The 288358-nt window shown below is 42.5% G+C and overlaps 2 protein-coding genes across 8 annotated transcripts; both read right to left on the minus strand.

The window, feature by feature from the left end:
- Nucleotides 1-229: 229 nt before the first annotated feature.
- qkia (QKI, KH domain containing, RNA binding a) lies at nucleotides 230-73935 on the minus strand. 7 transcript variants are annotated; one of them, XM_020647991.3, is made up of 9 exons: nucleotides 73456-73935; nucleotides 47705-47847; nucleotides 37623-37739; nucleotides 31189-31332; nucleotides 12944-13031; nucleotides 12058-12168; nucleotides 10589-11029; nucleotides 8519-8593; nucleotides 230-7231 (listed from the first exon to the last, which is right to left on the minus strand). In XM_020647991.3, the coding sequence occupies exons 1-9, from the start codon at nucleotides 73598-73600 to the stop codon at nucleotides 7215-7217; spliced, it is 1281 nt and encodes a 426-aa protein (XP_020503647.1). In that variant the 5' UTR covers nucleotides 73601-73935; the 3' UTR covers nucleotides 230-7214. The 7 variants fall into 7 exon arrangements, with proteins under 7 accessions (XP_020503647.1, XP_065822539.1, XP_065822537.1 ...); XM_065966467.1 differs by lacking the exon at nucleotides 230-7231 and having other exon boundaries at nucleotides 7730-8593; nucleotides 10589-11005; nucleotides 12058-12165; XM_065966465.1 differs by lacking the exon at nucleotides 230-7231 and having other exon boundaries at nucleotides 7730-8593; nucleotides 12058-12165.
- Nucleotides 73936-86544: 12609 nt separating this feature from the next.
- On the minus strand, nucleotides 86545-219096 carry pacrg (PARK2 co-regulated). Its single transcript, XM_020648000.3, has 5 exons — nucleotides 218570-219096; nucleotides 200673-200807; nucleotides 158066-158237; nucleotides 150594-150743; nucleotides 86545-86932 (listed from the first exon to the last, which is right to left on the minus strand). The coding sequence occupies exons 1-5, from the start codon at nucleotides 218636-218638 to the stop codon at nucleotides 86772-86774; spliced, it is 687 nt and encodes a 228-aa protein (XP_020503656.2). The 5' UTR covers nucleotides 218639-219096; the 3' UTR covers nucleotides 86545-86771.
- Between the last annotated feature and the right edge of the window lie 69262 nt (nucleotides 219097-288358).

The following is a 288358-nucleotide window of genomic DNA, read 5'->3' on the forward strand; positions in this document are numbered from 1 at the left end:
AACATCACGCTGAAGTCCAAGCGAGGGGGGCTTGATCTCACTTTGAAGGTTTAGGCGAGATTTATTTTGCCAGTGTTGAACTTTCGTGTTCTTTTTTTCTTCATTTTTTTTATTCCCTGCAAAAGCGGCGCACCTACCTTTTAACGGGCCAGAGTCACAGCAAATCCACAGAAATGATGTCAGCGATATATGGAAGCAAAAGGACGAGTCCAGGTAGAGCAGTCAGAGGGAAGCTTGTAAATATGATTCTTTATTGCACACATGACATTTGTTTTTCCTTTTTCTTTTCTTTACTTTTTTTTTTTGGTGTGAGCAACAAAAACTGGCATTACATGTTTTACAACCCTAATCAAAAACTCTCAGTCTTACCCTCTGTAAAAACAAAGGTAACACAAAACAAAAGAATAAAGGCTACGTCACATTAAAAACTTACAACTCCACAAAAAAAAAGAAAATCTCACAGATTTTAGTGCACCACTCTATGGATGAGAAACTTACAGTTTATATCATACTAGTATGATTTTAGGAAAACTTTTATCACAGTCAAAAAAAAAAGAAATTCCAGTGGGGCTTCGTGTTTCCTGTTCTGTTTTGGTAGCATTTGCCCTTTAACCACCTGAGTGCTACATCGCTGAGAGCAATACTGATTGGTTAACCTGCCGTTTAACTCATTGGAGGAATGTTTGTTAAACAGAACAGAAGAAGAAAATAAAGAAAAACGACTGACAGGTGAAAAAAGGTAGTTAGTAGATCAATACACTGAATGCCCGGCGTTTTGGAAAAAGGCCGCTGAGAACTGGGCAGCAGTATGCGCGCAGACGGTGGCTGCATACTGTGGTCCAATCAGAACGTTCTCAGCTCGTCAAATTCAAAACAGGTGCCATTAAAGCAGCGTTTAATGGCGGGGAGCTGTTGTGACCAAAATTCCCAGTTTGTTTTGGTCAAACGTTTCCAGTTAACATTTGAAAGTATGTACAAAAAAAAAAAAAGCGTGGGCATTTAGTTTTTTTTTTTGTGCTCGACAAAAAAGCTTAACGGCGAGATTAAAGGAGGCAGAAAATTGGCACTTGAATGGTTAAGTAGAAAAATATATCATTTCTCATGTTTAGGAAAAAAAGGCACTTTTTTTTTTTTTTTTTTAAAGTCGGCAGTGTTTGTTGTAACATGTGCTCTGGAAAAAATATCATCATGTTTTTATCTACTCGGTAAAAACAAAGAAATGAGCCGCTAAAGGACGGACTTCTGCTCAAGTTTCTCACGAGGTCAAAAAAGGAGCCAATCAGAAAAAAGCTAATAAATGAAAGCGTGTATTCCCAGAGTTTAAAGAATCTATTTGTGCTGCCTGTAGTCCAATCTCTGCCTCGACTTGCTGGTGAACAAGCAAAGTGTTGGAGGCGGAAAAAAACACATTTTCAGATCCAAGACACAAGATGTTAATTCCAGAGAGGAAGAGAAATGTTAAGTTTGATGTTAGACTCTTTTAATCCTTGTATCCTGCTCGCTGAGGCGTGATGGAGAATTGAAAACTGTTAGGCCAAGATGTTTTTTTTTTGTTGTTGTGCAGATTTTGGAGAAAAAGAGCAGGAAAAAAAATTAAATCCTGAGACATCACTCGGTGGGTTAAAGTAAAAAATAAATCAGGATTAATGAAGTTAATCTTTTTCTTTTTGCTTGCTTGTGTGTCAGTGTCAATACCTTGAATTAGTGGAGGAGGAAGAAAGCTGAATAAAAAGAGAAAGAGGAGAGCTGAATGAACCCCGGGACGAGCGGGCGACAGCAGGAAAAAAAACAACAAAAAAAAAAAACAACCAGAGTTCTGCAGGCTGAAAGCCAGATCAGCATTTGACACTGGAAGGAATAGAACGGGTTGTTTTGATCCCAAAGTACTTCATATTGGCACGGTGTACTGGTGTGTGTCTAAGCATTATGGGTGCTCCCCAATGACCCGGTATTAGCGCTTCTATCAATAAGCCAAATGGGGGAGAAGTGTTCACCAAACAGACAACAGCTGGTGATAACTGTAACACTGCTATCCAGGCATGACCAGGACGCAATGGAACCATCAATGAAAGAGCGGGGACAGATTTAGACTATCACATGAAACTGTCATCTGTACGTGTTGCCCCCCCCCCTCCCCTCAGTGTAATGTCCTGATCAGTAGCATTAATCCTTTAGAGATGACTAGCAGTGTCTTTGCACAGATTATCGTTAAGTCCTGCAGGAGCGAAGAGAAAGAGGACTTTTATCTGCAGGGATTATTTCTTTAGTAACAATAGTGAATAAAACCCGACTTTTAACCGGAGTGTGAAGGGAACAGCCTACCCAGAGGATAACCAGTGACCTCCAGTAACATGCAGCTTATATGAGCGCCCCCCCCCTCTCTTCCTGCCATCACACGAGAAGGACGGGTCAACTAACGACGAGAGGGTCGTCTCAAACGACAGAGGCGACGAGATACAGCAGCGGTGTTTGAACTGAAGGGAAAGAGGAAGGGGAGGAGGAGGGGGGCGGGGCGAGTGTGAATATTGTGAGCAGGTTTCTTCAGCACAGAGGTGAGAGTGCGTGAGCGGCAGTGAAGGGGGAGGCGGAGCTTTTCAACTCGTGCAGGTTTTGTGTTGCCGTGTGTGAGTGTGTGTGTTTGTGTAGTGTCAATAAGTCAGTGTGAGTGATGGCCAGACGGAAGTTGTTGTTGTTGTTTTTTTTTTTTTAATCGTGTTAGTCCGTGATCCAGACCAAAAGGTAAATACATTCATGAAACTGGTTAAAAACACAAGACAAAAATCTCAGCAAAGTTAGTAAAATTCTTACTAAGAATGTTTTATTAAAATAAATGCCAAGAGGTTAATAAGAAAAATAACAGCATACACCATGAAAACTAAATGCAAGCATGTAAAAATACTTATGACAAGGAAACTAATAAAGTCGCTAATGAGTTAAACAAGCTGGGATTTGGCAAGGAAAAAACAAAAAAAACAAAAAAATAAAAAGATATATATAACAGGGAAAAGGCAACACTCCCCACAAGAGACAGTCTTAAAGATGTCAAAGAGAGAGGGGGAGGAAGAGGGGGGGGAGAAAAAAGGAGCAGTGGGTTTTCTTAAAAAAAAAGAAAAAAAAAAAGAAAGCACTCAGAAAAACATGATTAATATACATATAAAATGAGATTAGAAAAATACATTATAAACCTGTAACAATGGCTGTTAATTACATTATCATACATGTAGTAGGCAGGCCAGAGAGAATACGGTAGGTATAGAATTCACCTTTCACCTGATGGACTTATCCAGCCTTTCACAATGACACAGCGAGTTGTAACATTGCACAGAGACGTTTCTTAATACTGTCGAATGCTGAATAGCCATCTCTTGATCTGCTTTAATATTGCATTTTCAATTTAAAAATAAAAAATAAAAAAATTTGAATAACACTGAGAAGAAGAAAACAAAATTCTATGACCTTTCGGTGTAACAGCACAATGAAAAGAGCTATGAGTTTAAAAAAAAAAAAAAAAAAAAAAAAAAAAAAAAGACTGCCAAGTTTGTGACGCCGGTCGGAGGGTGACGACTTTAGACATGATCGCTTTGTTGATGTTTTTCACCTTCAGGTCACACGCTGCACGTCTGCTGTTTCAACAACTGAAAACTTTTTTGATTATTTTTTATTTATTTATTAGTCAGCACTTTTCATCCGTCCTGATTGAACTGATCGTCTGGTGTCAATTTGACAGAGACCACTTGGAGCGGATGATTTCAGTTTGCAGCAGTTGAAACAAGCGCAGACGACCGCCCCCCCCTTCTTTTTTTTATTTTATTTATAATATCCGTTCCCTGTTGTGTTATTGTTTTTGTTTTTTTCGCTCGGCTCATGATCCAAACATGTTCTGGCAGACTGCTGCATTGCTATTGGCAGTTCAATTTGTTCGAGGAAGTTTGTCACAGTTCACAAAAAAAAAAAAAATCAAGACAATATTTCATTTGATCGTTAAAATCTGAATCAAGAGAACAGAAAGCTGCACTGACTGCAGAGTAAAGGGCCGTATAGTAAAAAGGAGAAACAAAAAATCAGTTCAGGAAGACAAAACCATGGCACATATTTTAGCTGGTCAAAATGACTGCTATTCTTTTTGCATAGAAGAACTCGGAGGGTGACGCCACGTTGAGGTGGCGGCCCCGCCCTGCTTGACTATTCAGAGCGTGTAACGCTAGCCATTCCTCTCTGCGCCGTCTCGGTGGGTGCTGGATATTATTGAACACAACTGGAATACTCAGGAAACAGAAACCACTGTTGATAAGGCACTTTGATTTGATCATACTGTGTTTTGTTTCGAAACTCTTCAGGCGTCTGTCTCGCTCGCTCTCTTCCAGGGTTACGACTCTTTTGGTCTTTTTTTTTCCTCGTTTCAAATCATATCCAGGGTAACAGCACTTCTTCCTCACCCACTTAGCTTATCTGTTTTCCCCCCCTTTTTACGCTTTAAAACATTTTTTTTTAATGTCTTTTTTTCTGATTTTGTAACTGCAAGTAAGGTATCAAAAGCTAAAATTGCCAAAAATAGATTTCTCATTTTTTCCTCTTCTCCAGCACCCTGTAAAATTATCTAGTTTTTGTTCTCTTCTGTATTTGTATATGCAATGACAGATATCTACATTTTTATATATTTATATATATATATATATATATATTTATATATATATAATAAGTATGTATAAAGCAATTTGAACAGGCAGGCATGGCTTTCACATCCTATTTTTTCTTGAGAGAGTTCAACAAAAGGTTCATGGTCTCCGGATCGGGTCCGAGATCCCGGGGAGGTGTGACACATTGTGGATGCGCTTCTCTTCTGGACGCTTTATGTGTGAGAAATGAACGTTTCATCATCAGAGAACACAAGTGTCCATGTTCACGAAGGCTTACAGAATGTCAACCTCATATTGCAAAGGAAGTTTCACCGGGGTTAAAAAAAAAAAAAAAAAACTAAACGTAAAAAAAAGTCGACCAAAAGTTGAGATGCTGAAATTAAAAAAATGGAAGAAAACTAAAAACACTCTTTTGGCAATGAGGCTGATGAAACAACTTAAAATTAGAAGCCAGGTTGATGAAAAGCATTTATGTACAGAACTTCAAAGTTGCCTCCCCCCCCCCCCCCTCGCCATGTAACCTAGGAGCATGTTGATTTAGTGTTAATAGCCCACGTTAAGCCTCCTCAAAAAGCAGAGCGTTAATGGGTCAGAGACGATCTGACCGCCTGCGAGCGTCACACACCAGGTCAAATCAGAGAGAGTGGACGATTTACCTTTTAGAACTGGAACTTTTTAGAACTGGATCTTCATGATCAGGAAGCTTTAATGCATTAGTGTGTATATTTCCACCTTTTTTTAAATATTTTTCAGAAAGAGTCAGAAACTTTAAATGTGACATCTGTTCATGCCTGTTAATCATTCAGATCTAGATATTTTATTCGGGGTCTCTCCTACAGAGGGAAAGCATCAGGAGCTCTGTGTCTGAACTTGTTGAACTTCAAAAAAGTCTTTCTGTAAAGTTAATTTAAGCAGCGTGGAAATAAGAAAAGTCCTGAGGTAAAGAGTAATCAGCGAAACGTTAAACAGGAGTTATTTGATTTTTCCTACAGAGCAGATTTCAGAGTGTGTGTGAAGAATATATGAAAGTCCCTGTCTGATTTGACCTGGAGTGACCCTGCTGTCCGTGTGAGCTGAAGGCAGGCCCCACACATTCACACCTCTCTACACTCGGAGCCCTCTATGAGACAGACGCATAATTGCAGATATATAATTCATTGGAAAACCCTTTGGCTAAATACGCACACGTAATACTTTCTTGTTTTTTGTCTTTTCCATCACAGCTCGGCTAACTCATGGAGATATTTTCTCTAAATACATCAGGCACTGTTATAATGGATGTAGTGTGGATGGGGGCGTAGCAATGGTCAGTCGCTGAGAAGCACTACCACTAACCCCGTAGCCTCAGCACACCCTACTTTCAATGTAGTATTAATTAAAACACACACACACACACACACACACACACACACACACACACAAACACCCAGCCACACACACACACACACACACACAAGACCCCTCATCCCTAATAATGACCTTCCCCATCTTGCCCTTCATGGTTGCTTATTTTTTCTGAAGCCTGCTTCAAACATCAGATTGCTTTGTTTTCGTTTTCCAGAGATAAAAAACACCTGCCATAGTTTGGGGCGAGTCGATTGAAGCGAAGCTAATTAGTCAAACATGGAAAACATGGAAAACAGAGAATACCAAAAATCAGGTGGAGAGAATGACTCAAAAGTAAAAAGCAAACAAACAAAAAAAAAAAAAGACAGCAGAAGAAAAAAAAAACACACATAAATCATAAAAAGCTCCTTTTGCAATCATTTCAGCCATGCTTGTTTTTTTTTGTGTTTTGTTTGTTTATAAACAGACAGAAAGCTGTTTGGAGGTGCACACCCAGAATGTGTCAGCTCATCATCACATCTCAGAGCTCAACAAATTGCACTACATGTGAAAAAAATGACAGAAATTAAACAAGTTAATGTGAGCGTTTGTTCCCTTTCCTTCTGTTTCTTTTTCTCTCCTTTAAAAACAAAAAAAAGGTGGTGGGTGTTGGAGGCGGGGAGGGGGTCCTGCATTTGAGGGGGGGGACGGGACTTTGTTCTCTGAAACCAATAAAGGTTTGCGTCAAATGGATGTTATTGAACTTTGACTCATACCGCTGAGGTCACCAAATTGGAGCTTATAAAGGAGGGTGGGTGGGCAGGTTTGGGTGGGGTTCTTTATTGCTATATAATTCAGTGCAGATTTATGAGTACAACATAAACACATCCACCCAGTGTGTGATTCATGAAGAAAAAGAAAGAGAAAGAATGGGAACTTAACTCAATGAACAGAGGGAAAAAAATGAATATTACACAACGTAGTTGGGTTTTGTTGTGTTTCTGTGAAGATGCTGCGTTGTTGTCTATTTTGTTGTTGTTGTTGTTGTTGTTGTTGTTGTTGTTTTTTTGTCAGAATGTGTTAGGGTAACTGTACGGGCAGGCGCCTCTCTCTCTCTCTTTCTCTCTCTCTCTCTCTCTCTCACTTGCGTCCGAGAGGCTAGCAAAAGGCAATTACCAGTTAACTGATCAGCAGGCAGGCTTGGGGCGGCTCGTCATTGGGTGAAGAGTTCAGAGGTCAGAAGGTCATGTGTTAGTTGCCGGTGGCGGCTAGGTGGTTAGAAACAAAAACAAAACAAACAGAAAAAAAAGATAGAAAGGATATTAGTGTCAGCAAGAAGAGACTGGAATGACATCATTTTAACAATAAAATGAATGCAATCTCTCATGTCGCCCCTCCCCCCCCCCTTGCTCCTAATTCCCCTGTATGCCAATGTGAGATGGTCTCAGCTAATCTCAGTGTAACCATGACGATTAGCATCATGATCGCTCTACTACTAAGCCCCCATCCTGAGTCAGGTAGCTGTGTGGTTTCATTTAAGCGCACCCCCCCCCTCCATAACCAAACATCTGAAGCAAAGACAGGTTGAACAGACAAACAAAATCAGAGGAACAAAAATCTAGTGTTTTTAGTGTCTGTCAAGGTGGAGTGCAAGTTACAGACAGTGTGATTAGTTGAACGGCCGACTTACAGTCACTACTGTTACGTGAAGGGGAACGGGGGGTCTATGGTGGTCAATGTGCAAAAGAATAACTGAATCGATGTGGTCCGATTCTCTCGCTCTTTATTTAGCAGTATAGTTTTTAGAGAATATAAATATACACAAGAACCATAAATACATTTGATATAAAATGCTCAAATATAAAATGACAGTACCTCATGTACAACTGAAAATATTTAAAAAAATGTATTTTAGCTTTATTTCAATCTGTTTGCAAAAAACACTGGAGAGAAAGGAAGCGACCTCAGCTCATGTGTGTGCGCGTCTACCCTCCGTAGGAAAAAAAAAAAGAGAGGCTAAATTCATCTACATGTCAAGGTAACATGGTGCCTGCTAGCAGCGCAGCTACTCGTCCTCCTCTTACTAGGTCTCAAATGCTTCTCCTTTTATTTTTCCTTATGAGCGCTGCAGATAAATCATGTATAGGAACAAGCCTCCCCCCACCCATTTTAACGCTCTAATCTCACATCAGAGGAATGTCATGATACACCTTCCTGCTCAGTATCACCTGTCCTGGCTTCACAGCTGCATGAACCAAAAAAAAAAAAGCTCTTAAGATCACTTTCCGCCTGAGCTTTGACAAATACAGTCGTTTAATACTGCATATGCTCTAAGTACTAAATGTAAACAAAAAATGTGCAGAACCACAAGCGACCATTTAGCTGGTGTGTGGATGTGTGGGGTAGGAGAGGTGGTGGTGGGGGGAGGGGAAGGGGACAAAATCATAGAATACAGACAATATATAAATTCCCAACTAAGGCATCGAGGCATAATAGGCATAATAATCATGTCATCATCAGTCAATAGCAGAGTGTAGCTAGGAGACTAAACTGACCTCTGTCAGCGGTCACAATCCTTTGGTAAGGATGGACCCGCGTGTCATGCCGTCTCACTTTAGTAGCCATTGCACCTAGATCGCAACAGGTCCACAAGGTTAGAAACCATTCACTTGGAGCAGGGGAGAAACAGTCATGTTTACAGTAAGAACATTCACATTTGTTTAGCCGTTATCATTAGAATACTTGGATAATACAATAATACACCGAATAGCAACAGAATACAGATTATAGTACATGTACACAGACACACATAGCTTTTTGTTTACGTGTAGAAAAATGCAGTAGAAAAACAAATAATACACCTTTTTTTTGGCGTTTAACTTGGTATTTAAACAATGCATAACTTAAGTCATAAAATTCCACAGTGCTCAGAGTCATATGGAGGACTCTTTGAAGGAGGTGGTGGGGGGGGGGAGGTAAAGGGTAAAAGCTCCTGGGCTGTCTGGGAGAAATAATGTGATTCTTCCTCTGGGATCCAGTGGGGGGGATTGAGAGAAATTTGTCTCTTTATTTTGAAAGGAGGGGGGGAAATCCAATACAGCTCTGATGGTAATTGAATAGTCCCAGACACCACCTGCCTCTTCCTCGCTCTTTCATTTTCTCTCTCTCTCCCTCCCTCCTTCACTATTTCTCTCCAGGTCAATCTGTTCTCTGGCGACAGAGGCTGTCATTTCCCTCCTATGTTTGTCACAACTCATTTCTTCCCCTCGCAGCGCTTGAATATGTGACATCAAACGGTTGGTGTGTCACTTTATTTTCAAGTATTACATTAGAAATGTGTAAATTAATTATTTAATATAAATCAACCCTCCCGAAGGAAGATGGGGGGGGCGAATAGAATAAGTATGAAAATTAAACTGGGATTTCTGTTTTGGCATTATCGAATGAAGAGACAGTTTTGGCTTATGACGACGGAGCCACCGACACGACTCTGAGGAAGCAGATGGCCTGACATCTCCTAATTCTCAGCGGCTGGATTCAGCAGCGCAGGCAGCCGAGCCGAGCGCAGAGTGTGTGTGTGTGTGGGTACGCGAGTGAGTGTGTTCAACGGGGCCCTGTGTTGCTGAAGGCACCAATCGATAGTGTGAGTAAATAAAATGCACTAAGCTGGTGTAACCCTGCAAGTTAAAGAGAGAAAAGCCAGTCGGCTGCCCCTGTCTGTTCTGCACATGACTCCCAGAGGCATCTAAAAAAAAAACACAGGTCAGCTAAAAACCACAGTGTTTGCTGCTGCCAGATGCCGCCGAGTTCTGTGTCAAATTAAAGTCTCTTTCGTCTTAACATGGGATAAAGCATCGCTAATGTTCAACAGAACCTCAGTCCAACATATGGGGTTCCTATAAGTCACTTTGTATTCATCCCTAGATGTAGAGTTGTCTCTTTGGTAGCAGATGTGTTGAGCTTAAAGCACCACTGAGGTTGAATATAATCTATAGACCCTTATAGAGAACTGTACTCCTGACATAGACCTTAAAAAAGGAACGTCACGTATTAGCACAGCGCTGGAGTTCGAGAGGGGTGAGACAATGGAGAGAGGGGAAGGAGGAGAAAAAGGGGGAGACTGGAGGAATTTAATGAACATCCCCAGTGGGAGTGAGAGAGGGACTATCTACAGGCATCAAGGCCTGCCTGCAGAGAACAGCGCGGAGAAATGATTTCAAAAGCTGCAGAAATCCGAGGGGATCTGCCGCCAGACTGAATATGCCTCCAGGCCAGTGCATGAGAGGGTTAGAGAGCAGGCTGCGTGTATGTGAGCGTCTTTCTGCCAGTGTGTCTCTTTTCACTCTGAGCCCAGTCCTCCTATATGAACCTCGCAGAAAATAGGCAATGTAAACCTGAGAGCAGAACTGTTTTTGCAAGGAAGTAACTAAACAGTGAAGTCTACATTTTTAAAGAGAACTTGCCTAGAGCCTAGCCCTCACAAGGTAACATCTGTCCCACTTTGCCTTCTTAATACAGTGTCCATATGAGCCACATAGCTGGTCATCCCATTACCTAGAGCTTTCCCAGCTTATCCACCCCGCGAGTTTGTTTTTGTGATCCTCAGGTGGACACGATATATTTACCTTTCAACAAGTCCTGACTGTGGCTCATGGAAGCCGCGTCCAGCACCCCCACTCCGGGGTAAAACAAGCTGCCCTCCTGTCCAGGCTGGCTAAAGTTGGGCGCTGTACCTGCCGCACCCATGCTTCCCCAGGCTCTCTTACCTAGAACCCCACTGTGCTCGATGGGGTACTCCAGCAGGGAGGTGGGCGCCAGGGCGTAAGGGTACTCGTAAGGGGAGGTGTAGATGAGCCCGCCATCCGGTGTGGGAGGCACCAGGGTGGGGGTGCCATTGGGCAGCATGGCAGCCATCTGAGTGGGCCGGATGAGGTTCATGATGGGAGTCCCGGCTGGTGTCTGGGGTCGGAGTGCTTGGGGAGGCAACACCTGACCCGTGGGGGCCGCTATTAGGCGAGGGCCCTGAGCGGCTGCTGCCGCTGCTGCAAGAGAGAATGCAAGGGTGGCTGCCATAAGCAAGAGAGCGAAGGACAGGAGTAGAAAGAAGAAAGAGGACAAAAGATGAAGTGTGGACGATCATAATCACATATGAACAGTGAGGGGGGGGGGGGAATACAAAGCAGGAAAAGAATAGGGAACAGGAAGTGGCAGGTAGAGAGGAGAGAGGAGGGGAGGGGGCAAAAGGGAAAATTAGTCCATGCAATGATCATGGTGTTGAACCACAAAGCCACAATCTGTTGCAAAGGAAAAGTCAACATAAGCCAGACAAAATAAAAAAATAAAAACCCTCGCACCAAAACACAAAAGCACAAAACGCTGCTGTCATCCCAATGCATTCAAAGCATACAAATCACCATGGCAGCAAAACATTCATCTACTAGAAATGGCAGAGGTGAGGTAAACAACATACATGCCAACGGAAATGGAGCGACGACTATTTGGGGGGAGATACTCAATGAAGGGGATGATTTACAAAACACTATTCACAAAATCACAAGGGGGAATTTTCACCAGTAATGCAAGAACGTGTTGATCCCCCACATGTTCAGCACTCCATTTCAGTTGGAAAAAATGTATAATTTTAAACACATAAATCATTTTTCAAGTGGTTCTGCATAAGCATGTGCTGAGAACAGTGCCACACATGCTTCCCCCCAAAGGCATCAAGCTCTAAGAAAGCTAATGTTAGACGGTGGGCCTGTTCATCATGGCTTCCATTTGAACAGATGTTATACAGGGAAAGTTAATTACTTTGATTAATTTATTCACTGTTGATTTCATGTGTGTGGCCATGTAAAATTACACTTTCAATGATAATAAATAGGGCCCGACCGATATGGGATTTTTGGGTGCGATACCGATATCAACATTAGGGAAAGAGAAAAAATCGGATACCGATATCTGTCTTACATCCATGTTGGATCTGTAGATATAGATGGATATAGATAAACACAATTATTGTGTTGATCTGTCAGATGTAGTAATCAAACACTTGTGGAAAAGATGTATAATGAAGAAAAGATTGTCACTCAACTGGATGGTAACTGCGAGTGTACTTGCATCATCGCTCGACAGTCTGCAGGGTGATATTGGTTGCTGTAATCCATATAGCACCCTCTGCTGTTGACATCCAGAAAGGGAACTGCTAGTGTAATACAATGAAATTCAATTTTAATGCTATTTGACTGATCAATGAATCTAGTACTATCGGCGGACATCTGCGATAAAAATTAGCCGATACCGACAGTCAGTTGATATGTTAATATCGGCCGATATTACCGGCTGGCCGATTAAATCGGTCGGGCTCTGATAATAAGGCAAAGAACCAAGGGTTCAAAAAGTAAACGCACAAATACTGAAATAAGGGGCTCTGTAGACAAAGGGTTGGGCCTTCATATGATTTACTTAATTCAAATTATAAGCCTGATCATGCATTTAAAAAAAAAGACATTTGGGTGATGAAGGGGCAAACACTAAAAATAGATGAGCTGGTGACGAACATGCAGAGTTGCGCAGGTGAAATATAGCAATGTGCTGAAAGTTGACCAAGAGCAAATGATACAAAGAGATCATGTCTGTGCTGCAGGATGGAGGATAGAAGGGGGGGGATGAATGATAGAAATATAGACTATAGAACAGAGTGGAAGTTATCCTTCTCATGGCTGGGGAAGTAAACATGAATTGTTTGGAAAGATTCAGAAAGAGAGATCTTCTTATGGTCAGAAACACAACGATAGTATGTACAGAGGAGATCCGACTATGCATACGTTTAATGAAGGTAAACAACATTAGTCAATGAGAAATACAGAAGAAAGGTTTTCTACGATGAAAGCGTGGTATGTGGAGTCAGAAGATGTGGTGTAAAGTGCATGGATTGCGTGAATTTGGATGTGTGTGTTTGTACTTGGCAGCTCACTTACGTGTTTTGATGTTGTTGTCTCTGTACGTCCCGTTGAGTATCGCTAGCTCCATCAGCTGCATCTTCTTCAAATTGTCTTCTCCCTCCGCCTGTGGAAAAAGAGAAACGTTAATGTTCATTCGCAATAACACACCAAACACTAATCTGCAACAAGCCGAGGCCCCTTTACAGACCTATTGAAACAATCCACATAGCGACTGTTTCACCTAACAACATGCCTGGGTGTTGTAAAAGTGCTACATTAGGGCAGCGCAATCATTTTGGACCCTGCATGTCATCTGTTCTCCACAAGCAGTGGTTGGATGGGGTTGACAGGAACAGAGATGGTGATGAGCTTAAGTGCTGTTGTCATGGCAGAGTGCCTTGTTGCTCCTAAAATGCTGACAGAGACATTAAGTGTGGGAATGCATATTCATAATCCATATCAGAATGATAATTACTGTAATTTTCTTTGCTCCCTTGTGCGCAATCAAATGCGCAATAACCGCCCTGGCTAATGTCAGTCCTGTCAATTAATGTTTGGATAAATAAATACAAAAGCCGCAGCCACTGTCATTATCGCCAAATTAGGGGACTGAAATTATTCACGGAAAGCAATTAAGATAGCACCCCCTCCTCCCACTCACGCACGCACACCCATCCATTCCCCCCCTTTCCTCTCTGCACCCTCCTCCTCCCCCAAACTCCCATTTCCCCTGAAGCTACCGAACACTCAATAACCATGACAACAAAAAAGCCCCTGTGATTTTCTAGGTTGTACATCATAATTCTAGCACGGCGTTGTGTGAATTGCTCCCCACAGAGAGGGGTGCAGAGACATGCATGTGAAGCCTCCTGACCTCTGATCCTCTTTAAATGGACTATTGATTTCACGGCCTTTTGCGGACAAAATGGTCAAATTATGGCACATCCACTTTCCCTGTGTTTCTGTACATCATGTGCGCAGAGAAGGGCGAGACCAGCCTCTCTGTGATGGCAAAAATAAAAAAACAGGACGGAAGATACCGAAACCATCTCCATTTCCCTTTTCTCTCTGTGCACAGACGGTGTCTCCTGGACTAAGTATAACAACAGTCTGCTGCTCTATTCACAGGACGATAAGGAAAGAAAGACGTGGTAAGGGACAGAGCGAGAAAGGAAAAAAAAAGAGAACGAGGGCTCAGAGTTAAGCCCTCCCCTGAGACTCCTCCTCAACACCGCCACAGAGAGAGGAAGAGAAAAGAGTGAGGTTAAGCAAGAGAAGAAGTGACAGAGGCTGGTCTCCCTTGACTAAATATAAGGCAGTGGCTTCAGAGCAGTCACAGTATTCAGCTGTGTGTTTGTGTGCGCCTGTGCAATATTTAGTGTACCACAGAGCTGCCAATTAACAGAGCAAGGAATTTTTCTCTGCTGCTTTTTCTCCATGGCTACCTCCACTGTGCTCAGTCTCTCTCCTTCTAATGGGGAGGGCTGGAGGCACAGAAAATGACAGATTATTTTTCTACATGCTCTTTCATGCAGAGATAGCCATAAGTCCAAACACTAGTGAAGCATCACACGTGATTTGAAGAATGATATGATGGAAAAAGACGAGACTTAAAAACAAGCTTATATGACAATTGACTGATAAACAGAGTAAAACTAGTGCATTCCTCAATAAATCAAAGTTAATATCCATCAAACGTTAAGTCTCAGACACTGAAGATGTTCTCAAACAGTTGCCTCTTTCTCGTTCGTTCCCTCGCTAACAGCTCTGGAGGTGAGGCGAGTGCCACTTGACATTCACAGTCAACAATAATAACCAGGCTAGGCTAATTGAACATGGCCCAGGTCAACAGCTAACAATGCTAATATGGGCAAGTTAACCCTCTTCAACGGAGAGACAAAATCACTACTAATTAGATGCTGTGGGTACTGAGTGTAAACACGTGTTCACATGAATGAACAAGCAATGAAATAGCTGCCCATCACATGGAAAAAGGTCATTAAGTAAATATCAATGTGTCATTGTTATGTCTCTGTCACGAGTTCCTTCTTAAGTCATTTACAGCAGAAATGAATGTACACCTCCACCTCTAGAAACCTTTACAAATAAAATTAAGAAAAAACCCACCAAAAGTAATAACTCAAAAAAGGCTGTTTTTGTGCAGTAGTGTGTGTGTGTGTGTGTGTGTGTGTGTGTGTGTGTGTGTGTGTGTGTGTGTGTGTGTGTGTGTGTGTGTGTGTGTGTGTGTGTGTATAAGACCGTACAAATTGTCACCAGATTGAAATCATGGATAAGGCTAATTGTGTCATGCTTTTAAAGCTTCACATTTGTCACAACAATAAATCAGACATTCATCTTCACCTTTTAAGGAGAGTTGTACAAACACTATTCACTCTGCTGACATCATAAACTTTCCCTAACACACAGAGCCGCTTGTCTCCCTAACCCTAATTTCAATAGCTCCTTAATTTTCTAAAAATCAATCGTCCTGGTGCGCGAGGTGCCTCCCTGCAGAATGAGTGCAAACCAGAGAGACACAGATCTTTTGTGGCAACACTTAAAGACACCAACCTCTTCAAATCAGAATAAAGAGCACATTTAGGAGGTTGTTAGAGGTGAGTTGGTGTTTATGTATGGAGAGAGAGAGAGAGAGAGAGAGAGAGAGAGAGAGAGAGAGAGAGCATGGTGGGTTAGCTCCACAGCAGGCTACATTGCAGGACAACTGCATGCTGGGAAATGATGTTAGGGCTGCTTATGTGTGTTTGTGTGTGCTGTATGATGATGGATCTGCAGGGTTGTTGGGGTTAAATGTGTGCGGGGCAAGGGGGGGGACACCATCCATCCAACTCTGCATAGGTGGCGCGCTGCCTGCTGAGAGGAGAGAGACTAAAATAGAGGGCAGTGAGAAGGGGAAGAGCACAGATGCTGCTGCTGCTGCTGCAAGGATGAGGTGTGCGCCGCTGTGTGGGAAATGTGTGTATCCCCAGTGGAGGGACGCTGATATAGCTCCATCTTCTCACTAACACAGTTTGTTAGCTAAAGCGTCCAAACCCCGGCAGATTATTTGTGTTTTACATCTGAAACAAGCCAATTTTTTTCCCCGCACATCAAGATATCAATTCCCTGTTGCAAAATTTTTGCCAACATTGCTTTCTGTGGACGTTTTGTAAGTGCTGGCAGTGTCAGAGCCGCACAACAAGAGAAGATGGCAGATCCAAAATGGCTGCAGACAGGGGGCTGTGAGATCAGAAGAGTCCAAAACGTTATGCTTGGGACACTTCTGGAGTGGAGTTGGAGCGGCGCTCTGTGCACCGGGCCAGCATCCTGCCACAGACGCGCAAGCTAAGATGAATGTTTGATGAACAGAGAGAGCAGTTAAGACTTTAATGTTGCCTTGCTTAAGGTGTTACTGCATTAACTGTCTCCTCAGTCAGCATGCAGCCCCCACCATAAAACATTTACTCAGATGCAGCCGATGGTGAGACCCTGTGTGTAAGCAAGCTGCATGTGTGTCTGGAATGATCTGGCTGATGGGGGGAATTCCCAAGGGAGGGAATAACTGATGGATTATAGAATGAGAGGGATGAGTAAAGGAAGTTTTTCCTTATCATCTCAAACGTGTGAGCATGCGTGCACCTAACACACACACACACACACACATCCGCGGCACGCTCCTGTCCATCAGCGGAAAAGCCACTCAATAAAGCTGCTCTATCCAGAAGAATCAGATTCAATCAATGAGGCCTATTTGTGAAATCAGCAGAGCGGGAAAAGCTATCAGGGAGGAGCAAGACGGAGGGGGATGAGGACTGGAGGAGGGTGGTGAGCTAAAAGTAGGTGAGCCGTGTCCCACTGTCGCTACCTGACAGCCCTGTGATGAGGTCACTAGATGCATGCTAAATCACTGTCATGCCTCACTTTCCTGTGACTCTCTCCCCCGATCAAAGCTTCTGTGTATATGTTGATGAATACAAACTGGAGCTAATGCCGATTGTTACAGACAGTAGAGCTAATGCTAAATGCTATATGCCGTGTTTGGAGTGTGTAAGCAACATATGAAGGGGCTGTCTGAGAGTGTTTATAGGGCCGCACTCTGCACACTCCACCCTGACACCCCGGCTCCAGGCCTTTTCCTATCCATCTCACCCGCAGATAAACACAACAGGCGCCTGGATTAGGTTGGATGAATTTGCTCATGTCTCTGGCTGCAAACTGAGGGGGAGGTTTTTTTTTTTGCTCATATCTGGAAGGAGTTACCGTCTTATGCTATGCAGCTCAACTCTGCTGGGAGAGATGAAATGATGAGCAGCAGAGAGAGATAGATGGAAAGAGAGGTGGAACAAAAGGAGTTAAGGAGCACTGCAGAGCAAAAAGAAGAAGAAGAGAAAGCGTGAATGATTGTCTTTGAGTTGGTGGAGAGACGGAGAGATATACAGGGAGAAGAAAAGGGATAGCCGGAGAATATAAGACAAGAAAAGACAGACAGCATAGTGAAAACCAATTTGTCTGTTCCCCAGTGGGCTGACACCGGCTACGGCCTGCTTTCCTTCCCTGGCCTCACTGCCAGTCATCACAAACAGACGCATGCCTACACACACACACACACACACACACACACACACATATATATATATCTTAGGCCATAGCAGGGCCGGGGTCAGGATCTCTCCAAACTACTCCAATTACCACAGCAGTAAACACAGCCTGCCCCGGCTGCCTCCTGGGATACAGAAAGAGGCAGGATGTGTAGAACTGAGAAGGAGGAAGGAGGGAGGAGGGAGGAGGGAGGAGGGGAGTTAGCAGAGTTTAGAGGAGGTGTTGGTTGTGGGGGGCGGAGGGAGGGAGGAGTAGATGACTTCATGTAGAAGGGGTGGATCTGGTAGTGGCGGCAGCTGCTTTTTCTCCCGTTCCCCTCCTTCTCCTTCCTCCCTTTTGGTTTCCTTCCCAAACTCTAACATCTGGAGGAAAATGATTACTCTCGCCGCGCTGCCAAGGCGACTTATCAACAATTCCACACTCTCCAGAAGCGGACGGTGAGAGGGAGAGGAGAGGAAGGAATGAGTACTTGTAGCGAGCTTGAAAAACATCTCCACAATAAATAAATAAGTGACAAAGACGTTTAATCGATTCAAGGCAACGAAAGCAAACTTGGAAGCTGGAGCGGGTTAAGAAGTGAAAACACATTCTCAGCAAACCTGATTCCCATGTTTTCATAGACAAGACTATGAATCAAAATAAATACTCCACAACAGTGAAAAACATGTCAATAACGAACACACACATTCGTCATGGTAAAAGACGCATTTCTGAAGTATTAAATACATGTATACAAAACATCAAACATCTTGTTTTTCCAATGGAAACAGCAAGCATCAATCAATTACAAAGTAAAAGTAGTAAAAACAACCAAAGGCCTCAAACACAAAACCTCTTTCCTTCTCTCTTTCACAAAAAGCCCCTTCAAAGAGTGCGCTGGAGTGACCTTTCTCAAATTCAGCCATGCATTTTCAAAGGCAATTTTCTTTGTGAACATATCTGCTCAGGGAATCAAGCCTCAACTGTATTTTCCTTTTCCTCCCCAAAGACTATGAACGCAACTCTCCTCCCTGACTGTCTCCATACCTTCACAACACTTGAGCAAAGCCTCTTTATTTCTCCTTTACTCTTTGGCTCCCCTTCCTCGCTCCCAGACAGCTCTGTTAGCGATGTGCGCCATTAGTCATGCTAAACCACCAAACACACTAACTCATTAGCATAGAAGTGAACCTGACTCCAGTCAGATTATTACAAACACATCACGGCTGCTCCACCCCATTACTGTCAATCAACTTAGCTTACTGAGGTAGAGTTTAAAGTGGCACATGAAAAAGTCAGGAACTAACTCCTTCTGTTAATTCTTCACTTTCTGCAATCTTAGCAGAGCTCCAAACATGACGACGCCTCGGAGTACAAATTCTGCCTCTGTTCCCCCGGGTGTTATCCTTAACATGCTAAGCAAATATGGGTGGCTCGACACAGTCTGAGCTGTGGTTTTGGTCCTGGCTCCTGGATCTATGAGGGATTAAAAGAGCTCTTTATTGTCCTGAAGAAGAAGGAAGTGGGCAGCCTTGGTGCTCTGTGCTTGTTCCATCAATATCAGCTGACACACACACGCACACACAGGCACAGACTTGGTGCCAACAACAAAAGACAGGAGATGAAAAGAGAAGGGGCAAGAGAATGTTTTCCGACCAGCTCACTGCACTTTCTTAAAATGAAAGAAAAAAGAGAAGATTTTTTTTTTTTTTTTCTCTCTCCCATTTAAGTCATTTTTATTAGAACAAGGGGGAAAGCTGTGTGGAAATTCTGAGCGATTTTGTTTATCCTTAGAAACTGGGCTGGTATTCAACGTAACATAACAGCATTAAGAGTGGATTAAAGTTCATATAAATAACCTGGAAAAATATATACAGATTTGAAAAAAAAATAAAAGGATTTAGATATGTTATTAAAGCTTGCTGGCCTGCAGCAGCTTTGACAAACAGATGATGTTCGAGGCTGAGAGCAGGAGGGATCATTTAGTCCCACCGTGTTGTACGCCGGAAAAACAGCTGTCCATTCTCTCCTGCCTCTCATCATCATCTGCTCCCTGCCCACCAACTAAAACCCCTCTCTTTCCTCTGTCTTCTCAGGCTATACTCCCAATCTGCACTCCCAACCTCCACCTTCTGCATCCACTTCTACTCTATTCCTCCTTCTCCTGCTGTAGCCCCTTTCCCTTTATCCCTCATTCCACCAGGCTGCCAGACGCTGTATTGTTCTGTCCCTGCGATCCTTTAATGCCATCCAATCGAGCAGGGAATATCTTGAAGGGATTTGGCCGGGGATGATTTGGGAGCTTTAAATACTGCTGTGGGATTTGCATCATTCAGAGATCCTGACTCAGAGCTGATCGCTGGAACCTTCTCATAAAACAGGGATCTAAAAACCTCCAGAGAGACTTGAACATTTGGAAGCATCTACCTGGACGTTTGCAGGCGTCCAAGGAACAACAAGTTTCATGTTTTGAGACACATTCCTGTGGCGTACTCAGTTTGCTCGCTCCCTCCAACCTGACATAGCTCTTGTTGTTAACATCGGCGACCCCCCCCCCCGCCCCCCAAACATATTCTTATCATTTACATTTGAAGTGTTTACATGGACGGCTGATTCTCGGAAAGATCAGCGCTCAGTTCATACACTGTACAAACTGAGTTTCCTCTAAGGCAAAATTATGTCACCAAACGACAACTTTGACTAAGATTCTTTTAATGATTTGGATCACTGAGTCGCTTACAGAGATAAAACCAGGTCTGCGTTAAGCCCACATAAAGCATTTCCAAAAATGATCGTCTGTTTTCTCAGTATTACACCGCTGCGTGCATTCTCAGCCAAGAAAAAAAAACAAAAGCATTGGGATTTCAACAAAGGTTTTAGACGAGAAAAAAATAATGTTTGTACTTTAGTTTTTCAGTGCCCCACTTAACTCAACCCAAGTTCCCACCATGGGAAAACCAGTCAGTGCAGTAGACGAGCAAGTCAAGTGTCGCAAACATCACGGCTAACAGACAACAACAGTTTGAGAAGAGAAGCTGCCTGATAAACAAAGCAAGTGAACCCGAGTGAGATGAATTCAACACTCGATACACATTGAGGGAGACAAAAGAAAGCTATCAGTGCAGGGTCGGCTGCTGGGACTGGGAGAATAGAGTCTGAAATGACTTGAGCGACGGCTGGCAAAGCGAGTCATCACGGACTGAAGGAGCTGGATTTGATGGGCGGCCTTTGGGCTCTCTAAACGCTGAGCTTCACACAATCCTATTTTCCCTTTCCTAAACACTAGGACACACGGTCACTGGGGAGGCAGAGATGAAAGCAGTGTGTGTATGTGTGTCTCTGTGTGTGTGTATATGTTCCCACTTTGCAGATGTTAGGAGCCTGGCCCTCCTCAGACCCCTGAGGAAGTTAAAAAAAACACTGCAAATGGACGATGTATATGGTGGAGAGTATATGAGATGAAGGGAGGGAAGCAGAAAGACAATGTGCTCGAGTCTCAATCAACATTGGAAAATGCAGGGTCCTACAAATGGACCCACAAGCATCTGCACCAACGAAAACATCCACACACAAACACACACATCTTCATTTTCTCGTCTCTCTGTGAGGGGATTAAGGGGACCTTCAAAGAGAGGCAGAGAGAGATTGGCTTGGGCTTGCAGGGTCCCTCTCCTTTCCCACTGGAGGGACCAGGGCAGATCAGCCCGCCTTGTTACCGCCCCCTCTTTCTGTGCTCTGTATTAGGACACTTGGAAAAAAAAGCCCTGGGGAAGGGCCTAGTGCAACCAGGTGGATTAGGAAGGAGGTTATTCTTCTCTGATGTGAGGGGGGCCTGGGTGGTTTGGGACCCCGAGTGCATGTGTATATGTGTGAACTGAAATTAAAAGGGCAGTACAAGTGTGTAATGCAATTTAGTAAGTGGTGCAGAGGGCTTGTGTACATCGCATGCACCTTCACAGGGATCTCGGCTGACTTTAAAATCTAGATGAATGAGACGAGAGAAGGAACAGGACTGGTTGTCCTCAGAGGGAAGAAATGAAAGAGATGGATTAGCGACAGGGCGATGTTTCAGGAAGAAAAGTGGAGGAAGGACAAACAAGTGAATGACAAAAAAAGTGCCAAGTGTGACATTTAGGCCTTTTTCAGCTAGTCAGACTTTGCTATTGACGCTTTATCTGTTATGACAAGTTTGGCAGCTCAGTAACTTACATCTAAAGTAAAATACATGTTTATTTCCGGTTTATTGCTTGCATGATTTGGCACATTTTTCCAGCTTCATTTCCTTTTTTTTGGATACCTGTAGTACATGAGTGTTAAAAATTACAATTATGCATGTTACTATGTGTCTCTCTTTCGTCTAACATTGTCCACACCGGTGATTCTGTGAATGACGGGACGATAAAACAATTGTTATTGCATCTGAATCTTTCCCCAGCTTTTGAGTTTAAACCGTTTTCCCGTCTCTAGCTCTGTGACCAGACCGCTGATGAAAATGGGAACAGCCAGCAGAGTGGAGTTCAAAGTCACATAATCTGTGTCCTTGTTCGTATGTCACAATGTGTGTGCAATAACATATTTCTGAAACACAAACCTCACTACAGCTAACGAGCTTAATATAGATCTGCCCCACGGGGGAGACGCACACGTGAGTATACACATAGTTCTATCTATTCTAATTTAAAAAACACCGCTTTGAGGATCACAAAGCGCCTGCAGTTTGTTGGTCCAGTTTAAATTGTGTAAATGTATCTGATTATGATTAACATTAATTTCAAAGACATGGTGGAGCTTTGATAGTGTCAGTCCGCATTGGAATGTTTTCTATACGTGTTTTCAGCATCGTATACGAGGCAGAGGGACTGCGTCCCCGCAGGATGAATGCTTCTCAGTTCTAGGGACCGGGAAATTAAAAACAGGAGGAGGACAGGAACAGGGAAGGTGGCCAGGCTTAGACAGGTTGTTCCCGGCAGGGGATACTGTTTCCTCAGGGCCAGAACCACCTGTCTGCCCCTCAGGAGAGCCAGGGAGCTGGAGATGAGGAGGGTTGGGCAGATGGAGATTCTGATGGCAGGAATAGCGGGGGAGGAACCCTTGGGCCCAGACCAGAACAAGTCCTTCCTGTTGGGTTTGAGCTGGCAGCAGGGACTTGGCACACGAGGAAAGAAGCTCAATAGGTACCGTATGTAGTAGAGCAATAGAAAGCTTAGGAACGTGTGTGACATGGGAATCATTCACATTGCGTCCACATAAGTTACTACAAATGTTTTCAGACGTATCCCCCCTCATTAATCCATAGAAATAGATTTTTTATAAAGCAGCAGTGAGTTTATTTTTTGGACTGGCACAGCTGAGACGGAAAGATTCAGTCTGATGTTTGGTTTGTAAACAGAATTTGGTGAGCGACAGGCAATTGCAGATAGAATAATGGGAGAGAGGGGTGAATGGCTTGTCCCCTAAATCACCCACAGAGAGAAAGAGAGAGATATAGATAGAGAGAGAGAGAGAGAGAGAGAAAGAGAAAGAGAGAGATATAGATAGAGAGAGAGAGAGAGAGAGAGAGAGAAAGACAGCAGTGGGCAGAAAAAGAGGAGTTAAAAAAACAAGATACAGAAAAGACACAGTGATGGGGGGAGCGAGAGAGGTAGAGGGCAATCAAAACAAGAAAGTCTAAAAGCAAAATGAACTGATGTTTCAAATACTCTATGCTCCCACAACTAAAAGATGACAATTGGCAGAGATCCACAAAAAGGTTTTTCATTTTTCAAGGTGGAGGGATAACATTTTTGGTGGTAGAACGAAAAGAAATGAAAACGACTTCTAAACGAGAAGCTTTTTCTAGCATGACTAGACAAAGAGAGTAGGATGGTGGTTTCCCTTCCTGCCCATTTATGACCTGCTTAATACAGAAATAGCCTCCTTTGTCCTCTCTTCCCGTCTCGGAGGTACAGAGGCAGAGGGAGGGCCCCAGGTGAAAAAAAAATAGCTCCCAGCTTCTCCTGCCAATAATCGTTTGTTTCCAAGTGTGGCTCATCTGTGTGATGTGACTGTGTATTTATTTTAAACCACGGCTGTACTGGGATTGCAGTCGTTGTCTAGTCTGAGACTGTCTTCAGGTGGTTAAAGTAAACGCCAGTAATCACGCCAGAGGACTTGAGCCTTTCATCACTGTTTTGGTGTCTGGAGTGCAGTTAAAGAGTAGCTACTGGACCCCAAGATCGGCTATTATTTATGTCCCTAAGAAGGTCAATGAACAACCAGGGGATGCATAAATGTCTTGTTGCATGCATGAGTAAATACTGTCTCATGGAATAGCCAATCATGGACACTTCACACATGCCGACCAATCAAATGACATGCAGTAGTAATCATTATTGGCACAAGTGTCGGAATAGCCATGTCTGTGTGCCGTGGTAAAACGGTTTAAGTGGTCAATTCTAATTGCCCACTTATCACCTCTAGATCATTAATCGGAGGTGATTTGTACATCACAGTTTCAGTGTTTGCTCTCCTGGTTACAGGGTTTCAAAAGGTGTCCGTGAAGTAGCCGTCTCAGACGTATTAGCTGGAGCTAAAGGCTGCATGAACGAGTGAGGACGTGGGGATGGTTAATGATGAAACAGTGGACGAGGATGGCTGGGAGTCAAAGGTCACTGTACTTACAGGACACACACACACACACACACACACACACACACACACACACAGTAAGAAGTAAGAAAACAGCATAACAGCACTGAGGGAGGGGCACAGTGATGCAGTCTCAAGTAGAGGTCATCAAGTCAAGGAAGCCAATTAAAAAGATGATTAACATTCATGTGGGAGATGCAGTGTGTATGTGCCGGGTGGGATGGGCTCAACATCTTCACACACACACACACACACACACACACACACACACACACACATATACATATAATGTATAATGAGAGCAGTGAACAGTGGAGTCCAGCCTGTTGTAACCGTGGCGTCCTGGGAGGTGGAGATCAGGAGGTTAATATGATCCAATCCAGCTCCTTCATTAGCCTGATGAAGGTAATAACAGCCTACTGGGACAAAGAGGCTGGCAGGTTGTCTAAAAGTACCAACTGTCTGCTTCAAACTCCTCTAAGCCTACTTGAGCGAGCTGGCAGAGTGAGATAATAGCCACTTTAGTCATTTGTCACATTAACGTGCACATGAATGTACAATATGTGGGACAAGAAGCGATGTGAAAGTCTTGAATCCCTTTGAGTGCGGTGTCCCGTCACCACCTCTACCCTGCAGCTGTACCGTGCAACTAGCTCAGGAGCAATAAAGCAGACATCCAGTGAGGATGTAAACATCAACTTCTTGAGAGGCATTATCTCCAATGTAATAAGACTGCAAAAGAAAAAAACACAGAAACTCTGTGCTCTTACTCTTTAGTTGTTGAAAGGTAGATAAGGTTAACAAATAAATATGTATGCAAGAAGAATATTCATCAATATCATGAAAGTAATCTGCATCAATAATGGTGAAAAGTCGCCACCCGAAGCTGATCAATGACGCGAAATGAGAAATATGAGCTTCTGATCTCGGGGTGGGGGCTGGATATCATGCATGACATCTGATGTTGGGAGGGGGTGGGGGGGGAGAGATGGGGGAAGATTAAGAGTAAATAAGGAGAGAATGGTAGTGATAGGTAGAACTAACAGAGAATAAACATCATTAATTGGAGAGGCACACATGGATGGTTGCAGCCAGATGGTGTTTTGTACTCATTTGTCAGACGCTAGTGACGGAGAGAGAGCGAGAGGGGGGAGAGAGAGAGTGAGCTAGAAAGATAGAAGGAGATACAAAAAAGAGGTGTTTAATGATTGCATAGTCAGTACACTGCTTCCTCGAAAAAAGACTTGCACTGTTTAAACGTAGCTCTGCTTGTTCTGCATCATCTTCTCAGTGTGCTTTTCCTGTCTGAGTGGCTCTGATGGTGCTGCCATTGTAGCTTCTCTGCCAAAGCCGGATGCATACTGGCAAGTACAGACACAACACCCCGCCGATCGCCTGACTTGGCGTCCATTAAGGGTCCATCTGTCTGGATTTTACAAAAACACAATTTACTGTATGTTCTTCCTCAAAGGAGGCCTGTAGCAGAAGGAGAGCGAGGACAGAAAAAACGAGAGAGATGAGGCGAAACAGAAGGCTCGAGAGAGCAAAAAGACGGGAAAGGGAACAAAAAGGTTGCCGTGCAGGTTTGCCACTAAAGATAAACTTAGTCTTCGCCCGGGAGAACTACAATGAGACTGCTGTGCCAAACACAGAAAACTGATGGAGAGTTCTCACTTCCAATCCGCTGCCAAGGTAGTTTATCAAAATGAGAAAGTGGAGCAATTAAACCACCTCCTACTTTCCATAACGAGAACTAAAACTACACAAGTGAAAGAGATACCAAAAATAGACCGTTATGAAATGGGCATGAAAGGATGAAGGGGGGGGGGGGAGGGGGGGGATATGGAGCCCAGGAGGGAGCAGTAAGTTGGAGCAAAGGAGGAAGGACTGGGTTCTCGCAGTGTGCAAATGGAGAGAAGCGCTGGAGGCCGGCGGTCTGCTGAGGCTGCTACCATCCTCACTTTGTTCTCGACATAACGGTTTCATTCAAGGAGACACGCACTCGGTACTCCAGGGCCAAAGTGCAACTGTGCCAGCTAGCTCTTTCTTTCTCTGTGTGCTCCATTCTCTTACCCAACCTTTTCTGCTACTGGTTGCTTTTTAAGTATGTGTGTTAAGAGATTCAAGGCTAGCCTGCTACCTCCCTTAATGTACTGTAGGTACCTTGAGGCCAGTGCCTGCAGTCAGAACAATGAATGAAATGTAGAGCGGCTAAGATGGCATTGTTGAAAGTCCTCGTAACAGGCAACCTCAGAGAGCATAGAAAGCGTGGTGTTACTTTAAATCCTGCAATAACATGCAGAGGATTGTCCCAGCACAACCATCTTCTCTTCTATGTAATAAAACAAAAATGATTTGTCGGTCCCGGCAGATCAAATTATATTCACTTGAGACCAGAATCAACAGAACTTACAGGAGCATACACATCCTGCACCTAGCAGACTTACAACTACAAAGCTTATTTCCATCAGCTGAAGAACATGAGGTTCAGCACTGGGGTGGGGGGCAGGGGGGGGGTCTTTCAAAAGTAATATGCCAACACACAAGTACTGAGTCTGCTTGAGCTGCTATCAGTGGAATGTGTAGTTAATCTGACAGAATCACATGCTTCATTATGTAGATTAGCATTCGTTACAACTAAAAATAATGCAAAGGTCAGAGCAGCCAACACTTTTACTCGTGTCACTGCAGCCAACAATGTTTAGTCGAGACTCAGCACATGTTTAAGCTGGGTTGGCAACTTTCGAGCCACCAGCAAAAAAAATAAAGCTAACTCTCTTAAAAAGTATCTAGCCGGAAAAAATGTCAAAGCTGCTCCCCCCCCCAAACACATGAACCCAAACTGCTTCATTTTTGGAGCAGTGAAGTCCATGATAGAGTGTTGGGGTCTTACACAGGTCTGAGGGAGCCACAAAAAAAAATCTCCACTTACTTAACTCAGACAAATAACTGCTGCATAGCTTGTAGGTAAACAAGAAAGAAAGTTCTGCTTGAATCAATGATTCACAGCGTAATGTGGTTTACATTTTTCAAACTTCACAAATAGAGCTAAGCAGGTAAAGTCTACACCAAGTGATTCTGGGTGGATTCAGCCAATTTGCCATGTAAGCCACAGTTACTCAACAATAACATCCAAATATCGTTTAGATTAATTGACACAAAGGCAATGACATCAGAGAGAAATCTGTCTGTTTTCACTATTATCCAGTAACTGGTATAAACCAGAGAATTAAACCTGCCTGCAGAGTCTAGTATTTTTAATTTGCATCTCTTTTAGGGACAGTGCGGTGAAGTGGAGTGGACCAGTCTGGGTTTATTTATACAGCTCTGTGAGTATCTGTGTGGAGGTTAGCTCAAGTGCAGAGAGGCTCCGCTGCTGGCTTCGTTTGAGGGCCTTAACCTAGGTCTCAAGGGATGAGCGGAGCATTTTAGTCAGTGTGTGTATGCACATGGATGCATGTGGAAGCATTTTTCTTGGCATCCCTATCCATGCGTGTGTGTGTGTGCTAGTGTAAGTGTGTACCAGGCCAGGATCAGTGGAGTAAATCCACACTTGAAAGAGTAGCTCAATCAAGCTCTCCCACCCATCTCTCCCTCTGTCTCTCTCATCTCGCCGACGTTTCCCCTGCTCCCAGTTCATGGAGAGTTGAGGAGTTCATAGAAATAGGGAGCAAAAGAGCGCAACGGAGGGCAAAGAGGAACAAATGCAAACCTTTAGAGCAACCTTAGAGTACTACATTCCAACTGTCGATCAGTGTTTGGATTTAGACACACAAAGATGTATCTTCAACTCACAAACAGAGTCTAATATCAATCATGCTTTGTTGGTCTCAGTGTTTAGAGAGTCCGGTGTTGGAGTACACATTGTTATTGCTAAAGGTTAAGTATTAGTGTTAGTGGTCTTTTTTATTTTTTTATTTTCTATTAAAGATTTATTTTTGGGCATAGGACAGTGGACAGAGATAGGACAGTGGAATTGAGTCAGAAATCAGGGAGAGAGAGAGAGCGGGGAATGACGTGCGAGAAAGGAGCCACAGGTCGGACTCTAACCTGGGCCGCCCGCCCGCCTGGACGACCACAACCTCCATACATGGGGCGCACGCACTAACCACTGCACGACCAGCACCCCAGTGATTTTTTTTTTTTTAGAAAATCTTCAAATAATTAAATCTTTTCATGAAATAAAAATGATATCTGCAAAACAATATTCTGCATAATCTTCTCCTCACGTACATAAACACTATGAGGCAGTCTGTTACATCACTGTGTGTTCACCAGAACTGGTTAAGTATAGGTGTTTCTTTGACACGCATCCCGGCTCCTAATCCACAGTGAGGCAGTTATGAACTCATCAAAAACAAAACGTTCATTATCCAGCCTTCATCTTTGATTTAACAGCAGGTTAGCAGACAAAAACAACCTTTTAGTTTCCACTCTATCCTCCTCCTTTTTGTTTTAGTTTCAGTCCTGAACCTGGTAGTCCTCAATGACAGGGTAAAGCCTGTTCCTTGAAAGAGAATGAAAAGCATGACCTCGTTTGGTTTCCTGTGCGATTTAATAAAAGAGATTTTACGCTGCCAGTGTGGAAAAGATGCCTTTCATTAGAACATCGCATACCCAGCGTATACACACTAATCCAATTGAGTTTAGCATGATAAAGGGCATTTACTGCCGGCCTGCCCTTCTGCCCACCCACTAATGACACATGTGTGCATGCACCAGCACTCAATGACATAAAGAAAATATAGTGCTGTAAGAGCTCTCAGGTGGATAATGCGCCAAGCCAACATTCAGGAGGAGAGCTTTTTTGCGACATGTTCTGTCAAAAAAACGACCTCAGCATTCTATTGACATTTAAATTTGTCATCCTCGAGGCCAGTGTCAGGCCATTGAGGTAAAGTGCATTAAGAGTTGGGCCCCTAATGGAAGCAGAATGACAGGGCAGGAGGAATTCATGAAGCTAAATATATCTTTTTAAATTGACAATAAGCTTGGGATGAATGCGATTTAGTATTTGGAAAACAAACTGAGGAGATAAAATACGTTAGAATATTCTATTTCCTGAAAAACAACACTTTGTCGTTTCCACAATCAAAGCATTTACATACAGACAAGCACAAAACGTCTATCTAATGGAGGGATCTTTTCATTACGTCTAAATGAACAAAGATGCCTTGCTTGAAGGAAGAAATGCCCTCTGGTGTACTGCAATGGGTCATTAATTAGCTCTATAAAACTCTTACTTGAATTAAGGGAAGAGATAAACTTTTTATGAGCGGGATTTCATTAGTGTCTCAGAAGTGCTTTTCTTCTGTTTGTGTCACAAAAGGAGCGTCTCCTTAACCTCCTGAATGGTTCAGGTACTGAACAGCCAGAAACATCTTTTAAGCTCTTGTCAGGCTGCAAAATGCGTCAAGATTTCTCAAGATGTGCGGAAGCTATTTTTGCGGCACTCCATTCAGATGAGAGCTGGATGCCGAGAGCCGTCATTGACTTAAAAAGGTTTTTTTTTTTGTTGCTGTGTGTCTGCACGTGTGTGTTAACAGTGACTCATTCTGCATCACTCCTCTAAACACTGGCGCTTCCAGAGAATGCTCCTGTTTGTGTGTGTGTGTCTGAGTGCATGTTTAAGTGTGTCAACATCCACTGTGTGTACATTCAGGCTGCTGGAGATCTGAAACAGTCAGAAAACAAAACAAGTGCCCTGAAGAAGTGACAGGCAGGCCGCATAAAGGAGAGACGTTTTTTTTTGTCAACAAGAGGACATGAATTGAAAAGCTTCCACATTGTCAGGCTGGGCTGAGGCCCGGCTCAGACTGACGGGGGAGGACAGATCATTTTAGACAGGAGAGCGTGACACGATGGCACCTCTAGTGTCAGAGCTGATGACGAGAGAGGCGTGCTTCAGACGAGCTGAACAGAAAAATCATTTTAGACTTAGATGTGATACTTGTAACACTATTGACGCCTGTTTCATCCCCACCTCAACATAACATACAAGTCCTTAGCAGTAAGTATTGCTTGCTGTTGTTCTTCGGCATTAACACATTTGCAAGGAAACTCCAAACAACACAAATACAGTGCCAAATTTTCCAGCACTGCAACATTGTCCATCATGTTTGTACGATTTAGACAGTTCTCTCTTGATGCAGCTTTGGAATAAATGTGACTGAAGATCTGTCCTTTTAGTAAAACTTTTTTTTTTTTTTTTTTTAAATACTCTTGACAATCAAAAGATGGTGATAGTATCATTTAAAACACGTCATATGACATTTTGACAACCTAAGTACGTATAGATAGAAGTCTTTCTCCTCTCATTCAGTCTTACTAAAAAGCATCATAACACCATGACTGAATATTTGTATTGCAGCTACGGGACCAACATCATCCGAGGACTAACATCAGCCGTAGTGCATCAATTTTCCCTAAACTTAAAACAACAGCAGATATAATTCTGCATTAATGGGATGAGTAAACACCATTACTATCAAGCTATACTGAATCTCTTGTTTAGCCTGTATGCCTTGCATTAAGTTGGTCCCATTTCCCAAAGCACCCTGTGTGTTGCCACCTGATGATAAACCATGGCCTTCAGCTGCCGTGTCCACCTGGTCACCACAGTGAATAAACAGCGAAAAAAGATTGCACATTGTTTGCCAGACTACCTGCAGACATGACCAGCGGCTCAGTGTGTGAGGAAGTTCAGGCGGAGATGAAATGTGGCAGTCGCAGGAGGTGTTGCGCTGCTAGCTATGTTTTTTTTCCACTCTGCTGGGGGGCCCCAGCCAACCTGTTCCCCCGGTCTATATATGTGGAAGTAAACAGGATGCTAACAGTGGGACAGAGGTGACGTACCATATGTAGCCCCATCATCCTGTTGTGTGGACTGAGACTGTTGAGCACTACTAAATCAGAGCTAAATAAAACCGCCTCATTTGTGTCAACTTCCTTTTGAAGCTCCAATCACTGTGGAACGCATTAAACAGCCGGTCAAGCCACAGGCTGCCCCCACTGTGTGTGTGTGTGTGTGTGTGTGTGTGAGACAGGTGTACATGAGCTCATGTGTTGTATGTACTCACAGCGGGTACGAGGAGCTTCTTGACCTCCTCCACTGCTCTCCTCATCTTGATCTCCGCTCTGGCCTGCGAGTCCTCCACTGTGATCAGGACATGAAGGTCCTCGTTTAGGTGTTCCCAGTTTGGCTTCCCTCTGTTCTGCTCCTCCTGGACAGAAGAAAAAAAAAAAGAAAAAAAAGAGAGAGGGAGAGACGGTGAGTGAATGTGACAGAGTGGGTGTGTTTTGAGCACCGGTGCAGCAACACGGCGTATCAGAGGAAGCCGAGGCGAGAGAGACGAGCATACACAAGAGGACGACGGAGGCCTCTGTGAAGAGAAGCGAGATGACAGGAGCGGCCCCTTTAGTCAGCTATTTAGCTTTAACTTTGAAAGGACACCCTTCTTTAATAGATCCCTCGCTTTCACAGAGACAAAGACGACAGCTAGCCCTGCAGCAATTAATATCACTGAAAGATGGATGGGTGGAGGGATCAGAGAGAGATGGATGAGGATTTTTAGCTGGTAGGAATGGAATCATGATACATGGATGTATGTGTGTGTGAAGGTGTACAAGCGTGTGCCTCTGTATCCGACCGTCGTTTGCTTGGACAATGCGGTCGGGGTAACAATAGTTCTCTAAAGGAAGCCGTTTTCCCCTCCTGTAAAGGCAGTGCCAAAGCACTCAGCGGGTGCTAAATTGAAGCACTAGCAGTACCTGAAAAGCAAAAATGGGCTGTATTCAAAACCATAATCACCGCTTGATATCATTTCAACACAATCAAAGAGGAAGCAGTTTCAAGTTTTGAATTGTGGAGGGCTGAGGTTTGGATATTTTGTAGTTGTTGTACATTTCTCAGGAGCTTTTTTAAAAAGCACAATAACACTCGAGTCTTTGTGAAAAGGTAACGTGGGAAATGTAAGGACAACGATAAGGTAGCCTCATACATCTTTTGAAACGTGCCATTCAATTTAGCATACTTTCCTCCCTCTTCTGGTCGCCCCTACTGACAGTAAAAACACAACAAGCAGACACTGAGAGCGCTCTAAAAGGCTTTCGGGGTTGTATCACATGTCACTGTATAACCACGAGAGCCAGCGGTTTGAAGGCTGACTACTTCTCCCCGAGGTGAGGAGCTCGAGGTTGTCAGAAAAAGAAAAACCTCAGATTCTCTTATGTGTGTCACCACAGAAAAAAAAGGATTATGAAGTTATGGTGGTTACATCTGATTTGATGATGATGAAACAGAAATGTCAAAAGTGATACAATAATAGACTGATTTTGTGTTTTGTTGATCAAAAGGACATCAGTGTGTCAGATAGTCCGCTTCATCTCAAATCTCTGCCCTCCTGCTGCTGGTGCGGGTTTGAACAGCTTGCTCATGATCAACGTGTCATTTAACCCCGCCCACACTTCACCACCTCAACTTCAGATCAGTGCTCATTTGGAAGTAGTGATCGACTGTGATTGTGCCTTGATTACAAACAAGGCGTTGCAGTGCTCTGCAGGGGTTCCACCTGACACGGTTTCAAAAGAATCGACAAGCTCGCGCACACACACACACACACGCACGCACACACGCACACACACACACCAAGAGCTTGAGCTGAGTGCCACCCACCTCCTTTCTACTCCACAGAGACCTGTTGCCATGGCACTGCTCTTTATAACACACACACACACTCAGGAAAAAAGTTCAATATTCCACTCTCGTTTTCCCCTTTTCCACACAGGGGGGAGGGCCTAGTTTCAGCAGTCAGGCCATTATTCCACCATGGCTGTTTGCTCATGGCCTATTAGGGGACATGGGGACTGGAAGGTGACTCAGCATTTTTTTTTTTAAAAGGGGACACAGGCCCAGCTGCTGCATGCAGGGCGCTACATAAAAGCACATGGTGGACATAAAAGCTGTGATATTGACAGATTGATCTCACATGTTTGGTGTGAGCATGCCGACACTCAGGCATATTCTGGTTTGGTTTGGATTGTGGTCAAAGAGGGAAAAAGCGCACATGCCCCCTCACCAGCATGACTGCCTGTGAACAAGGTCACTGTGCCCCCCCTGAGAGAAAGTGACAGCATGACAAACACGAGGACCGGTGGAGGGGGGGGAAGGCATAGTGAGGAGGGTGAGAATGGAGAGGGGGCGCTCAAGGGGAATACTGGGAAGGCCTCCGACAGGAATGACCGCGCTTGCCGACATCAAATGCCGTGGCAATAAGCACATAGCAGAGGGGTAATCGCTTTTGGAAAAACTATGTGGCTTGAATAAATAGCGCGGCCCCTGCATGTAGAAACAACATCTAAGAATAGGATGAGAGGGGAAAGACTGCGCATCGCTTGTGTTGCCTGACGTCCGTCGCCTGTCTGTGCAGCACCTGTCTTCCTGCCGGCTTTCACGCCCCTCAGCTTGAGCTCAGGAAACTTCCAAGGCTTCATTCTCCACATGGGTGACACCACATGCGAAAAGGTTACAAAAATAGAAGACTGTCTTTCTCTTCTGAGAAGTCGTCTTAAAAATAAAAAAAGACAGTTGCAGGTCAGACGGGCTGTAACTTTAATGATCCTGTCAATGCCATCATTTTCCCTGAACCTAAAGCTGAAAGCCCTTTATTAGACACTCAAGGACACTTAATAGGGCGCACATTTACAGACGCTTAGCTTTCATCCTTGCACCCTTCCTTGACTGACCTTCAGTCAGAGTTTACGTACCACACCCTCCCTGGACTGGATTTCGGACTATGTGGTGCCACAATTTTGTCCTAGCACCGTTGCACTTCACACTCATGAGTAAAAGTCTTGACCCTGTTTTAACTCTGCCTCTCCTGCTTTGAACAGTCCCCTCTGCTTTGATTCCAAAGGCCGTACCCTGCTGGGGTCAAGGCTTAATGCCAGCAGGCTAAACAGGTGCAGGAGGGAGCTACAGGGAGCACAGAAGGACAACAGAGGGCTGTATGTAAGGACATGATATAGACACTTGTATATACAAGATATGCTCTGTTCTGTATTCTGAATTTGCTGATAATGCAATTTAAGCTGACACATGTCATGTAGGGACTATGGGTAAAGTAAAAAACAAACAAAACAAAAAAGAAAGACACAGGAGATGTATCCGTCACCCAGGCTTTTCTACATGTCCATTTCTTTAAGGACACTTAATGCAGCTCAAACTAAAACCTGCCAACACAACACATAGGCCAGTTCTGTAGCTTCATCCCTTTCAACCAGCAAATATGGCCGCCAATACAATACAGGAAAAGATAAAAGCACATCCTAGATTATTGTACATATCTACTATGTCTATATCTACTATGCACAGAGATATACAAGACTTCAACTTCAAAGCAAATTACAAAAGCAGCTACCACGGTAAGAAGATGCTCATTAGTCGAAGATATAAAGTCTATATAAAGAAAAAAAACGAATCCTCTATTACGTTGTCTGGTCATGACTGGAGAAGCTAAGGCTAGCTTAATCAGGATCAGGATATTCATATTCAGAGAATTTAAAAAGGGATTAGGAGTTTTAAAAAAAGGATATAACTAATTATCAGCATTGTATTTGGTCTGTTTAGCCAAGAGTGAGGTCCCACATTTATTTCTCCATCTTATTATTTTGTACTTGATCTGCTTTTCTTCTTCTCCCCATTCTTCTTTATTTTACTCCCCTTGCCCCTCTCTTTCTCTCTTCCCCCTCCCCTCCCCTCCCCTCGCTCAACCCTTCTCCCACTGCAGAGCTCCAGTGAGCCGACTCCCCGCCAGGCAGTGCGGCCCAGGAGGGAGCAACCAGCTGAATTATTGAGAGCATAAAAATGCTGCCGCTAATGGATCCTGAATAAACACACTGGCTAAGCTGCTCTCGCGGCTTCCTCTGCTGCCACAGGGCATCAAGCTGAAAATACTGAGGTTGAGGATGCAGCGACTGGAGGCCACAGCTGAGGCTTTGTCTGAGGGCTGAACCAAAGCTACGGCACAAACGGGCACAAATATGGGATTCTTGAGTGCAGAGAGCTAAACTGATGATGAGTATAGAGCCCGATCGATTAATCAGCCAGCCGATAATATCAAATATTAACAAATCCAGTGACTATCAGTATCTGCTAATTTCATCGCAGATATGCGCCGATATTACGAGATTTATTCACCAGTCAAATATAATTTAAATTGAGTGTCATTGTATTACACTAGCAGTTCTCTTTCACCAGCAGAGGGCGCTAAACATATCACAACAAGATTTTTTAAACTCCAGAGTGATGAAAATTACTTTCCAGTTGAGTGACCATATCGTCTTTTTTATATATCTTTTCCACAAGTGTTTGAAAACTGCATTTGAGGGATCAACACGATAAATGTATATCTATCTCTACAGATTGAACACAAATTTAAGATAAGAACGATATTGGCCGAAATATCGTTATCGGACTTCCCAATATCGACATCAAAAATCTGATATCGGTCGGGCACAAGTGTTGTGATGATTGGTGGTGGAGGCAACAAAAGATGTGACCAAGCAGATCTTTTTATTTTTTTAACTCACATTACTGTAGATATCTAAAGCAGGCAGCATGTCTAATGTAAAGTTAGTTAGCGAGCAGTTTGTGATGTTGAAGAACTATTACGAAAATGGCGCTTTGTAGAGGCGGGGTTATAAAACAGATGTGTCAATAAAACCAGGCGTGCCGCCTTTAAATGTTACAGTTTACATCCAGCCTCTTGTAAAATTACATATCAAGAGGATACAAGATTTTATATGATACAATTTAGATATTGGGTTCTTCACTTCATCACGTATCACAACACTGAGTACAGATCCTGCTCATCTTTCTTTACATTTAAATGTTTTACTCGACGGGCCGTTTACAGTGCAGTAATTGCACGGGGCCTCTGACAGGTTCTGTCCAAACAAAGTGGCACACATCATTAAGTTTTCACTTGGCACCGAGATGATGGGGGTTATCTCAGATTCATGTAATGAGCTAAGACGAACTTTGCAAGTGTATGTGAGGGTTTGTACATGCTCGAGCGTGTTCGCTCCCATCTTAACTACTTCTGGATCTAATTCCAAAGAAAGAAGCCGAGCAGAGTGTCTTCATCTTGTTCTGTGATAATGAACACACTCCATGGGAAATAAGAGACGCAGACAGGAATTAAAATACGAGTGGAGTAGCCGTGAAAAAAAAAGAGAAAAGAAAAGAGGAAAGAAAAACGTTTGGCCCTGCAGCAAACTAGAGCTTCTTAGATTATGACTCAGCTGAAAAATCTGTGTACATCTCTGTGTGTGAAGCCTGTTTCTGTTAGTGTGTGTGGTGGACTTTGTGTGCATGAGTATGTGTGTGTGTGTGTACGGAAGGTGATTCCCATGAAATACCCTTCTTCTCACTTATGTAAATGTGTTGCAATATGGCACAACTGTCTGGCAAGTCAGAGCAACAGGGACGTTTAAACAAAAAAGAAAAAGGGAAAACATTCACAATAAAAGACGCGACTCCAAAAAAGGTGTAATTCAAGTGAGAAAAAGAAACGCACATTAAAACGTATAAATAAATAGAAAAAAAACAGTCACGGCTGAAGCCCATGGGCAAAACATGCACAGATGCTTGAAATATCACAATTTTCCAAACTGTCATTTTGTCCTCACAGTAACTTCAAAGTGCATCACTAAATCTGATCTGACACACATTGCAATCCCTCAGGGATGAGTGTAAGTTGCTGTAGCATTGAAAGCTTCGATTTTCATTGTTTAATCATCTGCTCTGGCTGGCTGGTGTGAGGCTTCTATAGTCATATGTAGGCAGCTGAAATATGCTATGAGTCAGATTTGTAGGCTTAAAAGACGTACTATTACAAGGCTGACCTGAGAGCACTGCAGTACAGGGGGAACTGAACATAGTGGGACTTGAATCAAATATGTAGGTTTTTATTAAATGTCGAGATGTGCAACATAAACAAACACAATTTGAAGGTAAATGCCACAAAAAAGTTCTTCTAACTGCAGATATATAAACACCCAACATACGCCTTTTATGTCTCCAAACTCAGCTCTGCTGCTCCAGAAATAGAGGCTGCCACTGGCATCATCTGCCTTCTTCACTACTGCCCCCTGTACTTTCCACCGCACAGCACAGCGTTTTGCAAACAGCCCTATCAGATGTCAGAATGCACCCACGAGGCATCAGCCAGAGTCTGTGTGCGTGTGCGTGTGCGTGTGCGTGTGTGTGCCTCGTGTTGCTGCAGGGGCTGCTGGGATGTTTACGTGTGACAGCGGACCCTGCTTGTCCCTTATTTTCTGAGCAATGTCTAAAGACGGAGGATAACATCTTGGAGGATGGAGAGAGAGAATGGCTCCAAATGTTATTTTTTCTTTATTTCCGGATGTTGAATCTAATATAATGAGTTACATCGTCATCAAGGGATCAAAGTCGTTAAACACACTGGGCTCATTGCCACGCTGATGAGCTTACCTTCTTCTTGTCTCTCATGGAGCTTTTGCCTCGCACCATGATTTTGCATCCCGTCTCTGCTTCCAACTGTTTGGCTGTGAGTCCCCGAGGGCCAAGGATTCTCCCCACAAAGTTATACTGCAGAAACAGAAAGAGAGAGAGAGACATAAATCAGTTAATCTACGGGTGAGCAGACATTCAAATCTCCCTCATAATACAGTGTCAGTAAATAGAATCAGAACACCATGGTGGATGCAGGTTGAAGAGGCTTAAGCCGTTCCCACTAGATGTCAAAATAGTCCCAAATAGAAAATAAAAATTAACTACAGGGAATTAGACGAGGTGTAAATGGTGGGGAGCAAACAAAGAGGAATATTGAGGGAGAAGATGTTGGAGGGGGAGGAGAGTTGAGACGTGAGGTGAGTGCACTTGACACAGTTTTCTTATCAAGGCCCCTCTTCTTTTCTTTTTTTCCACTGGTGTGTGTGGCTTTGGAGCTTTGTACCAAAAGGAAACGTATTTAGCGACGTAATCCTCTCCACTTGAAACTGGCTTCCAACGGGATAAAGGGAAAATGTGTTGAAATAATCCAACACAATTTTCTGCCAAAATAAAAACAGAAGGGAAGGAGGAGAGAAAAGGGGAGGGGGGGGGGTGGGGGCAAAGTGATGCATAAAGAGGTAAACAAACCATCCGTGTTTAGACTGCACACAGCGGCTGGTGGAGGAGAGCATGATGGGTAAAAAGATCTCTGACACTATTAAAACGGGATTTCTTTTCTTTTTTTTTTAACTCAAGCTAAATTTTCCACACCTGAAATGTTGAAATGCTCGCTAAACACAGGGGAGAGCTTTTCCTTGATGATGAGAAGAAGCACAACTGTTCGTCTCTTTAACTGCTACAACGAGCTGTGACACGGCCGCATTAAAATCTTAAAACGCAGTCACATCTGCTTACGCACCCCGCCGCACCCATTCCTCAGCGAAATCCAAAAAAGGCCATCACAGAAAGTCACATTTAATCACTTGGGCATTGCAAATATAACGTGATGTTGGTGTTGTTCCCCCTAAACTACAGGAACAAACACAAGCGAGAACAGACTAAACCTGAAGGCTGTTTTCTTTTTTATTTTGTCCCCGTCACTGGGCTCGCCTGCAACTGTCGCCCTGTCTGTCTGTGTGGCAGGAGGGACGCTCCCCGAGATGCTGAAGTCCCTGCAGACGATCGTAGCATGCAGCTACGCGGGCTTTATGCTTGTGTAGCTCTGTCACAAGGCAACTGTCGGTTCGGTTAACTCGAATCAAGGAAACTGGCGCAGGGGCTATTTGTGATAGTGTGCGCGCCTGCTGAGGGGATGCAGAGGCACCTGTCGTCCGAGGTCAGCCACCAACCATGCACGGTCGCCTGCTTCTGACTCGCGCACACACACACACACACACACACACACACACACACACACACACACACACACACACACACACACACACACAAACTCACAGCCTCAAGGAGCACAGGAGAGAGCTGTCCGTCTGCATCACAGCACCCACTGCAGACAAGGGTGAACCCCGAGCTCTGGGCGTCACGGCGGTGCTCCCACACACACATAAACAGACCTCTGGCCTGTTAACCAGAAACTTCAGTGTCCTGCAATGTCCCCGGTGCTGTTTTAAAGCTAACCCTGCTAGCAACTGAATATTTTGAAAAAAATAAAATACAAAAAAATGCTAAAGCAGTCGTTTTGCTCTCAAAAAAAAAGTCAAACCTACAAAGTTTGAAAAGTTCTCCCCTGCCAGTTTCCCACTGTGCAACTTCTTCTTTCATCAGACCGATTTGTCCTAACTCCATGAAAATATCACACACACACACAGAGTAAGCTTAATGTGGTGATACCAGAGAAGAAGGAAACGTGGATTTATTCTTATTATTCCAAACTAAATGTGGTTAAAAGGAGCAGATTATCCACTCTACTGTAAATCATTTTAGCCCCGCCCTCATCCGAGAGTCCAAAGTGTTACGAGAAAATGCGGATGATGATGACTTGACTTGACAGTAACCGGGGCTTGATTGAGGACAGCCGAGAGAAATAAAGAGAGAGAAGGTCAGAGAAGATGTCAGAGGGGGGAAAAAGTCACGAATGACTCGTCTTTCAAGGAGGAAGAGAGCAAGAGGGGCCGACGCTGCCAACACATTCCTTCCACACTATTTCCACACTGAAGTCCATGTGATAGGGCATTCGGGGATAAAGGGGTTAGGGCACGCCAATGCATGCTTAGAGGCTCAGGTTCAATGCCTTCTTCCCGATTTGGAGAGAGGGCTTCTGGGTAAAAGGCTCGTCAGATGTCAGACGAGTCAGATGAGTTTTTATGGTGACAGACAAACTCACAGCAAGTGGTTTTGGGGGGGGGGGGGGGGGGCGCGGCACAGAGCAGGCGTCGTGACTGGCCGAGTGATTACCACAAGTTTCACTCACGCACGCACACACACACACATATCTCACGAGGAAAATTGAAACCAAAAGACACATCAAAAGGCTACATTTTCTGACGAAGCGTCTCACCACAATCTGGCAAAAAGACAAGAAATAAATCCACACACTTCAAAGTGTAACCCTACTGTAAATAAAAAGCGATGCCAAAATCAGTTCAGTGATTGCATAAAGCTCAAAGTATAAAGCGTAAAGCGCAGCGGGGGGACGGCGGCTCGCAGATTCCCCGCTCTCGTGGATGTGCGATATGTTACGTTAGCAAAAGGCGACCTCCATTTTAAGCCACTGGAATGTGGAGACAATGGAGAGCCAGAGCGGGGTGAGTTATCAGAAGGGTGCAGGGGGCCGTTTGAGCCTGCCAGGAACTCCACTCAGCACAGCCAGAGGAGTAGGATGGATACAGTGCCCTCTCTGCCAAATACACCATTCACTCTTCACCTCCTCTTAGGAAACTATCTCGCCTCCTCCGCACCTACTAACAAAAATAAAAAAAAGATAGTTTCTTCTCATATTTTCTGTTCCTGCTGCTAAAATCGACTTTTCAGAAGTCAAGTCTGGGAAATGCCGCTACTTTCCACATGGACGTCCTCAGCTCTGCACACTCTACAGGCCCTTGTGTAGCTGTTACTAGTGGCGGCGGGGATTATTTTTAACAAGTGTTTCAACGAGACTAAATTAACACTGTAACAGGAAGTACAAATGTGTGTAAGCTAAATGGTCATGATTACTGTCAATACTAACATTCCCCCACTGCTCCGTTATTCTGCAGGGGAGAAAACAACTTTTGAGCATGTTGAGGGTTAAACAATTGTAAATTAAAAAAAAGCAGGAATTTCCTTCCAGCATTCTTCTGTGTCCAGTTACTTCACCCTTATTTCCTCTGCTCATTTCCATCAGTGCACGATTACAGATTCAGGACTTCGGGTGGACTAACTCTCTTCCTCACTACTCTGTTTTTTTTTTTTTGCCTCATTTTATCTCTGTTCTGCCAAGTTTTTCAAACAAACACAGAAAGCACATACAGTAAACACAAACACAGCTCATGTGCAAACAGAAGGACGGACAGACACAAACACACAAACACAAACACAAACACACACACCCCTTCAGGACAAGGGCTTACACTGACATTAAAGGGGCCTTTGTTTAGCCCCAGTTATCGCTACTCCACAGGCGGGTTATGCTGTGAGCATATCTACGTCTTTGCCAGTGTGTGTTTGTGTGGGACCAAAATGTATGGAGTGAACTCTTGTAGACACCCTCGGCACCCGGTGCTGCCTGTCACATGGGTTTGTGTGCGTGTGTATGTATGTGTGTGTGCATTTTGGGTTTTGTTTTTGTGGGGAACAACTGAGAAGCAAACAGCAGTTCCACCGACAACGTTCAGAGAATCAGAACAATTGAGCCTTTGATGGAGTTTGTTTGTGGTGGTTGCGGAGACAGGAAATGAGATCATGCTGAGGGCTCTGGGTGTGCGTGTGCAGGGCTTATGGAAGAGCAGGGCCGGGGCCACGAGGAGAATACCAATGGCTTATTAGTCGGCCTAGCTGGGGTTTATGGAAATGAACAGTTTAGTCAGTGCAAGGTGGGATCCGTGGTAGTACCAGGCACGGCCGTCTCTTGTGTTATCAATCCTTCCCCCGTGTTGTCATTCCTTACACTCAGCTCCCTTCCTTAATGTTACAACACACTGAGAAACAGATCATTCCAAACTGACTTTTCCTCATATCTAAGATTCCTCATTTCATTTGAAGTGTCTGCATTTGGAGGCTTCACTGAGGGCACCGAGTTAAACACTGCGCTACGTTGCAGAAACTCTTCTTCCCTTTCCACGTCTCTTCCTTTTCTGTATCCATTCATAGCGTCTGTAAACTACACAGGCTTCCATTTCCTCTTCTGTCTGAGCACACAGGATCTTGCCTTTCCTCGTCTGCATATCTGTCATGGGTCTTTCACAGCAGAAATCGACGTTTCTCTACAGCTTCACCGGGCCTCCCTCGCCACCAGCTGGCCGCCTAACTTTCATCACTCATTCATCTTTCAGCTACAATGTTCCATCATTCAATTAATCCATCTTAACCAACCTTCACTTTGTGGCCTGATCCACCACAACGCTCACACATGTATGCACACAAGGCATCCGTAGCATTTCCGCAGCAGTAAACCGAGAAGCGGGGAGAGAGGGGCAGTGGAGATGTGGAGGAGAGACAGCATGCCTGATCTACAGTAAAGGACAGAGGAGGTGAAGCTGCAGAGCGTCGAACGGGGTAATATTTAGAGTTAGATTCCTTACGGTGACATTTTCGCCTCAAAGCCCTGTAGACTTCAAAGCTCTCTATTCAGCACACCCAGCGTTTAACGCCTAATCCATGACTCCTTTGATAATTCTGTTTGGGTTTATTTCGGGGTGGCAGGCAGGAGTGGAAAAGCGGCGGATGGAAGACGGAGGGATTGGGAGGCGTAAAGATTGATGTCGGCTGGAAGTTTGGAAGAGGTGAGTGAAATACAACACAAAAGTTTTGGAACTTTTGGAAGCATGCAACAGAAACAGACAAATTAAGAGTTGAATGATGAAATACATCCGCTCTATCACTTCTATAAATCACAATAAGTCAGTATTAAACCACCCTTTGACAGACCTGATAAGCTGTGGACTAATGCTAGCCATGCTCTGCCACCTTAACGAGCTTCTCCCTTCTCATTGGTCATGTCTGCTCCCATGTGTGGTCATCCTGTCTCCTTCATTTCTTTCATTGTGTTTTCTCCTCCCTCCCTGCTAAGTGTTATCACTGCAGAGTCAAACATGCAGAGGAAGCACCAAACACCGTGCACCAACAGTAAACTAGCACAACTTCACAATCATACAATCAATCATTAGAGCAATTTAAAACACACATCCAAACGCTTACACTGTTGCCCTTCGTCATGTTAAACCGTCTACAACAAATAGAGTCCTCATTGTAATTACCCTCCTCATCAAATAGCTAACTAGAAAAACCATCCGTTCATCAAATTATCATCATCGCGCATGGTTGGATAGCTAGAGATATCAAAATCCTCCACTCTGCCACTCTATCAGCGAGGCGAGGCGAGGTGTGGGCCGGTACATTTCCAGGGCTGCTAATGACTTAAGGGGGTCAGAAGGATATCAGGAGCTGGCATGATAAGTGATGACACCCTCATGAGAACAAGCTTAATGACTTTCAGCGTGCAGGGAACTGGCCGGTTTGGTCCGGGCAGTTTTTACTGCAGTGAAACGGAGAGGCCTGGGACACTCGGTCTCTGAAACTCACCTTTTTTCTCTGTGCACTGCAGTGCAAGTGAAACAATCATTGAGGCATTAAGGTCACTTTTACACCCTCATCAAATGTAGCAAACCACACGTTATCTTTTCTATCCTTTCATCTGTATTTGCATTTTATTTCACTTCCTGATTTCACTAAATACATCAAATATTATAAGGGTTCTGGTTCTTAGAAATAGGACAATAAATAGAAGCAGAGCGGGACTTTCCGGCACAACTTCAGGCTAGAACTCAAATTAGACCAACGTGGGATCTTCATACTACAAGTGTTGCTGGAGCGTTTTGACCTCACCTGGAAAAAGCACCGTGACAGGTTTAAACTTCATGTGTTCAAAGTTGATGAGGTACTTTTTCTTTATTGCACCGATGAGCGGCAACAACAAAAATGCAATCCCCAGTCTGCTACAACCGAAGCCAACAGAACCGGCATTGATCTTTTTCAAGCAGACGATTTACTAGCGCTGTGCAATTGGATTCATTAGCCTTCAGAACACGCACTAATAACCAAAAAATATGGACTTCGCAGAGGGATCACACATCTGCTCCTCAGAGGATTGATAGTTTGGAAACGACAGGTGGAGAAGAAGAGGGGGAAATTGGTGTTTGGGGTTTTAAAGGATTCTATTTGCAAAGAATCTTAAGTACCATGACATTCATGAAACACGAGCTAAGCACATTATGCCATCAAACACACAGCACATCTGTACTGCACAGCTGTTTTCACAGACCTATGTATATAACCAAATAACTGATTGTCCACTTCTTGAGAGAAGAGTCCAGACAGTCGTGTTGAGCATTTGCTCCGCAGCTACCTTCCAACAGAGCGTCCCATTTCGTGGAGTCAGCACAGCAAAGGTGGTGTCTGTGTTTGCTTTTTTTACACCTAAGCATTTCTTACTTGTGACCTGCCCACAAGCAAGCTAACAGTATGCAAACACAAATGCACTGGGATTTAAGTGGAGACAGAGGCACAGTTAAAAGACATGTCACACATCCTATCAGATGCCTGAAGGTCAAACGGAAATGACATGCTGAGCTGTCAGTCAGCCGCCTATCAATGTGTGTGTGAGCGCGTGTGCTCGGCAGAGGAGCGCAGCCACAGATAGCGTTTAATTGAAGGTTGAAGTTATCAGATAGCCTGCGACTCAGCTGTCAGTCAAGATGCAGTCGCCGCGGAGACGCTCCACAGCGCTCTGCACCACTGACGACATCGGGAAACGGCTGACTTTGAAGAACGGCGAGGGAGCGGTGACACACGGGCAGACGGAGTGATAGAGACACAGGGCTAAGCACAAACACACACTTACAGACAAATGTGGGGCTCACAAAGGCCAGAGGAGGGACACACTTAGGGGAATTAGAGTGGAGGCATGCTGGCGAGGCAAGTTATTCTGGAAGAATTGACGTGCTGCACTGCATCCGGGCACCAGGACAATCTAATTATCTACCAGTTAAACGAAAGCAGGCGACACCTAGGTGGGACAGAAAAGCCCCACTGAGGGAGTCTGACCTCGCCTGTGGAAAGTGGAAGCCGGGAAGCAGGTAAGTAAATTTTAGGTGTTTCAAAATGACAACAGAAGTGTGAAAAAACAGAGGAGAAGGGGGGGCGGCGCGAGTATGAACGATGATAAATCTTCCATGGCAGGTGAGATGATGCCAAGAACAAAATCACACAGACCGGGGCCATCAATGCCTGCTTTCTTGGAAGAAACCAGAATTGCATCAGCATCACACAAACGGATACTCAAGTGCGCGCACACACACACACACACACACACACACACACTATGCTTCTCTTTTTTTATTGGGGGAATCTGGGAAATCAGACGGAAATATGAGAGGGGGGGAAATATTCCCAAGTCTAATAAGCATCATTAAAGTTTCCTCTCCTTTTAGCAACAGGCAGATAGGAAAAGGAAGTAGCATTTTTTCTTCTCTTCCTTCATTTCTTTCCTCAGATCCTTTTATAGCTGATCCTACATCATCACCCCCCCCTCTGCTAAATAACTATACTCTCTATCCTCCATGGAAGAAAACACTCAGGTATTTGAGCAGCATTGAGGTTAAATACACAGATCTCCTACAATCAGCAGCACCTAGACATCACCCGACCGTGCAAACAACCATGTTTTAATGTAAGCATTTTTTTGTAAAATTTGCTCATAAACACCGTCTTACACAGGTTTATTTTCTGAAAGCAGGAAAAGAAAAAAAGAAAGACTCCATCTCTAGCACTGCTGCTGATTTCCCCTGGTTCCAGTCATCACATCTATATATAACATGGCTATATGACATTTTCCTGTTTTTCCGCAGACCTAATGCCCCCACTTGGAGGAAAGGCGGGTGTGTATGTGTTCCAGAATTAAATGTCCAATTGAAATATGTGTCGTTTGTGAATCACCATGAATGTGTATTTGTCTCTTCTTTGCACATGCTTGCGTGCATTTTGAGTGTGTGTGTAAATTTGCGGCCGCTAAGGTCATCAGCGAGTCATCTCGGCCACCAGGGGGAAGCCTAATTAATTTAGTGTCTTGGGCGGCGGCTCGTAAACACAGTGCTGAGTTACGGCGCAGAGCTGCATAGCACGCAGAGCGAAGGGAACACGAGGGTCAACTGAGGATGCCACAATTTATATAGTCTGTCTGTGTCCATGTATGTATGTGTGTGTGTGTGTGTGTGTGTGTGTGTGTGTGAACCCACCGACCTAAACACCCACACAACAGATTTGAGCAGCACAACGACAAGAGACCAACAACAGTTTAAAATCAATCAACCACACATAGCACAGCATAACCAATCAACCAACCAGAGGGTTCCTTACAGAGAATATGTGTATGCATATTTTTGTTTTTGCCCAAAGATCGTCACTACAGTACGTTTGCACAGCTTTCAAATTAACTTCTCTTTAAAATGTGATTGAAATCATGATTATGGAAATAAAAAAGGGCTGCTAGATAAAGAAAAATAAATCAAAGGGGTCAGAGGGGGACAGTTCAAGGATCTGAAGTGCTGCCCTTAAGATGAAAGGTCAAAAACTGTGTCGTCGCCAGTTGATTCAGCTCGAGCTTACTGGCTGGGTCGGCTGAAGCTAAGCTAATCCGAGCTAGTCCCTGGTGCCCCCTTATCAACTCTGTCAGGGTGAAAATGCAGTCCACGCCTGGCCGGGCCTTGCCCTGCTCTACAGTGTGCCTTATCCTTCGTCACCTCCCTCCATTCATTTCCTCTCTGCAAACTGCTGGGATTACGAGGAGAATCGCTGCTCCTCCTCAAGACGCGACACAAGCATTCATGTGTGTGTGTCAAAGATTACCACGAGGACGGGGAGGTGACTGACCAACCGTGGTCAAAACCTTACACACACACTTTTCCTCAAGAGCTCTGCATATAATAGACACATGCACACGTGTAATTCTTTGTAAAACATCTTTTACTGACTCATTATAGTGTTTCCCTCACAGACAAAAAGAAATGCAACGTGGGCAGGTTATATGGAGTAAAGCAGAGGGAGGATTAAGACGAATTAAAACAGCAAATCAAAAACCTACATGTAGAGTAATATATTCATCAGAACACTGATGATGTACAAAAAACATCCCCCATAGTTATTTGTAGTTTTGTTAGGAACACTTGCTCATGTACTGTGTGTGTGGACTTTTCCAATGTAAGAAAAGCTTTCTCAACCAGCCCCTTATGAGTGGTAGGTACAAAAGAGTTCCATCTCATTTGTCTGAATATTTATTATTTTTTACTTTCATGACACTCCTCCTTCCCAATCCCCTCTTTCTCTCTCCCTCTCAGTACTAATCCACCACTGAGCTGGCCCATAAACACCCCAGCAGGCCATGTTTTCCTGAGACCAGGACTTACTTAGACTGCCACCTGATGCCTCTTTAACGGCAGTCCATTAACAACTTTGTTTACATGCTACAAGCCCAGTCACTATTGATTAAAAACTATAGTATAGAAAAGCAAGGGGGGATATTAAAAGACAAATAATATGAAGAGATGTGTGAGTGTGTGTGACGCACTAAGAGGTCAGTAGGAATGTACAACAGAAAGAAAAAGAGAGATACAGCATGCATGCTCTCAGAGCGGACAGATTGTTGATCTATCAGCAGCCGCCATTCCTGTGATGACACACCACAAAGACACATGGCCTCAGGCAAAAGACCGACTCTCTGCTTGTATGTGCTTGTGTGTGACTTCATTTTCATATGCATGTCAACACACAAGGCTAGACAACAACATATTCTGACACACGATATCATGTGTGTTAAGCTTGGACAGTGTGAAATGAAGTAAGCAGCTACTCACGTCGGGGTACTCTTTGACAGGCACAAACAGTTTTTCCTGCAGGTGGACGATGGGTCCCATAGGCTCGGGCAGCTCCAGAGGGTGTCTTTCCACAAGGCCATTGACTGTGTCGCTGTACATGTCTTTACGCACTCTGTTGATCTCTGAAAAACACAAAACACACACTGTGGTGAGCAGCTGCCCGGCAACAATATCAAATGTTTATTTTTTTAATAGATATATCTATATCAACGTCCAATTAATTTCCACTTCCAGGCAAAGGGTTAATGTAGCATATAAACTGTGGTAGTAAAAAAATAAATAAACATGGCAGAAGAAATGTGTCCATTGCCTCGAGTAAAAACTTGAACATTTGTTTGTCATTTATTGACAGTTTGTATTTGGACATAAAAACACAAACTGTCACAGCCTGCAAGTGTGACAATGTGCGACAGATGAGCATGGGTGCTTCTTGTAGCTGCAGGAAATGTTTTTTTTTTTTCAGAGCAAACTGCACAGAAAGCAATAGAAGATGGGTCGTTTTTCAAGATTTATTCTATATATGCTCCAGACAAGTTAAGCGCTGCATTATTTAGGGGTTAAGCCCCCTGTCTCTCCTTACCACTCCCCAGTGGCTGCTCTCTAATAGAGTAACCTGTGACAAGTGGGCAGCCGGGCAGGTGGGGAGAAGAGACGCACAGAATCGCTCGGGTACATGCCTTCTGATCTGATCCTTCTGTCAGATAAAACTAATGGACCTCCGTCTCTCGCACGGACACACACACACAGCTGACAGCGGCTTCAGCTCCAACCACCTTTTCAAACATACACACATAACTCTACGTCAGGCACGTTGACTGAGTCTGCCGCTCACACAGATTCACAAACCAGAGGAATGCTGTGTCATTGAATAAAGCATCCATTCATCCAGTGTTTGTGTGTGTACTTGTGAATGGCTGCAGTTGTAACACCCATTAATCAGGGGGCACAAACTAGTTGCACTTTCTAACTTTCCAAAGTAAAGATCAAAATATACGACAGCTGAAACACAAAGTAAATCAGTAAAATGTTCACCCAAAGATTTCTGCCTCAAGTGTGAAACAGCTGAAACAAAATGGTCGCACTTGTGACACCTTGAGGTGTGATGTGTGTGGGGGTGGAGCGGGGGCGGGTGTTAGGCACTATTTCCATGTCTCATGAGACTTCAGAGCAGTTCAGAGTTTTATTTTAAACTCCAGCAGGGGAACCTGACACTCAACTAAAGTTGCCCTTAGCGGAGCATGCCTGACCTCGAAGTGGGGCTGGGAAATTAATCAAGGTTCAATTTCAGCTATGATTTCTGCTTTCCACGATCATGAAAACAAGATATTCAAGACTGAACGATCACTGTGCTGCATGAGCACATGGCTTACCATGTTGTGCTCGTTTCGTCCACAGGTTTTTGTCATGTGTGGTAAATGTTTCAGACTGCTTTTTTTTTTTAAATGAAAGTGCTGTAACTAAGCCCAGCTGTCATCACGCCTTCATACATTCTAACTGATTCAATGAGGTGTAATGTTGGTGCTCACTCTCTGTGAATTCACTTTGCATTTCAATGTTGCGGAAGCACGGCACAGCAGGCGCTCCACATACACACACAGTCAGACATGCACACACACATATGTGTCATTGTGATATATTTCTACATTTTCACTTATTTATTCCTTGTATTTCATCGAGTTCAGAATATGTGTGAACCTGCGGAAGGATCATTACCGGTTGAGATCCCCGCCGCGTGGCCCCTCGGTGCTGGCGGCGGAGCGTCACTCAAAAAACTCTCCCTTTCCGCAGGTTCACCTAGTGTGTTAGGTGTACTAAAGTTTGATGAATGCATGTGATCCAGATGTTTTCAAATCAATGATTCATGCTTAATAATCCTCATCTTGATATCAAATGAATCATGATTAAGATTTTCGCCGAATTTGAGCAGCCCTACCTCGAAGCCTGAACCTCACAGTGAGACCAAAATTGAAGGTGGATTCAACTCACATCATTAGGTTTTTGTGCCTGTCTTGTCTTAGTTTAAAGTTAATAATTGGGCACTTACCAATTTTTAAGTGGCTAAGAAAAATACAGTTAAAATGATTTGACCTGAAATGAGTCACAGGGACTTCCTGTCCAGCTGAAATATTTTACTGTCGATGACAGATTGACAAATGTGTGATTGATGGGCTTATGGACACTGACAAGCTAAAACATAAACATCTGGCCTGCAGCTGTGTGGAAAAAAAAAACACCTAGCAAGACAAGTTTCAAGCAAGCGAGCCAGCAGGAGCCTCAGCCCAGAGCGACTGCTTCCCAAACGACATGACCTCAACACTCCTCGGTCCAATCAGATACTCCCTTGTCCTCCCTTAACATGAAATCATCCTCATGGTATCTGACCCGCCGCAGCACAGATGACATCAGCCCTAACCAGCCACATCCAGACTTTGAGTGAAAACAGAGGGGCTTGACCAATGACATATCATAAATATAGAAGATGTCGGGGCAGCATGGCGCAGGCTGTAGCTGGAATGTGGAATCGAGGGATGTTAACTGCATATGACTGTGTGTGAAAAAGGCCTAAAACATCTCTTTAACAGCTCAAAGTAACTCCATCCACGGCCTGATCACTGATAGTTTTCTGGGGAAGGAGATCACTATTAAAAGCCATTCAGGGAAAATGAAATGTCCCTACTTCCTATAAATCTTCCAAACCGCACTTGCCGTGTCACTTCAAGCTAACATTATTAAACACAGAAGAGCTATTTAACAGACCACTGGTGGGCTAAGCATGTGTGTAGGAGCCATCAATGATGGGAGGGAAGGGGGAGCCAGTGTTCTGTAGGTTAGAAAATCACTTCTCTGCACGTACTTTACAACAAAAAGCAAGTATACTGGATGCTGTGTCTGCTCCCCCTTCTTCAGGGAAAAAATAAAAAGAGGAAGTGTGTGCATGTGACAAAGCTACCCAACAACAACTACTGCAAGCAAGCAAGCAAGCAAGGAGCAGCAGCCCCCCCTTCCTCCTTCTAATTCTGTTTCCTCTTGCTGAAATGCCACATTAACATAAGGGGGCCGTGCTGGGCCATCAGTGAAGACGTGCGGCATTTGACAACCTCTAATTTCGGTGCAGCAAGTCTTTGCTGAAGCGCTGTGCTCACCTAAAAATTACCCCCTGCCTTGCACAGACGATGGAATCATTTGTCTAGCTGTCCACCCTGGCAGAAAAGGCTGTTTGAAAAAAAAAAAAAAAAGGAGGACAACAAAACTATCTTGGGTTAGACAAAAGCTACAAAAAAAGACTAAAGAGAGGGATACAGTATGAAATGAAAAACTGTTCTTGTCACTTTGGGTATATTAGTGGTAAGTGGTGATATGAGGGGTGGAAATATATCCCATGTAACGCCCCCTTCAGACAACTATCAGCTCAGTGTGTGTCATCCACAGCCTGACTCAGCAAACCGCACACACACATAAACAGCACTTTCTGTCAGAGCTGTCTATTTACCTGTGGGGGGTGCCTGTGTACAGACAGGAACAAAAACACAGACACTCTCAGGAAGAGATCATAATATCTGGGTTGAGTGTTTAAACCAGACATCTGTCAGGAAAAGACAAAAAAAAAAAAAAGAAAAAACCTCAACCTTGAGAGTTGTTGGAGGGCAGAAAGGAGGCAGGTTTGATGAGACGAAGACAGAGGAACAAGAGGGAATGAGAAGCACAGTGCTGAGCAGGCACACTGCAGCTGTACACACCTCCGAACTCTCACACACACACACACACACACACACACACACACACACTGCTCTTTTCTGCCTCTGTGGAAGTTAAAACCCATTTCATTTCTCACAATTTCTGCCCTTGTTTTCTCAAAATCTGTATTGAAAAAAATGGAAAATGTCACAGGCTGTGGCTGCGGATCTGTGTGCCCTTTGGAAGCTCAAGTAAAGAGACGCTTTTTGCCTCGTCTTCTCTGTGATCTTGGAAACGGGGGGGAGATTAATACCTAAAGGGAAGGACGAGGGAGAGGAGAGAGAATAATGTCCTGGTGTCATCTCATAGAAAAGAAAGCAAACTTAACATTTTTGTTAGGGTCTGACCGATGCTGGATTTTGGGGGCCGATACCGACATCAATACCAGACGGCCGATATCTGTCATTGATCTTTGTTTGTCTTTAGAGAAAGAGATACACACATGTATTGCGTATATCCCTTAAATGTTGTTATCAAACAGTAGTGGAAAAGATATATAATGAAGACAAGATGGTCACTCGACTGAAACATAACTGCTCATAAAATTAGCCAATGCCGATAGTCACTTGAAATGCTAATATCGGCAGATGTTATCTGCTGGCCGATTAATCGGTCAGGTTCTAACAACTAAAACAAAAAATCAAAATATATATCACGTAAAATGTGATAGAATAATGTGATAAAGTTTAAAGCAGCAGAGAAGAATAGTCCTTTGCTCCCACCGCTGCCATGATTGGTTCTCCAGCAGGCAAACTATCCGTGTCAACAGCATTGAGTCCGATTTTTACCAACACAGAGACCATTACCCATTGATCAGGCCAAGCAGAACTAGGCCTAGTCTGGAGAGCCATGTGCACCCGGGAGGAAAAGATAGAAAAACATCCATTAAGTGAATCTAGTCATCTGAGTGAGTGATATTTGACAGAGTCAGCCACCATGAACTCGGCACACCACGGGACGGGGTAGCTTTTTTTTTTTTTTTTTCCACTTAATCAGGATCACACAGGAGGAAGCTCTGGCAGAATCAGGGGAGGGAGAAGAGGATGAGCAGGGGAGGGGAGAGGCAAAAGATGAAAGAATAGCCACTCAGTGTAGGAATATTTTCTGATGTAGCGTCTCCTCCCTCCCAACATGATCTAATGAACGTAAACACAGCAAGAGGACAAACAATGAGAATGTAACTAAGAAGAGGAGAGATGAAAGAGAGAGGCAGGAGAGAAAGACGAGAGAGGGCAGAGGAATATTAAGAACAATGGAGTACTCCAGGAGGGATACAGTAATCAGGTTTAAGACCGGTAGAGATCATTCAGCCAGACCTGCTCCGCTAGAGAACAGGAACAAGTCCATTATAAGAGCCCAAAAATAGACCTGCTCCATGGCTGCTTTGTCCTCACCCTGTAACTCGCAGCAAAGCGCCCCCCCTGACCATGCAGGGCACATCTGTCCACACAAGTGTGAGCGAGAGAGAAAATAAATCTAACGGCTGAGGAATCACAGTGTTCAGCTTTGCCTGAGGAAAGCAGCTTTAGATGCCTTGTGATGCCTGGTATTAAACTGATAATATCTGGCACCTGAAACAGATTGAAGGGAACGCCAATTAATGTTAAAGCCAGAATGACCAAAGGTTCCTCTGTGCCGGGAGACTGAACGGGTCCTCTCTGTTTAGGTCAGATCTTTCCCTATTCCTGCATGGGCGCCCAATCGGGATTTTTTTTTTTCCGAGATGTTAAAAAAAGAAAGCAGAGGTAAATATAGCCATGAAAATGTGGCAGCCATGTCAAAGAAAAAGGAAGAAACCTAGAGCTTTCACAGATGCAGCTAAATGTGCTCGTGCAGAGTGAAACAACACTCAGGCGAGGAACAAGCCTTTTCACTTTAAAGCTGTGCACTTTAGCAATCACAAAGCCCGGGTACCCGTTGCAAGAAAAAAGGATTTGGGCGTTTAATGCATTCCTGCCCTTTATTCACGGCACAGACGACTTTATCCAAGACGACACTCCACTTCAACAGTTTAGAGGTTTGGCAGGCCAAGCATATGAAAGACGAAGGTTTCTTTAAAAGCACAGAGCAGAAGTATAGTGCGCATTGGTGGGGGTGACTGAGCCATGAAAACGTATGCATTTCTTGGTCTTATCGTCTCCTCACAGCTGCCTCGCTCTTCTCCTCCTCCCTCTTTGTGATGGGATAAAAAGAAAAAAAAAGTTTGTATGCCTCTGTCTTATTTTAACTTCCTAATCTTTGATTTTAAGAGAAGGCCCACACTGTACCCTTGATGTTGACGCACACTGTTCCTTCACTGTTCAAACAAACTGTGTGGTGTCATCAGTTGTGTATGAGAGCAGATCCATTTCCGCTCTCGCAAGACAAATATCATAATTCTAAGATATGGTAAAGTAGGAGTGTTCAGCACAGGTCACTCTGACCACTACACGACTTCTTTCTGGTCCGTAGAAAATTTGAACAGAAGCAAATTAGAAAGAAAGAAGATCATTTTGTCCTTATGGTAAGTGATAAAGCTTGACAAGCAGGACCAAATATCAGAAAAGTACTCGGGTACGAAATTGTTCAACCCAATTACAGTGATGTTATGTGTCAAGAATCGGCAGCCACTTTGCACAGACTCAGTGGGAGAAAAAAGACAAAGACTAACAGCTGAGAAGGTTTTACAATCAGTCACTCCCTGCTAAGTGCTAATACTAGCTCTTTAACTCAGTATGCCAAACGGAGCAGCAAGAAATTCAGCCAGTCTCACAGATGACTGGAGTATGTACTAATTCAAAAATAGACTTGGAATCATGAATCCAAATCAAAAATAGATTCTGAATCGAATCGTGAGGCACCCAAAGATTCCCAGCCCTACATTTTAGCACTAAATCCAAAGAGTTGTCCGATTCATTTGCCAAAAAAGGCCCAACCCAGCTTTTAATCCTGCTGAAAAAGTATGTCAAAGGTTGATTCAGCCGTTCAGTGCTAATGTTAGTTTATGTGTCATTACAAGGTTTTATCATGGAAATAAAACGATTGAAATAGCACCATTTTATCATGAGGGTTCACAGCCCATTCATTATTAGTCCGTTAAGCACAGAAATGCACTTTTCATTAAAAAGAAAGCTCAGGGTGAATAAAACGCCATAAAAAGCAAAATTAAGTATTTAAAAAGACAGGTCGTCCTTCATCTAAGATGAACAAGAGGCCTTTTAAACACATTTAAATTCCTGTGTCTTTCCATGTCTGATATTGGTTTTGATAATATCCAGCTCCTATGTTCTTGACTTTATTTTGAAAAAGGCCGTAGTCATTGAATAGGCCGGGCTTAAGATGTTTCCTTGCTGAGCTTTAGTGACGGAAAAGTAGCAAAGAAAGTCCAAAAAGTACTGCCAGTGTGGACTGAAGGAAAGCAAAGATGCAGCATCCAAACAACACATTTAATGTATGTAGCATGGGGGGGGTAAGGGTTAAGAGTCGACTGGCTTCGAAAGGCATTAATCTCTGCATTAAACTCATTGAACTGTATCAATATTCTCACCATGTATTGATGCTATCAAATGCAAAAGAGCTCTGAAACACACATCTCTTCTTTGCTTTTCAGTTACTCATTCCTGATCCCTGACATGACGTGAATATTAGACCCCCCCCCACAGGCTGAGGGGGGTCTGAATGACTCTAGACAAAAATGACGGTGCTGTTCGCTGGCAGCCAGGAGAGATTGATGTCGTGTGTCAGGGATTCTCCTAAAGCAGGCTGCGTAAAGAAGCTCCAGCATCAGGTCTTTGAGTAGATAGACCACTAAATAAATGTCTGCTGTAACAAGGTTTCTGGATTTTCATCTACACACACACGCTCCGTCATCTCAAGGGAAAACTGCACACCAACACAGAGAAAATGTCCCTTCAGCCCAAAATAGGAATAGACAGCTGATGCAATGCTACACTGCTAAAATGCTAACATCTAAAACTTTGCTGACTCCTATGTGGTGCAGAAATGACACAAAGTCTTGTTTTGCAAATGTGCAAAGCAGGTTCCGCTCTCTGTTCATCAATAATGAGCCGAAGCTGCCTGAAAAACACACATGTAGCTAATGACTCGCATAGCATTTTTCTGTGTGGTCCATCAATGCACAGGAATGTGTGAGCCCTGACACACGTTTCAGTCCATAGCCGTACAAAACCAACAACCCAGCGAAACATTAAAGACGCCCACACACAAATGAGCTAATGAGCTTTATGTGTGTTTGTAGGCAGGACTCTCCTGAGAGCGTGAACCCACAGAAATAGCACTTCACATGGAAAGAGGAGGGAAAGCGCCTCGGGGTAAAAAAAAATCTGCTGAACATATACAACATCTCGCCTTCGCTGTGCTCTACTAGCCAGAGCCCTCTATTTAGCCACAAAGCTTCTCAAAGGAAAACATACATGGGAATAGTCCATCTTATACAATCAGGATTATTAAAACTACATGTGCAACACTTGCATAATACACTGAAATGTTTACCTCTATTCTGGCTGAACGCCTGAGAGTATGCTAAAAGTAGAACATAGGTAGGTGTGTTGGTCGCAAAATAATAATAAAAAAAAACAGCAATCAGCAGAGCCATTAATCATTACCAGCGGCAACTGTAAGGTTTTTTTTGTAGCTGTCACTGTGACTGCATGCAAGAAGGGAAAGAAGTGCCAGGCTGAATGTGGCTTAGTGTGTCTGCTGGCAGCGTCGATGACGGTGTGCTATAGGAACGTGTCATAGCACGTTAGTTTGGTGATTAAACAAAGCAAACAGACAAGCAGACAAGGAGAGTGGGAGGATACAGAGGCAGAAATAGCAGTAGTGTGGGACAAAAGAGACTACAAATAGGACGCATTTGCCTTTCTCCCTAAAAATACAGCGTTGGCCTTTATTAGAAATTATATTTAAGAAATGTCTCCACCACTGTGCAACAACAAACGGGGCTCTGGAAACAAAAGGTTGCTGTTAACACTGGACTGAGATGGATGAGCAGGTGCAGTGATTGTCCTGGAAAAACATCCTGGCTCCAAAGTAGGCCAAGTTAAGTGAGGCTTGAGAAGGCGTGATGATGCTAATTCAGAGACGATGATGAGGATCTTGGAGGCAAAGTCATTAAACGACTGACAAGTTGCCAAGAAATATGGTGTTACACAATGCCCTAAGATAACAAAACATGTGGGACAAATCATGAACATGCAGAGGAAATGGCAGCTTGTTGCATGTTGGACAAAAATAAAACGACTGAATGATGCTATGTAGAGTTGTTGCCAAATACCATATCCATTGGATAACGCCAGTCGTCTTTGGGAATGTACTGACATTATAAATCATGGATCGCTTTAGAAATGTTGACTGCTTTATTTCCTGGCTGCAGGAATATCCGTCTTGGAAAGGCATAACTTCTGTTATGAACAAGCTGCTGGGTCAAACTGATAGATTATTAATGCAAACGTTGGCTCTTCTGCTTCTATTCAAATTTAACCAAAAAGGAAACCACAGCTAAGTCAGACAAATGAAAGGTGTTTGGTTGTTAGACAAAAAGGTTGAAGCAAAATGCTGCACTGGGTCAGAAAATGTAGATGAATCAGGAGCTCTTCAGGGATAGGGGACCAAAGTCAAAGGGCTAATAAATGAATGACTAACCTTAACCCTAATTAAAAACAAAGTTCATTGTGAAGTAATGGCAGCCTAAACTGAATGTCCAAGGCACTCTGACGAGGTATAAAAGTTCTTTGTTAAACAGTGATGTGTCTACGTGTTTGGACTCAACTGAGTCTTAGTCAGGACATTGGTTATTGTTGACATTAGAGAAGTTATCGATTAGGATTCCCCTAATTAATATTATGTATACCTTTTAAAGTCAATCAAGTTTATTTACAACAATGGACAGGGAACACTTCAATGTTTGCTTCAAAACAAACTGAAAGTAGCATCACTTGCTCAGACTTCTTTGAACAAAACTGTGTTTTCACAGTCAGTCACTCACATTTGGCTCAACTGCTGAGATAAATAATTTACAAGATTCCTCAAAAGTTAGAGCAAAATCCCTCCACGTTCTCCCATCCCGAGCCCAACAGTGAAATGAGTGATTCAGACAGTATCTGCTGAGCTATTAAGGCTAAAATTAGAACAAGAGATCATCACATTTGATGATGTGGAACTGCTTTATGGGCCTGTGTGCTGGTTGGGGGCATGCTGGCAGCTCAATGAGCCATAGGAGTGCCAGTTTTGTGCTCTCAGTGGGGTCTGCCATGGAGTGAGGTGAAACTGGCAGGGAGGGCTGGTTCAATACTGAACCATAATGACTTACTCTTAATGGTTGCCGCGAGGGGCCAACGTTCATTACGCTCTGCGTGGGGGGACTTTCAACAGGCTCATGGGGTGAAACTCGGGAGTGCACGCACACCCACGCACAGTTAAACTTGAGGGAGGCACCCGAAGGCGAGTGAGAATCGTGAAAGGATACGAAAAACCTGTTTCCCCCCCCTTTCACACATCCACACTGCTGCATTACCCTTACAGAAGGCAGTGTGGAGTGTTGGTGTGTTTGGTTTACAGAATGCTGCAGTCTCCTTCTCAGGTTTAGTTTGATTATATTACTAATTATTCAGCGAAATATTCTAATCCGATGCAGCAAAAACTGGAGTTGTGTGCTAATGCTTCCTCTTGCCTGGGTTCACCTTTTAAAGCAGCCGTACACCCGAGCTCAGCTCAAACAGCTAACATAATGCACACAAATGCAGACTCAGGCTCCCTCGAAAATACCAAGCAAAGATAGGCCATTTTGCTGCTTTTGCCATCTAAAAAGGGTGGTGGGGGGGGGGGGGGGGGGGGATATGTAGCGTTAAATTGGAAGCCACAGCAATAGTCATTTAACAGGCTGGCTTCAAGAGTGAAGCCTCATGAGCTGCAAATGGTTCCACAAATTTTAGAGGGAAAAATAAGGAAATAACCTTCCCTCCACTCAGCTACAAAACAAGAAGGAAAGCCACTCGTTACTTCCAGGAGACGGAACCTGAATCTTTCTGTGAATACTTAAAATGTTCGTCAGTTATGACAGGAGCCGTCATAACCGATGGATTAATTAGTATGAGCACAAACAGAAGCTCAAAGCATGAACAAAGCATGAGAGTAGGCAGCCAAACAGATTGTTGTTTCTTCAGCATCTCGGGGGAACTCATTTCACAGACTCTACCTACCAGTGAAATCAGGCAAACAAACAAAAGCAAGACCTGAGCCGTGCTCATATGGTGCTCCTTGAGAATCCCTCTCTCGCTGTGCTGTAACCCATTTAACTCTACTGTCAGTGTATCGCTGGATATCAATGCAATACTGAGAAATCTAGAAACACATCCTTTTTTTTTTATCCACAGAGGCCCCAGGCACACTTTTTACAAACATGTATCTGCACTTGCTTATACATACGCACACCCACAACAATGCATGGGATGTGATGTAAAGTGAAGCACAGGATGCCTGCTGTGAGCTGAACGAGATGTGAGAATACGAGATAAGGAGCGGGATGAATAACAGGATGAAGAGTCAGGATGCATGCTGATGGGATGTCTGTCTTTTGATTGGACAAGCAGCCCTTGGCCCCATTTTGTGTCACCCTGTAGCAGTTTCCTCTGAACAAGGGGTGTCAATTTATTTTCCTACGACCAGGTGGGGGTGCACACTTGCTCCCGTTGGGATTTGAGGACAGTCGGCACCTCAGAGGGAAACCAGAGAGTTATACTTTGAGGCCACATACTACCAATATGAAGATCTAAAAAAACACAATGAACTATTCATCTATTAAACACATCTCGACTGTGTCTCCCTCACACGCAGCTGCCTCCTCCGCCGTGTAACAATGGCAGGAAAGGTCCAGCTGTCAGAAGAGGAAACAAGAGGGGAAGTGAGAGGAAGGAAAGGCTCTGACTGTCAATGTGACTGGAGCAGATAACATGCTCTGCACTTCCTGTCCCCACCCCTGTCACTAAGGAGACCACAGTGCTCACGACCAATGGGATGGTTTGGGAGGGAGATAGGAAAATGTGTCGTACCCCCCCAGTATCAGTAAAAACAAAGATTTGAGGCTTTAACTTTGCTTCAAAATGCTGTCAGATCATTCAACTCTACAGGCGAGCAGAGTGCTGTTTGAAAGATTAAAGATTCTGCTGTCAGAAAACCAAACTGTTAACATGAAGGGAACACAATGCAAAATATTAAGCAGATCACCGTCATGACATTTAACACTAACAAACAGAAACACAGTGAAAGGACGCATTGTAATCATCAGGTCATCCTTAAATCAACAGTGACTCTGGTGGGGTTTTTTTTAGAAACAGATGGGAGCAGCAGGAACCTGTCAGGAGTCAACTCACAGGTTCAAAATAATCTCTTTTTATAATATGAGTATGGTCGTTTAGGGACTGAGAGATTCAGTGTAAATTAAATTCCTATATCTCTAAATATCAAGATATGAGGTCGCTTGATTGAGTGACAACCACCCACAAGTTTGTCTATGAGAAATAAATATTCAGTCCTGATAACAGTGTCAGACATTCACAGTCTCAGCATCTGTCCAGAGAGCAAAATGAAAGTTAAACATTTTATGATAATACTGGAAGTCAAAGTGAGGTAGATGTGGAAACTGAAAGGAGCTGGCTCTGAGGCACAGTAATGATTAAATAATCTGAAACGTCATAAATGATAAGAACGTTGATGCACGTGCCATTTACAATGATTGCCCTACGTTTATAATACGACAAAGAAAATATTGTTATAATGTGATGCAATCAAACACAACATCCCTGCAATAAAAAGCCTACCTTGATGAATCTTATCTTAAAGCTGCTGATAAGACTGTGAGAGTGCCAGAGAGGCATTGATTCAACTGTGGCTGATTCACATGCTGCTCTTTGTGTTTCGATTGAATTTTAATGAAAAACAACAACAAAGCATTAATGAAGAAAGCTCAATGTCATCTTCGTCTTTCAATATACACTCGCTTGTTAGCGGCTAATCGGCTGCGCCTGGCTCTAACTGATGCAGTCTAAACATAATGATAGAAACCAGGAGGACAACAGATTTCAAAGACCGAAAACAAACCTTCAAAGAAGCTTACTCAAACAGCCACAAAAAATGTTCCTAACCGAGGGGTTAATCCTGCACTTTTAGTAGTTATAATAAGCTGATAAACTTTTTGTTTTAGTCTGCAGTGGCTTCTTTGTAAAGTCCAACAGAACAGAATTAAATATTATGCACAGCTGTAGTTTCAAAGTGTCCATATCTCTGCCTATCAGACAACTTGAAGACCCCTTGATCATTTCCGACCACAGACGTGTCTACAATTTGTGTCTACCATGAGATGGCTTTGCAGAAGTAGTGGCAGGTTACAGTGATTTATCTACTGCAGGTTTAAGCAATGAGGATGTTATAATAATAAATTCAGAGGAACCTCAAAAGCATCTTGGATGCAAACAAAGGAGTCCTAAACCGGTTAGATTACAAAGGACACATATAGCATGCGTGTGTCAGCTGTTCTTTCATCCCCGGGTTCAGGGCCTGCTGAGGCTTGTAGCCACCGCCTTCAGTACAACTCCAGCAGCCGTTTATCTGCCGCCTCTTAGCTTTGACAACACGCACCAGATGATGATGTTGTGTCTTCACAGCATTACATACTGGGGACATCCTGGATCTCAATCTCACCACTTCAAACGCCTACTTGTAAAATGAAAAATTAGACATACAAGCAGTGCGTTAAATGTCTGGATGGATATGCATGATCATCTGCCAGGAATCCATCTGTTGTAGGCCAAGTAACTAAGGATGGATTGTGTGGAAATGGTTAAGTCAAAGAGGTACATAATGATTCACTATGAAGAAACAAACAGGCCTGGCACTGTTTAGAGATGCTGAAAAGCTCCCTCTGTGTCTGATGCACTTCCAGATATTAAGATTGACAATGAAAGGAAGATGAAAGGACTCCTCGTGACCTACTCCCTTCTGTCTGCACACCATCAGAGGAGCTGCTCTTCTGGATGTGCGTTTGGTTTGTCTTTTCCTGGAGATCATCCGGGTGATCTGTTTTGTCTGCCAAGTCATGTTGAATGAACCGTTTAAAGCATTTTTAAAAAACAGAGATGTTGATGGGGCTGTAACAACTGGGTCAGAGTGTCATAAAAGGGAGGAGAGGAAGAGTCGCTGACTCGTCTGTCATTAACTAAGCTTTCCACTATGCTTAAGCCTTAAACATTGATCTGCTTCAAAGCGCTCGGCTATGGCGGCTTAAAGAATCTGCAAGTGCATGTGCAAAAATTACAGCCAGGCATATGCAGGCATGTTGTGCTCTGCACCCAATGTCTGAGCGAGGGAGAGATAGAGCAGAGAGGTAGGGGCATATTCTGTTCCCGAGCAGACAGCGAGAGCCGGGGCTGATGCAAAGCGACAGACCACGTAACAGGCCTTTAATGTCACCACTGGTCCTCACATGAAAGAGGGAATGTAGCCCCAAGGCTCGATTTTTTTGCCACACATACTTAGCAGAGGGGGGAGCTGCAAAAGAGGAAACAAGTGGAAGAGGAGGAAGGGGTGAAGTAAGAGAGGAAGGATGAAATCTGGAGATGAGAGAAGAGAACACAAAGACAGAGGGAGGAGGGAGCTTTAGAGTCACGCTGCTGAAGTAAATAGGTAAAAAGGCGAAGCAAGGAAATGTGTGTCATTCCCTTGGGATAACTCGTAACAGATTTTCTCCTTAAGCAAACACCATGACAAAGACAGACGGCAATACAACATAAACAGATGAGAGTGATGCATGTACAAGTTTGAGACAGACCGGGCGAGATTAAAAGGAGAATGCAAAGTAAACCCGCTAACATGCTTGCATTGTGTGCAGGCAGGGAGCGTTGGATTATACACATGGTGATGAGGGAAGAGGAGCGGAGGTACAGCCGAGGTCTGGTTCATCGAAAGTGTCAGACACTCAATAAAAATAAAGCTGCGGGAAGAGCTCCCATCACAAACACCCTAGACTCATGTCAGACACACACACTCTCCCAAGAAAGCAGAGGAGAGGTGGGATTAGAGGGGACAGAGGAAGACAAGTTCATCTCCTGGAAGACTATACGTCACCTTAAGGTGTCAACGACAGCTGGCAACTGGGCACCTTGCTTGTGCCCACACCTGTCTCCACTGCTGTGTCGACACACCGTCCATCCACAGCTGCCTTACAACCTTCTCTAGAGGAGTAGAGACGCACTAATGTTTGCATTACACTATTTGATTTTTCACTACATGCTCACAAACTTCATAGTATCTTCCATCCAATCACCCTGCGAGCCTGTCCTTGAACGTCCTGCAGGAATATAACCACAGCAGGCAGACAGGAGCAGCTGCAATCTTATCAAAGAGGACAATAAAGCAACACCTTGTAAGTCTTTTTATGGCCAACATTCCTACGTAATGACACCGAGCAAGGATGGTGGAAGTTATGGCTTAAGTGAACCGGAGCAGCACATTGGAGAGAATCTGTTTAACTGTGTCAGCTGGTTTGATGTTGAAAAAGAAGAAGTGGCACAAATTGCTCTATAGCCCTCTTTCTGACTCAACCAGGAGTTGTGCAACCTGCCAGGCACGGCAGCAGGAAAGTTTCTGCACACATAAGTGAATATCCCTTTAAACTCTTAGTTCATTTACAACTTGCAAGCTTTTTATTTATTTTTTTGTAACCAGGTGTTAACTACTGAGATACTTTCCAACTTTCCAAACACTGGCCAGCTCTGCTGCAGGACAGGACATGAAACACAGCACAGTAAACTCATTCACTTTGGATGTTTTGCTTTTGATCTCCTTGTTCAATCAAAATATATTCTGTGATATGCTCTGCAATAGGCCAACATTGTAGAGTAAATGGGCTGGAAAAGATCTTCTTATGGATTGCCAAGTATGCAAGATGATGGCTAATGATTTAAAGACTAAATGTACAAACATGTTCATTTTCTCTTTTCATGATTTTTTTTTTTTTTTAAAGATACTTTCTGGGCATTTTTGTCTTTATTGGATTGTACAGCTGAAAAGAGGCAGGAAATGTTATGAGAGAGAGAGAGTGGGGGACGACATTCAGCAAAGGGCAAGAATCGGATTTTAACACCCGACAGCTGCACTGAGGACTGTTGTCTCTTCAGCGCCCCAAGTCAAGAAGTTTTACACTCTTTCAAGACATCAAAAATATACAAAAAGTAAGAACAGCTTCACTGAGAGAATTCTAAATTCCTTAGCATAATCATTTTGACTCCTTTCTGATGTATCCACATTTTTTTTATTTATTATTCCAGCTCAAAAATTCCTTAAAATCCACTGAAATATCCCCGATCACCTGTTAGAAGGCCTGGATCATTCTGGCTTTACTGCATGTTGTCTCCATTGAGAGACAACACTTGTGTGCATTCTCCGACGTGAACTGGCAGGAATGACCCGTTGTTTGCGTCTGGCCCATTAAAGCACAAAAAAGCCATTGTGTATCATTAGCTGAGGGGGAGGAAGGGAGAGACAGAGCGGTGGAGCGCAGAGCTGAGGGAGGGGTCGTTGACCTTCCTCACAGCCGAGCAGATGACCTCATTCACAGCACATAGGAATCCTCTGTGTCCCCCCCCCCCCCCCCCCCCCAACAACTGTTCTTTATCACATTCACCATCCTCCCATCGCTCTGGGCAGCCTCGCTCGTCTTTTCCCTTTCGCGAACACAATCAAACGACTGAGCGGAGTTCATGCTCGCTAACCCTTTCATACACACTGCACATTCTTTCCTGCCAAGATACATGTGGGTTTGTATGCCAGTCGTCCCTATGTTACACATGGTGCTAAACAGGCTCTTTGTTTCAACAATTAGAGCCTAATCATACAAAACCAGCCATTGTTTCTGCTCTGTAATCTCCTCGCAACCACCGAACTGATAAGGACAGACAGACTTAAGCCTTACCACAAACAGACAACAGGCAGCGACAAATGCTGAACAAACATAACAGTCACAAAACTGTTTCACTCACAGTTGAGCAACCCTGACTTCATTGCGCTTGCTACTTAAAGCTGGGCGTGTCGCACATGGACATAAATTATGCGAAGCAAATTATGTTTTACATTACGGCATGCGACTGCAGGGCAGACAGCCACTGTAAAACACAAGTGTGCAACACATGTACGCTAATGCTAGTTAGGCTGGAGTGACACAGAGGAGACCTTGTTAGGAAAACTGAAAAGACTGCAGAGTAGGAAGCTCAGGCAGTGGATTAAAAACAAATGTAGATGTTCCTTCATGAACTCTAAAGTTTCCCTCAGAGACATTATTGAACATATCATCACGGGTCGGGCTTCTTCTGATCTGATGACTTACGCAAAGGCAATCCAATCACAAGGCTGCAGAGTGAAATGTGAGATTGAGGGTAGGGTAAGGCTGGGACAGGTGGTTCAAGACACCATGAACTTGGATAACTTCAACGTGGAGTTCTCTTTCACCACTGTCTCTAACTTGCACTCTAGCACATTTACAGCAGACTCACTGTCTCACAGAGAGCCTCTTGGTATGATCGCTTTGAGGTTACTCTGTACTTCCCCCCCCCCCTCCTCACAGCCGAGCTTTACACTTGACATGTGATCTGACCACACAGTGTGTCTTTAAAAAAACAGACATAAGGGTTTATTTACCTTAAGTAAAAAGACGACAACAAGGCTTATTTAGCATGCTGGTATCCAGAACAAGAGATGACCGATGTGGGAGTTTTGGGTCTGATACTGATATCTTTATTAGGGAGTGTAAAATGTGATACAGATATATTGGCTGATACCTTTATTAGATCTATCTTTGATTAGTTGAGATGGATAGATATTGATAAACACATGTATTGCATTGATCCCTCAAATACAGTTGACCAACACTTGTTGAACATGTGCAGAAACGATGGGACCTCAACTGGAAACTAGAATGTATGTGCATCACCGCTTGACACACTGGGCCGGTTTGTGATCTATATAGCGCCCTCTGCTGGTGCAAGATAACTTGTAGTGTAATACAATGAAATGCTATTCGACTGGTTAATAAATCTAGTCATATCCGTTCATATCTGCCATAAAATTAGCCGATACCGATCACTTGATATGCTAATATCGGCCGAAATTAACGGCAGGCTGATTAATCAGTCGGGCTCTATCCAGTACAGTTAATGATGTTTGCCTTCAAGTTTAAGATGCTTTATTGGCATGCATGGTAATTATCGTTATTGCCCGGATGTAAGAAAATGTCCATGCAACTGATTGATAATGAAAATGCATTAAGGAGGAGCTGAGTGGTTAGCAAGCCTATGTGAAAGTGTAATAAAGAATATTATTGCAGAATCACTTCTGCTTCCATCTTCACACCAAACAACATGCAAAGAATATTTACAGCTGTTTGATAAAACCTCAATTTGTTCTGCTCAGAGCTCTCTCGAGGTAGTCCAACACATGTCAGAAGGATTTTCACACAATACGACAATTTTATACAAAGCCAGAGCACGGGAACCCAAAGGGACGACAGCGTCTATAAAACAGTGCTGAGACATCATCTGCATTCACCACACAAAGCCGGTGAAAGAACAACAAGTGCCCTCGGTGAAGTGCAAACACAACATGATTGGCAAACTGTTAGAAAAGCTGCTTCCAACCGATCGCTACAGCATGGAATACGTTTTTAAATGTTAGGATCAGACTAGAATATCACTATTTGTCCTTTTAAGCCTGGAGAGAGGAAAGTTGTTTACAGACTTATGAAAGACGTTCAGTTACAGTAAACATGTGTGCCTTTTAACTGGAGCTCAAATTAAACAGCTGCAGGGTCTCTTTCCCAAAAATCAAAAGGGCAGATTAAAGATAGAGTTCTTCGAAGAGTAAAAGCTGGATCCTGAAATGTTAGGTTTTAAAAATGTCTTGAAGCTCTACAGATTTCAGACAAGAAGCAGCTGATTGGTCGCAGTTGGGAGTTCCTGGCGCTTCATATTTGATGACAGAGGCCTACAGAGGAATCTCTTCAACGCTTGCCACCTCACTGTCTGTGGCCCTTAGGGAAGGTTATGGCAGGACCACCTGCTCTCGCCGAGCCTCACAGAAACAACACGGGCTGCTTAGGGACAGGTAAATTATTCATCTTGGATTCATCGGCCAGCCTCGACTGGCGAGAAGTCGAAGCAAAGGGCTGCACACCACATGCAGAACCATCCACGGGAGGAGGAACGAGGAGGATTTGGATGAGGAAGAGGGAAGATGATGCACAGATAAACAGTCAGTAAGACAAGGGAGGGGGGTGTCACACAAAAAGAACATTTACGTGGGTAACCATGTCTGGTCTTTGATTTGCTCACACAAGAGCAAAGAGCTAGTGCCAGCCTCAGAGAAAAAACACGATCACACTAAGAAGACATATTCAGAATCAAACTCAGAGATTCAAATCAAAGTCAAAGTTTGGAGTCCTCACTGTGCATGGCGTTTACATAAAGCACAAATAAATACAACTCCAGGAGAGAGTGTGTGGGGAAAACAAACACTAGGCTGGAGGTTAAGTGTTCTGACTGTGCTCCCGGTAAAATTCCTGAGCTTGGCTGCCAATGCTCGATTGCCATTCCTCCTCCTCTGAAAAAGGAGAGGGGAAAAAAATGAATGTGGAGGAGGGTGGGAGGGCAAGAGAGGAACAGAGTGAGCATTCAGCTCATTTTTTCACCTCCTGTCATGATAAAAATGGAGAAAGCGGCAGGATATAGTGACAAACGTTGCTGGTATCACACCAGGAAAAAAAAGACTAATTGTGAGACAGTTTTTTAGTGACAGTTCAGGGATTTACGAAAAAGACAAGAGGAAGAAAAAGTGAGAAAAGGAGGACTGCTTTGAGCGAAGGGGTGGGAGAGCTATTTCAAGCACGTGAAGAATGTAACCGGGGCGGGGCTCATACACACACCACAACCTATAAATACAAAGAAGTACGTGTCTTCTATATCTACATGAAAGTGTGGGTGAAAGATTCATGATGGCTTCTAAATTAGTGAAAAGAAAGACAGAGCCACCTATGTGGGGGAGGGTAAAAAAAAAAAGGAGAAAAAAGGAAGGGCTTCTCTTGTCACCAAGGCATAAAAACAGCTCTCCCTCCTCCTACCCGTCTGTCTGAAGGAAAAACAAACTACTGACTCGCCTTTCCCAGAACACTTTTCTGTCTGAAAACAGGCGTTACCTCTCGCAGATGTTTTTGGATTACAAAATACGAGAGGGGAAAAAAAACCTGAAATAAGTGGGGTCAAGGGCAATGGGAGGCGCCACTGTCCCGTAAGAACAACTCTGGTTAATGAACAAGTCTGAGCCGAGGAAGTCTTGTGACATAATTATTACAACATTCCCTAATTCATGTTCCTGTTTTAGAACGGCCTGTCACACACACTCTGGCGCGCACACACACACACACACACACACAAACAACACACAGAACTGTGTCGTGCTTAGAAAGTGAAATTCTGTTATTCCCCCTGTATTAACGTTAACCTGATTTGACTGTTTTAAGGCTCGAAGCATAAGAAATCAAAGGAGGCACAGTCGTCCTCTGGTAATGTGTTGACTAACAGCCAGGAGTAATCGAAGGAAAGACACTTAGTTTTGGCGACAGCGGAGCAGATAGTCAGGGCACGGAGACGGGAGGCCAGGCGGCGGCGGCGATGATAAGCAGGCCCCAGCACTCACGGGATTGAGGCCCGAGATAAGAGCCCAGAGCTGTCGTTGGACGACTTTATCATACAACACCAACTGGGGGTGTTTGTGTTGGTTGGGAGAGGGGCGAGCGAGATGGGGTCCGGGGTTAGAGAGAGAGAGAGAGAGAAGCCCACACAGGCAGCTCAGATTGAAGAAAGGGGAAGGCGACTCCGGGTCCTACCACAACCTCTACACCTCACCCTGTCAGACGGATGCCACCAGCTAATTTATTACTGGGGAGGAGAGGGAGAGAGAGAGAGAGAGAGAGAGAGAGAGAGGCAGACGGAGAGAGAGACGACACAAAGCCTTCTATTCTGCTTTCTCACACTGGTGGCAACGGCTCAGTAAACCAGCTCACAGAATGGCTCTCGGTTAATTAAATTCCAGCTTATAAGTGGTGCTTTGGGAGAGAATGTGGGGAGAAGAGAGAGGGGTTGTGGAGGGAGGATATAACAGGTTTCTGCTGTGCAACAACAGCCCCGGTTTAACACCCCTCAATTCTCTCTTCACGTCTTGCCTCTATCAGTGCTTTCCTCGGGGGGGCTCAAGGCGGTATCTCACTTTGCAAAAACAGCACTCAATCTTATTAGCTGCTAAATTGATTGCATGTCAGAGGTTAGTGAAGGTCTCGCCCTGTGCTGGGGAAAAAAAACCCCCAAGGGTCAACGTGCAGGGGAGGGGCAGTACAACACGGTAACAGACGGACAAACAACAAAATAAGAGAGACGGAAAGATTGACAGAAATATGGGACTTTGGTTAGAAACCCAAACGCATCCCATTTGTCAAAATCTGTTTTGTAAACAGCTGCTCCCAGAAGACCTGTTTCCTACTCAGGCACCACGGTGGACAGCAGACAGTTTGTCCTCTGAATGCTGACAGCTCTCCAGGGAAGGTCCTGTTAAATCACGACACACACAGATAAACTAGCAGACACAGAGCTCTATATGCAAAAGGGGGGGGGGGGGGGGGGGGCCAGGAACAAAACGGTACGATGCACCATGCGGAGCGCTGAAAACAACGGACCCTTTAATCTGCCATACAAACAAAACTAAATAATGAGCATGTTTGGAAAGCTAAGGGGACCTGGAATTAATATTGTAACATCAATCAGAGTGAACCTTACAAATATTCACAAAACTCTGTGACAACAAAGACAGTCCAGACCTTCTCCCTTGTGCCGCTACCCTACATCAGAGTCCGCGCGCCGCTACCAGGCTAATATCTCTAGATGTTATATGGGCTGTCTCCTCCTGCCAAGAGAAAATATAGCAATTTGAAGCCGCTTGTTGGCTGGCAGATCGTAAAGAGAAAGAAAAAAACTCCTCCATAGCAGGTGTCACCTCGGGGAGATGAACAACTGCAACGCAAGGGGATTTCAAAGGAGGGCCTGTCAATCGGCCAGAGTGACCTTGAGGGAGTACATTCACATTGGGAACGTAACAGGGACGCCCAGGGCGGAGGGGGGGGGGCGATCGTCACGCACAAGGGTGGTGTCTGCTTTCTCCAGCATTAGAAACAGCTGTGTCCACATGCACAAGATGTTGGGAGGGTGAGGGGAGATGTGTGCAGCTGTCAGGAGGGTGGACTCTGGAGAGACGGGCTCAAAGGGTTTAATTGTCAGAACACTATCACCTTACAAAAGATGTTGATCTCTGTAACGTCCAAAGGAGCGAGGTGACGTCATTGTTATTCATCAACAAAACAGAAAACCGTCCGGATCCTCGAGATGGCGTTTGATGCCGTGTTGACAGACGAGGGCCAGTCCCTTTAAAAACGCTCGTTTTTTGAAACACTTTCTTAAAAGCGCTTCGCTGACTGGTTTTTGTTTTCCAGCTCTGCTCGAGCATCGCTGATCAATAGCTTTTCATGTAGCACCTGCTTTCTCCTGTCGCGTTGACAAGACAATCGCTTTCCATGAGACAGAACTGACAAGACGAGTCTCCGTTACACACGAGGAGGAGGAGGAGGAGAAAAAAAACAACAACACTCCATTTGGAGGTTAAAAAGTAATTCCAGCATAATAACATAAGCTTCCCATTCTGGAGTCTCTCCTGTCTGGACTGGAAGTCACGGTCGAGTGTGATGTTTACCTTCACTGCTGGCAGAGAGAATTGTAACAAAAACACGCTGTAGCATCATCGTTAAAACTTCAATCGTTCTAAAAACAATTACCTTCAAGTACTATTAAAAGAAACACTTTCTAAAAATGCAGTTATTCCACTGATCAGCCACCTAGTGCAGCACATGGAGGAAAAAAAGATCAACTTCAAAAAGCAGTGGGCCAAACGGAAGCTTTTCAAAGAGTCATTCAAACTGCAGATTCTGGACTGGCCGTTTAAGTTTGGGTCCTATACACCGGCAGGGGGCTGGAACTGGACTATAACATCAGAGCTTCAGCCCCGTCCAGAGAGAGAAAGCAAAGCGCCCCTAACAGGAACCAGACAGTCAGACAGGCCTCCTCTGCACCCGGGTGGCTTTCATCACACACAAACGCAACATTTGGCAGTGGTTGAAAGTTTGGGCTGGTGCTGTGGAAACCCTTGTAAAGCTCAGACTCATGAGGCAGACATTGGAGGGTTACCAGTGACCCCGTCGTGATTTCATAAGAACAGTTTCTTTTTTTTTTTTATTGTCAAGAGCTGCATAAAATCAGCGGTCTGATTCATGTCTGAACCTCTCAAATTATCTCACCAGCTCGTCCAAACACCAAAAAGAGCAGGACGTCAAACGAGTGCTGGAAAAGCTTTTAGAGAATAATAATCCAAAACATTTTATTCATGACGTCAGCTCAATATGTTTTATTATTCCACAGGAAGAAAAAGAAAACATCTGCAAATTCCCACAGGACATATTTAGTTTTTTTTTACAATATGTCTTATATTTAAATGATTTAAACAGTCATTACTTATGCCAGCACACAGCATCTCAGAGAGTGCAGCATCTCCCCTCTCATACCGCTTTACACCCGTAGCTCAGTCACAGCGTCGGAGGTTTTAAGTGAGAGGGGACTGTCATTTAAAACTTAGAGAAAAGTCACTATAAGCTATTTTGAAAATGGGTTAAAATGTAGCCTACAAACAGCACAAAGTCTCAGCCGTGTTAGAACTGTTCTGATCCTTCTGACTACCAGGAGATTTAGGGGCTCATCCAGAAACTTGTCACACTTTTTAGCAAAACATAAGTTTTGTGATTTCCCAGAGTTCACAGTTCATGTGAATAAAAACAATACAAGTGGAAAATACAATTCAACTTTCTGAGTTTACACAAAGTAAAAGTAATATGTTTAAAAATCAATGCAATAGATAAACTTGTGAGTACATGGTAAGCTCAAAGATGTGCCGTCTGTCGCTTCACTCATGAAGTGAACCCACCGCACGCAGCACGACTCAGCTGGTGAGGAAAAGTGTGAATGAAAAGGTGCACAGACTGTGTTTGGATCTATGACTATGGGGGGAATGGTAAAAAAAATACAACAGGTCTGCTTTCTAACTCAAATTAAAAAGATAAACAAAACCTCAAGACAACCAGTATGTTCAGAAAGGAGTTATCCACTGCAGATTATTTAAAGATGATCAACTTAATGGGAGATGTGAATGCAAATACATGAGGGGACATTATCATCACAGAAACAAATTCATGTCTAACATCAGGGTGATTTGCATTTCTGCAGCCTTCAACCTGAGACTACATCAAGTGTCTTATAATTTAGATGTAAATCACAGAAATAGGTGCATTTACCACCTACAGGTAAATTAGCATTCAGGTGTTTATTTAGGTGAGTTACGCAATTTTATTTTTGTGCTGCTGTCGTTTTTCTAGCCAGAGGAAATAGTCCACTTTACGTCTTGAGTGTCTTGTTTACCAGCGAGCACAGAGAACAAGAAAATCCTTGCAGACCGGTTCAGCAACTACATCCTACTACACCTCCTGATCCAGACATGCAACCGAAACTAACCAGCTATGCACTGCTCCATACCTCCATGAATAAGCCACTCATTCATGCCGTGAAGGGGGTCAGTAAAATGCGTTTTTTTTTTTTTAAATCTTCAGTGTCATGGTCTCTCCAGCACAGGGGAGGAGGGGGGGGGGACAGTCTGCTATAGGGCGGCTGTGGCGCTCTCTAGTGTCCCCGGCTCAGTTACATAAACCTCGGGTCCTACCTTCCTGCTTAGACCAGATTATGTTGGTGATACTATCAACATAAACGGCGAATAAAGCCAGTGTTTACCACCGCAGCTCCTCGTGTTAATGATAAAGTAAGAGGGGTGGAGGTAGACAGACAAAACCAGTCTGGACAAAAGGCGACGTAATTTTTTTTTTTTGGGCACGCTTGAGTTGCACAAAAAAAAAAAACCACGACGACTGCTGCTGCAGTAAAGGAAGGAAATATAACCGGGAGACACACAGACTCGGCTTGGGGACAAATACTGCAGTAGAAAAAGAGGAAAGGAAACAACAAGAGCTTCGTTTAAATGAAAAGTTAGACGGGTTGCAGTAATCTTCACTCCCCTCCTTTTTCCTCTCTCAGCCGCAAATCACTGGCCATTGTTTGGGCAACAAGCAGACACATTCCTCCGTGCTTGTAAGCTCGGCCGCTGGGGCAACTACTAAAAAAAAAACCCAACCTCTGAAAAGCACAAATAAGAAGTCCAACTTTTGTGTAACACTTGTTTGAAATGATTCATCGCCTTGTTTTTTTTTTTGAGTCTTTAAAGCTGCATGAAAGCTGCCGTTTGTGGTTCCTCAAAGAGTTCAACGGCACGCCAGACACCCAGCTAGCCTAACATTAAAAAAAAATGTGGCTAACTTCGAGCTACATTTTCTCGGGGAACATGTGGAATCAGGCCCTGGCTAATTAACAAAACAAAACAAAAACACAACAAGGTATTTCCAGTGAGGTACAGCTTTTAAAATGTGCTTTAAAAACTTCCCAGCTGGGTGACAGAGGGGTTTTTTTTGTTTTTCTAAACGAGTTAAAGAAAGTTTTTTTTTTTTTGCCTCGTCGCCACAAAGTCAGGAGTGCAGACACTGAACTCCTTAGCAACCTGGCCTTAGCAACCCCACTCTCAAACCGTGTTAAAGTGGGGTTTATGTTGGAGGTTTGAGGGTAGCGGGGTGACTTGTAAGTATTACTGTGGTGTTGTTGTAAAGACCGTAATGCAGAAGGGACGCCCAGCCGTGTGAAGTCGCACCAACACCGGACTGCACTGGTCACGCTTCCCACCCTCCAGACTCTCCCCGCCCCGCTTACCTTCATCGAGAAGCCGTTCCAGGTGTGTGAAGATGCCGCAGAGATTTGGCAAACTGGTCATGAGCTTCTTCTCGTTTAATAATTGCATCAAATAGTCGGGACTCGGCCTCGGTCGCTCCTTCACTTCGACCTCTCCGACCATCATCTTTGCGGCGAGAAAGCGGAGAAACAAAAAAAAAAAACCACCGTGCGGAAACACAGAATCCTCTTTTTTTTGTGTGTGTGTTTTTTTTTAGGGGGAAAAAAAAGGAGAAGAAGAAAAAAAAAAACGAAAAAAAGAAAAAAAAAAAACTTGCGGCTCCAAATCCCTTCGCTTCCCCTCCTCCCTTGAGATGAGAAGACTCTGTTAAACCCCCCCCTAAAAAAAAAAAATATGCAGGTTTGGTTTAGTTCTTGTTTTGGAGAGTGGAGAGGGGGCTAAAAAAGAAACCGTTATCTTCCCTTCCAGAGACTCGTCCGCCGTGTGCGCTCAGACTGCATGCGAGAGACAGTTCCACCGGAAAGCCTACGTCCTCCTCGGCGGCGATTGGCCAGCGGGGCTACCGGGGACTAATGGAACGTCCAATGAGCGCTCACAACCGAAGCAGAAGGGGCGGGGCGGGGCTTCGATTGTTCAATGACGGACAGACATTCCACCCAATGGCGTGCAGTGCGCAGGAATGCACATTATACTACAGGAGTGGAATAGCTCAGATTACTCCTTTTCTTCCTCACAAATGGCTCCATTATGGCATTTAAAATTTAACCCCAACACGCGTAAGGTTTTTTTTCAATAATAAGAGCAGTCTTCTTTAGCTTTACAACCTTTTACTGGAGGGATACGTGTCAATACTGGGAGTGAAATGAGAAGATAATAATAATAATAAACTGGGAAATAAATAATAATAAATAAATACAAATAAACTGGGAGTGAAAAGATAAGTTACATGAGGTTTTTTTATTTTAATTTTTTTATTTATTGCACAAAAAAAAACATAAACATAATAGATCAATGGAAAAACAGACAGTACATAATGATTAGTTAATTAACAAAATATACATTTTGAAATGTGCTGGAAGAGCCAAATAAACCCAGAGGGGCTCGTCGAGTGGCCCTCCTAAAGAGAAAGATGTAACACAGAGACGTACTATCAATGTAGTCCAAGCAAAAACAATAAAGCTAACAAGAACACATACTCAATAAAGTGTAAAAGAAAGCAAAAATAGGAAAAAGACAAATTGAAGAAGGTTTTACTTTCTTTCTTATTATTTTGAAGATAGCAACGTTTACACTTTTGCAATAAAGGAGCAATTTCGGCGTAATTCTTTCTTTTGAATTGCCTTTTTTTTTTAGCTTAAAACTTTTATGTAGAATTTGTTAAAGAAAAAAATATGTACCCCCTTTTGTTCGCCAGTTTCAGCCAGTTAGGCTTTGCTCTTATTTTTGCTTTTGGTCTTTTTTTTTTTAGTTCAAGTATTATTCTTTGATTTTAACCAATTTGAGTGTAATAACTGGTTTAAAAAAATCCTGCAGAAGGTTTAACAAATCATACAATTACCTTAACTACAAAGTCTCTGTGATGTTGAGCTCTTTCAGCCGTGAAGTTTCACGTGTTGCACAAGATCAGCACAGCCCTATATGTTGTAGATCCTGTGTGAAAACAACATTCCTGTATCTGAAGACCTACTTAAAAGCACTGCAGGCCTTTTCTTTCTTTTTAGATTTTTACAAGATATGGTGTAATTCTTAGCTCAGCATTGATGTGTATGGGTGGTTCTACTAATCTGGTTTTATTGGTCATATGTGGGCCAAATGTATGTTCTATAGTGTTCTTTATACACATGATTTGTGCCTGAAAGAAGTAATATAGTGGTCAAGAGCAGCATGTGAATCAGGATGTGCTGGAATATGAAGAAAAAAAAAAGGTAACCTGTGCCGTCCATAGCCTACACGATGCCTTTTGTTACTCAAGACGTGTACATCTTGTTATCTGTCTTGGGACCGATTGATCAACATTCCACTGATCAATAGAGCCTTTTCATTGTCCTGTCCTTGGGAGGACCTTTCAACATATCCTCCGAAGATTAACATCCCTGATCAATGGAACACACACAAACCAGCTACCTCCGGTTTCTCGCATCCCGCCTAGTGTGAAAATAAACTACAAGTGGAACCGGTTTGATTTTAACAGCTGTTGGCTGAGAGGGGGCCCGGCTAAATCTGAGCTCTGACCTTGGCCCTCACTTGGATTTGTCCGCTTACTGCTCACCCACACATGTCTTGGTGAAAAAAGTCGCAGCAGTGTCATTTTTTTCCATCACTGTGACTACAGGGAGACACCCTGGAGGCTACGGTGCACCTAAAGGGACAAAATAGCATGTGATTAATCAAGATTTTTAAAAAAGCATTAATTTTTAGACATTTATGCAATCAATTATTAATGCTGACAGCCCTATTTATCACGCAAAAGTAACTTAAACAGGAAATGTCTTTGGGTTTATTTTGTAGGACATATTTAGGGGGCGGCTGTGGCTCAGTTGGTAGAGTTGAACTGGAAGTGTGGGGGTTCGATCCCACATGTTCGTGCATGTGTTCTTTGGGCTTGACACTTAACCCCAAGTAACCCCTGCTGCTTTGTTGGCGGCCTATGAATGTGTATAAATGGGATTAGTTACTTCTGATGGTCCTCTGCCATCAGAGTGTTTATGTGTAGGTGTGTCCTGCGGGGTAAATGTGCTTTGAGTGCTCAGAAGATTAGAAAAGATCCATACAAGCTCAAGTAAACTTACCGTTTAGGACCAACATTTGTTCTATATAGTGCCAAAATGTATCATTACACTGTAAATCTGCCAACTCACACAATACTAGTTCCCCCCAATTTTTTTTTTTGTTGGAATCAGTCCTCCGGCCCCTGATAGCAGTATTTGGGGGTGCAGCAGGCGACAGGAGCCTCCACATGAAAGCAGGCGGACAGATACAGTTGCCTTAACAACCAGCGCAGCACATTTACTGGATCCTGCTTCTCTGCTTCTTCAGACACTGTATAGGCTACATATAGTCACACTTTGTTATTGCTGCAATTATTGTGAAACTTCAGAGACGTTTCAGACATTAGCTTTCAAAATGAACAGGATGGTCTTGAAATACTTTACACAGACGTCAAAAATCATATTAGTATGTGAAGTTAGGTTTTAACTGTTTGTAACTGTTCCTCGGTTAGGTTAACACTTTAGTATCCAACTTCCAACAATTTGACTGTCATCGTTTCACCCAGTGTCCACAGGAAAACACAGTTCATACGTTTTTGCATGTAGTGTAGCGTTGTATTCAAGACCAGGATATACCTGAGACCAGAGTGCTCAGAAGCCGAGACGGAGACATTTAAGGATCAAGACCTAGGACGATAAATATCACTGAAAAATCATCATCTTGTGTGCAGGGGGCGTGTCACTCACTCAGACTGTAACACCGGGAAGGTTGAGGCCGTAACCAGGGGATTAAAAAAAAAAAAAAAAACTACAATTGAATTGAAGTTATTCCTTCTTTTAGAAAGAGGCCTTTTTCTTCTAATCAGGGTAATGACGTGGATACAACCTATCAGTGGTGGTCTTGAGCAGTCTTGATATAAATCCGGGGGCCGCCCAGTCTGAGACCGACACAAGACCGAGACCTTCAAAAAGTGGTCCTGAAACCCAGACCGAAGTCGAGTTCTACAACACCAATAAAGTGTCATTTTCACCTCCACCAATTACTCAGGACGTGTAACATTAGTCCTGCCATCCCGATGGTCTGGAATAACAGCGCCCTATCTTGAAGCCTTGAACGCTAAAAAACATCCCTTGAAGTCAAACAGTGATAAGTGATTTTTGGTGGATAAGCGTGTGCAGATAGGCCGGGGGAATGAGAAACCCCACTTTATTTCATATGGCGGGGAGATAGCTAAATTGTTCATGGTGTTGACTTTATGCTTCTCTTTTATTTCCTCCCTTAATCTTTGAATATAAGCGATGGGAAAAAGTCACAGACTTCTTGCATCAAAAAGAATCTGGCATTTATTCTGAGCTTTGAAAATGGGTTTAGTTCTTATCTCAGCGGTGCGCATGGTAATTTGCACCTTGCCTAGCGCTGATTCTGCCGAGTTGGGTCACATACTGCTTCTGCTGTGTGTGTGTGTGTGTGTGTGTGTGTGTGTGTGTGTGTGCTGGTATGTGTGCGAAATAGAGATGCAGAGTTAGAGGGAGAGAGAGAGACCCTTCAATAGACAGGGTGAGCAGATACCTGACTGTGTGTGTGTGTGTGTGTGTGTGTGTGTGTGTGTGTGTGTGTGTGTGTGTCTTATGACAGCCCCAGAGTAAACAGAAGCGATATTAATCCCCCCCTCTTTTGCTTTCCCTGCCCTTGTGTTTTCGTCATTTTTAATAACACGCTTCCCATTCAACAATTAATCCAATTAACAAGGATCCAGATAATTAATGAACATGCGTTTAGCCCCCTTTTGAAGAGAAGCTGTTAAGTCACTGACAATGAAGTCGGAGAGCGCCCTGGGTTTTTCAACTGAAAGCGCGCTGACAGAGACAATGGGGCCCTCAGCAGGGGCCCCCGTAGATTGTCGTGGCCCGCCTCTGGGGCCACAGCCGCAAGGAAAGCGAGCAGGAGACGACGGCGACGCTGTCGAGGCACGGCACTCTGTGATAACGGCTGTCGCTCTGGAGGAGACAAACAGAGGCCCACAGGCTCTGATAACACACACACACACACACACACACACACACACACACACACACTCTTGTAAAAACAAGAACAACATCTCTCCCTTTTTTCTTTTCACTTACTACTTTGGGGTCCGTGGGGAAAAAAGAGTGTCGAAAGTGCAGAATCTGGGTCATTTACATTTTGAGGAAGGTGTGTGCACAGCGCAACAGAAATAAATGTCCTTCTAGCAACCACAGCACATACAGAGAAACACATAATGTACCTATTATTCATTTTAACTCGTATCATAAGCACGACATGACAAATGACCTACTAGTGTTTGTGTCTTCATGCACTGTTGCACTCATTTTTTTTTTCACATGCTTGTATTGAATACTGTGTGAGCATTTGTTATTATGAACGACTGAATATTATTTATTTGACAGGGAAATCACCTAAAGGAAGAATTGCAGATGGCAGAGATGAAGAGGAAGGATGTGAAAATCAAATTGATTGAGGAACGCGTTGAGGTGACAGAAAATCAACTTAATCCCCCGTAGTTTTATTCTGGTGTTGTTGTGGATTAAATCTGTTAAAATTATCACGTTTAAGGGACGCATTTTTTCTTTAAAGGATTTATATGCGATTTTTTTATCCAGCAGATGTCGCCCTTGAGCACCAGCATGAAACCAAAACAACTCACGCTGCATTGTTGTGTTAGCATGCTAATGCTAGCGATCTTTATTATGCTGGTATCTTCACACTGCATGTACATTTACCTGAAATGAGCGTGATCTAGAAACACAGTTAAGCAGTGAGTACAGTATGTTATTCTTCTTTTCTCTAGTCCCTCAATTAAACAACTTTTATACTCGAGGGGAGGAGTCAGCCGGCCGTCCAGGCGATGTAAACAAACTGAAGATAGGACTCTGAAAACTCTGAAAACATCACAGACAGTGGGACTCGGGTGTTACACCCATTGTAGACAGTCATGACTCACAGAGTTATTTTCAGAGGAGATACTTGATTTCTACATTTAAGTGTGAAAAATCTCATATAAAGCCTTTGAGGCAAAGCGTTTTAAATGTCACGATAACAATCACACCTAGCAGCTGTCTCCATTTAACTGTGTAAGTGTGTTCCGACATATTTGATGTCATTCCAACATGTTATGTTAAACAGTTGCAAAGCTCCAGTCCAGCAAACGTCTGTTCATGTTGGCTAACATTTAGTGTTAGCATGCCGAGATCACATCTTTTATTTATGACAACACGCAAAGTTTGTAAATTCCGCCACCAGGGGGCTCTCAATCAAAACAATAACAATAGATGACTTCAAGGCTGGCGGGGAATCATGGGAGTGATTCTCTCTGCTACTCCCTCCCCCACCCCTGATGAAAACAAACACAGAGTTGACCTTAGTCAAAAAGAAAAGGCGGAACCGACCTGAGGAAGAGAATGTGTTTACCGTCGAGCTAATGTATCCAAGTATAATTTACATGACACCGCACACAGCAACAGAATGACAGCTTTCAGCAGTAATCCATTTTTATGCAGCGCTCTTTGACATAACAGTCGGTGTTTCCACGGCAACGATAAACATGTTGTGTCTGTCATGGCGGCTCTATCATGGCAGCCGCCACAAAAGTCACAGTCCGTTACAACTATAAAATGAAGGATTTCTCTGGCTTTGATTAATGTTGGAAATATTTGAGATAATGTAAGTATTTGACAAAATAAAATTGGTAATTGATTTTAAATTAATATAGATATTTGAGTGTAAATATTCTACTTACTATAGCCTACCTTTAATAATAAATTCAGCTACTGTTGAGGATATTATCAGGGATTATAGAGAGAAGAACATTTCAATGTTCTCAAGAAATGTTCTCAAGAAATATTGGCTGTGATGGGTGTCGTTTCCCAACCACAGATAGGAACAAAGATCTGGTCTATACTTTGGTATAAACGATTGTCCAGGACTAAAAACATCCACAGTACTCTGGCTTCTACTGCAGATGTGAGTCTGGTTGGTGTTGGAGGTTGTGAAACCTCTACTCATCGTGTTGTATTTCACACTTACTTGTGATTAGGATGGAGCGTTCTAATAGGCCCAAACTGAAAGACAAAAAAAGGGACACTCTTTCAAATGCATGTGGTATAGATTGGAAGTAGCTTTTATTTGATACTACATGCAGGCAGTAAGTTCTTGAATGTGACTAAAACAGGCTTTTCCCCCCTTAAAAAATAAGACTTACCACAAGAAAGAGTCCGTACTAGTCGAACACACTTAAAGGAATAAGTGCCAGCTGGAGGAGTGGAGTAGCATGAGGAAAAATCTATCACAATTCAATCCAACATTCCTGCGTTCACAATAACCCTTTCTATTCTCTGCCACCGCAGTTATTCACGATTTTGTTAAAGGTCACCTTGGGTGTTGTAGTCTAGATGCTCCAGTGGTTTGGCAATCTGCTGATGGGAATGCCTGTTGGCCTGCCTGTTGTTGCACAGGCAAGGGGGGGGGGAGATATTGGATGAGTGGGGGGACAGCTGGAGCCAGTTGTGATGGGAAAACAGCACCTCCAAAATCCCCACCTCAAACCTGCTAAGCATCAATCAACAGGAGGAAATGACAAAGTCACAGTAGCATTTTTACAGTACGGGGCACTTAAACTGGCCGAAGGTAAACAACTTTCACCCGCTCCTCCTTCCTTGGTCCCCTACTCTTGTGGAGAGCACATGGGTGTCGATACGGCTTAAAGAAGCCCAGCCGATTCTACATCAGCCCCCGCCGAATTGTTAACAGTGTGGATCCATTCCGGCTCCTCCTGAAGAAGCTCGTATTTGTTTACCCGTCTGTTCGCCTGTTTGTGTGCGCCTGCCAGCCCATAGCAGGGAAAGAAATGAGTGTTTGTGAGTGATAAGACCTGAAGGAGAGGAAGAGGGGTGAGGAAGAAAGCAAAAAAGGGAAAGTGACAGAAAGAGAGGGATTCTCATTGATCACATCTGTTTGAGAGGAGGATTGATCCTGCTGTGTGGTCGGCTCGAGGATCTTAAAACACGAGCATAATCAGTCCAACAATAACACACAAAAAGCTCAGATAGGAGACTTAAGCTCAGAAACCGAAACCATAAACCACAATTTTTGTAGACTTTATCAATATTTAAAGAGAACGTTCACAGCGGAAAAACAGAATATGATCACCTTTTTTCAAGGTGTTTACAGTATCCCTGCACTCTCACATTAAGCCTGCAAATCAGACACCTGGCATATGGAGAGGCAGATAGATAAATCTCCATTGTGCTACCCTGTCTTTGCACATGCTCAGTGGCTCCCTGGATGAGCGCAGAGTCTGCCAGGCCGACGTGAACAAGACAAATCATTCCCCCGGGGGGCATTTATTTCTGTTGCACAGCACAATCCCCTCATTGCTGGTCCTAACAATCTGCCTTTTGAGACTATAACGCTGGAACAAGAGAGACAGCTCAGCAGAAGAGGGGACAAAGGGGAAAAGGGAAGGAAGTGATAAAGAGGAAGACTGATGATGACTTCCTGAATGCTTAATAAATGTAGCAGAGTACACAAGGTTATGACATGCGACAAACAACCCAACTTTGATCGTTTTAAACATTCACTACATGCATGACTAAATTGATTCAGTCACATTCAGCTTGTTTGCTCAAATAAGGAAGCGTGGTGATGTTTATAAGTGCCAGTTGTTTCCTCCTTTTTCACTTGTGAAAGAAAAACAGATTACCAAATGGTTCAGTGTGGAGCCCCAACCCCCTCCGCCTCTTCTTCTTTGGTCTCTTATTCCTCTCTGCAGCTGACTGCTCCTAAATCTAAGGTCTGGACGGCGCTAGACAGCTCTCTCTAGCAGGTGACACAACATCCCACTTCCCTCTATCCATCCATCCTGACGCGGCCCACACAGTCCTCTCCTTCCTCTCATTTCTCTAAGCACCGGGTTTCGCGACGTATCTCCTCTTGTATTCTCTTTATTCAACATGCTCTCGCTCTCAAACTCCAAAACAGTTTCACGCCGCCTTCTCTTTTCCATAATTGTCTTCCTCCGTCTCAGCCTTTTTCTCGACTTTTCCTCAATCTCTTTTTCCCCCTCCGTCGACAGAACGCTATCGGCGCGCGCTTGTGTAGCTTTTGTTGCACAGCTCCCTGCAATACAAAAGCCTTTGTTGGCCTGCCACCGCTGTGATGTGGTGAGACGGAGATGCACAAGGACAAACTTGAGCTCCGTGGAGCCAGCTTTCAGAAAGTCACTGTTCATTCAGAGATAACGGCTCAACCTGAAGCTGGTGGGATACGAGCCAGACACGCATGTAAACACTTGTCTGCGTCATGGCCTGTGTTGATCTGTGAGGGCTGTTTGAAAATTCGATGTATAAATCTTCCCATGTGGGTGCAATGCTTTGTGTTTCCATCAGTGAAATGGCTCACATGTGTTCCTCAGTGGGAGTTATTGCTGGCTGCAGGGCAGTGGCAGCTGTTGTGAGAGGCTGAGCTAGCTAGGCTAAGAATAACCCCAGAGCTGAACGAGTGCCCACCAGCCCCACGTCGTTTGGAGTTGACCCTTGGAGTCCAGTTGCATTGAAGAGTAAGGATAAGCCAGGTCATTGGATTAGATAACACTCTTTCACCCTTGTAAGGACAAAGGCAGGTGTGCAGGAATGCTACACACTCAGTGGTTAACGCTGGTGTGGTAACTTTGGAACACAGTTAGACTTCCAAGTGGTGCTTTAGGTGATCAACAACAACCAGCAGGTGAGCAGTAATGCTCAACACTTGATGGTTTAAGTTGGTGTCTGAACCATAGACTGTATGAAACACGGACGTAGTCTCAGTAATGTCACCAGTGTTTTAAAGCTGGACGATGGTGGGTGCCATGTTGGAAATGTAATCTCCACCTAACTTTTGATCATTCTTGAAAAAAAGGCCAAGAGGTGGAGCTGATTCAGGCCTCTGTCCTCCTGGCAGAAAGCAACAATGTGCCTACCTGTCTGTCAACGCCACAGACTGTAAATCTTCATAAACAAAGCATGAGTGACGTCACCCATCTGTTACTGCAGGGGGCTTTGGAGGCTCATCTGTGGCAGCCGCCATGATGGAAATCCTGAGAGCTGGAGCTGAGGCGGGTTGACAAACCATTACATCGTGCCCACTGGTACAACTTTTTTAAATATAGACAGACCATTAAAACCGAAATTGTTTTTTAAGCAGGCTGTAAACATGTTTATTTCTGCTGTAATAATTAGAATTTAATACAGTTTGGCTTTTGCGTGCAGCCCCAGGTGGACACTTTGAGAACTGCAGTTTTTTGCACTTCAGTGTTGGCTTCAAGTTTTAACACCCGAGGTTAAGGAAACATCTGCATTGACTAATTGATACTTGAAGGTTTCTTCCAAATCCATTCAGCATCGAGTGCTAACCTTTTGGTACATTTTTCAGCCTTGGGGGACAACAGCAGGTGTGCAGGAATGCTACACACTTGGTGGTTAAAGTTGCTGTTTTTTAACACCCAGAATGCATCACTGTGGGGACGGACCAAGTGGTAAACAAAAGTGTTTCCAAAATCCAGCTGGCATCGAGTGTTATACAGTACCTAATGTGAATACACACACTGAGGGAAAGTGAAACATGAATCCATCACTTTAAATTCTAAACTGAGGCATGTGTAGCAGAATTATCTTAATCTCCTCATTCTGTATCTGGCCTGAGGAGAAATTAACAAAAGGCAGCACTAGGATGTTGCAGAACGGCTGAATAACATGTTGTCGCCCTCACACGCACCCAGACAGATTTTTCATAATCGACAAGAAAGCAGCAAAAAAAAAAGACAAATATCAACTTGGAAATCCTTTCAGCTGAAAATAATACTGTGGCTTTATTGGCGACAGATACCATCAGCTGTTGGGAAGAAGAGCATGATGTTACAACCTGAGCTCTATAACTGGAGGAAATGCTCTGAATGGGAAGCTATTTATTTCTTTGTGTTTCTTTGGGCAGACACAAAATGATCAATTGCTCATTATGACTCAGGGAAAAGGTTTAGAATGTGATGATCGGGACAATTTCTGCTTTATGCCGGATTTGTTTTTGAGTCCTTTTTTCATGTTTGAGCAGAGAGAGAGAGAGATAAGAAAGAAAATTCAAGCAATGTCATGCTTGGTTTTTCCAGCCTGTAGGTCCGGGCCAGTCATGCGTCGATGCCTTTGATAGACCAAATAACCTCATTGGCTGCCTCCATTCCTGTTCATTTCACACTTCACTCTATTACTTGCATGAGCAATTACAATGGTGTTTGTTGTATGGTATTGTTTTTCCATTTTCATATTTGTGTGTGTCTGTGAGTGTGTGTGCTTTAACCGAGTGTGTCAAGCTCTTGATTGGAGATCATATTTCCCAACGCTCTTATCCAGACTGTCACCTCTCTTAATGAGCTTCAGCGAGTTCCCCAAAGAGGTCGAAACGGACACCATTTAGCATTTAATGCTCATTAGCGCCTGTGATGTGACCTAATTGAGCCAAAGCAATCAGATTGCTTGGCCCTTTAAGTGCAAGGAAGTGAGGTGAACTCTGGGCAGTTTCTGCATATTATAGCATCTGTGACATTGTATGCTAGCTTGGAGAAAAGGGCAATGATAAGCTGAAGGAGAGAAGGGTGTTAAAATTCAGACTAGTTTGGTTCTAGTTCAACAGTTTTTCAGGCTATTTGAAGAAAAAATCCACAAAATTGCTTACCACGTTTCCCTTTCCTCTTTATTGTAGTAGTCCTTTGTGTGAAAGCTGCTTTTCTTCTGTGCTGGCTAGCTGCTAGCCTGTGGCTCAGTAAAATTGGACAGGTGATGCAGCACAGTAGGATGCAGACTGTTCAGAGTTCGACCAGCTCGTTTAGCAGGAACAGAGCTGGAATTGTACCGCCTTTAAAAAAATATTTCACATGCCTGCTGTTGCAATAAATGTTTTATTACACCTCACTTCTTAAGCTGAAATATGTTGGGGGGGGGGGGGGGGGGGGGGGGGGGTGGAAGCAAGAGGACCAAGCATGCACTCCTTTTTCCGTCTAAAGCTGCACAGATCAAGCAGCAGAAAGCGAGTGCAGCAAGGCCGTGTGGTTCAGCAGTGTGGAACAGCCACTCGGTCTCGTTCTTTTCAGGATGTGCTGAGGCTGAAATATGAGCATTATGAACCTGTCTTCCTGTTGAGAATGGATTCCTCCGCAGGCCTGTAAAGTTGCTTCTGCTGGAGACATGACTTACAATAAGAGACGCTGTGAGTGTCCTTGTGAGTGTCAGAAATCAATTACACTATGTTTCCCTGTTGGGTTGCAGAGTTGTGTATGTATATGTGTAAGTGTGTGTCTGCTTCCAAGTGTGTGTGTGTGTGTGTGTGATCCTGTTGTGTCTGGAAAGAAGTTTCCACTGTAACGCTGTAGAGAGGATGGTGGGAGCTAGCAGCTTCAATCTGCACACCATACGGATAAAAAGTTGGTTAAAGACGCCATCTGTGGACTTACTGTCTGGTCTGGATAAATACAAATAAACATGTTGTCATGCGCACAAACAAACACACTTGCACACACGAGATGCACTGTGAGGTTTTTTGAGTTCAAAGCATGTTAACCAATATGTGTGTGTGTGTTTGTCTGGAGGAATGCTGTCGGCCATCATTCCTGCGCGTCTTCCTCTGCGTGTTTAGACAGGCTCTGTCTCCAGCTGGGTTTTTGTGACAGAATGGGTACACTAGTGCGAGACAATGCAACACAACGCAGCGCGGTTGTGAACAGAAGCAGTTGTAAAACGGGACAGAACACAGTGAAAATGTTCACGACTTTATGAGTTGAAACAAAAGAGACGACTGGGCCTGCATCACTTCTCTCCTTTTTTTGTACCTCTCAGGCTCCATTAGCATCTTTTTAAATGATTCAAAGCTGCGCCATGTTTTCTTTCAAGCAGATGAAATAAAAGTCCTTCATTTAGTTTATGAAAAAAAAGAGAGGATATAATCCAAGTTACGCCTTAAATGTGTTTTTTAAAGATGTGCTTACACCCTCTAGGGGTCCCAGGGGGGCAGAAAATGTTGTAGGGCTGGTTTATGAGGTCCTGTTGACACTTTAAATTGTTTCACAGTGCAGTTAAATAAACAGTTGATTTATAAACTTAAAAAAAATAAAAAAACATTTTAAAGGAGTTTTTGTCACATTTTCCATCTAAGGAGTATCTGTGATTGGAACAAAAGTCACATGCATCAAGAATTCCTTATGAGCCAACAAAACAAATCACTGCCGTCATAACTCATGGATAATATTAAACATACTGCACGCTTTTTAATGAGGCCAATTTGTTCTTTGCAAGTTATAGTGATAAATACACAGATCCAGACAAGACGGGAAATACCCCATGACTTGCAGCAATGAATTTAATAAGGATTTAAAAAATAAAAAGGTTATGCTACAGAGCAGAGAGGGGTTCAGAAACAAAAGGAGAAACCATGGAGTGAGGCTGAGATTAGGATTAGGAGAGAACCAGGATGGAAAAAAAAGGCACGAGATAAGAGGTTCGTTTAGAGGTGAGGGGCAGATAAAGAGGGACTGACAGAGCCGTCAAGAGTCTGTGCAGTGTCAGCTTAATCAGTTGTTTAAGCAGGACCTGTAGGTGGGCACCATGTATTTGATGTTTATGTAGGCGTTCTCTCCCCCGTAGAGCTCGAACATCTCCAGGGTCTCCTGGATCAAATCACCTATGTTCTCTCTCTTTTGCTGGCTGTAGTCGATGCCGTCTCCGGAGTTGACTAAAGACAGACAGACAGACAGACAGACAGACAGACGGGATCAGCAAAAAAAAAAGAAATCATCCAGAGATAGGATTTCAGCTCAGCCTGTGAAGTTGATGTCAGGGCTCACAAAGCACCACCTGCGGCCACGCTGCACTGCAAATGCCATCCTTCCATCTGACTTCAAACCCACTGGACAGACTGAATTTAATTTACTCCTCTTACGGCGAGGCCAGTGGGAGCCGAGCGGCAGAAGAGTTTTTTTTTTTAAATGTTCCTCTGAATGTTTAATGAGGCGGCCCACAGAGAGAACTACATCCGAATCAGCACCGGTTTCTGCTGTTGCGTAATGTTGCGTTGATGATGCACACGAGGCATGAGCAGTGACCTGGAGTCAGACGCCACAGGTAGCAATGTGACTGTGTGAGTGGGTGTTTGCAGTGTGCACCTGCACTTGAGACAAAAAGAAATCTGATACAGGAAACAATTTTAACAGCACCTGAAATTAAAGTATGTGGAATAAAAGGACATTTTTCTTCATGTGTATTTGTGTTTCTTGCACATGTTGAACATATTCTGTAAATGTTACATAGACAAGACGGCAAAACACGCATGGCCAATCCAACTCCCTTCCCACAGGACACAAACACACACACACACAGAAAGTGTAACTAGTAAAACACACACAATTGTACAACAGAGCTGTAGTGAGCTGAGGGAACTTGTTATCGTAAAAAGCATTCCTGAGGTGTCCAGCCTGCACTCCCTCCTTCCTCGTCTTTCACCAGCAGGCACACTTAAACACACACACGCGCGCGAGCACATGCACACATTCACACAAATCGTGACTTTTTATCAGCACACAGCAAACTGCCAATCTCATGCCATTGCACTTGGGGCTAAAAACACTTTTCAGAGGGAGGTAAATATAGAGAGGAATGTGGCTAACACACACACACACACACACACACACACACACACACACACACACACACACACACACACACACAAACCAGCTGTCCAAGTTTGTTTGCAACAAAATGCCTTGTTCGTCTGAGATATCCTGGAGAGGAACTTTGGATTTATTATGTTTTGGAGGCTATAAAGTAAAGTCTTAAAAGAATCGGTCATTTTAATCAAAGCGTTCTTGGTCTGAGTTGGGAGAGGAGAAAAGAGAAGAGAAAAGAAAAGAGGAGAAGGAGAAGGAGAGGTGACACAAGTGTGTCATGGAGCGTACCTGAGGTGTGAAATATGAAGAGCAGCACTTTAACAGGGATCCTTCAGCCTCTTCTTTCACTCTTAATTAGACGTGAAGAGAGACAGGGACATTAAACCTCCTTTTTACATCCTTCTAATGTTCCATCTTTTATTCTTTCTCAATCTCGTCTAATCCCTCATCTTCCCTCTCTCTCACTCTCTCTCTCTCTCTCTCTCTCTCTGTGTTTCTCCTTGCCTTTCCGACCATCCATGGCCTCCTCATTAAAACACAAAGAGAGCCGGTCCCATAAAGCGGGCTGTTAAGCAGTAACACGTCTATGATCTCAGTTGCTGCACTGGCTCGCTGCTCAGGATTCGCTCTCCTGTTTTACATGAAAGCGATGGGGAGACTTCTCCAGCCGCGTTTTGACCGCTGGTTAGCCTGGAAGAAAACTTTAACGGCTTAATTTAGCAGCTTTTTTTTTTTTTTTTTTACAGTTTTTCCTGTTAGAGAAACAACAACAAGTGGACACGCTCAGGAATGCAGTCTTTAAGAGAAACACTTTTCTATCTGTATCTAAACTAAGGCCGGGTTTTTTTTATTTTAAGAAACCCACAACGCAGACGCCTGCACCCTACTAGTTAGCTAAATCTGAAATAGAATCTAAAATGCAGCCATGTGAGCAATAAAAGAAAAGGGGAAGTTGGGGACACTAGTATGCTGTGATGTGTGCAGCTGGAGGCGGGAGAATGGTGGAAAGTAAAGAATATAGTGACAGAAGTCAGCCGGTGTGTGTGTGTGTGTGTGTGTGTGTGTGTGTGTGTGTGTGTGTGTGTGTGTGTGTGTGTGTGTGTGTGTGTGTGTGTGTGTGTGTGTGTGTGTGTGTGTGTGTGTGTGTGTGTGTGTGTGTGTGTGTGTGTGTGTGTGTGTGTGGGTGGGTTAGAAAGTCAGGCCTGTGGAGAGCCACCCCCCGTTAGGAGTGAAAATGAGCAGCCAGAGCCAGCCCAGAGGGAGAGCTTGGCCTTCTGGACTGGAGAACACTGGGAGTGCAGGAAGAGGTGCGGCCTGGGAACCGGCAGAGCTCAGACCTGTTTATTAGGGAAGGTTGGGGGGCTTGGAGGGGGGGCAGCGAGGAGTGGGGGGAATTGTTACTGTTGCCATACGTCAGCCCTTCCGAGTGCATTTTGGCTGCTGAGCTGTTGGGAGGCCAGGAGCATCAAAAAGAAGAGGCCAGAGGAATTTGCAAAGATTCTCAATATTTAAAGAGCAGAAAAAAGGAGAAGTGTGTTAAAGGAGGGATGGGGAGGGGGGGAGTAAAGGAGGAAGTAGCAGCGGGTGGAGGGGATGTTAAAAGCTGCCTCTGCAAATGTCCTTCAGCAAAATACATTCTCTGGCTCATTCTTCTTCTCCTTCTGCTCCCCCCTTCCCTTTCTGTTTTTTCCCCTCTCTGCTTTTGGCAACATCCGATACTCTGGGCAGATCGAGCACAGAAAAAAACAATCGGAATATTAACTCCCGCCCCAGAACAGAAGGAAAAGAGAGCCCTAGCAGGGGTTTGTCTGTTCCTCTGAGGAAGGGGAAGGGTCGATACAAACGCAGACAGAGAGGTTTCTCAGTGGAGCGACTTTTGCTTCTCTTAAGGTGGGGGAAGAAAAAGGAAGGTGGCACTGGGAAAAAAAAAAAAGTGCTTTGTTTCGGCCTTTCATGCTAAATCCCTGGGATTGGAGGGGTCTTTATCACAAAGAGCACGGAGGTAAAGGGAGTAAAAGATAAGGCAGATCTATCTAACTTTATCTTTTCATTAAGGCGACAGGGGTTGTGCCTCTCTCGGGCTTTCTGCTGTGATTTCTGCCAAAACCACAACAGACCGACACTAAACTACACACAGCAACAGCTGCAGCCTCCCTCCCCTGTCACCCTGCTTTTTCTCCATCCCTCGTTCTCCACGGTCCTAAACAACCTGTCTTCCCACATCAAGCTGAAGACAAGCAGTCACAGATGCAGACAAAGTGATTGCTACAAACTAATGTGAGTTATAGAGACTGTAACTTTTCAGTTGGGAACTGGAGCTGAATGGCTGGTTTCAGACCCTGCTGGAGATCTCTGACCGAGGTTGGCATGCATTTATATGTTGTGTTGTGTGTTTTGTAATCCCCTCCTCTGCCGGGAACCGGGTGACACACACACTGCAGCAGCTTTGGGCAGCTCGAAATTCCAAAGCTGATTCAACATAATATCCACCCACTTACCGTTGTTTCTAATCAACTTAGCTGTGATTGTGGAAGTAGCGTATGAAAGCAGCTTAGACAGGAGGCCACCGCGACACAATGGCTCTTTGATTATAACAACCAGATGCAAAAAAAAGAAAGGGGATGGATGAATGCGAGAGAGACCTGTTTTTTTTTTTTTTCACAGTGGGTTGGCCTCGCTTAAAAAAGGAAATGAAGGAATGCAGGTTATGCGTGCTGTGGAGGAGCTTGAGTTCCAGAAATACTTTGTGCAAAAGGTCGTCTATAACTGCACATATGAGCTTGTTATGTGAGGGCATGTGGGCCTGCTATTATTTCAAATCATGAAATGTGCGTTAACATCCTATTTTGAAGTTTTTTTTCACCCTGAGAAGCTGAAGAAAAATGTGATGTTTACCAACAAAAGGATGTTTTTCTGCCTTTCCCTTCTTTTAAAAAAATGTGATATTGATCAAGTTGATTAAACTTCTAAATCCTAAAGGGGAGTGCACCCCATGTACGAAGGCTATAGTCGTCCAAGCGGGCAGCCCGGGTTCAAATCCGACCTGTGGCTCCTTTCCTGCATGTCATTCCCCACTCTCTCTCTCTCTGTCCCTGCTTTTGAACTCTATCCACTGTCCTGTCTCTACAAACTTAATAAAAAGCCCAAAAATAAACCTTTAAATCTAAATCCTAAAAGTCCATGTAGAACCTTTTGATGTCAGCTAAGAGGTGAAGAAGCCGTATTGAAGCCTACTTTTGAAAAGTTGTCCCTCGAGACTCAAATATACCGTTTATATGCTCAAAAACATAAAATCCATTCTGCAGCTTGAGCATGCTGGATAAATACTGTAAGCTTCACAAAGGCAATCAGCCTGAAATACACAACTTCATGTTCATACTTTATCTTCCTCGCTCAGACGTTACATGCAGATTTTTTTTTTATGGCACGCAAACAACCACCGCGTTAGCCTGACTCAAATATGTAGATTTTTTCCTTGTTATCTTATTTCTCATGAATGAAATCAAACTTCAGCTGCAGAGTTCAATTTGATCCCAAGCAGTTCATTTAAAATTACTTGAATAATGAATATTTGACTTGGATTCTGGTTTTGTGATATGCAAATTGTGAGCAACTATAAAAGCTATTTAAATAAATGTTGATACTTTAGTGTGAATCAGGCCACGAGGACATGGAGAGGGAGAGCAGCAGAGCGGTGCTGTGTGTGTGTGTGTGTGTGTGTGTGTGTGTGTGTGTGTGTGTAGGTGTGAGGAGGTGGTGGGGAAAGGATGAGACCACTGGACAAGCCCTGTGCTTAACAGCAGGACTCTAATTAAAAAGAGCCTCACAGTTGGGCGTCAAGCAGGCCTCTCATAAAGAGACACACTCTGGCAGAGAGGTGGGAGAGAGCAGGTGTGTGTGTGAGATGGAAAGAGAGAGAGAGAGAGAGAGAGAGAGAGAGAGAGAGAGAGAGTGAGAGAGAGAGTGAGAGAGAGAGAGAGAGAGAGAGAGAGAGAGAGAGAGAGAGGGTGTTTATGTGTGTGTGCAATACCACAGGTGTCTGCAAAGGAAAGGCAGTGGGACCGAATGTGAGAGATAATCCTAGCAGTGTGTGTGTGCAGCAGCATAGAGGTATTGATGTGTTTTAGTGGTGATTGTACCGTCACATGTGGAGATGCACACACGTGTAAGACATGAAATATGATGATATAACAGCCAGCAATGTTCTTATAGCATTGTTTTTCCTTTAATTTAATTGCCTGGATTTGCAGAGGACTGCTCATCAAATACCAGTGTTGTAGTTTATAAAAAATTATAAATTATATTTCAGCTGTTTTGGTCTGAAAGCTTCATCCAAGGGATTTATTTCTGGTTCAGTTTGTTTGGTAGAGTAGGAGACTTCTGCAGATACTTTTAGTGATGTTTAAGGTGTTTTAAACTCCAAACCATGATGGACTCCTAACTTTAAAAACAAGCAGAGCCCCTAAATTTTTTTTTTTTTTTCAAAATTAACAGAAACAACAGCAGTGTAAGGAGGCAACAAAGATCTGAACTGTCTCTCATGGCAACAAACTATACCGGCTACAGCTACAGCAAAGAAGAACTGATTTCATATAAAACAAGAACCTGTTTCTGGGCTTGTGAATTATTATTAGATCTTTGCATAGAGGAGTGTACTTGCTGATGCAGGTCTTATATTACATTTCAGGCCTCTTTGGAGACATTTCCCAAATTTAAATCAGTATTAAAACAACTCAAATTAAACAGATGTAGAAGCGACAGAGAGGGTGAGAGACCAATTGGAAAAGAGGGATAGGGTGTGAAGCATGCACTTAGGGGGAGTGTACACAAAGATGGAGGTCCTGGCTCACAATTTCACCAAGGTGATTAAAAGATTCATACTAAATCTTTACTACAGTACATACACAGTTTTAAAAGCACCGAAGCATTCAGGAGTTCTGAATTATTGATGCAAAGCGTTTGCTAATTAGTCCAGGTGTTGTTTGTCCTCACCTCTCCACTGACTCTGATGTGGTTTGAACTGCAGAAAGTCCTCAAACTTCGAAGCTTATTTAATACTTTAAAAAATAAAAGCGAGAGAGAGAAAGCCAGAGCCCCACCAGACACCACGTCTGCCTCTGAAATTTGATGGTGTAGAAATATCGAGTCATACACAATTGGAAATGTGCTGAAGTGAAAAGATAAACAAATTGTACTCGAGTACATAACGGTAGCTTTTGTTCCTTTCCACCTCAGCCTCAAATCCTCCTCTTTTCCTCACACTGGTGCCAAAGTCCCCAGCCCCCTTTTTCCCCTAATGGATAAGCCAGAGGCTGACGGAGAGCACAGGTGTGTCTCACATACACAACCATGCACACACACACACACACACACACACACACACACACACACACACACACACACACACACACACACACACACACACACACACACACACACACACACACACACACACACACACACACACACACACACACACACACACATATTCATACACCTACACCTGGAGAAGGGCCCATTCCCACTCTGTTGCTTTTCCATCTCAACCTTTGTGTGTAATCAATAACAGCATTTCAGCTTAACACAGCTAGCCACAATGAGGCCCGTAGCCTCAGTCTCTCCAACACACACACACACACACACACACACACACATACACACACACACACACACACACACACACACACACACACACACACACACACACACACACACACACACGGACGGACGTGCACATACATCCACACGAGGCTGAGAGCAGAAAAGTAAAACAATAGGCTTATGGCCAGCAGTAGTTTATTAAAGCTCCTACTCCTTCAGCAGCCATCATCTGACTGCTCATGCTTACTGAAGTCTAACCTTTGCTGTAGGTCACTGATCTAATTTTCCACGTGTTCATCCAGCACAGCAGTGCTTGCTCTATAGGCTAGCTCCAGCTCACTGCCATTTCAACTCGCTGAAAGTTAGAAATCAGCAAAGAGGCATGCCAGGCGGAGGAAAATGTGTCAAGGTCGGATTGCACAGAGCGAGGATATGTGTTAGGTTGAGACAAAGAGACGTAACCTGCTGAGGATGCTCCTGAGCTGCACTGGAGTTAAAGCTGTTAGATTCCTATCGATCTTGCTCCCTCTGGCTTACTAGTCTACAACTGTACGTAGGTATACAAGAATTGAATTCCAATTCCACACTTCCGCCGAAATCGTGCCACGTCTTACGCTAATCTTGCCTTAGAAATCCCAGCAGTGGGAGGGATTCAAAGCCCTGCTGGGGAAGAGTGAGAGAATCACTTTTCCACACCTCACAAAACTCTCCTCTTGCTCATTTCTTTTTTCAATTAGCCAGCCAGACCTAGCCATGACCGAGAGCAATATCGGTTTGCACCATTTAGTCACGGTATTAATGCACAAAGAGGGCTCATCTTAGATGATGGATCAATGCTATTTTCCAAGCTGCTACCATGTCCATTATTGTTTCAATTACCACCACTCAGATAATGGTTCTCCCAGTCCCGTCTCATCCAGTTGAAGCCTGATACATGCATGTGTAAATCTGCTTCCGCATGCATGTCACAGTTCTAAAGGAAAGAGTCGTTTCATGTTATGTCCACAGGTATATCACGCTGACGGCTTGGATGGCCCGCTTCGTTTTAATTAGTTTCAAATTAGATGGAACATTCTTCAGACTGAACGAGTGTGTGTGTGTTGTTGGTGGAAAAAAAAGGATCTTGTCAGCAGAGGTTTTGATTTGGACAGCTTAACATATGCAGATGCTGGATTCGACTGTGCTGCACATCAAGAAGCTGCAGCTGCCGAGGTTTCAATAAAACAGAGGTTTACCCTTAAATCTGAAGCGTTTTCATGGAGCAAATATGCCATTTATTCTCTCAAGGCATGTTTAAGATGAATTAAAGATTGTGTAGAAACAAAATCAAAAGTAAAAGTTGGAAAATGTTTGTCTTAAATGATAATTCTGGTCATTCAGGCGTTCAAATACCCAGCTCCCGTAGGAGAGAGGACCTATAGTAAGTAAACAAAAGATGCCTTTAACATATACAGCCCACCACAGAGGACCTAGCCTTTGTCTCTGGCTGCGAGGAGAGGGTCAGTGCTGTCAGATGTGAGTCAATGCCGTCAGATGCGATCTCATTACGTCAGCTTACCTCAAGGTTAGCAGTGGGCTGCTGGCTAGGCACAAAATCGATCTGCACCAGGGACAGGCGTTAAAGGCCACACAAGCCAAATAAAGCACCGCACTTGGAGATGCAAAGGCACACTAATATGGGTGTTAACACGTAACCTATAAGCACACAGCTCTGAAAGCCCATATAATGGAGACCAAGGACATGTGAAATGAATGAAGATGAACGTATTATCACACTGCAGTGAATCACCTTCAAACCTGCCTTTAATAAGAGAAACATTACACAAGGGATCACATCTTTCTACCGGTAGTTATCTTTTTTTAAAATCTCTTTTTATATATACATGTATGTTTCAGTGATCACTTACAGGACATAAATACAGCAGAAATCAAGTATATCCTCTTTAAGTGTCTCTCTGAGTCATGACTGTCTACAATGAGTGAGAAGCCTGAGTCCTGCTGGCTGTGTTGTTGTCGGAGCTGTGTTTACATCATGTTCACATGGGCGGGACGGCCGGCTCCTCCCCTTAAGTATAAAGCTGTTTAAGTCAAGGACTAGAGAAAATAGAAGAACATACTCACTGCTTATTTAAGGTCACATAAGTGTTTTTAGATCCCTGTCATTCAATGTCAATTTACATGCAATGTGAAGCTACGAGCTAACTAAAGTGTGCTAACATTAGCATGCTAACACAACAATGCAGCACACAGGTGATTGCAGCTCCAGCCAAGGATAATTTTGTCTTGCTCACTTGCGCTAAACTCCTTTGAGTTGATGTGAGGGGAGGGGGGGTTGGAGGTGTGTCACTGGAGGAGAGCGGAGGATTCAGTATGAAGGAGGTGTCGCCAAACAGCAGTTTGTTTTGGTTTCATGCTGGTGCTCAAGGGCGACATCTACTGGATCAAAAAGTCACACATTGTTCCTTTAAAAGAAAATCTAGAAACAAGGGTAAAACTTACTTAAGGTCTTTTTACCTGCTCTTTTGTAATGTTAACAGACAAAGAGTAAGGTCTTTTACCTGCTTTTTGTAAAGTGTCTCGAGATAACACTTTGATTGATTGATTGATTACGCAAACCACTGTAACATATTTATCATGACCACAGGTTACATCAGATAATTAACCTCTAATAACGCTGTCTTGTTGCATCACGCAGACACATGTTTACTCAAAGTAGACAGCAGAGAAAACTGTTGTCTCATTTCTTCATGTTTGACAGGAATCCCACAAACATTGGCCGCGACGCGTCTGCAGCCTTCAATCCATCAGCCCATCAAAGTTTATCGCAGAGTTCAAAAGGAAAGGCCCGGGCCTGACACATGTTTGTCTGAAATCTGGCAACAGCATTCAATCCTCAGATCTCAGCTTATAGAGACATCAAATTAATGTCTGTCACAAATAATGAATAAAAGGCAGGGGATATTTTATTTCCATTCCTGGAGGCAGCGACCTTCAGCAGCAGAAGATAATCGTGAGATGTTTAATATTCATAGGAAACAGCTTGGCTGATGCACCTCTGCTCGGGAAGCAGGTGTCGGTACATGGGGGATACCGGCCCCTTGCTAAGGCTACTCCTCATCTCGTCCTCTCATTTACACATCTTAATGGCTACAGAGAGCCTAAGTTTCACTTTATATTATATTATGCTGTTGGTTTTTTTTTTCTTTCCTTTTGTTGGAATGTATTTTCTTGCAGGCTGCTATTACTGCACAGCTTGAGCACATGGTATCTGCTTTGTCATTAACATCTTCACTGTGCAAGTCTGGATGCATAATTAGTATGCTTACATTCACAATACAGTCTCAACAGTGTGAATTTATAATGAATTAATTTAATGGTAAACGAAAAGTTTACTTGAGGAGGAAATTAAAGACATGTGCAATGCTGGTAACGCTATTGATACTAAGGGTGTTTTCACATTAGGCACGTGCCTGAGCATGATTGTGCCCCCCTCCCCTCTCCCTTTCTGCTCTGCGTTCACATTAGTACCATCGTTCCGTACCTGAGTCCAATACAGCAGGTGGCAGTATGCACATATTTGGTTTACAAATCAGCCAAAAAGCAGAAAGAAGAAGCAACAACGTCAACCACTCGCGGGCTGAGTCCATCCTGCAAACTGTGAAAGGTTTTTGTTGTTTCTGAGATGTCATCAATGTTCCTACTTCCACATCTATGGTGCAACTCAGAGGAAAAAAAAGGGCCTGAACTGTGTGGATTGACCGGCTTTTGAAGCAAGAGGAGCTGATTTATATAGCAGTCCACTTCCTTGTTGCGTTCACATCTCCTGCAGATCGTACTCGAGTACACATGAATAGTGCACGAGACCACCTCTTCAAGTGGACTCGGGCACCGTACCCGGGTACAGTACGAGTACATTTGTGTTCAAATGAACCGGACTTTGAGGTCAAGCATACTCGGATCGAGGCCAGGGTCCCTTGTGTTAGACCACCTTAAATCAAACCTTTCTTAGTGGAATAACTGTAAACATTTATTAAATTAAATTTCTTTTCAAAAAAAGAAATGTGTGTAAAATCCTAAGTTTAAGTCTAAGTCTTTTAATGCTTTGACAAGAGGAAAAATTGGCTACGGTCAGCACCATGTCAGGGCCGTGAGGCTGTGAATGATTTCCCATTTCCCATTTAACTGTAGTTTGATCTACAAACAGAGAAAGGATGTGACAAAGGCGTTACAACTCGACAATGGAGAGGTTCGGGGGGGGGGGGGGGGGGGTAGGAAGAGTTCAGATGATCAGGACAGCGTTCAGCCTGTCAGAAGCAGAGGCATCGTATGACATCTGAAAGATATTTAAAGAACTGGATTAGATGGGCGGTTGAAGGTGGAACGGTCCAGACAATAAAGGGAGGAATAGTATGGGGGGGGGATTTTAAAAGACGCACATGTGCAGTCCAAAAGAAAAAAGTCATGTGGGCTTCAGGTGGAAAAACTGACAAAGATGGAGAGAGAAGACGGAGAGAGCGGCTCATACAGTGATTCCATTTGTCTTCTTCACTCGTCACAAGAGGGACATTTGAAGTGACACACTAATTTAAGTCGGTGACAAATCAAAGTCTATCACTGATGTTACCCTAAAGCGCAGCGAGTATCCTCTCTGCGCTTCACTTTTCTGCAAGTCATTGAAGGAACAGGATTGTAGTTTAAACATCAAAGGAATGAGGTGTGCTTTAGCTCCTCAGACGCACCGCATTATCTCTCCTCGCCAAAAACAGTGTCATTACTGCATGCTGTGAAATACTGACACACACACACACACACACACACACACACACACACACACACACACACACACACACACACACACACACACACACACACACACACACACACACACACACACACACACACACACACACACACACATCCATACGGACACACAGTCGCACACTCAGTTATGTCCAGTGATGGGATATGGGCCTGGCTAATAAAATCACTTCAGTCTTCATAACCACTTTAGCCTTGGAAGCTGCCATCAATAGAAGGACAGACGCGCACACACACACACACACACACACACACACACACACACACACACACACACACACACACACTCACGTACAGGACCGAACGGTGAGCGGTCCAGCCCTTCCATTAGCCTAATGAAGTGGCTTCCTAAGATGGATGACATGACATCACCTCCACCACCAATCACAATATCACCCCTAAAACTCCTTCCACTAAAAGCCCCCAGCTCCTCTCCCCCCTCCCACCCCCCCACTGCTTACTGCACCAAATGGACGATGAGCATCCGCGAGCCCATTCTGCCCCCTCACAACACTTTTTATTGGTCTGGTTATTCATCTCTTTAATGCAATTGGCTGGAGTGGATGCCTATGGATGTGGAGAGCTTGTAAATCACGGGGGGGGGGGGGCTGTGATTAAAGGAACTTTGGTTCCACAATGGCACCAAGAGGGTGGTGCATAGTCTGTCTGCTTTCAGAGCAGGAAGGAAGAAGCAGATATATCTGAAATATATAAAAAAGCTTTGCTGTTCAACCACTGCAAAAAGTAGTTTTCATTCACTCTTTCCATGAGGATAATAAGAGGTCAGACAAAGCTTTAAGAAGTGTGATTTCACTATAACAGGATGAAGCTTTGAGAATCTTCACCTGCTGCTGCTGCTGCTGCACTCTGGTTTTCTTTCTGCCCGTCGAAAAAATAAACACTTAAACAGAGACGCTATGCAACTGATGGCTCAAAAAAGTGCTATTTACACATGGGGTTTTCAAAGTATAGAGCTACGTTAGGTCTGAATACTCAGAATTTACCCGACAGAAGTTTTAGTTTAACTCCATCATCACATTTGTTACACATTTAAAAATATATAACTGTGAGAAAAAAAACATGATTGTGGACCAAAAAAAAAGTAATTCAATATGAGGGTGGGACAAAATATCAATACAGTAATATATCGTCGTCCTGACAATTATTAAATTACTGACTCCAAATATAGATGTTAAATAAAAAAAAAACTTTACGCAGCTTTCCCTGTCACTCTGACACACCTGACGATGGTTGAGGGATAAAAGAAGGAGACAGAGGTATAATGTCAGGCAGCGGTGAACATGAATCTGACACCAAATGGTGGCTAATTAAAACATCACTGCTTACCTTCCTAGGGCCATTTTATATTCTTAAAATGATCAGTAATCGTGATGTATCCAAATATGATTGTCTTGTCATATATCTACTTGCACAGCAGCGATGATCTGATGTTATTGTTAATCCGAGACACATAGTGCATCATATCGTATCATGTGTAACCCTGTGATTTCCACCCCTGATTAAAAGCACAATGGTATTTTTTTTTCTTTAAAATTAGTATGGACAGGACCTAAAACACTTGCTGGTTGAGAGGACATTATCTCCCCCCTCCTCCTCATCACCTACTTGATCCCAGAAGGACAAAGACAAGTGTTTATGGCTGGAAGGATGCAGGTACAGGCATCCATAAACAGTCAGTGTTTTACAGGCAGCCGCACGGCCCAAGGGTCTGTCAAGGTTTACGAGTGCCCAAGCCCTTAAAAGCGGGAGTGTTTAAGTGTGGTATTTACATAAAACAGGCCAGGGTGTCTGTCTTTAGCAGGCCTCACATCAGCACAGAAATGTTCACTGCTTCTGACAGGTTGATGAACTCAAAGTGACTCGTCACCTCAGATTATCATCTTGTGGATCTTGGAAGTCAAGTCTGTTTTAAAAAGTAAAGTATTATCACTCTAAAGAAATATTCTGATGTCGTCTTGGCCTCCACCATGGTCGGAGTTCCATCGGTCAAGACTTTGTGTTTTCTTCTGGTTCTCTCCCTGTTTTCTGCAGCGTTTATTTTGGCCTTGTTTCTGTCATTCTCCACAGAAAAAGAAAAGATATGATAGATGAAAACACGATATACTCGAAAGAAAAAAAGGGCTACGGTACACAACCGTCCAATCAGACCGTGCATGTGTGTGTGTGTGTGTGTGTGGGATTTTGTGTTTGTTTGTCTCACCTTTACAGTATGTTTTCTTATCATTAGCAGATTTCCCTGCTCACTGGGGAAAGTACAGTAAACAGAAGCAGAGGGAGGGAAAGGATGGGAGGGTATATAGGATGTGTGTGTGTGTGTGTGTGTGTGTGTGTGTGGGGGGGGGGGTATTGAGATATGCTGGGACAGCAGTACCACCCCGATGTGAGTCATAGGACACACTGTCAGCAGCCATCCAACATCACACACTGAATCATTAAGCTGGAGGAGAGAAAGATGACAACAGTAGCCATGATCAAGGAGAATGGAAGAGGCACATCAGTAAGAGACGCAGTCAGCAGTTATGGTGGAGCCGCTTCTTCTGCACTGATGATGGTATGAAAACGTACACAAAGAAAACTAAATGGTTTATATTCAGAGCTCTCGATGTGTGTTGGAGAAAGAAGGAGGAGGGAAGTACAGTAGCAGTCCAACAGTGGTTTCAAAGGAACTGAATCCACAGTCTCTCCTTTCCCTTTTTGAATTATTTCAGCACCAAAAGGTTATTTTATCTGAACTACAGCAGGCAATTTATGATGTAGTTTAGAGGTAGGAAACACAAAGGGACTCAAGATACTAGAGGATACACTAAACATGGCCATCGATAACAAAGCATTGGGATTCTGCAATAATTCAAATACTAAAATCAATCATTTAATCAGATATTATGATAAAATGCAGGATTCAAGTATTGATTCCCGATGTCAACTTTCCTGTCCTTATACACCACTGTCACGCAGGGACACGATGGCTTGCAGCAACAGCCCAACTGCAGGATCCCATACTCCTGCAGTACCCCCCACAGCACCACTGATTGGATAACTGTAATGTAATGTGTTTACTGTGTAGTTAAGATGATTTGCGGTTTAGTTTAGGTAATTTAACTCGTGTGTCTTTACTCCATTTTGGAAAAATAAACGCCTATTAAAAGTTTTGCAGATTATAAAAAAGAAAAAAACGTTCAAACAGCTGTTAAACTGAGATTGAAGGACATCCATGTTTGTACAAATTTACTCTTTTGGGGATTAAGAGTCAAACAACAAAAATCATTAATGGAAAATCATTTCACAGCTGCAAAAATCTCAACCCAGGCATGAGCGCTAGTTGGAATCATAATTTGCTGTAAATGCTGAAATACAACCAAAATCCTTTTTTTTCTAATGGACACATGTAAATAAAATCACTGTGCTGCTATAGCCATTTGAATTAGCTCGCTGGCTGCTGGTGTCAGATCAAAGTCTGTATGACAGCTGTATGTTATTCCCTGCGCTGTTTGTCCCTTCTCCCCTTGTGTTGTCCTCAGCTCTGCCCAGGTGAAGCTGATAAATCCAGGAGGTGCACCTGACCTCAGTCCTTTGTTGACTTCTGTTAACTTTTTGAGTTATAGGTCAATTGTTAGCCTCATAGAAGCGCTTCATGGTGGGACATAACACTGTCCTCCCAATTTTTTTATGTCCACCTTATTTATGCGCAAAACAAAAATAGGACAATGAAGTCCAGGAATTAAAACAAACATAAAACTCCAGAGGAGACAAAGCTACGTTTACTGCAGTCACCGGTATTTAAAGACCGTCAAATGTGCTCCACTCTCTGAAACACCTTCATATTCACCATCAGGAAGCTCAAATAAATACAACTGCACAAAAAAAAATAAAACACACACCACCTGGTATGTTGACAGAGCTGACAAATTCATTACATATGTCACAACAAATGCCATCTCAGGTGGGAAGATACAAATAAATGCCACCATGTATGAGAGTTACAGAAATCATGCCTGCTTTCATTTTACTATGTAACTGTTCTGCTCCCTGTTGAGAGTGTTCACATGCTGTAGAGCTTAATTACGGCAACACACTGTGATTCGTTTTTTCTCCTGTTGTCACCTTTCTGTAAAAGTTGCCGACAATTTGCAGAAGATTATTTTTTTTGTAGTTCTAGCCTGGCATCCAACACCTTTTCCCTGCACCTTACAGAATACTGCATGTGTGTGTTATTTGATTTGGGGTTTGAGGTACAACAAAAGAAAAAATCTGCAATCTTATGTTCCCCTGCTACATTGCATGTCCCATTCACATTTCACTCTGCAATTTCCACACAATAAGTATCTCCACAGACAGGTTACAGCATCTGTTTGGGGAGACGTTGACAGGTTTTATTCATAAAGTGTGCCTATGTGCGACTCCAACACGTCATGGCTAGTTGAAGCTCATACTAGGTTTTCCTCATTAGAAGCTGATGTTTGTCCGGGTAGTCTCTGGGCTGAATCCTGTCCCCTGGCCGAGCAGATGCAGGACCATTAGGTCTGTAGAGAAGGGACAATTTATTTGGCTCTTTTTCTGGCGGTGGCTGTATTATCTGCCGTGATGCTATTTGTCTGAGACCAGCCGAGCTGCTGCTGTGACAGGAAGGTGGGGGTAGATGAATGATGGGCTCCGGGACACGGCCAGTTTTGCTTCGCTGACAAACTGGGGCAAGAGCTGGAGGGACGAGGCGAGGCGAGGAGGAGGAGGGAAGGAGCAGGGGGTGGAGGCAGGGTGAGGGGATGAACGCAGACGGGAGACACTGCAGAGGCCGCTCGCCAGAGGATACAATTTACAGCACCTGTTGGCTGTGATTGATCAGAGGGAGAGGAGAGAGGGTAATGGTGTGTGGTCCCACACAGGACAAAGTGATGGGATAGAGAAGAGGGTTAAAACCAGAGACACAGAGAAAAATGGAGGATAATATAGATGGAGTGGATAGAAGATTAGGAGTGTTGAAAGAAACTAAGAAAAAGAGAAATAGAAAGAGAGTGGGAGATGGATAAAGAGAAAAAGGTGTAGGAATGAGTGAGGGAGAGAGACAGAGGGAATATATATTTGTCCCCTGATGGGAGTGTGTTACGAGTTCATCTGTGGAGAAATGAGATCAGTAGCTGACTTAGTGGTAGAGGAAGACTTTGCTGCCCTGCGGGGTACACACTGACTCAACACCCTCTCCTCCTGTCTCTTTCTTCCGCTTTCTGGTCTCAGGCAACCTGCAGCGCATTTAATCTGCTGGACCATTCTGTGTGTGTTCACCTCTGTGTGCGTGTGTGTGTGAGCACACATACAGGTGCAAGCAAAGCCTTATTACTCGCAATCCCGTCCCCCCTCCACCTCTCCATCAAATGACTCGGGCAGCTTCCTCCACTCGTTTTTTCCTCACTATCTCTTTGACTTCATCCCAGCTGAGGCCGCGGAGGAATCTCCTCATAGAATCACGCACTAAATCATCCATCCCCCAAGCAGACACCTTGGCAAACACTCTTACCTCAAGCTTTCATTTCCAATCGAAGCACACAAAGGATTGAGTGTGAGCACACGCGGGGGCATATGTGAGTGCACCAACTTGAAAGGCAACATTCCTGTTTGTGTTTGTGCACACGAGGCTGGTGTACAGACGTGGATTGTTTTTGCACGAGTTATTTTCAAAATTCTAAGTTAGTGTTTCAAGTTCTCAGTATTCCACTAGCCGGTTACGGGGAAGTGATTTAATACAGCGATTTACAGCAGATTACATCATTCAAACTTTTAGCTAGTGATGAACTTATTCAATAAAGGAAGTCAGTCTGACACTGAGCTCTTTTGTGTAGAAGGTGTAGACCCTCTTCTCCAGATTGTCTTACAGACATTTAATCTGAAACTGACAAAAAGTCCAACTGTAGAGGAAACAATTCTCTCTGAATATTTAGAGACACTATTTCAGGGCTTCTCTTCCATATGTGCTGTTAGTCCTGAATAACAGCATGAGCTTAGACACCAAATGTAACATGCTAGACAATATAGCTTAGGAAGCTATAAGGCAGACATATTCATTGACACACTTCTTCCAATCTCAGTAAAGCTTCAAATTTCGCTGATGCAAAAAGAAGCTAACAAGGAAGTGAAAAAACCTGCAGTTCCTCAAGTGTCCACCTGAGGCTGGCTGCAAAAGCCCAAAAAATCACATACACAGTCATTCTAAAATGCCTGTTTGCATGTTTACAGCCTGGTTCAAGAAAACTAATTTGGTCTGGATACATTAGCTAATTTCTTTGAACACACTTTACAGCGGGTGTTATGTTTACGTTTTAATTTTATGAAGGATAAGACGTATCAAGGGGCGCATAATAGCTGTTTTTCACAAGGCTAAATGCCCGCCTCAGCTCCTTGTCTTGTTAGGTTGATCAAAAGTTGGGTCGACACAGCATTTCCAAGATGGCAACCACCGCCAATGGCCTTCAAAATTCCCCTTCAGTATCCAATGGGTGATGTCACAGAGAGCAAATTCTTGTGTTTTATAGTCTACGGTTCAAGTAGATTTAGACATCAACAACAACTCTAAATGTAACCGTGATGATACAACTCAGATTTTAAGTAACTAAGATTCCTACAAATAGCAGAGGAATGAAAATTCAGAGAGCTGCAAGATTACATAGTTTCCCACAAAGTTAAACTAACAGAAGTGCAGAAAATGCTGCATGCTAAATAAAAGCTCCTACACTTCCCACTGTAACTTTTAACAATTTCTTCTAAGGGAAGGGGTTTAGCCTTAAAATGGTACACAATCAATGTATTTAAGGCATACACTATCTTATAAATACAAGTACAAACTGAGCACATGCTTGCAGAAATGCTTCCATGTGGAGACGTTGGCAGTAAAAATGTGAAGTACAGCTCAGTAGGGCGCATGAGTTAGTTCAACTGGCTCCTTCACTGTAATTAAATATACTGTATGTGTGTCCACTGTGCATGTGATCACTTCTCTCTCACACAGATAACCACAAGAAGAACCACAGGGTGAGATCATGTTGCACTCAAACCCAATAAACATGCAACTCCACCAGACCTTATATACATACACACACACACACACACACACACACACACACACACACACACACACACACACACACACACACACACACACACACACACACACACACACACACACACACACACACACACACTCGCTCACAGTCCATGTAAGACAACACAGATCTACTCCTCCCAGGAAGGTAGAAGAAGAGGGAAACAGGTCCGGGCCTGGTGCTGCTGATGCAGTGACAGAGTGTGCCAGAGGGAAGCTAGAGTAGGGAGGCGAGGAAGGTGAACCAGAAGAGGGGGGGGGGGGGGGGGCAGATTAGAGCGGCCCAAGGCTGCTGAGGAGGAGAAGGAGGAAAAAAAAGGAGGAAGAGAGATGAAAGACGAAAGGAGTGCAGCGGAGGAATTAGCTAGTTGCTCGTAGTATCTGACTGAGACTGCTGTGCCGCTGGGCTTACCTGATTACAGCATATTGCTGGAGGAACGTAAAACACACACATGCACGCACGCACACACACACACGTACGCACGCACGCACGCACACACACACACACACACACACACACACACACACGGATTGGTACTAACACACACACACTCTACACACAAAAAGCCCAATGGGAAGCAGCAGCTGCAACTTTCTGTTCTGGATGGATTTGGACATCAGGGTGGATTGTTTATGTGAACAAGTACATTTTGACACACGCACTTTGTCTTACATAAGGTGTGTGCGCGCGCGCGCTGTGGGGAACACTGAAGTGGAAGAAACACATCAGATGTATTAGGGAGTTCACAAAAGGTATTCCTCCCCCTCACTCTTCTGCGGTTTCAGAGCAATCAGCCATACTCTCATATAATACACCCTCTCTCTCCTTGCTCAAACTTTCCTCTTGATCTATGTTTCATGCCTCGGATGGAGAGTGAAAAAGAGAGAGAGAGAGAGAGAGAGAGAGAGAGAGAGAGAGAGAGAGAGAGAGAGGGGGAGAGCGTCGCAGCGCACAGCACAGCGGCTCTCGTACACAGTCACAAAATGATCCCGGCCTTATGAGGATGGAGAGCAGAGAGCAGTTAATTAATCACTGGTGTCTCATTTTCTCTTCATAACACTCTCATTTACGCCGTGGCTCGTTTTTGTGTGTCGATCTCGTTTTTTCTTTTCTCATTGTTCACCTATCTGCAGGGTATGAGAGCAGCAGTGATCGGTGCAGGTTTATTTTTTGTTCACCTTCATAAATACATTGCCTCATTCTATCATGAATACACTTGAGATCACATTAAATGTAAACTGACACAGAATGACCTAAAAACTCTTAAGTGACATCCAAATAATCAGTGAGTATGTTCTTCTTCTTTTCTCTAGTCCTTGACTTAAACAGCTTTCATACTTAAAGGCTTTAGATGTGATTTTTTGATCCAACAGATGTCGCCCTTGAGCACCAGCATGAAACCAAAACAACAACAACTCGCGCTGCATTGTAGTGTTAGCATGCTAATGCTAGCAATCTTTATTATGCTGGTATCTTCACACTGCATGTAAATTTACCTGAAATGAGCGTGATCTAGAAACACAGTTAAGCAGTGAGTACAGTATGTTATTCTTCTTTTCTCTAGTCCCTCAATTAAACAACTTTTATACACGAGGGGAGGAGTCAGCCGGCCGTCCGGGCGATGTAAACAAACTGAAGATAGGACTCTGAAAATCAGATCAATTTTCAGAGGATATACTTGATTTCTATTATATTTAAGTGTGAAAAATCACATTTATAAAGCCTTTAAGGGGAGGAGCCGGCCATCCCGTCCATGTAAACACGGCTCTGACAACAACACAGCCAGCAGGACTCAGAGACATATACTTGATTCTTGCTGTATTTTTGTGTAAAACGTTTCACATTCTTCCTTTAAACTAGAAGGTAATCTGTAATCAATAATACCACCTTTTCTCTGAGAGCCTTAAAGTTAATAAAAAATGATTGTGCTGTAAATCATTCTCCCTTGTTAGGATTCGGTCTTTTATTAGAATGATCACATTTTTAAACTAATCATCAGGACAAAAAGAATTTGACTCTTTCCCCATGAGGGAGGGATGGAGTCGCGGCTATTATTCATTTGTGTTAGAGATCATTTATATTAATAACAAGCAGGAGTGTGCCTGCAGCCATGCCTCAGCTCATGTTGCTGTGATGAATGCTTTATCGGTTTGTGTCTGATCTTTCTCACATATTAATTATTGGTTTACACTTATAGATTTTATCCAGTCATGGGTTTCCTTTCCATGTAGAGAATTCTTGAATCCATACGGGAGAGGAGAAAATAATAAAATGCAAAGAAAGGAACATATTTGTGAGTAACACTTCACAGTAACACTTTCCACAGCTCTGTACTGCAAAAGAAAACACCTTAAGAAAACATGATACAACTTCTTTCAAAGTGCATCCACTGCTGAAATTAACAGCTTCACATGAATGTTGGTCTCTACTCCAATCAAAGAGAGTGATTGTGTTACAGATGGATCCTCTCTGTCTCCCTATCTCTGAGTCTCAGTCGTGCCCGGGCACTTTGTGTGGCTCCCCGAGGAGAAAGGTTACACCGCTGATCTGCTACAGTGCCATAAGCTTGGAGACAGAGCCTTGAACTACAAGACCTGCGGGGCCTGCTTCTGCTGTATCGTGCGGCGCAGCAGCTGGAAATGGGCGTGAGTTTTGAGAGAGGCACATGCACAAAGAAAAAGTACGAAGTGAGATGTGGATGGAAGCCAGTCAAAAGTTATGAAATATGCCCCCTTGAATAATCAACTCCCAAATCAATTTGTTCAACGTCCAAGAGTAGCGGGCGGACTACAGAGGAATGTGTTGAGTGGGCGGTCGCTCAGCGTGCTTCCAAGTCCATATCTCCCACAAACACACAACGAGCAGAGAGTCTGCCTGAGTCTGGAGAGGAGATGGCCAGGAGGGATGGGAGCGAGGACGAGAGGGATAGAAATGTTTCTATTTTTCTTCTTCTCTTTCTTTGATTCAGTCTCATTTTTTGATGGATGTTGCAATGCACATACATTTCCATATTATTTGAATGAGTGAGTACTTCCACCTTCATTCAGACTTCATGCATCCTTAATCAATAGATACTTCTTTTCTCTCTTTCTATACATGGCCAGCCGAACAAAGCATATCAACATCTAAGCGTTTTAACTCAACCTGTGAGTTTGAGGATTGGGGCCCCTTTTAATATCTGTCTGTTAAACACAAAGTTACAACAAGAAGAAGGTTAGCTTAATTTAGGAGGAATACTTTAACACTGTATAGAGGTTATAATATGCGCCAGCAAAAGAAAAAAATTCTCCATCCATCCATTTTCTACCGCTTATCCGAGTTCAGGTCGCGGTGGAAGCAGGTGAAGTAAGTCAACCCAGACTCCCCTCTTCACAGAAACATTTTCCAGCTCCTCCTGGGGGATTCCGAGGCATTCCCAGGCCAGACGGGATATACAATCCCTCTAGAGAACTCTGGGTCTACCCCATGGTCTCCTCCCAGTTGGGCGTGCCCAAGAAAACCTCCAAAGGGAGGCATCCTAATCAGATACCCAAACCACCTTAACTGAGTCTAGCCACATTCCTGAGAAAACTCATTTCTGCCAGTTGTGTCCACTGCCTTATTATTTGAAGATTAAAGATTAGTTTAAAGAGAAGTTCCTCCTGCTTTCAAACTGTATGCAAAACTTACTTAAACCAAAACTTACTTAAACCAATGGCCTGTTGGCTCTGGCTTCAATTTCATCCTCCACTCATGGAAGTGACATCAACCTTCTCATCTCACTATAGGCAAGAAAGTAAACAATTTCTTGTCTCGTAAAAAAAAAGATTAACTTCACATTGCTTATAGCTTAACTTTGCTTTTACACTGCCAGCATTTTTTCCCACAAAATTTCATATGCTGGCTGCAGCATTTTTCTTCCAATTAACCATCAGAAAATAAGTGAGGTCAGACACTGATGCAGGGTCATGCAGCCCGGCTCGCAGACAGCGTTATAATTCATTTCAGGGGTTTTTTAAAGGGGTTAAGGTCAAGGATTTGCTGGCCAGTCAAGTTCTTCCACAACAAACTTAATTTTGATATGAATCTTACTCTGTGAATGAGGGGATTATAATGTTGGAAAAGTTAATTGTCTTCCCTAAACTGCTGCCACTAAGTACAAAGAATTTCAGAAAGTATTCAAAAACTATTGACTGCAGCATAAAGATTTGAGATAGTTTGAACTAAGCACATATAAAGCTTAACAAAGAGAGCTGCAAAAAAAATCAAGTGGTAAACTCCAGTGTTGAAAGAAAAAGCTAATGTGGAAGTGCAAAATCCTGCAGTTCATCAAGTGTCCACTAGAGGCTGGATCAAGAGCTTGGCAAGTCACATACACACCCTATTTGGAAAAGCCAGTTTTTACAGCAGAAATAAACATTTTTAAATCCTGGTACATAAACTATATTGGTCTGATCAGTTATTGTCCTCATTGGCTCACATTGTACGGGGGTGAATTTTTTTGATAACGCACCTGTTTTCTCAATGAACGATACGAGTTATCCATAGTTTGTCGGGTAGCTGGACCTGATTGACAGTCGGGCGTGATGTAACGGTTCGTCAAGAGGCTTAAAACCCGCCTCAGCTCCAGCCTGTTGTTAGGTTAAGTAAGGGTGAGACAGGATTTCCAACATGGCGACCGCCAACAATGGGACTCCAAAGCCCCCTGCAGGAACAGATGAGTGACTTCATTCAGGCTTCTTCCATTAATATTTACAGTCAATGGCTTAAATACATGATGTAAACATTGAATAATTTCACTCTTTTTAACCTTGTCGTTTTGTGTGTTTTATGTAGAACCAGAAAATGAATCTCGAAATGTTGTTGTGTCTATATCAAAACATGTTTTATATACAGCTTCATAGCACTGTACTGAATTGCTAGCAGACAGAGAGATGCAGTGCAGTACAAGTAGATAGACTAGAAAAAGCCTGCAGGCGGCAACTGGCCCACTGTGCCCTGCTCAATAAACTCTTCCATTTATGACCCCACCTCTCGGCGTTTTGATTTTAATACTCTTCCTCCCTTTGCAATTCCACTGTGTGTTTCTTTTGCCACGGAAAAGCTCTGGATTTTCTCTTTTACTTGTCTTTGAATTACGTCTCCGTCCGTCTTCTTTTTTCAGTCATGTGTTTCTGAATGCAGGAAGGAAAGAGGTATAGGGGTAGGCCTATAAAGCAGGAGAGGGGGGAGGACAAGCTGGCCTAACCAGATTAGCAAGTATCATATTTCTCACACTGACAAATTCATTTCCGTACAAATTAAATGAAGGAACCCTCCCTTGATAAATCCTGAGGAAATTAAAGATGTTTTTGAAGAATGAAATAAAACAACAACTCATTGTACAAGACAAAAAAAAAATCTAATTACCAGCCGAGTCCAATCAAGGTAAGCTTATAAATTACGAAGGAGCAAAGCCGCGTAGCTAAAATCATATACAATGTATGAAACTGCGTAATGTGAGACGGATCAGGAAGGTTGAGGGGTCCAGCAGAGATCCAGAGGAAGAGGGAGTAACACAGAAACAAAACAAAAAAAAGCCTTGTCTATTACAGGATGTGCTATTTTCCTGCAGGCAATGGCCAGGCAAAGGTAAAAGACAATAATAAAAGTGTGGGAGAGGGCAGGAGGGAGGGAGAGAAAGAGAGAGAGAGAGAGAGAGAGAGAGAGAGGAGGAAATAAGCAGCAGCCAGACAGAGACAAAGTGAGTGGCAGGCGACGGCGTGAGGCTGTCTGGGTTCAGGCTGTTCAGATCCACTGACATTTACAGAGTGGCCGATCGCTCCTCGCCATCCTTCCCCTTGAAAAGTTCAAACGCACACAGATCCACAGAGGAAATGCTACGCTGTGTGGATTAACGCTCTCTCTCTCATCTCTCTGCAGGCCCCCTCCTCCTCCTCCTCCTCGGTCTCTGTGTGTTACAGCTGTCACTCTGCCTGTTTGTGCGTCAGTCTGGTTTCATGGTCGTCTCCTACCTCTGTCTGCGTTCTCAATAACAAAGGACAGATTTCCAGTCAGATTGAAGAAAAAAAAAGTTTTCCTTAAGTGTGTGTGTGTGTGTGTGTGTGTGTGTGTGTGTGTGTGTGTGTGTGTGTGTGTGTGTGTGTGTGTGTGTGTTGGAGCCCATGGGTGGGGGGGAGAGGCTGCTGAGACAGGCCTAATTAGAGTTGAGCAGTCGCCCAGCTTTCGGCCCAGCAGAGGAACTTCCTGCCGCCACCACCTCTGTGCCATCTACCCCAAACAAAACACAACCTACAACACACACACACGCACGCACGCACGCACACACACACACACACACACACACACACACACACACACACACACACACACACACACACACACACACACACACACACACACACACACACACACACACACACACACACACACACACACACACACGCGCGCTTCATGACACATTAGCTGGCTTATTGGCTGGGCAGAGACACTGACTGCTTTTCTTCTGACCTCGCCGTCACATTTTCTTTTCTCTCTAACCATTAACTTTTAACTTTCTCTCTCTCTTTGTTTATGTTCCTTTTCTTCCGTAGGTCCATTTTTATTTTGTACTCCATCCTAACTGGAGAGAAAAGTAGATAACAAGCAATTTGTGCTCATTATGGGGTCGAACTACAGCGGCCTGATATCAACAGAATACTTCCTTCATCATCATGGTCACGAGCTGTAATTTAATAATAACGGCACTCTGAATTCCCCTTAATTTCCCAAGATGCTTTGGAGTTGCATGTTTTAGAGACATCATTTATAGATGACTAAACAGGTAGAGAGAGAGAGAGAGAAAGAGAGAGAGAGAGAGAGAGTAGAAGGAGGAAACAACAATCCATATCTGTTAAGATTCAATGCTGCCTGTTTCTTCTTTTTTTAATTTACAGATCAAATTAAAAAAAAAGTAAGCTTTTGATATAAAATTACCTATTGTTTAAGCTAATTTACAAACTATATATATGTAAAATATGAATTATGTCTATAGAGGTGACTGGTTATATAAGTTAAAGTTAGGGTGTATCCTTTTTCACGCATTCTAGAAAAATTCAAAGCAGCTCCTGAAATCTTCCTGAGTTGCATTTTCCATATTTCCCTCACAGTGGGGGGTTTTCTCTGCCAGATGGGAGGGACTGGGGCTCTAAGAGGGCGGGACATGCTGTAAAAGGGACACAGTGGAAGTCACAGAGTAATGTTTAAAACCACCCAAAAGAGTCAGATTTAGCCTTTTTATCACTCCTATGTGTAATTATATTCAGATCAACGAATCAGGGGAAAAGACAATGCTCGCAAGCAGGAAAGAGTTTGAAGCTGTTTCATTATTTACATGAAGATCAAACCAGTTGGGCACCAATCAGAGGATAGAAATGACATCATCCCCAGCCAATCGTTCGCAGTGAATTTTCCAAATTATTATCACCTGCTGTGTTTACACATCGGCTCACCCTGACCTCTTGGGGAAACTTTACTCGAGGGCTGGCTAGAAAAAGTCCGGGAGAGAAGTTAAGTTTTGTTCATGTGAGAAAACAGTTTATGAGGGATTGATAAAAACAATTTAGATTTTTTTAGTTAGAAAAATAAGTTTTGTTTGGCTTTGCTTTAAAAAAAATTATTAAAAAATGTTGACACTCGAGGTATGGTAATAAAAAGTATTCAATAAAGAATGACAGCATGCATGTACCACACCCAGACATCGACTTTGGAGTAATTTAGCACCTTTGCTGAAAACGTTTCCTGCTGAGGGGCTTGAACTCTCCCCGTCTCTCGTCTCTCCCTGCCCATACGCAGCCCACAGTGAATCGGCCTGCAGAGATGATGGTCGGCCTGCCCTCTTCATCACCTCTTAATCAGAGTGTTGGCTCCGACTGCCCAAAATTGGATCAACCTCGGTGACCCTTGCTGCTGCTTTCCTTCCAGAGGTCAGCCTCACATCACCGCACCGTCTGTGAGGCAGCGGCAGGCGGCTCTTAAATGAAATCTTATTTCTCACTCTCCTTCTTCCTATCTCTCTCTTTGTCTTTATCTCCCTCTGGCTTGGTGTATTAACCTGGGTGTGATCTCTCACAGCTTAGACCTGAGGTACTGGAGTTCTCTTTCTTCATCTGAGCTGTGCTTGAGTTTTTCTGTAGCACCAGACGTTAGTGTAGACAGTCTTTGTGTGTCTGTCGATTCACAGAGGCCAATATTTATGATTAACAAAGACAAGCTGCTTTTTGACCACAGGTGAAATGGGCATGCAGGAATAGCTCCCTTGATTGGATTCGATTGCAGAGACGCTGTAGTGTAAACAACACTGATTGCATATTGTCTGCAGGAACTCTTACTTAGTGCTTAACATTAAGGTTTCTTTCACCCTCAACGGGCCGGGGAGCAATAGAAATGATGAATAATGATTGAATAGAAATCATTAAAGAAATAAAGCTGGCCTAGAATAACTTTCATACAGATTGATTTTAAACATTAATTTGTTACTTTGCCTATTTTAAATTAATTGTATTGTATAAAATCTATTAACACATCTTTAGGTTGTTTCTCAGATTAATTACAGTTTGATGCTGAGGTACAGTTCATTTATAAAAGCAGACAGCCTTCTGCTCGAGCTTCACTCTGTAACCACGGCTTCTGTGAGGATTACTTCCATGAGGTGAACAACTAAATTACCAAATTTATAGTTTAATAGTATCAAATCAAACTACATCAATACAGTGCCAAACTACACGGAACAGTTTCCAACAACGTCCCAGTTTCTTCCCCTCTGCTGCCAGCCTGATCAACAACGTCCCTGCCCTCCCCCCTCCCGCGACAAAACACGACTCTCATCTAGCCCTACGGCCTCTGAATCTATGCGTCACTCTAAAGCTCACTGGACTTCATATTTTCTGTGACATGTTTCTGTTTTGGATCTTGCACATACCTGCACGACTGCACAGCTCCTCCATTGCACATGTTGTACATTTTGTGTTTTTATATTTTTAAATTCTATTATATATTCTATTATAAGTTGTCAGCAGGTATGTGTAAATGTTCATGGCAATAAATACCGATTCTGATTCTGATTTGGGGCTGATTTCTGAGAAAAAAGTTGTGGTACCATGCCTTACCCTGAGGAATCGATCAAGCAGAACATTTCTCAGACTGCACAATGGGCTGTTCTTCTAATACACTGTTTTTACAGACATGGAGAACATTAAAGTGAAAATGATTTTTCTACCTCAAGGTGCAAAGTTGCAGCTTTCTGTATCTGAACGACAACACGGCTTACTCTAAATCAGATTGTTTTGATTTAATGAAATAGATTAAGCTTTCTGTTATTGACCAACAGCCTGAATACTATGACTTTGGATTGTGCACTATGGCAGGTTGACATTGAGAACGTCAACATACTGACAAGTGTGTGTCTTCGGTTCTGCTTGGCTGGCTGCTCACATACGAACACACAAGGTGTCAAGGCATAAAAAGCATTCGAGCGTGACTGTACTGTACGTTTCCACCTTCCTATGTTCCATCACATGTTGTCTGCTTGCATATTTGGTGTTTCTATATATGTGTGTGTGTGTGGATTTCTCTTGAGTTTGACTGTTGATGTGTTGCAGCATTAGTGTTAAGGTAAGTCTGAGCACTGTGTATGGAGAAAGCACATGAAGCAGTCTTCCACACACTCTAACACACACACACACACACACACGGTCTAACACGTTATTCAAAGACTTTCTTTCCTGACTTTCATTTTCGAGCCGGGTCCAATATGTTGCCTGCTGCTTTTGCTCCTGAATCACTCCCCTCAGGTGTGTAAGCTCTTCATTAAAGCCGCGGCAATCAGAGGGAGAAAAAGTAGTGCTCCTCGTAAAGAGAATAGATTACTTCCCCCATCTTTCACAGAAAGCTGTTTGCTAGAGTAGACACTCTCCTCCATTTTCATTAGCAGCTTGACTACTATATATTCTCCAAATAATTGAGGTTGAAACCTTCTGCACTGTAATGGGGCTTTCCATAACCGTCTTTTTAACAGTGAAAGCCTGCCATCCTTGGGCACTGTGTGATATGGGGGTTTGTGTCGTGCAGGGTGCACGCTGTGTTCCGGTGCACTGATTGTATTTGCTATCAAACAAATCACTTCTTGTCACCTATTTTCATGCTACTTTTCAAAGATAGCTTAAAAGGAAACAAAGGCACGTCCTGACTATATGAAGACAAATCTCTGAAATATTCAAGATGCAGATAACAACTGGAAGGTGTTTGTTTTTGTAAGACAAATTCATAAAAAATCCTATAAAAACAAAGGTGGTTAGGGGTCTTTTTCCACATACCTCCGAGCATTTGAATTGCTTCAGTAAACATTCATAATCTGTTGAAATCCTTTTTTTAAATCTCCTCTGCAGTTTTTCTAATTTCACTTCCTTTATGTTGCTTTCATGTCCTCTTCTTTACAGTTTGCTGTGGTTTCCTGATAAGATGTTTGTGCAAGAATGAGATAATCATTCTTATGACTGTTTTATAATCAACAAAGCAAAGCAACAGCCTAGCAGCAGGAGTAATTCTGTTGCATTAAATTAAATTAAAAAAACGCTTCAGAAAGATCAGTACTGATACCTCTTCTCACTTAAGTCGCTAATCTCGCCTCTTTGCTCCGATGTTGTAGTTAAACACACCTGAGCCGGATTCACCTGTCTCCTTAAACTGACAGGACTCGGGATACTGAAGCGTGGTTATAGCTTACAAGTGTCAAGTTGCAGAATTTAAACACCAAACGAGGGCTGCACACATTCCCTATAATCTTCAATTCACCTCAGTTCCTCAATCAGCCTGAACATCTGAGGAGCAGACATCTAAAGGGAGACTTAAGCTGATGAAAGGCAGTTATCAGGATCTAGACTTAAAGGAAAGTCAAGGCGGTCAAGTTTAAATGCAAGAGAAATTACTCGAGCTAGAGCAATTTAAATAGCTAATGAAAGATTTTGAGTCAATCATACAAGCTTGTTTCAGACCCAATTTTGCCTCCATTGTGAGGATGGCCCCATTCTTGACATCACAATTTGGCTTTGTTTTTCTGACTACAGATGGACAAAAACACAGAGGAAACACAGAGGCATTATGTGACAGAGAATAGTCTATTGTCTGAAATCCATCAGGAAGATCAAAGGCATATAAATGTGTCGTCCTACCCCCGGTTGGTCAGGCTTTAGCTTTTCACTGTCATTAGCCAACCCTTTGAAAACAAATGTCTGGGTTCGGTGTATCAAAAAACATCTACCTGTACTCACACACCATCAAACCTTCTTACAGCATCGACCACTCAGCTTCCCAAAGATAGTGTGGGTGATTTGTGGCAGTGTGTAAATTGGAAGTTGCGCGACGGAGTCAAAGCAGAGTCATAAATAGGAAGGAGAAGAGGACGACAGCGCTATGGCAGACACAGAGGTGTGTGTGTGTGTGTTTGTTGGGGGGGGGGGGGGGGGGGGCTGGATTGATGTCGGCTAGCTGTCTCACATAGATGAGATACACATTCTTAATAACCACATCGTCGAACACATAACTCTCTAAAGCCAAAGTATGAAATGAGTGAGGAGACAACGTGGAGGACTGAGGATAGACAGATAGAAAGACAGAAAGGCAGATCATTTGAAGATGTGGGTTTGGATGGAGACCTGCAGTGAGTGGTTAAAAATGTTGCAGAGTTGTCACCATAGAGCCTTTAAGTGTTAGTAATCAGTGTGGTGTTTTTTTGGTGGGCGGTGCTTAGCTTGAGGCAAAACAATCCTCCAGATACGTTAGCCAACGCTAGCTAGCTAGTTGTTTTTTGGCTTGCTTTCGATATTGACAGAAGAAAAATACGAGTCTCTCTGAATATATGAATATTACCCTTTGGGACCAAGAGTGTTGCTGAAATAAGTTAACACTGACGACACCGAAGCAGACTGGCCGACCTGTACACCCTTGCTTAGTGTTTGGATGATTTGACAGGACGCAGAGAAAAACCAAGTGTTTATAGTAAAGACAAACTGAGGGTGGGTTAGGGTAGGCCTGACCCTAACCCTAAAAGGAAATGCTGGCTCAAACTAACTACAGGTCAATCTAGTCAACCTATCATTTACAACATCGAAACAGATGAGCCTGCCTCAAGTGGACACTATGGGAACTGCAGTTTTCTGCACTTCTGCCTGATTTATTCCCTAAAATGTGGTGTTAGTTTACCTTTTCCAGCTTAATCTTTTAACTACTTTTCACTGCTGTCTGACATCACCTCGCTGTCTTTCTCTTTTATCATGCTCTCAACCTCTTCCTTGGCCAATCACCTTTAATTGATGTTACCCACATTCATGACAAAAGCACCACCCTGAGGTGTCATGATGAACTGTAGTGACGTGCTTTGTCAAATTGTAAAAATCTGTTTATAGAGGCATATTTTCTTTCTACTAAAATATCGATATCTGGCACCATGAAATACATCACACGTGTTAGGATGCCTATATGTTGATTATCAATATTCTTGTCCCATCTCTGACTATTAAAGAGAATCCTCTTCCTATTAATCAACCAATCAACATTAAAATAATTTGTTGACACTTAACGTTCCAGGATTGAGGCACTTCGTTTGATAGTTAACAACAATCTTTAAATACCACACTACTTCAATATCCAATCAAAACACAAGCCCAGAGGTCAGCTTTTCATGTGGAAATTGAAATAGAAATGTGTGAATATTTGATTGTTGATGCTCTAATCAGGCACTTCTTATTTCTTTTCTCAGCCCTACATTCAGTCCGCAGGTATTCCTTCCTGGCTGCATCCGACCCACAACAGCCTTCACCAATCAGGTAAAGCAATTTGTTTGTAGCCTCAGAGGAAAAAACCCGGGGTAAATACAGTTCACCACTTTGATCACACTGTAGTAACTCAACTTACTTAACATCAAAGTAACATAGCGCAGATGAGCAAAATCAACATTTCTCCTCTTTTCCATCAACATCAATGTTCGCTCATTTAGACAAGGTCAGCAGGACAGTAAAAAGACGGTAAGAGTAATTAAATAAATGTTAAAACATTACAATGAGGAGAACAAGAATAGGTTTATCAAAGAGAAGTTGACATGCCCCTCTGCCTCCGACTATTATTTCCCGCTACAAAAACTGAAACTAATTTCCTGCTCATTGTTGTCTTCAAACAAAACCAACAAGTTAGAATTAAGCTCGGCAGGGGGGCTTTTGTGTAATATCAATTGAAGTTGCAATGAGGCGTCGTTGTTTTAATGCTGACAACTAGATCTAACTCTCTTACAAACTTTCCGACTCTGTAAGCAATCGCATAACCTTAGGTTAACTCATCAGCTCTTTATGTCTCATTTAGTTACCTAACCTTCCATTGTTATGTCTGCCGATCATGATGCAGCAGAGATGTTAGAGGGACATGTGTAATGCTGAGTCAGACCAACCCCCCTCCAACACCCCCCCAGCTCATTCTCTGGTTCCTGTGTGAGAGTGTCTGTGTTTGCTTAAATTAATGTGCATGTGTGAATACATCTCGCTTTGGTCTGTGCAAATCCATAATGTATGAGGTGACAGTAATATAATTGTGTGCCTGGCCTAGTTTTGTGTGTTTCTGTACAGTTATGTGATTATGCATCATGTGATATCTGTGTAACGTGTGTGTATGTGTAATGGAAGCTGTACAACAAAGTCATCACTATGTGGTGTGTGTGTGTGTGTGTGTGTGTGTGTGTGTGTGTGTGTGTGTGTGTGTGTGTGTGTGTGTGTGTGCTTGAGGGAATAATGAATTCATGGAGGGCAGGAAGACGAGAGGCTGCCACCACCAATCGATTCCTCTGCTGTTTTTGAAATGAAGAGGGAGGGATGAGTGTGAGGGACAGACAGAGAGAGAGACAAAGACACAGGGTCTGAGGAAGGACGGGCCAGAGAGTATTTTAATTTGGGAAGGGGTGGAGGAAAGGGAGGAACTAATATACACAGAAACAGGAAGCGATAGAGGGAGGAAATAGAGAGGTACTGTAGCAGGGAGTGAGGGGAGGGAGGAGAGTGAACGACAGCTAAACGCTGACAGGAGTCCAATTAAGTGTCATCCCAGTAGAGGTAACCATCCTCGTACTCTCCTGCCAGGGTAAAACGGCCTCAGATTCCAAGGACACGCTGCTCATCATGTGGAAAAGCGCACACACTCCGACCTCATTACACATTCACTATTAGCACTAACACACATACACGGTTACACTTTTATCACCAGTGAACAAAAACACAACTAATATCTCGACAGTTTTCGCCACACAAATAAGACACTTGGGATCGCGCATGTCTCCTGAGGGGTCTTAGCCTTTTGGAGGACCAGGGGATGAATTGGTGCCAGAGATGGCATGGCGCCAGCAGCTACTAGTCCCAAGGTGCAGATCTCTGCCAGGGGCTAACCCACTCATCTCTGCTGTGCTCTTCTCTGCCCACCCACCAGCTGCTGCCCAGGGGCGGCCCACACATACACACACACCCCTAGAGTAAGCTACACATCACATACAAACACACATCATGCAAACCAAGACAGACACATCCGACCACGTGAACATTGGGACACTGGCATAAAAACACACACATAAACATTGCAGTCTCCCACACGCGGGCTGCAGCCTCGGGGGGGCTCGCTGTCTGTTAGAGAAGCCTGGTTAATGAGTGAGGCTGCTGGCTCTGTTGGCTTTAGTGGAGCAGAGTGACTGAACGACAGACGATGTAGCAACAGCGGGATTAGAGGGATGCTTCATGTTGACATAGAGAACAAATCAACATACTCTAATAATTCCCTTTCACATGCTGCAGCAGTGTGAGAGGAAAAGACAATGGAAGGGAATAATGGAGGTCGCGGCAGACGGATCCCCTTTGAGTGCTTTTTGCCCCCCAGCACACTCACACAAACCCTTAGATACACGCTAATTCACACATGTATACACATGGTAGGGAACACAACACACACACACAAATAGACACAACACATGTGCGCTGAATGGAAACAAGTGTTCTTCTAGACTGCCCAAGAAACAAGAAAAATATACAAAAAAAGGAACAAGACGGCCACATGGGAAGAGCAGAGTGAGAGAGGAGGGGTGGAGTATAAAAGAGGAAGAAAGAAAGTGTAAGAGTGTGAAAGAGAGCTGGTCTGAATGTGCGACATGTGAAAAAGGCAGAGAGACCCTGTTATAAATTTTCCTAAGGCCTGCCTTAGATTTAATCTGTGCCTGGATGCAAACAACGCAGCAGCCCGGTCTCAACAGGGTGCTCCTTGTGGAGTGTCAGTGTGTTTGTGGGTGTGTGTATGCGTGTGTGTGGGCGGCTGAAGGATTGGTTGCCAGGGAGATTCTGACACATCGGGCCCCACTCCCTGCTGCCCTCAGTTTAGCCTCGACAAGTCAGAGAAAACGCTCTGCGGCGGCCCGGCTAATTTACAATCCCTCTCGTTTCTCTCCCCGCCTCTGTCTCTGTCCTTGTCCCTCCTGCCATTGTCTCGCTTTCTCTACAAGAAAGTTGTCAGATTTTCTATTTAATGCTACTTCTACCTTGTAGCAATCATAATGATCTCCCTCATACACCTTTGATCTGTACCTGAACAGCTAAACAACTTCTTACAACCTCCTTTCAAGTCTCCCCTTTCTTCTTCCTGTTCTCTCTTCCTCTTCCTCACAGAAAAAAAAAAAATCTTCTATTCTTTTCACTTCCTTTCCCCTCCCTGTTAAGTAGGCTGATGTTACTGGGAACCTGTTGTTCTCATCTGGTGACAGCCAAACAGGGCCTGTTGTAATTAGTGTGGAATTCTAATGAGCTTATCAGGTCAAAAGCAGCTTAGTCCTTTAGGACCCTAGCAGGGTGGAAATTAGCCCCGCTCCTTCCCCAAACAAAAACACACACACAGCATGCACATTACACAATAACGCATTGTGCATACAGATGATACAAGCTCGAGTCATTAACAAACACTGACAAATTCCGCCTCACCCTTTCCTCTCATAAAGGGATTAGCCCACTTTACATCAGTCAGTTAACAAAAAGGGGGAATTATTAATGTGAGTGGCAACAACAACATGAAAAAAAGGTGACACTAGTAAAGTGTAAGGCTGTCATTGAGCTTCATAAAGTAGCGCTTGAGTTGGAAAATGTCATCTAGAGAGACAACACGCGACAGAGACCGCTCACCAATGTCTACCTGGACAGTGATCACACACATAGAGAAAAGGACATTTAGTATTTGTTGCCTCCCTGTTGTGGATTGTCAGGGAATGCCTGGCCTATTAAAAGATGAAGACATGACTCGCCGTTCTCATCTCCTCCTCCCCCCCAGGTCAGTGGACAGCCAGACAGCACCTATCTCCATTAAGTATCTCCGCAATTAGTTCTGCGAAAGTTGCAGGGATCGGCAGAAAGCAGAGAGGGAAAGGCGAGGTACATTGATTTAGGTCTCCAACAGCTGTACCAACAGGATTATACTCAAGATTTTTTTTTAATCGGACTTGTCAGCCATCTGTAGATATGTTAGGACGCGTGCCTTCTTTTTAAAAATGTAATTGCAATTAAGTTGCATTTTTTCCTCATACAGATTACACATCTGTTCTGATCTTCCCATTTCTCTGCTTTATTTTGCGAAACTAAAAGATGACATTCAATTTCGAGACTTCATGGGTGTCACTTCGGCACCCTTTAGTTTTACATGATTCAACAGAATGTCATTAGATATTTGTTTTGCAAATATGGACCTTAAAACGCCAATCCACATGACGTCACAGTGCTTGACTTTCTCACTGAGCTGAACAGCAGCTGAAGATCCACAGACTCTGAACCACAGACCATATTGGATGAGCCTGTTTTGTTTATCAAACCAAAAAAACATGAAAACAAGTCCCATCCTGTCCTGCACTTTAGTTTGCTGCTTTCAAATCAGAAAACATTCAACTGTGGAAAGTTCACCGTCCGTTTAGAGGCTACAGAGCAGCGTTACACATATAGACTGTACCCAAAATGTTACTTTCATGCAGCGAGGTTGCTTGTGTGGTCCTCCTCACACTTCAATAACCATTAATAACACATAAATTCTACTCAGACTCACACCTCCAAGCAAATAAATACCAGATGTGAAATTTCCCCAAAGACAATAATCTTTGTCCCAAAAACAATTGGGAAATAATATTGAGGAAAAGCAAATGCAAAGCGTGATTTTAGAAGGACCTTGATGTGTGTACGGTCTTAATGATGCTGGCTGTGCATTCAACAGGAGAGAGTAGGTGGAATAGATCTGTTTCCTGGTGCTGTAGCACAGCCTGCCATATGTTTCATTCAGACGGGTCAACATTCACATGTGTGATATTTTTTGCGTGTTTCCCCACAAGAAGGGGAGTCAGAAACTTTTCCTGAAACATGAAGAGAAAAAGTATAATCCTGCTCTCAATAACAGGACAAACTGTACAGATGTTTTGTCAAACCCACATGAAAGGTGATGCTTGACATCGTTGGAGTCCAGAACTAATCACACCAAATTTTGCAGAAGGTGAGTTCAAATTAGGGCAATTCATGGATGCAGCGGTTGCTTTGTGACCTTATTTAGACCCAGTTGTGAAAAAATTTGGAACCTTTCCAGACAAAACGTCAATACTGTAGGACGTTAGGATTAGACCGTATTAGAAAGGTGAAACATTGTGTTTTGAGGCGGCAGCTAATAATGAATTTTGTCCTTTGTTCTGTCTGAAAACACATTACGCAACCTGCTGAAACAAGTATCACCAGACACACGGCACAGGAAATAATCAAAATAGAATCATGCAGCCAAGGGAAATATAATATTCTGTGAGGTGAAAACCTGAATATAGCTCTGTTAAAACAATAACTCCAAGTCATTGTTACGTAGTGGAATTCAGTTTCATGAGTGGATTTCTATTTGATGCACATTAGAGGAGTCCAAATGGACACCGCTTATGCTCCTTTTTTCTGAAACATACCGACATATTCCAGCTTTACTTCTTCATAATGTTATTTACATAGAATTAAGTTAAACAGAAGGTGATTTCTTGTACAGGCAGCCGTGGTGGAAGATCTGTTCAGTGCATCTACCACAGCCTCTCTTGAAATAATCACATATCCTGCTCTCGGCATCCAATAGAGAGCAGAAAGGACTCAACATCGACTGAGAAAAAGATGAAAAGAAAGAGCAAGAGCAGCACTCATCCGTCTGTGAGCAACACGCACGGCCACAGACCGACCCTGGCCACAGACCCTGAGAGTTAATGAAGCAGCTCTTCTATAATATCTTGTATCGTGTGTATCCACTACAGCACGAGGTAACAGACAACAACACAATGCTCATCTTCTTTCTTCTTCTCCAAGTTATCACCCCCTTTGCCCTGAAACCTGCTCACAACTCATGCCTCACAACACACTCTGTAAACCACGATCGGCCACTGCACCGGACAAAGACATAAATCTGTGCTTGTTTCTGGGTAATAAAGAACTCTGGATACAGAAAGAGAGAAGGTAACAAAAACAAAACATTCAGGACCAAAATCTAAACTCAGAAGGAGGACATACTGGCTGCTGCATTGTTGTGAGAGAAGCCAGCATCCTTAATGTTTGAAGATGAGGTTTAGTGTTATCTTTATCTCTAGCTATTGGATCTTTAAAGGCTTTATATGCAATTTTTTGATCCAGCAGATGTCGCCCTTGAGCACCAGCATAAAACCAAAACAACTTGCAGTGCATTGCTGTGTTAGCATGCTAATGCTAGCTATCTTTATCATGCTGGTATCTTCACACTGCATGTAAATTTACCTGAAATGATCTAGAAACACAGTTAAGCAGTGAGTACAGTATGTTATTCTTCTTTTCTCTAGTCCCTCAATTAAACAACTTTTATACGTGAGGGGAGGAGTCAGCCAGCCAGCCGGCCGTCCTGGCGATGTAAACAAACTGAAGGACTCTGAAAACTCTGAAAGCATCACAGACAGTGGGACTCGGGTGTTACACCCATTGTAGACAGTCATGACCCACAGAGTTATTTTCAGAGGATATACTTGATTTCTACATTTCAGTGTGAAAAATCGCATATTAAGCCTTTAAAGTTCCCTTTTACACCAAACAGAAAAGGTTAATTTCCACTCTCTATTAGATGTCTGCTAACCTGTCTTGCCTTGATTTTCTGTGAACTCCCTACGGCTTTACAGAAGCTGTTCAGCGTAATAGAGAAACTGACCCACTGCTCGTTTCCCCCTGGGGCGGGCCGGGTTTCTCGCCTCGCATTGTATCTGATAACATTTGCTAATATCAATATTGACTAACTGGAGCAGTTGTCACGTCTCATTTTTCTCTGTTTCATCAGAAAAATAGGCCCGATAAACAGACAGAACCCCTCCCTTGGACATATCAGATGTAGTTTGTTGGTGTTTCACACCTCAGCTGCAGACACACAGAGACTTTGCTTGTGTTGTGTTTGATTTACGTCACCACAGACATCCTTGCATGTCCGTCTGTTATCACAGGGATTTGTTTCAGAACAGCTTTGATTTCCTCCCTGAACTTCTCATTTCACCTATTTCTTGAGACGAGCTTGTCTGATATTGTACAAATCTGTCTTCATCGCACTAAAGCAGACATGAAACTGCAGTGAGTAATATGCCTTACGTTGTGCCTGGTTTTCTCTCTGGATGCCTGCTAAGATTTTCAATCATACAACATCAGCATGGTAGCATTTTCTATTTGGATTGGGACTCAAAAAGACGGAAGAAGAGAGAGAGAGAAGGAGAGAACTTGTTGATGTGCGAGTTACAAATACATGTCTTACAAAACAGAACAGATAGTGAATCAGTTTTCCTCGTCTTTTTCCCTTCCTGCTTTTCATTTGATCATTTAGTCTTTAACTCCGTGAATAAGCTCAATTTTCATTCCAAACAGGGTGAAAATCGAATCTCATGTCCTGACGCCTGTCTGTCATTTCACAACCAAAACACCAGGGATCAATCTTTAATGCAGCTAATGTCAGAGAGAGAGAGAGAAAGAGAAGAAAGAGAGAGAGAGAGGGGGATAGAGCCACTGAGAGCAAGATGGATGGCAGAAGAAGAGAGACAAAAGCAAAAGAGAAATCGACAGTGATATTCTTGGACTGGATGTGAGGCGTTAAGTATGAGAGGCTGGGGGGGGGGGGGGAGGGGCGGAAAATGTCACGGCCAATCTCTAATGAAGGGCCTTCCGGGAACTATAGTTAGATAAATTATTTAAAGGCTTTCATTTAAAAATGTCCAAAAAAGTGTGCTGCAATGATTTGCGCAGGGGCTGGGGAAAGGTCAGCTGTGTGTTGGGAGTGCTTCATTAACCTCCCACCACCTCCCTACCTCAATTATTTCTGTCAAAGAGCACCTGCGGGGGGGAAGAGAGGGGAGGAGAGATAGGGAGAGAGCGTGTCTGCTGTGGTTGAGCTGATACCACTCTGCTGCTGCTGCTGCTGTGGCAGAAGTACTGAGGGGCTCCAACCACGCTCGGCTTATCTCAGGAGCTGGTGGCGGTCCATTCCAGGTGGAATGTTTGGGTGACTTCAGTGTTGTCAAATCCCCGGAGAAGTGCAGGGGAAAGGCTGGGTGAACTAGTGTGTGTGCTTGTGTGGCTGTGTGTGTGTGTGTGTGTGTGTGTGTGTGTGTGTGTGTGTGTGAAGAAACGGGCAGGGAGGAAGCTGGCTGGTTCCCAGGCCTCGGGAGTGTTAAATGCTTTGATCTTGTAAAATGTTTTCTACAAGTGTGGAACTAACAGAGCTGAGAGGAAGTCTGATTGCTCAGACACGAGCGTGAGCGTGAACACACACACACACACACACACACACACACACACACACACACTCATACTAAGTTACTTTTTCCACTGATAGCCTTAACCACGTATGGCAGCAGGTGGAAAGTTTTTCATCTTTTTTCACTTCTACGCTTCCCTCTTCCCTCCTTAAACTCCCGCTCTAAACGTTTCCAAAACATCATCTTTCATAGTGAGGTCAGTCAGCCCTTTAAAGTTTGATAGAAGAGAGCGTCTACTCATTGTTAACCGTGTCATCACAACATCGACCTGCAAAACACAAACATACTCAGAGGTTTCTCATATCTATTGGTCGACATCTAATTTTTTCAATCAATTAATCTTTATTTAATAGCGCTCAATTCATAAAAAAATTTAATTCCAAAGACACTTTACAAAAGAGCAGGTAAAATACCTTACTCTTTGTTATATTACAAAGACCCAACATGAATCCATTATGAGCACAGCACTAAGCAACATTTAGCAAAGTTACAGTCCTTTACATTTGATTGTTGAAACATTAACTTAAACATAGAACATAACAGTAAGAAACGGTGACAACACTTGAGCTTACCCTGAGCTTTAACATCAAGGCAACATGGCTGCCGTGGGATTATGGTCTTTTACATGGAGTTTATAATAAAGGTCAGAAATTTGACTAGAAGTACTAACATGCTTCTTTGTACTCATGGTGTTCAGGTCTTTTAATTACTCTTGAAACACGTACTCCACCTGGTCAGCCTGCAGCGCAGCACTTTTTCTTTTTTTTTCCAAAGAAGACACCATACATATGTTCCCTTAAATGTTCCCAAGGTAGGAGTTAATGTTATATCTTCCTCTTTCTGTGTCTTTTTCAATCTTTGTCGGTCTTGTTCCTCAGATCCCATCCGAGTAAAAGGCAAAAGCAGACTAACTGTAGGGCCATTCTTACTCAAAGATGATCTCTGGGTTAGGGGGCAGCTGCAAACTGCAAACTCCCCTGAACTGCTTGTGAAGAAGGAGATAGTACAGGAGAAAGAGAGAGAGAGGGAGAGAGAGAGAGGGAGAGAGAGAGAGAGAGAGAGAGAGAGAGAAAGAGAGAGAGAGCGAGAGAGAGAGCGAGAGAGAGAAGGGGGAAAAGCAACAGATAGGATGGAAATCTGATCTTGCTAATATTCACTTACGTAAACTCCTTGTAATTCTACAAGTGACAAGCGTGCAAGGTTCACACATCTGCACCACATCTAAAAAGGAGTAGTAGTTCAAGTAAATTGTTGCAACTTGACCAGCTGATGAGAGAGAATGTTTCAGTATCATGTTGCTCTTAGGACTCTGGATTCTGTATTTGTCTCAATCAGGCCTATTCAGCTATAGCTAGTGTCAAGCTGCCTTGCAAATAAGAGCCTTAATATAGGCTGCTACATCAAAGAGGTGACTAATCAGGCTGACGGAGAGAGGTGTCACAGGGTGTCAATCCTTCAGGGCCGCTGTCTGTCTCTCAGGGAGCCCACTCCATCAGCTTTGACCTCAAATAACACGCCACGTACACCAGGCGCATGCACGCAGCAGTGCACACACACACAAACACAAAAAACACACACAGGTATAGACGCGTGCATGCTCACCGATACTAACCTAACACGTATGCATGCATGTGCATTACAGACACATACTTCCTTTACACATGTGATAACCCAGCAGTACACATCTCACAGGGAATTGATGTTATAGATGACTGGGTTCAGTGATAGGACTCTGCTGATGAGGACGGCTAAAAAAGAACTTAAAAAATGGAAACTCATCTTGATGTATTTGGGTCAATTTCACATCCATGGCTGTTGCTTGGTCAGGCCTATTTGTAGTGCTGAGGAGCGGTGGCGGTAATTAATGGGTGATAACAGACACATTTAATTGGCTGTAATCTAGCCGATGAAGAGAGGAGTCTCCATTCTTTTGAGGACAAAGGCCCACTGGGAGGGCTGGAGAACCTTGCCTCATTTGTAATGCCGCGGGCGTACAGTATAGAGGGGAACCGTATATCAGCATAACAATACAGATGCTAAAACAATTAAAAGCACACAGAGCATTTAAGACAATGTAAATACACATCATTCACTATATGAGCATGGCTGCATCTTCCTGCATGAGCAAAGTGCAGAGCAACAAGCCCGGGATAAAAAACTGCCTGGTGCTTAACATAAAACTCAATAAATCAGTTCAAGCAAGCAGCGTGCTCTATGTACTCATGGCTGCTTGGTTCTGCCCGAGAGCTCACTATACAATCTAGATCCTCCATATGATAGAGAAGAGAAAATGCAGTCTGCCAAAGTCTCCTCCCAGAAGAGGGCTGAATGCTTATTTGCATTGAAATGAACTGTCTGAGATGTGTTTGTGTGTTGTGTGTGTGTGCGCGCGTATGTGTGTGTTATAGCGACGACCTGCACTTGTGTGTTTTGTCAGTGGGACATTGTGTGTCGACCTGCATGGATCACTAGTGATGGGGTGACTCTTCAATCTAACCAGCCGCTCTGCAGCGGCAGGGGGAGAGGGGGGGGCTGTAGTTACACATACTGCTGCAGCCATGTGTTCTTATCCTCTAACATGATCTCAGCAGGTCTACACGGTCGATTCTTTGCTCCTGTTAATCAATGACCTTAGAAAATGTGTCCAAGAATTCAGTACAGAATTGTTTTTATAAGTAGTCATGTAGGTTGCAAAATTAATTTAAGCCATGTTGTGCAGTATCAGGCAGATATGGATTCTCTGTTAGGTGACCCTTGTGTCTACTATATTTGTGTGAATGGCGTGCTGTAATAATAAAAACACAATAAATTAGCGTGACAGCATATACTTCACAGCCTTCACTTGTGTTGAGCATTAGCTTCAAGGTTGATAGAAATTCTCATTCACTGAAGCAAACCACAAATGTAGCCCTGCACAAAACAACCTACATCTAGTCTGGTTGAGCTACACCATGTGTTGACCAGCAGATCAGAACTGGCACCTATCCAGCTACCAGACCAATTTCCAGATTTGGTCCGCACCGGGACCTGAAATGGCGACCTTCCTGTTCCCGACAGACTGAGCTACTGCCGTCCAAAGACTGTTATCATCCTAAGAAAATGTTTCGCCAGAGGATACTTGGATTACAAACAATACCACTCACTTCTTTACTCGTCTACTATTTACTCCATACTGTAATAGTTTGCTCTGAAGGAATGATATGTTGAGGTTTGGGACACAAATCAGTCACAAAAAAAGGTAGAAAATCTTCACATTTGAAAAGCTAGCACCATGACATTTAGACAACTTTGCATAAAAAGCTTTAACAAAGCTGTAGCCATTAACTTTCCTGTCATTAATCAATCAACCAGTCCTTTCAGCCAATTTTAAATACAGTTTGTTAGATTTATCTGTAACAAAGCATCTTCTTTTAAAAAAGCTCCTCGTATATCTTCTTTTTCAAATATTTATGCATCAAGAAAATACTTCAACAGACCAAGAAAACAGTACACGCAAACATGACCCCTCCCACATGGAAATCATAATAACAGTCATGTCAGGCAGAGTACCAGAAACAAAAGACAATTTTTTCAGAGCTAATGGAAGAGTTCTTCACTTTAATAGGCCTCGTTGTTCAGCCTCGTATCGTATGGAGTCAATGATCAGTATTCACTAAAAATGCTCTTAAGTGTTGCCTCGGCTCTCTCAAAGAGCAGACAGTAGACTTTCCTTGTAACCATTCTCCGACTGATAAGTCTGTCTCTGCTCCGATTCCAATTACTTTTCCACAAATACACAATCATTAAGTGATGTCGAAGAGAAGCGCTCAGAGCAATCTGATGAACGGAGCAACTCTTTGGCCAGGGGCTAACAAACTAATGAGCTATTTGTTTGTAAGAGGAAGGCATTATTACAAGTGCAAACAAACATTTGCTAACCTTTGCAACATAAAAAAAAACAAATATGAAGGTTATATCTTTAAGATCTTTTTGTTCTAGTATCTGAACCCTGATATTCCAGGTAAAAGATCACTTTGTAACCACTCTGTTATTCTGACTCCCTGCTTGTATTTCCCGCTATAGGATTACATTTCATCATTCACAGAGTTTATCGTATCCCATCGTATCGTATCCCATCGTATCGTATCACATCGTATTGTATCGCATCATATTACATTTTATCATATTGCATCACACCGTATCCAATCATATTGTATCATATTGCACCATGTCGTATCCCATTGTATCACATCATATAGCATTGTACCGTACTGCATTGTATTAATTCATCCCCATACAGACACTATTAAACCCACATCAAGCTGTTTAAAGTCATCTTTGGTCAGGACTGAAGATTTACATTTTTAAAGCAAAGTTAGTTTAGGTTAAGCGATTTATTTAAAACAGCCCTTCCAAAGAAGCAATGTAACTTTAAAAGTCACAGTTTAACTTTGTTTCTTTCTGTCCATAAGGGCCCTGATTGGCTCAACTTACTCCCCGACCTGGAAAAACAGCCATTTCCTCGAGCGACACCAAAATCCATTTGAAATGCTCGACAAAATTTGAGATGTGAGCCACGATTTCAGAGGTTTGGAACCAGGCTAAGTTAAGCCTCGCTGTGCAAAGCATTATCTATGGATCACAGCACGTCTCCACTGAGTGCTCTTTATAGGTAATCAATAGGCGAGCTGGCTCATGATGGCTCTCACTCATTACAACTCTTTAATAAAAGCCCACCCTGCGGTGACTGCTGCTCTGGGTATAGCATAATCACATGCACAGCCACATGGGAAACCAGATCTCTGTTTACACACACACACAGGAGAAACACAAACTGTCAAACATGGCGTTAGCACAGATTCAATTGTTAGCAGGGCAGCTCAATCCGCAGTGCTATTTAGGCTGCAACATTATTCATTTATACTCCTAGCCTTCTCTGTTATGTCCTGTCGGTGAGGACTTTTGAAGTATCTCTGGCTTCATCAACATGCACAACAGCTTTTTGAAGGAGTGCTGGATTGAAATTTTTAGGAGACTCTCCAGTAAAGGTGATACACACACTATTAAATGCAGCAATCTATGTTGGGTAGTGTGGATTTAAACTAGTTTTTTTAGCAAGTTGAAAGCTTCTCACTCTGAGTCAAGAGAGTTGAACTTCTAAATTGCACAACCTTCAGCGACTTGTGAATCCCCTCTCTAATTTACCCTCGTGGAGCAGAGTATCCTTGTAGCTGTTTCTCAAACACTCCAAAAAAAGCAGCTGCAAACTTCATCTCTCCGCACACATGGAGTCAGGTGATGAAAGCCTTCTTTTTCTGTGTTTTCCTGTGGGGGGGGGGGGGGTGGGGGGGGGGGGGAGGGGTGTAGAGGTCTCACGCAAGAATACGGGGTCATTTCATCATGTGTGCAGGGTGAGGGGTACAGATGTTATGCTGCACGGGTCAGCTTTCCACGAAGCACACACCAGCTTGCAGTCATATGTCAGGGGAAAACAGAGACATAAATAGAGAAGGGAGCAAGGAGCTCTACTTCAACACGTCACATTCCTCACCACTCAACGAGCACAGGGGTTTTTAAACGCAGCTTAAATTACACTATAGCACCTGTTTGGATGGGGCCGCGGTCCAAATCAACAAACACACACTGCACCCCACTTACAAATTTTACTAAGAGCTAATTTGATCAAACAAATACCGACGCTGATGAATACTGGATTCAGAAATGTGACAAAAATCCTCTTCAACATAGACTTGGAAAAACAAACAAGACAGTGTGAGGTTATGATTACGCATCCTTTAGGTGCCACTATCTGAGGAGTGGGTGACCTTTCTACCCCAGAATAGCAGGGCTGTGGGGAACAAAAGCTGTGATGACAAACACTCTGGGGAGACTCTGACCCTGCAGGAGCAGATGCACATGCGCTGAGCAAAGTCTCCAACTCTAAGCATGAACACCAGCACATTAACATTTTGATTATACCCTCTGATTTTGATTTCACAGCGATGTTGTCCTTGTATTTGTTGTTTACTGTGTGATCCTGCTGCAAAACAAATGTCCCCCTTGTAGGACAATAAAGAATTGGAATCCTAATCTAACACGGTGGTCTTACGCTGTATGCATTACTGTGCATCTTTTTCAAAACGGTGAGGACTAAATAAGCAACAATCAACAATAGATTTAGCTAAAATATCTATATCTTGAATTTTTAATTAATAGAAAGTTCCATTTTTGTATGCTCACATCCCATGAGCTCTTTGTTGCCAGGACTGCCAATGTTGTGTCCACTAAGAAGGTTTCTCTGGCTGTTACTACGTTTAGCTTAGCACAAACAATGCAAAAATGGGATAACTGCGAGACAGTTTCCTCCTAGAACTTGAAAAGACAAGTGTAAAACAATAACGCATTTTGTTCTTAAGGCAGAAGAAAAGTGGAAGAAAGTTTTTGTCCATGTAGGACCCTCGAAGAAGAATTGTATCCTGTTTTCAAGCTTTGAAGACATAAACTTGAACCATCCACAATCATCCTCACACACTACTAACCTTGACATCATCCTGCGTGGAAGGCATATCAACCGCTAATATAACTCTGATACACAGAAAACATTCACAGAGAGAGCGTCTCTAAATGTAGCCTTGTGTTTTCCCTTTAGAGAGAAACAGCAGGAGACAATATGTGGCTGTGTCGGTCTGCATCCTGAGGCTGTCTGCAGGCTGAGTAGTATTGAAACTATTACAAAAAAAAAGAAAAACAGCAGGTATAGTTACTAAGATTTATGATCCACAGGGCAAGCATCCTGGACTGATTTTACACCGGACAGAGGCTGGCCATCTTCAATTGTCTTCTCCAAGCACAGAGCTGAGGTTCCAGCATGTTGGACAAGGCCTCTAAGGAGAGGCAAGACCGAAATGTTTTAGACGCTCATGAGCACGGTGCAAAAAGGAGGCTGAGAAGAAATGCAAGACAGTGTTGTGTGAGAGTGAAAGAGATGAGGTGAGACAGTGAGTGAAAGTCATGGCGAGGGGGGGGAACAGGGATGAGCTACTCTCCAATGACGCTGTTTAAATATTTGATGGGAGGAGGTGATGGAGAGGAGCTGAGGTGAGAGAGGAGAACCTGGGTGCATCTCCGTCGGGATAGTGTAAAGTGTCCCGGGCACATAGGGGGGGCTAAAGGTCCAGGACGATACAAGGGTTGCCACAGTCTGCCAGGTGAATTATTCATCTCCCTGAGGTCAACACTAGAACAGCATTATGGGTGGTTCCCAGCAAAGAACAAAGAGGTCAAGGTTTTAGCACTCAGGCTGCAATGAAAGACAAAATAAACTGATAACCATGCATGATTTGAGTTATTTTAAAGAGAAAATAAGTTATTGATGAGTTAGACAAAGTAAAGTGTGGTCTAAATGAAACATCTGTGCTGTGCTTTGGTCAAATTATAACATGAATCAAGCACCAGAGGAGGTTTGTGACCCTGTATAAACCAGCTTTCTCAGAACGCTCCGTTTTGGTGTGTGTGTCTCTTTAAATGCAATGAGCCCCCCCCCTGTGTTTTCCCGGTAGACATCACTCCTTCGCTAGCGAGAATAAAAATGGCTGACCTGCGGAAAAGTTTTGTTCTAGGCTATGGGTGGAGTTCACAGGTGGAGATACCAGGTGAGGAGAGGGGAGGGTATTTTCTTTAACCAGAATCCCACTGTGACATCACAACAACAGAGCATTTTTCTCTGTGTTGTAAGACAAAATAAGGACTGGATGGATCTTTTTCACATTTTGTGGGTCAGTAGACACTCAGGTTACCCAGATATATGTTCAAAAACACTGTGAAAGTGGATTTTTTCATAATATGTCCCATTTAAGAGAAGTAGGAGCAAGCAGGGTTAATGAGAGATAATGTAAAAAGAAAACTCCCGGTTGGTATGGGAGGTTAGATCTAATTAATTATGTGGTTTGTGTTGTAGGATGAAGCATGAAGGGTCAGAGAGATAACAAGTAAAGCTTGGCCGCAGTGAATGTGTTTGAACCACCAGAGAAGGCCTTCAACATCCTTGAACCCACGGGGGTGTTTTGTTTATGTCAAAGATTTGTTGTTTATGAATGTTTTTTCTTGTAATTATGATCACTGAAGTGGATGTTTAATGTGAGGAGAACGAAAACATCTGCAGTCAAATGAATAAAAAAAAGGTCTTTTACATGTTTCACAATCAGGAGTGACAGTGTTTTTTATACAGTTGGCGATGTGAACATGTTTATTTAGCAACAGAATAATTGCTGTTGATACTGACAGTGAGATTGTTTGTACTGATTGTGAATGAACTGTGATTTATTTTTCTCTTTTTGCACTTTTTCCATAAACAACTACAAACGCTTTCCGAACCATTTGTCACGCTGCATATAATCTTTTCTTACAGTTCAGTTTACAGCAGAGTTTCCCCGTGTGTAGCATGTCACATACGATGCTTTGAGGTCAACAGCAACATGAGAAGCTTTGAGAGATGCCGAGCAACAGCTTATAGAATATTATCTGATGTAGATCGTAGCAGGCATGCTCTACATACCACATGCTGGGGTGAGGCGGACATATTGATGTTTATATCACCGCTATTTACACTGAAGGCATGAACTCTGTGTGTGTGTGTGTGTGTGTGTGTGTGTGTGTGTGTGTGTGTGTGTGTGTGTGTGTGTGTGTGTGTGTACCCCTGATTGCCTGCCTGTGTGACAGAACAGATCCTGAGAGTAAATAAGAAAGTACTGTGGGAATTTTCTCAATGTTTGCTAAGCAATGACAGTGTGGTCCACCAAAAGCACACACACACACACACACACACACACACACACACACACACACACACACACACACACACACACACACACACACACACACACACACACACACACACACACACACACACACACATCACGCATGGACACCCGCACTTTCTGATAGTTGTCTTCTCTGCCTGGGCAACTTCTGTGGTGCCATTATTATTTACAGATGAGGCTGCAATGAATTAATTATGCAAACAATGTACAATGTGCATTCTAAATGATTATACTGGGCATTGCCAGAAGCTTATTTAAATATTAATCTTTTCTTTATTAAATGAATTTAACGCTTTGCAATGTTGCAGCGCCGAAAAGCGGAAGTGCTTGAAGCGTATTCTGTGCAGATTAAAAAAAAACTAAAAAAAAAACTGATTGTGACTTCATTAATTTCCAAATGCAGTCCGCTGGCAGCTTGCATTCAAAAACACTCTTTTGCTGACTTTGTTTGTTTATTGGTGTTTGCTGTGGATGAAGTGGATGAAGTGGAGCCGAGGTGTGACCTGTAATACATTTCACAGATTTGTCAGTTTTTAAGCAATAAATTTGGCAGGAACACACTGAAATTGTTGAGTGTTGTTTGTCTTTGAATACATGTGTTCTTATAACTGAGGATTTAAAGTTTTAGTTGAAGACATGCCCATGTTTTTTTCAATGCTTAAATTTTTTTTGGTAAACACAGCTTTTAAAGAGTATGACAATCTGAGGTGCCGTTATGTGTCCAATAGAGACAACTTCAGTCATCCACTAAGCTTTTAGTTTGCTGTCTACCATCTGTCTGAACGCATGTGAATGCATCATGGCTCTGCGGATACTGAGTGTCAACATGAATCATTTAAAAAATATGGTGTAATAGTGGACATCAGTGTGTCCAGAGTTCATACACTGGCAGGTAAAGTTCTTCATAGAAGCATCCAAAGAGAGGGGAGAAGTGAAGTTCCAGAGAAAAAAAAAAAAAGGATGTTCAGTTTGGTGTTCTAGGTGTTCGCCTGGAGGCCTGTGAGGATCTCTGTTCAGTAAAACATGCAAGTTTTTTGTTCTCTGTGACCCTGATCTTTCTCCTGCCAGTGGGTGGTCCGATTTAATAAAGACACATCTGGTTCAGTGGATTGGCTTTCATTTGCTACGTACATGCTGGAGCTCAAAGAGCCCCACACATATCGAAGGACCTTTCACTCTGAGACATGATGTAATGGATGGTGTGCTCCTGAGGAAAGATACTGGCTTCAATTAGCAGAGTGAATATAGAGCTAAGGAAAGCAAGCCAAGTGCTTATATTTGACTTGTTAATTCAGTCTAAAACTAAAGTGGAAAGCCGGGAAAGTGACTGTGGGTTTGAGTTGTACCTCAGCACTTTGCTCTAAGTCATCCCCCGCTCTCTCCTATCAACATTTTCTGTCTCTCTTCAACTATCCTATCTTAAAAAGGCAAAAAGGTCCTAATCATTTTGGTCTGCTGAAAAAACCCTAAAAGCCTGACACACAAAGCAGACGACAAATAACTATGTTATATGTGGCGTCTCCTCACGATACCTTTTGTCTTGCCAAAAAATTGCACTTGAACACACCGCAACGACTACAGCCGTCGGCCAACCACCAAGTACGTTCTGCACATACATGAGAGGAAATAACTCTCCATGCCAGCAGGTGGTGGTAGTCGGTAATCGTCATTCCAAAAAGGGGAAACCGGAAGACGACGAGGACGGAGAAGAATTTTAATATATAAACCGTTGTTGTGTTGTGTTGAAGTCGTCTGTTTTTCTTCTTGTGCACTTATTCGCTTTGCTAAACAGCCAATCAGAGTGATTCCTCTCACCAACCGCGCTAACGCCAACCGCCGCCGGTTCAACATGTCAAATCGGCCAGAAAAAGGCAGACGGGGGCCGACTGGTCGCGGAAAACTAGGACGACTATCGCTCAGTTGGACTGATGGCCGACGATGTCCTTGGTGTGTTGAGGCCTGAACTACTGATCTGAACATGTTGCCGATCAGAACATCAGATGTATGATTATGTGACGGTATCGTCAATTTCTGATGTATTGCCATAAGTATTGTGCTGTTGACTTGATATTACAGCATCATGATTTGTTGATATCGAGTCTTTAAGAGGAAAATAGGATCTACAAACTGCTAATGCATGTTTAATATAATAAGGATGAATAAATATGAATTAGAGGAATAAATGAGTACCTCTAAAGACAATTAAAAAAGTGTTTGTTTGAAACGGTTTTATCTGTTGTGAGTCATTTAAAAAAAAGAATGTGGATTTACTTTCTCTAATTAAAAAATGTGATAATTTTGAGTTTGGATTTAGTAATTAGTAGGAAAACAGCGACTTTCAAAAAGCACTCATTAACTTTTGTCTAATTGCAGCAATGATTTTGTGAGCGTGTTTATCAGGCTCGTCTGTCATATAACAGATATAACATTTGAGCCAAACTTTAATTTGTCAAGTATTGTGTGCTCATAGTTTGCGAAGACTTTCGGAATTTGAGTCGTGGAGCCAGATGGAAACATTAGGGATGGGAGCCAGAGAAAAACTGTTGTCTGGACTCGGGACCTAGATTTGGCTGAAAAAAAAAAAAAACCTTATGTGGATTTGTGTGAGTTTTGGGGGGGGTGTTGTGGGGGGGGGGGGGTTCTTGAGAATTAGCTTTCATTAGAATGTTAGAATGGGGTTCAATTACATCCATTAGACATAGCAAGGACTGTGACTGCTGCCTGCTGACATGCCTGTGTGAGAATGGAGGAGATAAGGTTGCACTGTGGGGGAAGTGGAGGGAGGAGGGGCCGTAATGGAGCTTAGGTCTCTAAAGACACCGAGACAGACAGGAGACAGACCCCAGAAGTGACAGGTGTGGAGGAATTATGACTGGAGACTCATTTGACAAGTCATTCCAAAACAGCAACCTAGAAATGTATTTGTTTCGTGTGTAGAAATCAAGTCTCCAAAACTAATGCCCTTCAACAGTAAGTGAAAAATACAGTTCAGTAGTCCAGAGACCAAACGGGCACCTTCCAAATTCAGTTTATATGATGTTACCAATATTTTGTTATCTTCAGTGTACTTACAATTTGCCCACATCTGACAGGCAGAGGGGAATAGAATTTAATCCTCCAGTCACTTGTAATAAAAATCTTTGTTTCTATTGTTTATTTTGTTCGTCCTTGGCTGGGATAACAACTAAAGGAGACTGAAGACATGCTATCTGTAATTTGTTTTTGTGAAATCAAGCCTTTTTTCACTTTCAATCGTCGGGGCCGCTTCTTGAAGGTGTGGCAGTTTATGAAAGCTGACAGCCAACCTGGCGCAGGGTGATCCAAAGCGGCCCGGACAAATATCTGCACACACACCAGCATTCTGTCGCTGGGCGCCCGCGGAGACGTCAAACACAATGATGTGGTGAGAGGCTGCAGGAGAGCTCCCTGTTTGCTACGAGGACGTCGTGACACACAAAAAGGCGCACACACACAAGGACGGAAATACATGCAGCAAGAATAGAGATGAAATGACATCAGAAAGCGGCACGCTCATTAGCCAACAAGCGGCTGACTTCTACACGGACTCTGAATGGAACACCAACAAAGCCGCCCAATTCCACCGGAGAAGAATTCAGACAGGAACGATCACCTGTCTTTAGCAAACACAGCTAATGCTCACACTATTCATCTCACTCCATTGTCTAATTTAGACAACTAGATAATTGTGTGACACATGTCAGGCCCCGGGAGTCTGGACAATCCTGCGAAATCGTTTCAAAGTGCCCCAAATTCATTAATTACAGAGTGTGTTAATCTCATTGAGATGGGGAAGGAATGGAGAGAGGAAAAAGGACACTCATAACTCATCCAATTAAGTAATTGACTGCTACTTGGATTAGACGGAAAGAAAGAAGAAGGCCAGCTGAGGTTGAGGACTTCTGCTTTCAAGGTATATAAAGTATAAAAACAGTCGGCTAGAGACTCCAGGTATGAATTAGCTACACCGTGTACTATTCGTCTTATGGCTCGTCTTTCACTTAGAGGTATTATCCCAAGACTACCCCATGTTTTTCCTTAGTCTAGGCTTTGGTATTTAGTGCACAAAGCACAGACAGTTTAAATTGTCTTCTAAAGCCTTTTTCACATATGCAATCCGGATAATATCTAGATAATTAAAGGAGGACTTCTCCGGAGATTCTCCCAAACTAGTCGTTCACACATACAGCTGGAGACTATCCCTGTCAGAGGGGAGGGGGGGCTCGGGGATTTCCCGAGGTAAGACATGACATAAGCAACAGAGTCCGCTACACAATGCTATAATGAAAATATTTGCCTTTATATCAATGCTATGTGTAATCCAATGGAATGACAACATCCACAAAAGAGTGGAGAACAACATACTGACGATACAGAAAACAGAATGCAGCAGGTTCATTAGAGCACAGAGATCGTAGAGGTCGCATGCAGGCACTTTAGCCGGTCACTATATAAACGTCACTCGGGTCCCATTGGCTCGAGGTGAGCTCGAGTTGAAATCTCCGGAGTATATTCGGCCACGTTCAGACATCAGCTCACTCAGATTTTCTGCGGATAAAATACTAGGGGTCTGGCCGGAGAAACTCCGGGTAAAGTCTGCGCGAAAAATGCGGCTGTTTGCATTCACACCAAGGGGCAACCTCCGGTCTCGAAAAATGAAGCCTATGCGGAAGTACAAAAAACTGCAGTTCCTCGAGGTTCCGCTTGAGGCTGGCTGCAGAAGCGCCGGAAGTGCCATAAGCCCACAGCCAAAAAAGCCCGTTTTTACCACAAGAATCAACATGTTTACAGCCTGGTTCAAAAAACGAGATATATCTGAGAAGTTGACGGCCCCTTCTCCTCACACTGTGGGGGGGGTGAATTTTTTTATAACTCATCGGATTTTATTCTATTAAGGAAAACGACTATGCCCATATTTGGTTGTGTCAGATTTGATTGACAGCTCTGCGCGCTGCATCTGTCTGTCAGGTCAGCAGGTCAGGAGGCTAACAGCTTGATCCTCTGATTTCTCCTCTTTTTTTACATCGTTTGGAGAGTTTGTTTAACACATATCTGACAACATACATGGCTTGCTGTGCGGTTAACAGACCATCCAACAAGTTGATGCTTCAGTTTTTTTCGGTAAGTGATATAGTAGTGTTATATTTACTGCTTACTCATGTGTTTATATTTACGGACCTAGCTTGTTTAGCGTTAGCTTGTAAACCAGTCAGCTAACTGTGTAGCTCATTATTTACATTATTTACGGTCAATGGTTTAGAAATGTTTGTTGTTAAAATGTTGTTGTTGAAAATAGTGAGTTTGTGTGATGTTAGAAGCTAAAGGTTCATCTCGGTGGTTAACCACAGACTGTAAATATGGTTATCTGACGTTATGATGAATGTTATACTCCACGTAAATGTGGACATTAAAAAACAAACTTTGTGTAGTAATTATCCGTCAGTAACATAAACTGAACTGAACCTAATGTGCTGTGTAGGTTATAGAGGATGACATTAACGTTACATGGTTGATGTAGTGTCTTAAGATTTGAGCAAACTGTTAACAAATAAAAAAAACTTCACTTTGTAAGAGCATCTGTAACCATTAAGAACTATATTAATAACATATTAATTTTCACTGAACTCATACACAGAATATAGCAGTAGAAATATAAAATATAAATAACATGTGGAATGAAAATAAGATTTAAAGCACATAGATATAAAGTATAAGAAATAGTTTGAAGAATACAGCCATGTACTGAGCTCATGTTAATAATAAATGAGTTACTGTATGTTCTGTACTAAAGCACAGAGAGTTGGGACCTGTTAATGATTTAAATAATTCAGGTTATATTTGTTTCATGTTAAGATGAAGTACTATCCACAATAAACAGCTTAATTTTTCCTCACACAAAATCTGAGACAATTTGATGTGGAATATCATTGTGTGAGTGAGAGAGCTGAAAACAGCACGATTACAATAAGGTTTATCTTCTTAACTTTGAATAGATGTTGATTATCTGAATACTGGACCTTTGTTGTCTGGGTAGTACACTGTTGAATTTATAAATGTGCTCTTACACACAGATGAATACAGAAAAATAGATGAGAACAAAAAAAATGATTTAATGAATAACTGATATTTTCTCTCTTTCTTTGTCATCCTGAAGACCCCTCACTAAAAGTCCACGTTCTCCTGGATCCATGTCACATGCTCAAGCTTCTTCTGAATGACTTTTCAACAGTCGAAGTTCTGCTGAGAGAAGATAGCCAGCAGATAAGACAGCAGTACATCAAGGAGCTCCACAGGCTTCAGGAGGAGGAGGAGGGTTTACACCTTGGAAGAATGTATTCATGCTGTTCAAATAAAATAGATCTCCTCCAAACAACTTGCAATCAAACCATTTTCTTCCCATTTTAAAACCCTTTGTCCAGTTTAGATGGGAGAAGTTGATATTATGTGATATTGATCTGTGAAGACTACATTTCTTAATCATTTTTAACTGTGTTTTTATTCACAAGTTATTGATCTTATTTACTCTCCACGTATCTTGATTTAAGAATGGGGCTGTGTTTAAGGGCAAATTTTTGCAATGACTCTGTTCCATCCCACTTTCAGAAATGAACTACATTAGTATTTATCAAAAGAATAAGAAGTTGTGTAAAAGTAGACTTCCTTCCCTAAGCTATTGAGTTGAGCATTAATCTGAAATGTATACTCATAAGTAGACATAAAGGAGTGCATTTATATAGAAGTATTTATTTAATCTGAAAAACAACATTAAAAAAAGTCTGTTTTTACAGCAGAGGTTAACATGTTTACAGCTTGGTACAAAACAAACAAATAGGTGTGATTAGCTCATGTCTCGATGGACACACACTGTAGGGGGGGGGGGGGGGGGGGGGGGGGTGAATGTTTTGATGAAGGATAAGAGTTATTCACAATAAGGCGTGTAGCTGACCAGCTTGACAGGCGGGCGCGGTGTAACGGTTTGTCAAAAGGCTTAAAACCCGTCTCAGCTCCAGCTCTCAGTCTGTGGGTGACATCACTCAGGCCATCCGGGGGAGACCTCCCTCACAGCGAGCTGTTGAAGAGAAACAACTGAAGTCCACCCCAGAAGAACCAACAAATACAGATGTTGTTGAAGCTCAGGTTTCTTCCTCTGTCTCTGCAGCTCTCTGGGCACCTCGACGGACCAGTCACCAATAATCCACACTGTGTCTATAACAGAAATACAAAGGTGTTCAATGAATGCCTCAGACAACACAAAATGTACAGTTAACTACATGTGACAGCTCAGGCTGTTTTTTTGTTATGAGCCACATCTGCAGGAATAATATTGAACAAGGTAGCTGCAACTCATAATAATAGATGCCAGTCTTAAACACTATTTTTTCTAATACTTAAAGTTTTTGGTGTGAAGCTGACACTGTCCACAGACTCCATGACTTCATAGGGTTCAATAGAAAACAAATATCTTATCATAAATACTAAATAATTATTTGTTCAGTTGTCATGTTCACCTCATCGCTGTTGACATCAGTAAATATAAAACACAGACATTCCTCTTTTTGTCAGAACAGTAACATGAACTGTATGCTTTGTAATATTGATTTCTTCTGGATGTCTCATATTTATTTACAGTTTATGGATAAAACTTTGTTAATGTATTTCTCTGCTAACACTGACAAAGTCTAACTTCTCTAACAAATAACTCATAAACATAATTGTATATTTAACAAAGTGTAGTTTTAAGACTTTAATTAAATATTTGGGTTGAATATAATTCGTTTTAACTGTGTTGTAGAAAAGTTAAATGTTAACTTACTGTTTGTAGAGTTTTCTCAGGATGAGCAGGAATAGTTGATGATAGCAGCCTAGCTGTTAGCTATGCTGTCAAGTGGACTGCTAACGTCAAGCTGAATGGGCGGAGCTAAGTCCCGCCGGTCCCGCCTTACTGCTGTTGCTAGGTTGATCCGAAGTTAGGTTGAGACTGCAAATCCAATATGGATGCGGCCGTCGATTGGACTCATTTTCTGCCTATGTCACAGACGGGTCAGGGTTCGTCCAGTAATATTTACAGTCTATGATTCACACATAGCCTAAAGAACCTCCGGGTAGCCAAATCTCTGGAGTTTTTCAGGAGATTTGTGTGAAAAGGGTTTTAGATTGTCTAGCATGTGCAGGTGTGCATGTATGTATGAGGCTTACTATTACACTTCTACTATAAGACATGATTTCATATACTGTATGCAGGGGACTTATTTCAGGCGCTCTCTTTGGAGGTGATTTCAGCAAAACATGAAACTTTTTTAAACTGTATTTTCATGGTTTTAAATCATGTTGAATGCAGTATATACATTAATTCAGAATTCATCTAAAGTAATCTATGTCAAAGGGGTAAATGTTCCCTTAGGACAGCAGCAACAACCATAGAGCAAAATGCTAAAATTGTTTTTTGCCAACCCTCCCAGAAGTTCCTAATCTCAGAGACAACAATGTTAAAAGAAAATATAACATGTTAATTCTTGTGACTATTCAGACCTGAAGAAAAATAAAACATCATAATAAACACAACTTTGTATGCACCTTGTCTGGATTTTAAGAATCAAGTATAATTCATACTAAATCAAATTTAAAGCTGTTAGAGTGCCACCAAGACCTCCATGAGAACCAAAAACAGGCCTGCTGTAAATTATATAAGATGTTGCTATAAGGTATGTTTGTTTAATGAAGTCCATCCTAGATTAAGAGACGTGAAAAGACAATCACATTACAAAGAAATCATTTAACCAGAGATAAATCCCCACTGATTTGGCTGGAGTTTAGCAAGACTGTGCAGGTTCTGCTGGCCAGCCTCGACACACTGCAGCAATCAAAGTGCTACTCTGTTTAAGATGCAAACTGCTTGTGCAAAGAAGCCAAATTCTATTTAATTGTAAGCATACTGGCAGCCGCAGGGCTCTGTGCCATTTAAAGAGTGGATCCCCTAATTCCCCTAAGTGCTGCACATTGCAAAAAAGCACTATGTACAAATTAATGAACAAATCAACACACACACAAAGCCAAGTTAAAACTGAGGCACTCCTCTCAAGCAATTAGGAAAAGTACATTATCTAACCAGATGGAACAATGGAGGCGAAAATATGTTCCCACTGGAAGAAGCAGGAGAGAAACATCACCATCACTAACCATCACAGTCTGCAAAGTGAAAAGTTTGAGAGGGTCAATCACAGACCAAGAGTATGGTGTATATATCAGTGTGTGTCTGTGTATGTGTTTTGGTCGAGCAGCCTGCCCGTCTGCCTGCAAAGCAGCCCAGATTATGCATGAAACGGGCTGCTTATCAGCTGACCTTTAAATTGGAGCCGCAGAGCGGCTGCAGGCCCAAGGGCTGACGCTCATACCTGATTGGCTGCTCAGCCTCAGACCTGCTGACAATAGAAATTAACAGAGCCAGGTGGGCATGTCCGCAGGCAGCAGAGGTATGTGAGTGGAGAGTAGAGGAAGATAGGGGGAGATGGGGACTGCATTAATATCAAAAAATATATTTCCACTATTTTCCTCAACTGTCTTTTCTTAAGCTTCAGAAGAGAAGGAGAAAGTCATTATGTGCTGTGAAGCATGCAAACGGTGGAGCAGGTAAGAACAGACGAGCTCCGTATTACCTGGATTTCATCTCTCACTCACTCATGATATCTTTCCTTCCATCTCTCTCTGTTTCTCTTGCTCTTTCTGTATTTTAATGGCAGAGGGGTCTTGGCAGCCTGTGATTGCTTGATGGATAGATATCTCCTGTTGGAGAGGAGTGCATGGAAGAGGTGACAGGGGGGGGCTGGGGGGGGCTGAGGTGTGTGTTCTGTCGTCTGCAGGGACAAGGAGCTCTGTGTGTCGGTGGAGGATGATGGATTACAAGTGGTCCAGGGGTTTGTGGGTTTGTGTGTGTGTGTGTGTGTGTGTGTGTGTGTGTGTGTGTGTGTGTGTGTGTGTGTGTGTGTGTGTGTGTGTGTGTGTGTGTGTGTCATTATGTACACAGTGAAAGCATGACAGTGAATTAATTTCTCACAAAGGCAGCTGGAAAAGGTCATTAAATAAAACAAATGTTTGTGAATGGGAATCCCTCGGAATTAGCTTCAACCTTATACATTACAGTGCTGTGCTTTGGCACTAAGTGGAGGCATTATTTTCTCTTGCGGTCAAAAGCACAGGTGTTGGGAGTAGACAGGCATACGCTTGGCCTTCTGTCGGATTAAAATAAGTTGGGAAAAAAAATGTGTGTGTGTGTGTGTCATTTCATACATGACAGTGACAGGTACAGTTGATGGAGTATCCTCTCTCTTTTACCTCGATCAGGGAGCCAAAGGGGTTATGAGGTCAGCCAACTCTTCATGTTTTCTTCCATTCCAACAATCAGCATGTGTTAAACCTGATCCACTGTATTCATGAAGACATCCAACATGAGCTGAGAGTGTGTGTGTGAGCGTGTGTGTATTTATGTGTTTATCATGTGATACACAGATAAAGCAGGGCCCACAGAGGGAAGACAGAGTGGCCAGCCACGACACTGCATCTGTCACCAACACAAAAACCTCACAAGCCGCCCAGGCACACAAGACAGAGAGCCACTATCACAACCTCTGCGTGTGTGTGTGTGTGTGTGTGTGTGTGTGTGTGTGTGTGTGTGTGTGTGTGTGCGCGTGAGTAAGCTCAGGAATGCACGTGGGTGAGACCTTATCATAGCTGGCCACATTCCTAGCAGGATGATAAAAGAGGCCAAATGAACCAGATCACTGCAGTGTGTGTGTGAGCAATGTGGTGTACGAATGAGTGTGTATAAGTGTGTGTGAGAGAGAGAGTGTTTGTCAGTGATGAATCGGAGTTTAAGGACCTACACCTCACAGATAAGCGGAGAAAATCATCAGGATCACAATCATCAACAACAATAATGGTACAAATTCAGCAACAACGACAAAAAAAACAAAAAAACAGAAAGGCTCTCGAGGCAAGACTCAGCTTCATGCAGACACAAGGAACAACAGCCATAGATGTACTGAAGATGTCAGGACAAGCATTTCCCTCTGTAGCCTGTGGCTGTTGCTGCTTTATTACGATAAAAATAGTGAGGGGAGTTAATGGAACAAAAACATGATTCGGTACTGATTAGTTTATTTGTGAGCTGTGTCCAGCTTTTCTTAATAGGTACTGATTACTAATCTAATAGTCATGTATCCATGCGCTGGTAAATTGAATGCCACATCTGAATGACTCATTTTAAATCCCTTCATTCATCACTGTTTGCTGAATGCTTGTGTTGGATGGACTTCTTTCACCGTACACACTTAAACCATGGCATATTCTTATCTACAAGTCTATTTAAGGTCTACTTCCTGCGTACCCTCTGACCTACATGAGTCAGAAGAGTACAGGGACTTGTAATCTTCAACCTCAGGACCTTTTTCTGCAGTCTGTTTCCAAAAGTCAGAACTGAACGGCGGGAAAAAGGCGTTTAAGTTTGCTGCTTCAGTTGGACAAGTAACAAAAAGAGCTTTAACTTCACGAGCTGCTCTCATTGGATGCTTTTCAGAGGATGTTTAATGCTAATGCAAACTGCTAATGCTGTGTCTGAAAAAGGTGACTAATTTGCGTCCATCCATTCATCCATCCATTTTCTTCAGCTTATCCGAGGTAGGGTCGTGGTAGCAGCTAGCAGAGTAAATCAACCTAGACTTCCCTCTGCCCAGTAACTTTTTCCAGCTCCTCCTGGGGGATTCAAAGGCGTTCCCAGGCCTCTCCAGTAAACTCTGGGTCCACCTCGGGGTCTCCTCCCAGTTGGGCCTATCCGGAAAAACTCCAAAGGGAGCAGTCCAGGAGGCATCCTCATCAGGTGCCTGAACCACATCAACTGGCTCCTTTCGATGCGAAGGAGTAGCGGCTCTACTCCGAGCCCCCCCCCCCCCGAATGTCTGAGCTCCTTAACCTATCTCTAAGGCTGAGTCCGGCCACCCTCTGGAGAAAACTAATTTTGGCCGCTTGTATCCGCGTTCTTATTCTTTTGGTCACTAATAATTTGCGTATGAAAGATATTGGAAATGCAGCGGAGAAGCTTGTATTAAACTGTGAATGCTGCATGATTTAAAAAGTAGTTGTATACACTTTAAGTAATGTCTGAAAGATGCTGAATAATATTTAGAAAAGCTGGTGCCAAACATGCGAAAGCTGCATCTACAGACGGTGAATGAAAGGAGTATGAAAGATGTTGACCGTATTTTGAAAGCTAACAAAAGCTAAGAGATAACCAGGATGATGGAGGAGTATAGTAAGGTAGATGACAAGCCATAACAAATGTTGAGAACGTTTTTAGTGTGTTTAAGTGTTTGTCTAATAGAAGTGAAAAAATATATACATCATGTGAGTCATTTATGTCAGGCCTTTTCCTAATGTTAGACTTTGGCACCCTATCTGTACCAAAAGACCTTCTCTGTGTGTCTTTTACTCAGCTGTCTTGTAAAAACTCACTAAAACCCTTGTTCTCTCCTGCTCTGATGACGTACAGATGATGAGTTCCCTTCCTTGGAGCTCACAAGAGGAATTTGCTGGATGAGGGAGCACATCTCTCCTTCATAAGGAACGTTGTTGCATTTCATTAGGGATGAGATTCATCACAGCAAGCAAACAAGAGAGCCATGCAAATCGCATTGGAGGAATTCCTACACCAAACACAACATTCTCTCTCTCTCTCACACACACACACACACACACACACACATATACACACACACATATACATAAAAACACACACACACAAACACAGCTGATTCGCAAAAGGCACAAAGCAAACAAAAGCTGAGAGAGCTGATTCAGGAGACAAAGGGGTATATCAAGGACGGTGATACTATGTGATTGCTCATTATTGTGCACTTCAAAATGACGCATTACTGTGGCAGTGCCGAGAATGTCATCCGGCTGCCTGGAGTTAAACAGGCAGTTTTTTTTTTTTCATTTCAAGACATTGAACAACAGATCCATTCCTTCCTCAGAAGCCGGGATCTTGTAAAAAAAAAAAAAAGAAGAAGAAGAAGAAAAACGAGCATGTGGGTCGTGACAGATTCTCCTGGTCAGAGGTCCAGGGCGCTGTCTGAGTGAAAAGAACACCAGAGGGTCCATTTTGGAGATGGCTGTTAAGTTCAAGTCCTGACCCTGGACAAAAAAAAGATGGATGGCTCAGATAAGGCCAGTATACAGACCAATTTAACAGGTCACAACCCTGTCTGAGAACGGGGAACGACACAGCCGGAGTGTGTGAACACAGCCTAGGGGGATCTGTCCCATGATGAGATGTTGGTGATATCTCGGTGTAGCCCCCGAATCCCTGGCTGTCAGTCTATTGATTCACAGCTCCAGCAACGGGGGGAGACAGAGTCAGGGTGTGTAGCCTCAGCTGGGACAACGTGTGATTATGTGGATGTTGTGAATGTGCTTGTTTGTGAGCGTGTAGTAGCAGTCTAGTGGAGCATTATGTGCCAGAGGCTGAGAAAAAAATAAAGACAGATAGAGATGGAAAAACTGGGGCCTTCATCAACAGCTGCCTATGGGACACAACAAGATCTATTCATGACAGATGTACACAAATGCAGACACACACTTGGCAACATGCTGGACAGTGGCCTGCTTGTGACTCAGGAGATAAGAGGGATGCCATGCGAGCTCTGTGAGTTACAGTGTGGGAGAGCCAAGGGGAGACGTTACCACACACTACGAGGCAGTCCTCTGTGTCTCCTGCTGTATTAAACACAATGATCGTGCCTGTCTGCTAGAGGCTGCACGCTGGCTTGGGTTGAGACAGCCGACAGAGCGTGGGACGGAGCTGGAGGTGAATGTAAGAGATATTAGGTAATAGATGGACTTCAATAAGAGCTTTGATATTGATACAAACGAGGGACATAAAACAGAGTAGAGAGAGAGAGAGCAAGAGAAAAGAGCAAGAGGGAACAACAACCCTGAAATATTTGCGTATTAGAGAGAGAGAACACAAGAGTTCTGGTTCACATAGTGTTTAGTCCCCAGAAGAGAAGCGTTTCTTCTCGCTATTTGAAGTAGTATCTTTATGTGTTAGCAGGGAGTGGGTGGTGCAGGACTTGGATTGACAGCTTATCTAACACCAAAGCTCCAGATGGGAAATGGAAAAGAAAATAATAACACTGGGAAATATTATCTGCCTGTGTTTAAGTCGCTTAATGATGCTACACTTTAATTCAGTTAAAGCTCAACTCCAGCCGAACTTTTGAAAGAGAGAGGGAAACTCTACAAAAATGGTTATAAAGTGCTGAGCAGGAAGTACTGTCCTTGTTTAGCAGAGCAGAGCGCCTGTGCTTTGGCAGCGGTGTGGACCTCTTTCTGGCCCAGACGGGTTTTCTCTGGGAGAGGTCAATAGCAGGAAATATCTGCCAGGTGAGGGGGTTGGCGCGGGTTTAATGGACGCTCGCCAGAGGAGGACCGACAAGCGAGCAGGCAGGTACACACTGGCGCTGTAACCACCACGCAGAGATAAAACTATTCCTGGTGGGGTTCAACGGCCAACTGCTCAGCCTGCGCCGCGGCGAAAGAACTCACGCTTCAAAACGGTTTAGGGAATTGATTTGACAGCTAATTTTCAGAGGAGATTTGCATACGGCCATGTGCTAATAAGGCAGGCTTTTCCTCGCCATCCTTTGTCTTTGCCCGCTATCTCTTTTTCAGCTCTCTCCTTCCTTTTTTTTTTTTAGACCTCAGCAAAATAGTAACAGATAATGTAAGCGAATTAAAGAGACAAGAGATTCAAATTGGATATTGATTAAGAGGCTAAAGCCTTGTGTTTTGTCCTGTTAACGCCTGTGTTTAAATGATTGATTCACAATGTCACTCTCCACATCCTACCGACTGTGTGGGGAGGCTGTGTTTGGGATTGCTTTTGCCTCTAAGCCTTCAATGGGCCCACATCATGTCACACCACGCTAAGTGCTTTGACACCGCCACACAAAGAGCCCTGCCGATCTGATGCCAATCTCCCCAGGTCCTGGTGTCACCCAGGTAGAGGCTTTTCAGGGAGAGCAAGGACGGAGTCTCCTCAGCAGCTGCGCACAATGCAGCCTTGACTGACAGCAGAAAGGACAATATGGAGCTTCTCTGTCAAGCCGATGTTTAAGTGGTGGGAGGAAAAGGAGAAAAGGGATTCAGGTAGAGGACTCATTCAGCAGCTCTATGGAGTACAGAATAGGTAGAAGACAGGATGCTTTCTGTTTTGACGACTCAAAAAAAACCCTTTCCATCGTCAAAGGACTTTCCAGAACACAGCAGCTCTTTGGAATCATCGCAGTTTTAACACAGTGTACATACTTCTTATGAATACCTACCGTAAAGTAGTGCTGTGCTCAGTTTGATGCATTAGCAGAACTAGCACAAAGACTGTTTGATAACACAAAGGGACATTCTCAGTTGCTCACACAATGCCTGCTCTGAAAAAGCACAGCGGCATGTCACACACCGACACACCATCTGTCTATGAATTAACACATTTAGTCCAGCCAGGACTCACTGTTCACGTTCTTGAAGATGTTGAATATGGGGAGGATCTGTCTGTAGAACTGCACCAGAGTTTCTCCCACCATGTCTCCAGACACCACCAGATGCTGCAGGACTTTCAGCGTGGTGCAGATCACCTGACGGTTCCTCGTGTTCAGGGCGTCTGAGGGGAAGGACAGAGGGCAAAGGTCAGGACAGAGAGCAAAGTCTAGAAGTCAAGTAAGAAAGGCGCTTCAAGGACAGTTTATTTAAGACTTTAAAACCATCCAACTAGAGACTAGAGGTTGTTTGTTTAGGCAGGTGGTTGTACAGTAGATGAGTGATTCTGATAACAACAACTATATGGTACATAAGAGTGTAATAAGTGGACTCATACAGCAGAAATTCACATACATCTTCACCTCCACACAATACCTTTCCCTCCAAAGTGTTTCTTTTATAGCCATGCTTTGATTCAGACCTGTTTTTCCTGCAATCAGTGATTTCAAATGCACTGGGGAGGCAGGAGTAAGTGAGAGCCAATCACTGGGCTATTTGGCCTACAGCTGCACTTAACTCCATTTCCCACTGATGGAGAGAACAAAAGGGAATGATGACGGGAGAGATGGAGGGCTAGAGAGATCAAGAAAGACAAATTCAGAGAGAGAAGGAAGGAAAAGGGGGAATATAAAAGAACAAAATGTCGGAAAGAGACATAAAGAGATGTGACAGGCAGAGGGCAAAGGGTGAGAAAATAACTGTGATTAGCAACTAAGACTGACATATTGTTCTAGTTCTTTGAGCTTGTTTTATTTGAGCTCTTTTAGCTTCTTTTTTTTTAACTCTGTGAGCTTCTGCATGAGCACTGGTAATTCCCTTTGTGCACGCAGTCAATTTAAAACAGCATAAGCCATGCTAGGAAAACAGATTTGAGCTATTTCCTTAAGATACCTTAAACTGTTATCCGACGCCTACTTTCACTTAGGGAGGATGGTAATAGCATCACAATGCCTATTCTGCCAGTGAGCACCCACAACAACAAAAATGAAAAGGCTGAAGATAAAAATAAAAAAACATCCCGAAAGGAAACAGAGTTAGCAGAGATGCTGAGCATGAGAAGTTGAAGGAGAGGGGGCAAAATGTTTAGCAGATGAGGGACACAGAAGGAATAAGACAAAAAGGAATAACATGAAAATGGTGCAGAAAAGTTAGAACAAAAAAATGAGAATCTAAACACTGACAAACAACAACACTTGTTGCAGCAAAAACAATAACCTTTCTCTAACAAGCAGCTGAGTGAGAACGTTACAAACTTAGCAAAAACTAAAAATCATAAAAACACAGTTTTCAACTACTGTGTCACATTAGTGTCGCAAAATGATCTGCAAATGCATAAAACGATCCACAAATGCGTCTAAAGATCTGTACACCTATTCCACAAATGACTACTGTGTATTTTCAGCTCTTGGAGGAAAAACACTCAGACTTTTCAGTCAAAGATGATGATGTATAGTGTCAACTAATTGCTCAACATATTTGTGGATCTGTTCGTTGTGGATCTGTGTACAGATGTGTGTTGGCATTTGTTGATCTATAAATGCATCTGCACCAATAATAGCTCCATAATCCCAGTCCTCCATTCAGGGGCGCTGCTTGTCAAGAGGCAAGGCAGGGAACTGCTTGGGGCCCCAGGCCAGTAGCCCCCCAGCCGCCCCCCCTGATCTGACAAAGTTTAAACCACAGCAGTGTCTCAAAATGTGCAAAGTTGCAAAGTTTGCAATGATAGTATGAAACCTCGCTAAGGTGACAGCCTTCACTCCATTTGCTCTTCCAAGCGTTGCATGCATTATAGCTGTGAAAATCGACGTTTGTCAATAAAAGTCAGCGAAGGAAAATGAAGGGTTTATTCTTCTTAATGTTTTTATTTTGAAAATAATACTAATGTGAATTTTGACAATGATAAAGTATTTTTTGTTGGTGTCAGATTATTTCTGACATAATGGTGATGAATGCTGATTGGAGGCCCCCTCCTGTGAATCTTTACCCAGGGCCCTAACAGAATCTAGAATCACCACAGCCTCCATGTACAACAGGTGGCTTATTACATCATCCACTTAAAGGCCAGGGTTGGTAACTTTCAAAAAACTAGCATTATTTTGAAAGTAGCATTCCCTCAGTGCTCCGTCTGCACCCACCCCCTCACCTCTGTGCTCCCTCAAAAGCCACGCCCCTCACGCTGTTGGTCTAGAAGCAGAGCTCAGCTTGAAAATAAGGGTAAGTAGGAGAGAGATAAGTGCTGGTAAGAGGAAGAATTTCAATGACATCCTCACAATCCCCATCACTAGCACCATGATGAATTCAACAGAGAAGACTGTGTAAAATGGAAATATGGCACACAAAAAAAGCCTAAAATATTGAGCATGACGCTCAGAGCACTCAGAGACAAGAATAATGCATCATCCAGTGCCTGTGTTAAAACAGCTCATATGCAAATACAAAGCTGTCACAAGCACACACATACACTCACACATAACAGTCACTCAGGGATACACACACAATCGTGCAGGTTGAACCAACACACACATACACTCTCCAAGGCGCACAAAAACACATTAAAAGCAATGAGAGAAAATGTCAGCCTCAGTTACAAGCACTGACAGCGCTAAACATGGCAGCAACAAAATAAGAATGGAGTCATACAATGGAGAGCAGTCATACGAACAACAAGAGGCTGATGGGTAAAATAATACAATATTTTACACTCTCACTACAGTGCATTCACACAATAGTGTGTATTCATGCATGTGAGAAAATGACCAGTTGTACAAGGTCCAAGGTTGTTTTGTATGCATTTGAGTGGGAGACAAATTTGCCAAGAACTGGCTTTGTCTCTCTCAGTGACAGAGTGTGTTTGTGTGAGTGTAATTGTTTGTGTGTGAGGCCTACACAGAAGAAGCAGTGGAGATGATGCTGAATGAGCGAGAGTATTGTGCTCGATGCCATCTCTCCATCTCTGCTTTAGTGTGTCCCCAGAAAGATGAGCGCAGAGATTTCTGCCATCACTGAGATGAGGTGGAATGTGGAATGACAGGAATTTCAAACCTACATAACAAACAATGAAATTCTAATTACCAGCCACCACAAACAATTTTCCCTGCTGTGACATTTGGACCACGGGACTGTTCAATTATTCATCGACACTTCCTAAAGAAAAAAAAAAACTAGAGAAAAGGAAAAAAAAAAAAGCGAGCAAGAGAAGGGTCTGATGTATTAATGCTGGTATAAAACCTGTGTTGGGACAAATCTGAATAAAGTAATTATCTATTCGTGATAGTCCTCGTTTCATATTCAGTGCGAGTGTAAAACAATGGTGACCTTGTATTCTGTTTCCTGTGAAATGTCGCAGCTCGGGAGGCACATTGGAGAGTTTGGCTGTGAATTGTATAAATATACCGTTCAGATCAGAAGGAGATGTTCCCGTGCCGAGGCGTAACTGAGGATCTTCTTATAATGAAAGTCTCATTTTGATTCAGAGCTGAACAAATGTTATGCCAATCAGCTGTGGCTCAATGGAAGCATGACTCTGAATCCTCCTCCCTATTTAAGCAGGCCAGAGAAACCAGAACCACAGCACCTCAGTCACATTTTACCCTTTTATCTTAAGTCACCATCACACACTTTAGCTGAATAAGACTCTTTTTTTATGCCTTGGCTTACAGATTTATTAATCTCTTGTATTAAATAATTTGACTATTTTCTTCACCTTCAGCGTTTGATTGTGTCAAAGGGAATTCTTCTAAAATACTTAATTTGGGGAAAGAAAACAATTATTTTTTAAAGGTTTATTTTTTGGGCTTTTCATGCCCTCACCTTAGAGACAGGACAGTGGACAGAGCCAGAAACCCAGAGAGTGGGGAACGACAAGCGGGAAAGGAGTCACAGGCTGGACTCAAACCCAGGTAACCCGCCTCGAGGACAACAACCTCCGTACATGGGGCGCACACAACAACCACTAGGCTAGCATTGCCCCCCAAGCAGGAAACAGCTTTGATATAAACCTAACACACATTGGATACTATACCCATATCCATACTTTCTTGTTTGTTCTCTTTTTTTCCATCTTCATAAGAGATAGTTTTTCCAGCGTGGGATGAAAGGCACAGGGTGTAAACTAGGAAAAAGTTCCGTCTTCAAGTCACTGAGGACAGGGCCCTTCGAGTAAAATGTCAGCCGGAGCCTTCTTCATTGTGTATTCTCATTGGGTGACCTGCAGTCATCATCAAAATTCACCAGGGTCTGACGTGACTCAGTCGCTCTGCAGATAAGAGCCCGCCAGCCACATTGAAGATGTATTAACGTCAGAGGAGAAAAATATATATCTTGCCATTTTAGACTGCAGACGGCTTTTTACTTTCTTCCTCTTCCCACCATCCCTTCTTCTTCCCTGCTCCATGGAAAAGTAATTAATCTGCAACAGAGACACGGACTGGCGGCTTTGCCTTGTGGATGGAGAAACAGACCTGATTTTTAATAAACCAAGAAAGTTAATAAGGAGCAGGCCATTTAAAATTCCATTATCAGTGCAAAGAGTGTTTTTTTTTCATGAGGAGCATAACCGTCACCTTTGCTCTGGCCTCCCACGAGCAAATGACAAAAAGTGCTGAGGGGTTTGAATTTATAAACTACTGTCTAAGTTAGCAAGTGGCCCTGGTCACTCTGTGTATCAACTCATATGTAAAGTGAAGGCCTTGTGATAAAGGGAGTCCACATCAAATATTTAAACAGACACTGGGATAGTAGGACATGAGAAAACAATCTGCAAATGTTATACACTGTTCAATATAATGATGGTGGGGGCGCCAGTAGCATAATGTTATGTACGTGCGCCCCATGTACAGAGGCTTAAGTCCTCCAGAGCGGGTGGTACAAGGTTCGGATCCAACCTGTGTCTCCATGTCATTCCCCACTCTCTCTCTCTCTCTCTCTCTCTCTCTCTCTCTCTCTCTCTCTCTCTCTCTCTCTCTCTCTCTCTCTCTCTCTCTCTCTCTCCCCGGTCCTATCTTTAAAATAAAGGCATAAAAACCCCCAAAATAAATCTTTAAACACATTTTATATATATTATATGACGTGCAACAAATAAACACGTGTGCATTTTTTTATCTAACACACACACCTCCTATGTTTATGTTGTTTTTGCACATTTGAGACAATAACAGTGTTTGCAACATTACCCTCCTGAATCCAAACGAGTTCCCGTTATTAGTAATTCATCTGAGGGAATGCTCCATCTGATAAGCGAAATGAAAGCATGCCGGGAAAGAAAGCGTGGCACATTCACTTAAATAATTGTCGTATTCATTCTAACTGAGGCAGTCGTTTCCAACGGCTTTATTGCAGATGCTCATATTGCAAAATTCATTAAATTTGCTGTTATTAGTGCAGCCCTAATGGACCTAGAAATATTTGAACCGTCTTTATAAAAGATTCAATCATGCAACTGTGAACAACATATCGTATTAAGTATGTCATCAAAATGAACAAAACAATTAATTCAGTGTATTTTACTTTACAGAAATAAACACTATGTTTGTTCACTATGAAAAAACAAGCTTATTAAATACAGATCTAGAATATGACAGTGTAAGATGTGTAAGACTTTGTGCTCAGTGTGGTGTTTAGTGTGTGCGTGTAGCAGTCTCTGTGCCAGGGTCAGTTTGTCACAGCGTCTCAGGGTCCCCAACAGTGCTGCCTATTGTTGGCTGTTACGCCCTTCTGCCTCCACAGACGTCCAACAGCTACACATAAACACAGAACACACTTCACATACACACACACACACACACACACACACACACACACACACACACACACACACACACACACACACACACACACACACACACCCAGCCAACTGTCCATGACATGAACACTATCCTAGGCTCACAGAGCGCCACTTAAAGGCTCCCACTTTGAAACTGACACTCCACTTGGCAGCGGCGCCAAACAAAAGACAGTGTGTCTGTGTGTGTCTGTGTGTGTCTGTGTGTGTGTGTGTGTGTGTGTGTGTGTGTGTGTGTGTGTGTGTGTGTGTGTGTGTGTGTGTGTGGTGGGGGGGTGTAATAAAACAAAAGCAATACTCTGCTCTCATTCCTCAAACTTCCCTGTTCCTTCATCCTCTTTGTGTTAGTCAAACAAGAAACCTTTCCTGTCCCCATCACTGTACATCCTGATGTCTATTTCTGAAGTCATCAACCACTCCACCCTGGGACACAACCTTTCCATCCACCTCCATCTGCCAACTTGTGAGTGTGTTCGTATTTAAACGTGTCAGGCTGCAAAGGTAGGGGGATGGCCCCGACGCTATGACACAGTTAAATGTAGCATGTCACCACATCGCACATGGCAGATTAGCAGGCATGCTTTTAGAACCGACTTCTTCCGGTGAATGCAAAAAACAAGGACGCTTTGCCCTGAGGGTTAAAGTAATAATAGGAACAGTGTGACTGCAAAACCAAATTAGGACTTGTCACAGGGCTGGTTGTATGGTAATGTTAGAATCTGTTATGGCGTTTAAGACAGGTGAGTCTATTCCAGGAAAAGTTTGTGTCTCTATTTTGGTGGCATGGCATAAACGCAGAGAGTGGTTGAAGTGAGTCAATGTTCAAACATTCATAAATGTGTTATTACATTGTATATTCTTATTCTGATGTTTTTTCATTTAACATCATCCATTTTGGTTTGACCATTTCATCAATTTTTAGGTCAATTTTGAGTCATTGTTAATGATTCTCCTGATTACTTATCTGACATTGAATTAAAAAACAGCTACACTAGACATTTGTTTTATTTGTGCCCACATGTGTGTGCTATTAGCTTCTGGTTTATCAGCTTAATTTAGGCCGAAGCTAATAATGCTATGAGAAAATGTGGAGATCTTTGAAAATGTAGACTTTGGATTTGTCTTGGATCAGTAAACAGCAATCAATATGTAATGATGCTGTCATCAGAATCGTAAATAATGAAATAGTGATGAGTCAAAAAATCTATGTATCTGGGCTGCCGCTTCACTCTTAACTAGGAAGATTACATGGCTGTCAATCACTCGTGCAGAAATAACTATATTTTCTTATGGGAAATGTGTCAAGCTAATGCCAGTGAATAAGACTGTAGGTTGGACTGAATTAATTGAATACCTGCTCCAACCACAGAAAATTGCTGTGATTATTTATCTACAGTAATTCATCTGAAGACATATCTTCAATAAGCCTGTCTACATCACTTCATAACAATCCAACTATGATCTGAGCATTTATAAAAGATTGTGAAAACATTTTATAATATAATTTGGAGGATATTTCTTTAGAGGTTAGAGGATCCCATGAATGTCAAGGGGATCAGAATGAATGAAAAATCTAATCTACACACACACTCACAGGGTCAATCTGGATAGTAGCTATGTTACATGTGATGTGCTACCCCTGAGAGTGGACACCCTCCCACACTCACTCTTGATGGGGATGATGAGCTGGGGAATCACAGGCTGGATCTTGGGGCCTCCGTGCTCGAGCAGGTCATGGACCCCCTGCCGGGCAAAGAACTCATACGGATGAACGGTCTCGCATAAGCCATCGAAGAACAGAGGCAGGATGTGGTGGTAGTCCAGTCTCTCAATCTCCTCCTGAGGACAGATATGTACATTTGACATTATAGGCGTTATTAGCTGCTTCTTTAATCCATAGAGACCAACACATAAAGAGAGAGAGGGGGGGGGGGGGGGCACGCTTCTGTCTCCTTTCTTTTGCTCAAGGGCGTACATTTAGCCACACGGCTGTCGATGCACTCATAGGGTTAAAGGAATATGATCTTGTACTAAATCACCTTCAAGCTCACAGAGATTCACACCTATACCTGCAGCATGATGACATACAAAGCAAGAACACACAGACACACAAACAATGAGATTGAAGGTGGATGGAAAATCTCAAGGAAATCAGTAAATGCCATAAAGCTCCCTTTTATTTCTCTGCCCTTTGTCATTGTTTGTCCTTGGCTTTGCACAATATGTAGGGGCTAAGGCTCGTCTTGCAGCCATTTATATCCCTCATGGCAAACTAATACAAAACACACATTTGCTCACACTCACACCCACACACAATGGCAGGGGACAGCTGTTCAGGAGATCATGAAACAGCGGCATGTGGCATCTTGTGGGGCTGACATGTTAACACCTGTTTACACCATTTACAGGACAGACAGAAAGGCGCACTAACAAACACGCAATCAGGCCGGTGGATGAAGACGTTTGTCCAGCTCTGGGCCACGGGGCAGGCTTTGATGTCGTTTGAGCTGAGTGTGTGGGTACTGGGTGACACGTTCAAAGTGAAGCCTTTCATGTGTGTGAAGCCATCAGAGTAATGCCACTCAAGAAAACACTGGGCTGGAACCAACAGCTGACCCAAAGGAGGCTGTCCTTGAGCCTTTGTGTGTTCTGAAAATCCTATAAAAAATGTTACATATAGCCACAGCTCATGCAATATCTGTGTGCACCAGATCTAGTTACCGAGTGTGTATTTATAACACGGGTATCAGCTGTAGCACTACATCCCAATGGCACTATTGTTGAGCGAGGGGTTAGAGGTTGAATGGGTGATTCTGTTCTTCATGTAATGGAAGGTAATCCCTTTGGTGCAGAGGCAAACAGCCTCCAGCAGCCGGCAGTCCTTGAGGACAGCTGAAGCCACAAGGAGACACTCACTCATTGTCCAAACACACACACATATATACATACTATTATAAACACACACACACACACACACACACACACACACACACACACACACACACACACACACACACACACACACACACACACACACACACACACACACACACACACACACACACACACACACACACACACACACACACACAAATGCCCCCTACTAGGTCACGCTGGTCTGTGCTGAAATGTCACCCAGTGACTGACGCTCCCCGCTTTCAAGTCCCCGGCCCTCGCTCAGCCGCCGGTCAGAGCCGGGACTTCAAAGCAGGGCAGACCCCTCCTGCTGCCAATCCTGCCTGACACACACATCCACCCCCCCAAGGTAAACACAGAGACAGAGGAGGAAAGGGAAAAAAGATGGAGAGATGGCGACAGAGCGCTCACACTGTTAGCGCAGAGAGAGAAGGCTGATTGCTTTGAGGCAATTTGCGGGCCAACCTTGACCTTTTTCCTGTGCTTGGTCAAGATCATCATTGTGAGTCAGTCGGGCTAGAGACGAGAACAAAAGCAAATATGAGCCCTGAGAGACACGAGGAGGAGAGGCAAATGGATGAGGGAGAGCGGGGGGAGAAGACAAGGCGCACTTGCGAACCGAAATCAGTTAACGGCATACACAAACACGAGATGTCAGACACTCCTTTTTAATTTGGTCACAAAAACAATATGAGATACAGTGGCACTGTACTGTACAGAAAGACATGACTGGAATAGACATTGAAATCAACAGTGTACGCTTGCTGTCATGTAAATATTTCAAGGTACAGGGTTTATATAATACTGTTGTGACTGACTAAAAATAATTAAAACGTCCACAGAAACTCAAGGTTTTGCTGAGATAAGAGAATTAAAAATAAGAGAAGAGAACCTTAAAAACGACTTTGATTTTACGGCCAAATGTTGTGGTATGCTATACTGTAGGACATTGTGAGTACTTCTGTTAATGTGTGTGTTGTGTTACCTTTTTTCTCATGTCATTATATGTATTGGAAAGCATGTCTTAATATGACATTTTTTATTTATTTTATACCCGTGTTTGATTAGTATGTTTTCCAATGATGTGACAATAATTATCACTAATATAATACATATTGTACAAAACAAAGGAAAGCTACGCCTGAGGATACTGATAATAGAACAGACACATTTTACTCCGTCAGTAAAGTACCAGACCTCACTTTTAAAGTAAGAATATGAGGGAATTTGGTTTGGTGTTGTCATGGTACTGTATCTATGATTTGTGGCTAAATGGCTACATTGGAGAGGGTAATATATTTTGATAATTGAGAAGTTTGTAAAGTCCCAAACTTACAAAGCTAACTTGAAGATTGATAAGTAGAGAGACAACTCGTTAAATGGATTTCTCTGTTTATTTGAATGCAAACCTGAAACATATCTCGAGTTAGATGACTTTCTTCACTGGGTAAAGCTGCTAAACATGAGAAAACAATGACACCCATAACGGTACAGCTGAAAGTTACGTTGCTATGTGTTATGAATAATATCTGCAAAGATGTACTCTCCTCCGTCAGATTGTTGCTTTATGTTCGGCTTCTTGCTCGTTCACTCTCTCTTTTTCTCTTCTAAGCTTCATACTTCCCCCTCCTTTCTGTCTCTTAGCCTCGACCGTTGTATCAAACAGATGGGCTAACCGGCTTCTTTTAAAACCGAAGGCTGGTGTGTTAACTAGTGCCGTAAAGCCGCACATCTCGACCTTTGAAACTGCTATTTGGACGTGGAAAAGTTACATATTGTTGCTTTAAATTGTTGTAGGAAGAATTACCTGGGAGCATTAGTGTGTTGGTTTTGAGAGGATGCCTCTGAACTCTGCCATGCTCTTAATCAAAAACACATAAACAAGCACTTAGGGACAGGCTGAAGATTCCAGTTAGCACTGACAGAGTGGGGACGATCAGCAAACACCTTTACACACACTCACTATCACATACGCGCACGCACACATTCCCAGGGAATCTTAATCAGCGGCTGTGCTGAGCGGTAAGTCTTGCATCCGTTATCGATTGTCCGCCCAGGTTTGTTTGTCTTTGGGTGCCTACGGGAATCCCCCTGGAGTCCGGGGAGTCAATGAGAGCGGAGCACAGAAAGACTATCAGCCAAGTAGCAGCAATTAGCCCTGGGACACAGACCTGCATGTCTCCTCTGGTCAGCACTGCAACAGCAGACACACAGAAGCAGAGCAGACTGGGATGGAGCCTGAGGAGAGCCTGGGCTCATTAAACAACAGTTTTAGAGGCCCCTGACAGGCACAGGGGACACAGAGGAAGGAAAACAGCAGGATGCCTCTTTAAATACACAATAGCTGGACATGACTGTCTGTGCAGTGTGTGTAAGTACACATATTTAAAGTGTGAGATAGGATGACATTAGATTGTGACGGATTAGAATGACTTTATGTAGAGAGATTGTAGAATCTAGCAACAGCACACATTCTAGCCGATACAGTTCTATGCTTATTCAAGGACGCATCCAAAGGGGTTTCCTCATCAAAATCTCAGTATTTGCTAGTCCTTTTAATGCCTTCCCTACAGACACACAGATAGACCTATCATAGCAAACTGTAGGTAGTGGCTTTGATTTTTTTATTCCCCACCTCTCGCCTTAAAACAAAATAAAACATGGTAATGGTATTTTCACATTAGGCAAGATTTTCATGCTCGAGGACACTTGTGTATGTATACATTCTGATAAAGCAGGTGGCAGTATGCACATAATTAATTTGCAAATCTGCCAAAAAGCAGAAAGAAGAACAACCATGGCAATCACTCACAGACTGAATAATGCAAACTGTGGATTTTTATTATTTCTGAGACTACAACGACCCTCTTCCTACTTCCACATCTACTGAGCAGCTCAGAGGAGGAAAGCCTGTGCAGCATTAGAATTTAACTTTAAAAAAATATTTGAATTGAACTGTGATTGTGATGCTGCCATTAAAAGAAGAACATTGTGATGTGTTTTATTTTTCCCATATTTCCCATCCCTACATGTGAAGGTAGAAGTATGTGTGTGCGTGATAGCTTACATGCAACTTTATATAGCCTGAGTGTGCTCAGATGGGATGAACTATTGGGTGAGTTCACCAGGTTTGTGTGAGTCACTCATGTAGAGAACGCTGTGCAGCTGTTTAAGATACAGTGTAAAAGCCCACAGAAATTATGGGCTTTATCAAATGTGTTATTTAAACCCCACCATCATTCAGACCTCACTAGGCTGTTAGCTCATAGCTTGTAGTGGCTAGCAGAGAGATGATGGATTTTTGAGGTGTGTGTTTTCACCTGGGATCTTCAAACTTTTTATCTTATTTTTCTAAATGGAAGTTTGTGTGGGTTTTATTAATTGATCCATCATCTTCCATCCCCTTGTCTTACAGCAAGTTTGAGTATAGGTCTTAATCCTTCTGGCCCTCCCTTAAGTAATTTGTCTCCAAACTATACTTCTTCCTCAAATTCCATATCATCCCCAAATCTGTCATGTCATTGATCTGACGTAGCTCTAACTTTGGTTTAACTTGGTTTTTAAAGTACACTGCTTTAGCTTTTCTTAAAGCATGTCTCAGATGAAACAGGCGAAATGCCATTTGTTTGACAGTGATGCTATTTTAATCAATGATGCCATAATCACTTGACCTGGATTCAGCGTTACGTTAGTACAAGTAAAGGTTTCTGTATTTAGATGAGCTGGCAGATGAGCTGCTGTCAATTATTTCAGCTTTAAGGGGAGAACATGCTTCCTACTGCTGCCACTCACACAATATGAGTCATTCAGTACACAGTCACTACAGCCAAAGATCCATTAGTTCTGCTGAAAATGTAGCAGGAAAGACAAAACAAAAATCAGGAGTCACATGCGACGGTGTGTCGACAGCGTGGAATACATCTAAGAGATATTCACACTCAGGAAAGCGATATGCATTGAAAGGCTGTGTTACGGGCGGGAGGGGGGGGATTCAGGAGGGAGGCATGAACCGACACACGCTTAAAATAACATATATAATAACATACCACAACAACATTCCCATCAGTCACCAGTGTGATGCTGATTTCATGGTTAAAGCAGTCATGTTGTCACTCTGAGAAACCGTGTCAGTTTCTAAAGCCCCATCTGTAAGGTAGAGAAAAGAATTATGAGGAGTTGCTGCTACATTGTCATTTTGTTTTTGTTGGGAGAAATTTTGACACCACTCTCTGTCTGACAGCCATGTTTGTTGTTTTTCGACACTCACTCTGGCTTCCTGGGATCTCTGGTGTGAAATACAGAACATGCTGTGATTGAAGATGTATGCCATATTATGATCTGACAATCTATTGAAATGATTAATTATAGTGGAGAAAATTCTGAACTGAGACGTTTGAATACATTTTCCTACTGATGGGGGTGAAGGTAAAGGAAGCATCAATTAATTACTTCAATGAGTAGCAGCTTTTATCACAATGAACAAGACATAAACTCAGTCGATCCTATTTATTAATCTCTTATCTGAACTGTTTGCCTCATCATAAAGTCGGTTGTGAAAGCCAGCCTCATGATCAAGGCTGCCTATAAGGGAGGAAAAGGGGGGAAAGCATTCTGGTGCTAAGCTGCATGAGGGGCCCATGACGTTTAGCAAAAATATAATCCATCCATAAATAAGCAACAATAACACCATTTTCTTTATAGTTGCCTGTTTGAAAATGGAACAACCCCCTCCCTTCACTTTCTGAAAATGGTTAACCTTTGTGTTTGGGATGTAAACGTCATAGGCGGGTCCATTGACCTTAAAGGTTAGACCAGTAATGTCGGACTGTGTTAACCCATACCAGGACCTGGGCAAAAATGAAGATGGGAGGAAATAAAAGAGGCAAGGGCATTTGACCCCAAGGCAACAGTAACCTGTTAACAAACATTTTTCAATCTGCTGCAAAAGGTGATCAGATCCAGGCCATGGATGTGGATGTTAGCGAGGAGGCTATAGCGCAATTTATACTAATTCTACAATTCTACAATTCACTTAGCAGACGCTTTTATCCAAAGCGACGTACATCAGAGAGTAAGTGCAACACAAGCAAGGATCTAGAAAAAAGGGAACAATGTCAGTAAGAGCAAACGATCAGCTTTGAGTCTGATTGGACACACAGGTGCTGACAGGAAGTGACCAGAGGCAAAGCACAACATTGAGGGCAGTTCTTGAGAGCTCTAATCAGTATAGAAACCATCTTATAAGTCGTCGTTATCAAACAAAAACCATCGTCACAACCATCATCATCATCATCAATAATGTGGAGACCATCATCATTAAGTTAGCAGGTATTCATGAAAGAGCTGGGTCTTTAGCTTTTTCTTAAAGGTGCAGAGGGACTCTGAAGATCCAATGAAGTTTGGAAGTTCATTCCACCACCGGGGGGCGACAGAGGAGAAGAGTTAGACCCTGTTAGAGAAGATTTAGGACCCTGTTGTGAAGGTTGGATCAGATGCCTTTCATTGGCAGAGCGTAGTGGGCGGGATGGAGTGTAGACCAGGATGAGAGAGTTAAAGTAAGGAGGAGCCGGTTTTGTCGCTGTTTTGTAAGCGAGCAGCAGAGTTTTAAATTTGATGCGAGCAGTAACTGGGAGCCAGAGTAAGGAGATGAACCGCGGAGTGACATGTGCTCTTTTAGGAAGGTTGAAGACCAGTCGTGCTGCTGCATTTTGTATCATTTGCAGGGGTTAGATAGTGCATGTAGGAAGACCTGCCAGTGGAGAGTTGCAATAGTCGATGCGTGATATCACAAGAGCCTGTACCAGGAGCTGTGTAGCGTGTTCTGACAGGTAAGGTCTGATCTTCCTGATGTTGTACAAGGAAAATCGACATGACCAGGAAATCGAGGCTACTTGAACCTTAAAAGTTAGCTGGTCATCAATCATGACACCCAGGTTCCGGGAAGACTTTGTGGGGCATGAGTTTGGTTGTTCCAAGCTGGATATTGATCTGTGGTTGCATAGAGGGACTGACTGGGATGACAAGGAGCTCAGTCTTTGAAAGATTGAGTTGAAGGTGCCGTTCATTCATCTATTTAGAGATATACTGATCCATTACGCATGCACTGATATGATTAAATGGCATCTGCATTGGGCCAGTTCACTCTGCCTTTCAGGGGCCCAGCTATGTCTTCTGGTTAGCCTCCCAATGACCAGCTCCATTCTGTGCAGTTTAGACTCTGTTACAATTAGGCCAGCAATTTAACTTTGACGAAGACTTTCAGATCCAAATCCAAATCCAAGCCATTTGGTGGGAAAACAATCAAAAGTATTTAACTTTCAAGGTTTAGTCTGCCATAAATGACAATCATTCACATGGAAAAGCGCTTATGGAACATTGTTAAGAACTGATGTATGAATTAATTTACATCATGAATATTGCTAAATTGTTTTCTATTTCTAGAACAGATTTCAATTTCCTTTGAAAGAATATTTAACAGGAGAACCTCTCAACAATTTACAATTGTCACTAGCAGGCTGCAAAAATCACACAGTAATAATTTATTCAACCTAATCTTAGCTTGTTTCCAACAGTGCCACAGGTGCACTGCACACCTCCGGCCCAAAAATCACACACCATGAGTGTGTGCACCCACTGTGAAGACGAGAAAGTGGGAAAAATAGAGAAAATGAACAGAATATTTTGACTTTCTTGGAGGTCAAAAAAAGAGGAGCAAGACTGGAATAGGCAAACGATAAGTGGGGAAAAGCGGAGTGAGTCACTCTTGCTATCTCCCCTGACAGCTGTTTCCATCTAACAAGCATGCAAGTATGCTCAATTCAAAGCACAAGTAGCAGAGTGCACGGTGTCAATTGAAATGATACCTAACATGAGCTGGATGAGACAATTTTGGAGCTTCAAAGATAGTTCAAAACCAGGACAGAGACGGTTATGAGCTTGATGTGAACCCACTCTCTCACACACACACACACACACACACACACACACACACACACACACACACACATGCACCCAAACATGCACTTACACACACAGATGGAAATAATTTGATTTGGGCACACAGTCATGTCAGCAATCCCAAATGGTGTGTTGGGGATTATAAGCAGGACAGCATTATTAGAGTAACAAACATTATTCAGGGTAAAACAGAAAGTCTGTCTGCAGACAGCGTTCCTGTTAAGATCATGCTTCTGTTTACACTTTAGAGGAAAAATAACCTTCTTTTTTTGTTTTAAACCAATGAGGGTTTCATGAGGGTTAAAATAAAAGTCAAATATTTAGCAACACATTTTAGGAAGCCTTTTTTTTTTAAACATGTACTCTACTTACCCAAATGGTCATCGTGTTTAGCAGTGTCCTTGTTTACACAAGCAACAAAGACTACATCTGGTTTGTTCTTGTGCTCCCACTGGGAACCCATCACAATTATTTTTTTCTATTAACAAGCAAGCAAGTAAAACCAATTAATTTCCCTCTCACAGTCTCAGCTTTCCAGTGGAATGTTGTTCATATTTGGCAATTAGTTTGTTTGTTTACATTCTTCAAGTCACAGTTTTGTTTATAGAACATGAGGAGAGGCCTCTGTTACAATGGCTTTCCCAAAGCACACTCAGAGTGACAATTTGAGTCCTGGCCTCTACGACTGCACCGATTAAAAAAAGGTGAACACGTGGTGAAGGAGGGCTGAGCAGATTGTTAAAGGCATAGAAATGGTAAATGGAGCTAGTCTTCTGAGTACTCAAAGCACTTTTTCCCATACACACACTCATGGCAGATGAGGCGTGAGACGAAGCAGCATGAGCAATTTGGGGTTGAGTGTCATGTGGCTGAAGGAGCTGGGGATGGAACCCCCAACCTTCCGGTTGAGACACGACCGACTCTACCAACTGAGCCACAGCCGTCCGTAGAAGAAGGAAATGTTAGGAAGAAGAGACTGCCTGGAATCTGCTCCACTTTTAAAGGTGATGCAGCTAAATAAAGCTAAGATAAGGACTGTGCTTGCTGTGTGTATTTGTGTGCGCACTCCAGCAAAGGGCCCCCTGCCACTGGGATGGAAGTAGGCCAGAATTGTGGAGAAAAGCAGAGGAGGGAGGGAAATAGAAGGTGATCAACAAAACAAGGTTTTGAGGGAGGGAGCAGACAAAAGGTCTAGAAGCTGGATTTTTCCACTTCTCAATGTGATGTGTGTGTCTGCACAGATGTGCACCAAGAACCACAGATGCTCTGACAGTGTGAGACACAGACCTTTGCAATGACCTAGCAGTGGTCACAGCTCACCAGCTAGTGTTGTGATTGTGTCTGTGTCTTGTCTATTTAGGAGCCACGGCCTCTGCTCTTAGCTTCCAGTGATTACAGCTCAGCAGCCGAGCTTGACAACACACAGGCAGAGTGTAATCAAGGCAGAGAGAGAGGGAGGTGTAATCAGCATTTCCCCTCCAATCAGCCCCAAAATCACTGTCTCTAATCTGCAGCCAGTCATTGATGGGTTTGATTGATAGGATGGATTTGTTATCTGGCTGTGGGGGTCTGCAGGGAGCAGAACAACAAGCAAGAGCAAGAGACACAGTCAGCTTATCAGCTATCGCTACATTTGTTACCGCTCCCCTCGACGAGCGAGCCGAGCTTTTCCTCACAGGCTACAACTGCGGCTCCCCTCTCATTTATCATACAGAAGAATTAAATGTGGACACTTCAAAGTACTTCCACACACAAGGGTCCCCGGGGGCATGTGTTTTCTCCCTGTTTAAAATGGAAGGGACCAATCCATCACTGGTTGTTTGTGACGGAAAAAGAAACCACAGAAAGAATTTGTGTAGTTGTGTGTGTGTTAAAGCGTGCGAGAGTGTATGTGTCTACATGCATTAATTACTTGCATATATCTATGTGCGTGTGTCGGCATGCGTGCGTGTGATTTGTTCATGTCAGATGCACAGTGAAGATAAGAGGATGGAATAATGCTTTTTCAGCAAGCAAATACCATGACTGTAACAGCTAGTGCCTGCACAGGTTTGATAAATCTTGCTTCTCAGCCTCACTCTGTAGTGAAAAATCTTCACAAATGTTCAAACAAATCTGCTCATTTTCGATGAGCATGTGTGATGAATGAGCTCTATTGATTTTGTGCATGGAACCAAAACAATAGACACCAAGACGAATGCTTGGTCTGTTTAAGATAACAAGGCAGCTTTACCAGGCTGTGTGACTCTTAATGTGTTATTAACCACAAACTGGATGAACAAAAAGAAAAGAAAGAAAAGATACATTTCTCCAAATGATTGCACAGATTTGGTCATTATTAATTTGAGTGTTTCCCTTAGGTTAATCTGTGTGCCTGGTCACCAGTCAAATTTACGTATTGGATGTAGGCAACCAACCCAATCACAGGTTGTAAAACTTGCGGCATTCTGGAAATGTACTGTACTTCTCAATGGGCTGAACTGGACAGTGAAACTTGTAAAAGACGTTAAACAAGTGCGGTAAAATACGTACACTCTATAAATAATTAATTTGTGCCTTTCTGTTGGAATGGCAGGAGGTTGTTTTGGGGTTGCCGGCCGTATTGTGCCTAAGACTAAAATATCCCAAATACGCAATAAAAAACCAACACTTTTTAAAAAGGTCCATCAATTATGTTAATTCATTGTTTCACAGGCGTCAACAAAGTAAAAGTACTTGCTCTGAGTGTGTGGAATAGAGCCACTACCAAAGTGTCTGGGAGGGCACTCTGCAAATCCAAATTTTAGTGAGTCAACTCGAATTAGAAGGGCAGACAGGTGGCAGACGAGGCTCTGTGTCCACCTGGTGTTATTTCTGGGCAAACAAGCGCTGGCTGTGCGCTCAGAAGCGCTTGCATGAAGCATTTGTGCGCTGAGAGTTAAAGCACTGCCACCCTGTCTCTATGACAACAGCGGCAGTAGCTCAGTCTTTAGGGACTTCGGTTGGGAACCGGAGGGTTGCCGGTTCAAGACCCAATGCAGACCAAATATAGAAGTTGGTCTGGTAGCTGGAGAGGTGCCAGATCACTTCCTAAACACTACCGTGATGTCCTTGAGCAAGGCACCAAATCCCCTCCCCACCACCAGAGAAAAGAGGATGTGAGTACAAGATATGATCAGTAGGCTGCAATAATACAGGGAATATCATACATTTGTAAAAGAGCACAGGTGACCTCAACAGTGCCTTTCTGAAAAGTTCAAGAATACTGCCTGTTGTTGCTGCTGCTGCAAACACTCCTTGACAACAATTGAAAAAAGACAATGGTGCTCAGAAAAAACGCTAGCTAGACATGGGGCCTTACAGTACCAAAAACACTTGTGGGTGACAACCGAAGAAAAGTGCCTACCAAGAAATAGTCCACAGAAAGTGCATTTCAACATTTTTTAAATCAACAAGTGAACCCAACTCTGTACTTTTGTGTCAAGTGTGCTGAGCCAGTAATGCCCACCCTGAGCTGGGGAGAAGCACAGAGAATCAGCAGCATCAGTAGCAGTAGGCTGTGTGCTTTCAGGGCCAAGCAGCAGCAGCAGCAGCAGAGTGTCTGTCAAGCCTCTGTCCAGCTCCTAATAGGATGTTCTTGTTGTTGCCAGCGGATAACTCTCATCCTGTGTTCTGGACTACAGATCAAAGAGGGCCTGGACTCTACTGAGCTACCAGGGCTGCATGGATTGGAGGGGATGTAGGGAGTGGAGTAGAAAGGGTAAGTAAAGGGCAAAGGAGAAAGCATGCAAGGAAACAGGTAAGAAAAGAGGACAAAAGGAGTGGAAAAATTACAGAGAGAAATCATAAAATAAAGAAAACCTATGCTTTGCTGATCGCGTACATTGTGTCCCTTTGAACGCCCTCAGAGGCAGATTTAAGCCCAATATTCTATTTTCAGTTTCTGTTAGGTGAGGGTAAAGTGAAGTGAAAGAGACAAGCAGAAAGATGAAAGCTAACCACAGAAGTCATGTGGGACGGTGGTTTGTCCTTTAAAAACTCATTTGGAATAGCTAACAAACGGACAGGGGTAACAGCAGAAACACAGCTGTGTGACAATAAAATAATGTGTCTCCATAAAGAATCCAACTGGAAAGGCAGGATTTGTGACTCCAATACATTTCAGATATTTGTTGGTTCAGTAAATCGTGAGGAGAACTAGAACCTCTAACCTTCTCTGCTAAGGGTCAGTAGTGATGACAGGGCAGAGCTCTTTGTCAGGTGATGTGGAATCACCTTTGGAGTCCTGAGTTTCAGCCAGCTGTGCAGCTGATGTTTTGAAGTAATGGCTATATAGAGTGGCAGCAAAAAAAAAAGAAAAAAGAATGAAACTTTATGCACAAAGGTTGCACACAAAGTCACGCACACTCAGACACACACACACACACACATTCACCTGCAGGGGAGAGAAATGTCTTTCCTCAGCGTTGATGATAACTTCAGTCCCATGTCTCTACACGTTCACTCGAGGCCTTTGACAAAAAGACTGAATCTGAAGGAGAGGATTGTTTCAGGGGAACTGACTAATGTGTTCAACATGCAGAGAACTTATGAGTGGGATAAAAGTGGGCTTTTGAAATGTCAAAGAAAATGTATTGCTGCATGACTCTGAACACACACACATACACACACGCTCACACACAGAACTGCTACTATTACTACTAGTCAGTGTAGTCTGGCCATGATCTTTTAATAATCACATGATATACTTATTGCATAACAAAGCCCAGCTCTACAGAAGTGATGAGTAGTCAAGGCTATCAAGCTACACTAAAAGAAACTGTAAATGGCACATCTGTCAGAGTTTTTGAGTTACTGTCAATGGAAAGGAAAACCAAAACATAGACCAAACACAAAAGAGCCGATGGCAGTTTACAGCAGCCGACATGCAGGCCTTGATGGGACACCATTGGATAAGGTTTGTAAGAGGTAGACAACAAACGTTGAAACTTAAAACCAGCTGAAACTGGGTTTTGTTGACCTATGAGACATGGAACTAGACTGGAGTGCTGTTCAAGTGTACTAACCAGTGTTCCCATTCTTCTTGTGTGTGTCTCTAAATTTCTGCAAACCAAGCTTTTTGCATCTCTTAAAAGCTCGAGCTCTGAAGCCCTGCCAGTTACAGGCAGATGGTCTTAGGTTCACACAAACCTCATATCGCCCTCTTTTGTCCCTTTCAAAACACATCAAACACCACGTAAATCTTACTTGGATACATTAGCTCGTCAGTAAACATATTCTCTTCCTCAGGGTGGTTTCGCCCGTTCAGCTTGACTATGGTCCACTCAAGTTTGTTTTCATGGGGAGTGGAGTAGGAGAGAAAATCATTTGAGTAAGTCTTATTATGTTGTTGTTATAACACTGAACCTGAATGAATTGTTTAATTTGATAATAGCTGAGATAATTTAAAACAGTAGTAGTGCTAGAGTAATCTCAAGCAATGAAGCTGTGTTTTGCAAACAGGATTCACTGACTTGGCTTTTAATACAAATGTTGTTTTTATGTATTGGGTCATTTATCACCTCTCCCTTTAGTGATGTAAAAAGAAACAAATCAAATTTTCTGTCACTTAAAATCTATCCAAAAATGTTTCTAAACTAACCTTCTTCCAAGCTGCATTATCATAAAAACAGTTTTATATGCAAAACTGTAGTGTGTGCAGGTAATTGTATATTCCCTTTTCTCGAGAAAAAAAGGAAGAAATGCATGAGTAAGTTCTGCAGTCTGAATCCTTCACCCTGTAGAGTGTGGAGTCACGGTAGGAGATCCATTACAGCAGGTGGTGGAGGGCATTACAATTGATGGAGAGAAAAACACAAAGATACATGCACCTGGGAGGACAAAATTATTTCTTTCATTTAACACTGTTTGCTTGGATGTGAGAGAAATAGCTGGTACTCAAAGACAGTGTATAGGGATTATGTTTGTTCATGCTTGTGTATATGCATCCAGCAACAGTCACTCACACAAACACACATGCATGCACATCCACACATCTACCTCCTGTCCTGTTTGGAGCGGGGGGGGGGGGGGGGGGGGCAGACGGATGGAAGCAGGAACAGTGCAGTCAAGCATTTGTAATTACAAAAGGCATTAGAAGCCGTGTGTCCCAAAGTCTCTCTGACCCACATGGAGGAAGTAAATCAGAGCTTATCAGGGGGCCACAGAATGGGGAAATCTCCCAGCAGAGGTGACAGGCGCTCCCTGCTCTTTTCAGACGGGACCTGCTGGGAAGATGATGGTGTTGGTAGGAGTGGTGGTTGGGATCTAAGAGGAGACAGCAGCAACTGTAGAAATAGTCCCTGCTTCGTTAAAGCTATATTACAAATAAACTTAAAAATCTATTTGTAGTTTTCTTCCACCATTTTTTGGTCACAAGCCTTTTGTTTGCAGCAGCTGCTTCTGCTGTTCTGCTGCTGTAGAAGAGAGGAAGGATGTGGGGATATGTTTTTTAGGAAATCCTGTGGGGACATTTGACAGACATGTCAGATGACAAAGTGAACAGTGGGGAGATTGAGGTGGGTTTGCTTGTGACAGGTTTCTAGAAACACTAAAGGTGCAAAATGCTGAGCCTTGGTGCTGCCTGCTAATACACACACACACATGCACACACACAAGTACAGGACAGGAACACATTACACTGCCTATGTTGTTTCCCATCGGAAGCTGGTGGGAAAGTAAGTTCATAGTAGGAACAAAAGGGCAGAACGTTGCATGGAGGATTGCATGTACTGTCAATTAAGGCTTAACGGGTCCGAACTTCACTTTCAGCTGAATCGAAACCTTGTTTAAAAAAGTGTGCAGGGCAAAGAGATAACAAGCAAACATCCTCTCAGTGCATTTTGCTTCCAGGATGCAGCTTGTTACCTCTGCTGATCCACTGAAGGTAATCATCATTACCCCTCTGGAGAAATCAGAAGGATAAGGATAAAGGGGCAAAAGTGCCTTAAACAGAAAGAATGAGGATATACATATACATTTGAATGAAATATGGCTTATATTATTCCTTTCTGCTCTCCAGACAGGGCAGTCTGTCATAGCCAGGAAGGGGCCAGAGAAAGTGGGCTAAGTGGTCAGGCTATTTCTTGTGCCTTTCCAAGTGGCTGAATAGATATTAGGATTTTACAGGCTATTACACATGATAATTGCACAGCATATTGAATTTCGAGCAATTTTCTCGCACCAACTCCCTCTTTGGTGCTCCCTCTTCTCTATAAATAAACACTTTACAGTATGTAAAGTATCCATCACATATGGGCATGTGATTTAAAGGGTGTTTGTGACACACACTCAGTATCTGTGGCATCCATGTAAATTCAATAACGGCACTCTACTAATTGCATGGCTTAAACCCAGCTTTAGCTCTTTAGATATTCATCTAAGCCAATTAAGTGCGAGGCGGGTTGGGAATGGGGCATAATCCTTGCTTGAATGTTAAAGTGCACACTCAAGAGCAATGTCAGAGGAGGACCCGGTCCACTCTAAAATAGAAGCATGGCTGGTTTGCAATTTATTCAACCTATGTGTTTCACCTCAAAATAACACACAGCTTCTGCTTTTCATTCAAAGACTAGCAGAGGACAAGGTGTTTTGAAATAAGAACAGATCATCAATAATTTATAGTTTGGGCTTTTTATCATGTATAAACCTTTTCATGAGATACATTAGATCTTGGTTAATCACATTTAATTATGTGCAATGCTTGCTATATTTCCACCTCAGCAACTTTTCACAACAAGAATCCTACAACTGAAAATTTGAAATTTGACCAAAAAAAACTGTTATTTATACCAATTTTGAAAATAAAGAAACAAAAACATTTTCATCAGTGTGCTTAAGTCCAAAACAGAAATCTATAAACTAAGAAAGGTTTATATATTTATGTTTTGTTGTCCTGCTTTTATGTGACTTGCTAGTAGCTGAGTATTTCTGACCTGTTTAAATGTATAATAATAATAATAATAATAATAATGCATTAGACTTTTATAGTGCTTTTCTGAATACTCAAAGACGCTTAACAAAGAACAACAACAAAACAAAACAGTGAAAACAATTCAACGAAGAAATAATGTAAAAGGAGGATGAGAGTTGAGTTTGTTAGTGGTTGTAGGAGATGTGGGAGGGTGGGAGCAGCAATGGAGAAGACCCTGACCCCCCAGGACCGATGGTTTGTCCTGCAGACACACATACTTTGTGTGTGTGTCTCCAGATACTCTGTTACCTGCACAGGGACTACAGTTGGAAATGATCAATGATGGCTAAACTGGCTCATGGCAGAACTGTTATGAATGTGCATTGTCCCTGTAACGTTAAACTGTATACATAAATTATATATATAACATAAATAATTCAAATCACAATGGGCAGATGTGATGCAAATTACGACAAATAGCCACAGTGAAAAGAGAAAAGTCTAAACTGTGGAAGAAAAATGGACACTGCCACATTATGCGTCAAAAATTGTTTTGGGCCTGGCTCTGAATTGTAGCTGTTGGCTAAGGGGCAGAATAGCATGCCAACAGAATTCATCTGCAAACACTTGTCATCTAACAGATACAAAGACTACATGCTCTCAGGGTTCAGCAGAGAGACTTCAGCTGTAAGAGATCGTTTGAGTCACAGATCAAGAACAACATGTATGAGCATTTATAAGTAGCATCACCACGCAGCACGTGCACCCTCCTGCACACTGTCTCCGCTAAGTCGTGATAAAGAGCAGAGTGAGAAGACAGATTATAAAATGCTGATGGAGTACCCTCAGCCCTACCATTCATCAACATAATTAACCATAATCAGCACCATCCGCAGAGAGAAAGGTGGATGATGGGGGAAAAAAGAACTGTCTGTAAAAATGTACTAAATGTGGCAGAGCTGCACAATACAAAATGTAAGGGCATTTGTAAAAATGACTTCTTAACACAATTATTGTTGATTTGTGACGTTTTATTTACAGAATTTAGATGTGATAAGCAATTGTTAAGTACCTACCAAATAATTAAAATATACTCCAGCTCTTTAAATAACTTTTCCAATATCTACTGCAATTGTCAGAGATGTGACTCAAAGCGGAAAACTTATAATAAAATAATAGTTTTCCTCTACACAAACACACTGAAGGCCTGACGAGCCTCCATCAAGTGTCTCTATCTCATCTTGTATAATTTAAAGAAGTGCTCACCGGGGTCAGCAGACATGCTGACGGTTTGCCTAAAATACCAAGTCAGCTCACGCCATGTCTCCAGCCAAGTTCCTATTACACATGCTGATCTGTTCGTCTTCATTCATTATTAACAGCCAAAAGCAGCCGGGCCATGTAGGCCACTTTATGGAAGTTTAAAATTTTAATACTTCAAAATTCCTGGGTAATATGAACGATGACCTGACAGCAGGAGAGTTCCTCACTGCACACAATCTCAGACAGATTTACAGCTCATCTGACAGTGATATAGCATGACAACCTTTATCAGTGTCTCTAAACATGAACAGTTGGAGTCCAAAGAAAATATGGTTACTAAGAAACAAAAAGGAACAGCAGCCGCAAATAGAGCTGATGGTTGTTCACAGGGAAATATAATTATTGAAAACTGTCTCTGGAAGTGCCGAGCCCTCTGTTCTGTACAGTGTTTCATAATCTTTAATTCAACTGTGTTACAGTTTGACAGAAAAATCATGAATAAAAATTAACTAAGACTTTCTCTTCTGTGTAGACAGCGGGGACTAACATTTATATTCCATGCTACATTTTTCAAAATTGATTAAAATCCGGAGCTGCTGTTAGTACTGCTGGCTTTTCTCCTTTTTTTAATTGTCTTCCCTGAAAGGTCGTGAAGTAGGTTCCAACGTGGCCCTTTTTAATTATCTCTCTGTATGTATGGAGCGGTTTTGAGGGTTACGTGTTTCACAAGCAAGTCTGCCAGAAGCCAATCCCCTATGACCCTGACCTTTTTCGTAACTAATAGAATTACAGCACACTGAATGCCAATTAAATAAACACATAAATGGAAAACAAAACAGGCAGAGAGAGCACAGGAGTGTAATTGCTATAAAACCCCTTAAGGTAAACACATGTTCCCGCAGTAGGCAGCCCTCACTGAGATATAGGGTGAGAGAAAAAGGGAGGAGAGTGTGTGTGTGTGTGTGTGTGTGTGTGTGTGTGTGTGTGTGTGTGTGTGTGTGTGTGTGTGTGTGTGTGTGTGTGTGTGCAGTGAGAAGAAAAAAAAGCCAGGAGCAGGGAGTCAAACAGGCGAGGCATGGCTAGCCAGTGAATGTGTTGTTAATTTAGCCCTGTTTTAATTAGCTCTTCTGCCAGAGCGCAACGGAGCACAGGGGGCCAGTAGGGAGCCCTGAAGATCCAGGCAGACTGGCAGGCTGAAAGAGGCCACCAGATTGGCGTGCCTAACTACTGCCTGTCTCAGACCAGCAGCTGGGCACACACATCACCCACTGCTGTTCAAACCACCCAAAGGTAAAAAATGTATTCTGCAACTGGCCCGAACGAAAACAACACACATCCTCACTAATTTAACTTCTGTTTTTTTTTTTTTTATAATTCCATATTTCTCTTCTTCCTTCAGTCGAACCTTACTTAAATCACGGCCTACTCTTTTTTCTTCCTTCTTAATAATGCAGGGACAAAATTAAACGGTTGCTGCTCTCACTTTCTGAGGGACAATCTGTGTACAGAGTTTTCATACTAAGAAGAGGAGTTGCCTTTCAGTCTAAGTACGGCCAGCTGATGTTTAAGAGACCATTTTATGAGTTTCAGTTTTTTAACAAAAAAAGAAAGGATAAGGAGACAATCCCCTCTGAGTAGCAAACAATGTGTGCCCTGACGGAAAGAGCAAATATGAGCCTAACTGCCTTAGCTTTCTGAGAGGATTTATGACACAGGGTCTTATTATCTGCAGGTCGGATTACTGCCGTACACTTCCCCTCCGAAATAAAGAGTTTCCACACCACATAAAGCCCAAAGTGTTTTCAGAACCTTGCCACACTCCTTTGCACTTGGAGACAGATTTAACAGCATACACTGTCCCGCTTCTTTGCGTATTATTCATTCCCATGATGAGTTACTCACCCTAAGACTGAGAGGCGCCCTCTCTTGTTTGCCTTAGCACTTGATGCATCAGGACAATCAAAAAGGGTCAAGAGGATGTGGACATTTTTTTCCTGTGTGACACCAGCTTGATGAGCCCTCCACTTGAAATGGATAGTAATTGGCTGGTGAGCACCGTTAGTGATGTGCCAAAGCTCTGGAGTGAAGATAGATTAAGCTACCTGCAGGTGGAGATAGGGCAGAGCCTGGGGACGGGAGGAGAGAGGGTCCCCTACTTGACTTTGAAGACACAGAGAGAAGATGGAAAGCTTGAGATGAAGGAGGCTGATTAGCATATCGTGCAGTAGAGAGAGCCTCTATCTACCAGTCAGACTCTGTCTGGGGAAATATGCAGTGGTCGCCGCAAGTTAATGGGAGCCAGCATGTTTATTGTCCTGTTAATTAGCAGGGATGTGGTTAAAGCTGTATAGATACGAAGTGGGTGAATTCAGGAAGGATGCAGGAACAAGTCAACAAAGAGCTGCAACAGCACACGAGCTTCGCTATGCAAACAATGATGGCGAAAACTGTCGGTCAACCTTTTTAACAACTCTCCGGTGAGCCGTTAGAGTTTTCCCCACATCGAGAATGAGTAATTGCACGGTTTGAGACACATTTCCTGAAGCCTTGGGAAAGGTAACTCGCTTGTCTGCCAGTTGAGTTGTTTGATCTGCTAACTTTGATCATACAGAACGTAGTGTTGGGCACTCGCATTTCACTGCATACCATGGTGTGAAGAAAAAAAAAGCGCACAGTATGATTTTCAAAAGCCTCAGCTTTCTCTCTTCTCCTTCACATTTGAATACCAGCATGACTCTGTCGAAATGATAAAAACCTGCCAGGTGTAAGAGAATGTATAGCTGGTTCTACCCAGACAATTACCACTGAGTGACTTTGAAAGTATTAACATGAAAAAACCTCATTGGACAATGGATGCTCAGGGATCATTCTGAGTCCCCTTTTCTTTTAAATAACAAACGCTCAAAAATCCCCCTTTGGGTTTCTGATCACTAGAGGAAAGAGGGTTTTAAAGCAAAGGCTTTGGGCTAGAAACCACCAACAGTCATTTCCATAATTCATATTTCAGCCTGCTTCCAGTAATGTTGGGCACCAAAATAGAAATAATGGATTTCCTAGTCTCTTTTTTTTCACTCATCACCTCCTGTACAGAACCTGCAGACAATCCACCTACACATATACACACGCAGACGGCACACACAGATAGTGCTCTGGCCCAGTCCAGCAGTATCAGAAGACAGTGCTAGCTCTAGGCCTCTAATTGGCCCCATTTCTCCTCCTCTTGTCTCTCTCTTTGTGCTCATGAAAGAACCGGCTATTCTGTCTAATAGTAGTTTCTGAAAGGGTGGACACACTGTAGCCTGCACTTATCCAAATACAATAAAACTCCTCAAATGAAACCCAAAGAGCAAAGACAAGGCCAATGTCTTGTAAAGTGTGTGTGTGTGTGTGTGTGAGAGAGAGAGAGAGAGAGAGAGAGAGAGAGAGAGAGAGAGAGAGAGAGAGAGAGAGAGAGAGAGAGAGAGAGAGAGAGAGAGAGAGAGAGAGAGAGAGATTGACAGAATGGGGATGAGATGGAGAGCAGAAGCAGACAGCGAGTGTGTGCTGGCTGCAAACTGTGAGGCATGAAGGACGCCCGTTGAAAGCGCCGTGGTGAGCATCTCACGGACACACGGACGGGTCTGTGAGTGTGACAGGGCCACAGAAAAAGAACAGAGGCTCTTCAAAGATGATTGTGGCATGCATCACTTAGAGCCAGCGCCTTCCACCCACTGTCCAGGCCAGCCAATCAATGGGCTCATTGTTGTGATGTATGAGACCAGAGGTTTATGGGTGTCCGTGTGCCGCAGTGTCTGGCTACTGAAGCTCTGAAACTGTTACTGTTGATTATAAAAGACTGCTGCCGCACACACTCTCACTCTGCCTCTCTCTCTCTCTCCCTTTTATTCAGCCGTCTACCGCAAAAGCAATTTGCTAATGGATGCAGCAACCTTGTGATTTATTGTTGTCAAAGATACGCTTCAAGTAAAACGCACTAAATGATTTAAGTTTGTAGACAAAATTTACATTTGAAAGCCGGCCCACTCTGGAGAGCGCTGCACATCAAATATGCAAAGTTGATTATGTGGAGCATCTATTTAGTGGTTCTAAATCATTGTTCTAGCCCTCTCAGTGATATTAAACTCGGGTATGGATTGTCTGTGGTATGTGTCTATTCTTGGACTCAGTTGCTGAGATGGAAATTAAAAGAGCTACAAGGAAGACAGCACTGCAACAAAACCCAAAGTCTCCGCCGTCTGGCAACTTCAGTATTAAATCTGCTTAAAGGTTAAGGTGGTTTCACTGAATAGTACTGGAAATTTCCACTTCAGTTAAAGTACTGTGGGGCTGTATGCTGAAAGAATAACAGGCAGTGTTCAATATAACAGCCTGTTCTCCATTTTATTTTCTGTCTTTTTCCTCTCAGTATTCAGTGTATGTAGCAGACAGACGGTCAGTTCTTTCTCAACTCGCTTGTACAGACATGCCAGATGTAGAACTCCCACCATCTCTGTGGCCCTTTTTAACCCATGTCAGTACAGAGTTATTACAGAAACAGACCTCTAGGAATGCCTGAGAGGTCCCAAGGGTGCTTGGCTTCTGGAAAAAGGCTCCAATAGGTAAGTGACCCTTTCCAAAAAACCAACAGGTAGTCTGGGGTTGAAGATGCATTCATTTCTCTTCCTGATCTGACAACTGTATCACACATTGCACTTTATCTCAACCATACCTTATCATTTCTACTGTGTCTCTCATTCCCCTGTACCTCCCGTCCTCACTGTATCAACAACTGATCTCTCAGGAAGAGTTCACGACAACAAAAAGATGCTTTCACTTTTTAAGATTACAAACTTATAAAGCAGTGAAAACATTAGGTCTTTTTCCAAACAGGGGTGCGCTAAGGAATACACTGCAAAAGACATAAAAACATGCTTTAAAAATGTGATGTTTGTGAACATGCCAAGAAGAATCCAGGTTTTTGGACCTGCCTCAGACTTAGTTATAAATACAACAGCAAGAAACACATAACATCTGATTAGCCCTCAGGCAGTGCCTTGAGGTCATTCTTCCAGCTTGCTCTGTGACACAAATGGACACACAAACACTCATGACTGACTTGAGACCCGCTGCTTTCACCACAGGGAAAACCTCTTAGCCTCAGCACAGACCTCAAGCACTCTCCAAGTGTCAAAAGTCATTAAAAAACTCTAAAAAGGATCGTATCTGCACAAGTGGATAAATCAGAGCATGTTAGACAACAAGAGACCATTTCCATTTGGCACTGATGGATGGCAACGGTGCCATGCAGACAACCCGAGGTGCTGCTTCACACCTGATTGAATCTTCTTATCTGCATTTCACCCTCTGACAAACCAAACACAGCTCAACAATGCGGTGTGGGATGAAAAATAAAGGCAGCATAGGAGGGACTTAAACACAAGGGAATGCTTTTCAGGGTTTGCTTCTGACGTATAGCGGGCAAAGCAAAGGCCAGTCGGTCCAAATCTGACTGCAGTTTACTCAGACTCGCTGGTCTAGGGAGCAAAGGCTCACACTGACCTTTTCAGTTGGTGACGCAATGTAGCTGTATGGTTCATTCCCCCACTTTCACAGTGGAACGTTTCATCATCAAGTGACTCATGAGAATATAACATTAACTTCCCCCCCACTTGAAAAATGTTGTGCTTTACATAAAATCCCACATACCAGATAAGCAAAGGAATGGAAAGAAGCTCAATTATTATAATAATACATTCCATATCAGATATTTTTTGTGATATTTAAATCCTTCCCCTGCTCTGCGCTCCTGTGCTTTAGTGAGCCCAGGCCTGCATGTGTGATCAAACGGTGATGAAACAACGGACTTCTCTCCTCCCCTTCACAGAGCACCATGTTGAAAGGCTTTATTAAAGCACGGGGGCTGCGGATACGGTATCAGAGGCAATTTTCCATGCCTTTCCTTAGAAAAAGAGGACCCCATTGTTAGAAACAGAGGGGGAAAAGTCTGTCAGGGTCTTTAGATGAGATATAATACAGTGCTCTAACGCCTCTGTGCTGTAATCTATAGTGATGGGCTCGGGCTAATGGGAGTCTGACCTGCAATAGAGCTCGTTGGGAAGCATGCAAAGGAGCAGAAGAGGAAAGGGAGGAAAAAAGGAGGGGATGGCAGGAGGGGCGAGAAAGAAAGCCAGAGGGAGCGAGCGAGAGGAGGAAGATAAAGAGAGAGAGATGGGGGAAGAATTGGCTTGAAAATTTCTGACAATGAAATGTCTCCAGTAATTGTTCCTGCGGTGATAAATGGTGTCCCATTGTACTGTGGGTCTCCTTGTCCTTGGGAGTCAAAGAGATGAGGAGAGGGGAGGAGAGCAGGGAGGAGGGAGGGGGCACAGAGATGGACTGGCAAAGCAGCATTTAAACTTGGCTCCGGCTGCAAGCAGTCAACTTTCTGAAGGTGATGGTGTGTGTTTGTGAGTGTGTATATGTGTGTACTTTGGGTGTCTGTGCAAGATCGGCATGTCTGTGTCTTTGCTTGTTTGTGTCTGTGGGCGTCTATGTGCTGGATATGTCGAAGCATTTCTGCCGAAGTGAAGCAGCAGGCGGCACAGTAGTGAGTGAGGCTCCTGCCCTTGGGGATGAGGCTGACAGAATAAAAACACATCATAACACTGCAGTACATTCCCCTGACAACACGCTCCGAGCACTTTGTGCCCCAGAGACAATTTTTTGCAGCCATCCACAGGGAGGAACATTTACCATGCTGACTGCTTTAGCAGACAGTGTTTTAGAGGCCTGATCATTTCGAGGATAATTCAAGTTTATTCCAGTGTGTGCACATTTCTTTTCTTTTTTTTTTACATGTTTAATACAAATTTTGAATAAATCCTCGAACATGTTGTCAGATTGAGGAATTCTAAAGTTGTGAGGCATATTCACACCAACTGGTTTGGTATAGAGTATAAACATAAACTCTGGAAAACGAAGCAAGTAACTGTGGCAAGAGTTTCAAAACTTTACATTTGTTGTATGGTTCATACATGTTGGAACAAACCGACTGACAGACTGTAAATATCAATGGAAGATGCCTGAGTGTCGTCAGCCATCGGCTCCAGAGGCTCATGGGCAATTACCTAATAATAGACCTTGAAGAAAATCTCAAACATTAAAAACAATTTTTACAACTGTTAACAAGTGTTTGCAAATCATAGCATGGAGCTAATCTGGCTTTGATTTAGGATAGATTTATATTGCCACACTTAATTTATCAAAGATAAAATCATAAATCTATGGGAGAAATCCCTTTTCAAATCACCCCTGGGTTATGTAATGCACAAAATAAATGCTTCACACATTTCTCTCCTTCAGTGAGAAGATGATCATGCCAGTTTCAAGAGAGTTGTTTAACATATGTGGAAATAATCCATCTGCTATGACTCTAACACTTCTGTGTTTCCCTAATGAGCAGATATAGGTTAAATGGCATTATAAGCATTTGTGCTAATTGGTATTTGTGTTGGTTGCAAATGTGGCAGAAAAACAAAATAATGATGTACAGGATATTGCACGTATAAGTGAAATTAGTAAAATAATCAAGGAAAGAGTGAGAAGGTTAGTGGCTAAATAAACAAAAAGAAACTCATCCTGTGAAACCTTGTTAACAGGGTAGAGAGACAAAGCAGTTTCTACTGTAACGGGACAAAAACAAAAAAGGGCAGAAGAAGCTGTTAAGGCTTGGGAAGTATTGTGAAGGCAAGAGGAGGACTCACTGTAAATGCTAAAGAGACTGCAGAGCCTGGAGTTACCCATGACACACATTAATCATTGGTGGCCTCTCTACACTGCATACGAATGTGTGATGATGATCCTCCCCCTGCACCTCTATCTTACCTACAGCTGGGACACAAACACAGGCCCATGGTGTCACGTAAACCCTTATCTTCCTTTCTCTTCACTTCCTCGAAGCTCTCTTTCTCACCTCCATGTTTTTTTTAGAATCATCTCATGCCCCCTCACCTCCCACTATCACTCCTGCCTGGAACAGTAACCCCACACCACCCCACCCACCACCCCAACATACACGAACGCAGTAACATTCATCTCATCTTGCTCCCACCCCCTCCCCGGTCCCTGCTGGCCTTGAACAGGTTCGTGCCAGGCAGAAAGCAGGTGGCTGAAAGAAAAAGGTTACACTCATTATCCAGATTAAACCTGTAAATGCCCTGTCATTGGTGTAATCGATGTGCCACTTCATTGCGGTGACTTATTGATCAATCTTGTCTGGGGGTCGTACACAGTGCATCGTTATAGCTTCGGTAGTAGCGGGGACTGCCTTTCCATTCAGACCCTGAACCCTCCACAGATGCACTCCCCAATAGTCCTTCACCCTTACTTGGCTTTGCACTCTAATACGAGGGTCATATTGGATAGTCAATTAATTGTTCTCGCTGCAGGAGGGAGCGTTTATGCAAACACTGAACAAGCAGCTATCACTGTGGATTGTTGGCACATGTAACCCTATCCTATAAAACACTACTTTAGCTCTAAGTAACACCTTTCCTATTGTACTGTATAACACCAAACAGAAGTGTTAGCTATCAATCACTTCCTTAGTTAATTGGTGATGCTAATGTTGGCTGTTGGGTGTGATGTGCATGATGTCAGAAGAATATGGTTTTTCAGTGATTATCCAATCCAGCTGTATTTATAGCACACTTTTTTTAAAGGCAGTGTTTAACAAGGTGCCTTAGAGTTTGAAAAGAAATGTTGTTGCAAAAAAATTAGAAATAATAATAAAAAAAGAGATAAAATAGTAAAAGAAGATAAAATGGTAAAAATACACAAGGGCAAGGACACAAGAACACCCTGCTTTCGATCGCAGTTAAAAGCCAAGTCGTTAAAATGAGTTTTAAATCAAGATGTAAAAACAGGCAGTGTGGGGGCCAACCTCACCTGGGGGAGCCCTCTTTCCAGAGTTCTGGAGGATTAGACAAAAAAGCTTGGTGTCCTCTGGTCTTCAGCCTAGTTTTTGGAGTGGTTAAAAGCAATTTGTCGGCAGATCTGAGTGATCTTGATGGGGTGAAGGGCTTCAAAAGTTCTGAGATATATTGTGGTCCTGAGCCAAAAAGCGATTTAAAAACAAATAGTAAAATAAATCCTGAAACAAACAGGGAGCTGGTGGAGGGAGGACATGCTTGTGGTCATTTGTGCTTAGAACACACCACTAAGTAAATGTGCTTCTTACTCTGTCCTAACAATGGAGTAAATTACATGTTTAATCATTAATCACCATATTCTGCAACACAAGAGAGCCATTCAGCACTATTCTTGTTAAGTGTACATTCAAAATTAAGTGTTCTCTATTATTGTAGAAAATATCTTTAAAAAGGCAGCCTTGTTTGCTGATATGCACACATTCTGAAAAAATAATTTATTCCGTTATTAACAATTCTTTCTTGACTCTTTGACAACTTTTCTACAAAGTTTTGTGCAAATCCACTTTATAATATTTTCAGATTTCTGGGCAACAGATAAATCGAAAAACAGCGAAAGGGAGAAAAAGAAAACGATCCAGTCCTCTTGATGGTGGTAATTAAAATGGATAAGCATCTAAAATAGCGTGTTTTCTTTATCTGTAATTATTTTTTACTGAGGCAGCTACGCTCGGTCCTATAAATCTAGCACTCAATTAGAATGAGGAAAAATGAACAGTTTCAAGAAATGCCTCAAGACAAACCCAAAAAGTCGACTCACTCAGAGAAATGTGTGCTTCAGAGAATAAACAAAGAGTATGAAGTTGAGGGGGGGAACTCACAAAATGACACAAAAGCAAATAATTTATCTCTCTTTACATACTAGACAAAATGGGGGGGGGGAAAGTTTTCCGTCTTGTAGCACGACTGACATCCTAACACCTGTCTAATCTTGTCTGAAAGCTCAAATGAGCTACAGTGGCTTCATTTTGCATCAATGAAAGGAGATACATTTGGCTCCTTTGAAAAGGAAGCCCCTTTACTGCTGGGAGCAAAGAAAGGCAGAGCAGCTGCTTCGCCTCGCATGATGCCTGCCTCTCCCAACTCACTGATCACACCAACCCCATGCCTACAAAGAACATCAATTTGTGATTACAAATAACACAGCCCGTTGGTCCTTCAGAAGACCACTGCCCACACCACCCACAGCTCCTTTTTGGATCTCCTATGCCCCTGCTGTATCAGTCTGACGGGGAGGTATCAGGTGCACCTTTGGATTGAAATAATAATTGCTTTATGGTAAACTGATTGATGGAAGTGTGTGATTGGCCAAGTTTGGGAGGCAGAGTTTGCATGCTTATCACGCACAGCTGCACACTGCAGGGTGTCTTTGTCTTGTGGTATTGCGCTAAAGGGAGCCTGGACTGCTGAATACTTTTTTTTAAAGTGACGTTTAAAACAGCTCTGAATACACATGTTCATTTCTGTGTCTTGGACTACAGCTTCCTTGTTTTTGTAGTTTTGGTCACAGTAAGATGTGGAATTGGAAGCTTTAGCATACATGTTGCCTCGGGGGAGCTATAGTAACAAGAGGTTAAGGCATGAGGTAGAAAAATGACTGGAATCTCTCGCCTGTTGCTAAGGGGCAAATCTTTCGTGCTAGACAGGTTTCATTTCAACATGACAAGCCCTCCCAGAGGCGCAGTATCCTCCATCCATTTGTACAATGACAAAAAAACAGCAGAGCTCCACATTACTGAGAAATGCGTCACTTGTAAATGGGGAGCATTTGAAGCACTGAGCTGCGGTATTTGCCACAAGGGTGAGAGCATACGAGTCCGGCTTGTTGCTCCTACAATATGAGAAGCTGCATTAACGTCTCCATCATTCACCATTTCCTTCCTCACCTTCAGTTATGGATGGAAACAGATGACCGGGAAATTGCACCCTGTCTGACAAATGGCATGATGGCATGGCTCCATGGGCTGCCCAACGGCAAACTGCTGCTTCTGAAGAATCGGACGGGAACAAATCGCCTCCCACTGCTCCAATTACTGAGCACGCTCGTCTCGCAGAGGGACTGCAGTCAACTCCATGGGAGAGGGATGGAAAACACTAGCTTGTGCGAGGGCTGTGATGAGGGGGTCAAGGGTAAGATGACATCTCACTCCAATCAGCTATCGGCCTTAATTTGTTATTCTACCAAAGTGGGACAGGTGACCAGTGCAGTTAGGACATTGATGCATTATTCAAACAGTTAATATCGTACAAGCTGTTTCACTTTTTTTTAAATCTGCAATGGAAGTGCTAAATATGCTATTGTAGTGATGAGGGAAGAGTCAAGGATTTTCTGTCCAGTTAGGACATGAAATACTCTGTTATGGGTTTTCGGCTTTCCACTATTAGCTGTAAGTGCTCCTTCAGGGGGAGAGGGACTTACTAATTTTTAAGAATAAAATGGGGGGCATATGAGGGAGGGAGAATGGGGGCTCTTTGTTAGATTTAAATGCTGCACTATGTTCTCTCTGACAGGCTGCCGGTAATTTATGGCCACAACCATTACGGTTATTAGAAAACTCACTCAGGAAGACAAATGGCAGCCTGGCCAGTCGTTGCTCTTCCGTCAGGGCTGACAAGGGAGACGCAGCACTCTAGGCTATTGACATTTTCACACCTAAAGCCAAGCTCTGCCAGCTGTATTGCAATTCAAACCCCAACTTAATGGCAATAAGCTAAATCATCCTTGGCTTTGGCGTACAACTTTTCTTTATTTCCTTTATAAGAGGAGGAGCATGCTGGTCGTCAGCAACAGGGTACAGCCTTTTAAAAACGGCCATTTCATGGGCCGATCTTTTTTTTTTCCCCCAGACTGACAGATTAAAATTAATCCTGCCATAAATAACTTCTATCACAAAGTACCATTAAGAGAGGCCGTTAGGAGGGTCTAAATGGAATGCCATTTCTTCTGTATGACTGAGAGTGTGGAGGAAGAAGAAGGAGAGGGAGGAGATTTGAGACAAAAGGCATTGTGTGCCAGTGTGCTTTTTCAATTTCAACATTTCTGAGGCCTATGAGTCATATTTCACTCAGTGGCCCAGAAAGAATGACAAACGATGCCAGTTGTCTGCGGCAATCGAAAGTGAAAGGTGACATGGCTATCAGTGAGGGCTTCAGCCTCCACAATAACACTTTTTCCAAAAGCAAAAGAAAAAAAAAACAGGGGGACAAAAACAAAGGTTGAGGGGGTAAAATGACTAAAAGTTCTGGGTGACGTAGCTATTGTGAACTGTTATTGTTGAGTAGAACAATATGAACAGCAACAACACACTTAAACTAATAAAATCAATAACAGACGGTCCATGAAAATCCATATTTCAAGCATATGTCAAAGAAATCATGTGTTTTGTGTCATATTTATAATACTTAAGCATTGACCAGAGTCTAAGATTGGGGAAATGTGGACCTATCAGTTATGCCAGAGGACGTTATGGGGTTGTCAAAAACAAATCACATTAAATCCAAGTTGCAAGGGAACAAAAGGTGCAGAACAAACACAAAACCAGAGAAGCTAGAGAGAGACTGTACAAGTCAAAGGGAAATATTTTTGCAGGAATTATTACTTTCTTGTCTCACCGCATTATGGAGGCAAAACACTGACTGTGTATTTAACAACAAAACCATTTTATGTCAAATAGGCATTCACTTTTCTTTGAGAAAAACATTTAACACCATAGGAAACTATAGAAAATAACCAGAATGGGATGCTTATAAGTGGTATGCAGGCCTAATATGTGTTATTTAATATGGACAGAGTTGTATGAATAACACATAGTAACTGTAAAGCCTCTTACCCTCAGACTGACATGTATTCCTGAGAGGCCACGGGGTGTTGAGTGGCTGTGTGTTGAATTGCTAATGGAATGTCATGTGAAGGGGAATGCTGGATGCATGAGGGTAAATGGTGATGATGACACCGTGCTGATAGCTTCCACAATAGTGTAGTTTGTGGCATGTTTGTGCGTTTAGTTGGGGGAAAGGTTAATACACAATGCAGGTTCTATTACCTCTTGTCAGGAAGCAGAGAGCCAGCTGCATTGTACTAGTAAAATATGACATTTGGTACAGCCTCGGACTGGAAGCTCATAACAACACAGAGCCTTTCCTGGTCACAAAATATTTTAATTCTTTCTCTGCCGGCAGGATAAGAAAAAAAAAGGGAATAGGCCAACACATTTTGTCATAAGCAGTCTCCGTGCTAGGCCTTTATTGAAGATATGTATTGGTTTAGCGAAGGCCAAGGTTCAGGGCACCGTGGGGTTAACTGCCATTCCCTGACAGCACAGATGAGAAAGTGATGTGCACACTGGGAGGTCACTGAGTGTCAGACCGCCAGCTAACACTGGCTCATTGGGAACCCGGCACGCATCATTTAACTTCACAGGGCATCCATGTGTCTCTTGCACACACACACCTACTCTCACACATAGAGACCCTTGCTCCCCAAGCCTTTCCTGTATGCCCTCGTAGGACTCCCTGCCTCCCATAGCCCTCCTAGGAAGCCGGAGTCTCATTAGGGTAATTGAGACAGGTCCTCCCGAGACTAAAGAGCTGCTGAATTGCTACCCACTCGTGCTTTTAAAAGACCACTTAATCAAGCCCTTGTGTGTGTGTATTTTATCTTCTCTTTTTCTCACCATTCCCTCTTCTCTTCCTTGTCATGCTTTCCTTTTTTCTTTTGCATGAGTTTGACTGTGTCAGGTCTTTGAGAGGGATACAGTGAGGTGTGTGTGTGTGCTACTAATGATCTGGGGGCTATTCCGTCTCTAGACTACAGTCCCATGGTGTTGAGGAAGCCTCTGGTCCATGGAAATGTGAATGGGTGACAGCAAAGAGAAAAAAAAATGCTGATCTGTGTTGGTAAGGAAGAAGGGAGGAAGGGGGGGTAGAGATTGAGTGAGGGAGCAGAGGAAAAAACACCGCCTCAGCTATTCTGGGGGCCGGGCTGCTCTGAGCTGACAAAGACACCCAGATTGCGGCCAGAGGTTGTCTCAGCGAGGCGAGGTGAGCCAGAGCACCCTGTCATGTAACGAGTCAGATTTAGCAATACTGCTGGGTCAGGTCACACTCAGATTGAAGATGGGAGTCACGGCTGGCACCTCACCGCTCGCCTCTTTTATTGCTCATCCATCTAAACACAAATTACTTATGCTTCTTCTCTACCCTGAGAAATATAGACTAGTGTCTTGTGCTAGTGTGTGTGCATGCACTTTATTTTCACATAAACACACAAATCAAAATCAAAGGGACTATTCAAAATGTGCTGCAGGATGGATGAAAGCAACTAACCTGTTGTATGCTCTCTTTATGTTTAAGAGTTGTCACGACAACAGAATTTTTTTAACTTCAATACGATATAGCAAGAAACAGGTTTTCGTAAAAATAATGACTCCCCAAAATATAAGATTTCCTCTGAATTGTCATTAATAATGTGTGTGGTGTTTGTGTCTGCAGTAATTCTTCTATCTGTCTGTATTCTTAAACAGGATATTTAATTGGCCACAGCTTCTGTGCAGGGGTGTGAAGCTCTCCGTCAACAGTCCACAGTTTGGGGCTGATAGAAAAACGTTTCGGGGTCAGGTGACATAGCTGTTCCTCTCCTCTGCTCTCTCTTTGTCTCGATGCTTACATAAGTTGTGCAACTTATGAGATTCTTGAGGGACTTCAGGAGTAGTCATTATATATATTTTCCACAAGTGGTTGATAGCTGCATTTCAGGGATCAACACAATAAATTGTCTATATCTATCTATCTATCCTTTCTTGACAAATCAAAGAAAGATTTAAGAAAGATATTAGCCAATAAATCGTATCAAATTTTTTCTCTCCCTAATTTCAATATAGGTATCGGACTCAAAAATCCCATATCTATTCAGGAGCCTATTTGACAATCAGTGAGTGGACATCTGCTGAAGTTCTTTAGACTTTGAGCTATGAAACAATCTCATAACAAAAGCCCGTCTCTCTCTCTCTTTCACTCATGACAGCTTTGGGTTGAAAATATGATTGTAGATCTGTTTATTTCAAAAGTTTCCGTACTTTTCAGCACTATCAAATATCAAAAATAACAAAGATTGTATCATTTAAAAGCACTTGGTAGTGAAAAGTATCGAAGTATGAAACATTTTGACAAACTTAATATCTTCCCAAACAACATTTCCTTTATATGTTTTTACAACACTTCACTTTTGCTTCCTGTTTTCTTCTCTTCCCTGCTCCACACATACACCTCCCTCCCTTCCTTCTCTCTTATCAGTGACAAGCCGAAAACAGAAGCGAGATAAGGAAACGTCAAAGCCGATACAAGGTGTAGTGGTCGAACACCAAGGCAGATTAGTCATTGACATGTTTGTCAGTTAACAATGGCATAGGGGAGCTCAAACAGGTAAATGGGAGAAAAGAGGATAAAATGAATTTCTCCTCATGTACAATGGGCCCTCTGGCATCTACAGCTAAGTCCTCGTGCATACTGAGTGTCAGGATAGATCACTGAAAAGGAGCTGCTAACTTGTGTGTACCCCAAAAAATGTTTACACACTCTGATACTGTAATATTATCTCTTTAAACAAATTCAAACAGCATCAACCATTTCTACATGAAACGGCCCACTGTTGATTCAATGCAACTTAGACATTGCTTTTTATTGAAACATTATAGCTAACATGATAGCATATTTTTTATTGGCCCTGTAGGCCAGCAGTACCACCTCGTGTCTTTTTTTATACTGCTTCGATCTCGACTAAATAAAGGTTACCCATTTTTTACTCCTAATTAACTGGTAGGGTTTGTTCACTTGTGCGGTCGAGCCTCAGCTGTGGTTGACAGAGCTGCACTTTCATTGTCACCATCAGGCATGACCTGTTTCACAGACAGCTCAGTAATAATTGTTATAATTTTTTCATCTTTGGATGACACTGTAGCACTCTGCAATCCTTCCGTGGCAATGATGACCGTGTGTTTGCTACAACTTGTGGATTTTTAAGGGTCAAGGTAGGTTTTTTTTTAACCTCAGAGTCACTTCTTATCATACGTTCTTACGCAATGGTCAACTGCCCTGATCCTGTTTTTTTTTTCTTAGAAAATCAATGCATGCATGAGTGTCAATTAAAACACTTTCGTTCAGCTGAAACTCATTCAGCTCAATTTAACTGTCTGGGCAGTAGTTGTTTTTAAAGAGTCAGAATCTGAGTTTATTTCAGAATATGTCAATGCTTACAGAAAAAAATCCTACATTATGGCCCATAAAGAATATTACAGAAACATCTCGCTCTGGACAGATAATCTTCTTTTACTTTTATTCTTTCAGTACGTCTGGCTTTCACAAACTAGTCGTAAATTTTAACTTCTATGTGCTAACTAAAGAAATAGCAAACAGTTTAGAACAGCATGCGTTTGCATTGACAACCAAGTGGCATGTGACGGGCTCTAAAAAATTAGCACTTACTTCTCTCACAGCTTGAATGAATGTCTGTTCCCTATCATCAGCACATACCTAAATTACAAACACAAAAACATATTTGTACATTGCTCTGCATAAGCTGTAGAGGAGATGTCGATTTTCTTGAGTGTAATTCATAGTAATTATCTCATTGTAAGTAACACAAGCTATCTGGAGCATGCAGAAATAAACTGCTCAATGCAGGTGGCTTCTCTTTCAAACTGCACACTACAGAAAAACACACTTTCTTAAAATGTTTCTATTTAGAAGTATTGCTGTTGTAAGAGTCTAGACTAGAGCAGAAACTGGAAGTGTATCTTCAATGCTGCCTCTGATTGTCTTTAAACCAGCAAACTCATTATGATATATTGAATATACTTATGAGACTGGGAGAAAATAAACCTGGCTGAGGATTATGTCCCTTAGTTCTGCAAAGTTTTTGTTTTTCTCTCAGACAGCTCCCGCTGGCTCAATTAACTATTGATCAGATTTGTGGAACCGAATGTAAATAATTAACAGAAGTGCAGATAGCATCTGCAGCTCTGCAAACAACTTCAATACAGAGGCCTCTGTGTCTGTGATCAATAGGGCGTGGACGGCATGCACATCAGACACTGCAGGGACCTCTGCAAGGTGGCCACAAAAATGGAGAAATTCAAATTTTTATCAGGCATCACAGCTGTGTCAGCAAAAGACATCAACCCTAGCAGTAATCAGGCTGTAGTGGTTTTATCTTCAATACCTGGGTATGCAGAATGGTCAGTCTATGACATTCAGAGGTAATCTATTCATTTATCTAATTTGGCAAAGTAAAAGGTGAATAAAAACTCAGACTGTTATTGTCTAACGTACTGTAAAGGAACCTCAATAAGAGTAATGTTCTCCAGTATAAATCTGCATCTTTTAAGCAGCTCTTGGGGAAGTGATGGTAGTCTCTGACAAAGCGTGTGTAAGTAAAGATGTAACACACTGAATATAGAAAAGCAGAAATCTCTTTGGGGAAGGAAGAACTATATGGCACTGCTGGGGGGGAATTGAGAGGCCTCTAGGTAACCCTATTTGAATATGAATGCTTCCCATGATCCACATCAAGGGCACCGACAGGGGCACCTCTATCCACGTCTACCTCCAGCATATGTCGTTGTGAGTGCGTGTATCAGTGTGTGCGGGCTGGTGCACAACTGATCACTCCGTGCAGCCATCAGCCAGCGCATTTTTCCAAGGTACTTTGTACAGTGCATTAATCACGGGGACCCTTGAGCGCTTCCACGGATCCAAATATTCCGACCTTGAGGTTACAAGAAAGACATTAGTCCTGATCCATTCAAAGTATTGGAGACAGGGAGGGGAGCAGAGGGAGGGGGCAGAAAAGCTTTCAAGGTAATGAAATTCTGCCATAATTTAAAGGAAAGGACTTGTGGGGACAAGCCTGGGCCAGAGTTAGAAGAGGAAAAAAAAGATTAAATTGGATTTTTTTCTTTTTCCCCTTTATTTTAAATTAGGCTTAAGTGCATGTGGGGGGTAGTTTTTCTTTCTCTTTTTTTCTAACAAAAGCATGATAACAGCATTAACGTCCAGGATGAATCGAATCATTTCCAAACCAATTAACCTTTGACAGAATGGATGAGTGGACAGGAATTAGAATGGTGCAGAGTGGGGGTGCTGGAGGAAAGCAGGCAGCAGTTTGAAGAAACTGGACTCTGGCTGGCAGGGAACTTGTATTTTTGGAGTGGTGACTGTGGACTAAGAGCAGGGCATGAGAGGGCACCCAGAGATGTCCTCTTTAGAAATACAAGAAACCCAGTTGGACGCTAATCTTCATGAGGAAATGATGGTTGCCCACACAGCAGGCGCCATGTTTCGTAATCGTCTCCTGTACAAAAAAGGTTACAGATGAAAAAAGTTGTGGGGGTTAAACTGTGGTCAGTTGAAGGTAGGCTGGGTACAGGATGACGGGTGCAGGAAATGCTAAGTAACTGAGAGGACATCATCCCAGATGGTCTCACCTTCTTCTTCCTCCTTGAGTCTCTCGTGTCCATCCTGACTGATGTTAGAGGGGGTCTGCAGTTAACCCCACTTATACTTTATGTCGGCTCTTACTCCCTCCCTCCCTCTATCTATCTTTTTCTATTCCTCCCTCACTGGCTCACACGCAGCTGCAGCCGGTCCATTAAGTTAATTAAAGGCTCCATTTTGAGCTGGAGCCCGCCAGCAAATACGAGTGCCAATCAATAGATCTCTGGCTTATTTTGTAGGAGGGAGGGGTGACAGCGCTGGTGCTGCATTCGGGGACATGATTTGTAGCCTTGGCAGACGAGCCATGTCCCTCTCTGTCTTGTCCTCTGTCTCTGTCTAATTTGGTATCCACCCTGCCCCTTCTACAATCTCCTTCGCTGTGATGTCATCTATCACTTGGCTCTCCCTTCTTTACCCCGAGCTATTCACGGCTTTCTCCCATCTGCCTACGAGAAGTCACAGTCCTGTGTTTTCCTATGAGAGTGTGAGTGTGTGCATTTTGTTAAAATCACCATCTGCACAGGGGAGCCAGCTGTGAGGGACTGCAGCTGGGGTCGGAGGTTTGGGACAATGTGGTAGGCAGACCTGGGATCAAGAGGAGGTCCAGGGGGAGGATGTGAGCCGGGGGGGATCAGGAGAGGAAGTAAGAGAGAGAGGCAGAACTCGAGGGTGTCATGATGAGAGAGTGCACAGTGCTCCAAAGACCAAAACCCATTTTCCATTTCTGAAATCTGCAACCATCTCTAAAAGTGTCAACAAAAACTGTAGCACAGGGTTTGAGAGGGGGGAAAAAAATCTTTGGATGGGGGCCTGTCAAAGCCCTGTGTGTGGAAGCTTCAAAGATAAAGCTTGCTATTGCTTGAAATTAGAATAAAGGGGAAAAATTTTTTTTATCAAGAAGTATATCTAAGCATCAGAATGAACCTGTTCAGTCAGTGTCAAAGACAGCCGGGAGATTGTGACTGGAGGGTAAAGGGAGCAGAATTCACCATGGTGTCATAGGTGTTCATAGATCGGTGCCCTTGGAGAACGTCTAAGTCCAGAATTTTGTGCTATACCCCTGTGGACATACCAATAACATAACCAGTTTTCTATTGATTCACAAGTCTCTTCAGAAATAAAAGCTCCTCTAGTGATTCTCCACTTTGTCAAAAAAAATACTTTTTTTCCAATCGTCTCTTACCACAGCACGAGTGGAAGACCCGCAGGCTAAACAACCATCATCAACTTCATGTGGTGTTTCGTCTGCTATGAATAATGGCTGAGGGCGGCAGGCGGTGTAGCAGTTCAAGATCCGCAGACAAGCTCGCTCTGCTGGATGCCTCCATTCCGACAGTCCCTCCATTCCTGCAGTCTCACCAGCAGCATGGCAGTGGCGCAGCTCATCAGGCTTCCACCCAGCAGTCATTCGACAATTCTCTCCCTCCAGGGAGGCTGCCCGTACAGGCCTTGATGGTTCGCCAGTGTTGTTTGTTGGAAGCCCTTTCCTTCCACCTCTACTCCTCCTCCTTCACGTCTCTCTTTTTTTTCTAGTGAGGATGCCTGGTGCTTTTTCCACTTCTCTAATCTAAACTCCCTCCTTCTCTCTTCTCTCTCCTCTCAGAGAAAGCCCAGGGGGGCCTGTTCATATTCTCCCCTCTTATTGTGTTTCATCTTTTTCCTTATGACACAGAACTATCCCCCCAGAGTATCCAGCGTTCAGCCAGGGAGCTGGAGAAAACGCATGGTTAACCCCATTTTATTCTGTCTATTCAAAGGTTCCCCGACAAAGCTCTACTGCTCAGAGCAGATAAGAAATCATTCACATAAAGTAGAAGAGAAGGTATAGTACACATAAACAGAAGAAGAAAGGAGGGTCATTCAATCCAAAAGTGTGGCATTGGAAGAGGAGCAGTACATTTTAAAGCAATATGTTGCACAATATTGTGCTACAGAAGAAAACAATGGAGGACCTTGCTTATTCTATGAAACAGCTGTTGAAAAATTGCGATGGTGCAATACTTGGCTGGCCAAAGTGTCTTCATATGTGTAAATATAAGCTTTCTAGTTTCTGTATTCTGTATCTTGAAGAGATATAAGAACATATTCCTGTAGATATGAGACAGAAAAGCCCTGATTGTTACATAGGCCAGTACTATAATGCCCCCCATATTGCTGGTCTGCATGCAACCTGTACAATAATTTACTGTTAAATAAATGATAACTTTGTCCAGAGCAGCCCTCAGCTCTGAATTGACTCCAAAGCAAAATGATATAGCCCTGCCATGTAATAGCTGTCAAAAGCAGGGGTTATCAACCATAAGGTATGACACATAAAAATGTAAATTTTGAGAAAGGGAGGGGGGTCTAGAGAAATAAGGCTCCTCTCCATTTCTGTTTCCGCAATGACCTCATCTCTCCCGCCACTCCTTTGCTCTTGCTTTATTTCATTCTGTGTCGCTCTATCTTTCATTCTTCGTATCAAGCGCACACTCCCTCTGCGTTTCTCAAGCACATGCTCCCTCATCCTCGGTCACCCTAACCACCTCATTTCTCCAGCCCTCCCTCCTCTCCAACTCTCACTCTGTGCGTAATTCAATCATCCCAAGGAGATGGATATCCGTCCCCTAGGAGCGCTTACGCTCTCCATTTCCTAAAGCGCTTGATCAGATTAATTGATTGTCCCCCCACTCATCTCTGCACCCCCTCTGCCGACCGAGGCCGGTGTGGTGGTGGAGGGTGTACAGAAATCAGGTTTGCATTGATATTTTTATAAAATGCCTTTTGCTACTGCCCCCAGACGGACCCCGTAAAAGGACATAAGAGAATAGATAAAGTACATGAGCACAGGAAAGGTGGGGGTGGGGGCAACATAGAAGGTTGGCAGCCTGCAGAAACAGACAGTCAGGATTCATAAAGAGGACAAAACAACAACCTGGAGCATGCAGGAGACAAAAAGCCGAACATGAGATCAAGAGACAAGATAAAGCAGATAGACGATCAATGAAACGAAATAAACAAGAATGTTTTAGGAGGCGAATAGAACATGTGTGGTGTCTCTGCTTGTATACCGTTATGTTTGGCAGCAAGCCTGCAGAGCACAGTAGAGGGTAGAGATGGGAGAGTCAAACCTCGCCCCACAGGGACCGCAGGAAGACCTCAACTCATCCATTATAACTGAGAGCCAAGCGGCTGCCATGTCTCCTGATTGCCGAGTCCCTGCGGAGCAGTCGCCATCTCTGTCTTTCCACCTCTCTCTTTCAGTCTCTCCCTCTCTATCTCTCTCTTTTTGGCACTGGGGATCGTAGTAGATCACAGTGCTGTTCCAGGCCTTTGGCTTCCACGTTATAGCAGGGGCCAAATACATACACAAACATACACACTCATGTACACTCACACACACAAGCACACAAACACACAGCAGTGTAAATACACACAGACAGGGATAGGAACTCGGTCGTCTCTCTCTTATCTATCTGCCGCACATTTTCCCCATACGTGTAAAGCTTTTACCTGAGCGCGCCATTACAGCTGAGGCTTTTACCTCTGGAGAGCCAAATTACCTTTCAGATACAACCTTCCCTTTTTCAACTTGCCCTTGACATTTAGTTCACTTGCATTTTCCCTTGTACATATAGACTCAAATAAATACTAGAAAACCACACATACACAGGAACACACACACATTAGCAAGGTTTCAAGGCTTATACTTCACTGTGATATAGACCTCTCACATTTGCTGCAAAATGTTCCTATGATTCTACTGTAACTTAGAAATGACTGTATGCTTTGCAAGAGAAAACACACACAGCTTTAGTAGGATCTTCCATGCTCTAACCACAGAGGGTACCAAGCTCTCTTAAACTTCATCATTTAACAGTAGGTAAGGTTTGCTTCACCATCACTTGTGCATCCAAAGAAAGGATATTTCAAACCAGATATATGGTTAGAGCTGCACAAAAGGGTAGATAATTAGAAATTGATGATTTTTGCTTCGCCATTAATCATCTAGTTTTTCCAAAACCCCATTATGCAATATTTATGATATCAACATTGATTTCAATTACTGTTTGTTAAGTGAAAATTGTAGATGTCTGAGGGTACCTCTGCTGAGCGTCAGCATCATAGTCTGCAGATATATGCAAGTCATAGGCAAGGCTGCCAACATATGCCAAATGTACGCTGATAGAAAGTGTTTGGTGAGCCAAAAAGTTAGATATATATATTTCAGTAGTTTGTGTGCTCAACTGAAACGAAAGCAATGGCCTTGTATCTCACAGGGAGATTGTAAGGCCAAAACTCAAAAACTCATTTTGACTTGCATTTATTCAATGTGTAAAATGTTGGGAAGGTTTAGTGGAGACATTTCCACAAGTATTAGATTAGCTGATGTAGCGTTTCAAGCACATTGTTACTTTTATATCGTAAATTCAGTTATTGGATCATGGAAGGTGCAACAGAGCATAGTTTCAACATTCAATCAGACCTATTTTTCTATCATATGATGGCACTGGTTGTTTGCTGCTGCAGAGAGGCAAACATGTACAGACTGCATCTCTTCAGGAGGTAAGCTGAACTCCTGACCTGAATACACACACTCATCAATGCGGACTGTCAAAGGGGACACAAATAAAGTAAACACACACACACACACACATACAATCTTGGTATGCTTGAGTACTCAGTCCACAAACTAAATCAACACACCATTTATTTTTTCTGTCTGAAAGATTCTTTCTTTCTACTTTCCTCAGACTTTTTATTTGCTAGGGGGCTGAGCTCTCAGACTGGGATTGATCCTGAGCTGCCGTCTTGAACCTGTGCCCTAAGGGCAGCTCAGTGCAAACACGCAGCAGCACCTCTCCACTTATTCCCATCATGGTTGCACTCTCTGTTTTGCTAAACCCACACAACTGATGCACACGTAAGGTGCGCAACATCTCTATCTGGGCTGCTTTGATGAACATTGAGTTGATAGAGATGCAGTACTGCCGCTGCTAGAAGCATATAGGGCATGCCCCTGGACCCTCCAAACTGGCTACTTCTCCCTACATGGCTGGCTACACCAGATCTTGTGGAAAGCCCTGGGAAGATGCATGGCTTGAAGGCACAGATACTTTGGATTTAACTGGTTTGGTTATGTGATTTTACTGTATAGGCTGGTTGTTGATTGATTATATTTTTTTAAATGTCAGTAATTGATTTTAAAGGTTATACTTTTATCATATTCAATAAAGTGGATTTTTCTAAATCTTGAGACACCTTGTATGTAAGCTAGACAGACATTTCCACTGCTCATTACTGTGCACAAATGTATGTATGTACTTCAGGCCTCAAGAGCCCTACTGGTGCCGGCAAACACATAAAAACCTCAGACAGGGCAAGCTTTGCAGACGCACAAAAGAGAAAAAAAGGCGATTAAAACATTGCTCCACTTCACCTCTGCTGCTACAACTCCATCCTAGAGGAAACACTGAGATGTATTTAAAGGAAAAACTAATTGTGTAATCCCCTATCCCCTATGACATAGATAAATAGGCCACAACCAAAAAAGGCGAACACAACCACTAGCCCAGTCAAATTTGAAAAACTGCATGGGCTGAATAATAACCCTTCCTGTTTAAAGAGAGGGGCTATAAAAATGACTAGCATGTGTATCAGTATTGAGGGTGGGGGTTGGGGGGGATCAATAAGCATAACAACTGCATAAAACTATGACAGCAACAATTTCATACACCACATCCCATTTCCTCTGTGCTTTTTCAGGGGCACCGCACAAAAGAAAATCCATTATTTTTTGCAAAAGCAAAGATTCATTTGAACATTTTACATAAATAATTCAAGCACAAAAAAGCTTTTACAGTGTTTTCACCTGAAGACAGACAGCTAACTAGTGAGAAGGCTCACTCACCATCCAATTCTTCCTTCCTTCCCTCTTTGAAGTAGCGAAGCAGGGAGGGAAGGGCTATAATTTGCTTGATTCATTTATCATTGCTTACTATGAATACATGTCATTAAGAGTGGATGCTGCTCTGCAGTTGTGAAGTTAGGGAATAGCTGGCAGCATAGTGAGAGCTGAAATAAAGCAACATGGTGATTAGAAGAATTCATGCATCCCACACATACACACTGTGCCAGTCGAGAGCTTAATGGCTCTGTGGAGACTTGCGTGTGGGAACACACTCACAAACAGTACAAATACATGTACAATTACTCCTTGTGTTTCTCCGTCATTGGGCCTGAGTTCCCAGTTTGTGATTGATGGGTTGAGTGATTGGCTCTGTGAGAAAGGTGGAGCCCTCAAGTGAGCTAATCTACACTGCCTCCTACAGGATAACAGCTCACATTGAACCTATGAATATGTGAGACACTGTCATCACCTCCAGCTCTGTTGATTATGATGACGGTGTATGTTGTTTGCATTGGACATATCAGGGTTTAAAATCAAACCACTAAAACACTTTATTAAAAGCATTTGTGTACAAGGCCTACTGTATTTCATAATTGGGATGTTACTGTATATGAAACATTCTTAGGTGTTAAGAGATATTTTTATCGTGGCCTGATTGATGTTTTTTTATTTGTACTCTTCAATAGGACCCCTGATTGCTTTTCACTAGGTCTCAGTTGTTATTGAGAGTGTTCTGCCAAATCCCAATTCAGATATCCAAAGTTCCCCTATGGCAAATTTGGCAGACCTTTTAATTGTTAATAGGATGTGACAGCCCATACACATCACTCAATGTCTACTGAGACAGAGGGGAGCTTCCCTACCTTCCATGCAATTCGGTTTCCCTTAGTGTCATGCTCAAGTGCCATCGGAAACTCTCCACGCTCGTAGAACTTGCGAAAGGTGGTTGGTTTAGAGGGGCGCGTCTGAAAAGCCCCTGCAGGCGGTGGGCCCACCACCTGGTCAGACAGAGAGAGGGGAAAATGAAAATGAGGTGAAAGCAGCCAAACCGAGAAATAAACCGAATGAGACATACACAGCAAGGAAGAGTGTTGTTTTATGAAATCAGAATTGACTGTGTTTGCTCCTACAAGAATAGAATCACTCCCACAGCATATCCTAAGTAATTCAGGGAGACACATGTGCCTGCTCCTCTGCTTCTCTAAGGATGAAAAAACACAGATAGTGTGCACTGGTGTGTGTGTGTGTGTGTGTGTGTGTGTGTGTGTGTGTGTGTGTGTGTGTGTGTGTGTGTGTGTGTGTGTGTGTGTGTGTGTGTGTGTGTGTGTGTGTGTGTGTGTGTGTGTGTGATGGCCCTGTAGCCAGAGGCACTGCTAGAGGCATTGTTAGGATCATCTTTTCTCTGCCTCTGTATTGGATATGTGCTATTACTGTGCCACTGACAGTCAACGGGGCTCCTACCACATCAACCACTTTTGTAATATTGGCCATTGGTGGTAGTAGCAACACAACAGATGTGTTTAAATGCAGCACATTTAAGTGGAAAGTAGACAGGGAGGGATTTTAAGGCAAAGTGTTTTGTATTTATTTTACTCACACTCTGTTGTAAATATGTTGAAAGATAGTAGACATATTATGTGATTAAAAAAATGTTTTATACTTTACTCACAAATATGCACAAAGAAATAGTGTTCAAGTGGAAGCCACTAGTGTACTTTAGGAGTTTGGATTTATTTGATTGAGAACATTAGAGCTTTCCAGCAGCATGATGTAGAGGACGAATGACAGAATGTTGTAGCCAATCTTTTCCCTGTCTGTGTCCCTTGTGTGCATCCCCTGCCATCTGTGTGGCGCTGCCACATGACTGGCAGATGTGTTGCTGTCATTAATCCTCAGATTACCACCCATTGAGAAACAGAATTTTGCCACAGCAGCCCACAGGCAGAGCAGAGTGGGACTGGGGAAGTGTTATCTTTGGCAGGACTGACTAAGATTGGTGAGATTTTAAAGGGTTTCAGTTCATTACCATGAAGCTACTTAGTATTTTATGTTGCATCATTCCTAAATGTTGCCTGTTTGTTGCATAATTCAAAAACAAAATATGGATAAGAAACATAGGACCACAGATGCAGCTTTTCAAAACACCCACTAAGAAATGATGTAACATGGAACAAAGTTGATATTACTCGTGTGACTCGGTGCTGGCGCCAGCATTGCTAGGCTCAAGAGAAACAAGATTAGAGCAGGAATATTATAGAGGACTCTGAGCAACGACTGCATTCAAACAGCTCTAATGCACCGTGGGATTGCAGTGCAGTCAATTCAAATGAAACCGTTTGGAGCACTTGTTTACAATGCAAGGGAATACTGAATAATATTATGCTGAATTAATAGGCACAGTGTTGTATACCTGCAGGAGAAGGACTACCTTAACAAAATGTCCGTGACTAACAACCCATGTAAATCACAAGAAGAGCCATTTTTCAGTGTTGCCTACTGTAGTACCCTTAAAATAAATCCATCACAACAAATTATATGTATTCAGGCTATTGGCTTTTTTCTCTCCTTTTATTTTGAGTATAATTTTAGTAGCAATAGTGTGTCTAATCCTGTACAGCAATAAAAAAAATCTTTATTAACTCCTCCAAAAGCCTTGCACAAAGTGCACTCATGAAAAGAGCGATTGCTCCAAATTGTACTCATCTTAGATTTTAACCAGTGAGTCAATAATTGCTTGAATTGTTTTTAATCAGCATTGTCATAAATAGCTTAGTGTCTGTTTGCCTCATTAGAATACTGTCTTGTCACATCAGGCGCAGAGTGTAGGTTATTACAAGAAAGCAATGCTTTTTGTTGTTTTATTCAGAGTGTGAAATAATACATCACTATTATATGTTTGTCTACCTCCCTTTCTGTCTGTCTCCGTTCATCTCTTTCACGGCAGGAGCTATTTTGCAGTCATGGCTGCGGAAGCAGGGAGAAGTAGAGTTTGCAAGATCAGTGCGGCTCCTGCCTGCAGGAGTGACAAAGTCCTTACATTCAGGTAGCTACGGTGGACGGTGGTTGAGCCATGCTGCAACAGGGGAAGCTAAAAATAGCATAGACTGGGCAGCAAGGAAAGAATGAACCCAGACTGCATTGACTGGCTGAGCAGCTTTTATGGGCAAGAATGATGACGCTGCAGTCACTTCCATGGCCTGCATTCATGGCTGAGGTGTCGCAGGCTTCACAGCTATTTTCTTGTTTTCACTTCAACTATAATCACTGGCAGGGAATACGCACTAACAGCCAGAACAGAACATACACTATGGCACTTCCTTGTAGATCTGTACACACAATGCCACAGATGCCTTTACCTCTGTAGGCTGCCACTTCCTAGCACCTTTAGGAAAACATTTTTAGTTGTTGGTAGATTATCACCTATGGTTTCCTGATGCTGTGCCAATTATCTGCCTGCTCCTGTTTTGTCAGGAAATTTGGGTCTTAAACTTCTAAAGCAAGCAGATAGAAAATACTATCACTGAATTCCAAGGTAAAAGATGTAGCCACCAACCTAGTTTGCCTTAAAGCAGCACATAAGCTACAGTTTGTTTCCCCTTTTCTATCCTTGTGAGAAGCCATATGAAGTTATGTACACAGTGCATAGCCGGCATTTCATATAAAAGGAAGCACACAGTATCCATGTTGTGCGCAATAATATCCAAGTTCTACCATGTATGGGTGAGCATACATTTGTGATAACTCAATTTTGACTACTGCCAGCATATCAAGTCATTTTTTGCTCTCCATGTCTCCCAGATACATTTAAAATCATTAATTTTATGTGAACTCCATCTTCCCAACCGCCTGTATTTGTTGGTGTGAGTAGCTACAAAGCTTGAATTGTTAAAAGATGTGATAACAACAACCCCAACGTAGCATACCCTTGTGTAATCTAAAAATCCTTCATAATCTAAAACACTGGCATAAACACGAACAAAGACATTGAAAAGGGAGCCTATAACATAGACCTATGTTACAGATAACATCCCCCACCTCAGTGAAGGCCATAAAGCAAGCCTGTGAGGCGACAGACTACAGAACAGAGATAGAGGTGGTGTAAGGCAATAAAGGGAGGAAGAGTCTGTTTTGTGTGCCCCTGGTGCACACATCAGGGAGTCATAACAAGGCAGTACTGGTCAGATGAGCTCCAGGCTGTCATTTCTCTCCTTCGCCTTCACTCTGCCTCCAGATCTGTTTTCCCTCTAATGCTGTTGTCCACTCCAACTAGCTCCAGCGTAAACCTGGCTGCTGCTGCAGAACCCACAGAGGCAATAACACACACCAAAACATGCACCCAAGCACGCGCACACACACACTCGCTAAAACCACACATGCTGAGCTCCCCATGGGCCAGCCCCAGCAGAGGTGATTGAGCACCTGCAGGGCCTCACACCCCTGTCATTTATAAAGGTGTCACCCCTAGAAACAGAGATGCTCCCTCTAACCTTATTAGTATGGCACTTCCATGCGCTCATACCTGATTTTGACACACAGAGTGGACGGGGAGGAAAAAGAAAAAAAAGTCAATAAGATGGAGACCAAGGTGCAGGTAAAGGTGGAGTTAGGGAGATGTGAGGAAGCTGGAAAAATAAAATAAAACTACATAAAACAGAAAGAGGAAATCAAGAGATGGCGAATGGGGTCGGGTTATGGAGAAATAATGGATATGACAGGAAGAGGGAGAAGAGAAGACAAGAGGTGTGGCTCATCAATTCTGAGGGTGAGTTCAGCATGGCGGTGCTGCTGCAGCATGTAGGTGATCCATCACTGTGCCTGGGCCTCCAGCTCCAGTGCTCTCTCTCATCTCTGTGCCGCTATACCAGCCCTCCACAACTCCTCTGAATAGATCTGATAGATGTCTGGTGAAGGGCTGTCAATTTAGCATCAACCCTGCATTTCTATCACTACGGCATGTTCTCATATTTGACCCTTGTTAATCTACTATTTAATTTCCAGCCTATTAACCTGATGTCTTGTGCCTGTAATGGCAAAAATGTATTTTGTTTCATTGTATTGTAAGGCAACACGGGTGCTACTGCACAAAGGTGCATTGCATCACCAGTTTACTGAGGCAGCAGAGGGGGGAAAGGCAACAGCTCCCTTGCTTGCTCTCTCACTATTTCTGCATTTCACTCCTGTTCTCGGTTGAGAGGTTATTGAAATCTAGCTCCGTATAGAAGGCCGCCACTCCTGAGTGAGCAGGGTTGGTGAGTCACAGAGGATGGAATAGACGGGCCGAGGCTCTCCTGATAAGGTCAGCCTGCACATCGCTGCCACAGGCAACAAAATTAGTTCTCTTTATTTACAGGGCATTTTCCACCATGGCTCAGCCGGCTGCCTGCAAGCCAGCCATCAGGGACTCAAAGCTGAACAGGAGATGTATGTTTTATTCTCAAACTGAATTTAAATGAACAAGAAGCAGACAAAATAATGGAAGTATTTAAGCTGTTAGGAAATCTCTACTTTATAGTCAAATAATCATTCAACAGGATATTTTTGTTTACTCATTCCCTCTGCAGGGCAAAACCCAGACTGGTGGGAGCCTGATTCCTTTCAGAAACATAAATCTGCAATATTTGCGCAGCACTCCATTAATTTCTCATGACCAAACAGTATGAAGTGCAATCAGTCTGCAAGTGAGTTTCATTATGTGCAGAAATTAGCCCTGTTGTGAGAGACAAGGTCGGATGAGAACAAATGAGCAAAGAGCTCTCTCTGGACTGGGGAATAAAACAGACTGATGAAAGGTAACAGGATCTTTTGTTCAAAGCTCACAGGTCCATAGAGGTGTGCTTTACAGTTGTCACTGTGTCAGAGGCTTTTGCATCAACCATACTGTGCACACCCTCACAAGGGCAAGGATATTTGTAATGAAAAATGATGACACCACTAGGCAAAGACAACACACACAACTCTTGTCACTACAAAGACACATGGTTGAAACAGGTGACAGCCACCAACTACTGAACCATGCACAAGAGGGATAAGTTTAAAGGAGAGCTTCAAAAAGAGGCTTCAAGCATTGAAGAGCGCCCCGCTGTTTTCTGTCTGCTCTAGTTTAACCCTATTATTTAAAAGAACAGCACAGACACAGAGCAATGGTAATGTGATGTGAGAAAATAATTTGAGGTAGGAGTGTGAGGGGAGAAAGGTGAGAGAACGAGGCTCTGTGTGAGCGAGTAAAAGAGAGAGCAAGACAGAGAGATGGTGAGAGAGTATTTTCTATCTTCTCTGTGTGGCCCAGTTATCAGCCATAGGCAGCAGCAAGGCAGCCTTTTGCCTACAGAGCCCTATTGGCTGATTCATATCACCAAACCACAGTTGAGATGAAGGCTCTGAGTGAAGCCTGTTTGGGAAACTCAGAATATAGTAGCCCAACTACTTGTTAAGTGAACAGGAAACCGTACACACTGAGCTCATGAGGCTAAACTCATTGGCTCAGTACCTACACAAAAGCATGTGCATGTGAAGGATACTCAAGTGAATTGATATTTCCAAAAAAAGGAAGTAGAAAGTACCACACAGGCCTTTTGTCTTTTAATCCTTTGTTGTCTTTTAATGGATAGACTTGTGATTCCTGGATTAGTCAATTTGGCACAAGTGTAATATTTGAAGATTCAATGTTTTTTCAGAGCAGAACCACAACAAATGTATCTGTCTGGCCATCTTTTAATTGTGTTTAATTAGTTTTATAAATATGCCTACAAGTGTGTCTGAGCTTGTGTGTCAGCAAAGAGAACAAAGCATGCTTCACTTCCAAACGCACTGGTCCAATGCTTTGTCTTTATGGCCTCAATCAGTGACGACACCTTAAGGTATTAAAACACTGCGATGGGCCATGAAATTAATGAGACACAGAAGGAAAACTACATCCCTGACCTGCTGCAGTTGCCATTTCAGCTACAGATGAAGACAGATTTAACTGTCCTTTCAGTTTTATTCATCAAATAAGTAGCGTCTTGTCAATAAACATTCTAGTAACTGCGTTTAATTTATGGTGCACTGAAAACCAACTCGTATAATATTAATGTTCCTGAAGTAAGTAACATCACTTTTTGTTTTAGAGTGGATCTGGATTGCTGGCCACATCTTAGAATAGCTGCATGACTCATCCAAAAGTTGCAGCTTGTTTTGCAGGTATGGAGACAGGCAGCTAAGCAGATAAGAAAGTAGTCACTGAAATATACAGCTAGGAAGGAGGGAGGCTGATATGGGAAGGCAGACTGGAAACAGGAGATGAGAAGACGGACAGATGGACAGGGGAGCTGGTGAATGTAGCAGCGTGACTGAAAAGAATTCAGTGAGGAAGCATCACTGGAAGCTGTGGAAGATTTGATGTGGCGGCAATCGGCCCGCAGGGGGAGGAACAGGAGACGGACACACCCAGAGCAACAGGAGGCCATCGATTTCACCACGGAGCCACAGTCAGACATCCGAAAAGATGAGAGGAGAGAGGAGGTCAGACTGCACACACACACACACACACACACACACACACACACACACACACACACACACACACACACACACACACACACACACACACACACACACACACACACACACACACACACACACACACACACACACACGTGTCAAAGGTAGCCCGGCACTGACAGATCCCTGAGGAGTGGAGGGAGGCATTGGAAGATAAGCAGGCTGCACGTAGAAAGAGATACAGGTTCTACCTCTGATACAGGAATATTGTTTAACAGTGAAGAACATTATCTAGGTGATTAGTATGTATTGCAAAATGAACCTCAGGCTCTCGGTCTTATCACACACCCAGTGTGACTTTCCATTCCTGGAAATCAGTCTTGCTCCCCGTAAGGCCGTCTGTTAAAAAATGATACAGGAGGTTTACTTACAGAGACACCATGCAGAGACCAAAGCCCAGCCTGGTCTGAAAAGTGACCTTTACATGAATTAAACAGGGGGAACACACACTAAAGGCTACAGCTCTGCTAGTGTAGACACATGGTCTTCTGAACTCACTTGCACACACACACAGGTACACTGCCTATCTATCTATTTTATTTGCTTCCTTGAATGTAACATTAAACAATTCTTAATCCAAAATTTGTTTATTCCACAGACAAACAATTGAATGGTTCTTACAGGTAAACAGAGAGTGGAATATGTGGACCAGAGGTCTGTTTTTGAAACCCTATTGCAAGTATAATGCTCTGAATGATAGTCCATCTTTCAGATAACAACTGGAGACAAAGAACAAAAACACCTTCACTCCCCTGTTGCCTTGAAAACAGACACCTCAAATCTCACACTGTGCTGGCCTCAGCAGCTCTCTCAGACAGAGAGACGACACCTTGAACTAAGCTACCGGGAGGTTCTCACACAAACACACACACATGCACACTGTCAAGCAAATAAACAGAAGAAAAAGAGCAAAAAGACAAAAATTATGGCCGGTCATTGCTGGCTCGGATCTGTATTACTCATACAGTGTCTTCTTAAATTATATCACAACAGTGCTTCAATAAAAAAATCATTTTTACAATCGCCCTTCCTTACGTCATGTTATGTGCCTTTGGTCTTATCATCAAACACCAATTATACAGCTTAGAGTTAGTAAGTTAGTAAATTTTCGAAAAACAGATGATATCCAAGAAATTAGTAAAAAAAAAAAAGGTGTACTGTTCACTGTTTGGGCCAGAGATAAAAAATGACCTCTAAGTTCAGGCATGGCAGCCAAATCCAAATTTTAATTTTCCATCATAAAATTTAAGAGGTGTGCTACGTCATCGTCTCCCGCTTGAATCATATTCTTTTTTTCATTTTCTTTCCCCTCTACTCGCTCTAATATCCTCTAATAAAACTCCACCATCGACAACTCTCCTTGGCTTGAATTTTTATATCTTTTTGCAGCCCATCTCAGAGGAATGATGTCAAGGTAATGTGATGATGACCCTAACACCCCTCATTAAATCACTCAGTATCTGAGCATCATCTTAATTGCTAAAATGTTAATGTAAAAATACTGACAAGAAAGACGACCTCACAAAAAAAAGTGGCCGGGAGTTTTCTTTCATCTGTCTTAGCTAAAGGTCTCAGTCACTATCTTTTACATAAGCACTCACATCAGCATCCGTGTCACAACCTTATTCAGGCAGCACAGACAGGCAGTACAAACAAAGTCAGTTAGATTCAACAACACTAAAGAGATGGGTGTCGAAGTGACAGATGGAAAGTTGAGCATCTGTCACTGTGCTGGACTGTTTGGCTGAAATCAAAGGGAGATGAGGGCCTTCAAAGGACAGGCAAAGCCGTGTCTGAGGCCAGACATGCTCTGGTGTACTCCGCAGATAAGGGCCAAGAGGTTATATTGCTTTTCTTTCCTCTCTCCCTTTGTTCTTCTCTGTCTTAAGGGAGTGGGAGGGTGAGCCAGAAAAAAGACAGAAGAAAGCAAGGGAGACAGAGAGAGAGAGAGAGAGAGATAGTGAGTCACGAACAGGTTTGCCCGTCTCCCTCTGCCACAGCACGGCGTGTTGGTCAAACACTTGTTAGTAGAATTTTCTCTCAGCACGTCGAGGGTAATGCACAGATGTGGTTGGGGCACAGGGTTGCCAGGCCATCATGTGAACATTTTTGACAGTATATGAGAACTTTTCCCTTCCAGCCCTTCCCTTGCCCTGCCTTCTTCAGCTTGCTGCAGCAGAGCTGTTGCCTCCAGCGTACCCTCAACTAGGGGCACTTTGACTCAGCTGGATGCGAGGCATGAGCTAAATAGCAGAGTAATCCCCAGTGGAGTTTTGAAGGAAACGTACACAGTACTTCATATCTCAAAGGGTTTGCAGGTTTACTTTCTTGGCACTGGGTGAAGAACACCACAGCCCTGAAGCACCATCTGGAAAGCTTACTGCTGTGCGTTTTAAACTGAATTCAGAGAGCAAGGCAAGAAGGTGGCACCGCTGCACTTACACTCTAACCTCCCATTCCTCTTCTTTTTAGAGAGAATATCCCCCTAATAAGTGTTCTAGCAGAAACAGATTTTCTATTGCTAAATACTGCTACATATTCTAACATTTATAACAAGGAAGCAGTTGCTATGTTTCATTTATGCACAGAGCATTTTATCATAGTCCTTGAGGAATAGCAGACTTACAGCCCATTTTGGTCTCAATACCCTGGTCAGCAAAATTCAAAAGGTCAGGTACCAGGCGGTGTTGTTGCGCTGATGGTTATTTTAGAAGATTTTCAAAGTGGGGGGTAGTGAAACAAAGGCCACTGTTTAGCCATTACTGGACTGAAATAACATTGTTTGTCAGATACATTGATTTTCTGCTACTGGTTCCTATTATGTTGATGTAGGCAGTATGTGAGCTGCCAGGTATGACCCTGTAGAAAAGTACTTGCCTAACACAGACAAAATAAAACAGCACTAAAGTGGCTTCTCTCCTCTAACAAGGTCAGTGTAATGGGTAATAATATAGGATAATGTGGTAATGAAAGACTAATATCCTGTCTGTTTAATACTCTCTCATTTAGGTTCAAATTCAGTTGACATCTATGTCCGGAGTATACACATCAGGGTAGTCAATTGTTACCAATAGTCCAAATTTTTGAAAGTTTTCAATACCACATTCTTTAAAACAATAATATCCATTATGTTTAATTTCGATAGTATCGAAAAATACAGCTGTTAGAAAAAAAATGACAGATATACAGTCATATTTTCAACCCACAGCTGCCGCGAGGGAAAGTGAGAGAGAGAGAGAGAAAGAGAGAGAGATAGCGAGAGAGAGAGAACAACAGTAGCGGATCGACATTGAGATTAAGTAGAGAGAGAGAGAGAGAGAGAGAGAGAGCGAGAGAGAGAGAACAACAGTAGTGGATTGACATTGAGATTAAGTAGAGAGAGAGTGAGAGAGAGAGCAACTGATGACAAAAAAAGCGAATGGAGAAATAAGATGTAATTTTATCCGTCAAAGAAATTAAAAACACAAAGAACCCTCCACATAAACATGCAGGAAAGTGTAGGATTTTGAAGTCGCTCTCCTTCCTGCCCACTGGGTGTGTCACTGCTCGGCCCCTTTTTGACAGGCACTACAACGTGGCGCTAACTGTTATATTCACCAGTTGGCAAATACAAATGTTTTGTCCTTTTAGAACCTCATAAAGATGCACACATTACATAAGGGTCTGTTGTTGACATAAAGAGAGCAGAGGAGAGAGACAGCAATGTCAATTGGTGACAGGTCCCTCTGTTTTTGATTGTGGAGCATGCACTATAGTGCTGCAAGAATACAAAAAAATAAAATAAATCACTGAGAGCTTGAAAGTTAGTAGTGCCCTGATTAGTATTTCATAAAATTATCACTTTACTGTCAAACTGTCATCTTCGCTGTAACAGCTGGATAACACAACAGTAGCTGGCATGCATTTTAAGCAAATTGATTTTATGGTAATTCATAATCATTTACTAGATACTTGGCATGTAAAGTACAAAATAACCCATGTTCACCTGTGTTTGTGTGTGTATCCTCATGTCTAACATCCACTTACTGCCTCATATTCATCCATGCTTTAAATATGAGTGAGACTAAGTGAAAACAAGCCCATCCTTTAGCCAACTCCCTGCATCATTGCTTTTGATACGAGAAGGACATTGCTCATAGAAGGGGCATAGGTCTAGATGTCCTCTACATTGGTGATCACATGACATCGAGCTAATTAACTTGAGAGCAAAAAATAGGGGGCCTGCAAGGCGCAATAAACAATCTCCATTAAAAGCCATCTAATTAGAATGCAAGCTACAAGGGCTTGAAGGAGAACATAACAAACACAGAGGCCAGTGTAATTGTCCACCAGGCTTAGAAAGCATAATAGAGACAATCAGTCGAGCACTTCCTATAAGGTCATAATGGAATGCCATGGAGGTACTTGTCCATATCTGACTGTCACTGACGTTTCCAGTTATTTCCTCAACCACAGAAGAGGTCACAGTAATTTTAGCAGTCATGCACCTAAGATAGCATGCCATCAATATGGACAAAATCTAGCTGTTCATATCAGGTAAAAGGAGCATGGAGCACAAACTTTTCAATCCAAACAAAACACAAAATCAAGCATAGCTGACCGAAGAAAAGACTTGAATAAACAACCTTTTAAAGCTAAAATCAGTTCACTTAGTGTATACTTTGAAGTTAGAACATCTCTTAAAAATATACAATTATAAAATACATCAACATATTATTTAACAGTTAGAAAAATGTTGTTCTATGTGGGTCAGCCTTTCCACTGCCTTAAAAATAAAGAGCAATGCAGCCAAAGAGAATCAAGTCAAAAGTTAGGGGAGAAACTACAAGATATCCAAGTCAGCCAACTCTCCTTCCACTCAAAGCTTCAGGCTCTGTGGTTGATCGATAGTAATGGAAATGCCAGAAGGCCACCGGAGCCCATTGCCAATTTAACCTGTTTTACCATGACTCAATTCCTCCTCATATACCCCAGCTGCTTACGGGGATGCACTACAGGCTTCTGCTGCTGATAAGATGACCGTGCAGGGAAAGCAAGATGGAGGAAAAATAGTTTTAACACGTGCTGGGGTTGTGTCTGCAAGCACTACTGTTTCAAAAAACACATGTGAGGCAGTTCAAGTGAGGCAGGAAAGCAGACAGGTAAAGGAATCTAACAGCAATTCATTTACTTGCAAAGGTATGCTTCATACACCACACATACACAAAACACCCCAGCTGGATTCATTGGCAATTTATGTACCACACTGGGAACATTATGAGCTCCTGTGTCAGGTAAATGTGTTTCAGGCGATGAAGAAGAGTGATTTTGACTGAGTGAAAATGATAAACAGACAGATTCATCTCCATAACATTTTTCAAGCATTCAACATGGGTCAACAACTGCTTGCTTTTTGTATGTCTGACAACAGGCTTATTTCTATCTCAAATTAGTGCCTTTTTATCCCAGCAGTGAACATGTTCTGTTTGTTAGAATCCTTCCAGCCTGCAGTGTAACAGGATAGGTGGATAGAGGAATGGGTTTAATCATCTTAAATCAAGCTTTAACTAATAAACTTAAGATCATTTAAAAAAAAAACATTGTACTCAATGAAATCCAAACTCAATTAGAGTGTGTTGTATGTTATTTTAACCAGGTTTATACAATGCAATTTAAAGTGAGATTACAATTGATCAGGTTGCAATTAAATTCTAAACTCATTTAAAGCCTAATCAAGTATCAACTCTAAATTGTCACTTGTTAAATTGTTCTTTTGTCTTCATGCTTTATGATAGCATTAAGTGATCATGGCATTAAAAGAAAATGGCAGAGAAAATCTTAACAAAAGATGGTTCTAAAGGCACTAACGGCAACTCAATTTAAGTATTAAAGTGCTTCTTCGGTCTCTTCTGTCTCAACATTTGATTATAATTGTTATTTATTATTACCATGATTATATTCTGATTTAGTTTACGTTTCATTTTACAGCCCAGTAATTGACTAGTGAGTTCTTGTTTCTCTGTGTAAAACATTTTCCTCTTTAGGAACCTGCCTGGTTGATTGAAGATTGTGCAGAAAAGGATAAAGACAGGCTAGAGAGAAAGAGAGGAAGATAAAGATGGAGGGAGACATCATCTGGGGGGCTGGGACATCTGCTCAGGTATAATGATGATGCTGTGGGGGAGAAAAGGAATACAATATGGAGGTCACGTTTACTTCGAGCCTCCATCTGTCCCCCGGGGTTAGTGGGGTGAGCCAGGAATGGCGATTGGGCTGGGGGGGAAAGGGTTGGTTGGCAGGTTGTATATTTGGCGGGGTGTGTGTGTTGGAGGGGGGGGGGGGGTTATCCCAGAAGCCAAGCTAGCACTAAATGAGGTGTGCTTGTTAATAAAGCAGTCCAACGTCTTAACAATCAGCAGACCCTCCCCACACCAGCATTGAAGTTGGGATCAGGTGTAGTTTGTATTGATTTGCCCTCTCAGGTGAACTTTGAGATACAGCGTCTTAAAGAGGATCATGTCTAGTGTGTAAGTTCTGCTGTGTATGTTGTGAAGAAGAGGTAGGACACAGGAGAGTGTAGAGAAATGTAAGGACTTTCATCTAGGCTTAATGTCTTTATCAGCATTTCCTCAATGTAAAAAAAAAGGGGGGGGGGGGGGGGGGGGTCATATAACTTTAAATTATTTGTTGAAGTGTAAAAGCAGCACAGAGAAAGAGGATTTGATATGGCAAACATCCAACAAACATTATACTACAAAAATTGATTACAGGGCATGATGATGATCTAAGGTCATAAATTCTACATCTCTAAGAGTCTATAAATCACCTTATCTTCATGACCCATTCAAACTAAGCTCAATAGTTATTGAACAAATGTTTTTACTTATTGAGAGGTGGTTAAACGGAGAGCAGAATAAGCTAGCCTGAATCCACTGAATAGCCCCCAAAACCTCTTATTTGTTTAAAGACTCCGCTGGTGTTGTGCAGGAGAAGGATTTCTCCACTGGCTGGAATAAAATAGTTAACATAAGTTATAAAGGTAAAGTCTAAATAGCTGGATCATTTGCTAAATTATTCATCATCATCATCATCATCATCATCATCATCATCATCATCATCATCATCATTCTCCACAACATGCAGTTTCCGATCTCTCCCCAAACCCCTGTTATAGGCCGGAAAGAGCCTCTGACACATAAAGCAACAGCTTTGTTCCTTAACTGTCTGAAACAGAAGGTGACGACCTCCCACCATGTAATGTGCATCCTTTTTTTTTTCACATGCTTGGGGATGAATCATTGGAAAAAGGGTGAAGTTTCAGGGGCCAGTGCTATTGATTCAATTTCTATGACCACAAATACTTTAAGGCATAATAAGCCTATGCTTCAAGTCCCCATACCCTTTCAAGGCTTGAAATGGCCTTGTCATTACCTACAAATCACAGCTCTCCGCAAAGCTGCCCTCTCTGGAGCAATATGTCAGTGACCACAGGGGAGGAAAAAAAACACAAGGCAACAGACACGAGAAAGCCTCAGAAAAATTTAATGTTTTTTTCTGAGGATTAAGCCAGTGCTATGGTGGTGTGTGAGCATCATTCATGTTTTCAGACATAGCAGATCGTCGGGGGAGATGGTGAATATTAAAGGGCTCTGCCGGAGCCTCCCCTGTGAAGGCTCTTGTCAGGAGATTTGTTTATGACCTTCAAAAAAAAGGGAAGGAAGTCAACGATAGCGAAGACTGCCTCTTTTGCATCTCAAAGCGGTCTCTTTCATAGAAAAAACAGAGCTGCAGCATCCCATGCTCAAGTATTTACTGTTGTCATCAGAAGTGTGAAGCTCTTCCACTTCTATTTAACACATAGTCTCTTTTAAGAGCAGTGTGAACACAATAAGGCAACAACTGTCTGCAAAAAAAAACTTAGTGGCTCAGAGAAGAAGATTTAACTCAATGCCTGACCAAAAAGAAAAAAAACATTTTGCCAAGTGCAACTATAGGAAATGAATTACATATCATATGCGATATATTATTATAATGTTATGTCACCTCTCTCCATTTCCAACTTTGAAAAAACATTCAGCTTGGTGTTGATGAAAAAATATTGGGAATGGTTGCCTGAGTAACAAGGTGAGAAAAGTGTAAAAATAGGAGAACGTAGTATATGAGGCATCTCTGCATTCCTTAGATTATTATAAAGCCCTGATATTAACAGAACAAAACTCTCCTCACACGAACTGAACTTGTGAATGAGTCAGCATCACACAGCACAATATCAACAGCAGAGAGTGACTTTAATTAACAGTTTTTAGTGTTAACAAATTGTGATGTTCCTTTTACATTAATGTGACCTCACACAAACACTGATTACTTCTCTTTTATGCGTGCCATAAAAAAAAGGGATGTCTGTGTAAATGTGTAACTGGAGGGTTTGTTTTTTTCAGCAGCCTACAGTCTATCATCTGCTTCCCTTGTCTACAACATCTTCAACAGCACAGCATGTGGCTACAGATTCATCTATCATAGGCCTTTGATGGAAGAGGGTCAGCAGAGGGAAAAGCCAGCTTTATGCTTTGTATCCCATTTTTATGAGATTTAGCCATGGACCAGACAGAAAATGTTTGAACTTGTCTTGATCTAATACATTAAAATATATGAGACATTCCCCTAATATAAATATATATATAGTACTTATCCATTTTAGGTGACGCTAAAGCTTAAGAGTGTGACTCTTTCTTCAGACTATTTAGATTTTTGAGGTCAGAATTAGACAGAAAATCGATTTTCAATTCAAACCGATTTGCGATTGACAACACATTACCTATTTGTCAGAAAGGGGTGCTTATTTCAGGTTCTACTCCTGTGCACTAAGAAGCTGCAAATTATTTTAACTTTATGCAGACATTGCAGCCATAAATTACCGTCGCTAATAGCAAGCTAATGAAAGCAAGCATGGCTGACAACGAGCCAGAATCGACACACCTCTTGTTGCATTGGCATACCAAGGAAGGTCTGGTGCACAGAAGAAAATGCCAGCAGTGTTCAAACTGGCTGCTGGTGAAGATTGATTCTGGATTTTAAAAAAGCAGTTTTTAAAAAAATCTATTTTTGGACTCTTTGAATCAATTTAGAATTGTAGAAATTAATAATTGGGATTTGGACGTGAATCGATTTTTTCCCCACACCCCTACTAAAGCTAGTTTTACCAACCAACCAATACAGTTTATCAATGAAGACAAATGTCTTCTGCGATACAAACCTATTATACTTTCCTGATCCATCTTCATTTGCAGTAAATGAGAAAAGACCCGACAAAAACTGTCTCAAGAAATTAATCAACTCTTTCCACACAGTTTATAGACATGTCTGGTCTATGATTGGGGCTGCTCTACAAGGAAACTCCGCTAAGGGAGGCTTTGTAGTTGTTGTTTTTATAGCATCAGCCAAGGAGCACAAGTACAAAAACAAATCCACAACAGTTTTTTTAGGACACATACAAGCTTGTGGCTAGAAAAAATAAATAGACAACTCTAAGTTTGTAAGAATAAGGGCTGCGTTAGACTTCAACTACCCAACAATCATGGTAGTCTATTAAACATTTCCCTTTTATGTTAATTTGGTAACGCCAAGATGTTACAAAAATAAAAAATCATTAGTATTTTTCCTAGCATATGGCCTTTGAATAGTGTCTAATCATTGCAGTGTAGCTTTGGAGTGGGTTCTAAAAGTGTCTTCTTAGCCTATTAAAGATATTGGATGTAATTTTGGAGGTCTAAAATGCCAAGACCAAAATAATTACAAACAGTGACAGAAATACAGGAAAGGCTAAATAATGGTTAGAGAACAATGTTATGTTCATTCTTTCCCCTTTTTTATTTTTAACAGTTTCCTCATCTGATCTAGGCCTATGCAGGCTATTTGATTTGTGAAGAATTTGCTCTGCACCAAGACCAGACAGATGATTGTTGAGCATCTTCAGAGAAAAGATAAAGAAAGACAGAGTAAAAGCAGCATGTGGGAGTCTAGGTTGACAGAGTTCAAGTAACCCATCTCATTCAGCACAACTCAACTTTATCTCTGGTTGCATCCGAATTGTCCCTCCTATCTCCTTTCACTATCCACTTTACCTTAACCCCGCGAAAACGTCATGAGGTCAAGGAAAGATGTTAGGAGAATTCATAAAGGACTTAGGGAAAGGAGATCTCGTCGCTCTGACAATCCCACCGCATTTTCCACTAGGCGACGTCATTAAATGCGACGGGCCGGCGGAGGTTAATGACGTAGTCTGCCGTGTTGAAACTACAATGTTCCGAAAATGGACTACAAAAAACGCATCTAAAAAAACTCTTTCTGTACCTTCTTACCGGTGAAATAATCCTAATTACCACAAGGTTGGGATTGAAACAAAAGCAATATAGACTACCAGGCTACAAGTAAGAAAAGTGAAACCATCAGCTTCCTGTCCAATCAGAAATCAACATCAACATAAATATGAAATTAATTGTTACATTTATGCAAGACAAGAATGTACAACTGAAGAAAAGCACAAAACATTCTGAATTGAATGAAATATGTTGAATAAAACATCATCTGATAAAAATGTCTCTTATCTTTTTATCCCTTGATCTGTTTCACTTTATGATCATCGTTAATGTTCGTGAACGGTCGGATGCGCAAGTCGAGGAATTGTGGGTCGTCAAATCTCATCTCCTTTGGTAAAGGATGGTCCAGTGTATCCTAAAGGAGGTTATAAAGGAAGCATTGACCCACCTTTCCTTAACTTTTAGAGAATTCAAACGGCTCTTATCATGGCCGCCACTTAAATGCTTCCGGGGTTAAAGGTGAAGTGGATAGTGAAAGGAGATAGGAGACAGGAGGGACAATTCGGATGCACCCTCTGCCTCTTCAATGCAACTCATGTCTGTCTCCATGATTAGAAAAGTACGGTTAGTTAGTAAAGCTGTTCAAAGTGTTGACGCAGGTAAAGGTAAATAGTGTGCATAGTTTGACCTAACTGACATTAACCAATTTATTAACCACGTCATTTTGAAACCAAAATACCACAGGTGAGTTTTCCACAACTTCCCTTAATTACACCTGCTGTACATTACACAAAGTATTTTCAGCTGTCACCTGTTATTTCGGTCGACACTCGGAACACCTTTACCTAGCTCAAACGCTGCTAAAGCTAACTTTAACCGAACGTCAGCTAACGTTAACGTTTACAGCGTAAGATAACTTTACTCACCACGGAGTTCTTCATAGTAGACTTCACGGTGAAGCCTTGTGTTCTTTGCTCCTTCTTGTGTCTCAACATATCCACAGGTGTCTTGAAAAAGAATTAAGTGAAGCAGAAATGTTGATTTGTGTGGCGCAAGAGACGTTCGTAGTTTTTTTTTTCCTCCCTGCTGTGGTTGCTAGGCAACGTCAGAGACGCTCAGGTCTGGTTGCTGCGGAGACGCGTGTTTCCTTGTTGCCATAGAAATTCTATGGCACTTTTGAAAATATGCATAGCAAAGTGTCGAGAGGACCCCCCTCTTTGTGTTATTACTTTTTATTTGACCTTATCAAAATTTGTCACAAAGCCAAAAAGATAAAGAGATGGTTATGTGACAGCAAAAAGTGCTGTATTTGAGATGTTAGAGTAGCCTACATGATGATTATGTCATTGTATTTTTTAAAATTGTTGTAAGGAAAAAATAGCATTAATTTGAATTGATGTCTGTGTGTCATTATTATTTAATTTCTAATTATTAATTTTCATTACTACTATTGTATTATTTGTTATTATATGCTTTGGCGATATATTTTACACATTCATGCCAATAAAGCTATTTGAATTGAATTGAATAGTCCTGGTGATCATTTTATTTGTTTACTTTTTTTGTGTGAAATTTATTTTAGGGGGTGTCTACGCATTGTGATTTACTGTTTAATAATTATTTAATGTAATCTTACCAAATAGACCTATTGCTTTGTTTGCAAATGTATGCATCTTAATTGACAGTTTAATATCAGGGCAGCACCACTTCTCTTTTTTTTTATTATAATAATGTGTTGAATCATTGCTCTCTTTTTTTTACTTCCATTGTGCGGTTTTTTTAACTAGGGGGCTGCAAAAAGAGAAAAGATGACCTAAGCTCTCACAGAATGGCCAATTTTTATGTGAGCCACTGCAGCCTGCTCGTTGTCCTCTTCCATTTAGGAGGCAGAAGATCAATCACACCCTTAGCTCACCATTTAACTCATACAGTGCATCCTCATCCAGAATTAAATACTTAAGGATGCTTTTTGTCTCGCAGGAAAAACCAAGACCTTGACTCTCAATAAGCTGGTTAGAGAGCAGGTTGAGCTCTGAATCACTCCAATTTAGGGACGTGGCACTTTTAATCTTCCAATATCGTTTTTGCCTCTGGAGACTTTCTTGGGTGAACTGGTGCAACTGTTATTAATCTTCAGTGCAAAGGCAATTTCTCTAAAAGCCCCTATTTGTTTTTTATGGCTCCATTGAGAGAGGAGGGTATAGCAGCAGGGAGAAAGACTGTAAACAAGGTATGCAGGGAAAGGCAAGTTATGTCCCTGTCAGCATTCAATGCTGGTCCCTCTCTCTTTCTCCCTCTTTCCCTCCCTCTGCTTCCCCTCAGAGGATTAAAAAGAGGAAAAGGGGAGTTTTCAGAAAGCAAACTGAGCAAACCGGAGCGTCAGCATGAATTCAGCAGGACTGAGAAATGATTGTTCAAAAAACGCTGCACTATCTCACTGCTGCGAGTGTGTGCTGAGCAGGTCTTTGTGAGATGTAGAAACACATTGCAGGATCATTTGTGAAATGCATTGTTAGCTTGAATGTAATTTGGTTTGATGTGTTTGCACATACATGTATATGCACATATATGTAGCTCTGACTATCTGCATAAGCCAACACACAGGTCAAATTCATTTCACAATTTCTAAAAGTCAATTCAAGGACACAATGAAGTGGCCCTGCTGATTCACTAAGTGAAGATGAATAGGCATTTTTTGGTCGTTAATGATGTATTGTAGATAACTGGAAGGTTTAGCAGCTAGAGAGATAAATATGAGTAAAAACAATGGAAAGCATGATACATTATGCTTTGATGAGTATGTGTTATTTTGTCTGCATCGACACTGTGCCTTCATCATCATCTTGTTGTTCCTGGTTTGATCTCTAGCTCATTTGCTGGGCCACCTTCAGGCTTGGCAACTATTGTCCACTGTGCGGGAAAACAGCAATTATGATATCATTAGAGCAGGAACCGGTACCTACAAAGCAGGGGACCCAGAGGGGCCAGCAGAAGACTCTCAGCAGGAAAAGATAGCAGAGTTTGGAGTCAGTTGCCCCCCAATTACCATGAAACAAGACAAACAGCCATTAGAGCAGACCATTAGGCTGTAGGGAGAGTGGCTGGGGGCTTGTAGAGTTTAACAGTTTGCCAGGTCATTAAAGTCACACAAAGTTTTTGAAGATATGCAACTGTGATAAATGCAATTGAATGTAAAAGATATATCATATTCATTTTATGTGCCTACAATCTGAAATATTATCATGACATTAAACCAGAAAGAAAAATGTTGTTTCAGATATGGAACCCATTGTTCAATGAAGCCACAGTGATTGCAGCATTGATGCTAATGAGGCTAATGCACGAGTCCTCCAGTACGACGGAGTATTAGGGCCACCTTAAAGAAAAAAATAAACTTTACTAAAGTATGACTTCACAAGATACTCCACGATCATTTCCATACAGACGACTGCTGCTCTTCTAATATAACTATAAAATGAATTAACAACCTTTTTCTCATAAATTTTTGAGTTTATTCTTGTATGAACACGACTTTATTCTCATAAATTTACAAGTTTATTTTTGTAAATTTAAGACGCGAAGCTCGAAAACTCAGATTTTTTTCCCCCCTTAAAGTGGACCTAATACTCCTTTGTACTCCAAAAATGAATATAATGGGGATATTGTCACAATTTTGTGCAATTCTTGTGTTAAAGTCCTATTGTTATACTACCACGTGTGTTTTTACTTCGGCCTGATTAGTTCTCTGCTTTGGACTTTGTATAGCATCTCCTTGACTATCTTGTTAATTTTCTTGCACCTTTTCTTGTTAAGTCTTTAACAGCTAACACCTTTACAATATTTTTAAGTTCATTAAGGACTTTGGTGACCAAGCAGGGCGATGTAAAACTTTGACCTCCCACAGATCTAATCAGCCAGAATGAGTAAGAACAGCTGTGTTGGTGCATGGGGCCTTCAATGGTTTATAGAACAAAGTTTGTGCTCAATTAAAGTTTAAATTGGACACAAAGTGGTCTGGGTTTATCAAAGTGTTCATTATATTGATACATAATAGTTGCTTCAACATTTAGGAGATTTAAAACAAAACCTGGCATCAATACAGAACATGTGGTTGCCTGTTTGTTTGTTTTTCAATCTAAGTAATAAAATAAAACCAGGACATAAGACTTGAATATAGAAAAAATTTACTGTTATTGCAGTATATTATGTGAGCTATCAAGGGTTCATCTCCCATATAAGTGATGGTATTCTCTGCTGTTGTGGCCTAGACTGGTGAAGATGTAATGTTTCCCGTTCCTCGCACTACATATTCCATTCTTTCTGTTGCATTAGAGGCTTAATGAGATGCAGTCCATGACCCTGAACCAGTCAAATGCATATATGTTAAAGGCATGAATGGATGAGTATGGCATCCAATCTTAACTCAGTTTGACCTTTAAAGTTAATTAAAGGTCGTCTTTGGACGTTTTTGCTTCTTGAGTAATGTTGTGAAATGGTTTGATTTGCTGCTTTGTATTAAATGGTGTATAACGAAATGAAGCTCACCTTCTTTACATTGGAAAATGCTTTACAAGAAACATGTTTGCACATCAAAGGCCTGTGTCCACTAATGCTGGAATCACCCATTTGTTTTTTTTGTCTCTGCATTCACAGCGCTCTCTGGTGAAAAGTGCATTTTTTTTTTGGGTGCGAGAGAAGAAAGTTTGATTGTATATAAAGTTCAAAATGAAAAAATCTACCGTACCTTTAAGCAATCTGGGCCCAACCTGGGCTGTGTTCGTGCAATAGTAAAACTGTGACTGAACCAGGGTGGGAGGTGTACTGCTTTTGGAAAGGGAAGCCAGATGACTGAATATGAAACAACACTAAACTCTCAATCTCTTTCATGATTTTTTTTAAATTTGACCTTATGCTTTTGGAAATTTGCTGACATTGCATATAAAATAAGCACATACACTTGGAAGAGTCCTTTATTACTGATGTATTTAATATGTTCTTCTGAAAGCTTACATCAAACCCTGCCATAGAAACTGCAGAAGTCAAAAATACCCTAAACACAGCACTACTAGCTTCCTTGTTGTCGTTGTTGCTTTCGTTGTTGTTGTTGCTTCAAAGAAAAGCGTTTTGGGCATCCAGATTCGTTGTCTACGTTCCCCTGGGCCCTTCTCAATCCAAAGGCAAAGATCTCCTCAAACGGCGGGGCAGTTGGTGAGAATACTTGATATGGGAACAGAGTTGCAAGGCCTCACTCACAAAGCCACAGAGTATTGATCTTCATGCATTATAGAAGCAGCTTTGAGGCCAGCTGATATTGGACGGCATAGCTTGCTCATCCCCTGGAGCGTACACTCAAACATGCCCACTGGACCATAGCAGCATATTATCAGACACATGTCCAGATGATCAACACATGGATACTACATCTGATAAAGGATGGCTGAAGTCTGGTTGATTATTGTTCACATGATTATGTCTATTCCAGAGAACACCCATTTATGTGTCCTCTATGTTCATGCCAAACCTGACACACTTAAATATTCAGTAGATTAGAGGCCATTGTGTCACTGTGGGCTTTCAGGCTTTTTGAGTGTGCATCAACACAGTGAATCCATTGAATTCACCGTGGCTCACAGTATGACCTTAGTGGTGTTGCTTTCAACAGCCATGGCAACACCTTACTCTCCAGAGAATTAAGCTTCCCTGTCACCCACAGGTCAGTGTCGCATGAACCTGAATGTGTGAACAGAGACACCAGTGATCCCACCGGGCTGCACAAAAGCCGGTCTTTTCTCTCTTTTGCGCATGATTCCACTATGTACATAGTCTTAGGAAGAGTGAAGAGGGTTAGAGGGAGAGAGACAGACGGGTAAGGGTGAAGGGATAATCGTGCTTTTACATTTGTATTATCAGCTTTGGAGGGTGCCATTGAAAAGCTCAGGATGTTTCTAACATACGGGTGGGTACATTCATCACATCTTTTTTTTTTTAAGTATAGCATACAAAGGTTCCCACTCTGGTCTGTTGAGCAAGGCTTTTTGTTCAGAGCAGCTATAACAGCAGGGATCAGGCTTTTCCCAAAGGTGAGCCCTTCTGCACCTCTGTGCTGTGTACCTCCATCCAGAGGGATGTTTGGTCGATGTGTAAAGTCCTGTTGTATTGATTTGTGTAATAACGGCCCTGTTGTTGAGTTTGGTTTTTGGGTGTGTTGCAGATTAATTATTACCATTTTAGTTGTCAGAAAACTGTATAAGTATATGTGCGCACAGGTTACTATTATTGCTGGAACAAAATATGATCTTGTGCTATAGCCCAGAGTCAAGGCAGTAATTTAGATTTTTTTTTTATCAAAATAAATATCCTTTATTGTGCAGGTATGTCCAGGTTTTGAACAGTCCCTGTGCTGTTTTTTTTACGAAATGAAATACTAAAACAATTCACCATGCTAGCGACACTGATTATTAGCCTGTCAATCAAAGTTGTTGCAGAGGCAGTTACTCTTTTAAACAATAGAAAAACCTTCACTAATGCGGCATGAGTCAAAGTTCAATACTGATTTGTCTGTACATAATAATAATAATAATAACTTTATTTATATAGCACCTTTTAAAAACACAGGTTTACAAAGTGCTTTGACAAACAGCAAGAACAAAGCAAACTAAACCAAACACAGAAGAACATTAACAACAGTAAGAATATAACGTGTCAATCAATCTCAGCGTTGCAGCTGCTGTGTAGCAGCTAACACAACAGGTAGGCGAGCTGATGTTGTCATGCTGAAAAGGAAGTCAGTGTTTTCCAAAGAGCTCCAGGGTTACATGCACACAATGTAGTTATGTCATTGGAACAGGTTATTATCTTGTGGGCATAAGGTAAGTGATTACTAGGTGATTGACTAGATAACTAGATGACAATGTGTGTGTGTTATCACCTCATTAGTATTTTTCACACCTGTATTTTACAGTGTTGTTGTTGTTGTTGTGTTGTCGGAATCATGACATAAACGCACCACCTAGTTTCCATAAGACTGGCAGATAAAAAGAGACAGAAAACTTTTAGACAAGGATCTGAAAAACAGTGAAGTGCGTGTCATATCTTCCCACCCGTAAATTACATTTTCAATCTCACCCACATCCTTCTCAGAATAATGTGCAGTGTTTGATTGTCTCGAAATCTGTCTGGTGTACTTATTTTTGTTTATTTTTTAACGATTAAAATGTGTTCCTTCTTTGCAATGACACACAAAAAACTCAAACATGACAACCCTGCAGGAGATAGGGTGAGTATGGCAGGGGCAAATGCAATCTGCTTTCTTTGACTCCTGGAGGAAAAGAAAATCAGCTCATTCACCTGACTGGTGCGTCTCTGCTCTGTGTTTTTGAAATACTCAAATGTAGAGCGACAGGCATTTATAAAGGCAATGTTTTTCAAAGTAGATCCCTCTTAGTTAAGATGATACTGGGGATCCTATTGCATATGGACATATGGAGGTAGAGGGAAAGAGGGACAGGAGGAGTATTTTTTTTTTTCAAGAACAGAAAAGCCATCTCTGCTCGCATCACATCTGCCTCTCGTTTCCTGGAGCAGGAGGCTTCGAGCGGGCCTCTTCTGCGTTCCTGACATCTTGGCTCGGTTAATTGCAACGTTAGCCCGCCGTATTGGTATTCACGCTAGGCCCCGGGAACAGATGGCGTTTAACTTTAAATATTATTAACGCTTCCAAGCATTCTAAGATGTAATTTTTTTTGCGAGGGGGGGAGTGAGGACGAGCAGACGTGCAGGTAAAATTACCTTAATTTCCATGACTGCATCAAAGAGGAAAGAGAAAGTTGGAATGATTTTACAGGTGTTGTGATTTGTGTGTGTGTGTCTTTAACATCCTTTTCATCTTTAATCTTTTCATTAACATTCACATCGTATTTTTATCTGCACTTCTGTGTATATATACTATCCTATATATACAAATTCAAATGGTGTTGGAAAGATTGGAAAAAATCGTTTTAAACTTTTCAGATTCACAAGTAGGCGACCTCATGACAAAAAACATCTCCGAAGGTCAGATGAAATTTTGGTATCCAACCTGCTGAGTTGACAGATTTGCTGTCACATAATGCGGAAACATGGCGGACTAGAGTTCATATTTCATTGCTGGTCAAAAACGTACATTTAGTTAAACTATTTCTTGTAACATTTTGGCAAATTTTTATTAAATTCTAAGTTGTTATTATGTTAGGGCTGAAACTGTCTTTTACAGACCGCTGTCCTACAGACACACAGCACTGATGAGCCATAAGGTCTGTGTCTGATGTGTTTTTATTTCAGATATTGGGGGGGGGGCATTGTTGCCTTTAATAAAGAGAGACAGGAAATCAATCAATCAATCATTATTATTTTTATAGCGCCAATTCATGACAAATGTTATCTCGTGGCGCTTTACAAAAGAGCATATGGGATCATATGCAGGAAGGGTTCCTCGCGTTCCTGTTGTCCACACTTCCTCGCTGATGAGGTGAAGGTCGGGCCAGGCCGTGAAGGAATGAGGACGGCGGTGGTTGTAGGGACGACGCATGTCCGACGGTGGTGGCTGGGCGATAAATTATTGTACAATCTCTGCTTCCAAATATGGTCACTTCCTGCTCCAGAAAACAAGCATGGCCAGAGCAAATTGCCAAACTCAAGACTTCATATACGCTGTCAAGAAACAAATTGTCTTGCACTTTATTTATCCAGTCTACGCTTAAGACCTGTAAGACACCCCAATAGTTTTATTGACGGTCAGAAAATCATGAGTACACATTACTGCTAGAGTGACTTTAAATGCATGAAAGTCAAGAGCCCCAGTAGGAATGTTCGCCCTGGATGGCCTCTTTTGGTAAATGTGCATTCAGTGTGTCTGAATGTACTTAGAAATGCCTTTGAAATATACATGACAGCCTAACTGAGGGGGTCCGCAAATGCACTTGTACCTTTGGGTGGTGGGAGAGGTGTTGCAGAGGTGGGATGACATGGAAGTGACTGGAAGGCACTACAGAGACGAAGAGACCGGGGAGAATAAGAGCAAGCTGTTACTTTTGTGTGTGTGTGTGTGTGTGTGTGTGTGTGGGGAAAAACATGCTCCACTATGAGTGAAGGAGGGCAATTTCCCCGAGCATGCACTGTCATGTCACATATTTGTCACATTGGAAGGGACAGCACCCACAGTACCTGCTGCCCTGGCCCTGCAGTGGGGTGTTGCTGTGTTGCTGCGGCCACACAACAGTCACCATCTGTGGGATTGTGGAAGTGGAGATGGCTGACCCTCAGTAACCTCTGGAGTGTCGGGCAACTGTGTCCTACTCACCCCACATATACTGAACTCTCCCACACTCCACAGAGAGACATGGTGTTGTATGAGTAATATACAAGTGTACCACCGATCAATGTCAGCTGATTGCTTGTAAACTACATTGTGGTGAAGTTAGATTCTCCACAACACCCAGCCACTGTATTTCTGCAGGCTGAGAACCATAGGTGCTCAATAATCTATGAAAAGAAGTGATTGCAGTCGGGCTCCATGCAGGTGGATCATTTGCTCTCTCGTTTCAGTACTTAACAGGTGCGAGAGTAGTTACCCTGGAGACAGTGATTTGAAAGGGCACACCAAAGTGTTTCATGATTGGGTTGGTTAATGAGAAAGGCCATAGCTTCCTCTACAGTGTAGGCTTCCACGCTGGATTACGCCATTTTGTGACAAAATTTAGCTTTCTGTTAGATTTTTTATGGACAATATTATTTGGTGACATTTTGTAAAAAAAAAACATTTTTTGTATATAATGAGTATTTATAGTAGTTTGTTGTTTCACCCTTTTTAAGGAAGGATAAGTGTGCCCTCTTTTATACCCGAACAACCTAATACTTCTCTCCTTAACACAAAAACTTTATGTGTTCTGAATATTCTGTTTGAGACGATGTAACTGGTGAAACTTTGGGACATTTTTGGAAACGTATAAATGAAAGTATAACCTTTTCAAACATTTCCACTGAAAATTTCCCAGAACCTTTTTTTTTTTTTTTTTTTTTATAGATATATATTTGAAAAAGATTTAACATTTTAGAGACTTCACGCAACCATTTTTCATGGAGATTTTAATGCAAAATGTCAGGAATCTTCAGAAATGTTTACCGAAATGTCTGGTGATTATTGTGGTAATTTCAGGGAAATGTTGTTTACTTTTTAAGGATTTTCATGGAACATTTGGGAAATTCCATAAAAAAGAAATTGGGGGGGGGGAGAAAATATTTTTGAATCGTCATGAAGATTTTATTAAATATTTGGTAAATTTTTCATGGGCATTTCCAAAAATGTTTAAAGGACTTTTCATGAAATTTAAAAAAAGATATTCTAGAGGCAAATTTTCTCCAATTTTTCTAGGACTCATGGACATTTAAGAAAGTTTCATGGAACCTTTTTGGGAATCTTTTCAGGATCTTTTGTGTATTGATATTTCCATAAAAAAAATTCTCTGATATTTTCAGGAATTTCTGGAAACTTTGTTAAATATTTTGAAATATTTTGAAACAGTGTCAGGAAAAGTTGTATTGAATATTTTGAAATTCAATGGAAATCAAAGCTTATTTTTACTGGTTCCATGATAGTTTTTGTGCTCAGCCCTAACAAGTCTTCTCGTTCTATCATCAGAATGAGAAGAAGATAAAAGGGAAGAGCTCTTTCACACATTATTATGAGGGAATACATTTCATTGAGTCACATCTTGCTCACCCTGATCAACGTGCTCTGAGTTTTGAGCATTTGCAGAAGTTAAATCAAGAATTCAAACTAAACCTTTGAGTAAACCTTTGCTCCCTACAAACACACACACTTAAATCACTGCCTTGAAAAAAACAACAGGTATCTCTTTTCACTCTCCTTTTTGACTTCAGGCATCTGAACAGACTGGTCATTCTGCTCTCACCTCAGGGCTCCAACCTGAGCCAAAGCAATTACACAAATAAGCTTCTGCGTTTCAGTCCTATGTGAGATGAACAGACGTGCAAGCTACCTCCGCAGTTCTAATTGAGAGAAAGAAACCTTCCTGCAGACTCGCACCTCTTAACAATGCCTCTGATTGGTGGCCCCTCACGGGCTGTTAGATGTTTCCTGCCGCTGTTGTTTTTTGTCTTTCATAGTGTTATGTTCACCTCAGTTCTTTAATTAATTAGTGCTTGAAATAACTCACAAGCAGGAGGACAGAAAATGTTCATGTATTGTGCTGTTACAGCGATAGAAATCTCACTTGTGTTGTTGTCAGTTGTGGATTTGATTACTCTGGTGATAACACCAATAACAGACACCTGGCTTGGGAACAATATGAGTTTCTCCAGCTTCCTTTTTTATGTTCAGAATTGGGCAATTATTCTAATTCTATTAAACTTCTGACTACATAGCTCCTATTTCTACATAGTTCCTATTTCTTGGATGTGCAGAACTTGTTTGTAAAAATAATCTACCATACTGATACATACCATACCACATGTTATTTTGGGGATTTATTTAGAGATAGGACAGTGGATAGAGCCAGAAATCAGGGAGAGAGAGAGTGGGGAATGTAATGTGGCAAAGGAGCCAGAGGCTGGATTTGAACTCAGGCTGCCCGATTGTAAGACTATGGCCCGCACACTAACCACTTGGCTACCGGCGCCCCTAAACTTTTTATTTTATATTAACAAGTGATCATAAGATGTGTTGTTTGGAGCGATGAACCCACACGTAACTGTATTTTGTCCAAGAGGTTTATCTCGTGTTCAGAATGATTACACCTTCTTTATTTTGAGGCCAGAAAATTCATATAATTGAAAGTGTTTTTCTCCACCGTGGGGCAGTGATTACTGTGTTGCCTCACAGCGAGGCGGTTCCTGGTTCGAATCCCCGTCTGACAGGAGCCTCTCTTTATGGAGTTTGCATGTTCTCCCCTGCGCATGCGTTGGTTCTCTCCAGGTACTCTGGCTTCCTCCCACAGTCCAAAGACATGCTCGTTAGGTTATTTGGTGACTCTACATTGCCCTTACAGTGGGTGTGAATGTGAGTTTGGCTGGTTGTCTGCCTCTGTATGTCAGCCCTGTGATTGGCTGGCGACCAGTCCTGGGCGTAGCCTGCCTCTCACCCAATGGGAAAAGCCATGTAGATAATGGATAGATGTTTTAAGAACTTGTTTCCTCTGCCCAGAAGCAATGCAAGTTTAAAGCAATGACAAGGGAAGTACACCAAAAAACAAAAAGGTCCTGTTGGCCTTGAATTTGAATTTTAAATGAAAAAAATTGCGTTTCCCTGACTGGTGCAATTAATTATTCAAATGTCACCTGGTTTGGTAAATCCTGACCTATCGGGTTAAATTTTGTTTCTGAAGAACGCAGAGAAACTGATATTATTGCTGGAATCAACAGCATGTATGGATTGGTCATATATCCGTCGTTTGCCCTGCCAATAATCCAGTAAATGAGCTGCAATGCTAACCCCCTGCAGGATGATTGAGTTGTAATAGTAGCCATGACTCTTAATGTGTCCCTCTGTTTAGGACCTGACTGAATAATTTATGCATGAGTAAAATGATCACTTGTAAAGCTTTTTGAATCAAGTGCTATTTCCATTTCTGCAACAGCATCCTTCAGCGGTCATGACCTTTTGCCTTGTCGTACAATACCAGACTGAACCGAGGATGAAAACAGCGAAAAATAGGATAAAAATAAATCAACAAATGGAGAGACAGGGGGAACAAAGGAAGAATATGTAAGAGAAAAAGAAGAGATGGATAATGCAGTGGGAGGTTTATGCTGTTTGCCAGCACAAAGAGAGGGAAATGTCACTTTTGGTGCTGCATCAGTGAGTGATGGCTGCCATTATCCCACCCAATGGGTATAAGCAGGCAATATTAGCACACAGTTTCCACACCCTGATGAAGCAGGCAGAGTTCTCCACAGTAGGGATACCCGGAGCCAGCATGGACAATGGAGTGTGAAAGCATGTGAGGCATAATGTATAAAATCACTGGAGGGGGGAATAATAAAGACAGAAGGAAAGGAGTAGGAGTCACCAAACATAAAAAGCAAAAAAAAAAATCCCTCAAGTAGGGCTGCTGCTGTCAAAAATGGAGTAAGAGCGAAAAATTCTAACAAAGGGACTGTGTGGCCCTGCTTTTTCAGAAGTTCCTGTGATGTTTTAAATGTAACAGAGTCTCTTAACATAGATCACTCGCTGCGATCTGACATCCATCACACAAAGTGGCTGAGGCAGGTATGGTGGGATTATGAAACAGGAACACCTCACTAACTCGCTTAACACAGAGGAAACTACCTGTAATCGTTTCAGCGGTATGGACGAGTGTGTGTGGGTGTGAAAGAGAAAGAAAGATACATTTAGAGATTCAGAGGTGGTAATATATTTAAATTGTGTGGACTGCAATCCACTGCATGTGGGTATAATGTCCAGTTGTGTATGGAAAGAAGTTTGACCTGATGAGGTACCTACAAAAAATGACGCATGCATTGCCTCAAATATTTCCAACTGTTGGGGTGCTGGATAGCCAAGTTGTTAAGTCCCTCACCCCATGGGGGCGGCTGTGGCTCAGTTGGTAGAGTTGGTCGTCTCTCAACTGGAAGGTTTGGGGGTTCAATCTCCAGCTCCTGCAGCAACATGTCCAATGTGTCCTTGGGCAAGACACTTGACCCCAATAGTCAGGCAGCTTAGCAAATTTTTTCCACATAATCTCAATGGCCATAGCTTTCAATTTGGGGGGGGGGGCACTTCATAAAATGGCGGATCCAAGATGGCCGCCATTTAAAATCTGTAAACACCAATCATGCGCCAATATGTCTTCCAAGCCACTTACAAGGTCAATCCCCTTATTCCTATGTCCGCTTAGGAACAGAGTTGAAAATAACATAAATACATTTCCAAATTAACATATTTATTTGATCTTGGCACAAATAATCATCTAGTGATATTCTTAAATAGCTTTAATTCCTTGAGCAACAAAATGTATATATTGACAACCAGATGTTGTCCGGCGTGTCCCCATTCTACCCAAATCTGGTCCTAAGCTGCCTGACTGCAAATTGCTCCCACTGCTTCAAAGGTGACGTATGAATGTGATTCGCTAATAGTGATGGTCACTTTACACAGCGGCCTCTACCATCAGTGTGTGAATGTGTAGGTGTCACATGCGGTGCTTTGAGTAGTCAGAAGACTAGAAAAGTGCTTTACAAGCTCAAGTCCATTTATCAAGTCTACATATGTAGGCGATAGTCCCAACATAGAGTTGCAAGATAAATAGGAGTCCGAGCTGTCTGACCCTCTTTTCAACGATAGGAAAGTACCCAGATATCTGCTGCAGGCCTTCCCTCAGTTCTTCTAGGTATTGTTGAAGTAACATACACAGGATATTCCCCTTTTAGGATATCCTGTATTGATTAGTATCACTTGATATTTTATAGAAAACATTAATTTGAAGTTGGAGCGAGATGTTTGAATCAAAATTATTGCTTTTTGATTTGCTTTATCAATATATCGGCCTCAAAGCTTAGGTCCTTTCAAAAGGTTACAGCGGAATTGGCTGGATGATGTAATGGTTTGGGTTTCATTACAAGCTTAGGTACAATCTGGGAAGCCTGATAGATTAAAGGGTGCGTAGGTATTAATCAATAGCTCGGTCAAATCCCAGCAGACAGGCTGTACTATAATAATAATAATAATCTTATCACCCGTTCAATAACACTCATGGCTAAAAATGCAATAGTTGATACAATGCTAAAACATTTATTGACCAGCAGTGTTTGCATCTTGCTTTTGCAGTGCAGAAAACACCCTCAAATATGTTACATCCAGATTTTGGGGGGAATGCCATCATTTTGTTGGCACACACTTGGAAACATGCTGGTGTGTCAAGATGAAGCTGCGGTGGGATGAATCTGCTTCAGTAAGTGAGTCACAGTCCCCTGGGCCGTTATTTTTCCTGTGAAATTTGTAGCAGCATGTGTAATGGTACTTTTCGACGTGCTTCCCTTTGATAATGCCGGTTTGAAAAAAACAACAACAACACGGAAAGTGAGTGACTCAGGAAATCAAAGCAAGTGTTAGAAAAATGGCACGATGAGTCAGAAGTGCAGAGGACGTTCTTACACTTCCAGCAAGAAGCAAAAGGTGCATGAGTCTCTTCAAATGTTGCACTGTCTTTGTCAATCTCATCTCCTCCTAGGGCGCAGTAATACAGAAGGTTGAAATAGCAGGGGAATTCAGACAGATAAGTCTTAGCAATTTCAAAGCAAACCAACACACAGTTCAGTCCACATCTGACCCCCATATCTGGGTCCCTTTCACCAGCTGCGGCTCCCTCACTCCGTCTCCCTCTCCCTCAGCGTCTATCTCTATATAAAACAAGTCAACAATATGAAGCCTGCAAAGCAATCAAAACAGAGATCTGGCTGTGTACATTTGATTGAGAACTGAGGGGGAGGTGAAGAGAGGTGAGACAGGGAAAACTGTAATTCTAGACAACAAAGACTTCCTCTCTCGCAGTGGAAGGAAGGTGGAAAATGAAGCAAAAATTGCAAGGTGTCAGCGTCAATAGGAGATTATTTGTTTTGAGCACTGGAGGAGAGCAGTTACACAAAGCACAGTAAAAGAGATGGGAGATGATATGGTAGTAAAGGTTTGTAACAAAATCTGTCAACCTGTTAATACAAACACAACATGGATGGATTTCTGGACAGGCTAACGGGAGCCACAGCTGTTTGAAATTATAATATATTAGTTTATTGGACTGTGGACTCCTAACTACTAACAGACACAAAGAAACTACAAAGAGAAACTAAACAACTGCAATTAAACACCCAACAACTAGAAACAACCATGTGAAATCACAGAACGACTGATGCAGAACCAAAGTTGCAAAATAGCCACAGCAAAAAAAGAAGTCCAAAAACTTGGAAAGAGAAATATAAAACTACCAAGAGATTCAAAATGAAAACAGAAACAGCAATCAACTGAAAACAACAACGAAAAAAAAACAGAACAAACCGCAAAGAAAAGAGCAATCGTCAACCACAGTGACGAAATAGCAACGAAGATAGACAACAACAACAAAAAACAGAACAAACACAAACCACAACTTTGAAATAACAACCATTAATGTAAAAACAACCAACAAGCACAAACAGACTTTAACTGATTACAAAAGGTATGGACAAAAACATCTACATAGAGACACACAACTACTACAAAAGGGACAGAAACTACAAACAATGAGCTTTAAAGTTCACAAAGTTCAACCCTATACAAAACACACTTCACCATGTTTTTCTAACTCTAACATGTGTTCTTAGTCTGTCTACAAACCCCCCCAAATATGAGAAAAGTCCATCCTCTCCATCTTTACCCTGCTCCACTTTTCAGAAAATGTGTGCTCAAACAGGCCATTTGGAGATTTTCCCTTCATGACATCACAAAGGGCAGTAACTCCTCCCCCAGGTGAGTTTCTTTATTAAAATCAAATAGGTGTCCAAACATAAAAAAAGGAAGAAAGGGCCCAAACAACTGAGAATAACATTAATAGACACAACATGTTCAAACCACATAGACACACAGACAAAAATAGAGACATGTCAAGACACAAATTGACCTCAAAGGGGAAACGACCACACAGGGACACAAACAACAACAAAGAAACATTTACAACAGAAAGAGAGAAAAAAAACAAGGAATAGAAATCAGAGGAAGAGAAAAGAACTACATGTTGCGTCTCATTCAATCTGAGTGTCTGTGATGTAAGAGATTGGTCGGTTATCTGCTGTGAGGCTTAGGTTGGAAAATATTGTTTCAGCAGAAAACCATCACCTCTGTTTGCAGGGAGATACAACGCCTCGGTGGAAGTTTTCTACCTGAAGTTGACTTAAAACCAATGGGTTTTTTTGTGTGTTTTTACATACTCTATGATATCCTTTGTTATTGCAGTGTCAGCTTGGCAGAGTCAGAAGGAAAAGACTTGATTGGTCTTTTGTCTTCAACACAACTAGGACAACCCAGAGTGTGTTCATTGTACGAGTGCTGACAATTGGTTTAAAACGATCTTTTCCCAACAATGTCTTCAAAATGACGGTATCTAACACAGACTGGCAACCCTTCCCTACAGGAACTTTATTTTTCTTTCTCTTCCTGCAGACATTTCTGACATTTTCTTTTCAATCCAGCTTGAACTAAATAAGAAAAGACGTCGTATAGAGGTTCATTTTTTGGGGAAATGAGGACAGCAAGCACACCTCTTACTCTAAATCAGCTCCATCAGTTGGGTGAACTCCGTCTCGCTGCTGTGACAGTTGAAAATGTGTGGGTGACAGTACAAACAAAGGTGAATCGATGCGTTTCCCCAAGGAAGAGACAAAGAGAGGATGAGAGGAAGACAGAGCGGTAGAGAGAGAGAGAGAGTTAGAGAGAAGACGGAGAGATGAAGGTGGCGGCGCGACATAGGGAGTGTGACAGTGTCATGCAGGCTGGTTTCATCGTTTCTCTCCAGCGCCCAAGGGAGATCATTAGCTCACAATATGGAGTCTATCAATCCTCGCAGAATACCACTCTCCCCTCCAGATACATGTCCCGTCTGTCTGCCTCTGTCTTTGTCTATCTATCTGTCTGTTCGTGTACATGCCACTCTTGAATTTGGGAAAAAATCAGGTTAAATAGGTTACACATAAGCTTGCCCTCTGGGGGTCTTTCATGACAAGAGAGAGTAGCCTAAAGAGTAGCTATTATCTTCAGGGAAAGCTGAACTCCTTCACTCTGTGTGTGTTTGACAACGTCTTGTCTTTTAATTTGACTTGAGGTTTAAGATTTGAGAGGGAATACTTTCACAGCAGAACAATGACAAAGATAAAAGCAGGAAACAATAAAAAAAGACAGTTTACTTGGTGATTAAGAGCAACAGGTTGGAAGTCAGTGAAGGCAAACAAGTCAAAAAAGAGGAAGGCAGGCAGGCAAGGAAAATACAAAATACAAAGATAACTTGGAATAATAATGGCTGTCAAAGAAGGTGGATCAAGGAGCAGTTAGAGGTACTTATGGGAAATAACTGATCAAACACCAACTCTGTCTCAGTGTCTGTTTAGTGTCTGTTTTAATGTCTGTTTCTTTGGCATCTGACTATCCAACAGTAAGCAGATCATCCCAACATCCACAGGTAAAAGCCTACCGAAAGTTCACCCCAGTTTGGGAACGAGCTCTATCCCCTTGGTGTTTGGCCTCACTGTGATTATATTTTCTCTTCTTTGCTGCTACGTCCACGTCTGTCATCTTTGCCGGTGGGAAGGCCGTCCAATCGCTGAATTGTATCCACTCCAAAACTCACCTGCGCGCTGTCACTGGCCTCGAGAATAACACCAACTCCCCAACCAGAGTCAACCAAAACAACACAAAACATCAAAAATCAAGTCAGCGGACACAGTCACCACCACACATGTATGGAGGCCTGTAGGGGATGATTGAGCAGCATTATTTTTTGTGTAAGTCACTAACTCTACCTCTAACACATTTCCATTACCCTCCATTGCAAATACATGACTGACATGGTTGGCATCAAAAAGAAAAGTTTGTCAGGAAGCTGTTTTAAAATGGAACCGGGTGTTGCTTATTTGACTGCAAACTTCACTGCTTATTTTAAAAGTCTGACTGAACTTTGCATATCAACTACTGACCACAAAGAAATATGGTGTTGCAGCACATGCAAATATCATCACTGTTGGGACTCTTTTTTGGTCTTTATACAGTTCACTTACATACAATATACTCCTTTCTTGTTTCATCACCACAAGAGAGGTTAAAATGATTGTCACAGTTTGCCCAAGGATTGTTCAGGGTCTGTGTGAAATTTAAACTTTCTCCAAGAGCCAGATGGGGAACTTTGTAGATGCACAACTGGAACATGGATGGAAAGGGATAATACATATCATATTTGTATCACTGACAACTATCTGTTTTATTACTTTTTTTTGCATTCATACTGTACTGTATAGTGAGGGACAGCTTTATCTCAAAGGGGGCGGCTGTGAGTCAGCTGGTAGAGGCGGTCGTCTCTCAACCAGAAGGTCCTGCAGTCCCATGTCCCATGTGTCCTTGGGCAAGACACTTAACCCCATGTTGCTCCTGCTGCTTGGGATTAGGTAATTAGCAGCCTCTGCCATCAATGTGTGAATGTGTAGGTGTAACCTGCGTTGTAAAAGCGCTTTGAGTAGTTAGAAGACTAGAAAAGAGCTATACAAGCTCAAGTCTATTTACCATTTATAATGGCAGGCTGTTTAACCCATAATCCTCCTCTTTTCAAATACATGCTAGGAAGCAATTGAAAACCCAATGACAAGCATATTTTATCTTAATGCCTGATTGGATAGAAAAGTCGAGCAGATCAGTCCAAAATTAAGAAACCATGCAGAGATGGGTTTTTTGTTTTCCAAAAAGGAACACAATGCAACAATAACCCCCATGGCAAAGAGGTGACTGTGTTCCTAATTGGAAAAGGATGTCACACACACACGCACACACAAACACACCATCAGAGACCCTCTGGGAGGTAATCTCTCTTCCTGTTCCAGCTATGCCTGACCAGCCAAGCGGAGCTGCCACCTCATTGTGTCCTTCTGCACCAAGGCTCTGTAAGGTCTTCCTGCAAGCACAAAAAGAGAGAGAGAGGTGATATTCTACAATACGACACACATGACACACAAACAGTAGGGCTGCATGAAGCCTCATGCCCTGCAGGACAAACAGAAAGACTTTACAGAGGCTGCAAAATCTGTTTCACACTGCAGGTGTGTGTATGTGTGTGTCCCGTACCTGCAAGTGGTTTCTTGCATGTTTACTCAGGTTGAGAGTTTGACCCTTTTTACTGCTCAAATGTGCCATTGTTGAGAAGCAAGAAAAACCCCACAAAGGAACATTTCTCAGCAGCACAGTTTTTATCTTGTTTATTGTCGTGCTAAAAATCAGACATGTATCGAATTGTTTGACACGTGTGTTCAAAGAGAGACAGTGACTCTTTGTTTGTAAGACTTCACACTGAACATAATATGAGCCCATGCAACATATGTGGGCTGCAAGAACGACAAAGACGAGGCGTCATTTGTGCAATTTCTTAGCATAGCAATTCTGTCCTTTGTATTTCTTTTGCCAAAAAAATCAAACCAGTCATTATTGACTGAATCGTTTGATTTCTAAAATGTTTCATCTGAGGGAAAGACGAGGAGAGAAAACACACATCCAGAAGGCACATGATGACAAATAACAAACAATCCAAATGATATGAAAATCATACCCACAATGCATCAGGACGTGTTTTACAGATATCAACGACCCTATAAATGTAAATTAAATGATATGTAGGGAGCGATAAACAATCTGTTTAATGGCCTCCCATCTCCATTAGGGCCACTTTCTCTTTTTCTTCCTTCACACATACTCGTGTCCTTTGCCACACTGTATGTGATATCCTGCATCCTCTTTACATCCTTCACTTTCTCTATTCGTTTCACCTGGGAGGTTTTTAAAAATTCATTAGCGCAGTGTGCGAGAACACTTCTGGGAGTCTCTATATTGATTTCTTATTAATAGGTTGTTTGTTTTAATAAATTATTTTGTTCTCGGGGCGATGAATATGTTAAGTTAAAATGCAGTCGGTGGAAAGAAATGGCTCTAGGTGCTACAAGCAGCAGAGAGGAACAAATATGAATATCTTTATTTATTCAATTTTTTTTTTTTACAGCGCTGAGGTAATCGTTTACTGTCATTTCATACAACTCATGCATTAATAACTTTCTTGTTCTGTTTCCCTGCTGAGTGTTTAGCTTGTGATCGATATGCATGTGTTTATGAGTGAGTGTCGTCCGTAATAAAAGGATGATAAATAACTGACACAATGCATTCTTATGACAATGACTTGTTATGAATATTGATATAAAAAACTCACTGCTTGTGATCGTGTTATGCAATCGATACGGCTTGTCACTTCTAAGCACCTGCAAATATTTGTTTTTGCATGATGGAAAAAAGAGCGATGCTACTGGATCCAAAAAGGCTGAAAGTTTTATTTTATTTTTGTGCACATAAAGCATCATGCAGCAGCTCTGTAAACACACTTTGATGTGCACAATCGATGGAGTTCCCCCTTAATGCATTACAAGGTGACACAAAGCATCAAGGCAGTGGAGTCTGCACGTTCTGTGGCAGCTGTTTAAAAGCTTATAAATACAGGAGGTTTGACAAAAACCAGCAGAAAAGGCCCCTCAATAGATCTCTGGACTGGCAGGAGTTTATTGAACTCAGTCGTATTTTCTGTGCTTATACCTTGTGGTGGTTTTTGTTTTCAGTTAGTCTTTTCCAAATGTCCCTTTTATGTAGCTGTTACACCCCGGGACAGCGAACTGTAGGGGGAGAAATAAAGAAGGAAAGAAATAAACACATTGCTGCTGGCGTCCTTTCAACACTTTCATGAATAACAACTAATATTACAGTTTCATTTAGCTCTCAAAACAATGAACGAAGAATATGTTATGCATCAACAGTACTTGTGTGTCCATATTTTCTAATCTCCAAATCGGGACACTCTCACTTTTACCAAACCCTCTGTGAAAAGGTTGTCCCATACCTTTCACCTGCCCCCACCTTCCCTACACTGGCCTGCAGAGTGATTAGGCTGAGTGAAATCACCTGAGCTTAATCAGACAAAGTGAGGCCAGTTGGGTTTTTCTTGGCTAAAGCCAAACTCAGCAAGCGTCTGGGGGGGAAAATGTTTGTTAGTGGCAGCTTGCTGTGAGGCTGTGGTTTTCGTTCAGTTTATGTAATCTTGTTTTATTAGATTACCCGGGACTTTTGTTTGGTGCTCTTTTTGGTTCATAAATCAATCACTTCATTTTGCATTGACTTCTGCCTTCTGACATCTTTTTTGCTCACCACCAGTGCCGAACAGCCACACTTAAATCCCAATTTTGAGGTGGACTTACAATCGGTAATGTTACACCCTCATGTATAGATCCACAGATTAGTCACCTGCACTGCTCAGACACGGTGGCGACGACACTCAGCTTCCATGAGTGGGCGGGGCCGTCTCTCTTCCCCAACGTGGAGTGGTCACTTGAAAAAACATGTACAGTATAACACAAGTGTGTGTGAGCCTCTGACTGCCAATTTCCACATACTCCATGCACGTCGTTCTGTTTCCACAGCGAGCGCCGCGGCCCGTCTCCAGTGCGTGCCAGCAGCGCCACTACGCTCTGCTCCGTTTCAAATACACTGCGGGTCTATTTTAGATTTGATGTTGTTTGCACGTTTTTCTCCATAGTCACGCGAGATCCTGCAGTTCTCCTGTGATGTGTGTACGGCTGATCATGGCTGTGCTAACACTCCAGGAAACTGTGGGACAGCTAGGCAAGGCGGCGTCCAACGGAGTGAAACCGTGGCAGTGACAGAACGCAGCGTGCTCGGAGTAAGGGGAAATTGGCAGTGAGGGAAACGTAATCAAGCTGAAGTAGAAGGAGGAGCAGTTCTGTCCATTTGAACACAGAGCTGAGAACAACAAATCCAGAGGGAGTTTGACTTCACTCCAGGATATATTTTCACAGGGTGTGTTTAATTTTTTCCCCTAAATAAAAATTCAGAATGTCACATATTATACCTTGTAGGTCGAATTAAATCAATGTTGACTTTGTGTTGAGCTACAAACAGAACATGAGCTCCTGTCTTCTCTGTAAATACCTCATTAGTTTGACCCGTTCCCTCATGCTCACTTTCGATACTGTACAGTGACACCTGACTTCCTCCTTTCCCCTGTCATTGATACTGTAGCCACTCGATGTCACCACCAAACTACAAATGTAAAACAAGTTGCTAAAAAAACATGAGGTCATGTTTGTGTGAGAGAGGTCTGTCCTTACAGATCGCCCCACACTAATACAGTACATCCGCCTTTAGCAGCCTTGCGACTCTTGTTAATGCATTATTGGAGCTGTCATCTTGATTCAGTCTATTTACCGCCTTTTTCAAGTTTGTTTACTGCTGACAGTAACTCATGGCAGCAACAGACAGACCATCCCTCTCTCCTGCGAGTATAAAACTTTTACTGGGTTGACAAACTGCAACCGCTGGCTGGGGAGGCCGGGAAATTCAGGATGGGAGGGGTGCAAGGACTTTATGGCTGCTTGTAAATTTGTCCATTAGAGCTTTCCTTCTTATCGGCTACATTTGCTGTATTGGCTTCACAATGAGCTGTCGAGACCCCAAAATGAAATCAATTCTACTCTTCACACGAGGTACTTAAAAAATGAGAAGGCTTTTTTATTTTGTGTGAAGGAGAAAATAAAAGACATGTTGTTTTGTAAGCTTACTAAAACACATTTCATTAGTGGATGGATCGTGTTTCACACACAGGCGAGAATTAGCAGGATGAATGAGACGTGTAACACAGGGAAAGGCTTCAGAGATGTGAAATTATGCAAAGCACACACAAAAAAACTCACCTTTCTATCGCACCAGAATCCCACTCATTAGCTTTATGAATTTAACATCATGACTGAAAAAGCCCGAGCGTCGAGTCGGCCTGCTCTGTTTGTTAGTAAAGCCGGTGATTATTGTTTATTACTTCAATAAAAACCATACAATCCTCAGCCTTCCTGCACCCATCTGGTGTAATGACAACTTAAATATTCCGAGCTGTGCAGCCGTAAAATAAAAAATGAATGAGTAAAACACAAAGTGTGTTTTTTTAGCTGCTCCTCCCTCCTCCCCCTTAGGTTTATTTTTTCATACACCTCTAGCTTTTGGATTGAGAAATAGACTGGCATTTAAAAGAGGCAGCTTGGCTCTACAACAATGATGCATGGAGGATGTTTTTATTCACCTGCATGCATGCACGCTCATACACACTCCTAAAAGTCTGATCCACACACACACACACAAACACGCACACGCCCCCACACAAACTATGCAAGTGCACAAACTAATCTCACGCCCAGAGGACATGACATAACGAGATAAACCACCACAATTTTGCATGCACAATAATTACAGCAAAGTATCATACATACTCTGCACCAATTAAAGCTAATGCAATTAACTCCCGGGCTGTGGAGGATCTTAGAGGGGCTCGGTGAACCCTTATGAGGGCTTTGAAGCAAGTTTCAGTCAATCCTCATTTCAAATAATCTCTTTGCGCATCGTGCAACCGTCTGCCTCGTGCACCTGTGGAGTATTAAGGAGGGTCGTTTTGGCTCTTGATTAGATTCTCTGGCTCTGGCTCTGGCGGGAAATCGTGTTTTTGTTGTCTCTGCCAAACTGTTTTGCTTTTGCAGGAACACTCAGATCACCGGTTGTCTCATTTGGTTTTTCTCCTTCCAAACCCTTTTTTTGAGCTCATCTCTGCTCCCTCCTCATGTCTTGTCTCTCCCTCTCTCTTCCTGTCTCTCCTGGCTGCGACGAACGCCACTGTAGGCGATCAATACCTGACAATGTGGCAAAATCATATATTCTTCCTCTTCTTTAGAGAATTCAATTTGGTCCTTAACATTCCAGTGGCTTTAATTAGATGCCCGACGGTAGCAAATTGCAATTTACATTTTTATAGTTTTTCGAGTTAATTAGCTTGCTCGCTCAGCCAGACCCGACTTGTTTATGCCCTCCTCCCATTCTTTTCTCATTCTGCCCCCTCGCCTCCTCTTTTTTTTTTTTTTTTTTTTTTTGAGGCCTTTGCTCGTGTTGTGTTTACAAGAAAAAGAAAAGAAAAGAAAAGAAAAGGCTTAATGCCGCACAATTCCTTCTCAATAAACCAAATAAAACATTAAGCCTACAAACGCTCCTTTTATTAGCCATTTATAGAAGTTAGGCTGCCAGGAACATTTTGTGTTGTTTTGACTATTTCAAAAGTTTTCCCAGCCTCACTGAGGTTACACCCGATTGCACACAACATTTTAATAATCTCTTTTAAGTCACCTTTAAAAATAAAGCGACTTTTTTGGTGTCTAATTTGTTCGACTCTATTCTTCACCTCTTTCTGCTCCAAATGGTCGTGCTGTATGAAATGTATTTTCCTTTCCCTGCCACTGACCCCCAGCTGTGACCCTTCAACAGCATCAAAGTGAAAATGAGTGTTCCCTGTTTCTTATTGATTTTGGCAAACAGAGTTGTCTGGGTACAGATGTCAACATGTTCTGGTAAGAAGAGCACATGTCTGAAGATCGCACTGGTTGAGTCCACCAAATGTTTTCCACTTGAAGTTTGTGTCATCTTAAACAGATCAATCTACTGATGTGTACTCTTGCTGGTGTCAGTTTGAAGGTGCAGATAAAAATATAATGCTAGGGGCTGCCATTCAAGGTTCCAGTAACATGATAAAGTATTATCCAGGAAGTCCAGTTTGAGTAGCAGGTGGTTGGGTTGAAAGGTTATTTAGAGGATGTAAAGTTCTCATTAGAATCAATACACTCAAAATGCGTCATAGTGGCAATAATTGTGTCTTCATTATCACTAACTCTGAAGACAAAGGGAAAAGATGTTTGAGCTTCAAGATGTATGATGGGACCATTTAGTGATCACCGGGTCGTCTGTTTGTCAGCAGTAGAGCCGGTCCTTTGTTGATGGGAGGGTCTGGGGTTGGATCCACAGACTGTAAATATGAATGGACAAAGCCTGAGTGACGTCAGCCATCTGTTCCTACACGGGGCTCAGGAGACTCATCAGCAGCAGCCGCCATGTTGGAAATCCTATCTCAGCCTAACTTTCAGTCAACCTTACGACAGGCTGCGAGCCGGCCTCAAGGGGACCCTCGACAGACTTCAGGATTTAGCATTGCCACTTTGGCTTCATTTCCCAACTCCTGCAATCACATGTCCAAGTGTCCTTGGGCAAGACACTAACTGAACCTCATAGCCAAAAGCAATGAAAGGTATAATGAAATACTAATAACTCATAGTTGGACTACAAATGTGATGTAATCGGGAACTCAAACACTTCTACATAAAAGTCCAGTGCTTGGGTGAAAAATTCTCCATATTTTACAGGAATGAGAATCAGATTTATTGGCCAGGTATGCTTACACACACAAGGAATTTAACTTCAGTGAACTGTGCTCTCTTATGTACAGGTACAACATTAAATATCAACAATAAATATAATAAGAAAAGACTAATATTTACATGACTAAATATGAAACAGTGCAGTGGTGAATAGTGTAAAAGATGCTGAAGTAAAATGCAATTATGTGACAGATGGGTCAATTAAGATGTCAATTACAGTATTTACATGAATAAGTGTGCGTGTATTGATCATTTAAATTAAATAATATATATATACATATATGTATATTCACAGTGACGGTTGGTTTAAAGTCATTTCACCGCGACAGGAAGGAGACAACGACAATCTGGCAGAGGGCTGGTGGAAACAGACGGGTAGAAATACAGGTCTGATTAACTGCAGATGAAACACAGGTGTATTTGGGAGGCAGAACAAAGAACAATGGCAGGAAGTCAGACTGGATATCATACAACAGCAGGAGATTACAAAATAAAACAGGAAGTGAACACAAAACACACACAAAATAACGGTATTCTAACAGAATATCACAGGAATGAATGACTTCTGAGTTATTTCTTCATATATCAAGAAAACACTGGATCCAACTATGTTTTTTACCCATACCAGCACTACTAATACCCTTGTACTTTGGGGCTACACACACAGACAGAAATGTAGTGAACGGTGCATTAAGTTGAACATGTAGCTGGCAGCTTGGGCAGCAGGACAAAAGACAGAACATAAACATCACTGAACACCTTTGCAGCTCCACTTATACACTCATTCCAACCTCACAGTGGGGTTCACTTTCAAAGAAGAAAAAAAAAAATCAAGTTTCTCTTATAAAGCTAAAACACACCCCAGGTTGCCCCAGAAATGAATATCTCTGAAGAGCTGCCCCCTGCCAAAATACAGCTGACCTGAAGCGTTTGCAGCATCCGTGCAAAGAAATAAGATTGCAAAGTGAGTTTCTCTGACCTGCCTCTGTCAAAGAAAAAAAGACAAGACAAGACACAGTATCTCCTTGTGTAACTTGTCTGACATTTCCTTGTTTCTTCATCCCAACCCCATTACCATGTTTGTTCTGAAACTAAACCTTCTTCTTTTTTTTGATGACAGAAATCCACAGGAGAGCGAGGTGAAGACAAAGAAAGAGATGGAAAAAGTCTGTTAGCGTATGAGAGGAAGAGAAAAAAGAAGCAAGTCAGTCAGCGTGGGAATCAGCCCATGCAGACAGGGCGAGTCACCTCTACTGTCAGTCACCACTCCCCTCCTGTGACCGGAGGACTAAATGAAACAAGGCCTTAGAGGTCCTCTATGTTGTCGTCTATTTCATCCTCTTCCTCCATCACTCTTCATCTCTTTAACACACATCAGACATGGAGCCCTGCAGACTGGGGAGCTGGCTGTGGGACCTGCCAAGAGAGCATGTAAGCTCTGACCTCCATTACAACACAATTAAACGACTCGTGTCTTCCTCCAAGGTAAGACGCTACTTGACTGGTCTCCTTTTTTTTTTTTTTCTCTCTCTGTTGCAGGCGTTTTCCCTCTCTCTTTTTTCCTACACCATACTGTTGTTCCTCATTAAAACATCACAACCATTTAGTGGCATCTTCTCTGACACATTACAGCATGTTGTTATCCTGCAACCCCGGCTGTTACCAGAACCGACAGGGGCTAATGTCTATTTTAGCTGCTAATTGCTATTTTATTCTGATAAGAACAAGGTCAGAAGTTCAGAAAAAATCCAACATTCCTGCTGGTAGCAAAACATCAATAGATAATAAGTTATAACCTGTGTTCTGGCGTGGTTGTGGAAACGGGAGTTAAGTAGAAGCTTTCAATGACGTTATGAAAGAGCCGGTTTCAACGTCAGCTGTCTGTCTGTCTGTTCATTTCATGGATCACAGAGAACCCAGAGTGTGTTTGTCGCTTCCTGCACTTTTAAATACCAGCGGACCAAAGAATCAATCTCTCGCTTTCACACTCAGGCGGTCTTTGCCAATTTGGGAAAGACAAATAACCTCGGCCAGGATCTTAAAACAGAAGGGGAAAGGTTTGTCACGTTTGTGGAAAAAACACACAAGCAGTAGGACCCAACGGAGGAACAAAGCGAAAGATTTTATTTTAAACAAAAAGGCCAAATCCAAACACGTTGGAAAAACACAGATGTTCATAAGAAGTCTCACTACAGGGGCACAAGGAAGGTTGACATATAACAACCTGATGACGAGAGGAAAGGAACACTGAGACTAAATAGACACTGGGCTAATCGCACACAGGTGAGACTAACAGTACAGGTGAAGACAATCATGACAATCAATATGGTGGGAAACCAGACAAAGAGAGGAAACAATGGGGACAAGAACTCCAAAATAAAACAGGAAACACTACAGACACACAGAGAACTCAAGCGTGTAACAGTAAGAATACACACAGGAAATAGAAAAACACAAGGATAAGAAATGACTGAAAAGAAACCAGTGTTTGAATTTCTAAACAATTCAAGCTGCTGCATTGTGGCAGGGGGGGGGGGGGGGGCTCCCTCCTCTGGGTCTGGTGGTTCCTCTCTTCTCACATGTGCACACCTTAAACAGGCTGGGTCCGGCAAGTCCCCCTCCTGAGGGTCCTGGGGAGCTGCTGTTGCACGACCTGAACAAAGAAAAATAATGGCATCACCCTCTCCCTCCATCCTATCCTCAAATCAACAGCAGTGAACTTTTGACCCCCGAAAAGCCCGGTTGCATTACACAAGCACCACAACATTAATACACACATCAACTTATTACAGAAGCACCATCTCTCCCCTTCCCCTTCACTCTCTCTCTCTCTCTGCTCCGCCTCTTCTTGAATCCTTTTTCATGTATTTTGTATAATTTAGTAATGTCTGAGTCTGTCAGCTGATGTCTCAGTATTTCTGCAGAATATTCTTTTGTGTCTTTGCTGTCCTCCTCCTCTGTTTTTTTTTGTATCGTCTCGCACTTGATCTGACTTCACAATTGCACAATAAAAAATATGCATAAGGGAAACAAGCAACACAAAGGGATTCTAAACACTGAAATGAACAGAATATAAAAAAATAAACAACAACAAGTCCCGACAGTTGCCGGACATTTGATGTAGAGGCTAAATCAACTGAATCATCCTACTTAAGGGGTGTTTCTTTAATGCTCAGGGGGTCCTGAGAGTGCACAATAAAGGCCTTCATTTTCAAAGTGTGTGTGAAAGTGTGTGTGCAGGGATACCTCAACAGCCCACAGGCAGGCATGCATCATTTCAGCAGATAGTTGGTGCATAACATGCCCTGGAAAGCCGCTGCTGGCTGTGATGGTTCAGTGTTTGAAAGCACTTTGGGTCTTTGAAAGCAGATTTTAGTCTTTTCTTTGGAGTTTTCTGAAGCCCCGCTCTTCTTCAGGAGTCTGCTCACCTCTAAAGGAATCCACCTTTCTCCTCTAATTATAGACCGCTTGTTTGTGTATGAGCCCGGCTGTGTCTTTGAAATTCTGATCGTTTTTTTTTTTTTTTGTATCGTTTTCCTGACAGCTCGTTCCTAGTTCTTCTTTGATTGCCCGAGCCACTTTTTTCACATCAAATTGGCGTGTATTGCTGCATCTGCTTTGTCCTTAAACCTACAAACAAAAGTGTAAAAAAGAACCAGAACACATGCCTGGAAAAAAAGAAGGGCTAATCTCTGCCTGAAGGAAAGACGAGAAAAGTGTGAGGACACCGGGGGCTGGAGGGGGAATCTGGAGCTTCTGACCTGCTGTTCCAGCCTCTATCTGCTAATTAGTCCTGTTCACTAACCAGATGCTTATAATTAAATTTACATGCAGCGGTGAATAGCCGAATAAAAAAGAAACAGATCCATCAGGAGGCCCACAAAAGGAGGCGTTCATCGACCATCACATGCTGCGTAGAAATACACAAGAACATAAAAAGCTCATTAAGAGAGACAATAAAGGGAAGAGACCCCCCAGAGCACTTCAAACACCATCTTGAGCTGTACCCCTGGAAGCATCCGCCCTCCTCTCCCCTCCCGTCTTTGTCACGTTTCCTCTCCACCATAACGTCTCTATTTCCCTCGGACAAGTTTGTTTGTTTGCACCCTTTGCTCTTTAACTCTGCATTTGTGCAAGGGTGGATTTTCTGTTGTCACAGGCGAACCCGCTTTCCTCTGGATATCCAAATAGGGGAAGAATAAAAAAAAAGCAGATTTGGCGCAGCGCCCTAGCTGATGGAGCGAGCTGCAGGATCAAAACAACACCCCCCACCCCATAAAAAGAAAAAGCCTTACTCTTACTCACTTACTCCCACTTGGATGCTCCGGCTAGTTACTAATTGCTCAGAGCTATTTGAAAACACCTAATTAAAACAAATGTAAAGTAGATCATTAGTTGAAAGATGTTTGCTCCCTGTTGTAGGGGAGCCGGAGGAGTGGACACACAAACAAAAAAAGGGCATCCAGCATCGCTCTGTGGTCAGCGAGTTAAGTTATTCACCAAGAGCCGGGCCAAAACAGGATAAACTAGCATGAAAAATGCCATTACTGCTTTTCCCGTCGATTATTTTATAAGGCAAACAACAGTTTGATTCTCAGCAGCAGTCGTCAGCTGATCAAACAAAGTACATCATCAAAAGTAAATATCAAAGGATCCGACAGGCAGAGGTCTAATTGCTGCAGTTTTACAGGAGGTCTTCCCCTCGTCTGTAGGTAAATAAACTCACAGCAGAGAGGAGGTGTGTGTTCAGAGACAACACACAGAGAGCTTACAAGGATGCAGGAGAACATTATTTATCAGGCCTGTTTAAGGTAGACGTGTATTAGCAGGATGCACAGCTGTAAAAGTTCACATCAGTTTTAAAGGTTTAACAGTTTAAAGGTATTTGGCTAGCTTTTTGGCGTTATCAGCAACATGTTTTAAAAGTCAAATATCTGCTTTGGAAAGGTCTATCAGTGCTGAGACGTGGATATTCAGCTGTTTCTATTGGTTTTAACACTGTGACTCACACAAACACAACACATGAGTCATTAGTAGAGATGCACCAATTGGGAAAATCAGGTTACTGATGTCTGATGAAATAACAATTTAGCAGATCTCTGATTCCAACACCAATGTTTGTTTCATGACTTCTTTTGGTGTAAGACTCCCACAATGTAAACATTTTCTCTCATGTTTGTCAATGAAAACAAGGCAGATATTATTTCAACAGGTGACTTCTTCTGCCCAATAAAAATAAAATAATCAGTAGTCAGGTGTACTAGATGACATCATTGAATTGATTTTGCACAGCTAATAAACATCGGCTACTGACTTAAGGTCATGCCACACTATTGGCCGATGTGTCGATGTCTGTCAACAGGGCCGATAACGACAATTATAAACATACAACAAATGAGCCCAATCGTCTTCTCTTTTCTTTGGAACCAAAAACTGCAAATCAGTTTGTATAAACTGTGAGTTACAAGCGTTTTTTTATTTTAATTATGGTGCATGTGTAGACAAGTGGAGGGATAATGGCAACTAATGCATGATCAAGGTGAGGGAAATATTGGCATACTATACCTTTAATATGCATTTGCACATTTGTGACAAGACCTTGAAGTCAGTGTCTTAGATGAATATAAGCTGTGCTACATCCACTTCTGGAACTTACACTCCCTAATTTTCCAACAAAAAGCTTCATAAAGAACACAACAAATACAGATGCATGGAACAGTAAATATGATAGATTGTTATAAAGAAGAAATATCTTTGATGTAAAAGAGGAACTAGAGCAGAACAAAGGTTGAGTGAGGTAAATCAGAGCAGACCCGTTCCCCTCGCCAGCAGTCAGGTGGAGGCCCTTCTCCTGTGTCAGCCTGTAATTAACTATTGACCGTGCCACCAACAGGAACCAAGAAGTGGTAGACGAAGAACCTAGACTAAAGGCTAATAGCCCGAGAATGTGATACATCCCTTAAAGGCCTTTCCCTCTGCTCCGCTCATCACAGTTTAGGCAGCGTTTCAAATCCACACAGCGATGAGCTGCTGCTGCAGCCAGCACACACTGCAACAAGTTCAGTCTTGACAAAATCTACGGATTTGTTTGATCCAAGTCTGAAAACAGTTACACACTCACACAAGCGCTGCCAGGCCAGCACACTCATAAAAGTGTCACTTAACACACAAATGCACCCGTTTTAATATGCAGCCAAGATAAAGCAAGCTAGGAAAAGGAAACTATGAATCCAGCAGAAATTTGCAAAAAAAAGAAGAAAAAAAGCATTATGGCTGGCATAATAAGCATCTTATAGGCATACTCTTAACACAGCATATAAACACAAACACACACACACACACACACATGCCACAGGGACCCTGTTTGTGCTGCCCACAGTCTGACAGAGGCCCATATGCAAAACACACCCACACACACATTTTATATGCACACAAGGAGAGAGAAAAAACAGCCTGCACGGCGGCACGCTGGGGTCAGGCCCTTAAGAACTGAAAACATGCATGTGATAATAAAGTGCAGTTTTTAAAAACATGACATCCCACATATGATTCATTTCTTTCTAATTTATTGCCATAAAATCGTGTATACAGCCCAATTATTTTTTAAAGATGAAAGACAGAAAACAAGGGAATAAATGTGAGAAAGACTTGAGATAATAACCGGTCTATCTTTACACCTGGATTTTTGGATACAACCAAATAATGCAAATTAACAATAATTAACCAGTAGATATGTTTTTTTTCTATCTTCGCTCGTCAATCATTCTCACCTATATATGTATGTGAAGAATAATTACCACCTGCATCACATCTCCTCTCCACACCTGTAATTACAGCAGAGCTTTGCAGAATGTTCAACCACACATTTGATTGAGGCACTCTCGCGTGTGAGCTGTCCTCCCACTACCGAGCTATACACTGAGTGATGAGTGATATGAGCAAATTTGTGTATAGTGTTGTGTGTGCAGGCCGGGCTGGTGGATGAAGCAGGGGAGATAATTCAAAGGCGCAGGGAGAGGACACACGCTTGGTTTGCTGGTCTCCATGGTCTCCAAACAAGGCGATAAATTTTCATAACTGGTGGGTGGACCGTAGTTGGCTGCAGGAAGTGAGCAAATGGCTCAGTCTCAGGAATCATGAATATCAATGAAAGACGGGGAATGTGACGGTGCTGGTGGAGCAGGGACTGTCCAGCATGTCCAAGCACTAATCTGGAACACAATGTTTCCCAAGGCTCTAATGACTGCTGCGTTTAATTCTTCATTGTGCCATGTTTATAGAGTTCTAACTAAAAGTGAGTCGATTAAGATGCAATACTGACTTTAAAGGAAGAACGTGTGACTTTCTGATCCAGTAGATGTCGCCCTTCTTCAGCATTAAACCAAAACAAACTGCTGTTTGGTGACACCTCCACTATTCTGAAGCCTCCGCTCTCCTCCAGCGACACACCTCCAACCCCTCTCCCATCACATTCACACGAAGGAGTTATCAATTAGAACGCACCATAATTAAGCGGTGGACAAATTTGTCGTTGGCTCGAGCTGCAATAGCATGTAGCCCTACATTGTCATGTTGGCATGTTAATGTTAGCACACTTTAGTTAGCTAGTAGCTTCACATTGAATATAAATTGACATGTTCTTCTTCTTTTCACTTGTACTTAAACAGCTTTATGTGCAAGGCCATCCTGTCCATGTAAACACGGCTCTGACAACAACACAGCCAGCAGGACTCGAGCTTCTCCCTCATTGTAGACAGTCATGACTCAGAGAGACACTTACACAGGAGAGACTTGATTTCTGATGTATTTGTGTGTAAAACTTTGCACATTCCACTTTTAAATAATACATTGTTGATCAACATTAATGTGATGTATGAATCTGAAGGTATAAAACTCTGAAAAGTCTGAATGTAAAGCTTCACAGTTCATCATGTAAAACAATTCATCTTTATTTGTATAACGCCCAATTCATAACAAATGTTACCTCAAGACACTTTACAAAAGAGCAAACCTACATTATAAATATATTTTTTGTTGAGTACTGAAATATTGAAATATTTCCAAAAGCTATCAAAGCCAAAGAAATCTGTAATTTTATATTTGTAACGGGACGTGTCGTAGTTGTGGCGGCCACCATGACAGACATGTACATGTTTACCGTTGCCGTGGAAACACCGGATGTTACGTCAAAGACCGCCACACAAAGAAGCAGCACCATAGCAGCAGGCCGTCCCCACCAACGATCCACTGGAACCTTCCAGAAAAAAAGAGCTCAGGAGCTCCCAGGAAGATTTATGATTAGTAAAGTAAATGGTACATGAAGATTTACAGAGAGTGACATGAAGTAATATGTGAATGCAAAGAGAGCGAGAGAGAGAAAGAGAGAGAGCGAGAGAGTGAAAGAGAGAGGGAGAGAGAGAGAGAGCGAGAGGAGCTCAAGGTGCCAGGCCCCCCGGCAGTCTAAGCCTATAGCAGCATAACTAGGAGCTGGTCCAAACCTGAGCCAGACATTATTATAAGCTTTATCAAAAAGGAATGTTGTACTTTTAAACGTACAGAGGATGTCTTCCTCCTGGACCCATGATAGCTTGTTGAGATAAACAAAGAGTTTCTTATTGTGCAAATGCAATCATTATGAACCATTTCAACCACTGCTAAGAAAAGTGGCAGCAACACTCTGCGCTGATTTTTTTTGTTGCATTTCTTAAGATTTCCGCTGATAATTTCTCATTCACGTCAGAGCACATAATGGAAAAGTGAGGTTGCCGTTGGTCCAAATCTGAGCGAAAGCTTTCGAGAGTTTCTTGTGATAGCAGATGGTGGAATAAGTGAGAGGCTGATGAAAAACTCCCTGCCATGCTCGAGCATGTTTATCATCTTCAGACGGAGGAAACCTCGCCAGAGAAGTGACAGTTGCGATGAGAATGTTTTATGTGAGTTTTACCAGCAAATCAAGGCAATCAATCATCGTCTATGTGAACTCATTTTTCAATAGTTTCACTAATAAATCATGATTTATTTGAAAATGATTAATTGGTGTTTAATAATATCTGATGAAGCACTCCAGTATTTTACCTACACAAACTTATGGGGACGTGAAAGAGCAAGATTTGATTACAGTTAAATTATATTATATAATATAATTAAATGTCGAACATCCTATTTACCTTTAGTACTGTAAGTCTGAAGCACAAGAGGTCACAGTCAAGCTCAGACAAATCACAGGTATACACTGTATGATTGTATAGATGTCAAGGTGCATTGTCCACTCACAAAGCACAACCTAAGCTCAATAAACTTGTGCTCACACCGTCCGATTTTTTTTTTTTTCTTCTTTTTTTAAAATGTATTTATAATCACACATTCACAGACATTTGTACATATTGTTCATTTGTGGTTAGACAATAGAGTGATTCCTCTTTTCACATTTTTGTAAATTTATACAGAACAAAATAAATCAAATATAAAAAAATAAAAAAATAATAGAAATAGAACAAATCAAATAAAAAGACAAATTGTAAGACATGGGGTGATTTTCCACAACAAATACATAAAACCGTCCAATTTTCATGCATGTGTGTTTTTTAGGATTGAGCATTGACAATATTGTCGATAAAGATACTAGCGTTCATGTCTGTATTGATAGGAACCAGCTACACACTCATGGCTCTGATTTCACTGTGTGAAAGTTTTGCTGTTGGCCAACCAAAATGTTTTGTCATGCCAGAAATTCATCCGACCATTCAGGAGCAGCTGATAGGGCTGTGATCAGCCCTCATGCCACAGACTGCACGGCAAACGACCAGCTTTTCAGTTGAAATTCAGCCCAATTTCGTAATCAGTTGTGCTTCTTCGGGCTCAATCAGCACAGCGGATCCCCGGAGAATTTATGTGAGTCAGTTTTTCTTTTTGGGGGCCGAACAATGAAAAGATTCAGAGAGGTTGAAATTGCTGGGCAACTCGCCTCTTTTGACAAACAATGTTACTGCCACCCTGGAAAAACTCTTATTTTAGAATAAATTTCAAAGTAAAAGTCTATGAGTCTTAGAGAAGTGATGTGCATGATGCAGCAAAAGCAGACAAGCATGAATCAAAAGCATCTGGTCTTAAATCTATTCTGTTAAAAAGTCCAAATTAGGAGTCCTGATTTGTATTTTTTTAAACAAGTGAATTATTTACAAAGCTCAACCTTAAGGTCCTGACACAACAAGGAGATCGTCAGCTGTCGGTCCTAGTTGGACCGTCGGTGAGCGGTCGTCGCCCTAGTTTTTGCGGTGTGTCCGGCTCCGTCGCTACCCGTCGTTGCCCGTCGGCCTTTTTTTCATCACTGCTCACACTGAAAGCTTCATCCTTTGAAAGATAAGATAGCTCGCTCCAGATAATTGTCACCCCCCGGTGGTGGAATGAACTTCCTAACTCCATTCGATCTGCAGAGTCCCTCTGCACCTTTAAGAAAAAGCTAAAGACCCAGCTCTTTCATGAATACCTACTAACTTAATGATGATGGTCTCCACATTATTGATGATGATGATGGTAATGACGATGGTTTTTGTTTGATAACGACGACTTATAAGATGGTTTCTATACTGATTAGAGCTCTCAAGAACTGCCCTCAATGTTGTGCTTTGCCTCTGGTCACTTCCTGTCAGCACCTGTGTGTCCAATCAGACTCAAAGCTGATCGTTTGCTCTTACTGACATTGTTCCCTTTTTTCTAGATCCTTGCTTGTGTTTTACTTTTATGTACATCGCATTGGATAAAAGTGAATTGTAGAATTTTAGAATTGCAGATTGCATTCTGTCACTGATGTGTGTTTTTTTGTCTGAGCCCTTATTGAATATTTTTCATGTTAAATGTATTTTTGAAATGTTGAAGTGTGAGCACCGTTGACTTGAGCTTCCAGGCAAATTTTTCCCTTTCTCAATGTCCAAAACCGGCTTTGTAATTTCCCACACTTTATATTTAACATGCTAATTTCCATTGTAATGGGAGACACATTAATGAGTCTGCTGAGCTGGTGTCCATGTATTAGAATAAGTCTGACTGTTCAGACAGAATAAATGAGGAAATGGAAAGGTGGTCGTTACCTGTTGAAGAGCCGATCGCTTCACGGAGTCGATGGACAGTCGGCTCTTCCACTACAATAGAATTATGAGCAGGATGGATGGTTGAGCCGTGACATCGATATCTACTTATCTGTGTGTCCATCTTGAAATCGGCTGAGAGGAGTGTGATTAAAAGCCTGTGTGATTCATGCTTTCAATTCTATTGATCTCCCTGTACAAACCATTACTGGCGCCTCAAACCCACATGTGGACACACACACAGAAACGGCACACACACTTCTGCACCATCACATCCATATCTATAAATATCAACCTGAGGTAGACTGACTGACGACCTTATTTCTCGCTCTCTCTCCCACACACACACACATACACACACCAGAGTAAAGCTGGCTTTCATTTTGCCCGGGTAAAGCTCGACAGCTAGTTTGCTGTGAATTTAAAGCGATAAGCTGAGCAGTGGCGAGCCGTAGCTATTCCTGGACGTTAGGTGCACGGCCAGAGCCGGAAGATTTATCTCCTCCTCTGAAATTTCATTTGGGGGGCAGGAATAATAAGGCATAGGAAATGAAAGTTAATCATGAAACCTCTCTCACTTTCCCCCTCTCTTTCTCTGACACCGGCTTTGAGAGCTCAGCTGAGGCCTGCTTTATGTTGTCTTGCCGGCCTTTTGTCTCTTTCCTCTCCTCGCAACCTTTTAAATGCTTCATAAATCAGAAACAAGGCCCTCGCTTCTGATGGTTTGTTGTCCCGCAGAAACTAATTACTATGAGAAAAGCCAGTGAAACAAACCGGAATGAAATGGCACCGCAGCTAACGATCATTAGAAATGTGGACAAGTTAGGGAACATGGTGTACGATTGGAAAGGGTTCAACTAGATGTGGAGTTTCTTTCTTATTATTTTCCTCATAAATAGAAACATACTGAGAGTTTGATGTTCCAAAAATCTGCAGCTTTTATAGCGTTCTCTAACACAAAGCACCTCAGTCCATATAAACCTCTGATTTTATTTTGAAAGGCATTTTATTCAACCAAAAAAAGCATCATATGTCCATCCATTCTCTGTAGACAGGTCATTCATATTCGTGTTGCATGTGCTCCTGCATGATATGTTTCAATCCTCAGTGGCGTTTCTAGCGTCTGTTGGGGCCCTGGGCAAAAATTCTAAGGGGGCCCCTTCAACCAGCATTCATCACCAAATTCCTTTTTGTTTAGCTCCTTTTAGCTCTTTGTTTTGGTTTTCCGGCCTGTGCACACCGTAGACAGTGTTTCACCTCCCAACTATGTAAATCCCATGTTTGAATGTTTATTTTAGGACTACCTGCTTGTTATAAAAAACCAAAACATTAGACTTTTTTTGAGGATATGCTCAGGAAAATATGGGTACCTGAAAGAGTTAAATTAAATTTATTTCTAAAATGATGGAAGCAAGACAATTAATTTTGGCTTTTTTCGCCTTTATTTGATGATTGGGGAAGATGTGGGAAAGAAGCCACATGTCGGACTTGAACCCTGGGCCGTCCGCTTGGTGGTCTAATAGCCTCATGTACATGGGGCGCGATCTAACCGCTAGGCCATCTGCGCCCCAGCAGAAGTCATTTTTTTTCCTAAAGTAACCAAGGACAGAGGCTTCTGATGTTTTAAACCAATAGAGCAGCTTAATTGAAACAACCCATTAAATGATCTCGGGATCCGCTGTTCCCCAATAAAACATTAGAGTAAACCTGATGCTCCATATCAGCATATGTGGATACAAGGCTGTTTATTGCTGTAGTTTATGACGGGGAACCTAGAGAGTGATTTTTATAAGGCACAAAGATTTAAAGGATCAGGTTTTATCACTGATTGCAAAAAGAAATAAAATATTCTGATAAATCTGGTTTTATTTAGATCTCATGGTGGGTACACATGTGAGCAAACACACAGATAACACACACACCAAAAAAAAAAAAAAAACATACCTACTAATGTGTTAGATGGAGTGTAATCAAGAGCTTGAATGCTACCATTAAGCAGTGGTTGATGAATCCAATTTTCCTTCAGTAAAAAAGGAAGCCGCTGTCTGTCATTCCTCTCGGGGAGTCACTTAACCTGGATGGCTTGTGTAAACACCCTGTGGGATAAATGAGTATTATCTTCAAGGAGGCCAGGGAGCCGCCAAAGCAGAGGGGTGGGTGACGGAAAAAAGCAGGAGAAAAAAAAAGGCCTATCACTTTCACTTCCTGGACAATGAGGATGGCTGTAGCAGGTATTCTTGTGTGTTTGTGTTTGTTCGTTTGAGCGGCAGGAGAAGAAAGAGCGAGAGGAGGGAATTGGGAGAGCGAGGCAGAAAAGAAGGGATAAGTAAGAGAGAGAGAGAGAGAGAGAGGGGTGTAATGAGGTGTCTGGGATGCTGATGTGTTTTCAGTGATACCCACCGTTCCACTAACAGTTTTCTGAGCAGGGTGCTTTAGCATGTCTGCCTCCTGACCAATTCAACCGGTCCTGATTGCTTCTCATTGATGTGATTGTCGCGAGCAAGGCTGTGATTGGCTGCTGTGTTTACTTGTTAGAAAGAGGACATTGAGCTACTTCTTCTTTCTTTGTTTACCTCTCCTGTTCAAAAGTTATCACTCCTTTTATTACCTCTCCCCTCGACGACTGTTCCTCCCTGTACACGGGGGGTCAGACACTCCTCCCTCTCTTGGGAGGAATAGTTTAGGTCCACTTTGTTCAGTTAAATGTTTCTAATTTGAATGAACTTTAAACACACTCTTACACCAATACGCAGCATGTTATGATCTTCTTAGTATTCTTTTTGTTTGCTTTTACATCAGCACAGATTTGAAATTTTTTGGCGATCTGAAACTATGAGGGCTCAAAAACTCCCAAAAGGTTCCAGGCTCCTTTTTAAACCAGAAAAACCTGAACTCGGTTTAATGAAACTCAGATATTTCCTGACATGTGATTGGTGTCCAGGCCCCTGATTGGCTTACAGTGCCCTCTAAAGTGACCAAATGTGTAGGAAAATGGGAAAAAAAAGTACAAAGAAGGATTCCCATCCAGTAAAGAAAACCTTTTTGCCACTGTGTGTCCTCCCCCTCTGCAAACCGTTTTAATTGCTCTGTAATGTGATACTCATCATCTCCCAACTCGGACTCATCTCCTGTAAGTTTAGCTCGACCCTGGATTGAAAAAAGATTTTAAAAATACAGAATTTAAGCTTGGATAATGTCATAGACGTGTCATGCATCTGTTGATCTAAACGCCAAAACCATGAGCCTCATGAAACATCTCAAATATTTTAAATGTAGTATCCCTGATAGCCTGTTGCTCCTTCAGCCTCCAATTTTTCTCTCTCCTGTCTTTGTACCCGTCACTTTTCCCTTTGCTTCATTTTGCTCTTTTATCAGTTCTCTCCCGCTTAGGGCTGAGTACCGCCGCCTCATGGACGACTCCTGTCTGTCAGCTGGAGCTAACACAGCGCTGACACATCAACCAGCGTGACACAAAAGCGCCTGTGTGTTTATGTGTGCATTCTCTGGTGAATGTGTGTATGTGTGTGTGTGTGTGTGTGTGTGTGAGTGTTTGAGTCGGTATAGGACTTTTGAGGCATGCATCATTTTCCAGGCAGACAAACATGAAAATGCATGACGACTCTTGCATGACAGCCCATGTCATCATTCATCCATCAATCAAAGTTTTGAACGTATGCATTCACAGAGAGGGAACGCACACATCATGCAAATGCTGAGATACGTCGATGGGATGTCATGTCATTTATTATCGAATATAGAGCAGGGTTAGAGGACTGGTGTGAAATCGGTCGAGGGGCTGAAGAAGTGAACATGACACCTCGCCAAACCAGACCTGTCTTCAAAATCAGGTGGCATTTAGGCTCGGCACTGTGACACAAAACCATTTTTCTCCTTCTTTTCTGGGATCCTCACTGTAAGTTTGAAGGATGTCTGATCCAATTCTTCTCCAACACTTTGGGACAGATGGAGACAGGAGCTACTATTTAGGGAGAACGGCGCTGAAGAGAGCCTAATAGGAGGGAAGAAGATGAGGCCAACAGATAGAAAATTGTTCCTTTAAGGCTGCTTCCTCCAGTAAAACATCTCACTCTTGAGTAAGCTGTCAATTCATTTAAAAGAGTTTCAGGCAAAATCTGTCGCTCAACTATTGTTAATCTTATCAGGTTGTAATTATAGCATGGAAATTACAACTATGTGCTTATATATCTGCTGCTAACAGCCAGTTAGCTCAGGGCTTCACTCCTGTGTCTGTATCCCGAGTGAAAATCAGAGCTTTAAGCAGCTAGTCCCTCAGCTCTGTCTTATCTTCCAGCCATATATTGCTTTTCCATTCGGCAATTTCCCCAAAACTTACCCCACCTCCCTCCTCTAGACATATAAAGATCTGTTTTTTATTGGTTGGGGTCTCCTAGCCGGTGGATTCAGAAAGGTATGAGAGGGTGCAGAAGGGGAGGACATATAGATTTTTTTTCGCGGGCAGAGTCAGAGGAATGGGGCTGCCTATTCAACCGGTATCTTTTTCAATTGTACATAGTAGATATCAAACTGGAGCCCAGCTGTACTGTGGAACTGTTTGGGAAAAGGTCACGGCGCTGCCTCGCTCGCTGCATGCAGTCGATTTGTTCAGTTGAAGGGATTCAATTCGAGGCACAGGCCTGAACCGGAATGAGAGGACAAGTGTAGCATTTGAAATGTGTCCTCAATGCTCTGCTCCCACGTTATAAAGGATGGTCATTAGTGTGATTAAATGCCATATCTAAAACATGGAACATGATGCATATTGATTATATCATTACAACTTGCACCACATCCAATTGATTCTCCTCTTGGCTTGATATATCTTGCAGGAAGATGGTAATAATATTAACTTGAGTGACAGCTGCGTTCTGCAGGGCAAGAGATTGGAAAGGTTGTTATGTGCCAAAGGCGTGGTCATGTAGATAAAACATGGTTCCAGTCATTTTACAAATTAAATGTATTATGCATGGGGAGCTCTCGTTCATTCTGTGTATCCTCGAAATCTGATAAGTCGTTGTAAATGAACTGTATTTGCAGCCATGTTGTAAATGGAACATCAAACGAGCGCTGCCATCCATCTGGAAAATAATGACAAAAGCCAGCAGCCTACATTATTCTGTGTCTCTGTTTTTATGGCAGTTTTTCATCCTAAATTACAAAGCTTGAAATTCAACTTATTCTAATTGCCTTTTATGAAATATGAAGCTTAATTTTTCTCAAAGCCGGTGGGTAAGAATTTGTGTTGATGAGTTCTACAGTGATGGATTTAAACTTGAGGGAAAAAACAAAGTGAAGCTATTAAGAAAATCTGCAAGAGAAATCATTCCTTTCTGTTCTATTCTATTTGTTTCTATGCTTTCCAGTTAGAAACAATAGTTCGGGGTGGAACAGATCGGCATGAGTCCTGTGAGAGCAGAGCAGATTCCCCCATAATCTGCAGTATGATGTCAGCATGTTATTGTTCTCCTGGTTTGAGCCGTGATTAGAGAGCAGATTGAAGACATTTGTTGCATGCAATCCAACAGATTACTGAGCGACACAGTGTCAGAAGAGGGAGCAGCTCTGCCAGCCATACATCCAAGAATAGGTTGATGGGGGGGGGGGGGGCTCCATCTGCACATTCATGATAGAACAATCAAATGCAAATATGTTTCAGGCTCATCACATAAATTGTCCAGGGTCAGTGCGATTTACACATCCAGCGAGGCGAACAGAGATCGAGAAAATAAGATACGGAAAGTGCTAAATCAGGGAATATAAAGAAATAACTTGGTGACAGCGGGTTATAGGATAGAGCAGTGGCAGATTATGCAAATCCATACCTTGACTAATAACATGAAAATTACATGTTCATACTGCATTAGCATACACACATATTCACACTCACGCACGCACATGCATTAACAAGACATGAGCGTGCCAATGTGCTGTCCGTGACAGATCAGTGTATACATGAGCAAATGTTAGTATGCATATGCATGTTTGTGTGTGTGTGTGTGTGGGGGGGGGCGGGAGGTCTCAATTTGTGTGTCTGTGCCAGTGTTTTACTGTCTGAGCTCAGACGTGTGTGTGTGTGTGTAAGTTCCCAGGCACGTCTGTGTGTGTTTTCCTCCCCTGTCTACCTCTCTAATAGTGTGTCCTCTGGATTAAGTGATATAAATGGAAGCTTTTCCTCCTGATGCACCATTCACCTGCTGAAAAAATAAAAATAGGCCCCTGAGGGAGAACGTAGTAGCACAGGGCAAACCCTCCCTTATTGTCAGTCCTACACCCTCCCTCCGGGGAGTGGTATTCCAGGGCCACCTTAAGAGTCAACTAGCATCAGGGGGAGGGGGGGGGAGAGGAGAAAAATAGAGGAGTAGAGTTAATCAGCAATTCTGCTCAGACTGGCTGTCGGAGGATGTGGGTCATCATTTGCATCTGTGAGAGGACAACAGGATGAGCTACAAGGAGGGAGCGAAGGCAGGGCTCAGTAGCACAGATCTCGAGTATCCATGTCATAATCTTCAAGAACAATCTGTCTGTATTTACATTTTGGAGTGAAGTCCTGCATCTAAAAACTGTTTTCTGCAAACATATGGTAAAGACATCACAGGAGGGATGTTCACATGCATTGTCAATGTTTTTCCAGAGTGAGTCCTGCAGAGATTTTTTTTTGTTTTTGTTTGTTTTTACTTTTTTGATATTTCTCAAACATAATGTGAATAAATCAGACAAAATAAATAATGCACTTGAGACAAAACCATGTGTTATGAATGCTTCTTCAATTGAACAACCCCAAGCCTCATATCATATGGGTATCACTTTCTCCCATTACATCCAACAAGTTTATCAAAAACTACATCAAACACAGTTCAGCATCTTTGTAAAAGATTGTTGTTGATTCAGCACAAAGTAAAATTCAGCAAGTCACCACAGAATAATTTATGCTTTTTTGCTTTTTACTGCTCACAATGTTTACTCCTCTAAACATCTGAGGGTAGAATTTGTACTTAAGTCTTGACATTTTTGGAGAGATTCACAAGAAATGTCTTGAGTATTTTATAAAGAGCAATAGAACCAATAGGGCGGCAGTAGCTCAGTCTGTAGGGAACCGGAGGGTCGCCGGTGTGGACCAAATACTGAGGTTGGTCTGATAGGTGGAGAGTTGTCAGGTCACTTTCCTAGTACAGCCGAGGTCTCCTTGAGCAAGACACCGAACCCCCAACAGCTCTGGCACCCTCCCAGTGTGTAGCAACCCCACTCTGACATCTCTCCACTAAAGCATGTCCACAGGTCCTGTCCGTACAACTCAGATTAATAAAGTATGTAAAAAAAGAAAAAGAAACTAAGTGTCTTAGCCTTGCATTTATTTGCACAAAAAAAAGCAAAAGTTTCTAATTTGCATCACAACATCGTCTCAGCGTTTGCCTCCCCCCCCCCCCGGCTCTCTTCTGTCTTCCTTCTGTCTCCCTCCATCACCTCCACACCTTCGCTCACCTCGCTACCACACATCAGTAACAATCTCATTTACCGCCCCATTAATTGCTGGAATCCTAGACACTGGTGAGAGAGGTATGCCTGTGTGTGTGTGTGTGTGTGTGTGTGTGTGTGTGTGTGTGTGTGTGTGTGTGTGTGTGTGTGTGTGTGTGTGTGTGTGTGTGTGGAGCTGAAGTTTGCAAGTAGAAGCAGTACATTGAGGGAGGGAGGCTGAGGAAATGAAACATTTCGTATACACTAACAAAGCCTTAATGGTCCCTATTCATTCTGTGACATATCATGACATTAATCTCAGTTAAAATCAGTATTACCCTCTAATCGTCCTTATTTAAAGGTCACATATTCTCCTCCTTTTCAACCAGTTTAAATAACTCTCAGAGCTCCTCAAAACATGTCTGTTAAGTGTCTTGATCTAAATCCACTCTGATCCTATATTTGATCATGTCTATAAACCCCTCTATTTCAGCCCTGCTCAGAACAGGCTGTTTCTGTGTCTGTACCTTCAAATATGTAAATGAGCTGTGTCTGACCACGCCCCCTCTCTGGAAGAGCTTGGGTGTTCTCGGGCTTTCTCGCTCCATGCCCTATTGTTTACGGTGAGAAGGCAGACTCAAGAGGGCAGAACAAACACCTAGCTGTGGGAGTGTCACCCACCTGGGGGAGGAGCTACTGCCCTTTGTGATGTCATGAAGGGAAAATCTCCAAACAGCACACATTTTCGGAAAAGTGGATGGACTTTTCTCATCATTGGAGGGTTTGTAGACAGACTAGGGACAAACATTAGTGTTTGAAAACCATGGTAAAGTGTATTTGGCATAATGTGTGACCTTTAATCCTTATCAGTCATATGAAAATCAGTAATAAAAGTAAATCCAATACATTTTAAGTTTTAATGCAACGTATAAAGGAATGTACAAAACGTTGAAGTTTCACAGTTATTTCAAACACCTGTACAAAAGATAAAACTCAGATATCTATTCCCACAAAAAAGATCATCTTTCTGTCTCTCCTGCTGCCTCTTAATGTCTGACTCACAAAAACTGGCAAACACACACACACCGACAAAAGCACAAAAACCAGAGTGGCACATTAGCAGGGGGCTGTTAATGAAGTGAGTCCCCGCTGCAGTAATGAGCGTGCAGATTTAACTACATTAGCATCCCATTCCTCCTCGACTGTGCATCAGGTAGGGCGCGACAGCACTCACAGTCAGACACATACTGTTATTTGTTGCAACATTGATCCGAGCATCAGGATGCTGCTGCTGCTGCTGCTCGCGGGGATGCAGGGGGGGAACTTTTGCACTGAAGTACTCTAAGTTCAACAGATTTACTTTGAGCTTTGTTTGTATTTTTGGGTAATGCTTTGAGAAGGGGGGGTTTTCTGTTTGCTGCAGGGTTTTCACAGGGGGAGGCTTTTTTTGTGATCTGAAAGTGAGATGTACAAACACTCCAGAAGAACAAAACAAGGGGATCTTTTTAAGAATAAGAGGCCGTCGCTGGCAAGAAAAACAGGGAACATAACTGTTGTAATACTTAAATTTAACTTACAAACACCTTTTTTTTATTTGAGTGTTTGAAGAAAATCAGTCCATTTCATAGCTCAGGGATGCCAGACTTCACAGTTGAAATAAATCAAATAAGAACTTCATTTCAGTTCTAACATCTTTTAAAGTTATTTCCTGCCCTCTCTTTACATCCACTCACACTCTACATGCAGACGTCTCTCACATTTCTAACTCTAATGAGCGCCTCTGCATGCGGGGCACATCATGTGGATACTTGGCCATGAAATGAAAGCATAATTACACCAGGGGAAAGTGCTTTTGTCTCTTCATTTTCTCTCATCTTCACTATTCTGTGCTCCGTCGCTCTCAGGTGGCCTCGGGTTCTTACGTGAATGCACTCAGGGGCAGCCTCTCTCTCTGTCTCTCCATCTTTGTCAGTTTCTTTCAGACACACACACACACACACACACACACATCTAGACTCTCTGGCACTCTTTGTAACAATTATTGTCAGAGAGAGTGAAAAGAAAAAAGCGAGAAAGTGTCTGAGTGTGTGAGACGGGCCTGAGTCATGGATAAAGGTCAAACAGATTGATAGCTCTAAAAAAGCTCGGCCCAAGGACGCAAGGTTATGACATCTTATATCACAGCTTGTAGCTGCCGCCAGCGCCATCAGCGTTGTCTCCATCAGTGCGAGTTTTATGTTACCAGTAAGTGGCGGGGGGGTCTCTGACATTCCAAGGCTTTTGCAAATTGTTATCCAGACAGTACAAGTTGTTTTTTCTCCCTCTCTATCTCTCTCTCTCTCTCTCTCTCTCTCTCTCTCTCTCTCTCTCACACCTGCGAGAGAAAGTGAGAGAGAATGAATAGGGATGTTTAAGTGGTGGCTCGGGCGCCGTCAAATCGTCCTTGAGTGTCGTACAATAGACACAAAGCGGCGCAGAGAGGGGCGAGAATGGGAGGCGGATAGAGATAAGAGGGAGAGGGTTAACAAAGAGGCTGTCAGAGACTGAGGCGCTTTGTCATTGTCTGGAGCATTTAATGAGCAAGAATTAAACAATGACAGCCCGTAATAACCTGAGAGCACACTGTGTGTGTGTGTGTTTGTGTGTGTGTGTGTGTGTGTGTGTGTGTGTGTGTGTGTGTGTGTGTGTGTGTGTGTGTGTGTTGGTGTTTGTGTGTTGTTAGCCAAAGGTTTGCTTCTGCAGATAATGAGAAATACCTGCCCTACTTTCAAAAGCATTTAACTGATATTAACACCCACACCAGAAAACGTTGTGTTCAAACACGAGAGGTATGTTTGAACTCGTAAGGATATGAAAACACAAACCAGTTGTAGAAGATAGTTTGGAGCAGTGGTTCTCGACTCGTCCAGCCTCAGGACCCAACACCAACTCCTCCGGGAGACATTGTGAAACATTGTGCAGTGGACGCTTCAAATCATGTAATGAAGGCAGGAAACTGAATAAAACACACGTTTAAAACGCACTTCACAAGGTTTTTACCAGGAACACATTTTAGACCCAGTGAAAACGGCTCCACGACCCACTTTTGGGTCCAGACCCACCAGTTGAGAAACACTGATTCATTGATGAGGATGTTCGGTTGGCAGTAGACAGTGAGTGTTCTGGTTTCAGTCAAGTAGTAGTACTTTTTTCAGCAGGCGTCGGTCACATGCATGTAGGGAGAGGAACTGACTGTAATGCAATTTTATGACAGGAACAAACAAAGGTCTAACCCTCTGATTTAAGCCGATCAGTATAAAGAAGCAATGGAAACAAAATGTGCTGTGAAAAGAATTGAATGATGCCACCAACAGCCGTTAAAAAGACTTCCTTTGTAATTGTTTAAATGAAGAGCAAACATGGACACGGTCTAATTCCTCATCCCTGTGTCGGTAGAAACCTCAGTGAATGGCAGTTAGCGTTCATCTCAACCAGTGGTGATCAACTGGACACATCACCATCGCCTTACAGAGAACGCATGACCAAACCATTACATCACCATTTTTTATTAACCAATCAAATTGATTTAATAAAAATGGGACAGTTTGGACCTCAGATGATACAAAACCTGTGACAGAACAAAATAAGAACAAAACAAACTCGCGTTTCTTAGACTTTTTGACGCCGTTTTTTTCCCAGGCTCACATTCATGACCCATTGAAAGCGGCTTTGTGACCCACTTTTGGGTCCCAACCCACCAGTTAAGAACCACTGATGTAAAAAGGGGATGGAAACCCCCAAAAGAAACAGCAATATAAGGACTTTACACATATTTAATGCAGCACAAATCCAAATACTTAAAGGCTAAATTTTAAATTTTAGTGAATAATGAAGGGATAATTACATCTTCATATTAGCTATGTCACTTTTTGTGAAACTGCTTTGAATGGCAGTGTTTTGTAGCTGTACATGTAAGTTCCCAAAACCCTCATGGGGACACTTCCTGTGCATCCCCTCCCCACTGAAACACCACACTAGCTTCTGCTCCACCGTGTCTTAATGACTGTAATCTTCCATCTTTGAACATCAACGCCTCGTAAAAATTCTTTGGCCACCCAGTCCCTCTGCTCTCCAGCTGATTCCAATTAGACGCTTCCAGTAAATAACATCGTAATGCTGTGTTGTTTTTGGAGAAAAGGGGGAGCAGGAGCTCGCATGGCGGAAGTTTCTCATCTCCAGAGGTTAATCCTCCATTTTCAGCCTAATTTACAGCACAACAGGAAACATGCGAGCAGGGAGAAGACAGCCAGAGGTGGAGGAAAAGTGTGTTTATATCTAAAGGGACAACAAGGAACAGGAAAGACATAATAATATCAAGAGAACAGGAGGAAAGGCCACAGCTCCTCCCAGACCGGGGCAGCTAGCCGCGTGTAGCATTCATTTGTTGTCTATTTGAGTGGAAAATGACGAGTTGTGATCCAATCAGACGGTCTGTCTCAGGGGGGAGAGCGTGAGTGAGCGAGTGAGTCAGTATAAAGAAACACATACAGACCAGCCTTTCACTGCCACAAGCATCCATCTCCAGAAGTCAGATTAATCAGATCTGAAATGAATCCAGACCAAAACGAATGATATGCAGATGACACCGCCGTGTGTGAACGATGCAGCAGCTGCCTCGAAGGTGGATGGAAACACAGCTGTGTGGTTTTATCCAAAAACGGCCGTCGATAGAGCAGAAAGATATACAGACAATCTAATGCATGCTCTGTGAGACTAAAGGAAGAACCTCTTGGTGGAAGGCTTCATATAAATGTCAAATGAGGCAACAATAACGCTGTGAATACATTGAAATAGGTCAAGCGGAGTGCAGTTGATCTGAGGTCTTTACGCAGCAGGGTGAGCTGCATCCGTGAGGCGACTGTGTGTCTGCTTCTAAAAAAAAATGTTTTTTTAAATCTCACACCAAACCAGACACTGCTCTGCTCCCTGTCTGGATACACAGCACCCCCTAGAGGATAATCCAAAAACAGGGACTCCCTTTGTGTGTGTGTGTGTGTGTGTGTGTGTGTGTGTGTGTGTGTGTGTGTGTGTGTGTGTGTGTGTGTGTGTGTGTGTGTGTGTGTGTGTGTGTGTGTGTGTGTAAAAAGGATTGAAAAACAGAGCAAGTGTGTGTGTGTTTTTGTGTGTGTGTAAGCGCAAGGCTGATAGGAAGACTCAGTGACTTTATACTCCTGATAATCTGGATTAAAACCCTCTGGGACAGTATTAAACACCGCCGGCTGGGCATTACACGCACACACACAAACACACACACACAATATTTCTCTTTCTCTCTCTCTATTTGTATTTCTCTTCCTTTTTGTGTGTGTGTTGTAAAAGATTACATGATTTCTTCTTGAATAAATTCAATATCTTTTGATCTGGATGTTGTAGAATTGGATGTTTACAGTCACTTCAGTCAAACCCCCTGGATGAAAAACAGGTTCTCTTTAAGGCTGAGTCATTTCCACAAAAAGCTTTTTGGTTTGCAAACATTCTCTCTCGTACAAATCACCTGTACACAATCCTAGAATACGCGTTCTCCAGTTGACGATAACACTCAAACTCTAAGAGATGAGGGGTGATTCGGTGAGTGTTCAGTGAGGAAGGACGGGAGGTAGATGGGTTCTGCCCAGCCTGGCCCAGCGGGGGTATTAGGTTTGATTGGATTGGGGTTGGGGATTTGTGTATTAAAGTGAGATTACCATGCGATCCAGCGTTTCACCGGGAAATCCACAGCGAGTAGTGAGAGGCAGAGCTTGCAGAGGGAGTCCGCTGACCTCCTGAACGTTGCCTGATTTCATTCTTCTCCTGCCCCGCCTTGGTGTCTCCTCCTTGACTTGTGTTGATTTTTTTTAGTAGTCAGCAAACACACGCACATCTGTTTATTTAGGATGCTGAGTCGTAAAAAATCACAGCACCTGATGAGGAGCCCGGTCATGCTCCAAACATTGCGCTCTTTAATGCATTAAGCAAATAAATCACTATATCTTTGGGAGCCATTTGTTGTCACTCTTTGTATTTAAAGGCTTTATATGCAATCTTTCACACTTAAATGTAGAAATCAAGTATATTATCTGAAAATAACTACGAGCTTAATAAAGATCACTAGCATTAGCATGCTAACACAACAATGCAGCGCGAGTTGTTTTGGTTTCATGCTGGTGCTCAAGGGAGACATCTGCTGGATCAAAAAAATCTAATATAAAGCCTTTAATGTCTAGTAATTTATTTATATCCCAGCGACTTTAATAACTCCTGTTTTAATCTAGTCCACTGAATTAAGATCTGGACTTTTTCATTTGCACCCCGGCTTCCATCCTTTCCTCTGTTTCATCTCATTGTGAATCGGTTCAGTTCAGTTTTGTTATCGTCACTTCTCTTTATTTTCTTTATTTTTATTCCCTTAACCTTGGAAGAGAACAACAAAGGCCGATCATTCTTGTTGTGAGAAGAGGATCAATTGATACCACTCTTGCATCTGTAGAGCAGACGGAGCAGATCTAAGTCAGGAGAAAAAAAGAAAAACAATGATATGTTATGGTTTATTTCAGTAGATATCTTACATCTTACATTTCCCGCACGTCATTCCCCACTCTTGTTATTTCTTTCCGCGATTTCTGACTCTATCCACTGTCCAATCTCTACAATAAAGGCCCGAAAAGCCCCAAAACAAATCTTAAAAAATAAGTAACTAACCCCATTCACACACCGCCGACGAAGCAGCAGGAGCAACTTGGGGTTAGGTGTCTTGCCCAAAGACACATGGGACACCTGACCCCTGACCCTCCGGTTGAGAGACGACCGACTTTTTAAACTTTCTTCTTTCTGTAAAGAAATATCCCCACAAGGCCTTTTTTTCTCTTTTTTACAGTTCTTGGTGTTTCAGTTATACCCCATCGAGGACTTCATCAGCATAAGGAGTTCTTGTTCAGCTCTCAGGGACTTTTCCTTTTCGTCTTCATCTGCCAATGAGGATCATCTGATGTGATTGACAGCTCCAGCACAGCTCCCAAATTGGCAGCTCTGTTTGTGGCGAGACTGTTTTCTCCACTCTGAACCTCGGTAATTAAATTCCACTCCACGCTCACATGTTGTATAAAGCATATTTCTGATGTCACAATCGATTTTAGGTTACACTCCGTCGCTGTGAAACCTGTAAGTAAATGCAATAAGGGAAGCTCAGCGGACTCGTGTTCTATACTTAGCTCATAATATATTTCATTGCATTTTTCTTTTCTATTTTCTCTTGCTGCATTATTGCTTATTTAATATGTCCTATATAGCCGTTTTCTGCTGTTGAATCATATTACTTCTGCTCCTGCACCAAGCTCATTCCCCTGCAGGGTTCATTAAAGTTTCAATTTTTCTTATCTTAAAATTCAAATTTAACTTTGAGTCCTCACACCTTTCCTGCAGATTTCACACAGCTCCCACGTTCCTAGAAGAAGAAAAAAAAACTAATTTGACTGCCAGAATGCGCCATGAGGCAGAATGCGAGCTGCACTTGTTCTGTTTAATTCAGTTGATCCCTCCTCGTTTTGGTCTTTCTGTTTTGTTTCCAAGGACTTTTCTAAAGTTCCGAGTAATCTGCTTCACCTGACCCCGTTGTGGAACGGTCATAACTGTAGCCCTTACGCTTTTCAGAAATGCAAATGGCATTGTGCATCTGTTGTACTAATCTGTGTGTTGTCAAAGTCCACGAGCTTGTGTTGCGAACAGGAGTGCTGGAGGAGATTAGAGCTCCACAATGGAAATCAAGATTCAGTGAAAGAAGATGTGTGACAGCTCTGTCATAAGCCACAGACATAAATCCATAGTGTTTACAGTGGGTCAGCTGTCCACAAGCTTTCATCTCTCGCTCGCCCTCCCTCTCTCTCTCACTCTGTCTCACTCTCCCTATGCACAGAGGTAGCAGTATCGGGCCTACCGAGTAGGTCATTGATTTTCTGTCAGCAATGCAAGGGCTGAAGGTCCATTAGGTCGGAACAGACAGACGGACAGATGTGCACACTGACACACACATAAACACACGCGCGCACACACACACACACGCACACACGCAAAGTTTGGCCATATGATGTACCACCACATGCATCCAGATGAACTCTGGGATACATTTTTTTCCTGCATGCATCATTTCCCCCTGTTGCATAAGAGTAAAAAAAAAGATAGATTTCATATCCAACTTTAATTGTGATTTAAAGGCACAGTACGTTATCTCTGCCAGTAGGGGTCCCTCAATCAAAACAACAACAAAAGATGAACTTTAATGATGCTGTGGAGCCGTGTTGGATTATGGGACTTGTTGTTTAAAAATGTTAAACGACTACCATTGTCACTGATATTCTACGTTTGCAGACGATATATATAGACCAATTGAAGATTACGATTATTTAAGGGAACCAAAGTTGTTGGAAACTTGTCTAATAATACGAGCACACAACTCAATGACTCAGTATATCGCATGTGTCCGGTCTGTTTATGAGATTTTGAGAAGGCTACACATTACATATTTAACACGGGGCTCTTAAGCAGTATCTCATTGTTTTCTCTGGGTCTGACTGTGTTTTATCTCTACATGTAAATAAACTCAGTATCATGGATGAGCATTGAGTGCACCTGCAACCACATCAGAGAGTTTAACAGCGCACCCTGGAGTTCACCTGTCTGAAACAAGATGTGAAGTCATAAAAGGAAAACTTCAGCTCAAGTTCAGTTAGGGTGTTGGGGTTAATGTATAATTAAAATTCACCTAATAGAGACCCACAATATTGTCTTCAGAAATAAATAATTATCTCCTTCTATCCCACTTTCCAGAAGATGGCTGGTTCTGCTCAAGTTCTTTCTTGCCTCTGTTTCATGATGGATTAAAGTTGTGTCTTTGTAAAGAATAAAACAATGAGTAAGGTCTTTTACCTTCTCTTTTTGTGAAGTGTCTTGAGATAAAATTTATTATGAATTGGCACTAAATGAATAAAGATTGGTTGATTGATTGGTAGCAAATCATCAGAGAGAGGTGGGACAAGCAATACATTAGACTTAGACTTAGACTTTCTTTATTGTCATTCAAACTTGTACTTTACAGTGCAGATAAGAACGAAATTTCGTTGCATTTGGCCCGTTGTAATGCAAGATAAAAGCAGCAGCATGTATTTAGATATAAAAAATAAAAATAAGGCGCAGATATAAATAGATATAAAAAGAAAAACTATGAGTAAAAATACTATACAGATAAATATATTGCACGGTATATTGTGTTTTACAGTCCAGTGAGGTAGTCCTGTGTGGGGGTTTGAGGGGGAATGGAGGGATTATTTTTTTGTGTTCAAAAGTCTTATGGCCTGTGGGAAGAAGCTGTTACAGAACCTGGAAGTTCTGCTTCGGAGGCTGCGGAACCTCTTTCCAGAGTCCAGCAGCGAAAACAGTCCTTGGTGGGGGTGGGCGGTGTCTCTGCTGATTTTCTGAGCCCTGGTCAGACAGCGGATCTTTGCGATCTCCTGGATGGGAGGAAGTGGAGTCTACATACATCTATCCCAGCAGACATTCAGGATATTGCATCTCTATTGGATATATTGCAATACATGGATATTGATTTAGCTTTGGGGCAGCAGTAGCTCAGTCTGTAGAGACTTGGGTTGGGAACTGGAGGGTCACTGGTTCAAATCCCAATGTGGACCATAATATAAAAGTTGGTCTGGTAGCTGCGGAGGTGCCAGGATACCCCTTAAGTACTCTTGAGGTGCCTTTGAGGAAGGCACTGAATCCCCAACGTATCTGACATCTCTCCACTTATGCATATCCACAGGTCCTGTATGTGCATGTGTGTGAGAAGCATGGCTCAAAAATAACAGAGTGTAAACCAGAATTTCTCTCAGAGGATTAATGAATAAAATTCAAAAATTCCAAATCTGTACACTTAAAAGTTAAAAGTTATTAAACCCTGTGAAACTGAGAACAAAGGGTTTATATTAGCAATATGATCCACCAATCATTTCAATTAAAGCCCATTCATGCCTTTATGTGCAGCAGATTCGGTAACACTTTATATTAAGGTGCTTGTAATAAGCATTAATAACAGGTAATAAGTCACTTATAAGACCATATTAGACTCTTATTAACACAAATAAGACTATATAAGTGTTAATATAGGCATAATTAGCAAATTTATTATGTCTTATAAGACACTTATAGACTCTTATTAGAAATGCACCAACACTTTATATACCGTCATAAACATTAATAACATTTGCTGTTCTCTAGCAGAAACACTTCTAAATACAATCTGCAGTCCATCCATATAAAGGGCCATTCCAACAACTTGAAGCACAGTTAAAAAAAGGAAGTGAGTGAAACACTCCCTTTTCTTGGGCTGACACGAGGACACCAAAAATACAAAAGGACAGACCTTGGAGGGCATCTTCAAACACAATCAGTTGAAATGTAGAACACTTCATTTTCTGCAGCATGAGAAGTTCACAGCAGGATGAAGGTGAGCTACAGATTTTGATCACACTGGGAAAGATAAAACAGCACTGTAAAAAAAACAAAAACTAGTTGTGACTTAAAGTTAGTGTCTGGGTTGCCTTAAAATGTTAAGTTACCTGAACTTAAAAAAGATAAGTTGAGATAAATTTGTGTCAGTTATACTTAAATCTTTAAATCTATACTTAAATATTCTGCCCTTTTTGGGGTTCATATATTTAATATATGTACCTACTAAAGTATGTTCACAATAGCTAAAGTTATAAAAGTGTCTGTTTTTCATGTAGGTGCCGCTCCATGCACCGGCTCGCTTCTGACTCTCTCTCTCTCTAAGGCTCTAATGTGCCCACGTTCAGAGTCCCCACATGTGCCAAGTCTGATCTGATTGGTCGGTGATCTCACACTGACAAGACATCATACTGAAAAAATGTTTTTGAGGGGGGCTAGAACCGAGTGTTACGTGCAGCTAATGCTACAGCTAACAGGAGGACGTAGGAGAAGCCGCGTTTACGCAGACTTTGAATTTTTGCACATAGATGTGCTTAAACATGCACAGGATACATGGAAAACACACTAAAGAGCATATAAAACCAGAAAAAGCATAATATGGGCTCTTTAAGTTCACAAAACTTTTGAACACAACTCAGTTCCGGTGAAATTATCTCATTATCTAGTTGAGGCAAAATGCTCTTTCAATTTATTTTGACTTGAAATCCAAAGTTAAAAATACTTTATCAAAAGTTGAGTCCATCTAAAATATTGAGTTAAATGAATTAATCAATTTAAATTGAATATATATTTATATTTTAGTCAACTTAAATCAGTTCAGCGTATACATTTTTTGTGATTCTCTTTGCTTTTGTGGAAACTTTTAACTTCCTTTCAAATACAAATAGAAAAAAAAGGTATAATCTCTACAGGTTATTCATTTTATCAGAGAAACCAACCAACTTTAGTTCTTCAACCTTTGATAGCAGATCAGATCAAATAGCACATCTACACATTTACAAATGTTTTACCGCTTGTTAGTAAAAACATTTCCACCCAAGAATGTGCAAAAAATCAGTTGTCCTTCTGCTGCATTTATCATTTATCTGTCACTTTTCTCAGTATTTTCAGATGCAATAAACGTATAAAATCAGGTAATTTACACATTTAATGAGGTGATCTTAGTGTGGTAAGACAAACATTTCAGAAAAGATCTGTGAGACAATGTCCAAATATTTCTTGGAAGCTTTGAGAAAACTCCCGACCTCACAGCTTTACAAAGAAGCAGACCCATGAGCGTAGCTACATATGCTACCAATAGTCCTTCATGCCATGCTGCTTGATCTGATGCTCCAGGACGACCTCATCTTTTATCACTAGGAGGACACTGACGTTCATATGCTTTGTTATGCCGTCCTCAGTGTCTGTAGATTTACAAAAGACAGAAAAAATAGATATAGCTGTAAATTGTTTGTAATACTCTGAGAAACAACATTTTTAGCCGGCAGATCCACCTATAATCCTTCACTCTGTGAGTGAACTGAGCACAGACACAAAATATGGCAGCGCCCAGTAAGACCTCAGGGTTAGTCTCTTCCTGCAACCCTAGCCCTGTGGTAACACTTAGGGGAGTTTACAGTCAGCTGAATCAGCGCATAGAAAACTTGACATACTTGACATAACATTGTGACAAAGTGGGTGAGAAGCTCTTCTCTTAATCACCACTTGTCACTTAAGTCTTTATTTAATATCAAATCACATCATTAATTACAGTTGTGTATTTAGCTTTAATTTATTTTTGCTTGTGTAACATTGCAGCACTTACTACTGTCCCGGGTTTGTTTGTGTTAGCAATAAGTTACAGTTCACATCAAAGTATAAATTAACTTAAAGCAAACATACAGTCTTACTTTGTTCAGTCATTTTTATTTAGTTTCTGGAACTGCAAAATATCATTGATTGTCTTATCCATACTTACCTCTGTTTGTTCTTTTGTTCAGTTTCCGATGTGGTTCCATGCAGGTAAAAGGGGCTAGCCCAGCACTTCCTGGGTATTTATCAGATTGATGATGTCTTTTTGTTAATGGGGCCATCTATAAAGCCAGGAGACGTGTACTCTTGCATGAGGAGAGATGAGGATGTGTGGCCTTTAACATGTTTCTTAGTCTGATTTAATCATGAAGTAAGTTGCCTTATTTAATTTAACTTTTGTTGTTTTGTTAAGTTAACATGTGTTGGTTTAATCACTGTAAATAAATACTCACCTCTTGGAAAATCTTCATCTGCTGAGTTGCCTTTCTACAACCTTCCTAGACAGTTGTGCTAACTACTTTACAAACACTGAGATTGACATTTCTTTCCATGTGTCTAGCGATGTGGAAAATTCCAAGCTTTGGTCTGCAGGGACTCAGACTTTTTCTGACAACGTCCAATCAATCAATGTGAACACTAGTGTGCCAATGTGTACGTGTGGAACTGCTGGGTTTTTTTTTTTCAGATACAGGCAGATCCCAGTCTCTCCTCCTCCCGTGGTTCAAACTGGAGTATTGTTGTTGCTGATAAAATGGTTATCCTGTTTTCATCAGAGTTATCAAACCATCCTGCTGCTTCTTCACTTTGATCATCTCAGTAAGTTACTCTTGTCAGGTTCAACAAATTCTCAGGCTGTGTTTGAAACATCTTCTATACTTGAGTACGTACTGATTTCTCTGGCAAAATATTCAGTAGATCATCAGACCAGTCTTCGCTGACAGAGAGAGAGAGAGAGAGAGAGAAAGAGACCCCCCCATAAAATTCTATGGTGGTCAGAGAGAGAGAGAGAGAGAGAGAGAGAGAGAGAGAGAGAGAGAGAGAGAGAGAGAGATTATTAGAGTCTTATTAATGTTAATAAACCTCTTATTATTGTTTTCGACTGTATAAAAAGTGTCAGTACATTTCTAATAAGAGCCTATAAGTGTCTTATAAGACATAAAAAATGTGTTAATTATGCCTATATTAACACTTATATAGTCTTATTTGTGTTAATAAGAATCTAATAACGTCTTATAAGTGACTTGTAAGTTACTTATTACCTGTTATTAATGCTTATTACAAGCACCTTAATATAAAGTGTTACCGCAGATTCTTGTATATAATCAGAGCGACAAAGCCCAAGACGGAATCTAATTTTTTCCCTAACACAGCCAATTTATGACACAGCCGGTTTTTCTAAAGACTTTAATTTCCAAGCCCAAGCTGAGATACTCCGGGGATGTCACTTTAAGTAATATTTTCAGGCTCCCTTGAGTGCAACAAAAGAAAGCCTTGTAGAGCTATTTCCAACCGGCTGTGTGGTACTTTCTATAGTCGTTCACTCGTTTGAAATGTGAATCAATGGCTTGCCCCTTTGGTATAAAAAATGGTGGAGCACACGTTTGTAAAAATATTCAATTATATGCATGTTTCTGATTAACAGCGCTGTTACATAGTCTTCTCATTTTGAAAAGTCATTACTCCTTAATAAAAGTTTATCTCTCTCTCTCTCTTTCTCTCTGGAGGACATGTGGTTGATTGATGGTGGTCCAGCAGTCTATTAAGAAGCTCCAGGTGGAAAGCTGTTATCAGCTGTAGGCCACAAGATTACCTCCAGCAGCTTTCTGCTCCAACTTTCCCCCCTAAATCCTCCCATTCACAAGCTGCTCCCAAGGCACACACAGATCCCCCCCACACACACACACACACACTAACTGTAAGGACACAGCTTCATGTTCTTCTCACACACATGCAGGTATACAGATGGTGACACACAACACTGAACTGATTTTTTTGTTTAATATTTTCTCACTAGATTTCATTTTCTCCTCTGTCGTCTTTCTCTTTCCCGTCTCTTAAAGTCAACACTTTTAAGTCAACAAAGCACGGGGTAATGTTGACTCAAAAAAGACCTCCGACTACACTTCGGTCCCCCTCTCTCTGTGTACTGACCCATGGATTCAATCTGCTGTACCTGTATCTGTCAGTCCATCTGATATCAAGCTGTTTGAGCTGTTAGAATATTATTTAGTATTTTCTGTCTCGCCCTGGGGCAGGTTTGACACCAGGATGTTATTTTATTTATATAGGGACAAGTGTGAAGCGTCGCAGCACACTATAGCATTTATATCTTAAGCTAATTTGAAATGCCCGTCCCTAGATGGGCTGTTAAAATACATTAAACTCAACATTAAACCTCGGACCCAAGTGACGTATAATTATATCACTATAACTATAATTGGATGGCAACAAAATCTTCCCCTTGACATTTATTTCTTTCAAAGGATCCAGCCTAATAACTTTGTTGATTCTCTAACTTTTCTCAGTGCAAGAGATCTGTAAAATAGCTCTTCTGATTAAACGGCTATGATGGATTGCTATGAAAGACGGGACCATTTCTAATGCCTTTGTTTTTTAACAAATACCTGAAAAGCTAAGATGTTCCCATCAGCCTGTTTTCATCCTTAAGAGCCCATATTCTGCTTTTTGGGGTTCGTATATTTAATCTATGTACCTACTTTTGTACGCTCACAATAGCTAAAGTTCGAAAAAAAGTGTTTGTTTTCATGCACTGCTCCTCCTTGCTCCCTCTACGCTCTGAGTCTGTCAGCTACACTCTGTTGAGCCCACACTGTTAGACCCCACGTGGGCCAAGTCTGCTCTGATTGGTCTGCCAATCCGCTCTGTCGTTATTGGTCAGTTGCTCAACACGCGTCTCGGAAATTTCAAAATGAGCTGCTGGGCTTGCCACAACGAGCCAATGGGCTTAGATCAGTGATCTCTCACTGACAAGAAGTCGCACTGACAAATTTTTATCGATGGGGGCTAGAACCGAGCGTTACATGCAGCTAATGCTACAGCTAACAGGAGGACGTAGGAGAAGCCGTGTTTCCGCAGACTTTGAATTTTTGCACATAGATGTGCCTAAACATGCACAGGACACTTGGAAAACACACTAAAGAGCATATAAAACCAGAAAAGGCATAATATGGGACCTTTTACAAATAGAAATAGTGGTTTTCTTTTTTCTTATCTTCTTTTTGAATGTCTCGGTCTTCGAAAGCATTTTTACTCGGCCTTGTCTCTGTCTCAGACAGGAAGGAAGATTCTTTCTAAAAAAACTAATAACTTTAGTTCATTTGTAGTTTGATTTGTTTCCCCCGGTTACGGACACAACTTTCCTGGTGTTACGGTCTAGACTCTAAGTGATGCACACAAGTTGAGGATATTTCATTGATATTGAAGGTCTCGTTCTTGTCTCGGTCTAGCCCTTGATCTTGGTCTTGGTCTTGGTCTAGCCCTGCCCTTGGTCTTGGTCTAATCCTGACTTGGTCTCAGTCTCTGTCTCGGTCTCGTTCTTGGTCTTGTCTCTGTCTCGTCCTGCCTTGGTTTCTGTCTTGACTCAATATCGATCCCTAAATGTCTCGGTCTTGATCCCTAAACGTCTCAGTCTTCATCCCTAAATGTCTTGGTCTTGGTCTTGTCTCTGTCTCGTTCTGCCTTGGTCTTGGTCTTGGTCTTGGTCTTGGTCTTGTCTCGTTCTCGTTCTCGCTCTCGTTCTCGTTCTTGTTCTCTGTCTTGTCTCTGTCTCGTCCTGCCTTGGTTTCTGTCTTGACTCAGTATCGATCCCTAAATGTCTTGGTCTCGGTTAGTTCGGTCTTGACTCAAACACTACTTATTAGTCTCTTATTCTACATGACCATAGTCTAAAGCTCATCGACCACTAAGAGTTTGCCCTCATTACCCCTTAACTACTACTTACTGATAATAAGTTAAAAAGTTGTTGAACATGAATTGGGTGAATCCTCTGGAGACTTTCATGGAGGCAACTTGTGTGGTCATATCCGTCAAACTGCAGCGGCCCTGAAGTGGGACGCACTCACTGTACTAGTCCATCTCGCTCTCATTTGCATTCCCTCCATCCGCCCACCCCCCCTGATTGCATCGTGGCACATCTGGGTCAGCCTTTCTATCACTGCAACAGGCAGCGTTTCAAACTTAGAGAAGGACTAAGAACAAGGAGGGAACAGACAAAAAGAGAGAAAAAAACAAAAAAGAGACAGAGCGAGACGGGATGGATGAAGTGAGAAGAGGAGACATACGGACGGACACAGTCCAACAGACGGAGAGCTATGGGGACATTTGGAGGATACATGAGGCAGTTATGAACCTATTTGGTTTCTTCTACAGGAGCGTCGGAGTGTCACTAATGGCAAAGTAGGGGCTGGTAAACACATTTTCTGTGGCAGCACGACACCGCCGAAAAAAACAAATTAAACTCTCTTCCTCGCATTTCACACTCACTCAACCCTTTTCTCTCTATCTCCTTCAATTACTCAATCCCTGCTACTTTAGTTTTTCCACCTCTGTCTCTTTGTCTGGACTTCTCCCTTATTTGTACCCTGTCCTTCTGTCTCTCTGCCATTTCCTCCTCAACCCATTCACCATCTCCTTCTCTTGTCTCCTTTCCTCTGTTTACACCCCAGAAAATGAAAAACAGGGCCATATGCGCAGGGACAGCTAGCAGACTTGCGCTCCTGATGCTCCTGCTGAGGCGGTTAAGCGTCTCTCTGTGCAGGCTGCGCCCCACTCCAGCCCTGCCCAGGACATGTGGACAAGTTGGCAAGCGGAGCCGCGCAGAACAACACGGTGCCTGCTTTTTCTGGCTGGGTGTAAGTGCAATGAGACCGGGTAGCGTAATGAAGCTTCTGGGTCCTTGTGTAGACTGCACTGCTCCGTGTACAATGGCTGTCTGAGCGGCTGGTGCAGAACTGAATGAGAGGTGTGTGCTTCTTCTGCAACGGAATAAAAAAACTGAGGTTTTTGGGGAAATTTGTGTGACAATGAAGGTTTCTTAAACAAAGCATGATTTGGCCGATGTCTACATGCACAAAAATACACACCAACGAACAAAGAAATGCTTATTTTAGGTCTTTGATATAACTTGTCTCTTACTGAATCCTTAAATCAGTCATTTATTCAGCCACTTGGTCTAAAAAGTAGAATTTATCTCCAAATGAACGCATGAAAGCTAGCATTAGCCTCTCCAGAAACATCGTCCCCCCCCTCTCTTCACAACTTCAACTTGGGTTAAAATAATCTCTAAGCGCCACCATGCCTCCGCCTGACCTTCATTTCAGGAGAGATTTACTGTTTGAATGTCACTCCTCTTAACAGTCATCGTGTGCTGTCCTTCAACATATTGATCCAGGAGTTACATGTTCTTTCTTTTCCTCTGCGGTCAGAGCACGGGAGCCAAATTTTGTTCGACATTTCAAAGCCGTGGTAGTATGTCCTCTGACCCGAGCAGCAGAGAAGGATGATTTCGTGTGTAACATCAGACTTCTGTTGAAGGTACTGAAAGGGTTAATCTGCTTAATTTTTACAGGGTTTTGAGTGTTTACAAAGAGCAGACACTGCAGACAGTAGAATTGGATAAAATGCACAACAGACGTAGGAATAGACAAGATAATTTAAAGTTCCAGATGTTACATGGACTCAGAGCGAGCAATAGAAGAGCACATTTGAAGACTTACCAATGCAAAGCTATCCTGCAGGGAATCATATCCTCACACAGAAACAGTGCTGCTATACAACTCAACATTATAATACAGCTCAAGTCTTCAATGAGGCCTTGTTTTGACAGCACATTACACTAATGCTGACAATGTGACACGGCTGCTATTAGCTCTCCATCCAATCTCTTTCTCCTCACGCACTCCCCCTCCTCCCCCTCCTCTCCTCCTCACATCACACCCGGCGTGCTTTCTCTTATCAGGAAAGGTGTCAGAAGAATGTGCTTAACACTTTGCAACGAGCTGTGTGTGTGCGTGTCCGTATTTAGCGAGGTGACACTTTGGATCGACCATGCGCTGATGCAGGGGCTGGTGCCGGTGTGTAGCGGGGATGCATGGGTCACTAAGTCACTAACTACTGCTGAGGGGAAGCCAGTAGGGGGTTGGTGATGTTTACAGGAGTTCTCACTAACACCTTTACCGGGCTGACACTGTAACTGTGTGTGACTGTGTGTGTGTGTGTGTGTGAGAGAGAGCAGGTGACTGTGTGTGTGTGTGTGTGTGTGTGTGTGTGTGTGTGTGTGAGAGAGAGCAGGTGACTGTGTGTGTGTGTGCTAACCTCTTTCCTGGACTTTAATTCTTCTGAGGTACATTATTAGCAGACCAGAACTCTCCCATCTGCTTCTGAAATGTCCTTCCATTATTTTTTTCTCTCCTTGTTTAATCATCTCTAAGCTTCTTTTTCTCCTTTACCTGGCTGCACGAGTCTCCATTCTCTAATTTTCTACCTTTGTTTTGTTGCTTTAAAGGCAGGGTTGGTAATTTTCTCCAGATCCTTTTTGTTTTTTTTTGTTTTTTTTTTGTATTTTGTTTGAAATTGTCTTTAGGTCCTGACAGACATTAATAACTCAGGTGCTCTGAGAAAGGAAGGAAAGAAAGAGAATCCGTCATCTGTATCAGTTTGTAAGTCTGTAAAAACTTCAACCAGTGTCTGCCACGAGGTACCAATCTGATGAACCAATCAGACGCCTCCCTGCTCGTTCTCTACCCCTTGCATACACTAGCTCACACTCAAAGCGCGTTACCAGTTAGTTTACTTACCGCTAAAAGAGACATGAGACGACGGAGTTTCTACACAATTCAAGAGATGAGCTGAGGTCCGCTTCTGGAGCAACGGCGCTCGTGCGTGTAATTGAGGGGGCGTGGCTTCTGAGGGAGCACAGGGGGGGGGGGGGGGGGGGGGGGGGGGGGGGGGTGGGTGCAGACGGAGCACTGAGGGAATGCTACTTTCAAAATCATGCTAGTTTTCCAAAATTAGCAACCCTGCCTTTAAGGTGTCTTTTCAAAATGGATCAGCCACTACAGTTCATGCACTCACCTATATTTTATTTTAAATATTAGATGATCACGAGGCTAGCAAGAGCTCTCTTTATTTCCACCTGTCTTTCCATCTAAATATTGCCTATCTCTCCATTTCCCCCCCCCCTCTCGCTCTCTTTCACACATGCACGCTCCTGCCTTCCGACGTGGAGAAATAGTTAAACCGAACACAATAACCGTTATCACAACAGCCACTGAATTCAGCGAGATAAGAAATTCATTAGGCGCCAGCTTGCTAATGACGTGCAAAGAGATGAAATTATGGCAAGGACAAAAAGGGTGTGAGAGACGGGAGGAAGGGGAGGGGGGGGAGGAGGAGGAGGTAAGATGAAAAGGAAGTGCGGGGAAAAGGAAGCCTCACCGTATCATAGAGCGCAGACTCGATCGGCTTGTGACCTCCAAGAGTCAAAGAATGAAACAATATGAAATCACAGTTTGACTTTTTTTTTTAAATTCTTTTCCAGTTTCTGTGTCTTTCTTCACCTACTTCCTCCTGATATCACTCTCCACACAGCAGCCGGAAGTCAAGATTGAAGGTCAAAGCACATTAGATTTTCTTACTCTGCTCACTGCTAACATGCTACTTAAGGTCACTTTTTTAGCGGAAGCCTCTATTAACAAATAATGGAATTTTAAAACCTCCTCCCATGATGCAATGTGGGCAAAAAGAGGAGTTGGAAAACAAATCAGAGTTGTTTGCACATTTAGGGTCATCATGCTCCTCTATTGAGAGTGGAGAGCAAACCACTACAGGTCCCTGTGGTGCACATCAAAACAGACTACTTTAATCCCAATGTCAGTGCCTGAGCATGCTTAACATTCCCCCCCCCCACCATGCACACACACACACACACACACACACACATCTGCCATCTGCTGCCCGTCCTGCCGCGTGTTTTACCCCCTCTGCCCTGCTCTGGATTACCCCCCTCTGTATTTACATCTTGCAAATCCGACCAGCGGCCTCTGATAGGGGCCATCTGTAATCTGAAGGTTATATGTCAAGCATGTGTGTGTGTGTGTGTGTGTATGTGAGCATGTGTGTTGTTTTGTGCGTGTGTATGTTTCTGTAATTTGTTCCCACTCAGCACAGGGACAGTATCAGCGGTCCGCGACATCTGTTCAACACAGGGCCTACACAGCAGAACTGAACGCATCGTGTGCACCGAGCAGCAAAGGGATGATGCAGTCTCCTGCTCACACACACATCTCTCACACACACACACACACACACACACACATATGCTTGCTCTATAGTTATAATGCCTTCAATGTTTTTTCTTGTCTCTGTCTTCTAACTGTGAAGGTTTAAAGTTTCAATCGTTAGTTTTGTTTTATCAGCTCATGCATCATTAATTGCAGCTACCAACCTTTCCCCCCCCACAAACTCCCTAGTTCCTAAGAAAAGCTGGGACCCCAAGGACTGTGGGTGACAATAATGAACATACATTTTAATCGTTTTCATTGATCAAATCCAAACAGAGTAGGTCTGTAACACACACTTGTTCTTACCAAAGACCTTTGTAAAAAGTATCCAAAAAGTGTTTTATCATGATTCTATTCAGTATGTGCAAAGCCCCTTCAAAGCCCCTAGCGTAATCGAGTTCAAAGAGAAAAAGACCCCACATTAACCAAAAGACAGTCCAATAACATCATTGGTGGGAACTTGCAACACAGGCATTTGTTATCATTTAAAGCTTTAAAGTCTTTATGTGCAATTTTTCACACTTAAATGTAGAAATCAAGTATATCCTCTGAAAATAACTCTGTGAGTCATGACTGTCTACAATGGGTGTAACACCCGAGTCCCACTGTCTGTGATGTTTTCTGAGTTTTCTGAGTCCTATCTTCAGTTTGTTTACATCGTCGGGACAGCCGGCTGACTCCTCCCCTCACGTGTAAAAGAATCGCATATAAAGCCTTTAAGCTCAGTGTGAATATAAAATACTCCTGAACATGGCATCAGGGGTTTTATTTTAAAATAAAATAAAAAAGCTCCTGTAGAGGCTCAGATGTTATAATACAACTACACAACAATTCATAATGGGACGTCCTGCCCTGTCTGCCTGTATGTGGCCGGTCCGGTTTGAACTTCCACAAACTGGCTCTAAGTAAGTGACAAATAAGTGTAATGGATGAGTGTTGTGTTGTGAGGTGCAAACACAACAAAACCAGTTGGTGGAGGCCTGAGAGAGAGAGAGAGAGAGAGAGAGAGAGATGTTAGAGTGGAAGCCACTTAACTGAGCTGAGGCCTGGTTAACTGGTGTACACACTTTTCCTGATGTCCCTCCTGCCTATTGGCTGCTGAGCCAGGAAGTTAAACCGAACCGACCACATACAGGCAGAGAGGGCAGGACTTCAAAATAATATGCAGTAAAGTTAATTTATTGAGCGTTTATGTTGTACACGCGTGCGTTTAAGCAACTGTGGTGTGTTTATCACCACACAGCTGTACCCATCTGTGTGTGGTCATCCGCTATGAAATCATCTTCTCTCTCTGTCCAGAGAGACAACACAGCAGGCAGGAAGTGTGTGTGGGGGGGGGGGGGGGGGTGGAATCTGTGAGTTTGAATGCCCAGTATTTCTCGCCAATGATGACAACAACCCAAGTGGGATCCTCGCAGAGAAGAAGAACACAAAAAAAAAAAGACTGGAATGAATTTACAGCTCGCCTGTTGGGGGGCGGATGTGCCGAAGATGAAGTGATGATCATCTCCGCTCGCTGCTAAAATGAAATATGATGGCGAGGGAGCTCAGCGCCATTTCCTGCCTGGCACAGGAAGCGCCCATCTGGAGTTGAGTGCTGTCTGTCCTCTGCTGTTGTGCTGTAATAGCTCTTGTCACTGCTTGTTTCTGCCTCAGTGGCGTTAAGGATATCTGAGGCGGCAAACAGGTCAGCTGAGGGAGGGAATTATGAGATTTGTAGTTTAAGATGCTGCGTGAGCATTGTGCAAAGAGAGGACCTGTTAAAAAAAAATGGCAATAACTGTGTGAGTGTGTGTGTTTTATGTATGTGAAGTGGAGGGGGGGGGCTTTTATAGCATGCTGGCAGCTGCCCGTACGACTGTCACATCCCACCGCCCGCCAGAAAAGCAGAAGGAAGCCACTCGTCATCACCGTGACAAGCAGCGCATGACGAGAGGAGGGAGGAAACGTATCCATCAAGAAATAATGCAAGGATGAGTGCACTCCTTCGTCTCTGCTCTCTCTCTCTTCCAACACACACACTCACACACACACACACACACACACACACACACACACACAAAGCCATCATATTTCATTTAGGTCATCAAAAACAACTGTCTCCAAGAGGAAATCTCTCACTGAATCTCCCATTTTTCTCACTCAACAACATGATAATGTGTTTTTCCCCTCATGACAAAGTGACTGTAACCCCCCTCCCCCCCCCCCTCCCCCCTCTCCCCCCATGGGGCTAATGTTCAGAAAAACACACACAAACTGAAAGCACAAGTGGAGAGAGACGGCAACTCAAGTGTGAACTAAGAAAACACCCAAGAGCCAACAAGACGCTGAAGGCTGGGTTGTTCTAAAAAGTAGAAAATAGTCTCCTGATTCTCAGAGTTGAACATTTAACCGACACCAATGTGACTTAAACTTATTGTAAATAATCATAGCTAAATGTTTGAGGTGCCATGCTTATATATTTCTCCTGGAACAGTTTCCAGTCCTCCATTGCAGGAGAAAATGTTTGAAGAAACTGTTGTTGTGTTTTTCAGTTAATTACCGGCTGCAGGATGACCTGTATGCTCGTATCAAGCAGCTAAAAGTGCAGAGTAATTGTCGGGGATCTCAAGGGAATTAAAAAAAAAAGAAAAAAGTCTGAAAGAAGGCTACTATAGAGTCTGAGGCTTTCATGCCTGAACAAATAGAAAGGGCCGGGAATTGTGAGAGCAGAGCTCCACCTGGTGGTAGATCCCTGTATGTGTTGAACTCACCAAATCGATTCAAAAAACTTTATTTGTCCGTAGGGGGGCATTCAAAGACACATGGAGACAAAAAATTAGGAGACAGTGCAAGGAAGACAAAAACTTCTAACTGAAATACAAAATAGATCAAGTAGATGTAAGGTATAAGTGGACAGTGGTGGCACTAACAGCAGCAGACATATTTAAACAGAGAGAGGTAGTCTAAGGCTTTGGGCCTTTAGTTACACAGATGAGCGTTTCAGTCTGAAACTGATCTAGTGAGAAGTCAGCAGCTAAAGCATCTGATATTTCCCTCCCGAGCTGAGTACTTGAAGAGCTAAAATAAAAATGTGTTTAATCAATCGGACAGAAACATGAACTGAAATGACACTTTTTGATCTAACAAGTTCACCTTTAAAGACCTCTAAAATCTGTGATGTTCACAAGTGGTTCCTGCTGCTCTAAGATACAGAAATGATCTGTTTGAATTTAGACTTCTTTCCTTTTTTACAAATAATTTTCTTGTCTTCTTAATAAAAAGCACTCTGCTAAGAGTTATCCCCCGCCCCTCTCCTTTTCTTGTAATCTCTGTCTCTCAATTTCTGTCTGTTCCTTTGTGAAGCACTTTTGGGCTGCATGTTTTTATGTATGAACGGTGCTACATAAATAAATAAAGCATGATTTGGAGTTGGAGTTGAATATTTCACAAAATAATTTTCCAGTTACATGCAATGACCAAGGGGAAATTTAAGCCAATGAGGAAGTGCAAAATCCTGCAGAAACACTAATTGAGCTAATATAGATTTTTTTTTTGGAGCTTTGTCAGGCAAAACCTATCAAATAAAGACTGTTTGAGCATCTTATTTCAGGAGAAAAACCACAAATCTTTCACTCTCTGTCTCCAAATCCAGAAGCCAAATCCACTGGCTCTCACTTTTCATTTTCACGTCTCAGCGTCTTCAGTCACTGATTAAACGCTGCCCCCGTAGTGACCAATGCAGTCACTTGAAAGAAACAGAGACGGTCAATCATTTGTTGACTCAATCATAAACATGTGTGATAGTAAGATGTGTGTTTATGCAAATGCACACGTCATACAAACTTCCTCCTATCACCCTGCTGTCCTGTATGGGCAGGAGGGTCAAAGTAGTGCAAATCAACAGGCATGACTGTAGCCAGCGGTACAGGCAGAATAATGAATGAGTCATGAATAATAGAAGAATAATGACTCAAGAGGGGGGAGGGCACATACACTCGTACACACACAGGCACACACACACACACACACACACACAGATTATCTTTCAGTATCACCTTTTTATCTTCCTCTGATATAGAAGTCGAGCGGTTTCTCTGTCTCAGCTTGATAAAGGGGAGGTCCCAGATGTCTGCAGAGGGTGTCGAGGAACACTATCTCACACTATCCGTCTCTATGCATGAAAATAAAAGAAATGACAGGATGTATGCATGCAAACAAACTGCCTGGGTTTCTCCTGAGTCCACCCTCTGAGCATTCTGAAAAACATCCAATATCTCCATTTGTTGCCTCTTTTAAAAATATTAGACAATGAATGCAATTAAACGATGTAGCTTTATTTATTGGGACTCCAGTTAAAACTTTGCTGTACTTCGTCATCATGTCTTTTTAAGAATATCACAGAGCCATAGGGGGAATGAAACAAAAATGTTGTTTATTGTTCATGGAAACTGAAGACTTCATTCTGGTGGGTGTGTATCTGTGCAGAACCAAATGAAGAACCGTCGCTTCAAACTTCAAACCTTGGCTACAATATGTTCTAAAGCTAACTCAACAAATCAGAAAATTAAAGATAAGATGTTACCGTCTGTGTCTTTCCCGCCTTGTGTGTCAGCCTCACCTTCGTCTTCTTGTCACCTGATTGTCTGTCTATCTAATCCCTGCGTGCCCTCTCTCGGCCTTTAGCCTTTCTTCCAAGTGAGTTCTTTGTGCACGACTTTTGCTCCTCTCTTTTACCCGCTCCTTTATATTTGTTTGCTCATGTGTTCTGGACTTCCTGTTTATGGAATGGACTGAATAAACCTGCCTTTTTCTGCTCTACCCTGCAGAATATTGCTTTTTAAAATTTCTTTTGGGTGTACGTTTTGTCTCAACACCTTCAGAAATATAAAGATGATTCCTTCTTGGTCCTGGGTCGATTAATACTTGAGATGATTTGCTTTTGAACAAAATTCATTGCAGGAAACGTGATCAGCAAATGCATGAAATGAGGAAGCAGTGAAAAAAAGCGTGTTGATCTGATAATCTACCAAGAGATAATCAACCGAAGTGAGACGTAGAGGAAGTGTCAAGTATTTAGATCAAGCGGCAACCTCCGGTGTCGAACGATGACACCAATGTTTGACACGCAGTTTGTTGAGGGTGCACTTGAGGCTGGCTGCAGAAGCACAGGAAGTCACATTCACACCTCGTTTTAAAACAGCCTTTACAAACCAAATCAGTCTAATAAGTTTATGTCATCGTGGGCACACACTGTGCTAGAGGGGGATTTGTTTTGTAACGGCTCTGTTTCGATTTTATCAACAATACGTGTTTGCATAGTTAGGCAGGTAGCTGACATGATTGACAGGTGGGCTGGATGAAACGGTTTGCCAGGAGGCTTAAAACCCGCCTCAGCTCTCAGCCTGTCGTTAGGTCGACTGAAAGTTAGGCTGAGACAGGATTTCCAAGATGGCGGCTTCTGATGAGCCTCCAAATCCTCCTGAAGTAACAGATGGGTGGCATCACT

This window comes from Labrus bergylta, chromosome 18, assembly GCF_963930695.1.
Source record: "Labrus bergylta chromosome 18, fLabBer1.1, whole genome shotgun sequence".
Lineage (NCBI taxonomy): Eukaryota > Metazoa > Chordata > Actinopteri > Labriformes > Labridae > Labrus > Labrus bergylta.

Coding starts and splice junctions, on each gene's coding strand:
- qkia (XM_020647990.3), bottom strand. CDS start 73,600: ATGATGGTCGGAGAGGTCGAAGTGAAGGAGCGACCGAGGCCGAGTCCC. Junction 47,848..73,455: donor GGAACGGCTTCTCGATGAAG/GTAAGCGGGGCG, acceptor TGTGTTTTTCAG/AGATCAACAGAGTGCGTAAA. Junction 13,032..31,188: donor AGAAGCTCCTCGTACCCGCT/GTGAGTACATAC, acceptor CTTTTTCCACAG/GCGGAGGGAGAAGACAATTT.
- pacrg (XM_020648000.3), bottom strand. CDS start 218,638: ATGTTGAGACACAAGAAGGAGCAAAGAACACAAGGCTTCACCGTGAAG. Junction 158,238..200,672: donor GAAACCGAATTGCATGGAAG/GTAGGGAAGCTC, acceptor ATCTGTCCTCAG/GAGGAGATTGAGAGACTGGA. Junction 150,744..158,065: donor GCTCATCATCCCCATCAAGA/GTGAGTGTGGGA, acceptor CCTTCCCCTCAG/ACGCCCTGAACACGAGGAAC.